At 31.6% G+C, this 288,358-nt stretch overlaps 4 protein-coding genes and 1 long non-coding RNA gene across 5 annotated transcripts in view; 1 reads left to right on the top strand and 4 right to left on the bottom strand.

Moving 5' to 3' along the window:
• 14-3-3epsilon (tyrosine 3-monooxygenase/tryptophan 5-monooxygenase activation protein epsilon) overlaps positions 1-3,581 on the top strand; it is an 8,660-nt gene extending 5,079 nt beyond the window's left edge. Inside the window, exons 3-5 of the mRNA XM_075289283.1 lie at positions 2,234-2,703; positions 2,772-2,952; positions 3,023-3,581. Of these exons, the coding sequence (XP_075145398.1) occupies positions 2,234-2,703; positions 2,772-2,952; positions 3,023-3,078 (707 nt within the window). The 3' untranslated portion in view covers positions 3,079-3,581. The remainder of the gene's footprint in view (positions 1-2,233; positions 2,704-2,771; positions 2,953-3,022) is intronic.
• Positions 3,582-7,627: 4,046 nt separating this feature from the next.
• Positions 7,628-13,545, bottom strand: LOC142220257 (VPS35 endosomal protein sorting factor-like). Its single transcript, XM_075289284.1, has 13 exons — positions 13,447-13,545; positions 13,122-13,389; positions 12,876-13,059; positions 12,489-12,819; positions 12,296-12,436; positions 12,064-12,232; positions 10,531-10,697; positions 10,080-10,362; positions 9,868-10,011; positions 9,628-9,797; positions 8,904-9,562; positions 7,989-8,257; positions 7,628-7,917 (listed from the first exon to the last, which is right to left on the bottom strand). Exons 1-13 carry the CDS (start codon positions 13,458-13,460, stop codon positions 7,807-7,809), a joined length of 2,910 nt encoding a protein of 969 aa, XP_075145399.1. The 5' UTR covers positions 13,461-13,545; the 3' UTR covers positions 7,628-7,806.
• Positions 13,546-19,686: 6,141 nt separating this feature from the next.
• Positions 19,687-203,549, bottom strand: LOC142220258 (uncharacterized). The gene is made up of 3 exons (XM_075289285.1): positions 201,044-203,549; positions 25,396-25,893; positions 19,687-25,318 (listed from the first exon to the last, which is right to left on the bottom strand). The coding sequence occupies exons 1-2, from the start codon at positions 202,654-202,656 to the stop codon at positions 25,554-25,556; spliced, it is 1,953 nt and encodes a 650-aa protein (XP_075145400.1). The 5' UTR covers positions 202,657-203,549; the 3' UTR covers positions 19,687-25,318; positions 25,396-25,553.
• Positions 139,728-139,939, bottom strand: LOC142219898 (uncharacterized). The gene is made up of 2 exons (XR_012717818.1): positions 139,825-139,939; positions 139,728-139,762 (listed from the first exon to the last, which is right to left on the bottom strand). It is a non-coding gene; the product is annotated as an uncharacterized LOC142219898 (long non-coding RNA).
• An 84,434-nt stretch (positions 203,550-287,983) lies between the features above and the next one.
• Positions 287,984-288,358, bottom strand: part of LOC142237541 (uncharacterized) — a 7,847-nt gene continuing 7,472 nt past the window's right edge. The window contains exons 3-4 of the mRNA XM_075308902.1: positions 288,284-288,358; positions 287,984-288,216 (exon numbers count right to left, since the gene is read on the bottom strand). The exon at positions 288,284-288,358 is cut by the window's right edge and continues 620 nt beyond it. Coding sequence (XP_075165017.1) covers positions 288,020-288,216; positions 288,284-288,358 — 272 coding nt within the window. The 3' untranslated portion in view covers positions 287,984-288,019. The remainder of the gene's footprint in view (positions 288,217-288,283) is intronic.

Here is a 288,358-nt window from a genome sequence, read left to right on the forward strand (position 1 = left end):
AAGTAGCTAAAATCTACAAATGAATTGCAAATGGTGTTTTATTTGTTATTATATTATATATAAGTCCATCATTTTCTTATATATTATATAAGTTCATCATTTTCTTTTTCGTGTATTACCTGAAAGTGCTTTAGAGTCCTGGTTTGATTCCCGGCAAATATGACACTTGAAAAAATGTTTTAAAATGTCGGTACAAGGATTTACCTTATTTTAATTTTTGCAAGAAGGAAATCTTTCGATAATCGACTTTTTTGGTTATTTTATACAATACACTTCGCAAACCTGATTTCAATCCAAATGACCTAATTTCGAAGTGAACATAGAAAAATCTAAATCCGAAATCGATCGTTGTCAAACTTCAAATATTTTTGAAAATCGAAAAATGATATTTTTGAAAATCGACTTCTACTTTTGATGTTGCTAAATTTTCAACGAAGAATATTACTGTTTGAATTGGAAATTCATTTTTACTTCATAGCGGAGTAATATAACTCGAGAGTAAGCCATTAAGGGTCACACCAAGGAGCCCAAGTGTTTTATATAAAAACAAAAATTTGCACAAATGTATACAAATATTTGATGTATTTCAAAATTTGTTAAATCTCCCTTTCATTATTCCATTCAATATTTTTCGAGTACCAAATAATGTACTATGTTTATTGAAATTCCCAGTCCTGGTACACACTAATTCTTTTAGATTTTATTCTTTGGCTTTTGTGTGCTTTTTCGGTACTCTTGACTACTATGTGTGAGCGGCCGACAACGAATCTGCTTTGATAAGTTGACTTTCTTTTACAAGAGGACGCTTTATATCGTATGATTACTTCTTTTAGGTTATGGATGTTTGTTCTTTCATTTGGCTCACGTTTTTGCGGTTCATAGAGAAATGCAAGTGTTTTTCTTTAAGCGCATCAATCTCCACTGAAATGTGTCACTCTCTTCCAATAAAGATTTATTTTCTTGTAGGATTTTTGGCTATTTCTTTATTAAAATGTTACTGACCGACTTCAACAATTGAAGGTCGGACAACGTCATCGTTTAATGTACTCGCACTACATTTCTTTTTCTGTAAGACTATTTTTATGGTTTTCAAGTTTATCAACATGTTTCTTTGTGGATTGGTAGAGTGACTCACAATTGCATTCACCTTATTGGATTGTTGTTGTCTAAATCATAAATAAATCTAATGTTGCTAAATTGCGAATGGCCTAAATGGAATATTCTAGAATAAATATGGATATTTAACCGTTACTGTGGTTTTATTTAAGGGTTGTTTTTCTATCATAGTTTATGATTTCTTATGACATACTTGAAAGAGGAATATGACAAAAGTTTAAGTTCAATCATCTGCGATCGTAGCCATGACACAAAAAGCTCTGTGATTTGTTTGTTGTTATTTTTGAAATTATTTCAAATTTGTTTTCCTGTGCCGTCAAATTTTTACAATTTAATAAAATCAAAAATATGAAAAAAAAAACTTAATAGTGCATCCCAGAAGAAATTAGAAATAACCAACGAAAGGTCGGATAAAATATGAAATAAAGTTTTTTATTTTGCCTTTATTGAGATCTTAAAACCCCATTTTAGAATTATCTAATAGAATTCAAAACGCATTAGCGATAGTAAAAGGATCTTTAAGCATTGAATGCAATTATACGAAAGTAAACGAATAGAAAATTGTTACATTGTTATTTTGAAAATTGCACTATGAAATGAAGTTTTTGTTTTAATTAATTTCTATACTTCTTAACTTTACACTTCTTCGAGACATAATATAATTTCTTTTGGAAAAATAATTATATTCATTATTGGATCTTTAATTTAGATATATATTTAGACTCGTCTATGAGTGCTGCTTCATTTTATATGTTATTATATTATAGCCAAGTCCGAATGGCGCATCAAACTTCGAAATAAACCACAATTAAAAAACTTTTTTGAGCATCACTATACAGGTGGTTTAACCTTTACAGTCGTTTTTAGTATGCAGATCACTGGCAAGACTTTCAATTGGCCATCGTATTTCATCCATTTTTTTTACGAAAAGTATACTTACACCATATCATGAAATAATGTAAAAAAAAAGATTTGACTATAATTACAATCTCTATAATTGTCATAGCTTATAAATGTCGCCCCATCATCCATAGTATTATGTCCCAATTTTACACTTTCTTCGTAATTTAGTTTTCTGTAATGCAGTTTTTCATCTAATTTTCTTTTTGTATTGTAGAAATGGTTGAGGCTATGAAGAAAGTTGCCTCCATGGATGTTGAATTGACCGTGGAAGAACGTAATCTTCTATCGGTTGCATACAAAAATGTGATTGGCGCTCGTCGTGCCTCATGGCGTATAATTACCTCAATCGAACAAAAGGAGGAGAATAAGGGTGCCGAAGAGAAATTGGAAATGATCAAAACCTATCGTGGTCAAGTTGAAAAGGAGTTGCGCGATATATGCTCTGACATTTTAAATGTTCTCGAGAAACATCTCATTCCATGTGCCACCACAGGCGAAAGCAAAGTATTCTACTACAAAATGAAAGGTGATTACCATCGTTATTTGGCTGAATTCGCCACCGGCTCGGATCGTAAAGATGCGGCTGAAAATTCATTGATTGCCTATAAGGCAGCTAGTGATATTGCTATGAATGATTTGCCACCAACACATCCCATTCGTTTGGGTTTGGCGCTTAATTTCTCGGTAAATATTCTTTTTGAAAAAAAGTGCCACAAATAATTATTGTATCTTCTCCTATATTGTTCATTTAGGTATTCTATTATGAAATTTTGAACTCACCCGATCGCGCCTGCCGTTTGGCGAAAGCAGCATTCGATGATGCCATTGCAGAACTGGATACATTAAGTGAAGAAAGTTACAAAGATTCCACACTTATTATGCAACTGCTTAGGGATAATCTCACATTATGGACATCGGATATGCAAGCCGATGGTGAGTCAAAGATATTTAATTTGTTGTAGATAAAAGATTTTAATAAAATTCTCTCTCTGTATTGTTGTAGGTGATGGTGAACAAAAAGAACAAATCCAAGATGTTGAAGATCAGGATGTGTCGTAATTTAAGTAAACCCCGCCCCAAAATCCTTTAAAACAAAAAAACATACCCCCTAAAATACTATTTGCATTTCTTATTTTTAAACTACAACAACAACAAACAAAAGCAACTGTTCTCCAGTTCTTACACCAACACCACCACTTCAAAAATAAAACAAAAAATGCTACCAAAATTCCCCTCCTGAAACAACAATCAATTCATGATTCAAGGCTCTCCTACATAAAGAAAGAAATTCTTCGATTCGGATATACACCGCCGCCATCATCCTCTTCCCTGCCCTCCTGCTGCCCTCCCCCACATTTATTCACTCTTCTTTAGATGAAATCAACCAACCAATCCAAGAAGCAAGCAGAAGAAGCATGTTTTTTCTACTATATTTTTTTTCTAATGTAGTCATTACAATTATATGTAATATTCTATATTTTTCCACTTTTTATAGAGGTCACTTTTATAAACAGTAAAGAAAAAGAAAGAAATTAATTTTCTCTCTCCACCTTACCTCTTAATTATATCCAGCTCGTTGTCCTTTATTTCTCTCGCCAACCTGTGTCCAAGAACATCATCGCCATTCTCCAGAATTATCTTCAATAACTCTTAAAACATAAAACCACCCCACTCTCCACCCCTTCCTTCTCCCCATTTAAATGTGTGAAAATGAAAGATTTTGCATTAATACATAATAAAATATTATAAAAAAGTATATATTAAAGCAAACAAGAAGAAACCAACCAACAACAAAAATACATCAAAAATAAACAACAAAAATAAAAAAACAACAAATACGAGATCATTTTTTAAATACGAGAAAGAGAATTAAGAATTAATAAAAATGAAGATACTCGCCGTGTGACAAAAATAAAATGGAAGAAGAATAAGAGCTCGATCGAACCTGATTTTTCCAGGATTCGCATGAAGTCGATGCAATTAACCAATACAAAACAAAATACTGTGGCGTATTGTGTATATTTCACAATCTTGTTCTTTAGAGTAGCTGTAGAGAGTTTAGATATTTGGTTTTATATTTCACTTTAGGGCTGTGTTATTTTAGCCCTGGAGGATTATGGGGGAACTTTGCTTCTACGAAAAACGTATGTTAGCCAAAAAAAACCAATGTATCGATCGAGCTCTATACACGCACACAACGTACATCCTCCTATCCTCACACACACACACACCATACATCAATGAAAATTTTGAACCAATCACACTTTCAAACACAAACCAAGAAGAACAGTCATAAAATTAAATACAATTTGATAATTAAATAAATGCTATGAAACACACAATAAAACAAATATGAAATATAATAAAATTTATTATTAAATATAAACTCTTAATTTTAAGACTACAACTAAACCAACCGATAAACTCTTATTGTTGTGATGAAAAGAGAATGCTACAGTAGTCGAGTCAGTACACGCTTGGACTTTGCAAATTTCTTGAACTTTTGGGTCATATATGGTTCGCCGTCGTCATCATCATCAGATCATGGTTTAATTGATAAGGCGATATGTGGATTTATATGGTGGGGGTATGGTGAAGAAACTAAAATCATCTTACGGGAATTTAATCAGCAGGGTTTGGCTTGTGTTGTTTTTTGTTTGTTTGTAGGAAGCATTAAATCTTACACACTGTTGTAAATGTAATAAGCATTTCAAATATACGTTTGTTGTTTACAAAATGTAGCGGTGGCGGCGGCGGCGGTGTTCACTTCTTGCTATATATAAAGGATTTTATTTCGAATCTACTGTGAGATCATTTGTGGGATTTAAGCAAATAAATCCTCATTTTGTTGTTTGAGGGGTGGTGAGGAGATTTTCGTTTTCATCATCAAGAACTCTTATATACCTATTGCCACCCTAAGGCATATTGAAGAAGACAATTGGGATACACTTCCCTCCACCCATCAATTGTCTTGGGCTTTAGCCCAAATTCAAGGTAACAGGGAAACCAAAAAAACGGTAATTTCTTTATTCCTTCTCTACATGGCTATTTCCTCTTTCATACAATCAAACTAAACGTACATAAACTTTTCAACCATTCTTGAGAACGAAAACTAATGCCAAGGGTGATGTATTGTGTATGTCATCAGCAGAATGCCATCATGTATTATTAATAATCTCTTATTCAACATTGAGAGTAAATGGAGAAAACTTCTGATTTTTTCTCATATATCGAACGCAAGGAAGAAAGCCTAACTGTTGTTTTTGTATATTTTTTCTCTGGTACACATTAAAAAAAAAGCAAACTTAATTATTTTTGTTTCCTTTGCCATAATTTATTAACTTAAGCTTTTGTGTAGTGAGTTTATGATAACAAAAATAAAATAAAAAATACCTATAGTTACAAAAATGGTAGTGTATATTATTACATAATAAAAAACTGAAAACAGGACACAAATTATAAGATACCTACTTATGTATTTAATTTTACACTTCATAACTCTCGCAACAAAAACACCCCGAACACACACACACACACACTAATTATACAGACAGACATGGACACAAGTATCCAAATTCCATCATATTCTCATAAAAATCTTGAAAATACGAGCGAGCATATAATAACAGCAGCAGCGTATCACTTTGATCATAAGAATATATATTTAAATACAAACAGAACAATTCTTTTCCAATAAAAAACTTAGAAAAAAACGGAATTGATCTGAGCTTGTTTTTTTAGATTCCTTGAATGCAAAAAGGGGGCATGGGTTCAATCTTAGAATCTGAGAAATTGCTTGATGGTGTAAAATGCCCAAAAGATGGTGTAAAATTGTGTGACACACTGTGCGGACTTTTCTATGCCATTGCGATGTAGATCCTTTAGGAATGAGGTGTGAATAGAATTGGGTTCAACTCTATCATAGATAAATATGTATTTGGGAAGAAAATATCTCTGGTACACGACTTTTCCATAGAATAGATCTTTCGAACATGCCAAAAAAGGTTGGGGTTCGCTATTACCCAAGGTTAAGAGGCGGTATATTTTTTTGGGGATATGCAATATACGCCTCCATGCCGGCATCATCCTTCTAATTCGACTAATTTTGAGACAATAGTTGTATGGGACCAAATCAGCAGAATAATTTTCCACTAAAAAATCAGTGAAAAGTTTTCCCTGCTGTGAGGGGAAAAGTAGCTTACAGATCAACCCTGACGGTAATAATTCCCCACCAGTGTGAAACCAAGAAAATACTCTTAATATAAATGCGACAGCTGCTCCATTCGTACCTGGAATTTAGGGATAGGAAGTCAAGAGACCATGTAAAGTGAAACAGGGAGTTTCCCAGGGTGGGGTGATATCTACCCACCTTATCACCAGATCACTCTGAACCACGGTTGCCACTCGAGTAAAAATAATTTACCAAATTTTGAAGAAATTTTTACTAAAAACGTCCAAACCAAAAAATCTTGTTTTGCAAAATTTTATTTCTATAGAAAAATTTGTCAAAATTTTATTTATATAGAAAATTTTGTCAAAATTTTATATCTATAGAAAATTTTGTCAAAATTTTATTACTATAGAAAATTTTGTTAAAAATTTATTTCTATAGAAAATTTTGTCAAAATTTTATTTCTATAGAAAATTTTGTTAAAATTTTATTTCTATAGAAAATTTTGTTAAAATTTTATTTCTATAGAAAATTTTGTCAAAATTTTATTTTTTAGAAAATTTTGTCAAAATTTTATTTTTTAGAAAATTTTGTCAAAATTTTATTTCTGTAGAAATTTTTGTCAAAATTTTATTTCTATAGAAATTTTTGTCAAAATTTTATTTCAATAGGAAAATAAAGAATAAAAATTTTGTGAAGTACCTTTTAGTTGGAGAGTGATATTTTGCAAAATTTACCAAATCATCAGGAATTCTACCAATCTACCACAATGGACTGAATAGTCTAAGTGAGCCTGATACATCGGGCTGCCACCTAACCTAACCAAACCTAACCAATCTACCAAACAGTAAAAAATCTACCATTTTTGGTAGAATTCTACCAACTGTGGCAACCGTGCTCTGAACACATCCCACCTTAGTCGCAGAGTTCCTTGTTCCTTGTCCTGTGTTCATATGGATCCATGTTTTGTCGATAATGTTCTCATTGTTACTTACCCATTGCAGCCTTCACATGCCCAAAAATTCCACACGATCATTTGGAATACCTACGGGCTCAGCCGCTCCATTCAACGGTTTCATATTGGTCGAATAACCAAAATATTGGTTAATTTTTTATAGGCTAAGTACTTATAGAACCACCTTCTCATATTTGATATAGAGAATATCCGATTTTTTTTTAATTTTTTCATCTTTCTGAAAATTTTATAATGATAAATACGTAGCGCATGGGCAACTACCTTAGGGTTTTTATATAGTGTATACTCTCATCGCCTTGTATGACGAAGGAAGTCTAACTGTTGTAAAATTTGTATCACAAGATACGAAATTTTTCTCTGACAGGGAAAGTGCATCATTCCTGTATAAAATATACCTTGTGCACTTTCATCCTTTCTAAAGTAATTCTAAAATTATTTCTCAATAAAAACATTTAGTGTAATTATATTAATTTGTTTATAGCATATATGTATGTAATATATTTTATTTTAAAACAAACAAAAAAATGTAGAAACAATACTTGAAACTTAAATAAAATTTGTGGAATTTAATCTCTTCATGAGAGTCTTCTATGCAATGGCAATGAAATCGAATTCACCACTTAAAAATATTCATTTACATTTAGAATTTATAGTTAAAGCGTAAAAGCAATTGCTTAATCTGTGAAGCTTGTGGAGATTTAGTATCCTGTAGCATTTTATATGAATCATCCAATGATTTTAGAATACGTGGCTAAAATGTTTAAAAGTCGAAGTATTATTTAATTATACATACTATAAATTAAATGGTATAAAAGCACTTACAATATGTTTAGGATCCAAATACGATTCATGTTTCATAGCCAATAGTCCAAGATTTGCAGCCAAGAGAAATATTTGTTCTTTAGACAGATCGGCATAACGGACAATACGAAGTAAAAGTTCCAAAGAAAGAGTAGCCTGTAGCTTATATTGCTGGGCATTGCCTAATTGGCTCAGGCGTCTTAAAATTTCTTCAACAACAAAACTGCATAAATTGTTCACTTCACCGAGAAATTTTGGATCGTGCCCATACAACTCGTCGTTTGAGACAACTGCAAATTTATAAAACAAAAAATTAAAAATAAATATAAATTAGATTAATATGGGTTGTATCTTCTCAATCTCCAGCCTTCCGAAGGTAGACAATTCTTTTCTTTTTTTAACAGATATTTATAAAAGCTATCCTAAACTACTTTGAAATGTTGTTTTAAAATTCTTTTTGTTCTCCTATGTGATGTGGCAATAGAAGCCAAGAGACAAAATTCCTACACACAAAATTTTTTTTTCTGATTCAATCACGAAATTAATTGATCCAATCCAATTGATTTTTGTTTCAATTAAAAAATTTGTTGATTCAATTAAATTTTTAATTCAATATTTTTTAAAACTCAATTAAAATTTTAATTGGAAAAATTTTCATGAAATTTATTTTGTGTGCAGATACAATTTGAAAAACGAAGATGGTAAGGAACATTTTAAGATTTATTTTAGTGACCGTACACTATTGTTGGCCTCATTTGCCTTATTGTAGTGTCTTAATAAATTGAAAATTGAATTATAGCACAAGTATTAAATTTTTTAAGAATATTGCGTGATTACATCAGATCGATGAGCAGAAGATTCTAAATCATCCCGAAGGTAAATGTACTGAATGTAGCCAAAGAATGGATGTTAAAATATTATCATTATAGCTCTTACCTCCTGGAATATGATATGGAAATACATCCAAACTTTGAACATATAACATATCTAAAACATTTAAATAGACCGTTGCTGGTAAACTATCAATACCAAATTGATATTTTTGCATTACATCCAAGAGTAAACGTAAAAGATAGAGAACACCTTGATCGGGACTATCGGGGACCAATACCAATGTGGCCAACATATTATTCAGATATGATACTAAATAGTTATCCATTGTTCTTGATTTTCCTTCAATTTCAACACTTCTGTTTAGTTCTGGTACTAAATTTAAAGCTTCTTCAAAACATGAGTCGGCTTGTCCCAAACAATTATTGACCAAAGCCACCTGGCCACTTAGCAAATACAAATCCATTTGTTGTTGTACTGAAGAAATGCTGGGAATGGTTATAAAGCAAAAGGCTATACATGCTTTGACAAACCCCATAGTTTTGCGTGTATGTTTATATTTAACAATCTGGCATATTTCCATGGCTAATTTGTTAACAGAATGAACCAGTGTATTATAGACAGCATCAAGATTCGAAAATGTTCCTCTAGCTTCAACATAAAAGCTCAATTGTTTCTCAAAGTCTGTGCCAAAGTCAACCTTACGTATGACATTGCAAATGAGTTGGGATATTTGTCTTTTCTCATCCTCAACAGTTAAGGCGCTGTAATACAAAAAAATAAAATTATTTTATATCTCCATAAGTGGCTTACCTGAATAAAAACTTACTTGACATAATCATTTAATATTTTCCCAATGTACATTAAAGCATTTATAACAACTGGATCGTTTATATGGTCTTTTCCATTGCGTTTGTAAATATCTAAAATATATTTACAGGCTTCAACTTTATGTGATTCCTTTTGGAATAGATCCAAAATATACACCAGAAAATATTCCTAAAATTTTGTGAACAAGAGTTGTAAAATTTGTTCCAGCATGGGAAAGCTATCTCAGAAATTGAATTACTTGAATTAATAGTTGGTCGATATCCTTTTGATATTGCACAATTTTATCGAGTATATTTCTTAATTGTTGATGGTGTTTTTCACAAACGGCCTTTGAATTGACCCGTGTATGTATTTCACTTAAAAACCTATTGACTTCAGCAATCTAGCAAAATAACCGAATTAATATCAGTATCTATACATGTTTTGGGACATTTTAAGTTAAATACTAACCGACATGTTTGTGGCTATAAATTGGGCCCATGATTCTACACTTGTTATATATTCCCTTGGATCTGTGAATGTATTGATCGTTTTGAAAACTTCTTGTAAGAATGCCTGTTTTGAGTCGCACAGCGAGGTACAGGTACTCATACTTGAACCCAAAGCTTTGAATAATTGTGACTTTGAAATGCCTTCGGTGTTTGACAAAGACAATACATTTACAAATTCAAACGAACGTGATGCTATGAATTCCGGTTGAAAGGCATGTAAAATTGCCATTAGGATGGGTCCGCTGTAAAGAAGAAGAACCATAAGTCAAACTATTTGGATTATTTATTTTTTTTCTCAAAACAGGATTGGAATAAGTAAAATTAAAAGGCCCTGTGCCTTTTTACAATTTTAAAAACTTACCAAAATGGTTTAGTATTTTATGGTAATAAGGAAATTATATTGAACTTACTTGTTTTTCAAATTTTGCACATCCTTTAGAATTTCCTCGTTATAGAGATTATTTTTGTGCACCAAAGCTTCCAAAATAAAATTCAACGCTGGTCCATAAAGAGATAAGTATAGAGTCATATCTACTCTTTGGCGATTTAATTCAGACCGTATAGAGCCACTAAATGTCTGCGTATAGGAAAAGAAATTTAGAATGGATATTGGAATTATAAACATTAAATATTTCTGCTTGCACCGGACATCTCGAAAAAGTGCCACATTTTATTTTTGTCATATCTCATAAAAAAGTGGTTTTAAGTCAGTCATCGGTATGCGAAAATAATATTTGAATAATATTAATGGTGAAATGAAATAAATACACGACTATAGTACTCAACTTATGTTTCGCATGCACCTCTAGGAAAATTGTCCTTATAGACACGGTGTTATCGATCACAAATTTTTCTCAATATATGATTTTTTTGGAAATGTCAGTACTATCCTCGCTTTTTGCGTTGAAAATTTTGCGGTTACTTAATTAAAACAGATCAATATAAAGCACATAAATTAACTCAATTGATGTGCAGTTTCTTGTCTCTCTAGATTTCGGAAAGACTTTAGACTTTACAGGAATATGTTTGTTTTTATTTAAAATTTTGATTATTTCAGGAAAAGTAATCGCGAAAATAGTGATTTTCAACATTGAATATTGGTTTTGCGTATTGAAAATTTTGCTGTTACTTTATTAAAACAATTCAATATAAAGCAGATAAATTAACTCAATTGATGCGCAGTTTCTTGTTCCTCTAGATTTCGGCACGACTTTACAGGAATATATTTGTTTTTATTTATAATTTTGATTATTTCAGGAAAAGTAATCGCAAAAATAAAGTAATTTTCAAATCGAAACCCGAACATAGTACCCACCTTAAGGCATGTATGTATATCGAAGTAATGAAATATATGGTAAAATAGTTTTATCAGCCTATACTGGGGGCATAACTTAACTTATTAAATGCTTCCTTCTAAGGCAGCTATGTTTTGTATTTTAAAATGTAAACTATCGCAAACAAAACTAACAGTCTATTTCTAATGAGTAGAAACATTTTTGGCAGAATTGCATTCGGGGTTTTAAGCGTTTTAAGAGGTTCATTACTCAATTTATGGCAAATCCGTTTAGAAACCAACTTGCAGCACAATATGATATGCTTGGTTGTGCTAGAATACTATGGGGTTGTTTGTTAGTAACGAGATAAGACAGTGATGCATCTTAAATGATGTATACTCGTCTAACAAAATTTCGTTTGGATACTGATAAGGCAGTGTTATCATGGGGATATGATTTTCACGTCACCTAAATTTTGAAGTTCGGACATAAGAGGTTGAAAAACAGGTATATATTAATATTATTATTACGAATGAAACCACTATATATAAAATTTTAATCATGAGGTTCAACTAAACTCTTATCGTAACTTTCTATGTAATTATTTGCTCCCTGAATTCCATTAATCTATTACTTTGTTTTATGGATTTTGTAATTTTTTGAACTTACTGTTTGGTAAATATTTAGAAAGTCTTTGAAATTTTGATATATGTACAATTTGTTAGGTGATTGAATTTGTATTCCAGCCCTTACTAAATAACAACGTGCATACACAGCTATAAGAGGATCTCCAATACCTCGAATAGCCTTTGTTAAACGTATCAAGGCATCGTCGTAACTACAAAATAATTTAATGGAATTTGTTAATGTAAAACTTATGGATCATAGCATAGCAGCTTACCTTTCATTTAAGAATTCATAACATTTCAATATGGCCATTTCGACGTACAATCGTGGCAGTAATTCTCTTATAGAAGCGATTTTAAAAAACCAATTTTGACATGTATCACGGGCACTATCTGCATTAGCTTGGCGCATAGATCTATTAAAAAAAAGAATAATGCTATCGTCCTATACAATATAATCGTACTTACTCAGAACCCGACGTGGCCTTTTGTTTTAATCTCTCGTAAACCAATTTACCAAAGATATCTAAAATATCGGTTATGAGAACAAACTGACTTGGATAGAATGATAAAACTGAAGTATCAGCTAACATTTTTGAGCATTGTATAGCTATCTTTAGTGCCTTAACTCTTTGATCATTATTCCAGGACTGAACAAGCTCATGATTTAATTGCTCAATGCGCGCTATATATTCCTGTTGTGTTAGATCCATCATATGACGCACTGAACCATCTTCAAAGTCATCCAATTGCTCTAAGCGAAATTTGACTTTGTCAGAGACCACTGTTTGCACTTTAACTGAAAACGAAATATGTTTTCAATAGGACTTTCATTATGTTTATTCCCTGCCTTACTTGTGTCTGCTCCCAAATGTGATTGGGTTGGTGTAGTCAAGAAACTAGTCGATATGGATAGTTTTTCGGATGTAGTAAATTTGTTCAATATTGTCAATCGCCTAGAGTTCCAATTCAGAGTTTCATCAACATGGTCCACTGTGTCTTTACTCCGTATTTTCGACTTGACCTTTTTAAAAGTTTCCTAACATCAAATAGAAATGTAAGATCTAGTTTTTATAGTTTGGATCTCATTCAATATATTACATATTCTGAGGCCATAGAAGTTAGTGGGTCAATGCAATCTTGCTCTTGTTTAGCAAACTGTGACAGCGGATCTGTTCCATCGTATGATTGATTTAATGGTTCGGTAAGTATGGACATGCTAGATGACCGGCTGCTCGCATTACTACCCAAACTTGGAGCTCTCGTTCCTTTACTATCTATCACATTCGATATCTTTAATGGGTGGTCAAATGTTTGAAAACTTGGGATGTAATTCTTTGTCACATCGTAGAGACGAGGTATACACACCCTGTAGATGGAAGTGGAACATAAAGTACCATTGTATTACAAATATATTAATGCTTACCAATCACCAGCCATAGGAAAAAAACAGTGGAGAAATCAACAAAACACAAATCAGTCAGAACTAATGTTTATAGTTTAAGCATTGCCAGGCCAAAATTTCAATAAATTGTTTGCATTATATTAGCATGATACAATAAAAAGGTAGTTCATGCTGTGTGGGACAGCTGTTTATAAACTTTTGCACACCTTTCGAAAGAGCTGACTAGGGACTTGTCAAGCAATGTTTGCACTACGACATTTTCTGCGTTATGCAAAGTGCATGTGTTTTTGCTAGAACAATTTGAGAGCCTACTGTTTTAAAATTCTAACAATCACTATCGCTTTCGGGGGGTCGTAGGGTGCACGGAAAAAAAAAGTTTTGTTGTTCTGAAATTGTCTTCGAATATGCTACAAAACTAGGGGGTGGCCGCGTCAACTTTTTTTCGTGACCATATCTAATGTACACCCTGTACATTAACTTTGTAATTCCGTTTGTAACACATCGAAATATTGGTCTAAGACCCCACAAAGTATATATATTATGGGTCTTGAAATAAATTCTGAGTCGATCTAGCGATGACCGTCCGTTCGTTCGTATTGACGTAGGTCAGTACGGTATTGCAAATGGGTCATATCGGACCACGGACCACACATTGAACTATTGGTCTAAGACCCTATTAAATACATATATTCTGGTTCGTGGAGAAATTCTGAGTCGATCTAGCGATGTCCCTCTGTCCGTTCGTATTGATGTTGGTCACTACGGTATTGAAAATGGGCCATATCGGACCACGTTTATGTATAGTCCCCATATAAACCGACACCCAGCGGAGCGTGGTGTTATACTACGTTCGCACTAGGCACGAAATATCGCTATTTAGAACTCAAATCTCTTACAAATCTCAAGTGTTCGGACTGGCAAAATAACGAGATTTTGTTGATTTGAGGATTTAACAGCTGTTTGTTGCAAGGCATATTAAAGAGGTAAAGTCATGCAATCAGGTGACTAATATCGACATTCATCTTGTCAAAGGCTTTGTTTACGTTTAGTAGGTTTGTTTACATTCTTTGTGTACATAAATATTACAATACAACAACACTACACATACAAAAAATGTCAACTTAAGTGACCTGCCATTTTAGTTTGACTTTCTAAATATCATGGGGTGTACACACGTTTGCTCGTGACTTTACCTTTAATTAATATGCCTTGTGTTTGTTGTTTACAAGTAGAAAAAAATATACATTGAGACACTTTTCAGTTCACGGTGAATAATGCAATTTTAACATAAAATTAGCGGTTGAGCTATTGATTCCTTTGGACTTGAGACAAGTTTGGAGCAAACAATTGAGTTCCGTTCGTTTTTGGCCAACATAAAAATTTCTCAAATATATCAACACAAACCCGTATGTGCACACGCACACACACATTCATCTACAATAAAAATTGGGCCAGGTTGCAAAAAGCGCATTTTTAGTACTAAAACCACAGTTGGACAAGGCAGTATATTGGATTTTGAAAGAGATACGAGACAGTTGATAATTGCCTATTGCAAATCTAGGAGGATTTCGTGCCTAGTGCGAACCTCTAACACCCCATGAAAAATTGGTCCATATCGGCCCATAATTATATATAGCCCCCATGTATACCGATCCCCATATTTAACCTCTGGAGTCCCTTTCGGAGGATAAATTTCATCCTATTCAGTTGAGATTGTCACCGATATGTAAGTATATGGCCTCTAACAACCATGTAAAAATTGGTTCATTATTATATGTAGCCCCCATATAAAGCGATCCCCAGATTTGGTTTTCGGAGCTTCTTGGAGAAGCAAGTTTCATCCGATTGGGTGGAAATTTGGTATGTTGTGTTAGTATATGGTAGTATATGTGTAAGTATATGGCCTCTAAACACCATGTAAAAATTGGTTCATTATTATATATAGCCCCCATATAAATCGATCCCCAGTTTTGGTTTTCGGAGCCTCTTGGAGGAGCAAATTTCATCCGATCAGGTTGAAATTTGCTACGTTGTGTTAATTATGAAACCTAACAACCATGCAGAAATTGGTCCTTATATAGGCCCCAAATAAACCTATCCCCAGATTTAACCTTCGGAACCTCTTGGAAGAGTAAAATTCAAATTGGAAGAGTAAAAATTGGTCAATATCGGTTCAAATTATATATAGCCCCCATATAAACCGACTCCCATATTTCACTACTGGCTCTGTAATTACCGCTCAAAAATTGATTCGTATAGGTTAAAAATTACTTATAGACTCCTCTATATACAACGATCAAGTACTAAAGAGGCTTACATAGGTAAGCCTTATTTACAATTTAGAAGACCATGTGAAGAGGTTTTAGGATACCTTGCCATCGGCAAGTGTTACCATAACTCAAGTAATTCGATTGTGGATTACAACCTTCTGTAGACGTTTCTACGCAATCCATGGTGGAGGGTACATAAGATTCGACCAGGCGGAACTTACGGCCGTATATACTAGTTTGTGTTACGTAGTTTAACTTTTCTGTTTGTTTCCGCCAAACTAAACTATATTTTAGTGTAATCAAGCTTAAAAATAGCAGACTATATTTTATATTTCAGCAAACAGTGACTGCTTTCCCATTTTTGAGCAGACGTTTTGCTGTTTTGGCAGACTTTTCTGCTGCGTCTACAAATTGCCTTTTTTGCTTGTTTCAACCAAACTAAGCCAGGTTTTAGAGTAATCGTAATCCAGCGTTTTGCAGTTTTAGCAGTTGTTCCTTGTTATTGTAGCATTCAATGACTTACTATTACTTTCCTGCAGACTTTCACATACTTCAAGATCAATTTTTATATCCACCACCATAGAATGGTGACGGGGGTATAATAAGTTTGTCATTCCGTTTGTAACACATCGAAATATCCATCAGAAATCCTAAGACTAGACAATTTGAGAGCCTACTGTTTTAAAATTTTAACAATCACTATCGCTTTCGGGGGTCGTAGGGTGAACGGAAAAAAAAGTTTTGGTGTTCTGAAATTGTCTTCGAATATGCTACAAAACTGGGGGGTGGCCGCATCAACTTTTTTTCGTGACCATATCTAATGTACACCCTGTACATTAACTTTGTAATTCCGTTTGTAACACATCGAAATATTGGTCTAAGACCCCACAAAGTATATATATTATGGGTCTTGAAATAAATTCTGAGTCGATCTAGCGATGACCGTCCGTTCGTTCGTATTGACGTAGGTCAGTACGGTATTGCAAATGGGTCATATCGGACCACGGACCACACATTGAACTATTGGTCTAAGACCCTATTAAATACATATATTCTGGTTCGTGGAGAAATTCTGAGTCGATCTAGCGATGTCCGTCCGTCCGTTCGTATTGATGTTGGTCACTACGGTATTGAAAATGGGCCATATCGGACCACGTTTATGTATAGTCCCCATATAAACCGACACCCAGCGGAGCGTGGTGTTATACTACGTTCGCACTAGGCACGAAATATCGCTATTTAGAACTCAAATCTCTTACAAATCTCAAGTGTTCGGACTGGCAAAATAACGAGATTTTGTTGATTTGAGGATTTAACAGCTGTTTGTTGTTTACAAGTAGAAAAAAATATACATTGAGACACTTTTCAGTTCACGATGAATAATGCAATTTTAACATAAAATTAGCGGTTGAGCTATTGATTCCTTTGGACTTGAGACAAGTTTGGAGCAAACAATTGAGTTCCGTTCGTTTTTGGCCAACATAAAAATTTCTCAAATATATCAACACAAACCCGTATGTGCACACGCACACACACATTCATCTACAATAAAAATTGGGCCAGGTTGCAAAAAGCGCATTTTTAGTACTAAAACCACAGTTGGACAAGGCAGTATATTGGATTTTGAAAGAGATACGAGACAGTTGATAATTGCCTATTGCAAATCTAGGAGGATTTCGTGCCTAGTGCGAACCTCTAACACCCCATGAAAAATTGGTCCATATCGGCCCATAATTATATATAGCCCCCATGTATACCGATCCCCATATTTAACCTCTGGAGTCCCTTTCGGAGGATAAATTTCATCCTATTCAGTTGAGATTGTCACCGATATGTAAGTATATGGCCTCTAACAACCATGTAAAAATTGGTTCATTATTATATGTAGCCCCCATATAAAGCGATCCCCAGATTTGGTTTTCGGAGCTTCTTGGAGAAGCAAGTTTCATCCGATTGGGTGGAAATTTGGTATGTTGTGTTAGTATATGGTAGTATATGTGTAAGTATATGGCCTCTAAACACCATGTAAAAATTGGTTCATTATTATATATAGCCCCCATATAAATCGATCCCCAGTTTTGGTTTTCGGAGCCTCTTGGAGGAGCAAATTTCATCCGATCAGGTTGAAATTTGCTACGTTGTGTTAATTATGAAACCTAACAACCATGCAGAAATTGGTCCTTATATGGGCCCCAAATAAACCTATCCCCAGATTTAACCTTCGGAACCTCTTGGAAGAGTAAAATTCAAATTGGAAGAGTAAAAATTGGTCAATATCAGTTCAAATTATATATAGCCCCCATATAAACCGACTCCCATATTTCACTACTGGCTCTGTAATTACCGCTCAAAAATTGATTCGTATAGGTTAAAAATTACTTATAGACTCCTCTATATACAACGATCAAGTACTAAAGAGGCTTACATAGGTAAGCCTTATTTACAATTTAGAAGACCATGTGAAGAGGTTTTAGGATACCTTGCCATCGGCAAGTGTTACCATAACTCAAGTAATTCGATTGTGGATTACAACCTTCTGTAGACGTTTCTACGCAATCCATGGTGGAGGGTACATAAGATTCGACCAGGCGGAACTTACGGCCGTATATACTAGTTTGTGTTACGTAGTTTAACTTTTCTGTTTGTTTCCGCCAAACTAAACTATATTTTAGTGTAATCAAGCTTAAAAATAGCAGACTATATTTTATATTTCAGCAAACAGTGACTGCTTTCCCATTTTTGAGCAGACGTTTTGCTGTTTTGGCAGACTTTTCTGCTGCGTCTACAAATTGCCTTTTTTGCTTGTTTCAACCAAACTAAGCCAGGTTTTAGAGTAATCGTAATCCAGCGTTTTGCAGTTTTAGCAGCTGTTCCTTGTTATTGTAGCATTCAATGACTTACTATTACTTTCCTGCAGACTTTCACATACTTCAAGATCAATTTTTATATCCACCACCATAGAATGGTGACGGGGGTATAATAAGTTTGTCATTCCGTTTGTAACACATCGAAATATCCATCAGAAATCCTAAGACGATTTAACCATGTCCGTCTGTCTGTCTGTTGTAATCACGCTACAGTCTTCAATAATGAAGCAATCGTGCTAAAATTTTGCACAAACTCATCTTTTGTCTGCAGGCAGGTCAAGTTCGAAGATGGACTATATTGGTCAAGGTTTTGATATAGTTCCCATATAAACCCACCTCCCGATTTGGGGTCTTGGGCTTATAGAAACCGTAGTTTTTATCCAATTTGCCTGAAATTGGAAATCTAGAGGTATTTTAAGACCATAAAGAGGTGTGCCAAAAATGGTGAGTATCGGTCAATGTTTTGGTATAGCACCCATATAGACCGATCTCCCGATTTTACTTCTTAGGCTTCTAGAAACTCTATTTACTATCCGATTTAGCTGAAATTAGAAATCTAGAGGTATTTTAAGACCATAAAGAGGTGTGCCAAAAATGGTGAGTATCGGCCCATGTTTTGGTATAGCCCCCATATGGACCGAGCTCCCGATTTTACTTGTTGGGCTTCTAGAAATTTGGGGACCATGAAGAGGTGTGCCAAAAATAGTGAGTATCGGTCCATATTTTGGTATAGCCCCCATATAGACCGATCTCCCGATTTTACTTCTTGGTCTTATAAAAATCGTACTTTTTATCCAATTTGCGAGAAATTGGAAAGCTAGAGGTATCTTAGGACTACAAAGTGGTGTGACATAAATTTAAAGATTTCATAGGTGAAATCTTTAAATCTATCTTCGGGATGTGTACTGGTTGAACTGTTCTGCTTGGGAGAATATCTCTAATCAAACCCCCCTGAAATTTCAAAGGAAACTATAATATTTGATTCATGGTGGTGGGCATTTAAGATTCGGCCCGGCCGAACTTACTGCTTTATATACTTGTTTTGCTACAATTAAATATCTTTGAGTGGGGTCGTATTTTAAAATAAAATGATAGTCCAAAATCCCAAATTAATAAAAGACGTATTTTAATATTTTACATTTTCGATTTTACATACAAATATTTATTTAGATATTATCCATTTTCAGTAATTTACATTTCAATAAATTAATGCATGAATGAATTCTAACATATTACAAGTCTATATTTTTTTTATTTTATATCATATATAAATACTGAGCTATTAAACCAATATAGAGACAAATAAATTTTGATTATTTAGGGTGACTGTTTGCTTAGAGACTAAAGATTTGATTGCCATGATTTTTAGTACAATTCTAAAGGACTTTTAAACATTATGTTTCATAGTTTATTTTTGGAATTTTTGAAGTGGTATAGTCCACGGCCTGAATTTTGTATCTTTCCCTACTTTCATATTAAATACTAAAAAAGTAATAGAAATATACGATTTGATAATGCAGGAAAATGATATTCACCTTATAAGCTGGTATTGAAAACACTATTATAGCCCATTCACATTAGGCTCGAAATCTACTGAAAGTGGATTTGAAATCCATTTTTTTTATAAGGCAGATGATATTTGAAATCTAGTTAAAGTGGATTTTGGAACTGTAATGGGAATCAGGCATTACTTGTCTGTAAATAATTAATTTCCAAGCTCGTATTTCTATAACATTGATGTCTAATATTTCGACAATAATAAAATTTTTGTTTTCGTTTATATTTTAAAATAAACAAAATTTCTCTAATCATAGTACCGGCCTTAAGATATCAAAAAATTAGGTATTACTTTTCATAAATTGTTCTGAATTAAAAAAAGGGAAATTTGAATGACTTGAAAGGGATATTTTCCCCATTTGTTTTATTTATTTATATTTTAAAATAAACAAAATTTCTCTAATCATAGTACCGGCCTTAAGATATCAAAAAATTAGGTATTACTTTTCATAAATTGTTCTGAATTAAAAAAAGGGAAATTTGAATGACTTGAAAGGGATATTTTCCCCATTTTTTTGTAAATCCGCAAATGATCGAAATTTCGATACTTTGTCAGTATGAACATTTTGGATTTGTAAAGATTCGATATCGAGATTTTGTGCTTAGTGAGAACGTATTATTAGATTAGATCCTCCATGGAACTGATAGCAATTCCTGTTTATCTATTTTGTGGTTTTATACGGGACTATATATAAGAAAATACTATATCAAAAATAATGCAATTTTGTTACCATATTTTTAATTTTTTTATATTTGAATTAAAAATTAGAATGTTTTCAGAAATTCATTGTATTTTTTAAACAACCTTTTATGGTATTAGAATTTTTCGAGTGGGGTTTGCTTTAAAAATTATAGTAGTTCCCAGTATAATTGGAATAGACTTACCCATAATACATTATAAGAAAATATTGAAAATTTGATCCAAAACAGTTCCTAAGTAAGAGTAAGTTCATTGAAGATTTACTTAATATAGATTTTTATTGTTTTAATAAAATACAAATTGACATAGAATTGATATGTATTTAATAGTAAATAAGCAAAAAGTACATTTGAAATGTGTATCGGAGATAATAAAAATTTTTGGATGCATTTAATATTTTCTGGAAATCCTATGCTCACATTGAAAAGTTATTCTACATATATTTTGGTGGATTTTTGATGGGCTCTTTAAATACATGAATAGTTATGATAGGAAAAGTCACTTCAATAAATGAAACATCTAACCATCTATAAGAATGGCCCCATAGAGAACCAAAAAAAAACCTCTATATGGCTTCTCTAAGTGGTTTCACTGCAATGTGGAACGCCGTTCGGACTCGGCTAAAAGGAGGTTCCTTGTCATTGAGCTTAACATGGAATCGGGCAGCACTCAGTGATAAGAGAGAAGTATCACAATGGACTGAGTAGTCTAAGTGAGCCTGATACATCGGGCTGCCACCTAACCTAACCTAACGGCCCAAAAAAAAAAAATGAAATAAAGTGACATTACCAGCCGAACTTTAAACAAATACACATGGTTGTAACATATTAAAGGCCGGTTTCTCATCCTACGATTAGATCTTTTTCGATTTGTAATTGTATCGATCAGCTGTTTCATTGGCACTATATTTTATAAAAAGATATTAATAAACTGGTCATAATTATAGAATGAAGCCATCAATGTTGTTGTAAACTGAGCAGTTTGTAATACAGTGAATCCCCTCACGGTCTCCTAAATTGTATCCCCATTTGGAAGGTGTCCACTTATGAGAGCTTTATTTGAATGTGATAATATAGCAAACGTCTCATATAAATTGTCCACTTTTGAGAGGTATCTGTTTTTCAGAATGTCCAAGTTTGAGAGGTTTCACTGTAGTTGCAATATTTTTAAGCGGCAAAAAATCTCCTCTACTTGAAACAAATTTGTTTTTTGAAATATATAGTAAAAATCTATCCCGAACAACTCGATGGTTCACTTCGAGCCATCATTTCAGTCGAAAGTTGTTCGAAATCGTGATATTCGCGCGATTAAAAACTGTTATTGAGATTTTCAATTAATATATCGTTATATCATTGGACAAAATGATGTGAATGCATGTTTCAAAAATTTAAATATAAGTTTTTACTAAAAAACGTACAAGTGAATTAAAAATTTTAAGAGGGAAAACAATAAAATATTATTAAAATTTTTACGACCCCTAAAACAGAATTGATTATAAATTATTGGTTAATATTAATTATTCTTAAGAAATATATATTCAAATGTGAAGGGTTTTACAATAGATTCCGAGAATCGTAAAATGACTAAGGATTTTCATTTTATTTGCATCTTCAAAGCCACTTATATCATGGCACAATTTTTATTAGGTCCAGTTTTGTCCTTTCGTATTTAGTTTACCACAAAAAATCAGAGTACAATTGAATTTTTTAAATAAATAAAGAACTAATAAATATATAAATTTAAATAAGCAATATTTTTATGAAATCTTATATTTTTACATTTGAAAGGTCCTTGTTGTGTATACTTACACAGAAAAAAAATTCACGAAAATTTTTCCAACTAAAGTCTTAATGGAGTTTTAAAAAATATTCAATTAAAAATTTAATTGAAATTTATTAATCAATCACAAAAGTTAATAATATCAATTAATTTTTTAATTGGATCAATTAATTTTTTAATCATCATATCATTTCTGTGATTGAATATATTTAAATTCAAAATTAATTGGATCAATTAATTTCGTGATTGAATCAGGAAAAAAATTGTATGTGTAGTGACGGAACTTAACCGATGAGATTTAGATATCGTATATAACTGTTTTCGACGTGGTGGTGGGATTCTAAAAAGTGTCGTCATAAAATGTTGGCTGGCTTTAATGGCCAATTTCTCATCCTTCACAAAAGTTAATAATATCAATTAATTTTTTAATTGGATCAATTAATTTTTTAATTGATATAGAATCATTTCTGTGATTGAATATATTTCAATAAAAAAATTAAATGGATCAATTAATTTCGTGATTGAATCAGAAAAAAAATTGTATGTGTAGTGACGGAACTTATCCGATGAGATTTAGATATCGTATATGACTGTTTTCGACGTGGTGGTGGGATTGTAAAAAGTGTCGTCATAAAATGTTGGCTAGCTTTAATGGCCAATTTCTCATCCTTCACAAAAGATAATAATATCAATTAATTTTTTAATTGGATCAATTAATTTTTTAATTGGATCAATTAATTTTTTAATTGATATAGTATCATTTCTGTGATTGAATATATTTCAATTCAAAATTAATTGGATCAATTAATTTCGTGATTGAATCAGGAAAAAATTTGTATGTGTAGTGACGGAACTTATCCGATGAGATTTAGATATCGTATATGACTGTTTTCGACGTGGTGGTGGGATTCTAAAAAGTGTCGTCATAAAATGTTGGCTAGCTTTAATGGCCAATTTCTCATCCTTCAATTCATATCTAACCGGTAAAATTTTTCTATTCGATCACCTGTTTTATCAACAATTCATTGTGAACCCGGTCTTAAAAACTTTAAAATTTACGAATTGTTGTTCGCTAGACCATAAGGTGCAAAAATATAACAGCAGACATCGACAGCAGGTTCCAACAGACATTTCTATGAGTACAGAGTTCAGCTGATACATCACTTCTAAATGTTTCACTTTATTTCTCTTCCAATTATAAGAGAGACAATTCCCTATTTTGTTTTTGAAAATAACAAAGATGGCACTACTAGTGTCACGTCATACAGTTTTCGTCCATTAGGGTTTTCGTACATTTCTGTATTAAACCCCAGAAAAGTGCAAACCAAATTAACCCTTAAATGCACAAGGTTACCGATTCCTCCGAAACAAAATATATAATATGCTAAGTGGTAAATAAAGAACATCTGCATACCACATTTTTTACAAAGAAATTTTTTTGAAAAAACAGTGGATGTATCTTAAAAACTACGATGCGTATTAAACTAAGTTTTTGGTTACAAATAAAACAATTTGATTTTAGTAGAGAATAGGGATATGTTTACACTACACAGCTTTTTTTACCAACATTACTTTCATCTCTGATAAATATTATATAACTTACAATTTATAGTTTTTTTTTGGTTTTTGGTCAAAATTTGATTTTTATTCTTGATTGCAGATTACTCAGAAGTACAACAAATTTTCCGGAAAATCATATTTTTAGAAATAGAATTCGTTTAAAACTTTAAGACGTAGGAATTTTTTTCTGATTGTATCTTAAAGGATACAGGGCGCATTTAAGGGTTAATATGAACAGTGGGGTTTTTGTATACTCCAATATGTATTGTGGATTATTTATGCCTTGTTTTTGTTTGATAAAGCTTGCTCTAAATGGTCTTTGGAAATACTAGTTGGCAGAGCGAATAACGATGGCGAATAGATCGGTACACAGAAAGAAAAAATCACGAACATTTTTCCAATTAAAATTTTAATTGAGTTTTAAAAAATATTCAATTAAAAATTTAATTGATTCAACAAATTTTTTAATTGAAACAAAAATCAATCACAAAAATTAATAGTATCAATTACTGGATCAATTAATTTTTTAATTGACTTTCAATAATTTTTTTAATTGATACTATAATTTCTGTGATTGAAGACATTTCAATTAAAACATTAATGGGATCAATTAATTTCGTGATTGAATCAGAAAAACATTTTTTGTATGTATATAAAGTGCTTAGGATTCAGATTGGATTAAGAAATTATTTTTCTAGTGGTATTTATTAGAAAATAAAATTGATTCTCGAATTGATGGTAAGGACTTTAAAATATAAACATCTCTTAAACCTGTAATAACTGGACCTCTCCTCTAAAATGTTGTTTTATTGTTTTCCTTTTCGTGTAAAATAAATTTAAATCACATCAACGCCTCTTTTTCCCATATATTAATATCTAAAGAGCATCAACAATTTTACATATTTCATTATAATTATTTATGTATACGATAGTTTTTAGATAAATTTTAACAATTGATTTAATCTACAAAAAATATACATAATATATTCGTAAATATATAATACATGATAATATACGTACATAGCTTTTTATATATAAAATATTTATATATATATAGAATTATAATAAACTACAAACATAGCAACAAAAAAAGCTGGAGCTGGAACAGCATGTTTAATATACAATATTTTCAACATTTTTTGGCCCAACGTGCACAGTACCTGAAATGAAATGTTAATTAGTTTTGCTAATACTCATGATAATTGTTTATATTAAATTTATTTTTAATTTCTATTACCTAGACAAAACAATCTCTCAAAAATCCCAACTCTTTTTAAACGTTGCCGAAAAAGTGCTAATTTATTGCTCTTCTCGTGCTTTATATGCTTCGAATCTATATCGTCTTATGAATCTATATAAGTATGCCTTATGGTTGTTTTTGTGACACCCCTTTTATCACACCACTTGCACCGTTGCAAAGGCACTGAATGTTACTTTTTTAGGAAATTCTGGACCCGGTGAACCACGTGTCTTGATGACCGGCTTCAATGTTGTTCGAGGTTTCAATGACATTAGACCCGCCGATGCAGCCAATTCACGCAGACGTTGAGAGAAGCCATTTGTTTGCGAAGGTCCACCTTCGGATCCATCCGTAACATCGGCCGTTTGATGGGCATTTGGCACTGTATTTACATTTGTGACTGGATGCAAGCGATATATTTGTCCTCCGCCATTTGGATATATTAGACTAGTATTGCTGACATTATTTTGAGGCGCATTTGCTGGTGTTATATACCTGTAAATAGATAGATAAGATGAGATTTAAATTTCCTCTAATTATAGAAAAAATAAATATTTTTATATATCTAAGTGGAAAAATTATACACAAGATTAGGGAAAAATATTTACTTAAATTGTGTGTATAGATCACACACGCCATTAAATGTGTGAAAATGCTTTGGAATGTGTTAATTTTTTACTCGATGCATGATATTTATTTTATGTGAATTTAAACTCTACAAAAAATATTGACATTTCCTTCTATTATGTTTTTCTAGCATGGAATGAGATATAATTATTGTGAATAACGCACAGTCACAAGGTTATAATAAGAGCCTGGAATGAATAATGACCCATACATTTAAAAGTTTTAAAATTGATTTTTAGAGATATTTTACTTTTAAGACAATCCATCAATTTGGCTGATAAGTCCCCGGTCTGACACATAGATGGCGTCGCTAGTATTATATGCATATTATTTTTATATAGTACCAACCTTCAAATGATTCGTGTCAAAATTTGACATCTGTAAGTCAATTAGTTTGTGAGATAGAGCGTCTTTTGTGAAGCAACTTTTCTTATTGTGAAAAAATGGAAAAAAAGGAATTTCGTGTTTTGATAAAATACTGTTTTCTGAAGGGGAAAAAATACGGTGGAAGCAAAAACTTGGCTTGATAATGAGTTTCCGGACTCTGCCCCAGGGAAATCAACAATAATTGATTGGTATGCAAAATTCAAGCGTGGTGAAATGAGCACGGAGGACGGTGAATGCAGTGGACGCCCGAAAGAGGTGGTTACCGACGAAAACATCAAAAAAATCCACAAAATGATTTTGAATGACCGTAAAATGAAGTTGACCGAGATAGCAGAGGTCTTAAAGATATCAAAGGAACGTGTTGGTCATATCATTCATCAATATTTGGATATGCGGAAGCTCTGTGCAAAATGGGTGCCGCGCGAGCTCACATTTGACCAAAAACAACAACGTGTTGATGATTCTGAGCGGTGTTTGCAGCTGTTAACTCGTAATACACCCGAGTTTTTCCGTCGATATGTGACAATGGATGAAACATGGCTCCATCACTATACTCCTGAGTCCAATCGACAGTCGGTCGCTGAGTGGACAGCGACCGGTGAACCGTCTCCGAAGCGTGGAAAGACTCAAAAGTCCGCTGGCAAAGTAATGGCCTCTGTTTTTTGGGATGCGCATGGAATAATTTTTATCGATTATCTAGAGAAGGGAAAAACCATCAACAGTGACTATTATATGGCGTTAATGGAGCGTTTGAAGGTCGAAATCACGGCAAAACGGCCCCATATGAAGAAGAAAAAAGTGTTGTTCCACCAAGACAACGCACCGTGCCACAAGTCATTGAGAACGATGGCAAAAATTCATGAATTGGGCTTCGAATTGCTTCCCCACCCACCGTATTCTCCAGATCTGGCCCCAGCGACTTTTTCTTGTTCTCAGACCTCATAAGGATGCTCGCAGGGAAAAAATTTTGCTGCAATGAAGAGGTGATCGCCGAAACTGAGGCCTATTTTGAGGCAAAACCGAAGGAGTGCTACCAAAATGGTATCAAAAATGATACCACAGTGGTGAACTTATCTCTTATCACTGAGTGATGCCTGATTCTATGTTAAGCTCAATGACAAGGGACCTCCTTTTTATAGCCGAGTCCAAATGGAGTTCCACATGGCAGTGAAACCACGTAGTGAAGCTTTGAAACACTCAGAAATGTCACCAGCATTACTGAGGTGGGATAAACACCGCTGAAAAACTTTTTGGTGTTCGGTCGAAGCAGGAATCCAACCCACGACCTTGTGTATGCAAGGCGGGCATGCTAACCATTGCACCAAGGCGGTTCTACCTAAGTCTTTACTTTTCATGTACATCCTAAAATGCTCTTCTAGAGATGGACTTAATTTTCACTTCACAAGAAGTTTCTTTGAAGTAATTTATCAAAATCTTTTGTTTTCGCAATAAATTTAATTTGTTTTAATTTTATCGTATATTAAACCCCGTAAGGACAAACAAAAGGAAATTTCTAAAAAAATATTTGAAAATTGTATCGTTTCCTTTACTAAACAAGTAAGGAAAGTCTAAAGTCGGGCGGGGCCGACTATATTATACCCTGCACCACTTTGTAGATCTAAATTTTCGGTACCATATCACATCCGTCAAATGTGTTGGGGGCTATCAGAAAAACATATATATGGGAGTAAATCTAAATCTGAACCGATTTCAACCAAATTTGGCACGCATAGCTGCAACTAAATCAGAGCAAAAAATTGGCCTCTGTGGTCATATGAGTGTAAATCGGGCGAAAGCTTTATATGGGAGATATATCTAAATCTGAACCGATGTCAACCAGGAGCACGCATAGCTCCAATGCTAATTCTACTCCCTGTGCAAAATTTCAATGAAATCGGAGTAAAAGGTTGGCCACTGTGGTCATATCAGTGTAAATCGGGCGAACGATATATATGGGAGCTATATCTAAATCTGAACCGATTTCAATAAAATTTACCACACTTGACTACACTACTAATTGTACTTCTCGTGCAAAATTTCAACCAAATCGGAGTAAAACTCTGGCTTCTGGGACCGTATTAGTCAATATCGGGCGAAAGATATATATGGGAGCTACATCTAAATCTGAACCGATTTCAATAAAATTTGGCACACTTGACTACAGTACTAATTGTTTTTCTTGTGCAAAATTTTAAGCAAATCAGGGTAAAACTCTGGCTACTGGGGCCATATAAGTCCATGTCGGACGAAATATATATATGGGAGCTATATATAAATCTGAACCGATTTCAATCAAATTTTTCACGCATAACTACAATACTACATCTACTCCCTGTGCAAAATTTCAACCAAATTGGGCCAAAACTCTGGCTATTAGAACCATATTAGTCCATATCGGGCGAAAGATATATATGGGAGCTATATCTAAATCTGAACCGATTTCAATCAAATTTTGCATTTTTGCTTAACTATACTACTAATTGTACTCCTAGTGCAAAATTTCAACCAAATTCGGCCAAAAATCTGGCTTCTGGGGCCATATAAGTCCATATCGGGCGAAAGATATGTATGGGAGCTATATCTAAATCTGAACGATTTCAATCAAATTTTGCACACTTGACTATACGGCTAAGTGTTATGTTTGTACAAAATTTCAAGCAAATCGGTATAAAACTCTGGCTGCTGGGTCCATATTAGTGCATATCGGGCGAAAGATATATATGGGAGCTATATCTAAATCTGAACCGATTTCTTCCAAAATCAATAGGGTTCTATTCTGACCCAAATTAGGAACATGTGCCAAATTTGAAGGCGATTGGACTTAAATTGCGACCTAGACTTTGATCACAAAAATGTGTTCACAGACAGACGGACGGACGGACAGACGGACAGACGGACATGGTTATTTCGACTCAGGGACCCACTCTGAGCATTATTGCCAAAGACACCATGTGTCTATCTCGTCTCCTTCTGGGTGTTACAAACATATGCACTAACTTATAATACCCTGTTCCACAGTGTGGCGCAGGGTATAAAAAGACAAAACAAAAAATACTATATTCTCATTTTAAGAATTTTGTAAAATTTGTAAATTTGAGCAAAAAATCGTCCATCACGAACTTGGTATGGTACATAGAAAAAAATTTTAGGAAAAATTTTCCAATTGAAGGTGAGTACTAAGTTCGAGTTTAGCCGCTAAAATCAAAAATAAATCAGTAAAAAGAGTATAAAATTATACCTATTTGATGCAAATTTTGTTATAACTAAATATAAAATAGCCCAAGGCAAAAAATTTATAGTGTTTAATATGGTGTATTTAATAAAAGTAGTCATGAAATAATGGCAATTTTACTCGAACTTAATACCCACCCTAAAGTCTAAATTGAGTTTTAAAAAAATATTCAATTAAAAATTTAATTGATTCAATAAAATTTTTAATTGATACAAAAATCAATCACAAAAAATAATAATATCAATTTTTTAATTGGATCAATTAATTTTTTAATTAGTATTATCATTTCTGTGATGGAAGACATTTCAATTAAAAATTAATTGGATCATTAATTTTGTGATTGAAGACAAAAAATATTATATATTTTTTGTGTGTACTGAAGACAATTTTAAATACATTTTTTTAAAATTCATTCATACATTTTAAAAAATTCGTTGCAATAATTTATTTACAACAAAAACACAAACAATGTTAATCTAAAATGTTGTTTCTAATTATAAGTTTTCTATGTATACAAAAAAAAATTTGTTATAAAACTGATGCTAAAATGAACTAATATTTATTGCAAACATTTTATTTTGTTTTAGTTTATTTTTAAAATTTTGTAAGAAATTTTCCCCAGCCCAAGGATTTTTTCTTTATTCCAAATATGTGCCAGTAAAATTTCAATGACATACAAATTAGTTCAATTCTAACTAAAACAGAAGAAGTTTTTCGTTCACTTCCCAAAAATAGTAAAAATGAAGTATAGCGTGGTTAAAATGGGAATGATCGGGAGCCTAAGATTTTTTCTTTATGTTTAGATCATTGTGTCTTTTCGAGAAAGATGAATTTCGTAAATGGTAAATATAAATCCAAAAATGTCGGAAAATTTTCGTTAATTTAATAAATCTCAAACTTTGGAATACAATTTAGTTCAATTTTCGCATGAGATAGTTCATTTTTCCCATAATGTAGTTTACTTTTTTTTCTGTGTATGGAGTTTACTCTATTTCTAATTTTTATTTTTGTTAAACATTTTTTTTATGAAGTTCACTCATCCACCCTAATGTATATGAGACAAACGTGTATGGATTGCATGTAACGAAGTTTAAGGTCAACCAGTTAACAACATAAAATCCGTTGGGTCATTGCCTTTTATTTCAAGAGATTGAATGCATTTCAATATTCAATTCATTGCAAATAAGAACACAATTTTGAAGGCTTTGGAAAAAGAAAAACTGTAAAATAACCGGCTTATTATACAATTAATTAATACGAATGCACAAACAACATGAGATGAATAATATTCATGTGTATATAATAAAAACTTTAGCTAAGGAATATATCAACTTTAAAGAGGTCTATCACACTGGTTCTTCAATTGATTAAAACAAAAAATGTTTGTACTCAATTTTTCATTTCATTTGGAAAGTTTACCTGTTGTCTGTTTTATTTGATGTTACGGTAGGTCATGAGCTCGTTTTAAAATGAAGAGTGAAATTCCTCACACTATATGGTACTTGTACTTTGACTATTGTTGTCTTTTCTGCATAAAATTATAAAAAAAAATATAAATTGTTTCTCAATACTGGTTTTGAGCTCATAAAGAAACCTTCATGTTTATTGTATTAAAAAATATAGTCTGGTAAGAAAAAATTAAAATTCTTTTCTCGTATTTGCAAACTTAGAAAATCAATCTATCTTGCTAGAAAGTGAAACACCAGAAACTTAAAGTAGTTTTCTTAAATGTATATGCAATAACTTCCCCGTAACATAGATACGTGAATCTGATGCCAATGAATCTTAGAAGATGGTAAATAATATTGCTCTTTGGTATGCGGATAGTTTTTTTTTTGGGGAGAAATTATGGGTGATTCCCATAGAAAGCACAAGATAATTTTAGCTCACTTAGATACGGGTTTAGAAATCCTATAGAATGGCGCCAATACCGAGTAATGAAAATTTTGTTTTCAAAACAAAAAAAAAAAAATGTACTTTCATTTTCGTTCAATTTCAGTATACTATTGCGATTAGTTTGATGCTTGAAATAAATACGTATAAGTAAATAAGAGAGACAGTGTCATTTTTACAAAATCAATCAATTTAATTTCGGTTTGTGTTCACAATTTCCGAAAGTATTCAATATTTTGTATATTTAAGTTGAAATTTATCATACAATTTGCAAAATTTATGGTAGTGCTAATGCAATATTGTTTGCCGTAATCTCAAAATAATTAATATGTCGTTTGGAGAATATTTTATAAATATGTATACATGGCCAAAAGTTCGGCCGGGCCGTATCTTAAATATCCACAATCCATACAAAAATTTTCTTTGAAAACATCTCCTCGATGAAGGCCGGTACTATGTTCATTCTTGCGAAACAATTTTATAGAAACCATTATTTCGCACATGAAAGCGGTGTTTATTTAGGTAATAGGGAGAGCTATTTAACAGGGAGCGCTATTTAACTGGGAGCGATTTTGAATTAAGTTTGTGCTTGCTGCTTGCTATGACAAAATGAACATTTTATTTTTCCTTGGGCAATTAATCTTCTACTACTTTGATCCTTTGTATATTTTCGGAACAAAAATATGATCCGTGTTTGCGTTATAAACCCATACAACTAGTTTTAGTAAATAAATTATTTCTTAATTCACATTACAAATGGTGCCATGCTATAAACGTTAGTTTTTCAACTCGAAAAATATAAAACAAAGTACTAGAAATGGAAAAATTTCGCTAGTTTTTTCGCACTTTTGGGTTTTGTATGGGATTTCGCAGCGGAAATCGAACATAGTACCGGCCTTTAGGTAAAATATTTTTTTTTAATTTCTGGAGGGAATCTTAAATTTCCCTCCAAGAATTCAAAACATTTTATGGAAATATTACACTGATTCATTATTGTATAAATTATTGATCTAAATGGATCATTTTAATTTTCTTGAACCAATTAAATTTTTATTAGTTTTTTTTATTTTTAATTGTGTATAAATTACGATTTCTATAAACTTAAGCCGAAGTCGAATTGTAAGATTTATTGAACTTCAAGTATTTTCAAATTTCAAGCAAATTGGGAAAAAAATTCGTGTTCTTATGAAGTCAAATCGGGAGATCAGACTATATGAGGCTATATCAAAACATGGACCGATATAGAAAAAATTGGCTATAGCCTTTTATAAACTTAAAATATCTCTAGATTTTAAATTTCAAGCAAAAAGGGTAAAAGCATCAATTCCATAGCTTCATAGAAGTCTTATCGGGAGATTGGTCTATATTAAAACATCGATCGATGTAAATCGAAAGCATATTTCCCAAAATGCCTTTAGATTTTCAGTTTCAGGAAAACTGGAACAAATAGCTGTGTCTACATGTTAAATCGGGGGAACGGTTTATCTAGGGCCAAGGGAAACATGGAGCGATTAACCTAATAGAAAAATTATGTTCCAAAATCGTGAACGGACGGTAACAAAATGAAACAGAAACGTTCACGAAAAATCAAAACGGAATGTTCACGGTCTCGCCCACGGGCGTTCACGATTTCATGAACGACTTTCATGAATGACATCAAAAGTCTTGTTAGACGTTTCTATGGCAACTCCGTCGGTGTGTAATGCGCTAAGGTGACTGTTAGCGCGTATGGTGCAGGCAATCCAGATTCGAGTCAAGGTAGTGGATTTTTTTTTATAAATTCATAGCCATTACGTTTTCAGATCATGAACGCTGGTTGTTGTTTTGACAACGCAACACAACACAATTGACACCTTCTGTTCTCCGTTTGACAAGACGTGTGTGTTGATTCACTTTCATGAAAAGATCGTTTTGAAATGATTTTTTTTCTATGGGTGTATAACCCATATTCTAAGCTCGAACATGATCTGCCTGCAGACAAAAAAACGAGTCTATGCAAAAATTCAGAACAATAGCCTTAGGTTACAACAGGCAGGCGGATATTGTTAAATCGTCTTAGAATTTCACTGTGATGAAAAATAAATATTTATATTTTATATGGTTGCACCCTCAAAAAAAATCGCTTCTCTAACATGTGTTCCAAACATATTTTGCAGGAAGCACATATATTATTGGATACTGCCGAAACATTAATATGTTTGTTTCATGTGAACATATTATATGTTTGGAAGCGTTTTGAGCCCAAAAATATTATATGCTAGGAAGAATTTTCTCCCCAAGAATATTGTGGTCATTCTCTCACATAATTTTCACTTCCACGAAATTTTTTAGTTCTTGGCACCTTTTTCTGTGATACAAATAATGTTGAAGAAATTATTCAACTTTTCGCCTTGACGGAGAATCGAACCGGGAACCATGGAATTTGTAAGCCAACACACTACCACTGGGCTACGTGGCTGTTACAGTCACCAGTAGACAATTATCGTTATGAGTTACATTTATATAGCATAGTTTGCAGCGCCCACGAGACCACGCAAACATAACATTATTTACAAGAAACATACATTTGTTGGCCACGTGGAACAGTGGTTCGCATGTCTGACTTGCATGCAAAGGGTCATGGGTTCAATCTCTGCTCCGACCGAACCAATTTTTTTTTTAATTTACACATTTATATTTATACTATATTAAATTTTTATAATGAAACTTCGAAATGTGGGTTATTAAAGATTTACAGTCAGAAACAGTGCTTGATATAAACGAAATGGACTGAGCTTTTGGATAAAATATTATTTTTTATTGCATAAATAACAATTTTGTAACAAAAAACTGTTTTATATAAAAGTTTGAAATTTTGAAAGGAATTCAAAAACTCTAACGAAAGAAGAACGTGGAGTCGAGCACAAACATAAATATATAAATAATTTTATAATAAACATACCCATAAATTTATTTAGGAGTGAACAATTTTTTACTAGCATTTAACACTATTTTAAATGCATTTACAATTTTCTCTTTACTGCGAATAGTCATTCTAATATTCAAATTAAATAATATTTAGACTTAAGCATATCAAATTTTTGGCCTTTTGATTATCTCGATGTGTTATGTTGATTTCTTTCGTCAACCCTCCCGGTTTCCATCTCTATTTCTTTCTCTATACTCTCTCTGTTGCTCTCTAAATAAAATATTACAACATATATATGTTTACTCGAAATTTGTAAATGTATATATGTTTACATTCACACATATTATTTTTATGAAACATTCATGAGCCAAACATAATATGTTCTAACATATTAACATATGTGTCCCAAACATTTAGTGTTAGTTTAGGAACATTATATGTTTGCACTTAAATATATTGTGTTTAAAAATTGTGCCCGAAACACATTTTGTTTATATCGGAACATATGAAAAACATATTTTTCTAACAGTGTGGAAATCGAATTTCGAAGTTTTGCAAAGGCACTGAAAAAAATTATTACAAAATATTAAAGATTAGGCAACCTAAATTTTAGGATGCGCAATTTATTTCTTTAAAATAATGAGATTTTAATTAAAATAAAGTTTATAATCTTTGTTTAAATTTTTTTTTATTAAATTTAGGACACAAATTTTGGAAATGTGCATCCCTCCGTTAAAGTCATATATCTTTGATATAAGGCAAATTTTTCTTAATGTAAAGAAACAGGTTTTTTATTTAAAGAAATCGTCCTTAAATTAACTGAAATATTGAATCTTAAAATTCAAGATAAAGGCGCTTCAAGTATAGTCTAGGACTTATTTTGGGGATTTAGCATCCTTGCTTTAAAGTTTTTTTTTTTTGAATTAAGAAAATATTTTGTGCGTTGATGTATCCGCTATAATTTGGAGCTTTATTAATATACTGCGAAAAGATATTGAAAATTCGATAAATGGGATCTCTATCTTAATGTTAATTTTATTGATCCTAGATTTAAAGCAACATAGGTCGCTAAAAAATGTCTTTATTTGAAAGAAGCCGCATCTTTGGCTCGGAATCAATACTGTAACAATGTGGTAATGTTGTAACATGTTTCAGAGATGTCACATTGCTATTATTTTTCAAGCATTTGTTTGCGTTTATATCTACACTCAAAAAAAGTTTACTTGGATCCAAAGATTTTGACTTTCCTTTAAGGATTTTGGTATTGATTCCGAGCCAAAGATGCGGGTTCTTTATAATAAGGAAATTTTTTTGCGACCTAACTGGCTTTAAATCTAGGATCTATAAAATTAAAATTAGGATACAGATCGCATTTATCGAATTTTCATTCTATTTTTCCGGTATATTAATAAAGCTATTCACGTACAAACAAACGCCAGTTTAAAAATCCAAATTATGATGGATACTTCGAAGTAAAAAATATTTTCTTAATTTCAAAAAAAAAAACTTTAAACCAAAGATATTAAATCCTCAAAATAAGTCTTAGCCTATATTTGAAGAGTTTTATCTTAAATCTAAAGATTCAATATTTCAGTTAATTTAAGGACGATTTCTTTAAATCAAAAATGTACTTCTTTACTTTAAGGAAAATTAGCCTTAGTTCAAAGACATGCGACTTTAACGGAGGGACGCAAATTTACAAAATTTGTGTCCTAAATTTAATGTAAAAAAATTTTGAAGCAAAGATTATAAACTTCATTTTAATTAAAATTCCATTATTTGAAAGAAAATTTTCCATAATATTTTGTAAATTGCACATCCCAAAATTAAGGTTGCGTTATCTTTATTATCACGTAAAATTTTTTTTAGTGTATGGTAGATCAATTTGTTTGGTATATGGATTGAAACAGCCATTTGCCGTTCATAGTAACTGCCATATATTTTTTTGTAATTGTAACACAATCGGTACCTCTTGCTATTATAGCTTTTTCACACTAAATAGAAAAATCTATCACATCAAACACCATTGTTCACATGCGAATTGCCAGTTATACATGACTTTACATTATAATTAACATGCTATTTTAAAAAATATAATGAATCAAAACAAAATAATAATAATTATGCCGGTTTAAATTTTGTTTTAAAAAAAATTCAATTGTAACCAGTGATTTTTAAAGCAAGTCTTATATAGCGCAGGAAATATTGAATATATAGGAAGCCTACACATTAAAACGAATTAATACGCATAAAAATGATTTACACCCCCCTTTGCCTGACCATAAGACATTGACATCTTTTGCTCATGATCTTCAATGTAATTTCAGAATTCGTCGGTTTTTGTTGTTTTTTCCAAAATCACCTTGCCTGTGACACCATTGAAAACAATTGCAAAAAAATGTCTCCCCACAAAATGACATTGAATATATCTTTTAATGGAGTGGAAAGAAAAAACAATAACAAAATAAAAGTTCAATAGAGATTCAATTAAGATAAAGTTTATTTGAACCACAAATGGTTAACCAGGTGGAAAATTACATGCTTCATTCGTGTCTAATCTTCAAATAAAGCATGCCATTTTCCAATGTTACACTTCAGTTCCATGAAGAACATTACAAAAGGTAATTCACATTAAATGATGATGAGGAGGATCACACAAAAAAAAACCGTCGTCAATTTCAATTCTGAGGATTCAGGTATTTTTGCAGTGCTATCGCAACAAATGTGCAAAGCTAGCATGACAAAAGTGTTTTTTTTTACGACGTTGGCTCATTAAAAACTAAAATACTGTATGTTATTCGGGAAAATAATTTCCTTTTAATTAAGTGCAAAAGAAATTGTGATTAAATGGGGATATGAGCTAAAATCTAGATAGTTAATTTTCTAGAAAGATAGTGCTTTTTTTAGTTTTACGAGATTATAAAAAGGGTATTATAGGTGATTCTAAACAAAATGTTATATGTAATAATTGCTGGATTTTAAATACTGTATAATGGGAATTCGGGTTTCTCCCAATGAATATAAATACTTAAAACCTATAAGAACTTTTATGTTCGACTAATTTTTGAAAAAAAGAAATTGGTAAGAAAATTTGTAAAGATAAGTAATAAATATGGAATTTAGTGTGTAAAAAACACGCTTGGGTTAGTTTTATAAAAATAAGATATTTATGTTTGAAGAGGCTTTCCCTAAAATAAAATAAGTAATTAAAGTCTAAAGTCAGGCGGGGCAGACTACCCTTCACCACTATGTAGACAAACATTTGTGTTGCCATCTCAACTACTTCAAATTTGCTGGGAGCTATATAAAGGTTTGCGTTTCCAGATACAGATTCTTTTAATGGAGACAATTGTTTGTACTTCTACAAAATCTCTAGAATTAAAATTTAAATCGGATAACGCCCTGGGATGAAACACAATGCTAGTAAAAAAATATGGGACATATGAAGGGAGAGAAATTTTAATGCAATCGTACAAAAGAGCATTTATGATTTATCAGGCGTAAGTATTCGAGATATAGGACAATTTTAGTAATATTTACAATTTTTGCTACTCATCAGTGGCGATTTTACAAGGATATTGGTTAGATCTCGCCAAGACATGTGGTCAAGTGTGGGTTGTGATATATTATTTGGTCAAGTCGGGCGACTTGGAGCCTTATTTAAAACTCAACCGTTCTGTGGAAATTCTGGCATTACAGTGTGTAGGATACGACTAAGGTATGGGGAAATCAGCACAGAATTTTGTGTAAAATCTGGGAATTTTGGCCATATTTGTATAAACCGGAAAAACGAATATATGGAGGCTTTATCTAAATCTGAACCAAATTAGATCAAACTTGACACACTTAAATATCATATCAAATATATTCTATGTAGAAACTATCCAGTCAATTGGAGGAAAATCCCATTGAAAATGGGTCTAAAATATGATCTACCATATTTCCCCAACTCTGGTGTACGCATATATGGGATTTTGACTGAACCGATTTTGACTAAATTTGACATGCATAGTTAGAATAATAATTCTGCAATCTGTGCAAAATTTCACGTAAATGGGAGTATAACTTTGGCCCCCATGGTCATATGAGTGTAAATCGGGTGAAAGATATATATGGGAGCTATATCTAAATCTTAACCGATTTCAACCAAATTTGGCACACTTACCGATACTATTAAACGTACTCTTTGTGCAAAATTTGAAGCAAGTCAGGGCAAAACTCTGGCTTTTGGGGTCATATAAGTGCAAATCGGACGAAATGTATATATGGGAGCTATATCTAAATCTGAACCGATTTTAACCAAATTTGGCACACATAACTACACCGTTAAACGTACCTCTCGTGCAAAATTTGAAGCAAGTCAGGGCAAAACTCTGGCTTTTGAGGTCATATAAGTGCAAATCGGACGAAATATATATATGGGAGCTCTAAATCTGAACCGATTTCAAATTTGGGGACGATCGGACTTAAACTGCGACCTGTACTTTGCGCACAAAATACATGAACAGACAGATAGACAGATAGACGGACATCGCTAAATCGACTCAGAATTTAATTCTAAGACGATCGGTATACTAAACGATGGGTCTCAGACTTTTCCTTCTTGGCGTTACATACAAATGCACAAACTTTTTATACCCTGAACCACAGTAGTGTTGAATGATATGAAAATGAAATGGAACATTGTTGCTTCGTTGTAGTAAAAATTTGAAGGATAGAAAAACTTGATTATCTCCACAGAAAAACGTCTGTCGTAAAACTGCTACTAAAATAAACAAATATTTATTGCAAACATTTTATTTTGTTTTAGTTTATTTTTAAAAATTTGTAAAAAATTTTCCCCAGCCCAGCGATTTTTTCTTTATTCCAAGTATGTCTCAAAAATTGTATGGACAAAATGACAGTAAAATTTCAATGAAATACAAATTAGTTCAATTCTAACTAAAACAGAAGAAGCTTTTCGTACACTTTCAAAAATAGTATAGTATAGAATATAGTATAGAATGAACTACAGCATGGTTAAAATGGGAATGATCTGGCGCCTAAGATTTTTTCTTTATTTTTAGTTCATTTTTACTTTTCGAGAAAGATGAATTTCGTAAATAATAATAAAAAAATCGAAAAATGTCGGAAAATTTTGGTTACTTTAATGAATCTCAAAATTTGGAATAAATTTTAGTTCAATTTTTGCACGATATAGTTCATTTTTCCCATAATGTAGTTTACTTTTTTTCTGTGTTCTTAATGTAATGTGTCAAAGATGCTCCACATCGGTCTATGATTTGATATAATAACTCGAAAGTGAAATATTTTAATCAAACAAAACCAATTAAAAAAAAGATGCAAATAAAAAACAAAATAAATTTTTTGTTACTTTTATATATTCATCATAGTCCTCCTCCCATTTGGGTAGTATTCTCTTTGATGTAAGTTTTTGGTGTGTATAAATAAATTACACCTATAAACATAATCTATGATGACGCTTCGTCTTATTATCTTCTATTGAAAATTGTTAATTGTTTTATGCCATTCTTAATGATAGCCTTATAAAATTTACATTTTATTTAGACGCACGCATACCTATCTGCGTGTCTTATATGAATATCTGAAAGTGTTGTGCTTAATCACACATTTGGTTACAAGCTTTAATGCCAACATTTTTGATACTATTAAAATGCCTTAAGCAGTTTGATTTTTTTGTAAATGCGAGAAACAGGCCATGAAGAATTAAATGATGAAATAATTTACAGACACGTTTTTTTATTTTAAAAATTCAATTTGATTGAATGTGAGAGTGGTAGGCAAAAAAAATATAAATAGTTTGTTGTTGTTTCTAAACTTCTAAGTTTTTTGAAAATCATTCTTTAAATTAGGCATATCAATTTTTTTGAAGAAGAATTATTGCTTGAAGATATATTAGAGTTAATAAATGATATTCCTTTCTTTATCTTGGGGCAAATTAGCACTTAGAAATTTTATTAATTGTTTTTGTTTTTTTTTTTTATATGAAGTTAGTGTATATTTTTAAAAGACATTATAATCGATTCAAATGTTAATGTAAATCAGTCACATGATTATTACTTATTTTGTAATTATATATTAAACACTCTACACTTTGATATGATTTTAGAAAAAGTTTCGACTAGATTCCTACTGTTCCTATCTATTATATGGGACATTCTATGCGTTATAATATTTTTGTATTTTTTATAGATTTTGTGAATAATGTGAACAAATTTCAACAGCATCCAAGTATTGCAAACTATGAGCAACCATTGTAAGTTACTAAGTATAGTGGCAGCCCGATATTTCAGTCTCACTTAGACTATTCAGTCCTTTGTTATACCACAGTGGTGAACTTCTCTCGTATCACTTACCGATTCTATGTTTAGTTCAATGACAATGGACCACCTTTTTATGCCCGAGTTCGAACTACGTTCCACATTACGGTGAAACTACTTAAAATATGGACAACATTTTGTTTGATTCATATAAATGTTGCACCTATTGGGAAATGTTTTCATTGCAGTTTATTAAAATATCCACATGTATTTGCCAACATTTGACAGTAAATTGGGAATTTTATATTGAGAACAGGGTTGCCATTTTGGTCCGATCGGACCAAAACTGGTCCAAAAAAATATTAATTTTTAAATTTGGTCCTATGGGCGGATCATAAGGAATATGGTTGATTTTGGTCCATTTCGGTAATTTTTTCAAAGTTTTATGTAGAAAAAAAATGTTGGCAAAATTTTCTGTAGAAATAAAATTTGGACAAAAATTTCTATAGAAATAAAATTTTAACAACATATAGAAATTAAATTTCGCCATTATTTTGTACAGAAACAAATATTAAAAAAAAATTATTTAGAAATAAAATTTTGCGATAACTTTCTATAGAATAAAAGTTTCACAAATTTTCTAGAGATATGAAATTTTGACAAAATTTTCTATAGAAATAAAATTTGGACAACATTTTCTAATGAACTAAAATTTTAACAAAATTTTCTAATGAACTAAAAATCTAACAATGTTTTCTACAGAATTAAAATTTTGCCAGAAGTCAAATTATAATCGATTCAAATGTTAATGTAAATCAGTCACATGATTATTACTTATTTTGTAATTATATATTAAACACTCTACACTTTGATATGATTTTAGAAAAAGTTTCGACTAGATTCCTACTGTTCCTATCTATTATATGGGACATTCTATGCGTTATAATATTTTTGTATTTTTTATAGATTTTGTGAATAATGTGAACAAATTTCAACAGCATCCAAGTATTGCAAACTATGAGCAACCATTGTAAGTTACTAAGTATAGTGGCAGCCCGATATTTCAGTCTCACTTAGACTATTCAGTCCTTTGTTATACCACAGTGGTGAACTTCTCTCGTATCACTTACCGATTCTATGTTTAGTTCAATGACAATGGACCACCTTTCTATGCCCGAGTTCGAACTACGTTCCACATTACGGTGAAACTACTTAAAATATGGACAACATTTTGTTTGATTCATATAAATGTTGCACCTATTGGGAAATGTTTTCATTGCAGTTTATTAAAATATCCACATGTATTTGCCAACATTTGACAGTAAATTGGGAATTTTATATTGAGAACAGGGTTGCCATTTTGGTCCGATCGGACCAAAACTGGTCCAAAAAAATATTAATTTTTAAATTTGGTCCTATGGGCGGATCATAAGGAATATGGTTGATTTTGGTCCATTTCGGTAATTTTTTCAAAGTTTTATGTAGAAAAAAAATGTTGGCAAAATTTTCTGTAGAAATAAAATTTGGACAAAAATTTCTATAGAAATAAAATTTTAACAACATATAGAAATTAAATTTCGCCATTATTTTGTACAGAAACAAATATTAAAAAAAAATTATTTAGAAATAAAATTTTGCGATAACTTTCTATAGAATAAAAGTTTCACAAATTTTCTAGAGATATGAAATTTTGACAAAATTTTCTATAGAAATAAAATTTGGACAACATTTTCTAATGAACTAAAATTTTAACAAAATTTTCTAATGAACTAAAAATCTAACAATGTTTTCTACAGAATTAAAATTTTGCCAGAAGTCAAATTGTGACAAAATTTTGTATAGAAATAAAATTTTCACAACATTTTCTATAGAAATAAAGTTTTGAAAAAAATTTCTATAGAAATAAAATATTGATAAAATTTTCTATAGAAATAAAATTTTGAAAAATTTTTCTATAGAAATAAACATTTTGAATAGAAATAAAAATTTGACAAAGTTTTCTATGGAAGTAAAATTTTGGAAAAATTGTAACTTTTAAATAATATTCATTTAATTTGGAAAAATGATCGGCTAGTACGAATTTTTGGGCAATTTTGGAAAAATTCATTGTGGCAACGCTGATTGAAAATACAATAAGGAGAATTTTTATGAAAACCGAAATCGTTCATTTAAATATGCCAATGTGGAAGACTCTTGTGACCAATGACACTCAGTTTTAAAACTATAGTATATAAGAAAAGAATGCCTCTGTGTAAGATTTTTTATGGAATGTTTAGTAGATAGTAGATGAGGACAGTAGGAATTTTTCATACTTCCATACATTAAATGAGAATGATTTCTAAAGCAATATAAGTACAGTAAAACCTGTCAAGCTTGGAGATTCGAAAAAAGGGACACCTTTCAAAATGGACAATTGTAGTGAGACGTTTGATATATTATCACAAATTTTTAGACGAATCGGGTCGAAACAATTGTATGTAAATTTAGGATTCATTTCAGTCTTCTATAATATCAAATAATAATAAAAGTTAAAATTTAACGCTTTCCTTTCTCAAAAAAGGGAACACTTTCTCAAAATTTGGAGAGAAAAAAAAAACAAAAACTAATAAAATATACAATTATATATACAGGTCGTTTAGTTGCCTGTCATTAAATGTTCTTTATGATCAGTCTTTAAAAATTTGGCCATAAAGTTTAGTTTAAGGAAAACATCATAAATTTAACAACTAATCATGTTGGCCACAAATTCATCGGTTTTTCACTTTAGTTTCTTAAAACGGGATGTGGGCTTTGGTGGTTTATTTTCATTCCCATTCTAAGAAAAACAAAAACAAAATCTCAGTCGAAGCCAATTCAAAGAGTTTTCGCATATAGTTCAAATAAATATTTTTCTAGTTAAATAATGATAATGACTCTGTTGATAGTTAACCACGCCAATTGCACATCATAACTATAATCTTGGCATGAAAAAAAAAAACTGGCATAAGGAAAGACTAAAGTAACAGCAGCAATATTAAGGAGGGAAATGACGACGTTCATTCTAACTAACATCCTGTTAACTTTTGGCCAAAACTAAATACCTTGAACGGCAGGCAGTCAGCAACAGCTTCACCATTATGTAGCTAAAGCTTTGAAAACCGTGGCGGCCATCATCATGTAATATAGAGTTAATAAAATGAACCGGAGCATTTTAACAGACAACCATTCTCTTTCTATTATGATATGCCCTATAGATGGTAATTAGAAGTGTTATTTTTTCGGTAAAACTATAGTAAATTTGTATATCAATAATAAGTTCATAAAATAGTCTTGGGAAATTTGGAAAAATTAACAGAAATAATTACGTAAAACGACTAAATATAAAGCAGCATTAATTTATTTAAGCTAATTGGTGGCTGGTAAAATACTAAAGCAATAGCGTATCGTAACCACGGTTACAACTCATGCCAAAAATAATTTACCAAATTTAAAAAATATGTATAAATTGTAAAGTGTAGAATTTTAAATAGTTTAACGATTTTAACTTGCGCTAACAATTGGGAAAGAAAATTTTGTGAAAATTTTATTTCTATAGAAAATGTTGTCAAAATTTTTTTACTATAAAAAATTTTGTCAAAATTTTATTTCTATAGAAAATGGTGTCAACATTTTATTTCTATAGAAAATGCTGTCAACATTTTATTTCTATAGAAAATTTTGTCAAAATTTTATTTCTGTAGAAAATTTTGTCAAAATTTTATTTCTATGGGATATTTTGTAAAAATTTTATTTCTATAAAAAATTTTGTCAAAATTTTATTTCTAAAGAAAATTTTGCCAAAAAATATATTTCTTTAGAATTTTTATCATAATTTTATTTCTATAGAAAATTTTGTCAAAATTTTATTGCTATTGAAAATTGTGTCAAAATTTTGCTACTATAGAAAATTGTGTCAAAATTTTATTTCTATAGAAATAAATTTTTTTTCTATAGAAAAGAAAATTATGTCAAAATTTTATTTCTAAAGAAAATTTTGTCAAAATTTTATTTCTATAGAAAATTTTGTCCAAATTTTATTATTATAGAAAATTTTGTCAAAATTTTATTTCTATAGAAAATTTTGTCAAAATTATATTTCTATAGAAAATTTTGTCAAAATTATATTTCTATAGAAAATTTTGTCAAAATTTTATTTCTATAGAAAATTTTTTCAATAGTTTATTACTATAGCAAATTTTGTCAAAATTTTATTACTATAGAAAATTTTGTTTTTAATTAATATTTTGTAAAATTAGATATAATGCATTTGGACGTTAATTGCCTGTTTCGGTATCAGGCTAACATGAAATATAAAATTTTATTTCTTTAGAAAATTTTGGCAAAATTTTATTACTATAGAAAGTTTTGTCAAAATTTTATTTCTATAGAAAATTTTGTCAAAATTTTGTTTCTATAAAAGATTTTGTCAAAATTTTGTTTCTATAGAAAATAGTGTCAAATTTTTTTTTCTATAGAAAAGAAAATTATGTCAAAATTTTATTTCTAAAGAAAATTTTGTCCAAATTTTATTTCTATAGAAAATTGTGTCAAAATTTTGTTACTATAGAAAATTGTGTCAAAATTTTGTTACTATAGAAAATTTTGTCAAAATTTTATTTCTATTGAAAATTTTGTCAAAATTTTATTATTATAGAAAATTTTGTCAAAATGTTATTACTATAGAAAATTTTGTCAAAATTTTATTTCTATAGAAAATTTTGTCAAAATTATATTTCTATAGAAAATTTTGTCAAAATTTTATTACTATAGAAAATTTTGTCAAAATTTTATTTCTATAGAAAATTTTGTCAAAATTTTATTACTATAGAAAATTTTGTCAAAATTATATTTCTATAGAAAATTTTGTCCAAATTTTATTTCTAAAGAAAATTTTGTCAAAATTTTATTACTATAGCAAATTTTGTCAAAATTTTATTACTATAGAAAATTTTGTCAAAATTTTATTTCTACAGAAAATTTTGTCAAAATTTTGTTTCTATAGAAAATTTTGTCAAAATTTTAAGTCCGTAGAACATTTTGTCAAAATGTTATTTCCATTGAAAATTTTGTCAAAATGTTATTTCCATTGAAAATGTTGTCAAAATGTTATTTCTGTAGAAAATTTAGTCAAAATTTTATTTCTATAGAAGATTTTGTATGTAGAAAATGTAAGTACCTCTTATATTATATTGCAAAATCTTCGAAACCATTAAGAATTCTATCAATCGACCAAACAGTAAAAAATCTACCATTTTCGGTAGAATTCTACCAACTGTGGTAGGTTAGGTTAGGTTAGGTGGCAGCCCGATGTATCAGGCTCACTTAGATTATTCAGTCCATTGTGATACCACATTGGTGAACTTTTCTCTCATCACTGAGTGCTGTCCGATTCCATGTTAAGCTCAATGACAAGGGACCTCCTTTTTATACCCGAATCCGAACGGCGTTCCACATTGCAGTGAAACAACTTAGAGAAGCTTTGAAACCCTCAGAGATGTCACCAGCATTACTGAGGTGGAATAATCCACCGCTGAAAATTGAAGCAGGAATCGAACCCACGACCTTGTGTATGCAAGGCGGGCATGCTAACCATTGCACCACGGTGGTAACCGTGATCGTAGCTCAATGTCTTGCAGCTGTATTACAACCAAGCTGTGTTAAATAGGCATACTAACTGCGTGAACACAACCATAGCGTTAGTTGGTATGCGAACATTTGTTTACATATATTTCTTATCAAGTAAAGCAGTCTGTTGACAAATTAAAATTTATTCTAATTCGTTGGTGTCAAATGTCATAGTGTAGGCAATTAGTTTTACTTCTTAAACTCTTTTGCTATTTTGCCACCTAAAAGTGTCGCGTTAGCAATAATTAATTGGAGCTCCTGCAGCGTATCATATAGTCGCCTTGACCCGACTCCTGCTCCTTCTTAGTTCATTTTTCTTTTCGGTTAGGTCTATATCGCGGTTGTAATGATAAATGTTTATATTGATAGAAAATGTTACCACCACCAACGAATCGTTAGATAAAGGTTAGGAAAGTTCACCAGACATTTCATTCATTTCTTCGGATGGTGTGTTTTTTTTTTTCTTTCCTTCATGGTGTTTATTCGTCCGTCTAGATCTCTAGCTTGTCTATTACTTCTTTTTTTTTTGCTAAGTCTTATGCTCGTTAACATTCTAAGACTTGGCTGCTGTTACCATCCATGGTCTAATGCAGTACTTGATGTTCTATGGCAAGTTCTTTTGTTGTTGGCTGCCAGAGATTCCAATAAATTTGTTAAAATTGTATCACAGACCGTGTGGAAATGCGCTCACTCGCCACTCAGTTCACTTTTAAACGATTTTAACGGTCACTATGCAGTAATTCCAAAAAAAAAACGACAACAACAATAACAAAACCTATCGAAATCAAGGTACATTGTGGAATGGCAGTCTAGTCCCGTGACTTGTTAAAGAGTAACAACAACAACAACAAAGCCTAATCAAATAATAGCCAATAAGTGAAGTCAATTCTTCTGTGGCATCACAAAACATTCAACACAGCTCCATTCAATAGACTCTGTACCATTCATTCTAAGATTCCTCAAAAATTCCTGGACATAGTGTATTTGGGTCTTAAGAATGAAATGATTTTCAAATATTTATGGGGGTTGGTTTTGTTTGGCTATGTGTTAGTTTTTCCTGTTCTGGAAAAAAATGCTGAATATAAGAAACTTTGTTTTGTTTTTTGTTGTTGTGTAGTGATATTGGATTTGCCAGTTCCAGCTCCTTTCCTAGGCTATAGAAATCACGAATTTTATTGCCTTAATGGCCTCTGATTTGTTGCTGTCTACTTTCTGTTGGCATTTTGGCTTTTGAAAATATCTTGATTTAGCTTTAAATATAAAATAAATAAAAATAAATGATTTTGACAGGATGTCCGGTCTAATTTTGATACCATTCGATTTGAAATGTGGGTTATATTGATTGGGTGTTAAGTTTGACTTTTTTTTGCTTCAAAAGTAACACCCAACAAAAGAAAATAATAGTGAAGGTTCAGTGGTTAAAACTAGAAGTGCCCATATGTAATAGGTACTTTTAGTTAAATGTGGTATCACAATGGACTGCACAGTCTAAGTGAGTCTGAAACTTAATCGGGCTGCCACTTTAACCTAACCTAACCTAACACCTAATAAATGAGAGAAATATCATAAGTTCAAATGGGAAAATGGTAAATGCGATATCGATTTGTCTAAATGAGACTTTTGTATTTATGGGAGGAAACCACATCTCAAAAATTTTATGGAATTCACTACACATAGGGATTGAATACATGACCATCCATGGGCAAGGCAAAATTAAAAATTTATTCAAATTTGCTTGGTATGTCAATTTTTTGTATACCATAAAACGACCTGAAATAAGTGTGATTGGTTTACCTTTCTACACCGATTTTCGGATTTGTAAAAATTCTCATTTTTGGTGTTGTAGAAAATCTATTTCACATGGATGAAACCCATATCTTCAAAGCCTCATAATTCGACCCGGTTATATTAATAATCTGCAATTAAAACACTTTAAATAAATAAAATAAAATTAAAAACATTTTTTTGAATAAATTGTTGAATTCTTTTACGTTGAATGTTTGTGACAATAAAATTAGATTTTCCTTAGGTTTGGAAATAACCGGTCGAATCGGCCATTTCTGCTATTGATTAAAAAAAAAATACCGTCCACGGAGCTTAGAAAATAGACCGGGGTTTTAAAACCTAGGAAACCCGAATTTTTGATGACCCTAGTCGCAAACTGCACGAATTTTACACACCGGTATTTTGGCTCATTGCCGTGCAATGGCGTTCAGTGCATCCATAATAGAAAACCTTGCCTTGCTTTCTAAAATTACACAAATAGAAAAGTCCATCAGATTGATATCTGGCGAATTATGTAGCCACTGTGGGGATAAAATTTGATGTAAAACAAGTTTCAATATTTATCTCTTTTCGTTCCATCTTGTAGGTATAATACCTACACTGAAAAAAATATTGTCGTGAGGTCAAAGATTTCATGTCTTATAAATATGAATGCAAATTTTGCTTGGTGTAGAAGACGCATTTCTCCGATATAAAGTTTTTTTAATTGTCCAAAAGTCAATAAACTTTTCAATGATTAAGTGATTTCACTTACAAATGGTTATCATAATATGAAAGAAAAAATGTTTGGGCTAAGGTCAATTTGACTTTAATCATTCAGAAAAATTCTTTAAATTTAATGAAATTGTCTTTAAGTTTGTTGTCTTTTTTGCATCTTGACTACAAAGCAAAAAATCGTTCAAATATAGGACATGTTTTTCAACACTTTATTTTAAAGGCGTTTTTTACTTGAAACACAGCATAATTTCTACTGGAAGCCGAGTCTTAATTTCGAAAATAAAGTTGTCGTTAACTTGCGTTTAAAGGACTCTGATAGCATATGAAGCAAAAAAAAAGCTGAAAAAGCGAAAAATTAAAATTTGCTTCCAGATGCAAGTTCACAAAACCCAAATTTAAAAGAGAATTGTCTTACTTGTATCCGCTTTCTTGGCTCGGAATCAATACAACATTTTTTAAAGTAAAGACTAAATCTTTGGAACCGGGCATGCTTTTTTCAAGTTTACCGTTGTGAAATTTTTATGAAAAAATGTCATGTTACGAAAGTAAAGTCAAATTTGCAGCCGAAAACCTGTGACCACATATCGAAAAGGTTTTAAATGTTTAAAAATAGTCGAATCTCAAAAACTAGACGTTTTCCAGTTTTGAAAAACTGAAAGGCCCCATTCTACTCTGTTTTTATTATTAGCTCGAGTTTGGGATTAAACCCAAAAATGCCTTTCATCAAAGTGATACAACTCTAAGGAGATGTAAACATGAAAATATTAAAGAATGCAACTGAGATTGGGATACAAAAGTCGAAAATCGACTCTTCTATATTTTGTGAAAAAAGTCGGAAAGTTGAAGAAAATCTAGTAAAATCGACTAAATGACTTTCGATAGTAGCCAAAATCGACTAATCGAAGAGAAAATACAATGTGGATCTGTTTAAGCTGACAACTCATCAAACAGTCGAAAGTCATGACGTCAAAAGGCAACTTGTCATTGGACGAGAAAGCCGAAAAGTCGACTATCGACATTTGGAAAAGTCGAATGTTATTTTTTTTCAAAATCGAATAGTCGAAATGTCGACTTTTCCAAAATTTATAAAAGTCAATAAGTCGACATTTTGAGTACCAATCGCTAAATTGTAAGAAATTTTAGACGAATACCATTTTTCCTGCCTTCGTTCGTTAACACTTCCTTTCCATCAACCAATTTCATGACTAAGATAACAGATTTTCGTGTCATCATTTAAAAAAATTTACATAAACGTGCCATCAACTATTGCCAAAAAATCCCTCCCCTTTCGAAGTCACTAAAAATATGATATTAATTAAAACTATTGCCAATCATACATGAAATTTAAAATATTCGTCAATGAGGTTTTTTCTTGAACTCTTGTACTGTTGTATTTCTTTTGAAATTAAATTTCATGCGAAAATTTCATTTATTTCGTATATTTTTTTGTATTACCCAAAAAATAGTATAAACACTAATTATGACAATTGCAACAATTTTTAACAACTATGTACGAGTAGATATACAAACATAATAGCCGTCGTATATTCGTGCATATGTCCAAATAGAGATTTTGCCATTTGTTTATATTTTCGACAATATAATAAGGTGTATTACTGTTAAAATGAAATACCGTAATCAACAACAAAATTTGTTGTAAAATGTATTCAAATGTGAAAACCTTGTCAATTTGAATAAAACACTGTAAAACTTTGAATTATTGTCTAACAATTGTTTTGGGGTTAATATTAAAATGGTTCAAGTAAATATTTATGAAAGTCACACATACACACATAATAAACTATGTGCCAAAATGAATTGTTTACTAACAAAACATTTCTTAAAAAGGTCAATTATATAGTTGATTTACAATGAAAAGCATTTGGAGACAATTGTTTTGTTTTTGGTTTTTGGCGTATGTGTAACAACGGTGGCATGTTTGTTTCTTAAGTCTTTTGTTTTCTCACCAACCATTTGACAGCAATTATGAAAAACAAAACCCTCGATTAAAGTTAATACGTATACGTTTATTTCCTTTTGTTTAAAAGTTTTTACACATTTCACAATAATTGTTTTAACAAGCATTTACAAAATAGTAGTTGTTGCAAAAAAAAATGTTTTTGTTTGTTTGATATTATAACCTTTTATGGGAAAGTAACGAAAGACAAAAAAGTAAACACTTATGATATGTATTCAATAATATAGTATAAATAGTGGTCTAATTTTTTCGACATTTTTCAATGAAAGCTTGTAAGTATTTTTTTTTTATAATAAAAAAAAAATCATTTCCTTGATAGGGCCCCAGCAAAAATGTAGCACTATTTCAGCAGGATTGTAAGGGAGAGAGGCAGTACCAACTGCTTACAAAACAACCGAATCAGCGGTGATTTTTATGGGCGATGTCCCGATTTAGAGCAGCTTCTATATAGCGCTGATATAATTGCTCATTTTAATAGAAATATTGCTCAGAAGTGATATATAATTATGACTATAGCATTGTTGGCGTGAAGGAAAACAGCACTACCTTTCATGCATTTATATTGCATGAATTGGTTGCAATAACGTAAACCAATGATCAATGATCATATTATTGCCACCGATTCATGCAGTGTGGATGTACTGCCTACTTTTTTGTATACCAAAAAGCGCAACTAAACTCTTACTGCTGAAGAATTTTTTGCTGGGGGAATTGTAGGGAACTACAGTGGTGCAATGGTTAGCATGTCCACCTTGCGTACAAAGAGCCCCGGGTTCCTAGTTTCGACCGAACACCAAAATTTTTTTAGCGGTGGATTATCTCTCTCAGTATTTATCCCTCTCATGCTGCTGACATTTGTTATTGTTTCATACTCATTTTTTTTGGCTAAAATAATCTTATTAATACGGGTATATTTTCCCCTATATGGACATTTTTTCCTTGCAGTAATTTATCATATATTGGTGAAATTTTATGTATAATAAGCTTATTGCACTTCTATTGGTAATATAATGAGGTATAAAATGCTAAAATTCCCAATGTGGATTTTTAAATATCCCCATTTATTTTACTAGGTATTATATAAATTATCATTACAAAATATTGAAAATCCATTAGCAAAAAATATTTTCCTATAATTTATCAAATTTTTAAATTGCTTTTCGCAAAAAGCTTGGTCCACGATTTTCCGCAATATTTTGTTAATATTTTGCATTATTAATGGTAAGTGGCATTTATTAATGTTTTATGCCAGTGTATGTCTCTCTTTACAACCAACATGAACACCGAGTAAGTAAATAAAAATTAAATATTTATTTTATGTTTGCGGAAGTATAGTTTGCTATGATTTGATGAAAAGCACCATAATAATTGAAAACAAATATTGTTAGCTAAACCATTAGTAAACATTTAGATGTGAAATGTCAATAAATAACAAGTTGCCTAACGATTTGTTTTTCGAATTTATGAATAATTCAAATAAAATGTATAAGGAAAATATATCTACCGTATATTTGAAATTTTTACTTAATGCTATCATTACACATATAAAACAATATATAATTGATAGATGAAGCAGAATTTCAGTGTTGCATTTACTACTGACTAAGAGAATGAGATATCTATTAAATCGAATCCATTCAGAGGAAAAATTAGTATGGACATGAAAAGCATTTCATATTTATGATGGTCTTTATATCAAGTCATATTTTTAAGGCTTCAACTTTTGTAAGATAAATTGTAGTCCATATTTGAAACTTTTTTCTTTAAACTACAGATAGAAAATCTCAATGAATCTTAGGATTATATCTTTAAACAAAAATATTTGTATTTACATTAAACAATATTTTTCTTATTTAATTCAAGAAATGGTAATCTATGATAAATGAATTTAACTTTCATTTAAAAATCGAAATAACTAAACTAAAAATTAATACTTTTGCTTTATAACTATTATCCATAGACATTTCCTGTCTTTGCGTTATGAATTCATAGCATGAATATTTAAAGATGATTTCTTTCTTTCTTCTTTAGTAATAATTTTTTTGCAAAAACAGATTACAAAGACCAAGAGATTACTTGGGTGTAGTTTACTATAAGGTTTTATTGTATTTCTTAGCTTGCAAAATCATAAAATTCATTGAATCCATTTTTCATAGTGACTTAATAAGAAACTACTACAAAGGCTGGGATTTGCCTAGGATTACTGTGACCGATGATGATGATGATGATAGTCTTTAAACGGTTTCCTTCTAACCCAATGGCCTAGATAGAAGAAGATAATTGATATAAATATTCAAATAAAAAAAAAAAAACACCGACAAAAATCAACCAATCGATCTTACTCAAAAATAGACAAAAACAAGTAAGAACGGCATTGAATTCAGTGAGTTCGCGAAACTCACATACCTTCAACCAAGAATTTTTTATAGGACCAAGTGAGTCCTATTAAAAATATTAAGGATTCTATAAACAATTATGAAGCTATATGAACAAATTATCGCACGGTAATTAGAGGGTCAAATTTCAATCGGATCAGATGCAATTTGTTTCTCCATTTGCCAAAAGCCAAAATTCGGTATGGGGCTATAATTATGAACCGATGTGAGCCAATTTGTGCACGACTAATACACAGAAAAAAAATTCCGTAGTTAAACTAACGCTAAATTTAATTTATTTTTATTGGAAAAAAATTATTTGCTTGTAGTTAAATTTTATTATTTTTATCGAAATTTTCCACACACGCAGAGAAAGAATATGATCACCTCAAACATGTTTCAAGAACAAAATGTTATTTTTGTATGGTCTCCATGTAACATGTTTGTCACTAAAATGTTATTTTCTCGTCAAATATAACCTGCTTGCCGAAATCAGATACATGATTTCCGAGAAAATAACATGGTTGCGAAAACCATATTACATGGTCTCCACCCTAAAATAACATTTTGCTCTTAAAACATGTTTGAGGTGATCATATTCCTTCTGTGGGTGCAGCTTAATGAAATCTTTTTTTAAGTATGTCTCAAAAATTTTATGAACTAAACGTGAGTATAAAGTTCAATGACCTTACACATAAGTTCAATATGAACTAAAACAAATGAAAATTTTCGTACGATGGTTAAAATGGTCCTGATTTGGTTCTTTACTGATTTTCTTCTTTACTTTTAGTTAATTTTTTCTTCTATGAGATGATGTTATTTCGTGAACTGCAGTTAAAAAGTACAACAGGGCATTAAAATTTCCTGGTTTTAACAACGCTTTGTGGAAATCTCAAATGTGGAGTAAAATTTAGTTCAATTTTCGTGCGTGGTAGTTCATTCTTCCTATAAAACAGTTCACCTTTTTTCGGTGTAGAAAGCATATACTGGCATCGCGTACCAAATTTCCACCGGATCGATAGAAATTTGCACAGGAAATCAAATCTGGAGAGAGGTTAATATGGAAGCTACACTCAAAAAAAGTTTACTTGGATCCAAAGATTTTGACCTTCCCTTAAGGATTTTGGTATTGATTCCGAGCCAAAGATGCGGCTTCTTTAAAATAAAGACATTTTTACGGACCTCCCTGGCTTTAAATCTAGGATCCAATAAATTAAAATTTGACACATATCTCATTCATCGAGTTTTTATTTTATTTTTGCGATATATTAATAAAGGTATTTATGTACAAACAAATTCCAATTTCAAAATCCAAATTATGCCAGGTACTTCAAAGTAAAAACAGTTTTCTTAATGCTAAAAAAACTTTAAACCAAAGATACAAATCTTTAAAATAAGTCTTAGGCTATATTTGAAGCGTTGAGTTAAAGCGTTGAGGCGTTGAGAAGTTGAGTTAAAGACGATTACTTTAAATTAAAAATGTTTTTTTTTTTATTTAAAGGAAAATTTGCCTTACTTCAAAGATCTACAACTTCAGCAGGAAGACGCAAAATTTCAAGAATTGTGTCCTAAATTTAATGAAAAAATTTTTGAAGCAAGGATTATAAATTTTCTTTTAATTAAAATGTCATTGTTTTAAAAAATTTGGTCCTTAGCATTGCGTAAATTTTGAGTCCTACAATTTAAGTTGCATAATCTTCCATATTAGGTCAATATTTTTTTCAGTGTATATATAATTATGGACCGATATGGACCAATTTTTGCATGGTTGGTAGATGTCACACACTAACACCACGTACCAAATTTAATGAGATTTGCTCCTCCATGAGAAGTGTTGCCGTTAATGCACGCTCACAAAAAATCGCTTCTGTAACATATACTCCCAAACATATTTTGCTTCAAGCATATATATTTTTGGGTATTGCCCAAACATTTATATGTTTGATCTCTTCCAATATATAATATGTTTGAAAGCATATTGGTCTAAACAATATATGTTTGGGTAGTCTAAGTTCCAAACATTTTGTATTTTTGCATCCAAATTCAATAATGTTGTCTTCCAAAAAACAATATGTTATTATGTGAACATAGTTTGGAAGCATTTTGCACCCAAAAATATTATATGCTTAAAAAAAATTCTCCCAAACAATATTGTGCTCAAAATTTTATTTATTTATTTATATATTTACAATCATAATGAATTATGAAAATAAACAGGTAATATTGCTGCTAACAAAATAGGTTTTCGACCTGAATGCTCAAAATTTTGTTTCTGCCCAATTGTATATTCCCCCACATCTTTCTCACTTCCACGAGATTTTTTAGTTCTTAGCACCTTTTTCTGTAATACAAACATTGTGGAAGAAATTATTCAATTGTATGATTTTTTTTATTTTAATTTTACCTTTTGCCGGACGGGGATTCGAACAGCGGACCATACAGTTTGTAAGGATCAAAGAAGTAGCTGATCAATTGCCCAAGGAAAAATAAAATGTTAATTTTGTAATAACAAGCAACAACCACCAACTTAATTCAATATCGCTCCCTGTTAAATAGCGCTCCACGCTACTAAACACATATATGTTTATAGGCTATTTCTAAATTAATATATGTTTGCATCCAAGCATATTATATTTACAAACATTTTATGTCCCAAACATAATATGTTCTAACATATTAACATATATGTCCCAAACATGTTATGCTAGTTTATGAACATTATATGCTTGCACTCAAAAATATTGTGTTTAAAAAATTGTGTTCCAAACATATAATGTTTATAGCCAAACATATGAAAAACAGCCTTTTTCATCCGTGTGGCTTTAAAGAGCCAAATTGGCTCTTTTTTGAAATGGTGGCCCTTTTCTGGCTTTTTTTTTATATTGGCTCCAAATTTGAATTTTTAATTTGTATGGCCCTTTTTGGCTCCTTTTTAGTTTTTTTTCAATTAAAGTGACTAAGTTGAAGGCGCAATCAAAAAAGTGACAAGGAAATTGTAAAGCAAGATTGTAAGCTTGCTTCGAAATTTCGTAGCAGCCATGTTAAAGAATAAATTACTAAATCTGTTCCATTTGGATGAGTTAGAATTAACAGTTAACAAGGCTACATTAAAATGCATACACAGAAAAAATATCACAAAAATGTTTTCAATTAAAGTCTTAATTGGGTTTCAAAAAATATTCAATTAACAATTTAATTGATTCAACAATTTTTTAATTGAAACAAATATCAATCATAAAAATTTATAGTATCAATTAATTTTTTAATTGATACTATCATTTCTGTGATTGATTGATAAATTAAAAAATTAATTGGATCAATTAATTTCGTGATTGAATCAGAAATTTTTTTGTGTGTACCCGATGACATAGGGTATGCAAGACACATTTGCAATGGGACCATTCACATCAGTGCTTGTACAGAGTTTGCTTTTTCTAAGTTAAACCTTATGAAAAATTAACAAAATCATGTACTAAGTTCAGATTTGTGATTAATGAATATCAATACTTAATTTGGTTGACACCGACCTAGAAGGATGAATTCTGATTTCAGATTTAATTGATACATTCTGAAAACCTTTTTCTGCAACATTAAAATTTCGAAAATTCAAGCATAAATTCTTTTTTTTTGAGAATTGAATTAAATGCGTAACTTACTTTAATGTGTTTTTGCAACATCTAGTCTTAGGTTAGGTTAGGTGGCAGCCCGATGTATCAGGCTCACATGGACTATTCAGTCCATTGTGATACCACATTGGTGAACTTCTCTCTTATCACTGAGTGCTGCCCGATTCCATGTTAAGCTCAATGACAAGGGACTTCCTTTTTATAGCCGAGTCCGAACGGCATTCCACATTGCAGTGAAACCACTTAGAGAAGCTTTGAAACCCTCAGAAATGTCACCAGCATTGCTGAGGTGGGATAATCCACCGCTGAAAAACTTTTTGGTGTTCGGTCGAAGCAGGAATCGAACCCACGACCTTGTGTATGCAAGGCGGGCATGCTAACCATTGCACCACGGTGGCTCCCATCTAGTCTTGCACTCCTATGGATTTTTAATACGTTTTCTTCGAACAAAATTAATTTTTAAAAATTGGCTCTTTTTTATGAATTTGTCTCTTTCTGAGACCAATATTTCAATGTGTTACAAACGGTGGAGGGTATAAAAAGTGGCACAATATGAAAAAAAAGATGGCAGAATAATGTAAAATTATGGAATTTAGTGTGAATTTTCCCTCAAAAAGGTTCAGCGATAACACTTTCCCCATACATACACAGAAAAAAATTCACGAAAATTTTTCCAATTAAATTTTTAATTGAGTTTTAAAAAATATTCAATTAAAAATGTAATTGATTAAACAAATTTTTTAATTGAAACAAAAATCAATCACAAAATGTAATAGAATCAATTAATTTGTTAATTGGATCAATTATTTTTTAATTGATACTATCACTTCTGTGATTGAAGACATTTTAATTAAAAATTAATCAGATCAATTAATTTCGTGATTGAAGACAAAAAATATTTTTTTTTTGCGTAGGCGGGTGAGACAAAAAATTAAAAGAAAATTTCCTCCAGATTTTTCTTGGTGACATCATTGGCAATCTAAGGTAGGGAAACAAATTTACATCCACATATTATATTCGTTTAAGTTGTAAATCTTTGACAATTGAATGTTGCAATATTTAGTATTTGTCATACATGACCAAGTTAATATTAACACATCATCATTATTACATCTTTTAGAGCCTGCCTCAAAAAAGCCATCATCAATTCAAGCAATAGACCACCAATAGACATAAAGCCGGACATGCAAATTGTCATCAATTCATTTAGCGCCAAAGACCATCAAACAGACATACATGTAAGGAACTAAAGAAAAACTAGGTAAAATATGCAACATCAATTCCAAATTAGCATTCATGCATTTCATTATTTGCATACTCTGGATATACAGAGTGTTCGTGGCTGTGTCAGTTTATTTTATGTCTCCACATTTGTGCGCCTGCACCTATTGTACCTGTCACTGTACAATACTGGCCAAGTGTTTGGTGTTTGCTTTGGTATTAAGTAAATTGTGTTAACAATTGTCACTCAATTTTAACCATTTGTCTTTTGGGTGATGAACATACTTGGACGCATGGATGGATGGGTGATTGAATGGAATGGATTGATAGATTAACTAGACACTAGATAGATAGTCGTCAACCCAAAAAATTTTAGTTTGTAAGCGTGGATTATGTGCAATCTCTTGGCATTGGCCACATTGGTGTTTAGTTTGCTTATAGGTGACAAAAAGTTCACGTTTAGTTGGGAAATTAGAAAAAATATATGGTAAAATATATAGTTTTTAAATCGCAGTTACAATATAATATTTCAGGCGAGACATTGTGTTTGTCTTTCTGATGCAATCACAAAACCCACTTTAAATGGGCAATTTGGCAGTGTTTTTTTTTTTGTGTCAGTTGTAGGGATAGTAGTATGAGATTTTGAATAAATCAATGTTAAACTAAATTTATAAATTTATCGACTTTTTAAAAATTTGGAAAAATACTACTATTGCAAAGGTAAATTTTTCAATCTTTTCAAAATTTTTGAAAGCCTAACTTTCCGACTTTTTAAAAGTTTGAAAAGAAAGAAACTGCAGGGGTAATAAACAGAATTTTAAATACTACCTTACTTGAAAAATCGATATCGGACTTTTCAACTTTGTTCACATATAGACTTTTCCAAAATTTGCAAAAAAAAAAGTCTTTTGCATAGGTCAGTTTCTTACGAATACTGGAAATACAAATTTCTCCACTTTCTAAACTTTTTGGGAAAATTAGATTTTGAGAATTTTATCAAACAGTTCGAAAATCGTAATAGAATTTACGAAGTCTTCAAATTCGATTAATCGATTCGTATTTGTTTTCATATCGAACTAAATCGACCTAACCAATATCAATACACTGGAAAAAAATATTGTCGTAAGGTCAAAGTTTTCATGTCTTTAAAATACAAATGCAAATTTTGCCTAGCATAGAAGACGCATTTCTCTTATATAAAGTTTTCCTTGTCCAAAAGTCGATAAACTTTTCAATGAAGTCGTATTGTTCTTATAATTAAGTGATTTGACTTAAAAATGGGTATCATAACATGTCCAAAAGTCGATAAACTTTTCAATGAAGTCGCATTGTTCTTATAATTAAGTGATTTGACTTAAAAATGGGTATCATAACATGAAAGACAAAATGTTTGGGCTAAGGTCAACTTGACTTTAATAATTCAGAAAAAATTTTTAAATTTAATGAAATTGTCTTTAAATTTTTTGTCTTTTTGCATCTTGACTACAAAGCAAAAAATCGTTCAAATATAGGATATGTTTTTCAAAACTTTATTTTAAAGACGTTTTTTACTTGAAACATAGCATAATTTCGAGTCTTAATTTGGAAAATAAATAAACTCGTTTTTAAAGTACTTTGACAGCATATGAAGGAAAAAAGCTGAAAAAAGCCTAAAATTAAAATTTGCTTCCTAGAAGCAGAAGTACACAAAACCAACATTTAAAAGAGAATTGTGTCTATCCTTACTTGTATTCTCCGCTTCTTTGGCTCGGAATCAATATCAAAATTTTTAATTTTACCTTACTACTCTATATCCGGGTTTTCAACTTTGTTCATATATAGACTTTTCCAAAATTTACAAAACAAACGACTTTTGCATAGGTCGGTTTCTAACGAATACTGGAAATACGAATTTCTAAACTTTCTAAATTTTGGGAAAATTAGATTTTTAAGAATTTTATCAAACAGGCCGAAGTCTTCAAATTCGATTTGTTATCATAGCATAGAGTTAAATCGACTTCACCAATATCAATAGTATTTTGATAGTAACCTGAATCGAATAATCAAATTTTGATGTTGTCCACAATTGACGAATCGACTTTTGCTAGTGACCAAAATTGACTTGTAACAGAAAAAAAATTTTGGAACAAGTATGGAGATCGACTAAATTTTAAAATAGTCGACTTTTTGATTCTTATTATAATTCCTACACCCAGAGAAGGAATATGATCACCTCAAACATGTTTCAGTCACCATCCAAAAATAACATTTTGCTCTTGAAACATGTTTGAGGTGCTCATATTCCTTCTCTGGGTGTAGTTGAGAAGATGATCCAAGTTGTCACCTAACCTAACGTTTTTCGTATCGATTAATGAATTTGTCTCCAATCTAAGATGGACCATGTTCCTTATCCAAAGAATCCAAAGTCTCGTTATCGTCATCACACGCTCTATAACAAAAAGATGGGCATCATTTTGTATTACAAATGAAACCTTCCGATTTTTAAGATAAAAAATTATATAAAATATATGAGTCGAATTTCATCGTTAAAAATTAAATTTAACTATAAAATCGGAAAGTCAATTTTGAAATGTAAGTATAATGGGATTTGGAACGCTTTAGGTTAATAACTTATAAAAAAGCATCAAAAGACCATTTTTCCAATATTTCGAAAGGTCGACTTGTTCAAATTAGGAGACAAGTAAAAACAAGGAAAAATCGACTTTTTGATTCTAAACACTAATGTCATTATATTTTTGATAACAGATCTGAATAATCGATTTTACAATTATTTGGCAACCATCGGGATGCAATGGTTAGCATGCCAGCCTTGCATGCAAAAGGTCATGGGTTCAATTCCAGTTTCAACCAATCAACAAAAATATTTTTCAGCGGTTGATTATCTCCCTCCCTCTCAGTAATGCTGATGCCATTTCAGAGTGTTTAAAAGCTTCTGTGGTTTCATCGCAATATGGAACAGCGTTCGTAAGCGGGCAACACTCAGTGATAAGAGAGAAGTTCGGCACTGTCTTATCACAATGCTCTGAATAGTCTAAGTAAGCCTGAAATATCTGGCTATCACTATACCTAAGCTACTGCCTAGGACGAAGTATTAATTCATGATATGAAATTCATTTACCAAAATACTTCCATTAATGCTTTAATTCCCAATTTTCTCCAAATCTGTACAAAGTTGGCTTCTTAAATTTTATTTGAAGTTTGATAGGAGAACCTAATTAATCTCAATTGCTGTGGTATCTAGAACATTTAATATAATGATCTGTGCATTTTTTCTTAACGTTGTTTTTTTGTGGTCAACCTAATTATCCAAGCTTCCGTTTATGAGTTTTTGAAGCTTTGAACTTTTTTAGTTGGTTAATTTTTTGTTCATATTAGATAGCTGATATGAAGAGTAATTGTGCTACTTCTTTTCGGAGGTATAAGTATTGCTCAGTTTTTATGGATTGAAATATTTATTAATTGCCATTAAGGTCTAGTTTCATGGTGTTCTGTTTTTTTTTGTTCAATCATTTATTAAGATGACCAAAAGAACATTTAGATAAACTCATATATCTTGAGTTTTGTAGGTGCTTTTGTGTTTCTTCCCTATGAGATTTAAGACCACCAGTAGCAAAAAAAATGTATAAAAATGAATTGACCTAAATTATTGTATGGTTTAGTCTATTCTCCTTTGATCTACTATAAAGTGATGAAGGCATACCATGGATGAGCTGACTAGATCTTCATTGTGTTAATGCAATATACTCACATAGAAGCAATTAACCATAGGAATTTTGAGAAAACCTACATACCTGAAGCACAAGAAGAGGTCTCGTAGATATTTAAAAAACCCTGTTAAAATTAATACTCGTCATTTCCTTTCAGAAAATATTCTCAAATTATAGACCAAAAAGTAAAGAACTTTGTTTACACTCAAAATTCTCACATTAACGGCAAAACAAAAAAATTGTCATAATGGTTCTGTGGCTCCCATCGTAAGCTAGACTAAAAGTGAATGCATTTATGAAAACTGATGATAGTCAACTAAGTATAAAACTTTAGGTCAAGAGTGGTATTACTTTTCTCGGTTATCCATTTGTACACTGAATGATTAGTTGATCTAAACTGATGATGATGCAAATGTTAAATTAAGTAAGAAGTAAATAAAATCAGTCATATATTGTTGAGTGATCCTACATCAGTCCCATATCTAATTCTGCAAAATATTAGCCTGTGTTAAAAAGTCATATCGATTGTCTATGAAATGACATCTTTGTCAAAATCGATACATAACGGTTGGCTGATAAGTTCCCTGGGGCAGAGTCCGGAAACTCATTATCAAGCCAAGTTTTTGCTTCCACCGTATTTTTCCCTTCAGAAAACAGTATTTTATCAAAACACGAAATTCCTTTTTTCCATTTTTTCACAATAACAAAAGTTGCTTCACAAAAGACGCTCTATCTCACAAACTAATTGACTTACAGACATCAAATTTTGACACGAATCATTTGAAGGTTGGTACTATATAAAAAGCCAAAACCTGTTATATAGTGACGCTATATTTTAATACGATTTTTTCCAAATTCAATAGCATTCATCCTTTTGGGAATATGTAGGAAACTGCATCTAAAAGGGAAAAGCCTTGCAAAAAAGATAGACGGACAACAAACAGATGGACAAACGTTCGGACTATCAGATTTCGTTTGGAATCAGCAAAAGTCGATCAGAATACACATTTGGCATGTGTTAGTTTGGTTAGGTAAAGTGGCAGCCCATTCTTCTAGGCTCACTTAGAAGCAATAGAATGACCTCAAACATATTTGTTTTTGGGTGGCGAACATGTTATTTTCTTGGAAATTATAAATCTGATTTTGCTAAGCAAGTTTTTATTTGAAGAGAAACAAGTATATACGGCCGTAAGTTCGGCCAGGCCGAATCTTATGTACCCTCCACCATGGATTGCGTAGGAACTTCTACTAAAGGCTGTCATCCACAATCGAATTACTTGGGTTGCGATAACACTTGCCGATGGCAAGGTATCGTAAAACTTTTTAACACTGTCTTCTAAATTGTAAGTTAGCCCATACGGGGTATATATTAAACAAAAAAAGGCCGATTAAATACGTATATAATCTAGTTTGACAAAATTTTTCTATAGATATAAAATTTTGACAAAATTTTCTATAGAAATGAAACCTTGACAAAATTTTCTATAGAAATAAAATTTTGACAAAATTTTCTATAGAAATAAAAATTTGACAAAGTTTTCTATAGTTTCAAATTTCACCTGGATCGGATGAATTTTGCTCTTCCAAGAGGCTCCGGAGGTCAAATCAGGGGATCGGTTTATATGGGGGCTATATATAATTATGGACCGATATGGACCAATTTTTGCATGGTTAATAGAGGCCGTAAACTAACATCAGGTACCAAATTTCAACCGGATCGGATGAATTTTGCCCCTCCAAGAGGCTCCGGAGGTCAAATCTGGGGATCGGTTTATATGGGGGCTATATATAATTATGGACCGATATGGACCAATTTTTGCATGGTTGTTAAAAACCGTATACTAAGACCACGTAGTAAATTTCAACCGGATCGGATGAATTTTGCTCCTCCAAGAGGCTCCGGTGGTCAAATCTGGGGATCGGTTTATATGGGAGCTATATATAATTATGGACCGATATGGACCAATTTTTGCATGGTTGTTAGAGGCCGTATACTAACATCAGGTACCAAATTTCAACCGGATCGGATGAATTTTGCCCCTCCAAAAGTCTCCGGAGGTCAAATCTGGGGATCGGTTTATATGGGGGCTATATATAATTATGGACCGATATGGACCAATTTTTGCATGGTTGTTAGATACCATATACTAACATCAGGTACCAAATTTCAATCGGATCGGATGAATTTTGCCCCTCCAAGAGGCTCCGGAGGTCAAATCTGGGGATCGGTTTATATGGGGGCTATATATAATTATGGACCGATATGGACCAATTTTTGCGTGGTTGTTAGAGATCGTATACTAAGACCACATACCAAATTTCAACCGGATCGGATGAATTTTGCTGCTCCGGGAGGCTCCCCAAGCCAAATTTGGGGATCGGTTTATATGGGGGCTATACGTAAACGTGGTCCGATATGGCCCATTTTCAATACCATCCGACCTACATCAATAACAACTACTTGTGCCAAGTTTCAAGTCGATAGCTTGTTTTGTTCGGAAGTTAGCGTGATTTCCACAGACGGACGGACAGCCGGACAGACGGACGGACGGACAGACGGACGGACGGACGGACGGACATGCTTAGATCGACTCAGAATTTCACCACGACCCAGAATATATATACTTTATGGGGTCTTAGAGCAATATTTCGATGTGTTACAAACGGAATGACAAAGTTAATATACCCCCATCCTATGGTGGAGGGTATAAAAAGATATTTGCGACCAAAATGTTCCCCGTCTGAAAATAATATTATGTTCTTGTAACATGTTTGACGTGATCATATACTTCTTTGCCTGCAGTTCATACCACACGCAGTGAACTTCTCTGTTATCAATGAGTGCTGATTCAAAATTTTAGTTCAACGACCTCCTTTTTATAGCCGAGTCTGAACGATGTTTCACATTGAGCACTGAACATAAATATTCAAGATTGCCCAACCTTAAGTTTAGGATGCGCAATTTACAAAATATTAAGTACCAATTTCTTTAGAATAATGGAATTTTAATTAAAATAAAGTTTATAATCTTAGCTTCAAACAATTTTTTTTTATTAAATTTAGGATACAAAATTGGAAATTTGTGTGCCTCCTTTAAAGTGTCTTTGAATTAAAGCAAATTTTCCTTGAAGTAAAGAAAAACATTTTTGATTTAAAGAAATTGTCCTTAAATTAACGGAACTATTGAATCTTTAGATTTGAGATTAAAACGCTTCAAATATAGGCTAAGTTTTATTTTGAGGATTTTTCATATTTAGTTTAAAGGTTTTTGTTGGAATTAAGAAAACATGTTTGATTTTAAAGTATCCGTTATAATTTGGATTTTTAAACGGGCATTTGTTTGTATGTGAATTGCTTTATTAATATACCGCGAAAAGAGAATGACAATTTTATAAATTTCCCTAATTTTAATTTTATTGATCCTAGATTTAAAGCCAGATAGGTCGTTAAACAATGTCTGTACCAATACCAAAATCCTTGAGGAAGGTCAAAATTTTTGGATCGAAGTAACCTTTTTGTTTTGTGAACGGTGCCCTTTTGCTAATAGAAAAAAATTACATTCCAAAATCGTGAACGGACGGTATCAAAATGAAATGGAAACGTTCACGAAAAATCAAAACAAAATGTTCAAAGTTTCGTCCACTGGTGTTCACAATTCCATCAAAGGCTGTCGTTTTTTCTTTGGCCATGAAAAGTCTTAAAATATTTGTTAGACTTTCTTAAGGCAACTCCGTCGGTGGTGCAATGTGCTAAGGCGACTGTTAACGCGTATGAATCAGACAATCCAGGCTCTGATCACGGTAGTGGAAATTTGTTTATTTTTCTTCTTATAAATTCGTAACCATTACTTTTTCAAATCATGAACGTTGGTTGTTGTTTTGTTAACAAATGGTGTCATTTTGTTTTTGTCAAAGTGAGAACAGAGGTCTGAGACCACATGCGTGTTGATTCACTTTCATGAACCGAACGTTTTCAAACGTGCACGCCGTTCATAAGTTTTGCTATGAGTGTATAGACGCTTTGAAACATTCAGAAATGTCCCCAGCATTAATGAGGGGGGATAATACACCCCTAAAATCTTTTTAGTGTTTGGTCGAAACTGGGATTGATCCTATGACCCCTGGTCATGGAATATCCGGAAAATGGAACAAAAATTAGGTTCCCGAAGCCTCAAGAACAAATTCAAATTGGTTTGTCTAGCAAACTATAATGATATACGTATTAATTTATACATTACCAATATTGTGGGTCTCGATTGAACTCACCTGTAAAGACAGAAATAAAAAAAATAATAAATTAAAAATTTATAATCGTAACTATAAAATAAATGCACAAAAAATGCCATATAAAAAAAACAAAATTATGACGGATACTTCGAATTAAAAAATATTTTCTTAATTCCAAAAAAACTTTAAACCGAAGATGTTAGATCCTCAAAATAAGTCTTAGCCTATAATTGAAGCATTTTTACTTAAATATAAAGATTCAATATTTCAGTTAATTTAAGGACGATTTCTTTAAATCAAAATTGTGTTTCTTTACTTTAAGGAAATTTTGTCTTAGTTTAAAGACATGCAACTTTAACGAAGGTACGCAAATTTTCAAAATGTGTGTCATAAATTTAATGAAAAAATTTTATGAAGCAGGGATTATAAACTTTCTTATAATTAAAATTCCATTATTTTAAAGAAATTTGTCCTTAATACTATTTAAGAGTAATTTAAATAAATTGTCTACAATGCGTTAAAAATTGTGCACTTTTTTATTCTCAATTCTCCTTTCATATCAATTTTATTTTAATATAAAAAAAAATATTTTTTTACAACCCCCGCATAGATTTGGCACACTTATTAATGAGATCTGAAAAGAAAGATACGATTTTTTTTTTTTGATTTTAACTAAAGTAGGAAGCAATTTGTAATTAACCTTTTTTCATGGCATACGAAATGATAAAAGTGAAATTTCCTAACAGTGACATGTTTTCTATAGGAGTTTATGCTATTTCTGTCATCTATATCATTTCCTTTAAACCATATTGGAGGCCATATGTTTAACATTTACAAAAAAAAAAATACTGAAGGCATTCAAATTTCAACAGAAGGCAAACAACAAAATCTTTAAATAAGATAATCCATATAAAAACAAGATATCATTCTAGTATAAAGAAATTGTTGGCAACATTTCCTTTAAGCTTTCTTTCTTTTATTTTTTTGGTATTGACCAATAAAACGACAAAGAGATCGAAAAGAAAAAAACTCAGACAAAAATCACTTTTTTTTGCAGAGTTTGTAGTGCATAAGCCTGGTGATGTTTGACTCTTTAACTACTTGGCTTTAATATGGGGAGGTATTATCCTCGGTCAAATCCAAAAAAGGGAACCTGCTGTGAGTTAAGATTAAACTATGTGCTTTTGTTGTCTTCCTGGTGGTTGAGGGGTTTCGTTTTGTTTTCCTTATTTCTTGCACTATAATAGTTATAACTGCAAATATTCACATCGTTTGGATTAGAAATGTAATGTAGATGGCGAAAAAAAGTCTTAGGTCCATTGATTGTGGTCGCCAGGCGGCGGTCATTGGACAATAACATGTTAAAATCTTACTACTGTCTTTGTTGCAAATCGTACGAATGTACCTACATACGAGAATCCAATACATCCGTCCGTTTCTATTCACGCGGGCATAGTGGGATAAATTGGTGATTTTTGAAAAAAAAAAACACAAAACAAATACATACAATTTAATAAATAATTTTTCGTAAAAAAAACTAAATGAAAATTAATATAAGTAAATGTCACTTAGAAATACACTCAATTTCTAATTGGGTTCAGCACAATTTGAGGAGACTTCTAAAGGAATGATTAAGAACCCCTGCAATGTCAACTGAATTAAGAAAAACTAAAATATAAATTAAAGTAAATAAATTATTTTCATTTATAAACTAAATTAAAATCAAAATACATGTGATTACATGCAAAAAAAATATTTTCTGGGAAACGAAATTTTTGACCAATACAATTTTTTGTTGTTAAAGTTGTTTCCTGCAGTCTAAAAAAAGGTTTAAAAGATTATGCAACCTAAATTTTAGGATGCGAAATTTACAAAATATTAAGGACAAATTTCTTTAAAATAATGAAATTTTAATTAAAATATCTAAAGTTTATAATCTTTGCTTCAAAAGTTTTTTTCATTAAATTTAAGACACAAATTTTGTAAATTTGCGACCCTCCGTTAAAGTCGCATGTCTTTGAATTAAGGCTAATTTTCCTTAAACACATTTTTGATTTAAAGAAATTGTCCTTAAATATTGAAACTTTAGATTTAAAATAAAAACGCTTTAAATATATGCTAAGACTTATTTTGAGGATTAAGCATCTTTGGTTTAAAGTTTTTGTGGAATTAAGAAAACATTTTTTTCTTTGAAGTATCCGTTATAATTTGGATTTTTAAACTGGCATTTGTTTGTACGTGAGTACCTTTAATAATAAACCTCGGAAAGAGAATGAAAATTTGATAAATAAGATCTGTATCCTAATTTTAATTGTATTGGTCCTAGATTTAAAGCCAGGTAGGTCGCTAAAAAAATTTCTTTATTTTAAAGAAGCCGCTGCTTTGGCTCGTAATCAATACCAAAATCCTAAAATCTTTGAATTAAGGCTAATTTTCCTTAAAGTAAAGAAACATATTTTTGATTCAAAGAAATTATCCTTAAATTAACTGAAATATTGAAACTTTAGATTTAAAATAAAAACGCTTCAAATATAGGCTAAGACTTATTTTGAGGATTTAGGTTAAGTTAAAGGTTAGGTTAAAGGTTCAGTCCATTGTGATAATTTGACTTATTTTGAGGATTTAGCATCTTTGGTTTAAAGTTTTTGTGGAATTAAGAAAACATTTTTTTCTTTGAAGTATCCGGCATTTTTGAAACTGGCATTTGTTTGTACGTGAGTACCTTTAATAATAAACCTCGGAAAGAGAATGAAAATTTGGTAAATAAGATCTGTATCCTAATTTTAATTTTATTGGTCCTAGATTTAAAGCCAGATAGGTCGCTAAAAAAATTTCTTTATTTTAAAGAAGCCGCTGCTTTGGCTCGGAATCAATATCAAAATCCTTAAATCTTTGAATTAAGGCTAATTTTCCTTAATGTAAAGAAACATATTTTTGATTTAAAGAAATTGTCCTTAAATTAACTGAAATATTGAAACTTTAGATTTAAAATAAAAACGCTTCAAATATAGGCTAAGACTTATTTTGAGGATTTAGGTTAAGTTAAAGGTTAGGTTAAAGTGGCAGCCCGATTAAATTTTAGGCTCACTTAGACTATTCAGTCCATTGTGATAATTTGACTTATTTTGAGGATTTAGCATCTTTGGTTTAAAGTTTTTGTGGAATTAAGAAAACATTTTTTTCTTTGAAGTATCCGGCATTTTTTAAACTGGCATTTGTTTGTACGTGAGTACCTTGAATAATAAATCTCAGAAAGAGAATGAAAATTTGATAAATAAGATCTGTATCCTAATTTTAATTTTATTGGTCCTAGATTTAAAGCCAGATAGGTCGCAAAAAATTTCTTTATTTTAAAGAAGTAGCTGCTTTGGCTCGGAATCAATACCAAAATCCTTAAATCTTTGATTTAAGGCTAATTTTCCTTAAAGTAAAGAAACATATTTTTGATTTAAAGAAATTGTCCTTAAATTAACTGAAATATTGAAACTTTATATTTAAGATAAAAACGCTTCAAATATAGGCTAAGACTTATTTTGAGGATTTAGCGTCTTTGGTTAAATTTTTTTTTGGAATAAAGAAAACATTTTTTTCTCTGAAGTATCCGTTATAATTTGGATTTTTAAACTGGCATTTGTTTGTACTTGAGTACCTTCAATAAAAAACCGCGAAAAGAGAATGAAAATTTGGTAAATAAGATCTGTATCTTTCTTTATTTTAAAGAAGCCGCATCTTTGGCTCGGAATCAATACCAAAATCCTTAAGGGAAGATCAAAAGCTTTGGATCCAAGTAAACTTTTTTTTGACTTTAGGTACAAACGTGGCCACGACTACAACAAAATAAGGAATTATTTGCCTTAAAAAAACGCAATAAACGAAAACTTGGTTAATCTAACATTACGTTTCAGAGGAAAGAATCACTTTTTCCTTTCCTTAATTAAAAGAGAATATTTATTTTTTTTATTAATTCAATTCCACTGTCCATCTGTAACGTCGATTGGATTATTTGTCTGTCCGTCCGTCCGTCTATCCTTCTTTTTTTTATATAGCAAAAGGCATACGAGTACAATAGAAATTGGTGCATGTTGGTTTCAGTGTTTAGTATCTTTCATTTAGCAACAACAATAAGAATAACATCAACCAAAAACAAAATTGAAAACAGTTAAGAAAGCCTTTTGGTAAAAGCATGACCATGGTCTAAAAGTTAAGATCTGCTAAAAACGATGATGCTGGCTGGTGATTGTGATGATTTTACTTTATTGGGTGTGTTCAATTATATGCTTTAATAATAACGGTAATCACGGCAAAAGTAAAAAAGCAAAACTCTCAAGGAAAAAGGTACCATTACCAACATTTGCCAACTCCTCGATTAAGAAAAGCGTTTACTAATACTTATGAAATAAGCGTACGTAAACTTAAGTCAGTTACCTATACTTGTATATGGTATTGTCTGTCCTTTCATATACTATGTTATACGGCGGTTTGACCATCCATCCAGTACTATGTCCACATGTCGTTTACTGAAAGTTCAAAGAAGAAATTTCTTCCGTTGTTGTTTTTTTTATTATTTTGTCGTTGCTATCCTTTATGAAGGCTTTTTAGTTATATTAATTTTATTGCCTTTTGTTTTAAGAAATTTAGTTTCTTATTAAAAAAGCAATTTAATAAGTTTTCGCCTTTTGTAATGTTTCAAATAAAAATACTTTCATTCATTTAATTTTTTTTTAAGAAATAATGAACAATGTTAAAGAACAAAAAAAATGAAGAAATAAAAATATCGGCTATGTTGTGCAACAACCGAATTATTGGCAACGAGTTTATAGCACTGCATCGCCTTATATGTTGGGAACAGCTTGGATTTTTTTCTGTCTTTGTTGGTTATTATATGTGTTTTAAAACTTTGTCTTATGAAATTTCAAATATATATTTTTTTTTTTGGCAAATTACGTTGAAGTAATCTCAATTTAAGGCTTGCAATGAAACGTCTAAATTTTGTGATTGTATACTATATTATGGTAAGCCAATCCCTAGATGGATATTATTATTATTAAATTACAAAATATAATTTAAGCAACAATTTGTGGAGGCTAGCTACTAAATGAGATCAAAAAAGGCCAAATGGGGTCTACCACAATAGTATATTAATTTTTAGTTGGTATGGTCCAGCAAATATATAATGTGAGAAACAAAAATTTCATCGTAATTCATATGTGATAACAAATGAGTTAAGAAACAAACTGAAATTTATAATGGGTCCAAAGCTATAAACTAGTCTTGCAAAATCAAAAACAAAAATGTACTTGGTTCCAAAGATTTTGACCTTCTCTTAAGGATTTTGGTATTGATTGCGAGCCAAAGATGTAGCTTCTTTAAAATAAAGACTTTTTTTAGCGACGTATCTGGCTTTAAATTTAGGATCAATAAATTTTAAATTAGCATACGGATCTCATTTATCGAATTTTCATTCTCTTTTCGCGGTATATTAATAAAGCTATTCACGTATAAATAAATGTCACTTTAAAAATTAAAATTATAACGGATATTTCAAAGTAAAAAATATTTTTTTATTTAAAAAAAAAAAAAAAAAAATTAAACCAAAGATGTTAAATCCTCAAAATAAGTCTTAGCCTATATGCATTAGTGTAGCTAGACAAATTTCCTATGAGGGCCTTTAGCCCCCTAGCAAAAAATTTATATACTGAAGTTATAGGTTCAATTAATGTTTTATTTTATAAAAATGAATAAAAAATCAGACTTCAACATAATTAGACAATTAATTCATAAAAAAGCAACTAAAACTAGTTCCACACTTCTTCCCAGCAAAAAAATTTGGGTGTTTCTCTAAAGACGCAGGTTTAGAAGCACTTCCAAAAATAACTTCACAAAAAAATTAATTATTTTAACTACGCAGAAAATTGTTTTAAATTATTTTTTATAACTCGTTTTTTCGCATTTTTATTGGGTAATTTTTTTAATAGGTTAAAAATTTTAATATTTTAATAATTTTTGAAAATATTCGAGGTCAAATATTTCAGACAAGATTAATAAGCAAGTAACCATCATAAAAACCTATTCGGGAAAATATCACTTACAATTTAGAAGACAATGTTAAGAAATAAAACTATATATTGCCATCGGCAATTGCTACCACAATGCAAAGTCGTAAATAGATTCTGGGGGGGCTAAAATTTTTCTGAAGGGGTCTAAGCCCCCTCCCCAGAGGCCTTCCTACGCTTCTGCCTATATGTGAAGCGTTTTTATCTTAAATCCAAAGATTCATTACTTTACTTTAAGGAAAATTTGCTTTAGTTCAAAAATATGCGACTTTAATTTACAAAATTTGTGTCCTAAATTTAATAAAAAATTTTTTTGAAGCCAAGATTATAAAATTTATTTTAATTAAAATTTCATTATTCTAACGAAATTTGTCCTTAATATTTTGTAAATTGCACATTCTAAACTTTAGGTTGCGTAATCTTTAATAACACGTAAATATTTTTTTCAGTACATAATGTAGTAGAAATCTGTTTACTAGATACCATTGATTTTTAAGATCAAAATTGTGAAATTCGTATAAGTAGATGGGATTACAACGAATTCAATGCTATGGGAAAAATTTGGGAAAAATGGGAAAAATTTTCTATAAGGAGAAATTTTAAGTAATTCATTAAAGTTATATTTACATAATATATAATGCTGGACACCCCTCCTAACATATCCTAACATATCAAATTTAGATATTTGATTTTCAGCACTTGCACTTTCTCCATATTTTTTAACTGAAAGCTTTCAGGTAGTCCAGTTAAAATTAAGGTAAATGGTATATTGTCCTAATGGTAGTGGTATCAAACTAATGTGACAATATATATACTCCACACCACAACTTATGTACTGACCGGCTCGCCCCTATCTATAGTACTGGTATTTCAAATAACTGAGCTCAGTTTTGGAATTTCGTAGTTCGATATGTTAAAAACTCCTGATGATATGGAACATGTGCTTTGGGTAAGCAGTTTTTATCAAAGAAAGTTTTTACTGGTAACCTGATTTCAATGCAGGATTTCCATTTATCTTTAAATAATCAATTAAATATACAAGAAAACATAATGTGGGGTTTTGTGTATAAAGATTATAAAATTTTTCTGGTTTTTTGGTTACCTATTAGTTCTAATACATAACGTCACTGTGTTTCGTTCTTAAGTCTTTTGTTTTTCGATCGTTTGTTTATATGAGAGTTGACGAAAATTATCAAGGGTTTTAAATAATTAATTGAAAAAACACACAAACATAATGTGGTGTTTGCATATAAGGTTTATGAAGACTATCTAGTTTTTGTTCTAAAACATTATATCACTGTGTTTCTTTCTTAAGTCTTTTGTTTTTCGACCATTTGTTTATATGAGGGTTTATGAAAATTATCAATGGTTTGACAATTTTCGCACAATCTCATTCCCATTATATGAGTTGCTATTGTGAGACAATAAATCTTAAATTTGTGAATGAAAGTTCTACCCTATAAATATTCGGGCCTATATAACTTCGGCCAAAAGCAATGAATAAATAAAATAGATATAAATATAACATAAATAAAAATATTTTCAGGTAATAAAATACGTTCGTTTTTTTTTTCATAAAATATGAAAACTAAATTGCTCCAAAAATAATCATAAATATAACAAGAAACCAAAGTAATAAATCCAACACAATTTAACAAGAACAAATAATTTTTTGAAGTATATTTCTGTTAAATTTTTTGTTTATTACCTTTGCATAAGTCAAGCAAGCTTTCCCATCGATATCATTGGTAAAGAAAATAGTATCTGAAAATCTGGTTAAGCCTAAACCCAGAACGCCACTCGTGTCTAAAGAATATGAACTTCATTCATATATAGATAAACTCAACGCATTAGATAGCTGGCGAATGGTGGTGATGATGATGACGATGCTCTTGCAGGTATTCTTACCTCTTACGAGTAGAGAACAGTTCCAATGCTTGTTTGTATGTCTGTCTGGCCGTTGCTGGTTTGACTATGGTGTTGCTTGGTTTGTTTGTTTGTTCTTCAAATGACTTTAAACAATAAGTAATTCCAATTTCATTTCTAAGTTGTGCAGCAATTGAACACTAGTCTAACTAAGACCTGGTAATTCTTGGTTTTTGTCTATGTGGAAAGAATTCCATAACAGCCCACACACAGAAAAATGTTTTTGTTGTCCAAACACGCGTTACATGGGACAGGGAAAGGGCAACCGTATAGTAATAAAGGGCCTTTATTTAAAGAAATCAGGGATACAAAAGTAGAAAATCGAATTTTTGACGAAAAATATATATAGAGGCCGACAGTTTGTAATCTTGGAAATCCAGTCGACTAATTAACTTTTAATAGTGACCAATCGAAAAGTGACAAATCAAAAAATCTAATTTAAATTAAACAGAGAGTGAGATGAATATATTTTTGTCAACTTTTCAATAATCGCAAAAGCGTAAAATCGAAAAGCCGATTTTTCTTTATTTGAAATTTGAAAGTACACTCAAAAACAGTTTACTTGGATCCAAAGATTTTGATCTTCCATTAAGGATTTTTGTATTGATTCCGAGCCAAAAATGCGGGTTCTTTAAAATAAGGAAATTTTTTTGCGACATATCTGGCTTTAAATCTAGAATACAGATCTCATTTATCGAATTTTCATTCTATTTTTCCTGTATATTAATAAAGTTATTCATGTACAAGCAAATGCCAGTTTAAAAATCAAAATTATGACGGATACTTCGAATTAAAAAATATGTTCCTAATTCCAAAAAAACTTTAAACCAAAGATGCTAAATCCTCAAAATAAATCTTAGCCTATATTTGAAACGTTTTTATCTTAAATCTAAAGATTCAATATTTCAGTTAATTTAAGGACGATTTCTTTAAATCAAAAATGCGTTTCTTTATTTTAAGGAAAATTTGCCTTAGTTTAAAGATATGCCACTTTAACGAAGGGACGCAAATTTTCAAAATGTGTGTCCTAAATTTAATGAAAACAAATTTTTGAAGCAAAGATTATTAACTTTCTTTTAATTAAAATTTCATTATTTTAACCCTTATATTATGTTAGGGTCATTTGATGACCCACATCGTATTTTTCATCAGCGCATTTCTTACTTTTGGAATATAAATAAATGCATGAATTGTTGATATGTACTGAGATCTTGCTGAGTAGTCAGAACTTTTAATTATATTTCAACAGTAAGAAATGCGTGGATGAAAAATACGATGTGGGTCATCAAATGACCCTAACATAATATAGGGGTTAAAGAAATTTCTCCTTAATAGTGTGTAAATTGCGCATCCTAAAATTGAGGTTGCGTAATCTTTAATATCACGTAAATATTTTTTTCATTGTAGATCTTTTTTTATTTTAATTACAATTACATGCATTTTTACTTCATGAAATATATTGAAGTAAAATAACATGAAGTGGCTCATTCTTCAATATGAGACTTGCTCTTGTTCTTCACATAAAAAATCTGATTCAATCGCGAAATTAATTGAACCAATTAATTTTTCAATTGAAATGTCCTCAATCACAGAAAAGATAGTATGGCATCAATTAAAAAAAATTGTATTGAAATTCAATTAAAAAAAATAATTGATACTATTAAGTTTTGTTATTGATTTTTATTTCAATTAAAAAATTTGTTGCATTAATTAATCTTTTAATTGAATATTTTTTAAAACTCAATTAAGACTTTAATTGGAAAAATTATCGTGATAATTTTTCTGTGTTTCTCGCTTGCTTATAAGGACCTTAGCAAAAAGGCCTTTATACAGCACATATGTATATGGGTTCTAGTATCATCAGTGAGAATAACTAGAAGCTAAAATTTAAGAAAAAAATAACATCATCATGACAAAAAGGAAACCTCAAGTGCACCAAGAGCCCAAAAAATTGTAGGAACGTCACTGAATGTGTAACTCTTATGGTTAAGTATGTAGAACCAATTCTTAGAGGGTAAAGAGAAAAAAATTATAAGAAAAAAGTTTTCAAAATATTTCGAGTGCATATGAACGAACGCTAACAGTTTGTTCGTCCAACCGTTCATTTTCGAGACTATAGTAACTCCTTCAGCAGTTGTATGGAGGTAAAACTACACCAATGCCATGAATCAAGTTCAAACAGTAAATAGAAGGTCTTGGCTCATAGTTGCAAATGTCTTAAATAAGGGGGAAAGATGCATATGCTTATGTTTAAATTTTTTCTTTGGTGGTAGTTTTTTTCGGCAAGTGCAAAATGTGGCAAACTATTTTGTGTTCTTTTTTTTCAAAACTATATTTTTTCATTTGAGCTTGGTAATGGTGGCATTAATACAACAAAATACACGCCTATCTATGTTCCTAGGTTTCGGTAAATACTGTTTTTTTGTTCGATTGCTTTGTTTTTGGTCCAAAAGATTTGTCTATGATTTTTCATTTAGTTTTACATGCATATTATTCCATTTATCTTTATTTGCATTTCATGAAGCCCCCAAAGTAAGCTGGGTAAATCTTATGATTGGCCATCCCCTTTAATCATGGCTGTTAGATAGTAGTTTTCTGTTTTCCTTCGTTTTAGATATCATGAATAGCATTGATTTTTTACTTGGCCCACAGGATTAATGGAGGCAAACTCTCGAGAAATTATGGCCTATGATTGAGTGAATTCACTCACTTTTTCCGATAAGGGTATTCATTTAGGTAGCTTTAATATCTATTTAAAAGAGCTGTATTTTAATTTTTAAATCTTAATTTCCTATTTTTTCTATTATATTTATCATTTTTTCTCGAGTGTTTTATTGTCGATTCAAACATCTATCCATGATTGTATCATTTAACTGTTTTTACTCTTTAGTGCCTGTTTGAATGGTCAAAGGGGCGTATGAGTAATTCCTGTGATATCTTTGATTTCCGGCAAAAGATCCACATACACATCAAAGCCAAATAAGTTTAATTCAAATAATATGCACATTTTATGCAGAAAATAATGGTCTATATGAAAGCCAGGCACATTCCATTTTAGACATGAAATTGGGTATAGGGGTGTGTTCTGAGGTGCAACCTAACAACATAAAATTGCATATGAACTGATGGAAAATATGAATTAGTTTATAGTAGATGGCTTCAAATATGTTAGATTTGGCAGGGATAAATATGAATTATAAAAATTGTATGAATATCGTATTGTACCGATTTGTTTAATAACACGCACAGAAAAAACATGTTTGGACATGGTTGCCGCATCCATTTAATGCTTATTTAGAGTATGTAATTGTCGCGAAAACCATGTATTTTGTCTTTGTAAAAATAATTTTCGAGCGGAGAAAAATATATGTTGGCAATAAGCATTTAAATGGTTCTCAAATGCCGCAAACATGTTCTATTATTTAAATGATAGAATTTGAGACCATTATATGGTCAGGAAAATCATGTATCTGACCATTCAATTTTTTTACTTTTTTGCAGAGAAAAAAATATTTTTATAGTTTACGTATAGACATGTCTACAACCATTACATGGCCATAAAGACCATGTACATTGTTTTCGTGACCATTTAATTTTTTAATTTTTTTGCAGCGACAAGAATTTTATAAAAACATTGAGCAGGTACACACGATTTTCATTTTGCGCGTCAGTCGTGTGTTGATTGTTTCTTGGAATGGACGGAGAATGCGGAATTATTGTGTTTTGTGTTAATTTATTTATTCAGAAATGGCACGTGGTTTTATGTGAATACAAAAAAGGAAAGTGTAATTGAAAAAAATATACCTGGTTTTTGTTCTGCATTTTGATATATGGTATAATTTATTTTTATTGGCAGTTACATGATGTCTGCGTTTGTACATTTGATGGGCACGAAGTAAATATGGAATGATTACTTATTGTTGAAATTGAACCAAACTAGAGTATGTAAAAATATGTGAAGTTTGCTTGCACGACATTATAAATACAAATAAACAATGAATTAGTTTATAAATAAATAAAAACAAATAAATAAAGTTGATTTTGTATATTCTTTTCTCAAGTGGCGTCCTTTTTTCGACGACGAAAAAAGTTTTTTCATAAAAATCAAAACATTTTAGGTTGTGACCATGTTCTTTTTACTAGAAGAAAAACATTTTTGACGAATAACATAACATTTTAGATCGTGACCATTGTCTTTTAATGGAAACAAAATTCTTTTTATCAATATAATAACATTTTAGATGAGGACAATTGTATTTTTCTTAGAACCATGTTCACTGAGCCAACATGGTTGCACGTTAAAATGTTACATGGTCGCCGCAATAATAGCTGCTATCATATTATTTTGCTCTTCGAATATGATTGTGGCAATCATGTTTCTTCTCTGCGTGAAAGCGGGCCACCTCGAAGTAATGTGAAAGCGGTTTCGAGGGGGTTGTTATACCCGGAAGGATGAGGGTTGGATTTTTAGCCGGTATGATGGATTACGGGACATGAAGTGCATAAATCATTTTTTCATGAAGCGGTGTTTTAACCACCAAAAATTGTTTGCCATGGATAGGAATTGATGACAGGTAGGGTATTTTTGACTTTATCTCGTGTAACAGCCATACATCGAACATATTTCCATATACCTACAGCCTTATTCAACTCGTATCAAAAATAATCTACCAAAATTTTAAGAACATTTTACCAGAAATCTACCAAATTAAAATAATCTTATTGCGAAGTTGTTGATTAGATTTTTGTGTTTTGTATAAAAATAAAATGTTTTTTATTCGAAAGAAATGTTTTATATTGAATTTATGGGGAATAATTTTATTTCAATACAAAATTTTGTTATAATTTTATTTGTATAGAAAAATTCTGAAAAAAAAAATTTTATAGAAAATTTTTGCAAAATTTTATTTCTATTGAAAATTTTATTTCTATAGAATATTTTTGCAAAATTTTATTTCTATAGAAAAATTTTGCAATTTTTTTTCTATAGAAAAATTTTGCAAATTTTTTTTTTCTATAGAAAATTTTTGCAAAATTGTATTTCTATAGAAAATTTTTACAAAACTTTATTTCTATAGAAAATTTTTACAAATTTTTATTTAAATTTTCTATTGCAAAATTTTATTTGTATAGGAAATTTTTGCAAAAATTACTTGTATCAAAAATGGTCGCAAAATTTTATTTCCATAGAAAATTTTGTCAAAATTTTATTTCTATAGAAAATTTTTACAAAATTTTAATTCTAAAGGAAATTTTTACAAAATTTTAATTCTAAAGGAAATTTTTTCAAAAATTTATTTTTGTAAAAAATTTTTACAAAATTATAATTCTAAAGGAAATTTTTGCAAACTGTTTCTATAGACAATTTTTGCAAAATTTTTATATCTATAGAAAATTTTTGCAACATTTTATTTCTATAGAAAATTTTATCACAATTTTATTTCTATAGAAAAATTTTGCAAAAGTTTATTTCTATAGGAAATTTTTCCAAAATTTTATTTCTATAGAAAAATTTTGCAAAATTTTATTTCTAAGGTTTTTGTAGTATTTTATTTCGATAGAAAATTTTTGCAAAATTTTATTTCTATAGAAAATGTTTTGCAAAAATCTTAATACCAAAGGAAATTTTTGCAAAGTTTCTACAAAATTTTACATCTATAGAAAACTTTTGCAAAATTTTATTTCTATAGAAAAATTTTGCAAATTTTTTTTCTATAGTAAATTTTTGAAAAATTTTATTTCTATTGAAAATGTTTGTCAAAATTTTATTTCTATAGAACATTTTTACAAACTTTTATTTCTTTAGAAATTTTACTTCTATCAAAAATATTGGCAAAATGTTATTTCCATAGAAAATATTTGCAAAACGTTATTTCCATAGAAAATTTTTACAAAATTTTAATACCAAAGGAAATTTTTGCAAATTGTATTTCTATAGAAAATTTTTACAATATTTTAATTCTAAAGGAAAATTTGTATTTCTATAGAACATTTTGCAAAATCTTATTTCTATAGAAATTTTTTGCAAAAAATTTATTTCTATAGAAAATTTTTGCAAAATTTTATTTCTATAGAAAATTTTTGCAAAATTTTATTTCTATAGAAAATGTTTACAGATTTTTATTTAATTATTATTATCTATTGAAATTCTATTGCAAAATGTTATAAATATAGGAAATTATTGCAAAAAAAAAAATTCTATAAAAATTTTTGCTTTATTTTATTTAAATAGGAAATTTTTGCAAAAATTACATCTACCAAAATCGTCAACATTTGCCTAAATTTTATTTCTACAGAAAATTTTTACAAAATTTTAATTCTTAAGTAAATTTTTGCAAAAATTTATTTCTGTAGAAAAATTTTACAAAATTATAATTTTAAAGGAAATTTTTGCAAAACTTTATTTCTATAGACAATTTTTGCAAAATTTTATTTCCATAAAAAATGTTGTCAAAATTTTAATTCTAAAGGAAATTTTTGCAAAAAATTATTTCTATAGAAAATTTTTGCAAAATTTTATTTCTATAGAAAATGTTCACAAAATGTTAATTCCAAAGGAAATTTTTGCAAAAATTTATTTCTAAAGAAAATTTTCGCAAAATTTTATTTCTATAGAAAATGTTTACAAAAATTTGGGAAAAATCAGCGACACGTATATGTCGGAGTTATATATAAATTTGAAGTAATTTTTCTGATATTTAGCCTACTTTGCAAGGTTAATAAACTATTGCCCATACAAGATTTAAAGAAGTTTAGTTAATAACAACGCCAGATGTGGGTAAATTGAAGATAATGACAAACCAACTATTCAAACCAACTATTCAAACCAACTATTGTTCCAAACACAATCCCACAAAATATCCGGACAGACAGAAAGTTGTGGTCTTCGGTTGAAAATAAAATTTAACTCATGAACCCTTGTATGCGTGTCGTTCATGCTAACCATTGCATCACGAATATAGTTAAATTCAGATTATAAAACGACTAAACGATGGATCTCAAACTGATTTTACATATAAATCTTAAAATTTGTTCAGCTCATTTAATGAAATGATCAGAATCAGGGCGCGAGAATGCACTTTGCGAAAATATTTTAAGAAAATATACAATTATAAAAAATTATCTATTAAAATTTAATTTTGATGATTGGCATAATTTTAGCTTATTGCCTACTCAGTCTATTTTAGGCGTTCAACTATATTTTACACTTCATACTTTGTTTTTTGAATAATTTTTCTTCTCAAAGGCTGGACAGCATTTTGCCTCTCCTCTTCCATCGTTTATAATTGTAGATATATATGTGTAGTATTAATATTAGAAAGGTCTTTTCCTTAACATGTTCTTTTGTTAATATTAAAGTTATTGTTGTTGTTGGTTATTTTCGCGTAATTGTAAACTATTGTATCACGTTTGAACTTAATAGTTTTACTTTGATTTCTTCCTGTTGTTGCTTTAGTTTATTAACAATTTAACACTTCGTAGTTACCGTAAACTTGTGTTCCCAACGATCAATATACAATGGCTTTGTGGCGTGTGATGTTATTGGACCTTTAATGATGATACTCTCTCTCTATGGAAAAGAAATATAAATGGTATTCTGCCACTCAAAGATGTGGTAGCATTAGATCTTCTAAGGAAACGTACCATCTATGTTTGAAGCCGGGCAACACGAATATGATGTGTAATTTTTCTATTTTTGGGGCTTTTAATATTTATTGATGTATTTCAGTTGTTTTCTTTTTTTTGTAGAGTTTTATGATCATAGTGGGTTTTTGTTTGTGATTTGATCATGCAGTTTTATAGATTGAATATTTATTGTTTATGGGATGATTTGAGCATAAGTTATTTCGGCAAAGATCTATGTATATTCCATTGGAGAAACTAACATGGTTGGCTTATGTTGATAAATTTCCAGAATTTGAAATTGATGGTAGTTTCCTTTATTTATTTAATAAAGTTGTAAAATTTATGTTATGATGAGATGTTTGAGTTGTGTGCATGTGTCTTAAGTCTTTCGTTTACTAAATTGGTTTTGGAGAAAATATTGTAACTTCCGTCTACCATAGGAAATAATTGTTTTATATGTAACATAAAAAAATATTTGAACATTTAATTGGGGTCGAAATTTATTATAGTCGTGAGAATGTGCAGGTAGAATCTAGCTGAAAAAAAATAGTAAAATGAAATTTAAAAAACAAAAATCGTTTTTGTCTATGAAAAGTGTTGTTTATAATATATAAATTTCTACGAAAAAAATATATACATACACGAAATCTTTTATAAATATGAATACTGGAAAATATTTCTATGAAAAAAAAAAATATCGGAAAACAATGAAGCTTTTAATAAAATTGGCAATACATTATGGTAAAATCAAATTTGGAAAAAAATCCTATATCTCAACATTTTTGTCTATAAAGTGTTGTTCAAAATAAAAATTTCTAAGAAAACTTTATATACATACACAAAATCTTCTATAAATATGAATATTGGAAAATATTTCTTTGAAATACAAAATATAGGAAAATAATGTGGATATTAATTAGCAATACGTACAATATTGGGATTAAAACATTTTTCTATGAAATTGGATTCTGTGTAGATATGTTAGAAATTCTAATTGTCTATCCAAAAATTTTACATTCTCTCTTTTAAGCCAATGCATTGTAATTTTCGTTACTCTTTTCAGAGATATTTATTTAAATTTATATTACATTTATTGTGGGCTGAATGCCCATGATCCATGACCATGGTCTTAAGTCTTTTGTTTTGTAACTTTTTGAAGATTTTTGACGACAGTCAAAATATTTTAATCTTGCATTACATAAACAAATTGGCAATATACAGTATAATGTGAGGATTAACAAGAGATAAGAAGATATAAATTTAAATTTTAAGTTTTTTTTATCCAGATTTTTTAAGGTTTTAGAAATTCTTTTTATTGTATTTCCAAGGAAATTAATACATATATCCAAAAATTTTACATTCTCTGTTTTAAGACATGCTTCAATACATTGTAGGAACATTTTTCGTTACTCTTTTCAGAGATATGTATTTAAATTTATATTCTATTTATTGTGGGCTGTATATCCATGATCCATGTCGATGTCGATGTCGATGTCCATGTGTCTTAAGTCTTTTGTTTTGTAACTTTTTGAAGATTTTTGACGACAGCCAAATTATTTGAAACATGAAATACATAAACAAATTACCAAATATAAAGTATAATGTGAGGATTTACAAAATTTTCTATGTCTTTTGTGGAGATATAAAAATTTTTTATTTTAAGTTTTTTTATCCAGATTTTTGAAATTCTTTTGTATTGTATTTCCAAGGAAATAAATACATTTATCCAAAAATTTTACATTCTCTGTTTTAAGCCATGCTTCAATACATTATACATTTATTGTGGTATGTATGCCTATCAGCGTTGCCAATTTAGCTTTTTTTCCGCTAGATTTGGCTTTTTTTGAAGACGTTTAGCGGGAAAAAAATGCATTTAGCTTTTAGCTTTTTTTCTGGCTTTTTTTCATGACGTTTTTAGCTATTTTTGGCTTTTTTATTTTCGACATGTTCCTATTGAAATATGAAATAATTCGAAGCTCAATTGAAGCATTAATAATTATTCCAGCCATTATCCGGGCATTTTTGGAGCAAATACACCTTGTTGTAAAGTTTTTTCCTCGTATTCGTAAAAGTTATCGTAAACTTTAAATCTACTATTACCATACAAATTCCTTATATAAACTGTCAGTAAATTATTAGGAATATTAGCATTTGACTCGTTTATCCTTTTTATGTTATTATAATATTCTAAATTTATTATGATATTACTAAACTAAAATAGTAGATGTGAATTGCTTTGTACACTAAAAAAACATTGTCGTGAGGCCAAAGATTTCATGTCCTTAAAATACGTCCGCGAATTTTGGTTATAATAGCATTTGTGAATTTCATGTCCTTAAAATACGAACGCGAATTTTGGTTATAATAGCATTTGTGAATTTCTCTTATATAAACTTTTTTCCTTGTCCAAAAGCCGATAAAGTCGTTTTGTCCTTATAGTTAATTGATTTAACATAAAAGTGGGTATCTTTACATGAAAGAAGGCTAGGGTCAATTCTACAAAATTCTTAAAATTAATGAAATAGTCTTTAAATTTGTGGAGTTTTTGTATCTTGACCACAAACCAAAATAGGGCTCAAAAATAGAAGAGGGGTTTCAACATTTTATTTTAAAAACGTATACATAGAATAATTCCTACTTAGAGTCTGAATTTGGAAATTTAAGTTTTCGTTAGCACGTTTTTAAGCACTGTGGTAGTTCATGAATAAAAAGCTGAAAAAACGAATAAGTTCAAATTTGACTCGGAATCAATACCAAAATCATTAGTGTTCAAAATCTTTGGAACCGAACATAGAAATAATATAATAATAATAAATAAAATAATAATAATAAAGTTTTGAATGTGGTATTATTTTTTTAACATAAAAATATGCAATAAAAAAAATCGTAGTGATAGGATCAAAAAATCTGCTATTTATTAAAGGAATGGATTTACATTTACGAAAATTGGACAACAATAGGTTTGTAGGGAAATTTTTGAATAAAAGTTATTCAGTATAAACTTGCAAGATAGTTAGAATGTGTTTTATTCTCTTGGGAAATATTAGGAGAAGTGTACTCGTTCACGAATTTATCATTAATTCAGTTAAAATGAAATATGTTGATATTTTCGAATGCAGTTCTATGTGACATTGTGCAAAATATCGCACATTTGACTTGTTGATGATTAACCAGCTGATAATTGCAAGTTTACTGGGAAAAATGTTTTTACTAGGAAATATAAACGAAGGACTTCCAGTAAAAATTTGTGATAGTAATCCAAATGTATGGAGTACGCAAACAGAGCTAATATGACTTAGATTTTCTTACGGTCTCACAGAAATGGAAATAAAATGAATACAATTAAAATAATATGCATTTTAAGTGAAATAAAGCCTTTAAATTTGTTAAATTTCAACCAAAAACGTGACTTTTGATACAAAAAAATTTAGCTTTTTTTCTAGCTATTTTTTAAAACTTTTTAGTTTTTTTTGGCTAGTTTTTTGGACAAATCTAGCGGTTTTTGGTGAAACAATTCTGGCAACGCTGATGCCTGTGATCTATGTTCGTGCCTTAAGTCTTTTGTTTTATATATTTTACATAAACAAATTAGCAATATACAGTATAATGTGAGGATTAAATAAAATTTTCTATGTCTTTTTGTGAAGATATAAATTTAAATTTTAAGTTTTTTTATCCAGATTTTTTAAGATTTTTTAAATTCTTTTGTATTGTATTTCCAAGGAAATTAATACATATGTCCAAAAATTTTACATTTTACATGCTTCAATACATTGTAGGAACATTTTTCGTTACTCTTTTCAGAGATATTTATTTAAATTTATATTCTATTTATTGTGGGCTGTATATCCATGATCCATGTCGATGTCGATGTCCATGTGTCTTAAGTCTTTTGTTTTGTAACTTTTTGAAGATTTTTGACGACAGCCAAAATATTTTAATCTTACATTACATAACAAAATTAGCAATATAAAGTATAACAAAAATTTCTATGTCTTTTTGTGAAGATGTAAATTTTATTTTGTGTACTCAGATTTGTAATGAATTTTCTGGCCTTTTATAGCAATTTTGAAATTCTTCAAAAAATTACATTCTCTGTTGAAAGCCATGAATCGAAGTGTTATTGTAAGAACATTTTCCGTTACTCTTTGCAGAGATATTTTTTAAATTTATATTACACCTATAGTGGTCTGTATTTCTATGATCTATGTTCGTGCCTTAAGTCTTTTGTTTTGTACATTTTTGAAGATTTTCGATGACATCCAAAATATTTAAATCTTAGCATACATAAAGAATTTTCCTCCCCACAATTTAATGTTTCCACCTACAATCATGTCTAGCAAGAGACACGACGCATGTTCTAGCGACCTGTATTTGTTATTTCCTACATATGGCATCGCCTCTAGCAATAGGAGAAAAGGCATCAACATCTTCACAAATTCATGTAGTTAACATAAATTGCTTCTTTAAGATAAACTAAAGCCTACCACAGAGAGTGTGGCTCATTTTCTTTTCAAACATAAACTTACACTTCTAATGTCTTTAACAAACTTGTAAATTTTCGCTAAATTTATAACAATTGTTAAGAGAGCATCCACACAAACGCACAAACACACACACTAGAAAGTGTAATGCGCCAAAGGAAATCTCCAATGTTCTAGAAACTAAATCTAAGCCATACTTATATCTCCAAAGATCCATTTGACCAAAACACTGTGTGAATATGGTGCAACCGTATAAAGAACATATGTTCGTTGTGCCTCATGGGGTGTTCCTAGGTAAGCAATGAGCAATGAAAAAGGTTTTTTTCTTAGAAAGATTTAAGTTTTTGCTGCAAAAAGAAAAAAAACAGTTAAACTTTGACTGGAAAATTCACATGCTGTAAGCTAATGTGAACTAAGCATTTCACTTCAATGATCTTCAAAGAACTTAGGAAAGTATACTGCGGCAATATCAGCAGTCATGGAAACCTCCGCACCTTATGCTCAATTGTCTATGGTATAGCATTGCACCTGAAATACCTTATGGAACGAATACTTTTGCCTGGCTTGAGAAGTCAATGGTGATGGGAGCACGTAGTTTTATGGTGCAAAAAAAAAATATATATGCGAGAAATCATTGTCATCATCAGCCTTAGGATGTGTTAGATATAATATTGTTGCAGGTCGTTGTTGTTGTTGTCAACATTTTAAATTTGGACGACAAACTAACAATAACAAGTGAAGAGCTGATGTAAATGGGCGGACAGAAAAAAATTAAACCAAAGTATAGACACATTAGTGGGATATACAATGATCCATGTGAAAATTAGAAGAAATTGTGCAATTTTATCACTTTGGAAAATTATTTTTTCTTTCTTGTATACATATTCGCATTTTCAACCAATTAAAACATTATGTCAATATGTAGACAAAATATAGATAGTTGTTATATAATTGATTTACAACATTGTACAAAAATGTTCCTTTTGTTTTTGATAAAAAATTAATTTTTAAGAAATTTTTGTACAAAAAATAGGTTCTAAAGGGTGATTCTTTTGAGGTTAGGATTTTCATGCATTAGTATTTGACAGATCACGTGGGATTTCAGACATGGTGTCAAAGAGAAAGATGCTCAGTATGCTTTGACATTTCATCATGAATAGACTTACTAACGAGCCACAACGTCGAATTTTCAGTGAATGGGCCCTAGAAAAGTTGGCAGAAAATCCGATTTTTTATCGACAAATTTTGTTCAGCGATGAGGCTCATTTCTGGTTGAATGGCTACGTAAATAAGCAAAATTGCCGCATTTGGAGTGAAGAGCAACCAGAAGCCGTTCAAGAACTGCCCATGCATCCCGAAAAATGCACTGTTTGGTGTGGTTTGTACGCTGGTGGAATCATTGGACCGTATTTTTTCAAAGATGCTGTTGGACGCAACGTTACGGTGAATGGCGATCGCTATCGTTCGATGCTAACAAACTTTTTGTTGCCAAAAATGGAAGAACTGAACTTGGTTGACATGTGGTTTCAACAAGATGGCGCTACATGCCACACAGCTCGCGATTCTATGGCCATTTTGAGGGAAAACTTCGGAGAACAATTCATCTCAAGAAATGGACCGGTAAGTTGGCCACCAAGATCATGCGATTTGACGCCTTTAGACTATTTTTTGTGGGGCTACGTCAAGTCTAAAGTCTACAGAAATAAGCCAGCAACTATTCCAGCTTTGGAAGACAACATTTCCGAAGAAATTCGGGCTATTCCGGCCGAAATGCTCGAAAAAGTTGCCCAAAATTGGACTTTCCGAATGGACCACCTAAGACGCAGCCGCGGTCAACATTTAAATGAAATTATCTTCAAAAAGTAAATGTCATGGACCAATCTAACGTTTCAAATAAAGAACCGATGAGATTTTGCAAATTTTATGCGTTTTTTTTAAAAAAAAAGTTATCAAGCTCTTAACAAATCACCCTTTATTTTGAACCTAAGTGCTTTTTTGTCGACAATTAAATTTTAATTGAAATTGCTTCGATCACATAAATGATAACATCAATCACCGGCGTCAATTAGAAATAATTGATTGATGTTCAATTGGATCAATATTTTATCCAACTAAAAATTCTATGGGTCAATTAATTTGTGAGATTGATTTCAGATTTGATTCAAAAATGAATTAAATAAACGAATAGTAGAATTGAATATTTTTATACCCACCACCATAGAATGGTGACGGGGGTATAATAAGTTTGTCATTCCGTTTGTAACACATCGAAATTTCGATTTCCGTCTATATAAAGTATATATATTCTTGATCAGGGAGAAATTCTAAGACGATATAAGCATGTCCGTCTGTCTGTTGTAATCACACTACAGCCTTCAATAATGCCGCTATCGTCCTGAAATTTGGCACAGATTCGTTTTTTGTTTGCAAGTAGGTCAAGTTCAAAGATGGGCTATATCGGTCCATATAAACCGACCTCCCGATTTAGGGTCTTGGGCTTATAGAAACCGTAGTTTTTATCCAATTTGCCTGAAATTGGAAATCTAGAGGTATTTTAGGACCATCAAAAGGTGTACCGCAAATGATGCCTATCGGTCCATGTTTTGGTATAGCCCCCATATGGACCGATTTTGCTTCTTGGGCGTCTAGAAAGTGTATTTTTTATCCGATTTGCCTGAAATTGGAAATCTAGACCATAAAAAGATGTGCTGAAAATGGTGATTATCGGTCCATGTTTTGATATAGCCCCCATATAGACCGATCTCCCGATTTTACTTCTTGGGCTTCTAGAAACCGTAGATTTTTTCCCAATTTGTCTGAAATTGGAAATATAGAGGTATTCTAGGAAAATAAAAGGTGTGCTGAAAATGGTGATTATCGAACCATATTTCGATATAGCCCCCATATAGACCAATCTCCAGATTTACTTCTTGGGCTCCAAGAATCCGTAGTTTTTATCCAATTTGCCTGAAATTGGAAATATAGAGGTATTCTAGCACCATAAAGGGATGTGCCGAATATATTGAGTATCGGTACAGTTTTGATATAGCCCACTTATAAACCGGTCATCGTTTTCTTGCACACTTGCAAGAGATGTTTATGATTCCTCTAAAACTCAAACAAAAAATGGTTCTTATGAATTCAGAATCTGATCTAGTCTTCATAGGTAAAATCTTTCCATTTATCTGTGGGAAGCGTACTGGTTGAACTGATCTGCTTGTGAAAATATCTTTCATCAAACCCCCCCGACATTTTCAAAGGAAACTATTATATATGATTCATGGTGGTGGGTATTTAAGATTCGGCCCGGCCGAAATTACTATTGTATATATTTGTTTCATTATTAATTAAATTGCAAAAAAAAAATATTGGCAATTGTTACTACATCAATTTGGTTTACATTTTTTTCATAAAAGGCAACCACAAAAAATTGGTCCATATCGGTCCATAATTAAATATAGCGTTGATATAAACCTTGTCTCCAGATTTAAATCGTCGAAAGTCCTGGGAAAATTTTTCACCATATAAAAACTACCGTTGCAATTTTATTTTTAAATTTTTTAAATTTTTATTCTTACCCTACCATTTCTCAAGGAATGTGCCATATATACATCGAAAGAAAATTCCGTAGTTATATGCATTTAAAATTTTACTTATTTTTATTGCAAACGTAATATTTGTTTGTAGTTAAATTTTATTATTTTTTTTCGAAATTTTCCGCAACCCAATGAAAGTTTCCTTATACCAAACATATATCAACAATTTAATTAACTAAATGTTTGTATAAAGTTTATTGACCATACACATAAATTCAATGTAAAATTAAAGCAGAGACAACATTAGTACGATTCCTGAACGAACTACTGTATGGTTAATATGGTCATGATGTGGCACCAATGATTTTGTTCTTTACTTTTAGTTATTTTTTTCTTCTATGAAAGGGTGTAATTTCTGCAAATGGTAGTTAAAAATTCTTTAATCTCAATAAATTCTCGTTTTTTGTTTTTAACAACGCATTATGGAATTATCAAAAAAATAAAATAAAAATTATTTAAATTTTCGCATGGGTAAATCATTTTTCCATTAAAACATTTTTTTTGCGGTGTAGAGTTTGATATTTTTACATACATTAGACACTTCATAAGATATGCCAAAGAGATGATGCTCAAGATGCAACTATCTTAGAACAACAGTAAGTAACAACAACGAATTTAAAGTAAATTTTAGAAAAAAAGCGGAGGTTGCGGAAGCAGCCATGAGTGTCAGTCACTATCACACTCTTTTTCTCACTTTGCTTTTGTACTTGTCGTTGTTGTGATGTTATTGTTGTTGTCTTTTAGTTGTTAGAAGAAATTGTAATTACAGTCTTTGAATTGAGATTAACATGCAACTAAAACACACTCCATACAATGACTATGGTTGGTCTATGACGATTCTTTAGAGATTTCTTTGTTTGTTTGTTTGCCTCTCTAGTGCAGTTCAATTCCATTGGTTGGTTGACTGAAGGCAACCACAAACTAAAAGGCTTGAGAGTACATAAACTTTGTGTAGCAGATTTTTTTTTTTTGATTTTAAATGAACGTAGGCATCATCATCCTCATCCACAAAAATAGCATCATTGAAATCATCATTCGCTTTACTTTGTTTTTGTGAACAAAAAAAAAAATAATACAAGAAGAAGACCAAGTTTTTCAGAATGAATATTTTCCTTGAAGCTCACGGAAGCAAATCGTCGTAAGAGAAGGCAAAGCAAAAAAATACATCCAAAAGATTCCTTTGGTTTATTTTATCGCGTACGAAAAACATTTCCTTTTGCCATAGTCGTTTGTTGTATTCTGTGTTTTTTAGTTTTTTTTTGTCTTAAAATATTTTTGTAATGTAATTTGGAAAATGGAAGGCTTAAAGCTCTAGAAAGGAAGCAAGTGTTTTTCGTTGCTTTGTAAAAAAGAAGTGATTTAAAGTGAAATTTATTTTCTAAACAGATCAAATATTTGGTTATCAGTTGAGAAGATGAACATGAAAGAAATTGAAGGAAAATATTTTATGGTTTGGAAAATCCCACGCTGGGAAAGAAGGGATGTAATTTTACAATAAAGTGAAAGATATTAGCCACAATTTGTTATTTGGTAATCTTGGAAAATAGATTTTGTTTTGCAAATTTTTTTGTAGGACTTCAATGATTTTTGTAGATATTTGTGGGAATTTTAAAATAATTTTTATATGTTCTGCAAAGCCATTATACCCTCATAGAATTCATGACAATGTTACTAACAAATCGCACTTTGTATAGATTGATCGAGTCGTTTTATTTACCACTGAAGTCCGTCTGTCTTTTTATCTAAAAATTTAAACAAGTAATGTGAAAACTATTACTATCAAATGATCAAGAAGGACGATTGTGAGATCGATCGGTCCCAACCCTTATGTAAACTTAAGGCAAATTGCATAAAAATGTGGGGAGAACTAATTTTGTGATCTAAACAGAATACCAATTTCTACATTCATGCTGACTATTCAAGCTGGGGAAATCGGTTTGTACGAGGTATTTACAAGCAGTTTTCTCAACATTCGTTTTGCGTGTAAAGGGAGGGTATACCATTCGTTTGAAAATTGTTGAACTTCGACCGACTTTTGGATAGAATCCATAAATATTTGATGCATAACCATTTGGCTGCTCGATGGTAGCTTATATGAAGAGCAAACGTGACAAAATTTTAGACAATAACTCCAATATTGAGGGCGTTCATATAATTTTAATTGACGATATGATAGATGTGGAACATTTTTAAATTGTCATTTATCAGACCAAGAATATACATTGTAGCTGGCACGAAGTGTTAACAATTTTTTTTGAGGTATTTAGAGTTTTGATTGCTAAACCCAAGATCGGCCATAGAGGGTCAAGAATTTTGAACATTTGTTGATATATCTAAAAGTTATGCCAATATATTACAATATATTACATTACAAAAAATAGGTACGTATTTGTATCTTCAATCACGAAATTAATTTAACCAATTAATTTTTAATTGAAATGTCTTCAATCGCAGAAATCAAAGCATCAATCGCCCAATTCAATTAAAAAATTAATTGTTCAAATTTAACCAAAATTATTGATCCAATTAACTTTTGTGATGGATTTTTGTTTCAATTAAAAAATTTGTTGAACCAATTAAATTTTTAATTAAATATGTTTTTAAAATTCAGTTAAAAAACTTCCGAACGAAACAAGCTAACGACTTGAAATTTGGTACATGGTGTTAGTAAAGGGTGATTTGTTAAGAGCTTGATAACTTTTTTTTTAAAAAAACGCATAAAATTTGCAAAATCTCATCGGTTCTTTATTTGAAACGTTAGATTGGTCCATGACATTTACTTTTTGAAGATAATTTCATTTAAATGTTGACTGCGGCTGCGTCTTAGGTGGTCCATTCGGAAAGTCCAATTTTGGGCAACTTTTTCGAGCATTTCGGCCGGAATAGCCCGAATTTCTTCGGAAATGTTGTCTTCCAAAGCTGGAATAGTTGCTGGCTTATTTCTGTAGACTTTAGACTTGACGTAGCCCCACAAAAAATAGTCTAAAGGCGTCAAATCGCATGATCTTGGTGGCCAACTTACCGGTCCATTTCTTGAGATGAATTGTTCTCCGAAGTTTTCCCTCAAAATGGCCATAGAATCGCGAGCTGTGTGGCATGTAGCGCCATCTTGTTGAAACCACATGTCAACCAAGTTCAGTTCTTCCATTTTTGGCAACAAAAAGTTTGTTAGCATCGAACGATAGCGATCGCCATTCACCGTAACGTTGCGTCCAACAGCATCTTTGAAAAAATACGGTCCAATGATTCCACCAGCGTACAAACCACACCAAACAGTGCATTTTTCGGGATGCATGGGCAGTTCTTGAACGGCTTCTGGTTGCTCTTCACTCCAAATGCGGCAATTTTGCTTATTTACGTAGCCATTCAACCAGAAATGAGCCTCATCGCTGAACAAAATTTGTCGATAAAAAAGCGGATTTTCTGCCAACTTTTCTAGGGCCCATTCACTGAAAATTCGACGTTGTGGCAGATCGTTCGTCTATTCATGATGAAATGTCAAAGCATACTGAGCATCTTTCTCTTTGACACCATGTCTGAAATCCCACGTGATCTGTCAAATACTAATGCATGAAAATCCTAACCTCAAAAGAATCACCCTTTAGATGGTCTCTAACAACTATGCCAATTTTTTGGTCCACATCGGTCAATAATTATATATAGCTCCCATATAAACCGATCCCCCGATTTGGCTTGCGGAGCCTCTAAGAGAATCAAATTTCATCCGATCCGGTGTAAATTTGGTACGTGGTGTTAGTATATTGTGTCTAACAACCATGCAAAAATTGGTCCACATCGGTGCATAATTATATATAGCCCCCATATAAACCGATCCCCAGATTTGACCTCCGGAGCCTCTTGGAAGACCAAAATTCATCTGATTCAGTTGATATTTGGTACATGGTGTTAATATATGGCCTCAAACACCCATGCAAAAATTGGTCGAAATCGGTCCATAATTATATATAGCCCCCATATAAACCGATTCCCAGATTTAACCTCCGGAGCACCTTGGAAGAGCAAAATTCGTCCGATTCGGTTGAAATTTGGTACGTGATGTTAGTATAGGTATCCAACAACCATGCACGAATTGGTTCGTATCAGTCCATAATTATATATAACCCCCATATAAACCGATCCCCAGATTTGACCTCCGGTGCATTTGGGAGAAGCAAAATTCATCCGATCTGGTTGAAATTTGGTACGTGGTGGTAGTATATGATATTTAACAACCATGCCAAAAGTGGTCCGAGATTTGGTTTTGGAGCCTCTTGGAGGAGCAAATTTCATCCGAGTCAGTTGAAATTTCGTACATTGTGCTAGTATATGGCCGTTAACAACCATGCCTAACTAGGTCCATATCGGTCTATAGTTATATATAGCCCTCAGATAAATCGATGCCCAATCACACAAAAGTTGGTCCATATCAAGTTTATAATTGTATATAGCCCCCATACACTGAAAAAAAGTGAACCCACCAGGAAGAAAACTTTCGGTTAATTTTAGAAAATTTTGGATAATTGTAGAAAATTTTAACTAAACAGTATTACAAACGTTGGCATCAAGCCGATGTCATAAAAATAAGTAAATATTTTCCGACAAATTCAAGAAAATTTATTAGACATAACTAAGTTTTTTCACTTGTTAAAGAAAAGTTTGTAGTTTGAAGGGAAAACATGGATTTCAAAATGACAAGAATGTCTTTAGTGAAATTTACAAATTTAAAGAAATCCTGAACTATTTTGTGGAAGACACGAATTTAGTTAATCTTTATGCTTCAGTTGAGTATATTTTTTTCCTCGAGTTTAGTTAATTTAACTAACGTACACAAAAAATTATTAGAGTAAAGAAAACTTCCAACTCCAAACATAATAATTCCGTGAACTAAAATAAAGTTAAATTGGCTTTAGTGAAATAGAGAGTTCACTTTTTTTTTGAGTTTATAAGCGACCCCCATATTTCAATTCTGGCTCCCTACGTACCGTGCAAAAGTCCATATCGATTCGTAATTATACACATACCTTTTTTGTCTAATATATACCACGTATGGACTAACTCATAATTTAGAAAACGATTTAAGATACCACAACCCAAGTAATTCGATTGTGGATGACAGTCTTTCGTAGAAGTTTCTACGCTATCCATGGTGGAGGGTACATAAGATTCGACCTGGCCGAACTTACGGCCATATATACTTGTTTTTTTTTTAATTGTGAAAAAGTTTTATTGGTTCAATAAAAAAAAAGTTGAAGAAGTTGGTGAAATTAGCGTGAAACGCGATAAATATGAAAATACTAAAAATATAAAAAAATATTCATCGAAAACGACAAACATTTTTATAATTTTTTCTATAATAATTTTCTTTGGCATTGTTAAAGTGTTTCCATATTTACTATACTTGCCCTAATATTCACCACATGTTTCGTCATATTTCTCCGAATATTCACCCTATTCTCCATATAGAAGTAATAGCACTTTTCTTATTCAAAATAAACTAAAAAATTTTCAATGTAAGTTATTTTTCACTTTTTACTTTTGCACATTTTATTTAAAAAAAATTCAATATTTGGTTAAATTTTATATATTGGCATAACTTTTCGAATTAAATTAAAATATAGCTCCTATGATTCATTGGCTTAAAATTTTCTATTCTGTATCAATTTTCGTAAAGATGGTCGAAAATTTGCGTCGGCAAACAGTTGAACAGACGGACGAACACCAAGGATTAAATATTTTATTGGGTCTAAACCAATACTTCTGTGGTTTGGATAATGTGGTTTCGGATAAAATTATTTTTAATTTGTCAATAATTTCCAGCAAATTGAAATAGAGAGTTGTAAATGTTTTTAACTAAATTATAGTTAAAAATGCTTTGTAAATAACAAATATAATTTTTAGTGTCGATGCATTCAGTAAGAAATTTATGTATAATTTGGAATAAAATATCCCTCTGTACACGTCGCAACACCACAATTCCATTTGGATTTGCGAAAGATATCATTTAACGAGGGGGTCTCAAAACCAAATTGAAAATGAAATTATTTAAATTTTCCCCCATTTAATTACAACTAAAACGATGGACGTTTTGTCTATACTGAATTTATAACTAATATCTAATGCTAAACTAAATGTCTACTATTATATATTAAAATAAATATAATTATGACCATTTGATATGATTAATAGTATCAACTTCAACGTTGTCTAATATTTTTCCCTGAATCGGCCATTAACTTGTTATGCATTTCCGTTGTCTAATATTTTATTTTAAATCGCCATCTAGTTATTCATTCAATGGTGTCACCTAAAAAACTTAGTATAATTTTTCAAATAAATTGTTTGTTTTGTTTTTTTTGTGCAAAATTAAAATGCCAAAGCAAACATACAAAACAAAAAAACATCATTATCTTAATATTTGTGCACATTTCTATAAAAAATCCGAATAAATGAATGACCATAGTATACCAATATAGCTTAAGACTCTTTGAGATTTATATAAAAAAAACTGAAATGGTTCCCACCATATGACAACATTATATCCGACAGCTAAATCCATATGAAAAGAAAATCCAATATTATAACATTTCAGGCATTTCCTGGATACATTCACCACATTTTCAAACTCTAGCTATGGGGAAGATATGCAGATACTAGCCATTGATACATTCAATCATTCCACAATTAACAGTTAACACTGCGAAACAATGTTGTTAACCACAATTTATTATGTAGTCGTATTTGGATGGAAAAAAGAAGAAAAAAAAGAAAACACTTAGATTTTTCCAGCTGTTGATATATTCCGTAAATCCTATAGAGTCAAAATAAAAATTCTATTTGTGTTTTTTTTCTGTTTTTTAGTTTCCCATACTAAGGTAGATTTGTTGGTTAATTGGCGGTCCATAGAAGAATTCTATCGATCTCTTCAGTTGCGGTTGTATAAAAATCAAATAAACCAAAAATACCACACACACGTAAAATGTTGATTGTTAAAGAGGCCTATTAGTGCATGGGTTGATGTTTGAGGATTGGCGGATGGATGGCTAGATAATTACCTGGGAAAAGAGGATTTGTACAACTTGATTTGTTCTCGTAGTTTTTGTTTGGCGTAAGGATTTGTGAGTGTATACAACTTAACGGTATTGAGTTTTTTTTTGCTTTGTGTACAAGAATAATTAACAGAATTTGGCTATTTTTATAGATGTAAATTGAATAAAGTTGATTTAGTGGTTTCGGAGCCAGGGCAGGGCAATGGCTTTATCGGCAATGGAGATGGCTATTCTAGGCCTTAAAGATAAAGGCCTGGAATATTAAAGATTTTTAGAAAATTTCTGAAAAATGACCAACAAATTATGTACTGATTGCCTTTAGGATGTTAAGGATGTTAGATTGCCGGAATAATCAAAAAACTTGTTTTGTTTTTTGGTAAAATTGTAAAACCTAAAAATTTTGCAAATTGTTGTTCGCTAGACCTTGAAATAGAAAAATAAAATTACTGCTATTTTTATCAGGCTTTTTTAAAGAGTGGAAAATATGGTTAAAACAGTATTAAATTTTGATGTATCATAAATGAGTTTTCATAGTCCAAAAATATTTGAAATTTTATTTTCATTAAAAGTTTTGTAAAAATTGTTTATATACCCAGCAAAAATAAATTGGAAGTTATTCCACAAACATTTCTTTTAAAGCGCATCCCGGAATCCCCCATCAAGTTTTTTCCACTTCCGATGCAGTCCTTTTGGACAAGTTCACAAACATTCCTTTTAAAGCGCATCCCGGGATCTCCTATCGATTTTTTTTAAGTTCCGATTCAGTCCTTTTGGACAAGTCTTAGAAAATAGGGAATTAGGCCGTTTTATGTGAAAATTTAAGTTTTGGTCAATTAAATTTCTCAAAAAAATAGAAAGTCACCAAAAAAAAAAAAGTAAAAAAGTAATAAAAATTCCTGCTGGGATTTGAACCTGTGCCGTTTGAATTTTTCATTTCCATGGAAGTTCTTTTGAGTAGCTTTTGCAAATTACAATAACTTTTAATTTTGTATTGATTTTTAATAGAAAAAATATATTTATACAAAAATATATGCCGAAAAATAAAATAAAAACGACGTATAATATAAATATCAAATATATAAAATATAAAAAAATATATATAAATATATAAAATATATATAAATATTATTTTATGTAAAATATATATAAAAAAATATTTTTTTTTAGAAAAATATTTAATAAAAAAAATTGCCCCTGGTGAGATTTGCACCAGCGTCCTTTTTTTCATTCATAATAAGATTCATATCACGAACATTTAAATAGACGTTTTGATGCATCGTGTTCAATGGCGATTGTGGCCGAGTGTGTTAAGGCGTTCCCTTATGGTGTCAACAGACCCAGGATCAAGCCCGATGGAAGCGAAGAAGTTTTGCAATTTGTAACAAGTATATAAGGCCGTAAGTCCGGCCAGGCCGAATCCTATGTACCCTCCACCAAGGATTGCGTAGAAACTTCTATGAAAGACTGTCATCTACAATCGAATTACATGGGTTGTGGTATCTTAAAACTTCTTAACATCGTTTTCTAAATTGTGAGTTAGTCCATACGTGGTATATATCAAAGTTATGTATAGGTAAGTCTACAAATAATTACGAATAGGAATGGACTTTTGCACGATACGTAGACACACAGAATTGAAATATGGGGGTCGCTTATATGGGGGCTATATAGAATTATGATCTTGATATGGACCAATTTTTGTGTGATTGGGGATCGATTTATCTGAGGGCTTTTTATAAATATAGAGCGATATGGACCTAGTTAGGCATGGTTGTTAACGGCCATATACTAGCACAATGTACCAAATTTCAACAGACTCGGATGAAATTTGCTCCTCCAACAGGCTCCAAAACCAAATCTCGGGATCGGCTTATATGGGGGCTATATATTTTTTTAGTTTGTTAAATACTTTTATCCAAGGCACAACTTCTAAAGCAATGCAAAGGATCCAAAAATGGAGTACTTCCGTCCTATTAGAGCTGATCCAAGTTTGCACTACTTCCGTATCAAAAATTGGGGATCAAAACTACTTTTTTGGAAGCTATTTTTTTGCTGGGATTTAAAAATTTCTTAAGAATGTGATGTAAAATATTTTTTTGGAAATTTGATTTTTACGACAATTTTGTCCACATTTTATTTACATCATCCTCAGCACTCCTTTTTTTTCATCTGCATAACGAAGAATGAATATTTTGTATTTAAATCCTACATGCGTATGTCCATTACGATTGTTGAAAAAAAAAAATACTACAACGCAAAATAATGTAGATTCTGGTTTAGATGTAGATGAGCTTACTTTTCATACTCTTTTTTCCTTGCAATATTTACGGTTATATGCTAAATACATATTCAGAAGTAATTTGTAGATAAGGAAAAGAACATAATTGTATGTAGGCACATTAGAGATATTTGAGCAACTTAAATGGAAGTGCATATGATAAATGCCAAATACACATTTTGGAATTCCATTGTAGGTATTAAATATCCGCATTTTTTTGGACTTATTCAATACACGTTATTCAGTATAACAACGGCATTGGTGCTCTTCGAGGAAGCAGGTTTTGGTATTTGGTAAATTGGTTTTTTTTCTTCTTAAGAACTTTTTTAAGGTTTGGATAAAATAGCCAGATGAAAATAGCGATAGCAATTGCAGATCTTTGCAATTAAGATTTTAAATCACTTGATTGTTGTCTTTTTTAGCATTTTACCTTTGCTATTTAAGAACAAGTTTCAGTTTAAGATATCTTGTGAACTTAAATATGGAACCTATATTATGAATATGCAAATATTTCCCTCTGATGAGGGTGTTGTAAAGTGTTATTTACCATAATCATTGTCGTCATTATCATCATTCACATTATTTGTAAATAAATCCAACAATGGGAGTCTTGTAAAGCCACTCACCATATATGAGAATTTAAAAATCATTAAAAAATGTACTGTGGACGACTAACAGAGGTTTTTATTCATTATAATTTCTTGTGTTTGACTTGTATATTTTTAGTATGACACAGTGAAAATAAAACAGAAATAAAACAACACATAATATAGAGATGAAACAGCAGACAGACAGGCATACATGTCTATGGATATGACCTTGAATTCCGAATGGAAGTAAAACAAAAAAACACAAGAAAATAATGTGTTTTCTTTATAATTAATAATAAATAAAACATGACAGGCCAACAGAAAACAAAAATCAAAATGAGCTTGTTATTAAAAAGCAAAAATACACAGCAGGAATATTCAGCAAAAATAAACAAACCTGATAATATATTCCATTTTTTGGGGGGATTTGCCATTACTGGCAAATTTATGGGAAATACTGGATTTGATAAAGATACTCATACTCATCTAAGGAATCATCACTTAGATTTTGTTTATAATTGATAATCTTTCGCCTATAATACAGGGATTGATTTAAATGTTTTAAAGCTATACCGGTTTTCGGAAACTTGTATTGGTTATTTAAAAATACGGTATTTAAATATGAGTAAAAAATAGGTTTAAAATTTATCACTTTTAAAAATGTTTGCTATAACTATTAAGAAATATGTATACACATATATATTTAGGTGGAGTTCCGGTAAGTTACATTTCTTTAATTTTTTTACCATATATGTAATTTAAATACACAAAAAAGTTTACCATTACAAGCTTTATTTTCCTTCTTACCCTTGATATTAAAACTAGCAAGTCTTACCTGTAAAGAGAGAGAGAGAGAGAGAGAGAGGAAAGAAAATTTTAATTAAGGATTTAAATATAAGTAATATAAATTTAATATATTTTTTCATTAATATGTTACGTTACTGGTATACATATTTGGGTGAAAAGTTTTTAATTTAATTTTAAATATATTGTTTGAAAAAGTCTGCAAAAACATGGGTTTCAGAAATTTGTCTTAAAAACACTCCCTCCCGTTCGGTGGTCGGGAGGATTTTTTACTTGCTGAGAGATGGGAATTTATGCTTTTATCAAAATGTGTTACAAATTTTTTTGTTTTTTAAGGTGATTTTAAAATTAAAGTGGATTAATTTAAATAATAGCTTTATTTACCTTAATTTAATTAAATTAAATTAAATTAAACTTAAATACAGTGAAGTGTATACCAAATATTTAATATAGTTCAATTAAATTAAATTTTATATTATATAAAATTGATTTTATTTTGAATTTTGTTATTTTACTTAAATTTAATACCACTTTGGAATAACGAGTTTTTCTTTAATTAAATTTGTATACCCTCCACCATAGGATGGGGGTATATTAACTTTGTCATTCTGTTTGTAACACATCAAAATATTGCTCTAAGACCCCATAAAGTATATATATTCTGGGTCGTGGTGAAATTCTGAGTCGATCTAAGCATGTCCGTCCGTCCGTCTGTTGAAATCACGCTTACTTCCGAACGAAACAAGCTATCGACTTGAAACTTGGCACAAGTAGTTGTTATTGATGTAGGTCGGATAGTATTGCAAATGGGCCATATCGGTCCACTTTTACGTATAGCCCCCATGTAAACGGACCCTCAGATTTGGCTTGCGGAGCCTATAAGAGAAGCCTATTTCATCCGATTTGGCTGAAATTTGGGAGGTGGTGTTAGTATATGGCCTCTAACAACCATGCAAAAATTGATCCATATCGGTTTATAATTATATATAGCCCCCATATAAACCGATTTCCAGATTTGGCCTGCGGTCCTCTAAGAACAGCAACTTTGATCGGATCCGGCTGAAATTTGGTATATGGTGTTAGTATATGGTCTCTGACAACCATACAGGAATTGGTTCATATGAGTTCATAATTATAAATAGCCTCCATATAAACCGATCCCCAGATTTGACCTCCGGAGCCTCTTGGAAGAGCAAAATTCATCCGATTCAGTTGAAATTTGGTCCGTGGTGTTAGTATATGGTCTCTAATGACCATGCAAGAATTGGTCTATATCGGTTCATAATTATATATAGCCCCCATATAAACCGATTCCCAGATTAGAGCTCCGTAGCCTCTTGGAAGAGCAAAATTCACCCGATTCGGTTGAAATTTGGTACATGGTGTTAGTATCTAACAACCGTGCAAAAATGGGTCTACATCGGTCCATAATTATATATAGCCCCCATATAAACCGATCCCCAGATTTGACCTACGGAGCCTCTTGGAAGAGCAAAATTCATCCGATTCGGTTGAAATTTGGTACGTGGTGTTAGTATATGATCTCTAACAACCATGCAGGAATTGGTCCATATCGGTCCATAATTATATATAGCCCCCATATAAACCGATCCCCAGATTTGACCTCCGGTGCCTTTTGGAGATGCAAAATTCATCCGAGTCAGTTGAAATTTGGCACATTGTGTTACTTTATGGCCGCTAACAACCATGCGAAAATAGGTCCATTTCGGCTCTCAGGAGGTCCAAGAATTCAAATCTGGGGATCAGTTTATCTGCAGTACATATATAAATATGGTTCGAGTTTACATTTTGCTTCATGAGCTTATGGACTAGCTAGTGATATTTGAGTTGAAATAAATCAATCACTATTCGTTGCCAAACTGATTTTATGTCAATTCTGAAGAATATTGGAAATTATTAATATGATTTCCATACCTTGATTCACTGAATTCAGCCTTAAAACATAGCAATTCTCCATCGTTTTCATTATATTGCTCTACCTTTCAATAATATTGAAACTAAGGGCGGCAGAAGTTAAAAAGGAATCAATATGTTTTTACTTCATTATTCTATAAATGGATTTCGGCAGGAAGTAGAAATTTGGTATAGTCTTTGGGAAAAAAATTGCCGCACAGGACATGTCAAACTTGTTGCTTTGCGATGCATACAAAGAACCTGAAGTGTTTTCCTTCTATACAAGAAGCTTTAAGTATTTCCTTGGAAAAACCATGTACTACCGCAACAATTGAATACTCTTTCCAGGGCTACGTCTTACGAGCATGTTTCTTATAAGAGAAGCTAATTAAAAAAAAAAAAAACAAAAACATTATAATTTCACAAAATTTTTTTTCTGTGTTTAATATAAACTTGGCTCATCTCTGGCCGATTCTTGGCTACTCCCATGTCTTATTTTGTTGTGCAGTTAATCTGATTTCAACAGACAGACGGACATGGTTAGATTGATAATGATCTTCACCCCTGCCAAAAATATATATTCTTTAGCCTATGTTTCAAGGCATTACAAGTGGCATGACAAACTTACTTAACCCTCTTTTCTATGGGGCATGGTAAAAAAATGAAAAAAAAATACCGTGTTTGTTTTTCGAGTAAAACTGGTTTGCCATTTTTTAGTCCAGGGATTTGATGAGACACAAAAAAAAAAAAAAACCGGGCCAAAAAAAAGCAAACAAATACCAAATTAAACACGCCAATTATATTCAAATGGTATTAACAAGATAACAAAAAATTTTTGCTACAAGATTTTACAATTCATAAATAGTCTATACTAACACCAAAAACACAAACCTCAACAACGATGAAGGTTAAACATGTTTACCCTGCTGTTTCTTTAATCATGCCAGACAATATAATTATTACAATACTAAACCTTTTTTTTTTATTCACTTGAGGGGGTCTTGGGCATGACTTAGATATTTCAAATAAATAACAAGCTTGTTCACGCATACTATATGTGTTATTTGCATATTAGGGTTTAATAATTAATCCCATTTCAAAAAAAGGAAGTGTTGCAATTGTTTCCTTTTTATAGATAATTATAGAAACATACCACACACTAGTTTGATTTGCAAAATTTTTAGTTTTATGTTTTACGTTTTAATTTTGGTAAATCTTAAGCTTAACATGTAGCCTTTAATGAATATATCAATCAAATGCATTGGAGATTATTGTCCACGATAGTAGGTCGTTGGTTAAAATGGTAAAACGAGTTTGTTTCTTAAGTCTTTTGTTTTTAACAATATTTCGTTGCCAAATACTGGAATGTTATTAAAGCCGAATTAAGTTAAATTCTTGAAAATTTAATTTGATTTACGGATTTTAAATAAAAATGGATGAAGCAAATGACTGTGTTTGGTTAAATAATCTTCTATTCAGCCTGGATAAGTAGAAGATCGATTCGTCTGAACTGAATGTAAATTTCAAATCACTCAGCTTGTACGGATCCTGTTAAGTACTACTATTTAATTGTTCAGATATGTGTTTTGTATAAATTTTAAAATACCATTTATTCAATCGTTATCTGACATTGATTAAAGCTGTAGTTATATATTCACCACAGATTTTGCCGCTTAAGCCTTTCGTTCTGAAGCTTGCTCTATATCCGAAGGAAGTACTTCAAATTCAATTCAATTAATATGTAAAGCAATCAATTAATAAGTAATAATGAACGCTCTTATTTATCACTTTTAATACAAGTACATGTCTTTTGCTCTCTTGTTTTAGTCCATATACCCTTGGGTATTTGCAATTCTCACAAAAAAAGTTATTCATCTTCTAAACCATGGCCATGGTCACATTCAGTGTTTTGTTAGCTTCTTTCAGGTGGTTCATTTTTTTTTTTAATTTTTGCCTTATTTTTCCCCTCCATAGATAAGTAGCTGTCTGTTTTAGACGAAGTATGGTCTTGGTTTGGCTGATGGCTGTTAAAATAAATTGCACACAATTTGCATAGAACTGCTGTTGCCGATTTCCCTCGTTTTGGCATTGCCATATACTATAGCTAGCTGTGATGCTTCTTGGACCGACGTTGTTATTACAAACATCTTCTCCTTTGTGCATGGCGGCCTTCTGCTGGAGATGGTGATGGCTGCTGCTGGTGGATGGTGCTTCTGTTGTTATTGTTGCAGTTGTTGTTGACTTAGCTTTTGGTGGGTGAATTATAATTTGTAACAATCTTGTTGCCACAGTCACTTACCCACAAAAGACGTTTTGTTCTCCAAAGGCATTACCAACCAGCATAACATCCCAACAGCAGCATGGAGTGTGGATACTTAGTTGTTAACAGAGTTAAATTTTCTGTTGCTCTTTTTTTTTTTTGGTTTGGTTTGATCTGGGTTTTCTCTAGCCCAAACCATTTGTTTGTCCGTCTTCCTTCCGCCCGCCTTTCCGCTTCGACTTTGTTTATTTTGCCACCATATGATAAAAGTGTTTCTTTCTCTGTGCCATAGTACGTGCCTGCCCTAGTGACCAAATGAACCACATTTGTATGCCAAAATCATTTGTCTGCCTACGAGTGTAAACACTATGGGCACAGCATTGAAACTTGCTATAGTGCTGGCGATACTAAAATTATCGTAATGGTTTACAGTATTTGGACTAGGCGATTATAAAACGAAAGGGCTTTAAATTCCATGAATCGAAATAGAGATTATTAGGGTTCAATAGCATTGAACGTTTATAGAAAAGGTAATGGAAAATGAAGAGGGTGGCAAGTTTAGGGTATCACCACCACGGTTGGTAGAATTCTACCAAAAATGCTAGATTTTTTACTGTTTGTTAGATTGGTAGAATTCATGATGTTTTGATAGATTTTACAAAATATTCCTCTCCACCTAAGAGGTACATCACAAATTTTCTATATAAATGAAATTTTGACAAAATTTTCCATAGAAATTAAATTTAGACAAAATTTTCTACAGAAATAAAATTTAGACAACATTTTCTAAAGAAATACAATTTTCACAATTTTTTTTATAGAAATAAAATTTTGACAAAATTTTCCATAGAAATAAAATTTTGACAAAATTTTCCATAGAAATAAAATGTTGACAAAATTTTCTTAAGAAAAAAATTTTTGACAAAGTTTTTTATAAAAATTAAATTTAGATAAAATTTTCTTAGAAATAAAATGTTGACAAAATTTTCTAAAAAAAATACAATTTTCACAAAATTTTTTATAGAAATAAAATTTTTACAATCTTTTTCTATAGAAATAAAATTTTGACAAAATTTTCCATAGAAATAAAATGTTCTATAGAAATAAAATTTTGAAAAAATTTTCTGTAGAAATAAAATTTGGACACAATTTTCTATAGAAATAAAAGTTTGACTAAATTTTCTATAGAAATAAAATTTTGACAAAATTTTCGATAGAAATAAAATTTTGATAAAATTTTCTATAGAAAAAAATTTTGACAAAAATTTCTATAGAAATAAAATGTGGACAAAATTGTCTATAGAAAAAAAAATTGACAACATTTTCTATAGAAGTAGAATTGTATATAAGAATAAAAAATTGTGTATAGAATTTTGACAAAGCAAGCTTTTTTGTTTGGTAAAATTCTTTCCAAATTTTGGTTGATTATTTTTGGATCGAGTGGCAACCATGACCACCAATCAAGGAAATCATTTCTTTCCCCAGAATCGAAATTTAAGGCCAACGTGATAACAGTTGACAAAAATAAAAATGAACAACACTCTTATTTTTATCTATAAGAGGTTTGCCTTTTATATATCGGGATTCGAGTAAAAACAAATATTAATCATTCTACCAAAAATGCTAGATTTTTTTCTGTTTGCTAGATTGGTAGAATTCCTCATGTTTTGCTAGATTTTTCAAAATATTCCTCTCCACCTAAGAGGTACATCACAAATTTTCTATAGAAATAAAATTTTGAAAAAATCTTCTATAGAAATAAAATTTTGACAAAATTTTCTAAAGAAATACAATTTTCACAAAATTTTCTAAAGAAATACAATTTTCACAAAATTTTCTATAGAAATAAAATTTTTAAAAATTTTTTCTATAGAAATAAAATTTTGAAAAAATCTTCTATATAAATAAAATTTTGACAAATTTTTCTAAAGAAATAAAGTTTTCACAAAATTTTCTATAGAAATAAAATTTTTACAATTTTTTTCTATAGAAATAAAATTTTGACAAAATTTTTTATAGAAATAAAATGTTCTATAGAAATAACATTTTTACAAAATTTTTCTATAGAAATAAAATGTTCACAAAGTTTTCTATAGAAATAAAATTTTGAAAAAATTTTCTATAGAAATAAAATTTTTACAAAATTTTTCTATATAAATATAATTTTGATAAAATTTTCTATAGAAATAAAATTTTGACAAAATTTTCTATAGAAATAAAATTTGGACACAATTTTCTATAGAAATAAAATTTGGACAAAATCTCCAAAAAGAAAAAAAAATTAGACAAAATTTTCTATAGAAATAAAATGTTAACAAAATTTTCCATAAAAATAAAATTTTGACAAAATTTTCTATAGAAATAAAATTTTGACAAAATTTTCCATAGAAAAAAAATTTAGACAACATTTTCTATAGAAGTAATATTGTATATAGAAATAAAAAATTGTGTAAAGAATTTTGACAAAACAAGATTTTTTTTTGTTTGGTAGTTGTTTGGCAAAATTCTCTCCAAATTGTGGTAGATTATTTTTGGATCGAGTGGCAACCATGATAACCACTCAAAGAAATCATTTCTTTCCCCATAATCGAAATTTAAGGCCAACAGTTGACAAAAATATGTTAAAGATGAACAACACTCTATACACTTTTATGTTTATCTATAATAGGTTTGCCTTTTATATTGCGGGATTCGAGAAAAAAAAAACAATTATTAATAATTGAAAATAGTTTTATTGTTTTTCCAAATATTCCCCATTGATATTCCCAATTGTCGAAGCACATTTGCCACACTAATTGAGGTATCTACAAAACATGCTTTCTGAACGCATTCACTGTCTTTTCAGGTGTCGAACAGTCGACTGCTGTTTACTTTTCGGCTCATAGGCATAAATCCACGATTCATCCCCTTGAATGAATAAAAAATATTTTTAACACTTCATATTAAATACCCTTTACCCATACAAAATTACATCAGATGTTCATGTACATTTTCAGTGTTCCGGCAGTGGTTATAACTTCTCAGCCATATACTGTTCACATTTCTGATGCTTTATAGCTTCAGGTTGGATTTGGACGTTGGTTTTATTTGAGTTTTTCTATTTTCATGCACTCTATTCTATATACATGCGATGATGACGATGTGTTTATGTTAATAAACAAAAGCGTCAACAGTATATGGCACAATAACACCACAACAAGTGTTAACAGTTTTGCTCTACAATTTGATTTTAACCATTCTGAGCATGATAAGATAAGTGATCGTTAGGTTGGTTGTTCGCATTGGAAAAAAACTGGTGAGTAAGCTTCTTTCTTCTTTTCAATTTTCCTATCCTCGAATCTAACAATTTAAATTTTCTGCAACATTCGCATCAACCGACCATCAACTAGTCACATGTGTAATGTTTCGAGACTTTTTGGGGTTTGTGTTCCAACGTTTTGGTTTCTTTATTTTATGTCCAATAGTTGGTTGATATGCAAAGCACCCTTTCATGTTGGTTGATGTTGTTGATGGCGGTAGTGATGGTTAGCTGAAGCAATAAATTATTGCCAGTGCCTAAAGAAGTTGAAAATTAAGGCATACCACAGAAACAAAAACAACACATATGTATGCTGTTTCCATATTTCACCATGATGGTGATAGGATTAAAAATTTGTTTCTTTCTTTAGAAATTTCAATTTCAAATTTTTTGTACATTTTGAAGTTCTCTCACATATTCGATTCGAATGAAATGCAAAAAATTTTGCGTGCTTGGCCATTGGGCCAGAAAAGAAGAAAGTGTTTTTGTTTTTTTGTTTTTAGGAAGAAAGTTAATTTATTTACTTAATATTTCTTAGTCAGTGATATCAGATGTTTGCAGATTGGGGCCAAGTTACAGAGGTAGGAATTATCTAGAAGATGCCCTGATGATAAATATTTCTAATTATATGCATCATATGTATCTAGTATAGCCATTTGTTTCAAGATGTCACATGGTTTTGGATATTTGCATAGTTTCTCAAATCATGAAATATTCATATGAGACTGAAAGAATAGATGGGGATTTAAGAAATACTTTTGGGAACAATAAGGAATTTTTTGGAACAATAAGAAATTAATTTAGTGAATTAATAAATAATGAGGTGTGCCCTTTATTGAAAAAAATTGTATATTTTTATATTATGAGAACATTTTCCGTAAATTAAATTCTTTGTGGTGAATCTTTTTATATCCGAGATAAATTTTTGAAAGTGTTTTTGGCGTGTTAAATTTTGCGGTGAAATTCTAATAAGGTTAATTTTGAAATTTAATTTCCAAAGATTTGGGTTTTACAAATTAGTCCAAAAACTATCGCATAGAAATGAGGATCTATTGGTCATCCACTGCTTTCACCAGTGTACTGAAGTTAGCATATCAGTCCTTGATTGATATTCCTGGGATATTATTCTGCAAAAATCAATATTTGATCATATCGCAAAATTCTTTTTTATACCCTCCACCATAGGATGGGGGGTAAATTAACTTTGTCATTCCGTTTGTAACACATCGAAATATTGATCTAAGAGCCCATAAAGTATATATATTCTGGGTCGTGGTGAAATTCTGAGTCGATCTGAGCATGTCCGTCCGTCCGTCTGTTGAAATCACGCTAACTTCCGAACGAAATAAGCTATCGACTTGAAACTTGGCACAAGTAGTTGTTATTGATGTAGGTCGGATGATATTGCAAATGGACCATATCGGTCCACTTTTACGTATAGCGCCCATATAAACGGACCTCCAAATTTGCTTTGCAAGGCCTCTAAGAGAAGCAAATTTCATCCGATCCGGCTGAAATTTGGTATATGGTGTTAGTATATGGTCTCTAACAACCATGCAAAAATTGGTTCACATCGGTCCATAATTATATATAGCCCCCATATAAACCGATCCCCCGATTTGGCTTGCGGAGCCTCTAAGAGAAGCGAATTTCATCCGATCGGGCAGAAATTTGGTACATGATATTGGTATATGGTCCCTAACAACTATGCAAAAATTGGTCCACATCGGTCCATAATTATATATAGCCCCCATATAAACCGATCCCCCGATTTGGCTTGCAGAGCCTCTAAGAGAAGCAAATTTCATCCGATCGGGCTGAAATTTGGTACATGGTGTTAGTATATGGTCCCTAACAACCATGCAAAAATTGGTCCACATCGGTCCATAATTATATATAGCCCCCATATAAACCGATCCTCCGATTTGGCTTGCAGAGCCTCTAAGAGAAACAAATTCCATCCGATCCGGCTGAAATTTTGTACGTGATGTTAGTATATGGCCTCAAACTCCCATGCAAAAATTGGTCGATATCGGTCCATAATTATATATAGGCCCCATATAAACCGATCCCCAGATTTGACCTCCGGAGCACCTTGGAAGAGCAAAATTCTTCCCATTCGGTTGAAATTTGGTACATGATGTTAGTATATGGTATGCAACAACCATGCAGGAATTGGTTCCTATCAGTCCATAATTATATACAGCTCCCATATAAACCGATCGCCAGATTTGACCTCCGGTGCCTTTTGGAGAAGCAAAATTTATCCGATCTGGTTGAAATTTGGTACGTGGTGGTAGTATATGATATTTAACAACCATGCCAAAAGTGGTCCATATCAGTCTATAATCATTTATATACACAATCCATGGTGGAGGGTACATAAGATTCGGCCTGGTCGAACTTACGGCCGTATATACTTGTTATTATTATTTTTTTGATAATAATAAAATGAGCTTTATCACGATGATCCATAAATTAGTGATTAAGTAGCCACCCATCCCAACAAAAAATACTTCAGCAGTAAGAGTTTAGTTGCGCTTTTTGGTATACAATAAAGTAGGCAATGCATCCACACTGCATGAATCGGTGGCAATACATCGCCCACAAAAATCAGCGCTGATTCGGTGGTTTTGTAAGCAGTTGGTACTGCTTCACTCCCTTACAATCCTGCTGAAATAGTGCTCCATTTTTTGCTGGGATGTTTAACACACAAATTATAGTTCTACACTAAAAAAAAAAAAAACAAAAAAAAAACAGTGAACCCACCAGGAAAGAACATTTTTGTTAGTTTTAGAAAATGTTAACTAAACTGTATTAGAAACGCAGATGTCACGCCGATTTCACAAAAATAAGTAAATAATTTTCGACAAATTCAAGAAAATAAATTACGATATTACTATTATTTTTCACTTATTTATTAAAAAAAATTCGTAGTTTGAAAGAAAAAATTGGAGTTCAAAATTGCAAAAATATTTTTAGTGCCATACGACGTTCAAGAAATGGGCATTATTGGGAAAATTTAAGAAATGTTGAACTATTTTGTGGGAGACACGAATTTATCTAATCTTAATGCTTCATTTGTGTATATTTTCCTCCGTTTTAGTTCATTTTAACTAACGTACGCCAAAACTTATTAAAGTCGTGGAAACTTTCTTGAAACGTAATAATTCTATGAACTAAAATATAATTAAGTCGGCTTTAGTGAAATATAGGATTCACTTTTTTTTTAGTGTAGTACCGCTATAAGACATTCAATTGTTCTGTTAGACTATAAATCAGTGACACACACGTCACTGATTGGAAAACTGCTAAAGGAACTTAAAAAAAAATCTTGCCCAAAAAATGAAATTAAATCGTGAAAATTTTCGAGCGATTATTTTTGCAATTTTCGACGTGTATTAACTCAACAACAGTGCATCGATTAACTTAATTCAATTTTTGGCGATAAAGCTCCGTCAAGGACCAGTGTTTATCGATTGTATCGTGAATTCAAAAGAGATCGTAGTTTACTCCAAGACGAATTTTTGGAAGATCGTCCAAAATAAGTTGTTGTTCAGGAAACTATTGATGCTGTTCCCCAACTGCTATTGTAAGATCGTCATATGACCTATAGTGAAATTGAGACAACTTTAGGCATTAGTGGGCCCAGCATCCATTCAATATTGCATGAAAATTTGACCGAAAAAATTTTGTTGTCGTTGAATCCTACACTTTTCAGTCGCTCAAGAAAAGGCTCATGTCAATTGGTCGAAAGAAATGCTCCAAAAATACTATCGCTGTGTTTCGAAACATGTCTATGACATCATGATAGGTGGTGAATCGTTTATTTACGTGTTATGAGCCCGAAAGTAAACATCAGTCGACTGTTCGACACCTGAAGAAGCAGGTAATGCGTTCAGAATGCATGTTTTGGAGATATCTCAATCAGAGTGGCAAAAGTGATTTTACAATTGGTTCAAACGCATGCAAAATGGTGTAGATCTCAATGTGGCCATAAAGTTATTTTCGATGATTAATATTCGTTTCTGTTCTCTAATCCCGAAATACAAAAGGCAAACCTTGTATCAAATTGAATGAAAAATTCTAAAGAAGATTTTCCTTTTAATTGGTCTGTGAAAACAATATGTATAAAATTTTTACACATGACGAAAAGTTTTATTTCTGTGAGAATGTATTTTTTTGTTGAGTAACTACTTAATGAACCATCTACGTATATACTTCCAAATGTTAAAAATAAATTATAGCAATATGTTTTGAAATAATTTCTATTTTGTACATAACATTTTTTGAAGTTGGTAAAGTCAAAATGTATGTCTTAGTCAATTACTTCTAAAGTAAAACAATAAATTCTCTTATACTTTTTTAAAATTTCAAAACTAAGTAGGTGGTGTTTTGGAAAATTGAAAATCATTCAGTAATTATAAAAATTACTCTCGCCCATAATTGTGTAGTTTTATACTTTTTCACCCATTTATGTATCTATTTTTGCTTTAATTGAAGATTTCAAACTTAAATTGGTACACACGATGTACTTCAACTATTGATTGAGCTACACGTGTAAAGTTTGTTTCCTAAATCTTTCGTTTTTTTAGGCCATAATCATTTTTTAAAAACAATAATTTCACACACACACACAAAATAACTTAAATAAACCCTTTTTAAAAAATTATAGTTTATGAATTGTACTTGACTTTACTTTTACTATAATAATTAGGTTTGACTAAACAACCTTTCGTAAAAACCTTTTTTTCTTGACCATTTAGTATGTGATTAGTGAACTGATTTATGAGAAAAATAAAAGAAAAAACAAAACCTCAAAACAATTGCCATGTATTTAAAACTTTTACTTTCTTTTCCATTTCATTTGAAATATGTACAATTTTATTTCGCATAAAACATAAATAAATACCACGTATAAATAAAAAAGAAAAATGCGAAATAATTATAACCGCAAAAGATACCAAAAAAAAAAGATGCTGCAAAAAGTAATTAAACTCTGTTTAGAAAACCAAATAAAACATTGCCGCCATAAAAATGGGCTCAAAACTGATTGTCAGTGATGGTTTGTCTATGAAGACCAATGCAATGGTGAGAAGACATAGAGATTGTTATTAGGAGGCCAACAACAAAGCAACCAAAAACGGATTAACCACAAAACACCAAATGAAGTTTTAAATAAAAGCAAAAGTCATTAAAATTCAAAAGAGTTTATAAACGTCAGCGTGCCAATAGGGGTTAACAAACCCCAACCGTAAAAGTATAACTAACTATAACTTGTTGTTATAGTTCCCCCTCTTAAAACATAAATTAGACAAAATCCAACCAACCTTGATGGCTATCAGAAAAATGAAAAATGCTTATACGAATATGGTTTATTTACAATGATGACGGCGGGCCCATGATGTTAATGTGGTCTTTTTATGATGAAAAATATATTTCAACGTCTTGTTATCACTTTGGAATACATTTGAATGTAGTTAAACGTTTTATAGATTTTCATGGTATACACAGAGAATAATAATTTATATTTTCATGAAATTAGGAAAAATTTTAGAAAAAAATATGATCGTTTGATTTAGTAACAATTCGTGTCAAGTATTTTTGTTGTTATTAGTCTATAAAATTCTATTCTTATTCTTTCAGAAAAATGAAAAATGCTTATACGAATATGGTTTATTTACAATGATGACGGCGGGCCCATGATGTTAATGTGGTCTTTTTATGATGAAAAATATATTTCAACGTCTTGTTATCACTTCGGAATACATTTGAATGTAGTTAAACGTTTTATAGATTTTCATGGTATACACAGAGAATAATAATTTAAATATTTTCATGAAATTAGAAAATTTTAGAAAAAAATATGATCGTTTGATTTAGTAACAATTCGTGTCAAGTATTTTTGTTGTTATTAGTCTATAAAATTCTATTCTTATACCACTTATTGATCTTTTCTCTAATTAGTTATTTCTGCTATCAAAACTAAACGACTGAAAAAATTACTTTTTATTTCTGTTCTGTTTTACATACCATTTGATTCGTACTTAAGGTACGAATTCTCAAAGAAAAAAAAATTCGCGAAAAATTTTCGAATTAAAGTTGATTCAACAAATTTTTTAATTGAAACAAAAGTCAATCACAAATATTTTTTTTTAATTGATACTATCATTTCTGTGACTGAAGATCCATTACAGTTATTAGGACCATTACTATTACGATCATATTTCTCAGTTTTATAGAAAAATAATAAATGTGATTTTTTTTAAATTCTTTCAGTGTAATCAACATGGCTCATACATCGAGTAATTAAAGACAATTTAAATTATATAAATATTGATGAGTGCTATGCTGTCGGTGGATCGGTTCCTTCACGTTCGATATGTCGTGCTGCCATGTACACATTTTTTTGTTTTGAGGTTTATTTATTATGACAGCTAATGTTGAACTTGGACTTGGACATTGTTGCTGTCTGTTTCTGTGGCCGTTTGGACATTTGTTTAAATTTCTTGTAAATGACAGTCTTTCGGTTGCATATATGAAATGCATAACAATTAGACGTTAACATATCATAGCAGTGCAAGAGAAAAACAATGCTTTTGAATATGAGTGTTAAACATTCAATTAAATTGTTATTTGGCATCGTACATTTACATATAGACCAAAGAGGCCAAACTATGTCGGACATAATTATAAAAATGATTAATTTTTATTTCACGTGTTTTATTTTCATTGATAACAAGAGGTGTTATGAAAGATTTGAAGCATGATGAATAATTTAATGATCATTTTCGGTAGATAAATTTTGGTATCACACATCAAGGGGGGACGGAAAATAAAAATGGGATATGGCTTTAATTTGCCAGAAAATCTCTTCAAATATAATATTTGTGTTGGATTTAATGAAATATATACCTCCTGCAAGGCACAGAAATGAATAGAAAAACTAGTTTTTTCTTCAGTCTCGAAATTAATGGAACAAATTAAATTTTTTATTGAAATATCTTCAATCGCAGAAATGATAGTGTCAATCACCAGCTGCAATTAAAAAAGTATTTGATCCAATTAAAAAATTGAATAAAATATGTATTGATTAAAAAATTAATTGAACCAATTAAATGTTTAATATGAATATTTTTAAAAATTCAATTTAAATTATAAATATAAAAAATGTGCTGATTTTTTTTAAGTGAGGAACATATAGCCAGTTTTGATAGGACACACATTTTGAAAATTTGCGTCCCTTCGTTAAAGTCGTATGTCTTCGATCTAACGCAAATGTTTCTTAAAGTTAAGAAACACATTTTTGATTTAAAGAAATCGTCCTTAAATTAACTGAAATATGGAATCTTTAGATTTAAGATAAAAACGCTTCAATTATAGGCTAAGATTTATTTTGAGGATTTAGTATCATTGGTTAAAGTTTTTTTTTTTTTATTAAGAAAACATTTTTTACTTTGAAGTATCCGCTACAATTTGGATTTGTTTGTACGTGAATAGCTTTATTTTTTTAGCGAAAAGAAAATGAAAAATTGATAAATGAAATCTGTATCCCAATTTATCCTAGATGCCGCATCTTTGGCTCGGAATCAATACTAAAATCCTTAAGAGAAGTTCTAAATCTTTGGATCCAAGCAGTGTTGCCAGAAGTAGGGGAAATTCCCTACATCTAGTTTTTTTCTAATATTTAGCGTCATGTAGGGACGTATGGCCACAAAAAAAAATTCCCCAAATCTACCAAACAAATTTTACTATAGAAAATTTTGTCAAGATTTTATTCCTGTAGAAAATTTTGCCAAAACTTTACTCCTAAAGAAAATTTTGTCAAAACTTTATTCATAAAGAAAATTTTGTCACAATTTTATTTCTTTAGATTTTTTTTCAACATTTTATTTTTACAGAAAATTTTGTCAAAATTTTATTTTGTCAATTTTTTTTTTAAATTTAACAAAAAATGTTGTGGGGAACTTTTTTTGTCCTTGTAGGGTAAATTGGTCCATAAGGTAAAAATCCCAAAATTTGAAGAAAATCTTACTTCAAATCTACCAAACAAATATTACTATAGAAAATTTTGTCAAAACTTTTTTCCTAAAGAAAATTTTGTCAAAATTTTATTTCTATAGAATTTTTTTCTCAAAATTTTATTTGTACAGAAAATTTTGTCAAAATTTTATTTTGTAAATTTTGTTTAAATTTAACGAAAAATATTGTAGGGAAAATTTTTTAGGAAGCTAAGGTATGGGTGGGAGCCAACGTAGTGCATGCCCGCCTTGCATACACAAAGCGGTGGGTTCGATTCCTGCTTCGACCGAACACCAAAAAGTTTTTCAGCGGTGGATTATCCCACCCCGGTAATGCTGGTGACATTTCTGAGGGTTTCAAAGCTACTCTAAGTGGATTCACTGCAATGTGGAACGCCGTTCGGACTCGGCTATAAAAAGGAGGTCCCTTGTTATTGAGCTTAACATGGAATCGGCCAGCACTCAGTGATAAGAGAGAAGTTCGCCAATGTGGTATCACAATGGACTGAATAGCCTAAATGAGCATAAAACAAGGTTGGGAGCTACCGTGGTGCAATGGTTCGATTTCTGCTTCGACCGAACATCAAAAAGTTTTTCAGCGGTGGATTATCCCACCCCGGTAATGCTGGTGAGATTTCTGAGGGTTTCAAAGCTTCTCTAAGAGGTTTCACTGCAATGTGGAACGCCGTTCGGACTCGGCTATAAAAAGGAGGTCCCTTGTCATTGAGCTTAACATGGAATCGGGCAGCACTCAGTGATAAGAGAGAAGTTCACCAATGTGGTATCACAATGGACTGAATAGTCTAAGTGAGCCTGATACATCGGGCTCCCACCTAATCTAAGGTATGGGAACAATTTGTCTACTAGACACATTTTCGTCCTAGTTCGAAATATCGTGTCTACACGTAATGATATTTATATCCAATTCATGATATTAAATGTAGGGTATAGGGCCAATTTTCAATTGGGAAATCGAATCAAATAAATTGAGTAAAATTTTTTGCAGTATGAAAAATCTTTATTTCTCTAAATTAACTCCATCTCCTTCAAAGTATTATAAAAAATCGAAAAACGCACTCCTGGTCGTTCATTAAACGACAGGTCTAACATGTGTAAAAATATTATTTATAATTAAATTGGCTGGGAATTTAGTCCAGATGTCATTGACGGTTGTGCTAACTCAAGAAAAAATAAATACCTTGAAATATAAAGTCGGCGAAGTTTAAAAAAAAATAATAATACAAATTTAAACTTCACCTTACTTTTTGTCCACCGTAGTATAATGTGGAGTCTAGATCAGGTTATGTTAGGTATAGTGGCACCCCGATATTTCAGCCTCACTTAGACTATTATGTCCAGTGTTGATCTAGTGTCAATATATTTTTTGGGAACTTATTTACGCAAATCAAGGTAATAACCTGAATTAAGGCAATCTTGCCACATTCAATTGCAATGACATTATTTCTAATGCTGATAAATAAAAGGGACTCATACATTGGCTATTGTAATTAAATGCGAATCAAAAATTAGTTATCAATCTAAGGTATTATAAGATATCTCGATAATTTTATAGCAAGTGGCCAATTGTCTCAATATCTTTCTGCTTCATAATAGTTAAATATGTCAATATTTATTTTCACACTTTTGTCACAACACATCCCCATAATGGTCACATGTCAAAAAGTAAATTTCATTTCATTGAGTTTTATTATTTCAATGTTTGATTACTTAACACGAGATAAATATTTTAACTTCATTTCATGGTAAGCTTTATAGCCATAACAAAGGCCGTTTATATCCGTACCTTTAATGGTTTATTTTTGTAGCTGTTTCATTATTTTTGTTAAAACTTTTTTTCACTTTGTGTTAACTTATAAAGTATCTTCAGTATTATGCAATTGTGTTTCGTTTTCCATGTGCCAAATTTTTTTTAAACAATTAAACAATAGTATATATTTTTTTGGGCTTACCACTAATAAACTCCCCATGGATTGCCATTTCCTACTTTGGTGGATTGACATGCATAAGCGAATATTACCACAAAACGTGACAATATAGTAGATGGGGATGAGAAGTACCATTCGCAGTGTGACCACAACATATTTTGCCAAACTCATCATTACTCATTAGTCCATGAGGTAATGCGATGAACATTTCATTATGAAATAGAAATTAAAGAAGGATGATATTCATAAATCTTTACTATGATCAAAATAAAAGTGAATTCGAATAGGTGACCAATTCATTGTTAACGAATTAAATGGATACAAGTGAAATGGAATATAATGACAACAAACTTGATTGTGTAAACATTCATTGTTAAGTATGATTTATGACATAAATTCAGATAGGAAGTATTTGGAATTTATACAATTATTTTGATATATAAATAACTTTTTGGGGATATAAATGGGAAAAACATATCAATTAATGTCAAGAGAGGGGAATGACGGCCGAATTAAACGAAATTTTGCATACATACGTAGTAATTGCGCGAAAATGCCGTTCCTGTATTTTCATAAACCACGACCTGTATTTTTATAAACCATTTTCAAGCAGTAATATCAATTTTTCCCTTTCATACAAAATTATTGTTGTTGCTGTCATATTTTTCGGTAGAAGAAGTTCAAGTTTTTTTCTTGAGTCTTTTGTTTTCAAAAAATATATATAAAATAAAATAATACGAACAACCCGCTGGAGTCTGAGTATATTTGGATAAGAATTGGGATTTGGACAGAGAGGCATTTTGGAGGTCGTGAACAAATATTTCTGGCTGGGATATTTTCAGAGTAAATACCCTTACCTGACCTGACTGAATAGTGGCAAGATGTATTCTATATCATAATCTCAGATAGTTCCATACCTACACTGAAAAAAAGTATGTCCTGTTCCAAAGATTTTGTCTTTACATTAATGATTTTGGTATTGATTGAAGCAAGGATAAATTTAAGAGACAATTCTCTTTTAAATTTAAGTTTTGCGTACTTGATTTTAAGAAACAAATTTTAATTTATTCGTTTTTTAGCTTTTTTCTTCATATGCTGTCACAGTCCCAAAAAAACGGGTTAACGACAACTTTAATTTTCAAATTCAGACTCGACGGCAAGTAGAAATCATGCTGTGTTTCAAGTAAAAATATCTTTAAAATAATATTTTGAAAAACATGTCCTAATTTTTGATCGAATTTTTGCGTTGTAGTCAATATGCAAAAAGAATTAAAAGTCAAGTTGACCTTAGGCAAACAAAATTTTCTTTCATATTAAGATACACACTTTTGACTCACTTAACTATAAAGATAAAACGACTTCATTGAAAAGTTGATCGACTTTTGGACAAGGAAAAAAGCTTTATATAAGATAAATGTGTCTTCTACGCTAAGCAAAATTAGCATTCGTATTTTAAGGACATGAAATCGTTGGCCTCACGACAATATTTTTCAGTATAGTTCGACTCAATTATATAGTTATGTTTATTAGTGCAATAAAACAATTTACTTCAAATGACAATCGAAATTAACAGGTTGGCTGATAAGTCCTCGGTCTGACACATAGATGGTGTCGCTAGTATTAAATGCATATTATTTTTATATAGTACCAACCTTCAAATGATTCGGGCCAAACTTTGACGACTGTAAGTCAATTAGTTTGTGACATAGAGCGTCTTTTGTGAAGCAACTTTTGTTATTGTGAAAAAATGGAAAAAAAGGAATTTCGTGTTTTGATAAAATATTGTTTTCTGAAGGAAAACAAGTATATACGGCCGTAAGTTCGGCCAGGCCGAATCTTATGTACCCTCCACCATGGATTGCGTAGGAACTTCTACTAAAGGCTGTCATCCACAATCGAATTACTTGGGTTGCGATAACACTTGCCGATGGCAAGGTATCGTAAAACTTTTTAACACTGTCTTCTAAATTGTAAGTTAGCCCATACGGGGTATATATTAATCAAATAAAGGCCGATTAAATACGTATATAATATAGTTTGACAAAATTTTCTATAGAAATGAAAACTTGACAAAATTGTCTATAGAAATAAAATTTTGACAAAATTTTCTATAGAAATAAAAACTTGACAAAATTTTCTATAGAAATAAAATGTTGACAAAATTTTGTATGGAAGTAAAATGTTGACAAAATTTTGTATAGAAATAAAATGTTGACAAAATTTTCTACAGAAATAAATTTTTTACAAAATTTTCTATAAAAATAAAATTTTGACAAAACTTTCTATGGAAATAAAATTTTGACAAACATTTCTATAGATATAAACGTTTGACAAAACTTTCTATAGAAATGAAATGTTTACACAACTTTCTATAGTAATAAAATTTGACAAAATTTTCTATGGAAATAAAGTTTTGGTAGATTATTTTTGGCGATATGGACCAATTTTTGTGTAATAAGTCATCGGCTATATATAACTAAAGACCGATATTGACCAATTTTTACATGGCTGTTAGAGGCCATATATTGACAAAATGTACCAAATTTCAACCGCATCGGATGACTTTTGCTATATATAATTATGGACCGATGTGGACCAATTTTTGCATGGTTGTTAGATACCATATACTAACACCATGTACCAAATTTCAACTGGATCGGATGAATTTCGCTCCTCCAAGAGGGTCCTGAGGTCAAATCTGGGGATCGGTTTATATGGGAGCTATATATAATTATCAACCGATATGCACCAATTTTTGCATGGTTGTTAGAGACTATATACTAACACCACGTACTAAATTTCAATTGGATCGGATGAATTTTGCTCCTCCAAGAGGCTCCGGAGTTCAAATCTGGGGATCGGTTTATATGTATATATATACGTATACTAACCTCAGGTACCAAATTTCAACAGGATCGGATGAATTTTGCCCCTCCAAGAGGCTCCGGAGGTCAAATCTGGGGGTCGGTTTATATGGGGGCTATATATAATTATGGACCGATATGGACCAATTTTTGCATGGTTGTTAGAGACCGTATACTAACATCAGGTACCACATTTCAACCGGATCGGATGAATTTTTCCCCTCCAAGAGGCTCCGGAGGTCAAATCTGGGGATCGGTTTATATGGGGGCTATATATAATTATGGACCGACATGGACCAATTTTTGCATGGGTGTTAGAGACCGTATACTAAGACCACGTACTAAATTTCAACCGGATCGGATGAATTTTGCTCCTCCAAGAGGCTCCGGAGGTCAAATCTGGGGATGGGTTTATATCGGAGCTATATATAATTATGGACCGATATGGACCAATTTTTGCATGATTGTTAGAGGCCGTATACTAACATCAGGTACCAAAATTCAACCGGATCGGATGAATTTTGCTGCTCCGTGAGGCTCCCCAAGCCAAATTTGGGGATCGGTTTATATGGGGACTATACGTAAACGTGGTCCGATATGGCCGATTTTCAATACCATCCGACCTACATCAATAACAACTACTTGTGCCAAGTTTCAAGTCGATAGCTTGTTTCGTTCGGAAGTTAGCGTGATTTCCACAGACGGACGGACGGACAGCCGGACAGACGGACAGACGGACAGACGGACGGACGGACGGACATGCTTAGATCGACTCAGAATTTCACCACGACCCAGAATATATATACTTTATGGGGTCTTAGAGCAATATTTCGATGTGTTACAAACGGAATGACAAAGTTAATATACCCCCATCCTATGGTGGAGGGTATAAAAATACGGTGGAAGCAAAAATGAGTTTCCGGACTCTCAGGGAAATCAACAATAATTGATTGGTATGAAAAATTCAAGCGTGGTGAAATGTGCACGTAGGACGGTGAACGCAGTGGACGCCCGAAAGAGGTGGTTACCGACGAAAACATCAAAAAAATCCACAAAATGGTTTTAAATGACCGTAAAATGAAGTTGATCGAGATATCAGAGGCCTTAAAGATATCAAAGGAACGTGTTGGTCATATCATTCACCAATATTTGGATATGCGGAAGCTCTGTGCAAAATGTATGCCGCGCGAGCTCACATTTGACCAAAAACAACAACCTGTTGATGATTCTGAGCGGTGTTTGCAGCTGTTAACTCGTAATACACCCGAGTTTTTCCGTCGATATGTGACAATGGATGAAACATGGCTCCATCACTACACTTCTGAGTCCAATCGACAGTCGGCTGAGTGGACAGCGACCGGTGAACCGTCTCCGAAGCGTGGAAAGACTCAAAAGTCCGCTGGCAAAGTAATGACCTCTGTTTTTAAGGATGCGCATGGAATAATTTTTATCGATTATCTTGAGAAGGGAAAAACCATGACTATTATATGGCGTTATTGGAGCGTTTGAAGGTCGAAATCGCGGCAAAACGGCCCCATATGAAGAAGAAAAAAGTGTTGTTCCACCAAGACAACGCACCGTGCCACAAGTCATTGAGAACGATGGCAAAAATTCATGAATTGGGCTTCGAATTGCTTCCCCACCCACCGTGTTCCCCAGATCTGGCCCCCAGCGACTTTTTCTTGTTCTCAGACCTCAAAAGGATGCTCGCAGGAAAAAAAAATTGGCTGCAATGAAGAGGTGATCGCCGAAACTGAGGCCTATATTGAGGCAAAACCGAAGGAGTACTACCAAAATGGTATCAAAAAATTGGAAGGTCGTTATAATCGTTGTATCGCTCTTGAAGGGAACTATGTTGAATAATAGAAACGAATTTTGACAACAAAAAAAATGTGTTTTTCTTTGTTAGACCGGGGACTTATCAGCCAACCAGTTATATGTCTAACATAATTGTTTGAGTATTAAAATGGCATAACAAAGATTATCAATTTATTTTATGATATTCGATCTCTAAAGAAACATAAACATAGTACAGAACTTTGATCTGAAATGTGCCAGTCAGACAACTTTGAAATAGTACTGAGGGTCCGTCCGTATGTCCATGGATTCGTTGTTCGCAAGGTCCATGGTTGGAATGGGATATTTTTTCCACAAGGACAAATTCTATGCCATTTAAAAAATCCATTTAGAATTATTTATAAAATATGTATCTCCTAATTTCCAATGATATTTTTGAGTACTTCCCATAAAGACAGTAGCAAAACTTAGTAGAACCATTAAATGGATAATGCCTTTTACTTAGCTTTTTAATTTTATATGTTTTCATTGTGTCTATATATGGTTGCTGTTTAAAAGATAGAATCTCATTGAGTTGCATCAGAAAGTAATAGGCTCTTAATGAACTTCTTCTGGCTTATTGCATAATTTTAATCTTGTCTTTGTATTTTCATTAATTTTTGTTTTTTTGATATTTTTTTTACAAAACCTCTCATCCACTATAGTCTTCACCCAAATATTTTGAAATTGGAAAATTATTTTGATAATCATGTAAAAAATAAACAAAAACAAATCTACACAAAATCTCTTTCCCACCGTGCAACAACTTTTACTTTCAAGTAATTTCAATGGTCATAGCCATCCAATCAAGCACAACAGAAAAATAATGATGTAAACTCTTATATCACACATCTCCCACAATGAACCAAGCAATTTGTTTTGCTAGCAAACAAGCAAATACAAGTATTTTTCTATGTAAAACCGAAAAAAATAATAGCATATAGTAGAAGGAGGCAAAAATCCACTTTACATCCACAAGAGCTTTTCAATCACTCTTCAGAAAGCACTTTAAAAGTCTAGAAAACAAAAATTAAAAGACCCAATAGGAAACCCCCATTACCTCCCGGCATTTTAGGATGACTGGCGGTGGACAATGGAGAAGATCAAAAACAATATGTATGGCATGGATTTTAGATGGGATAAATGGGATGGTATATTAAAGTATGCTGGGAGTTTGGCACACTGAGTTGGCGTTTAATAGAGTTTGCTTTGTTTCTGAATTTGGTCTTGTTTTTGTGATTATTGTAGTGGAATAATTTCGAATGGATTTTACGATTATAGGCAAAAATATTGGCATAACTATCTTCATTGCCTTCGTCATCTTATTTACCATCGCCATTACTGTCATAGCGTATAAGCATAATGATGTCAATACATTGTTTCTTTCGATTATTGCTTTGTTTGTTTATTTGTTTGCAATGCCAGCAGGCCTCTTAGCAAGCGAAAAGTAATCGATGTGACTCCTCTATCTCTAGGAAATTTCACTTTCATTTTTTACCCTACGGCTATCGTACACATCTCGACAACTACGACTACCTACCTATCAACTACACAGCACCAACATAAACAATTGAACGTGAATTTGTAGTTTTTTTTTTTTTTTTCTTCAATCTTAATTTGATTTCTTCTCAATATCTTTTTTATGCCACACATCCCCCATACCTCACCATTATCCATTTGCCTAGTCATTGCTTTAAGTGAAGATGATGGTAGAGATGATTTTAAAATCAATATTTAAGAAGACATGTCAGCAATAAAATCCATCTTATAATGAGTTTTAAAATTACGTAAAAAAATATGTAGCATGTCCATATTCAGTTGATGCAATCAATCTGGCAGCATAAAAGCAATATAAATTTGCAAGATTTTATGTAAATCAGGAAGTATTTATATATCTACATGATGAAATGGAATGAGTGTTATTGCCTTGTCTATGTAATTGTAGTGGACAATAATTAGTATTTTTCAATATTTTCCCACTATTTGAAATCAAAAGACTTAAGAAAGAAACTTTATTCATACAATGAGAACTAGCAACAAAAGAGGGAGAGCTCAGTAAAATCGCTTTATAGTTACTATAATTAACTATTAATCGAAAATCATAAACTTTTGTACATGGAAATATAGTTCACAATCTAATGCTATCCAATAGCAATAAGAAAAAATTTATAACATTGCTAAGTAATTTATTAGCCATAAAAAATAAAAATAATTTTGTTATTAATACTTTGGGATTATTTTGACGTTCAGTCCACAAATTTTTGTGTTCAAATTTGCCACAAGTTCTTACAGTGGTTTAAAGTCAAAATTAATTGATTTGAAAGCTGCCATATTTATTTCCCATCGATCTATTTACTGCTCGCCCATAATAATCGAAAGTAGAAAACAATGGTACACAAAAAACAAAATTTTTCTGATTCAATCACTAAATTAATTAATCGAATTAATTTTTTAATTGAAATGTCTTCAATCACAGAAATGATAGTATCAATTAAAAAAATTAATTGAAGGTCAATTAAAAATTAATTGATCTAATTAAAAAATTAATTGATACTATTAATTTGTGTGATTGATTTTTGTTTTAATTAAACAATTTGTTGAATCAATTAAATTTTTAATTGAATATTTTTTAAAACTCAATTAAAATTTTAATTGGAAAAATTTTCGTGAAACTTTTTTCTGAACCGATTTCATAAATAATTTATTTCGGCATAAGCCGGCTATCATGCAAAACCTTTTTTCGGAGGGTTCAAGTGTGGTTCATTGTTGGTTTTAATGAACTGCCTGAATTTATTCTGATAATTGGTTGATAGTTTTGCTGCAAGTAGAGGATGCTGATGGGGAATGTGGTAATTCGCCCAAATAAATTTGACAAACATTCTTTTCCTCTGTTGGTTAAGCTACACCTGTAGTTTAGTCAATGTATGGTTTTAAGCTGAAATTAAAAAACAACAACAATGCTTAAAGACCAAAACCAAAACCAACAATAACAAAACAAAATATATGAAAAATATTTACAGCTTATTTCGACTAAAGCTTCTACTTTAAAATAACATCGAGAAATAAATCGAAACCAAGTGGGAAAATAGAATTTGGTGTCTTTTTCGAATGCCCTTCTATGTGGACATCGGTAGTGAAAGGGTTAATACACCGCGAAAAGAGAATAAAAATTTAATTAATGAGATTTGTATCCCAATTTTAATTTTATTGGTTCTAGATTTAAAGCCGGATAGGTCGCTAAAATTTTTTTATATTAAAGAAACCGCATCTTTGGCTCGGAGTCAATACCAAAACCCTTAAGGGAAGGTCAAAATCTTAGGATCCAAGTAAACTTTTTTTGTAGTGTAGTATTTCAAAATGTGGGCCACAAATTTGGAAGCATAGTCAAAGACTGTGAATATTTTTGTGTAGTTGTTATAGATAGCAATTACAAAGGGGTACTATCTTAGGTTTTCGCGCCGAAAATCAATTTGTTTTCACGAGTACTTTCTAAACCCTTAAATGCGCACTGTATCTTTTAAGATACAATCAGACGTCTTACGTCTTAAAATATTGACCGAATTCTATGAAGTCAAGTTTGATGCATTTAAAACATCATAACACTATTTTTAAAAATATGTTTTTTCGGAAGGTTTGTAGTAATTCTGCGTAATCTGCAGTGAAAATTGAAAATCAAATGTTAACAAAAAAAAAAACTACAAATTTGAAGTTAAATAATATTTAGCAGAGATGAAAGTAATGTTGGTAAAAAAAACTGTGTAATGTAAAAATATCACTATTCTATACTTTGTACTAAAATCAAATTGTTTATTTCTAAATAAAAACATAGTATTCCGGATCTATTTAGAAGTACAAGTTTGTGTCTTAAGTCTTTTCTTTGATATGAAGTTAATCAAACAGTCCTATTCGATCTATATTCGAATACACTTGAAGGTTCTCAATAATATTTAAAACCTTGAAAACTCCTATTAAACTCGACTATTAAAGGCAAACTCACCCAAAATATTTCCCATTTAATTTCTATTCCGAGCCACTTAGTAGTACAAGTGTGGGTCTTAAGTCTTTTGTTTGATATCAAATCATCTCAAAAAAGGGCGATTAATTTTTTATATATTCGAATACAATTGAAGGTTCACAATATCATTTCAAATAGGTTAATTATACGAGTACACACCATCTAATATATTTTCTAAATATAATCTTCAAAATACTCACAATTGTTAATTGTTTGCTATTAAAAAAAGTAGTGCAAACTTGCCTTAGCATCATATAATTAAACTCCATTTGAAGATATGAAACAAATGCTATACATACCTGCAAATAAAAAGAGATGAAAAAAGTCATTAAAACTAACTGCTTAGTATTAATATAATGCTAGCATACTTAATTTAAAACAGATATTCGAAAAGAAAAATCTCAAAAAAGATAATCAAAAGAAAAAAACAGATCAAGGCAAAAGCTATAAAACATTTCCAAGAGAATTATGAATAAATAACCCGAGGAAAATGTCTTACGGCTATTTGCACATCAACCAAATAGACTAAAACACAGCAAATCGTTTTGATTTCATTTGATACCGTCTATAAATACGGCCCCTCTATGGAATATTAATACAACACCCTCAGCCTCTTGTCTTTGCCATTGTTAACTGCACTTGTGGGTCAAAAACCTTAGCCAACATATATTGATTCATACTCCACATAAAGAATTACTATTCATATGGTGCATTGACCTACAAAGCAAACGGGAAATGACCTTGTGACAGCTTAGGTGTTGGTAGGAGAATAATAAGAAAACTACCACAAAGTAAAAAAAATGAAACTAGTAGTTTGGGTATTTAGCATTAAATGGCTATTGCTTATAGCACAAATGCTAAAATTCCGCCTTGCTGTTTGCTTGCTTATAAAATTTGGTAAGATTTTTGTTTGCTGTTTTAGTTGAATCGCCTGTGTAGTACACAGTAATGTGACTGTTGGTGTTGGCTGATTTGTTTTCATACAAAAGACCCATACTACGAGTATTGTAGGTGATTCGTGACAATGTTTTGGCGCACACACGAAACATGGCAGCCAACATTGTGAGACAAGTAGCAAAAAGGCCAATTAGTAAACTTCTTATGGTTACCGTTTTGCATGCTAATAACTTAACCTGCCACTATGTTGGCTATAACGCCCGCCCACATATTTTATGTGGCTGATTTGTTATTGGTGACATTAAACAATGGAGGTGTTGATCGCAAATTACAACATAAGGAAAAATAAGCAAATTTTTCTTCTTAAATGAAGGAAAAAAAATTGGAAGAAAATTTAAAATATATCTCAGTATATATGAGCCAATTCACAACAAACTTGGTGATTGAGATAAATAAATAACGGGTGTCTATACACAGAAAGACAAAAATTTTGTCTTTGCACTAATGATTTTGGTATTGTTTCCGAGCCAAAGAAGCTGAGAATTGTACTAAGGATATACGTAAAAAGAACCAATTTTTCAGCGTGGTGTGGTCAATAATTATCTACCAAAATTTGGAGAAAATTTTACCAAAAAACTACCATACAAAACAAATCTTACTCTGCAAAATTTTATTTCTATAGAAAATTTGGTAAACATTTTATTTCTTTCGTTTTGTCGAAATTAAATACCAAAAATACCTAACGAAGTTACAATCAGCTCTCAATCGCAATTTATAACTTTGAAAGTTCAAATTATATCAACGATGGAGAAAGTAAATCATACTTTACCATACACTCCATGCTGTTTTTCCTTAGCAGTGTCCCTTGTTTTTTGTGTCATTTTTCTTATTTACTTATTTCATTTTTAAAGACCACTCTAAAGCAAAATGAGAAATACACTTGCTCACATATACAGCATCATATGTTTTGTTTGTTTTTGTTTTTACGCAAAAAGGTAGATTTAAGTAAGTGGTAAGTTTGAAAAACCATACGGCACGTTGGCTTTGTCCATTCATTCATTCATTCACTCATTCATTCATTCACTTACCGATCAGTAAATAATCACCAAAACGGGAAAAAGTCAATACGAAAAAAGCCTTTCCTTTACAAACCACTACCATCGATGTTTGTAAAAACCATCAGTACAGTATAAGGTTATTAAATTGTAACCATTGTCGTTAGAGCAAACGGATGATTGTAGCGTAAATGTCACCATTTTCTTTTCATACGCAGTTGTGAAAAAAACCTTCCGTAATGAATAGCACATATTTGAGTATTCTATCCAAGAATAATTTCCATGTAAGTGGTTCTTGTTCCATGTAAGTGGTTCTTGTTCGGTTCCAAAGATTTTGTTTTTTCATTAAAAGACTTTGGTATTGAATCCGAGCCGAAGAAGCTGCGAATTGTACTAAGGATATACATAAAAAGCAATTTGCAGCGCGGTGTGGTAATTCGTTCATTTTGAGTGCATTACGTGAAAACAACGGGAACATGGTAGGGTGGCATTACTTTGCACGAAAACTACATACGACTTCTTAAGGATTGTGTGCTAAGTGGTATATGAACCACGGTTGCCACTCAAACCAAAAATTATTATTTGGAGAAAATTAAAAAAAAAAAAAAACAAATCTTACTGTGAAAGATTTTATTTCTATTGAAAATTTGGTCAAAATTTTATTTCTATAGAAAATTTTGTAAAATTTTATTTCTATAGAAAATTTTGTCAAAATTTTATTTCTATAGAGAATTTTGTCAAAATTTTATTTCTATCGAAAATTTTGTAAAATTGTATTTCTATAGAAAATTTTGTAAATTTTTATTTCTATAGAAAATTTTATTTCTATAGAGAATTTTGTCAAAATTTTATTTCTATAGAGAATTTTGTCAAATTTTCATTTCTAAATGGAACATTTTTTCAAAATTTTATTTCAATAGAAAATTTTTTCAAAATTTTTTTTCTATAAAAAATGTCAAAATTCTATTTCTATAGAAAATTTTGTCAAAATGTTATTTCTATAGAAAATATTGTCAAAATTTTATTTCTATAAAAAATGTTGTCAAAATTCTATTTCTATAGAAAATTTTGTCAAAATTTTATTTCTACTTTAAAAAATGGGAACACGGTGGGGTGGCATTACTTTGCAGGACCACTACATAAGACTTCTTAAGGATTGCGTGCTAAGTGGTAAGTTATATGAACCACGGTTGCCACTCAAACCAAAAATTATATACAAACATTTGGAGTAAATTTTACCCAACAAAACAAATCTTACTCTGAAAATTTTTATATCTATTGAAAATTTGGTCAAAATTTTATTTCCATAGAAAATTTTGTCATAATTTTATTTCTATATAGAAAATTTTGTCAAAATTTTATTTCTATAGAAAATGTTGTTAAAATTTTATTTCTATAGAAAATTTTGTCAAAATTTTATTTCTATAGAAAATTTTGTCAAAATTTTTTTCTATAGAAAATTTTGTCAAAATTTTATTTCTATAGAAAATTTTGTCAAATTTTTATTTATATAGAGAATTTTGTCAAAAATTTATTTCTGTAGAGAATTTTGTCAAATTTTTATTTCTAAATAGAACATTTTGTCAAAATTTTATTTCTATAGAACATTTTGTCAAAATTTTATTTCTATAGAAAATTTTGTCAACATTTTATTTCTATAGAAAATTTTGTCAAAATTTTATTTCTATAGAAAATTTTGTCATAATTTTATTTCTATATAGAAAATTTTGTCAAAATTTTATTTCTATAGAAAATTTTGTTAAAATTTTATTTCCATCGAAAATTTTGTCAAAATTTTATTTCTATAGAAAATTTTGTCAAAATTTTATTTCTATAAAAAATTTTGTCAAAACTTTATTTCTATACAAATTTTGTCAAAATTTTATTTCCATATAGAGAATTTTGGCAAAATTTTATTTCTGTATAGAAAATTTTGTCAAAATTTTATTTCTATAGAAAATTTTGTCAAAATTTTTTTCTATAGAAAATTTTGTCAAAATTTTATTTCTATAAAGAACATTTTATCAAAATTTTATTTCCATAGAAAATTTTGTCAAAATTTTATTTCTATATAGAAAATTTTGTCAAAATTTTATTTCCAAAGAAAATTTTGTCAAAATCTTATTTCTATAGAAAATTTTGTCAAAATTTTATTTCTATAGAAAATTTTGTCAATTTTTTTTTCTATAGAAAATTTTGTCAAAATTTTATTTCTATAAAAAAAATTGTCAAAAATTTATTTCTGTAGAAAATTTTGTCAAAATTTTATTTCTATATAGAGAATTTTGACAAAATTTTATTTCCAAAGAAAATTTTGTCAAAATCTTATTGCTATAGAAAATTTTGTCAACATTTTATTTCTATATAAAATTTTGTCAAAATTTTATTTCTATAGAAAAGTTTGCCAAATTTTATTTCTATAGAAAATGTTGTCAAAATTGTATTTCTATATAGAAAATTTTGCAAAATTTTATTTCTATAGAAAATGTTTTCAAAATTTTATTTCTATAGAAAATATTTTTCAAAATTTTATTTCCATACAGAAAAATTTTTCAAAATTTTATTTCTATAGAAAAGTTTTTCAAAATAGAATATTTATGAAGTACCTATTATTTGGAGAGGAATATTTTTCAAAATCTACCAAAACAGCAAGATTTCTACCATTCTACCAAAGAGTAAAAGTCTACCATTTTGGGTAGAATTCTACAAACTGTGGCAACCGTGATATGAACCCATCTGTTACAAAGAATATTTAAAGTTTTTTTTTGAAATAAAAAAAAAAACTTTTTTTTACTTTGGAGTATTTGTTATAATTTGGATTTTAAACAGAAATTTATTTGTACATAAATAACTAATATATCGAAAAAAGAAAATGAAAATTCGATAGATGAGTTCTGTATCTTAATTTTAATTTTAGGAAAGCCTATATTTAAAGACAGATAACTCCCTAAAAACTGTCTTTATATTATATTTATTAAGCTTGAACTTTGGCTCGGAATCAATACCAAAATGTTTAAGGGAATGTCAAAATCTTTGGATTCGAGAAAACGTTTTTTTTAGCCTAATTTTATATTTTTTGAGTATATAAACCCATTCCAAGATGAAACCCAACATTTTTAAATAAAATTCAATACCTTTCTCTAGAAGATAACATTTTCAGCGAATTGTTTGTATTAGCACCAGTTTTCAGCGATAAAACAGTTGATCGCAAACGAAATTTATTCTAACCGTTGATCTACCCTCCGCTTAAGTACTAATTGGAGGATGAGAAATTGGCCATTAGTTTATTAAATTGCAACAATTCAATAACCGCATACTGTTCTTCATTATAAATTTTTATGTCCACATGTTTGTCGCTTTATGTACTTGTCAGTGAATTTTTTGTTTTGCTGGCGTTATAGTATATTTGTTTTTAGATGGTGGTGGTGGTATTGGTCCAGGTACTAGTGCGCATGCGTCTTGTTTGTCGGTAGGTGGCATTTGTTCAATCACGTTATGCCGGTTATTCATTTAGCTGGTTTTCTTTAACGTGATTGCCAAAACCAAAACACATTTCAGTCACTTTTTCGTTGATTCGATTGTTAAACCTAAAAACATATGCTACTCTCTTTGGCTTTGACATATCGCTTGGTATCTTCTTTTCAGGCATAAACCCGAAAAAAAAGAAGAATGAATAATAAATTTGCAAATTTCGATAGTATTTGGTGTTTCTATTGATATATTTATGAATATATGTATGCAAATATCATTAGGAGTGATTAAGAGTTAACATGTCATTGCCTTATCGAATTTCAATTTAAAATCTTTATTACACTGAAAGAAGAAACTGAAAAAAGTCACAGAAAACGCTTACTTTAGATCTCCAATCAGAAACAATGCATTTTACATCGGTTGGTATAGAGTAGATCTCATCCGTTTGATTCTATGTGCCAATCAGATTAGCCGATATGGCATTCTTTTCATTTTATACTGTGTCTATGATATTTATTAATTGATGAACTACATTTACAATAAATTATAAATATAATTGTAAGCTTTAACTGCTAGGGTCTTCAGATTGCCATGTATGTGATATTGTCTGACCAATAGGCCATATAGTTTTCCTGCCATTGTTGTAGCCTCTGGATATTTTTACGTATTTTAAAAATGTGGGAAGAAAGAAAAATATTTAGGTTAACTGACATATCAAACATCCGCATCCGATCTGATCTCTTTAGGCAGCAGTTCCGCGTCGCTGTTGGTTTGTCGTCTTCTCCTCAGGACAATGCAGTACTCGGGAGAAGGGATTGCGTTTTGAAAAAACTGTTCCACCTTCAATGCCACCCTTATTTATTTTTCATTGTTGTCGTCTATTCTATTCACCTGACCGATTAATAGATTGCTTGTGCCTTTCGAAGTACAATCGGTATGGCTTTTACAACACTGCACATTTTTGGTAGGAAAATATTGAAGATGATATTTCGGATGCTGTTTTGAAGTGTATTCCTCTTATACAGGGAGTTTAAATGGATGTCTCATAACTGACAAGAGAACGAACAGTCCAATCTTTTGCATCGTTTCCTTATCTTTCCCTCACCGTCTTAAGGATTTTCTCAATACCAGGAAGTTGCTGAAGATGATATTCCGGATCATATTATTGAAATGGATTCCACTAATACTGGAAATTTAAACGGAGTTCGCATAACTGATAAGAGAACAACCAATCCAAACGTAAATTTTTCCTCAATGCCTTCAGGAATTGCTCCACACTTTTTTTTGGCAAACATAAAGAGAAACATGGATGTGACTACCAAGCTCCTGGCCAACCTCTTTAGATCACAGTCGTTGTTGAATTTTCCAGTTGACAAGGAAGTCCATAAGTGCGGAGAGGTAATAATTAATATGTGTAGCACATTTAACGTATCTTAGTCAGAGATGATCTGTATAATATTTTTTAGGTTTGCGACTTTCGCAAAGTTGTAAACGTCACATATGCGTCGTAAATCTAGAAAAAGTAACAAAAGTCGCAAACTCAAAATATTTTAGTCGCGTCAGCTAGGCAGCGAATTCGATGATACCCAAGACGATAGTATATGTTAGCCTAATATTGAATCAGATGATTAACGTCCAAGTACATTATATTTTAATTTACAATTAATTATTATTCGCACTGAAAAAACAGTGAACCCACCAGAAAGAAAAATTTCGGTTAATTTTGGAAAATTTTGAATATTTTTAGAAAATTTTAACTAATCAGTATAACAAACGCTGGCATCACGCCGATGTCATAAAAATAAGTAAATATTTTTCGACAAATTCAAGAAAATTTATTAGACATAATTAAGTTTTTTCACTTGTTAAAGAAAATTTTGTAGTTTGAAGGAAAAAATTGGAGTTCAAAATTGCAAGAATGTCTTTAGTGACATACGAAGTTCATGATGAACGCATTTGTAGTAAAATTTTCAAATTTAAAGAAATGTTGAACTATTTTGTGGAAGACACGAATTTAGTTAATCTTTATCCTTCATTTGTGTATATTTTTTTCCTCGGTTTCAGTTAATTTAACTAACGTACACAAAACATTATTAGAGTAGAGCAAACTTTCTCGAAACATAATAATTCCATGAACTAAACGAAAGTTAAATTGGCTTTAGTGAAATAGAGAGTTCACTTTTTTTGAGTGCGAGCTTTATGGACAAATTAGATTAAGGAACTAGATCAATGGAGTCATTGAAAAGAAAACGCGAGATACAAATCTATACACGCCTACACCCAGAGAAGGAATATGATTACCTCAAACATGTGTCAAGAGCACCATGTTACTTTTTCACGGCGACCATGTGACATTTTGGTCGCAAAAATATTCTTTTCTCGTCACACATAGCATGATTTCCGAAATCAGATATAGTATTTCCGAGAAAATAACATGGTTTCGACAAACATGTTACATGTTTTCCGTGAAAAAGTTACATTGTGCTCTTGAAACATGGTTGGAGTGATCATATTTCTTCTCTACAAGTAGACTGTACATGTTTCAGTTCGGGCGAATGAACCTTTCCATAGCCTTTGGTATAGATCTGGCTGGGATAGATAACTCAATTGTGGGTCCTTTATACTAACTTCTTATGGAGATAACATCTAGGAATTTTCCTCTTACAAATTGAATCATCTTTACTCCGAATGTGTAACATATCTTCATATAGTTCCAAATCTCTTAATCGTATTTTTATGACTCTATTTATCAACTTCCTTAACCTAATTTATCCATAAAGTTCGAATAATAATTAATTGTAAATTAATATATGCGAAGATTTTAAATTCTTAGGAATGTTCACAATTTTCGGCTTTAGTCCCCACATTTTTCCTATTGCCTTTTGCACGAGTACAGAGGAACCGTGACTTTTCTCGTCCTTTCTTAGCTTAGAGTTCAGCCTCCTGTCCAATATAACCCCAAGGTATTTTGCACACTCGCCAACGGGCTTAACCGTTGGAAAGCTTTCACAAAATTCTGCAGAAACTGACAAAACTAAATTAAAAAATGTTCATAATTTCTTCTATTCAAAATTAGGTTTCTGCAGTAGGTTTACGACAGAGGTGAACTTCTCTTATCACTGAGTGCTGCCCGGTACTGAGTTTAGCTCAATGACAAGGCACTTACTTTTTATAGCCGAGTCCGAAGGGCGATCCACATTGAGGTGAAACCACTTAGAGAAGCTTTGAAATACTCAGAAATATCACCAGCATTACTTAGAGGGGATAATCCAACGCTGAAAAATTTTTGGTGTTGGTCGAAACTAGGGTTGAACCCACGACCCTTTGTATGAAAGTCGGGCATGCTAACCATTGCATCACGGTGGCTCCCTGATGAGATTTATTTCATTTTGATGATTTCATTAGATGAAAGAAATCTTACAGAAGGTGAGAATCTTCCTCCATTACCATACCATCTGTGAATTTTGCTATCTTTATTTTTCAAAAGGTGAGCACAACTTTTATAGTCCACTTTCTAAAGTAGGGAGTACCTAAATTGTTTTGCTGTTCAAAAGTAATTAAAAGACATATTTGTTTTAATAGAGGATCACTTATTAGCTCTTCTATCCCATGATGAACATAGAAAGTTGACAATTTATTCTATATTGACCACGGATACCATACTTTTGAAAACCCATAATTTTTACTCAGCGATTCGATACGAGTATTATGTTCTGATGAGGAAGCTATTTTTCTCCGAAGCATTGAAATTGATAGTCATATATAAACATATAACATGAAATATCTCACTTTGTTTTAACTAATTCCTTAAACCCTTATTTTAAGTGTATAAATAAAAACCTAAACAGTTTACCTGTTTATTTATTTTAGTTTTTTGGCACTTTTTCCTTTTGGCAAATACGATTATGGCACTTTTTATGTTTTATGAATTTTTAATGAAACCATAAAAATGCTAATCAAAGATTTAGAATTAATTATGTATACAAATGCCGCCGATGCCGGTTGTCATAAATGTAAATATTTTGAAGAAACAATATGTTTTTTACACATTTCACCGATTCAACTCAGAGCCATAGGCCAGCCCCATACTTTCTCGTGGACACATTTGATAATTGTTTGTCTCTTTTGACATACCATGAAAATATGCTGACATAAACGGGGCTAAACTTCAATAGATCAATCAATCTCTTTTAGTTATTGAAATTTCTTTTTTAAATCGGTAATCTAGGTTGCTGTTATCGAATCATTTCATTCATTTGAATGGTTTTCATCATTTATGATATCTGTTCCAATTAACACTGTCATATTAATATTCGTGAAATTTTTATTTTCTTTGTTAGTGGTGAAATCATATTAATGGATTTTTTTTATCATATTTTGATATTTTGTTTACCAGAGGGGTTCAATGAATTGGCCCTGTTTTTGTTTGTCCATAACACTTTTTAATACAAATTTGAACCATAAACAGGGGATTCTCTTTGCCTAGTTACACCATTATAAAAAATTCATCAAAATCATGGGTAATAACGAATTGAATATGCATCAATGAATATGATTTTTATAGATTGTATATTTTGTATTGGGATTTGTTTATATGAAAAACAAATATATGTTATACCATAGACCGATTGAATTTGAAAATAAATTTGTTTAATAATTCATGGAGTGATTTTGTTTATTGATACAACAATATTTTATGTTCAAAGCATTTAATATGTAAACTCATTTTCATTATTACTTATGTTAATTTCAATAGTTGCCAATGACAAATGATCTAAGCATTGTTAGTTATTCATTAATGACCATAAATTGACCAAAATTTGTAATACTAATAATGGGGGTTTCTTTATTGATTTGATGGATTTTGCAAATTAAGCTGCTATCGTTGACAACTCGCCTCTAGAACTAAAAATACCTTTTTTGGTATATTGTTTCTTTTCTTTTATTTGTTTTTTGGTTTTGCTGTTTTCTTTCTTTGGTGATGACTTTTTTTCGTAGCCAATCTAAAACAACTCGTGTCTAATCAATTATCGAATGTTTCCTCTGTCACCACTATATCTGATGTTGGGGTCTGGTGCTATTATTCATCATCATCATCATCGGCTATTGAGAATATCAATCGCCACCATCGGCATCATCATCGCCCTCTGTTTTATTTCCCACTTCGTAAAATAACCAAATATGAAACGCTTAACAACATGTGATGCTGTTGAACTTAAAACTATAAAAAAGAAACTGAAGAAACCTTAACACATTTTTCGGCAAACATTTGTTTCTATTGTAAAGATATACATACACTAACTTTGATCATTGCTCTAAAATACTAAATTGTATACTGAGATAGAAGTAACATCGTTCCTCAGCAAAAAGATATAATTATTGTACCGAATTATTTTTTTTTTTTAATTTCAAATGAAATTCAAAATGAATTAACTGATAAACTTGTAAATATCAAATACATTATCAGGCCTGTTCTCATAATCGTAATTGCAAAAAATTTGCGATTTGTCCAATTAGACTTGTTCTGGTCATCGCAAATCGCAAAAATTTTCCGATTTCAAATCGATGATACCTATGCGAATTCAAAATAAATTAATAATTTTTTCAAAGATATTTTAAAGCTTGTATACAACATGCTTAAAAATAAATTGTTATATCTCTTGGCAGTAAATCAAAAATATAAAATATCGAAATAATATACTTGTCAATGACAAGGGACCTCCATTTTATAGCCGAATCCGAACGGCGTTCCACATTGCAGTGAAACCACTTAGGGAAGCTTTGAAACCCTCAGAAATGTCACCAGCATTATTGAGGTGGGATAATACTGAAGGGAAGTTTTGCGATTCGCATATCATGTTCCAAATATTAGGATTTTATTTAGAAACTCCTGAGAATGAAACTCAATGCAACACTGAGTATCGTGGCGCCATAATTATTTTGTAATTTTCGCCAATTTTGCGGCGTCGATGTATTTCGAAATAGGCAATTGCATTCAAACAAAGCCATACCTTGTAACTTACTGATTCATTTATTGTTTTCTTTTTCAAAAAAATTTGCTGGACTAAAAAGTTTTTTCTTTAACAGCTGATTTGAGCAGCTATGTCACATTTTGGAATTGAAATTTTGCGATTTTCAATTCCATACGCTTTCGCACGATTTGCGGAACAAGCAATTATAAATCACACGATTTTATTTTCTATACAAATAGTAAAATTTTGTCTATACAAATAGTAAATTTTTGTAGTATCAGACAATGGAAATTTCATTCCCCATTCCTAGCCTACTCTCTTTTGTAGCATAATAGCAAGATCCGAGTTCGAATGTCTATAACAGAATCAAGATGTTCAAAAATGTAACCGTAAGATTAAAAGGGTGTTAGATTTTGTGTTTGGTTGTTCTCATTCCTAGGTATCTACTATCTAGCGAAATCACAGCTTACACTGAAAAAAAACCATGCCCGGTTCCAAAGATTTTGTCTTTACTTTAAAAAATTTGGTATTGATTCCGAGCCAAAGAAGCGGAGAATACAAGTAAGGATACTTTTAAGACACAATTCACTTTTAAATTTGGGTTTTGTGTACTTGCTTCTAGGAAGCAAATTTTAGTTTTTCGCTTTCTCAGCTAATTTTCTTCATATGCTATCAAAGTCCTTTAAAAACGAGTTAAGGACAACATTATTTTCCAAATTAAGACTCGACATCCAGTAGAAATTATGCTATGTTTCAAGTAAAAAACATCTTTAAAATAAAGTTTTGAAAAACATGTCCTAAATTTGAACGATTTTTTGCTTTATAGTCAAAACGCAAAAAGGCAACAAATTTAAAGACAAATTCATTAAATTTAAAGAATTTTTCTGAATTATTAAAGTCAAGTTGGCCTTAGCCCAAACATTTTTTCTTTCGTGTTATGATACCCGTTTTTAAGTCAAATCACTTAATTATAAGGACATTACGACTTCATTGAAAAGATTATCGACTTTTGGACAAAGAAAAAAACATTATATTAGAGAAATGCGTCTTCTATGCTAAGCAAAATTTGCATTCGTATTTTAAAGACATGACATTTTTGACCTCACGACAATATTTTTTTCAGTGTAGGGAATGGCTTGGAATATCTAGAGGGGAAGAAGACCCTGTTGAGATTGCTATTTGTGCTTCCTGCAAAATATGTTTGTGACATATGTTAGACCATCAATGTTTTTGAGGGTGTACACCCAGAAAAAAGTGACCCCTTCTTTAAGTTAAAATGAACTCATTGTGAAGAAAGTTGAACTTCGTATAGCGCCAAAGACATTTTTATTTGTTTGAACGATGTGATTTTCGTAGAAATTAGGAATAATGCATTCCATATATTAGTTAACATTTTCCTATATTTATATACCACTATACTACAGAATGAAAAAATTTAACTAATTTGAATTCATATATGGAATGATTTTATTGAAATTTTTTCATTCATTTCGACAAATCTTACACATTTGTGGTAAAACTTTTACTTCATAATTAGAACTGCTTACCTTCGTTTTTAAATACAATTTTATTTATTTCTATAAGCAATTTTATCTTCAATAAAAGACATGTTTTATTAATATATTGAATATATTTATTAAGAATCAACAGCATCGAATCTCTTTGAAATATTAGTTTATTATTCCACTATTTCCAATTTCCGTGTGATATTATCAACTGTAAAACGCACTTTTTCTTTTTCTTGTACTTTTCACTTTTAATAAGTTGCTGCTTAACGATTTTGTCCTCCTTTTACAATTTCAATACCTACAAATATAAAAAATCATAAAACATTTTTGTTGCAAAAGGTTAGCGTCACTGAATATTACCTGATAATTGAAGATTCCAAAATGAAGACAAATGAAAGGGTTGTTATTCTGCTGGTGTTTTCTTTCTTTATACACTATCACGAACATTGATAGATTTATTTAAAAAAACGAAAATTTTTCTCACTAATTTAAAATAACAAATATTTTATATATTTTATTTGTTATTTATTATATTATTTTACCATATTATTTTTTAACAATCTCTCCGTATACCAAAACAACGCCAACTAAAAAAAACAACCGGCGCGCAAATATATCGATTACACCCACGCGCAAACACATCGATTACGATGACAGGTATCGATTACAGCTAGACAATATAAATTTAGGAAAATTTCCTATATTCTAACAAGTGTGTTTCCTTAAGTTTTGAAAGGATTGGATACTTCTTAGTACGAATGAACTAAAATATTTTTCTATGCCAAGTGTTGTTCGTATGTATGAAAAACTTTCTATTATAAAGGAAGTCGCAATTATCATTTTATAAGAAATTTTACTAATTTTGAGGAAACTTGGTTTTAGTTCGGTTTTTGTTTATTTTTACGAATGCTTTGTTATCGGTGAATAAAATTTTCTTTTTCAGTAGTAAATTCTTATACTCAGCGAAGAAAATAGTATGAGTAAAATTCCATGCCTTATTCTAGTTAATGAACTATTCCTAACTGCTTACAGTTTAGGATCTTTTTACTGAAACGAGTAAATTTTATTATTTTTCACAAAAATTTACCTTAATGGAAATAAAATGGATAAACTATATTGATGAAATTTTTTTCCTTTAGTTTCGAAGGCACTTTTTTCTGGGTGTATATGTTGGAGAATTACCCTCAATTCTAATCCGGCGTTGATGAACCAGGAACTATATCTATACCTTCATAATCTCATTTCTATCCCATTACTTACTTGTACCTATCCCGTATACACCCATGTCGCACTATCTTGTACGTCCGTCCGTTCGCCTTCTATTATCATCGTAATTTTATGACATCCATTTCTATCTAATACCGATTCATTCTTATTCAATTCCTTTCTCCATCCCAGCAAACAAAGCATCGCCAAAAAAGTAGTGAAAATGTTCTTGTTGGATCTGAAAGTGGGTCAAAATTGGCGCAGAAGCGATGAATTTAACATGAACTCGTCATAGGATGCATGTCAACCTTTTCGACAGTCGTTGCACTGAATTTGCATCATTTCTTAAGATGTGATCCAAATTCAGAGGTTTGGATGTGATTTTAGAGAAAAGTGATATTTTGACAAATAAATAATTCTTATAATTTTTTATGATTTTTAATGCATTCTAACGCTTTTCTGGAACGTTTGACCTATAATATATTATTATATATAATATAATAATATAATATTCAGAAATTTGCAATTTTTCTAGAATATGTGTATAAAGAACATCTTTGGGAGGACATGTTTGGAAGTGCTTTTAAAGATGTGCCGTTAGAAGGTCTTTACTCTATCCCCATGCCATTCATATCACATATTTATCCATTCAACCCATCCCTATCTTTCCATTCCATATTACTATTTCTTCCATAAATCCGATTTATCCAATTCTTATCGCCATTATAATTCCACCTCTAACTATTCTAACTACACTGAAAAAACAGTGAACCCACCAGGAAGAAAAGTTTCGGTTAATTTTAGAAAATTTTGAACATTTGTAGAAAATTTTAACTAAACAGTATTACAAACGTTGGCATCACGCCGATGTCATAAAAATAAGTAAATATTTTTCGACAAATTCAAGGAAATTTATTAGACATAACTAAGTTTTTTTAATTTTTAAAGAAAATTTTGTAGTTTGAAGGAAAAACTTGGAGTTCAAAATTGCAAGAATGTCTTTAGTGATATACGAAGTTCATGATGGACGCATTTTTGGTAAAATTTACAAATTTAAAGAAATTCTGATCTATTTTGTGGAAGGTACGAATTTAGTTAATCAATATGCTTCATTTGAGTTCATTTTTTTCCTCGGTTTTAGTTAATTTAACTAACGTAAACAAAAAATTATTAGAGTAAAGGAAACTTTCTCCAAACATAATAATTCCATGAACTAAAATAAAGTTAAATTGGCTTTAGTGAAATAGAGAGTTCACTTTTTTTTGAGTGTAACTATCTCATTCATATAATTTTCCAAACCCAGTCCAGTCCTATTGAATCCATTCCTATTTTAACCCTATATATTCTTATTGAATCCATACGTTCGTCCATATCCTAATCCAATTCTCATTCCATCGCTATCCAGTCTCACTCCACCCATATAATTCCAACTAGTATACCTATCCTACTCCCATCCCTAGTCCAATACTATCTCATCCCTATCCATTACCATCTTTACTGATTAACTTCCTAAACCAACCCATTACTTACACGGTGGTCACAGTTGGTAGTATTCTACCAAAACTGTTAGATTTTGTACTATTTGGTAAATTTGTAGGTTTCTTGATGTTTTGGTAGATTTTGCAAAATACTCCTCTCCCACCAAAAAGAACTTAAATTTTCTATAGATGTTTTGTTAAAAATTTCCATACACCCTCAAAAAAAATCGCTTCTCTAACATATGTTCCAAACATATTTTGCATGAAACACATATATTATTGGATACTGCAGAAACATTAATATGTTTGTTTTATGTGAGCATATTATATGTTTGGAAGCATTTTGAGTCCAAAAATAGTATATGCTTGGAAGAATTCCCCAAATAAGATTGTGCTCATTCCCTCACATAATTTTCACTTCCACGAAATTTTTGAGTTCTTCGCATCTTTTTCTGTAATACAGATATGCTGTTTTTTTTTCAATTGTCTATTCTCTTGGTTCCGAATGTCTATTCTCTTTATTCCGAATACTCATTCTAATATTCAAATTAAATAGTAATTAGTCTTAAGCATATAAAATTTTTGGCCTTATCATGAAACAGTTTTCCGAAACAACATACAAGCGGTTTCACAGAAATTGCTCTCATTTCATTCTCTCGCTGTGTTATGTTGATATCTTTTTATTCAACCCTCCCGGTTTCCATCTCTATTTATTTCTCTATACTAACTCTCTCTCTCTCTCTCTCTCTCTGTCGCTCTCTGAATAAAGTATCACAACATATATATGTTTACTCGAAATTTGTAAATTTATATATGTTTACATTCACACATATTATTTTTATGAAACGTTCATGCCCCAAACATAATATATTCTAACATATTAACATATGTGTCCCAAACATTTTGTGTTAGTTTAGGAACATTACATGTTTCCACTTAAATATATTGTGTTTAAAAATTGTGCCCGAAACACATTTTGTTTATATCGGAACATATGAAAAACATATTTTTCTAACAGTGTAGAAATAAAAATTTGAGCAGGTTTTCTATAGAAAAAAAAATTGGACAAATTTTTCTTTTTTTTTATACAAAAATTTACTAAATTTTGTATAGAAATAAAACATTGACCAAATTTCCTTTAGAGATAAAATTTTGTCAAAAATTTTCTATAAAATCAATATCTTTAAAATTTTAAATCTTCATGTTAGGTCATACCATCAAAGTCCATTTATTAGTATGTTCTTTCTTTCCCTAGTTGGTGCAAGAAAAAATCATTAAAACATTTAAAATTCGACACGTTTAGAATTCAAGGCATATTTAAACACCCAAGAACTTGTCGCTTATAGGAGAGATCATAATATCTAACATTGCAAATAAACTTCTAAAATAAAATAATAAAATATATCTTTCGAAGAAAGAAACATTTTTTTACTAACAACAAAAATTTTATCAAAAACTTCAAAAATATATTTTTAAAATTAGTAAATGTTTGATAACATGCCAACCGTGAATGCTTATCTTATTCCTATATCGATTATATTCGTACGGTTTGGATCCTGACCTTTAACATCCTTACACCATTGTAATCCTTCTCCCTTCAATTAAAAATTCTTTTCCAAGACAATCGCTAATACCCACTAAAATTCCTTTCCTACTTGAGTTTAGGTGAAAAACTCTATACTGCCGGATTTGGTTAACACAGTTAAGGGTTTGGTCGGTATAACCCAGCAAAAACTCTCATTACCCAATAATTTTCAAGGAAAGTGTAAGGAAGGCACTTCTCTGCAGCATTACAAGGAACTACATTGTAAGCTTGGGCGACGAGATAAGGGCAAACAATGTACTCATGAAAATTTGATCTGAAATGGTAACCGAAAAAGTCCAGTGATGGTAAGACAGTATTCCAAACCATGCGGTATTGCTGGGGTTAGGACACGAGTTCTTTTGGTAAGCAGTTTTCACATCAACTGAGTACCAGAGTGAAGGCCATCCCAATGTAATCCATGATCTATCAGCATACAACCCCTGTTCTAACATCGAACCATTCCCCTTATGGAATTATCCAATTTAAATCATCTGCTTTTCTCACATTAATCTCCTCTTTCAGTAAACCATTCCCTACCATATTTGATATATTTTCCCTTCTTCCCAAAACCTTATTCTCCTATAAGAATATGAATATTAGTAATTGTCTTCACATATAGAAATACCTCTAGTTTCATTTACTCACGAGTTAGGCATTTTTGAATTTTAACACACAAAAAATATCTACAATGTAACTGCTTTAATAAATATTTCTTATTTTTATGTTTGTTTTATTGACTATTATTTTGTTCACTAGCGATTTTTTTTTGACAAAAACCATCAACGTTTTTGACACTGTTGGCTTCTTCAAAAAAAAAAAAACGAGAGGAAAGATGAAGAAAAACATAAGAAGAATACATTGTGGAGAAAACATTAAATCGAACTTTTCATTGAGCATCCACAAAAATGGGAAAGAAGAAACATGAAGTGGTTGAGTGGTGGTTAGCCAAGATGAAATAAAATAAACAACATTTGCGGTACATGGAATACCTTTATGTGTGGGGGTACACACATTGCAGAATGTGTGAAATTTAATGTGTTTGGAAGCAAAAACGGAAACTTGTCTGATTTTTAACTGGAAATTTTAGTCATTAGACTCTATGACTATGAGTACAATCATCGTCATCATTATTTCGATGGCCATTATCATAGAAATTATCCATGCGTCAGCATTGTATATCATTATTATTTTATCTATTTACAAGTATAGCATCATAACAGACACATGTGTGCCGGAGAGCACTAGACAAGTTTTATTGAACTCGAGAGTTGATATTTGGTCAATAATATTAGACCAAAGGTATTGAGGGTGTTTTCGTAAAGTGAATACTGACATCATTGAAATGTAATGTTTTGACAATAGCCCAGTATTTCTCAATTGGGCGGAGCTCTGGCGTGTTGGGAGGGTTCTTGTCCTTGAGAACCACCTGCACGTTGTTGGCGGCGTACCACTCCATGGCCTTTTTACCGTAATGGCAAGATGCCAAATCCGGCCAAAACAGTACGGAACAACCGTGTTTCTTCAGGAAAGGCAGCAGACGTTTATTCAAACACTCTTTCACGTAAATTTCTTGGTTGACAGTCCCGTAAGCTACACCCAGAAAAAAGTGCCTTCGAAACTAAAGGAAAAAATTTTCATCAATATAGTTTATCCATTTTATTTCCATCAAGGTAAATTTTTGTGAAAAATAATAAAATTTACTCGTTTCAGTAGAAAAATCCTAAACTGTAAGCAGTTAGGAATAGTTCATTAACTAGAATAAGGCATGGAATTTTACTCATACTATTTTCTTCGCTGGGTATAAGAATTTACTACTGAAAAAGAAAATTTTATTCACCGATAACTATAAAATAAACAAAAACCGAACTAAAACCAAGTTTCCTCAAAATTAGTAAAATTTCTTATAAAATGATAATTGCGACTTCCTTTATAATAGAAAGTTTTTCATACATACGAACAACACTTGGCATAGAAAAATATTTTAGTTCATTCGTACTAAGAAGTATGCAATCCTTTCAAAACTTAAGGAAACACACTTGTTAGAATATAGGAAATTTTCCTAAATTTCTATTGTCTACCTGTAATCGATACCTGTCATCGTAATCGATGTGTTTGCGCGTGGGTGTAATCGATATGTTTGCGCGTCGGTTGTTTTTTCTAGTTGGAATCGCGTTGTTTTGGTATACGGAGAGATTGTTAAAAAATAATATGGTCAAATAATATAATAAATAACAAATAAAATATATAAAATATTTGTTATTTTAAATTAGTGAGAAAAATTTTCGTTTTTAAAAATAAATCTATCAATGTTCGTGATAGTGTATAAAGGAAGAAAACACCAGCAGAATAACAACCCTTTCATTTGTCTTCATTTTGGAATCTTCAATTATCAGGTAATATTCAGTGACGCTAACCTTTTGGAACAAAAATGTTTTATGATTTTTTATATTTGTAGGTATTGAAATTGTAAAAAGAGGACAAAATCGTTAAGCAGCAACTTATTAAAAGTGAAAAGTACAAGAAGAAGAAAAAGTGCGTTTTACAGTTGATAATATCACACGGAAATTGGAAATAGTGGAATAATAAACTAATATTTCAAAGAGATTCGATGCTGTTGATTCTTAATAAATATATTCAATATATTAATAAAACATGTCTTTTATTGAAGATAAAGTTGCTTATAGAAATAAATAAAATTGTATTTAAAAACGAAGGTAAGCAGTTCTAATTATGAAGTAAAAGTTTTACCACAAATGTGTAAGATTTGTCCAAATGAATGAAAAAATTTCAATAAAATCATTCCATATATGAATTCAAATTAGTTAAATTTTTTCATTCTGTAGTATAGTGGTACATAAATATAGGAAAATGTTAACTAATATATGGAATACATTATTCCTAATTTCTACGAAAATCACATCGTTCAAACAAATAAAAATGTCTTTGGCGCTATACGAAGTTCAACTTTCTTCACAATGAGTTCATTTTAACTTAAAGAAGGGGTCACTTTTTTCTGGGTGTATGAAAATGCTGCTTTTCAAGCCACAGGTACAGATGGCTTGCCAAACCAGATATTTCTTTGCGAACTTTGACAGTTTTATGTGCTTGAAAATATCTGCTACCTTTCCCCTTCCTTTTGCCGTATAAAACTTCTGTCCCGGAAGCTGCTTGTAGTCGGCTTTGACGTAGGTTTCGTCGTCCATTACCACGAGTCAAACTTCGTCAGCATCGTCGTGTACAGCCTCCGGGATCGCGCTTTGGCCGTCGTATTTTGTTTATCATTGCGAATTTGGAGTCACTACCTTCTTGTAAGTCCGGCTCGTTTTTTGGCTCGATGCACGGTTGTAGACGATACACCCAGCTTATTTGCGGCATCTCGGAGAGAGAGGTTAGGGTTTCGCTTGAAACTACCGGCAACTCTCTTTGTCGTCTCAGCGGCTTCCGGTTTTCGATTTCCCCCCGATCCAGACTTCCTGGCTGTCGACAAACGTTCCCCAAACACTCTAATTACATTTGTAACGGTTGATTTGCCAAGTTTTAGCGATTTTGCCAGCTTTGCGTGCGAGTAGCTCGGATTTTCGCGATGCGCGAGCAAAATTTTGATACGCTGCTCTTCTTGCTTGGACGGCATTTTGACAACTGAAGAGTGAATTCCAAAATCAAAATAGGAGCAACATTCTACACACACACACCTTCAAAATGAGGGGTGTTCAGGATTTTTAAATGCAAAATTGAAAGAAATACGTCAAGTTTATATTGACCAAATTTTGACCGTATCACCCTTTATTGGAAGTATTTATCTGGCTATCGTCCTCAAAAATCTCCAATTTAAATTATCGTCGTCTTTCGAATGCTTGAGTAAGGAAAATGGGATTTCGGTCACCATGTATTTATGACCTAAAATTTACTTCTAAATATTCAAGTAATAAAATATGATGTTTAACCATTTTCTATAATTTCTATATTTGTGGAATACATTGCCCAAATCAGTAAGGAACACTGAAGAGGGGGCAACATTTAGGTTCGATGCCTCATAAAATAATTTCATGTCTTATACAAACTGAGTAAAATTATAAATTGGCGCTTGGAACCCCAAATAAAATCCTGTGGCCGTTTCTAGTCTACACCCAGAAAAAAGTGAACCTACCATGAAAGAAAATGTAGGTTTGTATTAGAAAATTTTAACTAAAATATCTTAGTAATTGCAATATGATAGAAATAAATTAAACATTTTTGTCAAATTGAAGAAAATTTATTAAGAATAATATTCTTTTTTCTGTTGTTAAATAAAATTTCATATTTTGGAAGAAACAAATTGGAATTAAAAATTGTTAAAATGTCTTTAATTTCGTTGCCTTTTTTCTGATGGTAAATGCTCCTATTGTAAACAGTGGAATAAAAAAGAGCAAAGTTTTATTTTTAACAATTTTCCGATTCATTGTGCTCTTTTTGTAATAATTTGGATATAATCAGAATTCCATGTACACCTGATCACCAAATTAATGGAAATTCCCCCTCAAAATCCCAACTCAAAGTTTCTTCCCCAGTACTGAGAATTCCCAATACTGTTTACAATGATCCAATATTAAATTTAGGCTAACGTAAATTAATAGCAGAATCAGCAGATTTAAATTAAAGTCAAATGTTTAAACAACAATGTTTAATCGGTGGAAGGATGTAATTGAATCTTATATGGGGATATCAACTGTTTATCAATATAAATCTGGTTGTTTCCTTCGCCCCTTGACCCCTATTAATTTAATTTCAACTTACTTGACCCTGTCTATATCTATATTTAAGATGTTGTATAATTAAATACTAATGTGTTTTTATGAAGAACGTTATTTTATAGAGGGCAGCTAACACTGACCAACAAACCGCAATACTGAAGTGATAAACTTTTATTTAATATTTTCTTAATTTGTGGTTAAGGTTTTATTTGTTTCTTGGGTTGGGTTGGTTTTTGGTGGAAATAAAATAATAAAATCATGATAATTACCCAAGTATATATGCAGTAATTCATTATTAGTTTACTCTATGCATTTCAATTCAATTAACACCAGCCAACAATTTACGTTTTGGATGGTTTAATACACCTGTTGAAATTTATTACGAAAAAAAAACTATTGCTCATGCGTAAATCTGTACGAGGATGTTGGTTTAGCTATGTTGAAATGTTTAAAGATAGTGGGTTGGACTGTAAAAAAAAAAACAAAACTAACAAATTGACATTCAACACGTTCTCCATTTTATTTGTTAAAATCTTGGCCGGTGGTCCATCATGGTCACAGTATGATGACATAAAAAAAATTCCAAAAATTATGTTTACTGTAGTTTTTATTATTTACAAAACTGCATGCTGGATTGGTAGTTATAAAAAGCCAAGATGTTTGTTGAATATATTATGGATATAGTACCCATTCATACAAAAATATTATAATCTATTACAAAACGGAATGTTGGACCCTCAAATATATTGAATCTTTAAAAGGGTTTTTTGTAACTAAATCCGAAGATAAAATTCATTTTGGAGAAAAAAAATTTGGTCCCCCATCATTGTTTACCATTCTTTTTATAAAAAAAAAATTTTCTTCATAAATTAACAGAATCTAGCCATGTCCATCCGTCTGTAGAATTCCGAACGGCAAAAAAAATAGGTAAACATTCTTCTTATCAAATGAAGTATATAATAACATATCGGGTCATATTGATACATATTTGTTGTTTGTATGTTTTTGCTTGAAATTATCAAGTAATGTATGTTAGATCGAAAATTGGGTGCAGATATCTATTAAGGGAAGGGATTTCCATCTCCTCATACAAAAAAAATTAAATTCTATTTAAGTTTTCCAATTTTAATGAAATTTCGAGTCAAAGATGAGCGGAGGCACCTGGATAAAGCTTCCATATTTAACTTTTTTTTGGGGAGAAGTGGGGGGAACTTCTCCCTAACTAACTTTTTTTTCGAAAAGTAAAAATTTTAATTCTGATTAAAATCCCTACAATAATTTACACGAAATTTAGAAGGAATGTAGGAGAAATTTGTACAGTAACAATAGAACTTTTAATTTTTAGATAACTTGTCAGGGTAGGGGACTTTACTGATCAAAATTGCAGTTAACCTAGATGATGGTCCAGAGGCAATAAAATTAGTTTTGTCATATTTGGACAGGCAGCAGGACCACGCCACTTATATTTTTAAAATGTAATTTATATCAGACTTACTTAAATTTATCAATAAGAGAGGGAGGTTATGGATTTCAATTATTTGATTCTTTAATATCTGTGTGGGGAACCTTAACTTGTCTTATTTTAGTGAAAATTTAATACAGATCGTAGGTTCCTACACAAAGACACATCAAATTAACCTTTGTGTCAAAGTATTTTTCAACGAATTTTTCATCGGGAAAAGAGAATTGTTTGTCTAAAATTTCGTTAATAAAAAACGAAAACTTTTCTTTCAGTGTATACATTATTATAATACAAATACAAATGCAATATAAACAATAGGAAAAAATATGATTTACAAAATTATTGCTAAGTTTTTTAAGTAAACTATGAAATAATTTCCTCTACGATAATTACCATGCCGAGTAAAGATTTATTTGAATGTAAATGTGGACGAACGAGGGGATTTCCCTCTGATCCACCAGTTTTGGAAAAACGTGCGATTTTTTTAGAACCGCAAATACCGACTTATCACAACACCCCTTTTCTCACTCGAGAGGAAACCTCATAGGTACTATAGTAGTAAATAAATGTGACATTTTATTTCAGAATGGTCTTCAAAACAGACAGTATAACAGTTTTCTACGAAGAAGCGCTGATGATTTCTAGTTTTTGTTTTATATTCGTGGGAAACTATCTGAATATTTGATTTAACTTTTGAATTAACTTTTGCTTTTTTTACCGATTTTTTACTTCCTTTTCAAAATCAGGCAACAATGAAAGAAGAAACCAATTCCTTGTGTGGCCTATCTGGAATGGAATGTTTCATTGAACTTCCTGCAGCAAGTAAAGTTGCATCATTAAGTTCATTATTTGCCGCTATGGTGGCGGCTACAGTCTTAGCTAGTGATGGGGCTGGTATTACTGATAAAGACAATTACAGGAGTTATGGTGGAATTTCTTGGAAATTAACATAAACTCTTCATTTAGATGTAGACGAAACAGAGGACGGACGGACGGCCAGGCAGATAGATGAACGCACTCATAGCTGTTGATATGATTGTCGGTGTTGAAAAATAACCTCAAGACACCACAGCAATGTACACAAAAATCAAAATCGGTGGGAGGGAGGTGGTGTTGAGTGGTTTGCCAGAGAAATGATTCCTATTTAAAAACAAAAAAAAGCTATATAAAAAGACCGCACTGGTACAAGCACCCAAATAAAAGTGTTTACCTTCACTGAGCCACAACAGCATCTAGCGAAAGTTGTTGTTGAGGTTTTTTGGTTTTGGAGAAAAAACAAAAAACTTCCAAAAGAAATGCGAAATTATGAAATTCAAAACATTACTGGTGATCATAATGGTGTTGGTGGTGGTTGGCAAATGCCATTTGCTGATGATGCTGTTCGACAGCTCTTTTCGGTGGATTTTCCCCTCCAATTCCAAAATCAGAAAAACGGAGAAAAAAACTCAGTGCAATGTTAATGAACTTTTCTCCTTTTGACTTTAATGCTTCGTGGGCTGCCGTTTTTGTTTTTTGTGTATTTGAATGTTATTTGGTTTTGAGCTAATGTTCGGCTCCCATCATATGCAGCAGGAAACAGCGGTAGCAGCAGCTACCAAATGTTTGGCATTGTTTGATCTCTGACAGAGATTAGCATGAAAGCGAAAAAATTTTTTACCATTTGCCAGCCAAAATGATACAGGAAAAGTACGGAAAAACATCGATGAAACCAACCTTGTTAGTTTATTTCTTCCTTTTTGGTTGCGCTTTCGTTTGGCAAATTGTTTCATTTTGCTAATAATGTGCAGCATCAACTTGCAACCGTTAATTTGCAAAAAGTTCATCTAACCCATCTGTGAACGATGAGGTTGAACATAGTTGGATGACTGGCTGGCTGATTGGTTGTGGCAACATCATGGTGATGCTGATGATAATGATGAATATTACATTTCTGTTATGGAAAATGAAAGAAATCTCACAAATGAAATTGCCTTTGGATGGTAGAAATCAATGTGATTATTCGATTGTTTCCATTTCGTTTGAGGTTGAAGGCAAAAATATCGAGAAGAGAAAGATGAAATGAAAACACAATTGAATAATTGTTTCCTTTATGTGAGAGAGTGTCTTTATGTGTTTGTATGTTTTTTTGTGAATTTAGTGGTTAATTGAAGATGGTTGTGTCTTAAGTCTTTTGTTTTCATCTAGAGAGTATCGATAATAGCTAAGTATGGTGATAAATTATATTTTGGAAATAAATGGTAGCACTATTTTTCTTTTTTAAAAAAAGAGAATATCATGAGCATTTTCTGAGAGCATTATAACGTTTAAAGTAGGTTAGGTTAGGTGGCAGCCCGATGTATCAGGCTCACTTAGGCTATTCAGTCCATTGTGATACCACATTGGTGAACTTCTCTCTTATCACTGAGTGCTGCCCGATTCCATGTTAAGCTCAATGACAAGGGACCTCCTTTTTATAGCCGAGTCCGAACGGCGTTCCACATTGCAGTGAAACCACTTAGAGAAGCTTTGAAACCCTCAGAAATCTCACCAGCATTACCGAGGTGGGATAATCCACCGCTGAAAAACTTTTTGATGTTCGGTCGAAGCAGGAATCGAACCATTGCACCACGGTGGCTCCCAACGTTTAAAGTAATGCGACATGTGTACAAAATTACAAAAAAAAAATTAGATTCCCGATTTTCTTTAGAAGAGTTCCAAAGTTGAAATTTACAAAGAGGGGGGCCATTTACAATTATCAGCGGGTGGCTTAACTCCACGGTTGCCACTCGTGCCCAAAAAATAATCTACCAAAATTTGAAGAAAATTTTACCAAATTTTTATAATCTTATTTTGAAGTTTTTGATCAAATTTTTGTGGTTGGTATGAGAAAAACTTTTTCTTCGAAATAAATTTCTTATTTTTTTTACTTTAGAAGTTTATTTCAGTATTTGCAATATTAAATGTTTTTATCTCTCCTATTAGCAGCAATTGTTTGGTTGTTTCTATAGAAACTTTCGTGAAAATTTAACTTCTAACGAATTTTTTTTCAAATTTTTTTTCTATAGAAAATAGAAATAGAAAATTTTACTTCTACAGAAAATTTTCACAAAATGTAATACCTACCGTAAATTTTCGCAACATTTTATTTACATAGACAATTTTCTCAAAGTTTTATTTCTAAAAAAAATGTTCTTTAAATTTTATTTCTATAAGAAAAATTCTTAAAATTTTGTTTCTACACTCAAAAAAAAGTGAACTCTCTATTTCACTAAAGCCATATTAACTTTATATTAGTTCATAGAATCATTATGTTTGGAAAAAGTTTATTTTGGTCAAATAATTTTTTGCGTATGTTAGTTAAATGAACTAAAAAACGGGAAAAAGTTATACACAAATAAAGCATAAAGATTTCCTAATTTCGTATTTCTTACAAAATAGTTCATTATTTCTTTAAATTTGTAAATTTTACCAAAAATGTGTCCATCGTGAACTTCGTATGTCACTAAAGACATTCTTGCAATTTTGAACTCCAAGATTTGTCTTAAAACTACAAAATTTTCTTTAACTACTGAAAAAATTTAGTTATGTCTAATAAATTTTCTTGAATTTGTCGAAAAATATTTACTTATTTTTGCCATATCGGAGTGATGCCAGCGCTTGTAATACCGTTTAGTTAAAATTTTCTAAAAAAGTTCAAAATTTTCTAAAATTAATCGAAAGTTATCTTTCCTGGTGGGTTCACTGTTTTTTCAGTGTATAGAAAATGTTCTCAATTTTTTTTCTATAATGCCTTTTTGGCGCGGGACCTTATATATTATGAATTATTTGCTAAATTCTTCAATAAAATCACATAATAAAAAAAATAAAAAAAAAAAAAATTAAGTACCTCTTAGTTAGAGAGGAATATTTTGCAAATTCTATCAAAACTTCGAGAATTCTACCAATATATCAAGCAGTAAAAAATCGACCAGTTTTGGTAGAATTCTACCAACACCCAGTGGAAAAAAGTGTCACCAAAAAAGCAGTGAAATTTTTCTTTTTGGATCCGGAAGTAGTGCAAAATTGGCGCAGAAGCGATGAACGGGCTTGTCATATGACGGATGTCCACCATTTCAATAGCCGTTGCACTGAATTTGCATCACTTCTTACTCTGTGATTCAAATTCAGTGTTTTGGATGTGAATTAAAAAATGTTGTCATATTTTGACAAATAAATAATTTTTTATGATTTTTTTATGATTTTTAATGCATTTTAACGCTTGTCCAAAACATTTGAATTAAAATATTTTGAAAAAATTCGCAATATTTCTTGAATGGATTTTAAATTTTTTCGACAAAATTTCAATACTTTGAACCATTTTATTAAGGCTTACTCTGTTTTAACCTTTTTGAAACAAAAAAATAATATTTTTAACCTTTTTGAAACAAAAAAATAAAGGGTGATTTGTTAAGAGCTTGATAACTTTTTTAAAAAAAAAAACGCATAAAATTTGCAAAATCTCATCGGTTCTTTATTTGAAACGTTAGATTGGTCCATGACATTTACTTTTTGAAGATAATTTCATTTAAATGTTGACCGCGGCTGCGTCTTAGGTGGTCCATTCGGAAAGTCCAATTTTGGGCAACTTTTTCGAGCATTTCGGCCGGAATAGCCCGAATTTCTTCGGAAATGTTGTCTTCCAAAGCTGGAATAGTTGCTGGCTTATTTCTGTAGACTTTAGACTTGACGTAGCCCCACAAAAAATAGTCTAAAGGCGTCAAATCGCATGATCTTGGTGGCCAACTTACCGGTCCATTTCTTGAGATGAATTGTTCTCCGAAGTTTTCCCTCAAAATGGCCATAGAATCGCGAGCTGTGTGGCATGTAGCGCCATCTTGTTGAAACCACATGTCAACCAAGTTCAGTTCTTCCATTTTTGGCAACAAAAAGTTTGTTAGCATCGAACGATAGCGATCGCCATTCACCGTAACGTTGCGTCCAACAGCATCTTTGAAAAAATACGGTCCAATGATTCCACCAGCGTACAAACCACACCAAACAGTGCATTTTTCGGGATGCATGGGCAGTTCTTGAACGGCTTCTGGTTGCTCTTCACTCCAAATGGGGCAATTTTGCTTATTTACGTAGCCATTCAACCAGAAATGAGCCTCATCGCTGAACAAAATTTGTCCATAAAAAAGCGGATTTTCTGCCAACTTTTCTAGGGCCCATTCACTGAAAATTCGACGTTGTGGCAGATCGTAAGTCTATTCATGATGAAATGTCAAAGCATACTGAGCATCTTTCTCTTTGACACCATGTCTGAAATCCCACGTGATCTGTTAAATACTAATGCATGAAAATCCTAACCTCAAAAGAATCACCCTTTAGTTAAAAATAAGAAAAAAAGCGAATTATAAATAATTGAATTAAAAGAACTTCCTGTATAGTTGAAATAAAGAACATCTTTGGGAGTACATCTTTTGGAAGTGCTTTTAAAGTTGTGCCTTTGGAAGAATTTCCAAATTTTTTTGCTGGCCCGTGCCGAACTCTCCTCGCTACATTAACCTACATAACCAGTGATTCCATATTTTCGAAGTCGTAATTATCATTTGAATACATCCATAAAGAGGTAGGCTTATGTTAACTTGTCATAAATCAGTCCAGTTTTAGATATAACCCCTATGTAGATCGATTTCTTGATCATTCAAGTGAATAATCTAATAAAATAATATACTCATACATACAAATTTTTTTTTCTGATTCAATCAATGATTGATCTAATTAATTTATTAATTGAAATGTCTTCAATCACAGAAATGATAGTATCAATTAATTGAGAGTCAATTAAAAAATTATTTGATCCAATAAAAAATTAATTGATACTATTAATTTTTGTATTTAATTTTTGTTTCAATTAAAAAATTTGTTAAATCAATTAAATTTTTAATTGAGTATTTTTTAAAACTCAATTAAGACTGTTATTGGAAAATTTTTCGTAAAATTTTTTTCTGTGTAATAATACAATTAGGCAATAAAAGTATTTGGGAATTATATTTGATTTGGTTTTACTGTTTCCCAATTGCATTATCTACGCTAAAAGAAACATATTCATTTCTAGTTTCCCAGCCCACCAATGAAGATATTTCCCGGTATCAATCATCTCTACCACATAACTCCATAGCAATTCATTGCAAATATGAAATGTAGAATTACTCTTTCGTTTGACCCATACTTATGTTCTAACCTATAAACTTTTTTCCCCCAATTTTCCCTTTCAAAATTGTTCACATGAAATTATTGCAACATTGTTGACTAAATTGTTATTTAAATAACACGAATCCATAAGTTATACATGTGGCAATTTAACAATCAGTTTTATTTTCTACCTTTTACTCTTTGGCATATACAAAATTAAGGTAAATACTATCAATTCCAAAAAAAAAAAACGCAAAAAAAAACATCAGTGTTGCAAACACCCAATGGAAAATGTAACAAAATGAATTGAATTTCAAAGCATTGAGATGCAGTTAGTGTGGTAAGTCGATGAGCAATCAATGGCTTAGGCTGGTAAACACGCAATTTTTCAATTGTTTGCCACCATCATTATGGAGTAGCTGTGCCAGTATCGACCACCATTACGAAAGTTTGTAGTAGGTATACATGAGGGAAAAATGTCGGTGAAGGAGCTACTCTTATAAAGTATTACAACACACAAGGAGGAGTAGATTTTGATGACTGCAATGGCATGGCAGTTAGGAAGATAAATGTGATGCAACACAGTGGTTTAATTTTGATACTTTTTCAATATCTTTTCGAGCAATAGAAAATGTGTTTAGCGATTCATCAAAGTTTTAAGGGATATTAGAGTCGATAAAATCGACGTATCGAGTTTTAATGTTGGCCGAAATTGGCTAATAGTCTTTTAGTGAAATGCAAATATTTCGATGCAAGGTGACATTTTCATTATCTTAAAAATAATTTAATTTTTCAAATGCGTCCTGAAGATTAAAATCTTTAAAATGACGGAAAGTCGAATATTAGAAGTTGCTATTTTCGAAAACCCGAATTTATAATCGGCTCGTCAAGTTTGTTTCCTAAGTCTTTCGTTTTTTAACCAAGTTTGTTTGTTTTGTCTTTTCGATTGGAGTCAACAACATCATCAAATTCGAATGTTGGAATTTTTTGTTTGTATCTCGGGAGCTACCGCGATGCAATTGCTTGCGTTGATACATGGGGTTATGGATTCAATCCCAGTTTCGACCAAACATCAAAAAAAATTTCAATGGTGGATTATCCCCTCTCAGTAATCCTGGTAACATTTCCGAGTGTTTCAAAGTGTCTTTAAGTGATTTCACCACAATATGGAACTCCATTCGGACTCGACTATAAAAAGCGGTCCTTTGGCATTGAGTTAAACATAGAATCGGGCAGCACTCTGTTGATAAGAGAGAAGTTCACCACTGTGGTGGTGAATAATCTAAGTGAGCCTGAAATAACCTATCTCGAATTAATATCGAACATATCGTAGTTCTGATGCTGAGTGTGGATGCTAAATTTGTTACTTAACTCTTTGAATTGTTCACCAAGTTTGTATTTTTAGTCGTTCGAGTTGAGTATTCCTCCTTTACTATTAATAGTGAAGACAGAAGGAAACACCAACGGAAGCGAATGGCAAGTTCGTATCCTAAGTCTATAAGTTTTGTTGGCCAAGTTTGTCTCTCCAGCACGGTTGTCACTCCAGCATAAAATAATGTGCAGAAAATTTTACCAAAAACAATACCAAACAAAATAATCGTATTTTACAAAATTTGATTTCGAGAGAAAATTTTGTCAAAATTTTATTTTTATAGAATGTTGTTTTTCAAAATTGTATTTTTATAGAAATTTTTGTCAAAATTTTATTTCTATAGAAAATGTTGTCAAAATTTTATTTCTATAGGAAATTTTGTCAAAATTTTATTTCTATAGAAATTTGTGTCAACATTTTATTTCTATAGAAAATTTTGTTAAAATTTTATTTCTATAGAAAATTTTGTCAAAATTTTATTTCTATAGAAAATTTTGTCAAAATTTTATTTCTATAGAAAATTTTGTCAAAATTTTATTTCTATAGAAAATTTTGTCAAAATTTTATTTCTATAGAAAATTTTGTCAAAATTTTATTTCTATAGAAAATTTTGTCAAAATTTTATTTCTATAGGAAATTTTGTCAAAATTTTATTTCTATAGAAAATGTATGAATTACCGCTGCAAAATCTACCAAAACATCAAGAATTCTACCAATCTACCGAATAGTAAATAAACTACCATTTTAGGTAAAATTCTACCAACTGTGGTAACCGTGCACTCCAGCCTTGTTTGTTTTTATTTTGCAGAACAAACAATACTTTTCCATAGATTATAATATGTTTTCCACTCTATATCTGTATCATCTTTAAATTCAACCTTAAGCTATTTATCAGTATAACTTTCAACTATTGTACCACTGTCTTTAGCCCAAACTATATAGAAGGAATGTAATTTTTTTACTTTAAAATGGCATGGCTAACCATTAGTTTGGGAAAAATCATTTACAAACGCAAAATCCCAACCTTTCTAAGAGAGTATTTAAATAAAATTATAGAGTAGTCAAAATAAATGCAATCTTAGGCACTTCATAATTTTTGCTTAAACGCAAAGCATTGCCATCCAATAAATACTTGAGAGAATCGACCGGCGATTTGTGGTTACCCTATATTTTTCAAATTTTAGTATTTTCCTTCTCTTTGCTTTGCTTGTTTCCTTATTTTGTTTTGTTCATTGTTGGTGGCATGCTCCATTAGCTATCTGGAAAACTTTTACTTGATTATTGCAACTCCACTTCTGCTTTCATTTCTATTTTTTCTTATTCTTCGTCACAGTCACATAGTGATGCGAAACAGAGCCGTCGATAGAAGTTTGTTTGGGAAGAGGGTAAATCGGAAACCATCATCTTAAGTCTCATCTGTTATGCATTCAAGCTTTTACCTAACATACCCCCACCGGGCGACATCTCTGATTTGCTAATGTTGGACTTCGAGCTAACCTCTCATTTGAACAACCAACTGCTCTGGACATTTTAGGTTGTCACGCATTACTGCACTATATCATGACAAAACAGAATGTCAATAATTTTCTTAATTAAACACGGAAACACAATTTCGAAAGCACAAAAAAAAAAATAGGAAGAGAGCATAAAAGTGAAGTAAATCTAAACACAAAGTAATGGATACTATGCTGATGAAGACCAATGAGATTAAGCGGCAAGCCAAAGTTAAATTGCTAGATGGAATTGAACATGCTGGGATTTATGGTTAGGCCAATGGTTAGCACCAAGTGAAATGAAAACATGGGTGTATGGGATATTGCAGAACAAAATACCTCAATTTTCTATACCAAGCAAAATTAGAAAGAAAGCTACGAGTAAGATTGGTCGATTTTAGAAACCCTACCTGAATCTTAGTGTATTATAACATATTAAAAGTGTTGTAAAATAATTACTTGTATATTAACATAATAATATATGAAAATATTATGAAAAACATTTTTTATTGAAATTTGCTCAATGGTACACGGAAAAAAATTTCACGAAAATTTTAAATGAGTTTTAAAAAATATTCAATTAAAAATTTAATTGATTCAACAAATTTTTTAATTGAAGCAAAAATAAATCACAGAAATTAATTGGATCAATTACTTTTTTAATTGACTTTCACTATAATTTCTGTGATTGAAGACATTTCAATTAAAAAATTAATTGGATCAATTAATTTCATAATTGAAACATAATTTTGTTTTTGTGTGTATCACAGAAAAAATATCACCAAATTAATTTCAATTAAAAAGTAAATTAAAGCTAAAAACATTTTCAATTAAAAAATTAATTGATAAAATTAAAGTTTTAATAAAACTAGAGACACTATAACACTAATTAAAAATTTTTAAATTTTTAATTAAAAAATTAGTTGACACAATTAATGTTTTACTCAAACTCTGGAAACTAAGCAAGTTAAAAAAAACTGTTTGAAATTGTTGAGTAAAATTTTTTAAGTAAAAAATTAAGTGATACAATCAAATATTAATCAAAAGAAAAACACAAAGTCAGTTAAGAAAATGAATTTTGCAATCGACATCAATTAAATTTAAAATTGAATCAATTATTTTTTTTTGAAATTTTCTAATGAAACCAATAATTTTTTTAATCAAATATTTGTTTATGGACAATTAAAACTGCGAGTAATACTCATCATTTTCGTGATTGAAGACATTTCAATAAAACATTTAATTGGATCAAAAAAAATTGTTTGTGTGTAATCATATTTTTTTTTAATTTTATTAAAAATTAATAATTGGTATAAGTGAGGAAATTTTGTTTTTTTTAAACATTAAAAGATTTGTATCAATTTTGTAATTAAATGTTTTTTTCTTTTTGTTTTTTTTTTTTTTAATTTAAATTAAGATTTTAATTGACAAAATATCGGAAGATAGGCTGATAGTAGTTATATATGATAATGTTGCATAAGTTAGTAAATTCCTTTAAATTTCTTTCGCCACAGGCTAAGTTCTTGTAGAATATCCCAAGAAAGCAACTTTTGATCTTGTAATAAATAGCAATATAAACAAGGTTCTATTATCGTCGTATATATTCTTGGTTTGGTGCATACAATTTATATCGAAATGCCCCATATTTTTCTTTCTCCATTTCTCTTGGTCCCTCCATCTATCTCTTTCTCTCTATACCTCGAAATTATAGTGACTAATGAAATGTTTACACTTTCGTTTTCAATTAACACAATAAACATTCATGTCATGCTGCATTAGATGTGGTAGTCTCCCAAAAAAAAAAACAAAATCAGACACAGCTGGACCACAACCACTGTCAACCACAACAACCCATGAACCCTGAGGTGGTCTAGAAAATAAAAGTTTGAGCCATAGCTCAAGCTACAATTAATGAAACAATGTTGTCTAGGTCACATGGTGATAAAATGAAATGGAAATTGTTTTTCATAGACTATTTCGTATCAAAGTTCATTCAAATCTAAAGCAATCATACTAAGAAAAGTAAAAAAAAAAACAACAAACACATAAAAAATCCAATCACTGAGTAGAGTAAAAACAAAAGACTTAAGACCCAAACCTTATGGCTGGTTTAAAATTTAAGTCAATCATTTTGTTTAATTGAAATTAGTTATTATTGTTGCCATGTATTTGCTATTGTTACTATTTATACTCTAGCATATGGTTAGGAAGCAAAAAAAAAAAAAAGAACAACAACAATAAAAAAAAATCTATAGAGAAAAAATATATATCGCTTGACTGCACTTGTCTTTAATGGTAGACACAACGATAGACGGCCAACGAATATCATGCAAATGTTACTAACAGTCGTTTCTTTTTTTCCCCACTTCAATTGCCTCAAACAAAAAACGGCGGGTCTAGTTGATAGTGGTGGTTGATTTTAGAAGCTTTTTAGCGCCATATGTTGTGGTGGCATTCATAAAGGAAGTTGTCATCGCTAATAATGATAATAGTGGTGGTTGCTTGAAACTGCATTGCCTTAAATATTAGCCGATACTAGTAAGGTTGTTCTTTTTTTTTTTAATTTTAAATATTAACCCATACAACAATAGTCCATAGTAGTTTAGTCTTTTTCTAAACAAAGCCTCTTGTAGCAAGGTTTTCCATGGCAATTCTCTTTATCTTTTGTTGCATATTATAGATATATGAGGAAAATGTTAAGGTTTTAACATTGAATATAAAATAAGGATATTGTTTTATTATTATTAGATTTATTGAATAAAAATAGCATATGAAAAAATCCTGTTTTCTTACAAGGGGAAAATTGTCATTAATTTTTAGAGTTTTTCTATAGAACTACAATCAGCATGTGCTGTTTTTCATTGAACATTGACTTTGCAATATATTGAGATGAAACTGGTTATGTTTTTATGCCGGTTATATTTATATCAATATGATTCAATTAGCATTTATTTCCTATTTTCTAACAACAATTATTGGCTCTACGTTAGCTTTTTATATAGTTATGTAGTAGGCGACTGAGTGTGGCAGTTTGGAGGAGAAAGATCTTCTAAAACACTTCCTAGTTATTGGTTGTGAATTACACTACTGAGAGGTTACTTCAAAAATGTTATGATCGAATTGTATACTTAAAATAGTTTTATTAATAGTAGGTTAGGGCATAGTCCATTAAACTTAGGTTAGGTTAGGTTATGTGGCAGCCCGATGTATCAGGCTCACTTAGACTATTCAGTCCATTGTGATACCACAGTGGTGAACTTCTCTCTTATCACTGAGTGCTGCCCGATTCCATGTTAAACTCAATGACAAGGGACCTCCTTTTTATAGCCGAGTCCGAACGGCGTTCCACATTCTAGTGAAACCACTTAGAGAAGCTTTGAAACCCTCAGAAATGTCACCAGCATTACTGAGGTGGGATAATCCACCGCTGAAAAACTTTTTGGTGTTCGGTCGAAGCAGGAATCGAACCCACGACCTTGTGTATGCAAGGCGGGCATGCTAACCATTGCACCACGGTGGCTCCCTCCATTAAACTTCTCACTTATCAATGAATGCAAGATTGGAAGGGAGCCACCGTGTTGCAATGGTTAGCATGCCCGCCTTGCATACACAAGGTCATGGGTTCGATTCCTGCTTCGACCGAACACCAAAAAGTTTTTCAGCGGTGGATTGTCCCACCTCAGTAATGCTGGTGACATTTCTGAGGGTTTCATAGCTTCTCGAAGAGATTTCACTGCAATGTGGAACGCCGTTCGGACTCGGCTATAAAAGGAGGTCCCTTGTCATTGCACAGAAAAAAAATTTCACGAAAAATTTTCCAATTAAAATTTTAATTGAGTTTTAAAAAAATATTCAATTAAAAATTTAATTGAATCAACAAATTTTTTAATAGTATCAATTAATTTTTTAATTGACGTTCAATTAATTTTTTAATTGATACTATCATTTCTGTGATTGAAGACATTTCAATTACAAATTAATTGGATCAATTAATTTCGTGATTGAATCAGAAATTGTTTTTTTTTTTTTTTGTGTGAGCTTAACATGGAATCGGGCAGAACTCAGTGATAAGAGAGAAGTTCACCAATGTGGTATCACAATGGACTGAATAGTCTAAGTGAGCCTGATACATCGGGCTGCCACCTAACCTAACCTAACCTAAGAGTGCATGTAACCAACATATGAAAATAGGAAATTTACACAATTTCAATTACTTTAAAATAATTTGGATTGTTAAACTTACAGAAAATTAAGCTCACTTCAAAAATATAAACTTAGAAAATAAGCATTCTAAATTTAATAAAAATATTTTAATAATAAAAATATTTTTAAAATTAATTAATTTCTCTTTTTTTTTTATTTTAAAGAAATTTTTCAGTAAGATGTGTACATTGAGTGCCATAAAATTGTGTTTATATAATTTTTCATATTAGGTCAACGTTTTTCCTAAACTGGAAATATTTTTAAAAATCTCTAATATATATTTACCGAGCATTTCTTTCGCATTCCATTACGTAATAGTCACTTACCTAAAAAAAAGAATAAAAAATATATATTATTATTTTTTCGACATAAAGATAACTTCACAAAAGCTATTGGAAGGTAAACAGAATAATTAGGCTTAAAAATTTAAATGTGTTTATAGTCTATTACTGACTTGTATAATTGGACTTGTATAATTGGATCCCTAGAATTCCTACGTGCGCAAAATATCAATAATATTGGCATATGCAACAGAAGTGAATTCAATCTCAATCATTATAGTTTTAAAATTATTTTGATATAAATTTAATATTTTATAGTTTTGCATGGATTCTGTAGATAAAACAAATTTTATAATTTTTCGATTTAGTTGCCCCATAACACCCCATAAATATGGTTCTTTTAACATTAGGATTGAAAAATAATATACAAAATTTATATAAAAATATCAAAATTTCAATTTTTTTAGGATTTGGGTGGATTCTCAATTTTTGGGGGTGGTCACGAATTAAAGCCCTTTTCGCTCCAGGACGCTTAATTTAGGAGATATGGCCAAAAGAAATTGTTCATATAAAATTTTCATTTTTTTTAGGATTTGGGTGGATTTTTAAATTTTTTGGGGGTGGTTTCAAATTAAAGTCCTTTTCGCTCTAGGACGCATATTTAAGGAGATATGGCCAAAAAAGGTTTTTCATATAAAAATTTCACGTTTTTTAGGATTTGAGTGGATTTTAAAATTTTTTGGGGGTGGTTACAAATTAAAGTCCTTTTCGCTCTAGGACGCATATTTAAGGGGATATGGCCAAAAGAAGTTTTTAATATAAAAATTTTATTTTTTTTTAGGATTTGGGTGGATTTTTCAATTTTTTGGGGGTGGTCACGAATTAAAGTCATTTTTGCTGTAGAACGCATATTTCGGGAGATATGACCAAAAGAATTTTTTAATATAAAAATTTTATTTATTTAGGATTTGGGTGGATTTTTCAATTTTTTGGGAGTGGTCATGAATTAAAGTCATTTTCGCTGTAGAACGCATATTTAAGGAGATAGTTTTTCATATAAAATTTTTAATTTTTTTAGGATTTTTAATTTTTTTTTTTTTGGGGTGGTTACAAATTAAAGACCATTTCGCTCTAGGACGCTTAGTTTAAGAGATATGGCCAAAAGAAATTTTTCATATAAAAATTTGAATTTTTTAGGATTTCGGTGGATTTTTAAATTTTTTGGGGGTGGTCACGAATTAAAGTCCTTTTCGCTCTAGGACGCTTAGTTTAGGAGATATGGCTAAGAGAAGTTTTTCATATAAAAATTTTATTTTTTTTAGGATTTTTTTAATTGTTTGGGGGTGGTCACGAATTAAAGTCCTTTCCACTCTAGGACGCTTAGTTTAGGAGATATGACCAACAGAAGTTTTAAATATAAAAATTTAAATTTTTTTAGGATTTGGGGGGATTTTTCATTTTTTTGGGGTGGTCACGAATTAAAGTCCTTTTCGCTCTAGGACGCATTTAAGGAGAATATTCATATAAAAGGATTTGGGTGGATTTTTACATTTTTTGGGTGTGGTCACGAATTAAAGTCCTTTTCACTCTAGAACGCTTAGTTTAGGAGATAAAAGCTTAGTTTAGGTCAAAAAAAAATTTTTCATACAAAATTTTCATTTTAATATTAACGATTTTGCAACCTAAATTTTAGGACATGGAATTTGAACAATATTGAAGACAAATTTCTTTGAAATAAACAAATTTTAATTAAAATGTAGTTCATGAACTCTGATAAGAAAAACAAATTTATTAAATGAAATAATCACTAAATTACCTTATTAATCTTTAGTTTAAAAAAAGCTAAAAATATATTTTTTTTATTTTTTTTGTGGAGTATGTACACTCAAGAAAAAACTGAACAGTCTGTTTCACTAAAGCCATTTTAACTTTATTTTAGTTCATGGAATTAGATTGTTTGGAGAAAGTTTCCTTTAGACTAATCGATTTTTGGGTATGTTAGTTAAATGAACGGAAAAATGGGGAAAAATATACACAAATGACTTTATGCTTCATTTACAAAATTCATACTTCTCACAAAATAGTTCATTACATCTTTAAATTTGTAAATTTTACTACAAATGTGCCCATCTTGAACTTCGTATTGCACTAAAGACATTCTTGCAATTTTGAACTTCATTTTTTTCCTTCAAACTACAACATTTTCTTTAACAAGTGAAAAAAACTTAATTATGTCTAATAAATTTTCTAGAATATGTATACAGCGTTTGTAATACTGTTTAGTTAAAATTTTCTAAAAAAAATCTAATTTTTTTTTAATTAACAAAATTTTTTCTTTCTGGTGGATTCAGTGTTTTTTTTAGTATATCTTTGGTTTAAAGTTTTTTTTTTTGAATTTTAAAATATAGTAATTTTTAATAAAATATAATTACATTTATCTATTTAAATTTCAATTAATGTTTTAAATATATTTTTTTTTAGATATTTAAAATTTTTATTCTATAGAGGGTAAATTTGAAACTAGATAGCTCCCTAGAGATTTTCTTTATTTTAAAGAAGTTGTATTTTTAGATCAGAATCAATAGCAAAATTCTTAAGAGACAATTAACACCTTTAGATCAAAGTAAATTTTTTTGAGTGTACATTTAATCTAGTTAGTTGTAATCGATATACCAATGACAGATGTTAGTGATTATTAATTTCTTATAGCTATGATTTATGGTAAATAAATGGACCACCCACATATCCCACATTATTTTGGAAAACTTAGAGATTGAGTCGAATATATCACCATAGTAATAAACCATTTCATCTTTACATGTATGGGCTTTTTATGAAATTTATTTTCCATTTAATGTGCATATAAGCATTGATGGTGTTGGCGTTTTTTATCCATATTTTATAATTCCTTAATTTTTAAATATTTTGGAAATGGGTTATACATTTTGAACTAGGGAATAAGAAAAGAATAGAAAAAATTTATGAAAATCAAGTGATTTGTTATGCAAAAATTGATTTTTAGCTATTTAGAACTAGAACTTGCCCATATTAGTAATTCCATACCAATTTTATTTTATATTTTAGTTTTTATTTGTTTGTGCATCTACATCTACACTCTAGCTCTACTAGATTGGTGGATAAAATCTACTCAACTCAAATAACCATATATAATAATTTGCGCCTCTTCAAAAGATCTACATATCTATAATTAAAATATTAGCTAAGACCACAGGCAAAAAAAAATTATTAGCACTTAAAAATTGAAAAACAAAAAATTAAGACGTAAAGATGTTGTGAACATAGCTCTAAATTCTTATGGTAGTTGTTGTTAAATTTGTGATTGAGGCTTTTGCTATGATGGACTTTTATGGGTTATGGTTAATCTCTGTGTGCTCTCAACACTACCTCTCACACCACTCTCTTGGCAGAACAGTTACTCCACAGGTTAGTTGCTTAAGTCTTTTGTTTGTCGTTAGTTTTCATTTATGCGTACTTTGATGATGTTCACAACCACATGATCGCTTGTTGACGGACCAAGAAAACAAAAAAGAATCTTCTAATTAATTTTTATTATTCCTTATTTGTTGAAGCTTTGGAATTTAGTGTTAGAATTAGTTTTGTTTTTGGTCTTGCTTGCTACCTTTGGATTTTTTTGGTTAATAAATATTCTTGGCATGATTTATGCTTTAAAGGCGTAACTCTCTTTAAGGCACTTGTTTGTTATTTGGCTGATTTTTTAGACATTTGCTGCTAATTTATGCTTAAATTGAATTCTCCCAAGAAAAATTAGGGGTCTGGTGTTTATGAGTTTTTTTGATTTCTTTGGCTCCCAGGGATGAAAAGTAACAAATTGCGTAATAAACCAAGAAAAAGCAAAAAACTTTTAAATGAAATGGCGGGAGAAAAAACCAAGCCAGAGAAAAAAATGTAAAGCGAAAACAAAATATTAATAAGTAGCAATAAACAATGGACAATGAATAATAATTTGCCTAGGTTTTGTAATGACTCCCATTGGGAAGATGATGTTCACCATTCACTAATTATGCCAAGCAAATTATGAATTAAAAGATTGTGTTTTTTTTTTGTGTAAAGAAAAACAATTTCTTATTCGAAAGGTTAGATCAAGTAAGCAAGAAACTGACCCATTCACAGTTCAAATGAAGAGTTCAAAAACCCCTTATTTCGCCTTCTTTTTCTTTATTTTGTCGAAGTGAGAAAATCTTTTAAGAGTATTAATTAAATAAAAAAAAAATGATTACAAAATCGCCAAATATAATTCGCCAACAACTGAAATCAACACAAAGTAAAGACATGCTTCAACTGGCTTCATGAATATGGTCATTTTTTAAAAATTACATTAACGTTTTAATGCCAGTTTCATTTGAGTCACCTTTTGCATTATGCTGTTGTTTTTTTTTGTCTTCTTCGGATTTACGCTGCTGAAATGTTTTTTCGAAGTAGACTGTAACGCGTTTTCGAGTTTAATTTCAGGTTTGGTGTGACTTGCTGGCTGGTTATTTGTGCGGATTCTCGACAATATGCAATTGCGTTTTCGCATTTGCATTTGTCTCCAGTGCTGCCGCTAGTGAAAAATTGAGTGAAGTAGATTTTGGAAAAAAGTGGAGTAGATTGAATAAAATTGAAGTAGCATACATTTTTGAAAACAAAACAATAGAATTCATTTTATTATATCCTCCACCATAGGATGGGGGTATATTAACTTTGTCATTCCGTTTGTAACACATCGAAATATTGCTCTAAGACCCCATAAAGTATATATATTCTGGGTCGTGGTGAAATTCAGAGTCGGTCTGAGCATGTCCGTCCGTCCGTGCGTCTGTTGAAATCACGCTAACTTCCGAACGAAAGAAGCTATCGACTTGAAACTTGACACAAGTAGTTGTTATTGATGTAGGTCGGATGGTATTGCAAATGGGTCATATCGGTCCACTTTTACGTATAGCCCCCATATGAACTGACCCCCAAATTTGGCTTGCGGGGACTCTAAGAGAAGCAAATTTCATCCGATCCAGCTGAAATTTGGCACATGGTGTAAGTATATGGTCTCTAACACCTATGCAAAAATTGGTCCACATCGGTTAATAATTCAATGATTAAAACCGCTATGTTCATCGTAATTAAAGGAATAGGAAAAACAATTAGGTAATATGGGGAAAAATTTAAAAATTTGAAGCAGAACAAAAAGTGAAGCAGATTTTTGGAAGAAGGAGTGACGAAGTAAATTTTGTGAAAATGAAGCAAAATACTTCGATTGAAGTAGTAGCGGCAGCACTGTTTGTCTCGTCTCACATGACAAACTATAGTATCCACCTTCCCCTATCACATATAAAAACAACAATACACAAATTATGGTGGTGAAGGTGGTGGATGAAGCTTCATCAGCAATGACAACATCAGTCAACCACTCAGTCATTTAGTCCGTAGCCACCTTTGAGCTTCGTTTGACATTCATGAAATATACAAAAAAAAAACTAAGTCTTAAAAATACATTCACATGTAAACAGGAAATGTTATACCCATTTACATATCTATATACGTATGTAAAGCTATTTCTGGTGAGCGATATAAGTGTGAATGTGACTCATTTTGTCTGTAGCGTGTTTTTTACATATATACATATAGGTATGTTATCATATTATGTAAATTAATTTAGTTACAGGGTTAAAATAAAAGTTCATGAAATTTAATGAGAATTCATAGAGAAGGAACGACTGGGGAAGCCATCATATTAATTTAGTGGTTTATGTTGGCTTGCACTTTTTTGGCTAAAATTTCTTGGGAAATTAGAGTTCATTCACTTTATTAAAAAGTGCACTTCTTTGCAAAGCAAGACAAAAAGGGGATGTTACGGTGACACTCACAGCATATGTGAGTAAATTATGAAAGTAATTTCGTAAGCTCTAATTAAAAAAAAAAAAACAAGTTTATACGGCCGTAACTTCGGCCAGGCCGAATCCTTTGTGCCCTCCACCATGGATTGCGTAGAAACTTCTACTACAGACTGTCATCCACAATCGAATTACTTGGGTTGCGGTAACACTTGCCGATGGCAAAGTATCTTAAAACTTCTTACCACCGTCTTTTAAATTGTAAGTTAGTCCATACGGGGTATATATTAAACAAAAAAAGGCCGATTCAATACGTACATAATTCAGTTTGACAAAATTTTCTATAGAAATAAAATTTTGACTAAATTTTCTATAGAAATAAAATTTTTACGAAATTTTCTATAGAAATAAAATTTTGACAAAATTTTCTATAGAAATAAAATTGTGACAATATTTTCTATAGAAATAAAATTTTGACGAAATTTTCTATAGAAATAAAATTTTGGTAGATTATTTTTGGCAATATGGACCAATTTTTGTGTGATTGGCGATCGGCTATATATGCCCAGCAAAAAATTTGGAAGTACTTCTAAAGGCACAACTTTAAAAGCACTTCCAAAAATGTCCTTCCAGAGATGTTCTTTATTTTAACTACTCAGGAAGTTCTTTTAATTCAATTTTTTATAACTCGGTTTTTTCATACTTTTAAAGGGCAATTTTAACATTTTTTGTTTCAAATATGTTAAAAGGATTAATAAAAATGTATATATTATTTAAATTTTGTCAAAAAACTTTCTAAATTCATTCTAGAAAAATTGTGAAATTTTGAAAATATTTGAGGTCAAGGGTTTCAAAAAAGTGTTAGATTGCATTAAAAGTCATAAAAAATTATACAAATTAATTATTTATCAAAATACCACAAAATTTTTTAATTCACATTCAAAACACTGAATTCGGATCACATCTAAAGAAGTGATGCATATTTAGTGCAACGGCTGTTGAAATGGTGGACATCCGTCCTATGCACTGAAAAAAAAGCATACCTGGTTCCAAAGATTTTGTCTTTACTTTAAAAAAATTGATATTGATTCCGAGCCAAAGATGCGGAGAATACAAGTAAGGATACTTTTATGACACAATTCTCTTTTAAATTTGGTTTTGTGTACTTGCTTCTAGGAAGCAAATTTTAAGATTTCGCTTTCTCGGCTTTTTTTCTTCATATGCTATCAAAGTCCTTTAAAACGAGTTAACGACAACTCTATTTTCCAAATTAAGACTCGACTTCCAGTAGAATTTATGCCATGTTTCAAGTAAAAAGCGTCTTTAAAATAAAGAGTTGAAAAACATATCTTATATTTGAATGATTTTTTGCTTTGTAGTCAAGATGCAAAAAGACAACAAATTTAAAGAATTTCATTAAATTTAAAGAATTTTTCTGAATTATTAAAGTCAAGTTGGCCTTAGCCCAAACATTTTTTCTTTCATGTTATGATACCCATTTTTAAGTCAAATCACTTAATTATAAGGACAATTTGACTTCATTGAAAAGTTTATCGACTTTTGGACAAGAAAAAAAACTTTATATTAGAGAAATGCGTCTTCTATGCTAAGCAAAATTTGTATTCGTATTTTAAAGCCATGAAATCAGTGTGTTTTTTCAGTGTGACAAACCCATGTGAAATTCATCGCTTCTGCGCCAATTTTGCACCACTTCCGGATCCAAAAAGAACATGTTCACTACTTTTTTGGCGACGCATTTTTTGCTGGGTAACTATAGACCGATATGTACCAATGTTTGCATGACTGTTAGCGGCCATATACTAGCGCAATGTACCAAATTTTAATCGAATGGGATGAATTTTATTTCTCCAAGAGGTTCCGGAGGTCATATCTGGGGATCGGTTTATATGGACCGATATGGACCAATTTTTGCATGGTTCTTAGAGACCATATACTTACAGCACGTACCAAATTTCAACCGGATCGGATGAATTTTGGTCCTCGAAGAGGCTCCGGAGGTCATATCTGGGGATCGGTTTATATTGGGGCTATATATAATTATGTACCGATATGGATCAATTTTTGCATGGTTGTTAGAGACCACAAACTAACTCCACGCAGCAAATTTCAACCGAATGGGATGAATTTTATTCCTCCAAGAGGTTCCGAAGGTCAAAACTGGAGATCGATTTATATGAGGGCTACATATAATTATGGACCGATATGGACCAATTTTTGAATGGTTCTTAGAGACTATATATAACACCACGTACCAAATTTCAACTGGATCGGATGAATTTTGGTCCTCCAAGAGGTTCCGGAGGTCATATCTGGAGATCGGTTTATATGGGGGCTATATATAATTATGGACCGATATCGACCAATTTTTGCATGGTTTTTAGAAACCATACACTAACACCACGTACCAAATTTCAACCGGAGCGAATGAATTTTGTTCCTCCAAGAGGCTCCGCAAGCCAAATCTAGTGGTCGCTTTATATGGGGGCTATATGTAAATGTGGTCCGATATGGTCCATTTACAATACCATCCGACCTACATCAATAACAACTAATTATTCCAAGTTTCAAGTCGATAGCTTGTTTCGTTTGGAAGTTGGCGTGACTTAAACAGACGGACGGGCGTGCTTAGATCGTCTCAGAATTTCACCACGACCCAGAATATATATACTTCATGGGGTCTTAGAGCAATATTTCGATGTATTACAAACGGAATAACAAAGTAAATATACCCCCCATCCTATGGTGGAGGGTATAAAGAGAAAAATATTCTTATCATTGTCATAAAATCTGGGGCTGGTGACACAGTTTAGAATATCTAAGTGGGAGGAAAATCCATGGCAAATTTCTTTTAAATAAAGAAATTTTAAACTTTGCCGTGATTAAAAGAAATAATCTTTTACTTTTCAGAAATATTGACTCTGTATTAAAGAAAAAAGCATCTAACATAATCTAAGGCTAATATTGAGGGGTTTTCATTTTTTGCCTAAAGAGTTTTTTTTCATTAACAGATCATTTGTTGCCTTCAGTGTTTTAAAAAAGACTTCGTGTTATTTAACCTTTATTATTCAACTTATATTAACTGTACACAAATTGGACCATAGCAGGTGATACGAAATCTTTGATACAAATGTTAAATGGCTGACATCGTCACTATGAGAAGTTGATATCAAATTGTAATGATTCGATATTCGATTATTTCGGCATCTAGTTATCTTCTTTGTTTATGGCCTATATGATAAATATATAACATATGATAAATATATAACATATCATAAAAGCATAATGCTTGCATATAAATGCCAACACATTTTCTGAACTGTTTTTTTTATATTGAGATGTTCTTCTTTTTCTTACAAGTTACAGCCCATAAGTGAAATGATTTAATTTAATGATTAGAACTAGGCCATTGGCTCTAAGATTTATGAAGAGAATATTTTAAATAGATTTTACAATAGAAGACAACTAAATGATTTCCTTTATAATATAAACCCATAGCTAAAAAAAAAAAAAAAACATTTCTTAAAAACCTTTTGATTTAATATTTCTTAAGAACATAAAACCAATCCCTTTTTCTCAAACCAATTTTAAAACAAAAAACTATTATTATTTGGAATAAAATAAAACGATATCTAGACTAAAGTTTTTCATTTCTATATAATCCGTATAAAAAGCCCTATCAATCAGTCAGTTAGTTTTTTCTTAAATGGTTCAGACTCATCCAAACAATTATTCAAATCACATTCACACGCATGCGCGCATCAACACGATGAATAGGCGGAAGATCCATTTTATTATGCGGAAGAATCTGACATAGAGAAACATAATTCCATAGACCGGCAATTTTTGTTTTTTGTTTAGTTCTTGCTAGAGTTTATTTTAATGCTACCAACTGAGTGATGTGTGAGTACGCAAAACAAACATTGCCTAACCTTAAGAATTCTATGAATATTTTAAATATTTTTGCTTTTTGGATTTTGTCGTTAGCTTCTTTAATTTGTTTTGTGTAGCCATTTAAAAACGAATAAAAAACGTTTATCATTGAACATGATGTTGCTTTCAATGATTTTTCTGGTGGTTTTATTTGTTTGTTTTTTACGGTTTTTTTAAAAGCATTAATTTTTGTGTAACAATGCTAACATAAAAGACAAATCAAAAAAAAATTCTCAAAATTGTTTATTAAAACAATTATAATACACAAATATTTTTATTAATTATATGGTTAGACATGAAATCTTATATCAACATACATATATAAATATATCCTATAAGTAGACAAAACGATCTTCGTCAGCGAAAAAATGCTAATAGTTTTTTTTTTATATTAAGATGAAAACAAATGTTGATTTATAGGCTACAAGTGGTGATTGCTTATAAATGATTTCTTAAGGTGGTTCTTGCAAAGATATACATCAGCTCAAATATAAACGAAATTTGAGTTTAAATTAAAAATTTTGACATCATTAAACAAGTTAAAAAGCTAATTTTAAACGGTCTTCAAGCCAAAAAATTTCTTGTGCATAAGGGAGAAGACAATAGGGTTTGAAAAAAATTGAACAGAAGTCAGATATAGCTCCTAAACGATGTTTTTGTGTACAAAAAATTAACAAAAATTTTTGACAAGTGCCGATTTATTTATCAAACTTAGTCTCCTTTTAACTCGATAGAGCTCGGAATTAAAAGGAATATCAGAACATGGTGGCAGGATTAAAGCGCTATATTTGCCTTTGGAACGGTGTAGAAACTCCCACTCCTGTTGTCCTTATTGTCGGTATCGAGCAAACCTGCACACAAATTTTTTTCTGATTCAATCACGTAATTATTTGATACAATTATTTTTTAATAGAAATGTCTTCAGTTTTAATTGGGCATAAAAAATACTTGATAAAAAATTATTTGGTTTCATTAGCAAATGTCAATTAATTTTTTAATTGATTGGTATAAAAAACAAGTATATATAGCAGTAAGTTCGGCCGGGCCGAATCTTAAATACCCATCAGCATGAATCAAATATTAGAGTTTCTTTTGAAATTTCAGGGGGGTTTGAACACAGATCAAGCAGAGCAGTTCAACCAGCCCACTTCTCGAAGATAAATTTAAAGATTTTACCTATGAAAACTATATCAGATTCTGGATTTATAAGAACCATTTGAGTTTTAGAGGAATCATTAACATCTCTCGTAAGTGTGCAAGAAAATTATAATATAATAAATAAATTATAAAAATTATAAAATAATAAAGTCTGGAAATTTTACATTGAGTTTCAAGCAATTTTCATGATCAGTGCGCCTTCTATACCCTCAAGAAGTGAAATCGGTCTATATGGATGCGATAAAACTTAATCCGATACACGTTTTTGTGAGCCTAAAATAACAGAATATTTACAATTTCAGGCAAATAGGATAAAAACTACGGTTTCTGGAAACCCAAGGAGTTAAATCGGGAGATCTCACCGTTTTCGGCACACCTCATTATGGTCGAAAATACCTCTGGATTTCCAATTTCAGGGAAATTGAATAAAAACTGCGGATTCTATAAGCCCAAAAAGTAAAATCGGGAGAGCGGTCTATATGGGGGCTATATCAAAACATGGGCCGATGCTCACCATTTTCAACACACCTCTTTATGGTCCTAAAATACCTCTAGATTTCCAATTTCAGGCAAACAAATACGCTTTCTATAAGCCCAAGACCCCAAATCGGGAGGTCGATTTATATGGGGACCATACCAAAATATGGACCGACGCTCACCATTTTCGGCACACCTCTTTATACCTCTACATTTCCAATTTCAGGCAAATTGGATAAAAACTTCGGATTCTAGAAGCCCAAGAAGTAAAATCGGGAAATCGGTCTATATGGGGGCTATACCAAAACATGGACCGATTCTCACCATTTTCGGCATACCTCTTTATGGCCCGAAAATACCTCCAGATTTCCAAATTCAGGCAATTTGGAGAAAAACTACGATTTCAATAAGCCCAAGACCCCAAATCGGGAGGTCGATTTATATGGGGACTACATCTAAACCTGGACTGATATAGCCCATCTTCGAGCTTGACCTGCCTGCAGACAAAAGGCGAGCTTGTGCAAAATTTCAGTACGATTGCTTCATTATCTGTAGCGTAATTGCAACAGACAGACGGACATGGTTATATCATCTTAGAATTGCTCCCTGATCAAGAATATATATAGTTTATAAAGTCGGAAATCGATATTTCGATGTGTTACAAACGGAATGACAAACTTATTATACCTCCGTCACCATTCTATGGTGGTGGGTATAATACTTGATAAAATATTAACCCACTAACGCCCAAGCCCGCCTTTAGTCGGGCTTCATTTAATAAGAAAGCTTTTAGTAAAACACACCCTAAGACAACAAAAATGGGCAAAATAAAAAACAAACTTATTTGAAACTATTCAAGAGGCTTTGCAGCATATGCTGAATATTAGCGTATAAATTTTTCTTGCTTAGTTCTCTTGCTTTTGTGTCGTTAACATTGAAAATTTAATCAGCTGGCAAAAATTGGGGCATTAGAGGGTTAATTTATTTCATTAGCAAATTTCAATTAATTTTTTAATTGATTCAATTAGAAATTTAATTAATGTTGATTGCAAAACTCATCGAACTTTTTAATTAAAAACTTAACTATTTTCAATTACTTTCTTAACTGACTTAGTGTTTTTAGTTTGATCAAGAAATTAATTGTTTGAATTAAATTTTTAACTAAAAATTAAGACAATTTCCATTACTTTTTTAACTGCCTTAGTCATCCGAGTTTGATTAAAAAGTTAATTTACCAATTGATTTTTTAATTAAAAATTAAAAATGTTCAACCATTGACTTAATGTTTCTATATTAATTGCATCAATTAATTTATTAATTAAAAAACAATTTTCATTTCAATCAACTTTTTAATTGGAAATATTTTGGTTATATTTTTACCGGAGGATATGACCGTGGTGCAATGGTTAGCCTGCCCGCCTTGCATACACAAGGTCGTGGTTTCGATTTCTGCTTCAACCGAACACCAAAAAGTTTTTTAGCAGTGGATTATCCCACCTCAATAATGCTGGTGACATTTCTGAGGGTTTCAAAGCTGCCCTAAGTGGTTTCACTGCAATGTGGAACGCCGTTCGGATTTAGCTATAAAAAAAGAGGTCCCTTGTCATTAAGCTTAACATGAAATCGGGCAGCACTCAGTGATAAGAGAGAAGTTCACCAATGTTGTATCACAATGGACTGAATAGTCTATGTGAGCCCGATACATCGGGCTGCCACATAACCTAACCATATGACTAAAATAATATTTCGGAATACCTACAGCCTCAATGGTTTAGTCCATCATCAATAAATTTTCTTCCATGATCGTGCTTGTTTGTTCTCCTATATCGCTATTTTTCAACTTTTCTAAAATCTGTAGACATTCCAGCTTACACAGGTTGTAATAATAAAACTGTGTGTTAGATCTGGCGAAAATATAAAGGGTGATTTGTTAAGAGCTTGATAACTTTTTAAAAAAAAAAAACGCATAAAATTTGCAAAATCTCATCGGTTCTTTATTTGAAACGTTGGATTGGTCCATGACATTTACTTTTTGAAGATAATTTCATTTAAATGTTGACCGCGGCTGCGTCTTAGGTGGTCCATTCGGAAAGTCCAATTTTGGGCAACTTTTTCGAGCATTTCGGCCGGAATAGCCCGAATTTCTTCGGAAATGTTGTCTTCCAAAGCTGGAATAGTTGCTGGCTTATTTCTGTAGACTTTAGACTTGACGTAGCCCCACAAAAAATAGTCTAAAGGCATAGTCGCATGATCTTGGTGGCCAACTTACCGGTCCATTTCTTGAGATGAATTGTTCTCCGAAGTTTTCCCTCAAAATGGCCATAGAATCGCGAGCTGTGTGGCATGTAGCGCCATCTTGTTGAAACCACATGTCAACCAAGTTCAGTTCTTCCATTTTTGGCAACAAAAAGTTTGTTAGCATCGAACGATAGCGATCGCCATTCACCGTAACGTTGCGTCCAACAGCATCTTTGAAAAAATACGGTCCAATGATTCCACCAGCGTACAAACCACACCAAACAGTGCATTTTTCGGGATGCATGGGCAGTTCTTGAACGGCTTCTGGTTGCTCTTCACTCCAAATGCGGCAATTTTGCTTATTTACGTAGCCATTCAACCAGAAATGAGCCTCATCGCTGAACAAAATTTGTCGATAAAAAAGCGGATTTTCTGCCAACTTTTCTAGGGCCCATTCACTGAAAATTCGACGTTGTGGCAGATCGTAAGTCTATTCATAATGAAATGTCAAAGCATACTGAGCATCTTTCTCTTTGACACCATGTCTGAAATCCCACGTGATCTGTCAAATACTAATGCATGAAAATCCTAACCTCAAAAGAATCACCCTTTACTACTCTTCCTGAGCCACTCTAATACATCTCACACTTTAAATACTTGATATGTCCACTTCAAGTACAAGGTAATACAATGTCAGTGAAGGCATTAAATATCCAAATATTTTGATAAACAAAATTGCTTTTAATTTTGTTTTTGTTTTTTATATCGCCGTTACACACCATTACTCCTACATTTGTCTTACTTCAATAGCCTTAAAGATCAACAGTTTGAGTGAAATCCACCTGAATGAAAACCATAATAGTGATTTGGAGATATTTTAATTACAGAAATTAAGATGTCAAAATATGACTACTTCTCGCATTACATTACAAAATCAACAAAGGTGAAGTAATTGTAAAACAACAAGAAACACTTAAGCCCTTGTTGTATGGAAAATTGAAAGTAAAATCATTTAATTCAAGTTTTCGGTACAATTTTAAAATAAATGAAGACATCATTAAACCTTATCACATGCAAATTGAATTACATACTTATGTTATATCCAATCCAAATAAAACTCATAACATCGCATATGATAAAATGATGATTTTAAATGGAAGGGATTTGAATGATAAGTATGGTATATTATTTTCCATTAAACTCAATTTTTAACTCCCTATACTCAAAATGCTTACAAAAATTTAATTTTTGGTAAAACATTATTTTATAGTTTTTATTTCCTCTTCAATGTTGAGTCAGGGAGGCGATCTATTTTATAGCTAAAATATCTATTACTAAACTACTCCCAGAAAAATATTGGTTTATGTACTATGAATATGAAATAATCATATATGTGTAGCTTAAAGATTGGTGGTTCCGAATGTTGGGTACACTTCACCATGACCAACATAATGAAACTTCAATGAAGGTCTCACAACGATATGGTAAGTAAGGGTCAAAAAGTAATATTAAACAATTAAACGTCTTAAAAATTGCAATTTATATTATGATATTTTGATATTTGGATCTAAATGGAAAATTTTTCCTATGAACGAATGATGTAAAAGTAGGTTTATGCGTTAAGGTGGGTATTAAGTTCGAGTTTAGCCGCTAAAATCGTCATTTTTTCACGATTACTTTTCTTAAATAATCAATTTTATGGAATACAAACTTTGTGAAAATTTGCTTTGGGATATTCCCCATCAAGTTATAATAAAATCTGCAACAAATATGTATAATTTTATAACTTTTTTTTACTGATTTAGTTTTCACTTTAGTGAAAATTAGCGGCTAAACTCGAACTTAACACTCACCTTTAAAGGGCACAATTTAGCTATTTTTGTATTCTTCTATTAAAACCAAATATTTTTGATATAAGGATAAGAGTCGGTTTTGATTTGATATGAAAGTGATATACATTCAAAATTATATCTGAAAATGTACACTTGGATTAATAAGTAACAACGGTGCCATGTTTAATATACACAGAAAAAAGTCATTTTTTGAACTGAAGATAAAAGTAGTTATTTTTATTGTAAAAGGTTTATTTTTATACCCTCTACAATAAGATGGGGGTATATTAACTTTGTCATTCCGTTTGTAACACATCGAAATATTGCTCTAAGACACATAAAGTATATATATTCTGGGTCGCGGTGAAATTCTGAGTCGATCTAAGCATGTGCGTCCGTCGGTCCGACCGTCCGTCCGTCTGTTGAAATCACGCAAACTTCCGAACGAATCAAGCTATCGACTTGAAACTTGGCACAAGTTGTTGTTAATAATGCAGGTCGGATGGTATTGCAAATGGGCCATATCGGACCACTTTTATGTATAGCCCCCATATATATAGCTTGCGGAGCCTCTTGGAGGAGCAAAATTCATCCGATCCGGTTGATATTTGGTACGTCGTGTTAGTATATGTTCTCTAACAACCGTGCAAAAATTGGTCCACATCGGTCCATATTTATATATAGCCCCCATATAAACCGATCCCAAGATTTGGTTTGCGGAGCCTCTAAGAGAAACAAATTTCATTCGTCGGCTCAAATTTGGTACATGGTGTTAGTATATGGTCTCTAACAACCATGCAAAAAATGGCCCACAACGGCCCATAATTATATATAGCCCCCATATAAACCGATCCTCTGATTTGAACTCCGGAACCTCGTGGACGAGCAAAATTGATCCGATTCGGTTGAAATTTGGAACGTGGTGTTAGTATATGGTCTCTAACAACCATGCAGAAATTGGTCCATATCGGTCCATAATTATATGTAGCCCCCATATAAACCGATACCCAGATTTGACCGCCGGAGCCTCGTGGAAGAGCAAAATTCATCCGATTCGGTTGAAATTTGCTGCGTGGTGTTAGTATACGGTCTCTAACAACCATGCAGGAATTGCTCCATATCGGTCTATAATTATATGTAGCCCCCATATAAACCGATCCCCAGATTTGAACTCCGAAGCTCTTTGAACTCCGAAAATTTGAAATTTGGTACGTGGTGAAATTTGGTACATTGCGCTAGTATATGGCCGCTAACAACCATGCTAAAATTGGTCCATAACGGTCTATAGTTACCAAAAATAATGTACCAAAATTTTATTTCTATAGAAAGTTTTGTCAAATTTTATTACTAAAAAAATTTTTGTCAAAATTTTATTTCTATAGAAAATTTTGTCAAAATTTAATTTCTATCGAAAATTTTCTAAAAATTTTATTTCTATAGAAAATTTTGCCAAAATTTTATTTCTATAGAAAATTTTGTCAAAATTTTATTTCTATAGAAAATTTTGTCAAAATTTTATTTCTATAGAGAATTTCGTCCAACTGAATTATATACATATTTAATCAGCTTTTTTTGCTTAATATATACCACGTAGGGACTAACATACAAACGAGAAGACGATGTTATGAAGTTTTAAGATACCTTTCCAGCGGCAAGTATTAAGGCAACCCAAGTATTTCGATTGTGAATGACAGTCTTTAGTACAAGTTTCTATGAAATCCATGGTGGAGGGTACATAAGCTTGTTTTATTTAAAGTTTATTTTTTAAGAAATTTCCTCCAGCCCAATTAAATTTATTATTTATTCCTAGTATGACTCAAATATTGTATCAACTAAACGTGGGTATAAATTTCATTGACTGTACAAACAAGTGCAAAATTGGTGCAGAAGCTATGGATTTAACATGGGCTTGTCATAGAACGGACGTCCACCGTTTCAACAACCGTTGCACTGAATTTGCATCACTTCTTAGGGTGTGATTCGATTTCAGTGTTTTCGATGTGAATTAAAAAATTTTTTAATATTGTGCCTAATAAAATTTTGCAAAAATTTTCTATAAAAATAAAATTTTGCAAAAATTTTCTATAAAAATAAAATTTTGCAAAAATTTTCTATAGAAAAAAAAATTGTAAAATTTTTTTTAGAAATAAAATGTTTAGAAAATGTTCTATATAAATAAAAAATTGACAAAATTTTCTATGGTGACAATTCTGAGTCTTTCAAAATCTTCTCTAAGTGGTTTCACCGCAATGTGGAACCTCGTTCGGACTAGGCTATGAAAAGGAGGTACCTGGTCATTGAGCCAAACACAGAATCGGGCAGCACTCAGTGATAAAAGAGAAGTTCACCACTGTGGTATCACCATGCACTGAATAGTCTAGGTGAGCCTGTAATATCGGGCTGCCACTATACCTAACCTAACATACTATCAGAGCAACTGCGTCTAAAAGGCATCGCAATTAACCTCTGGAACACATTTATGAGGAGACCAAGATCAATCATCACATGAAACTATAGTATGGCTTCAGTGGCTAAAACCTAAAATATCGACTTCAGAGACTGGCTGGCTAGAATGTGTAGAGGGAACACATACTAAAAAAAATACAATTCCTCATACCAAAAAAGAGGATTTAAATACAACTAGCGTCTGTAGTGAATATAGCGGCGAATACAATCAACATCCGTTCCCTTTCATTATTAAGTAGAGAAGTAAACATGGACTTAATACGATTGTTGTACCCGTTTTTGTAGTCTTCACAAAGGACCAATAGACTATTGATTTCATTTTATTTTTAAAATCGAGTTAATTTGAATAACAGAATGTAAACGAAAAAAATCAAAAAGTAACTTTATATTGAAAAGGGGAATGGAATGTGTGTATATCTGAAATTCGCCTCATTATAATCTCTAGTTTTGATATGCACCAAATATAATGACAAATTCAAAATACTCTTCATTCTATGATGGTGGATATTTGAAAAACATTGTTAATAATTCCACTGACAACACTGTTGAATACAATTCATTTTATAACAAAATGTTTTGTATTTCAAGATATCCATTTGTTTGGGTTGATCTTAATTTGCCATTGATTTGCAATCATTTAAGGTTTTAATATTCACTTCTTGTGGGCTATTTGTTTGCTCATTTAACACATTGTGATTTGCACATATTTGAATTAAAGTGATGGTAAATAATTACCATTTTTGGGAGGCTCTAACCTTGAGATTTTAATCTATTAAATGCATGCAATCCATTAAATAAAGAAGGCGCCAATGGTGTGACGTATGGGATTGAAACCCCATGTATGGTTTAACAAAAGTCTGTAAGCTTTTTGATCTTTGAGATCTGTTAACCTGTCATTTGTTTCATGGCAATCTCAAAATTTGATTAGTGAAGGTGTGATTGTGAAGTGACATATTTCCCATTTTTTTGTGAAATATTTAACACTTGAAAAAAACATACATTTGTAAAACTTAGCAAATTTGTTGTATATTATGGGCATCGTACAATTGGTTTAGTAAGTTTTGTTTTAAATTTATGATATGTGACCTTTATAGGTGTTTCAATTTTGTGTTTTCATCTCTAAGAAAAAAATGTTTAATTTAGTTTTTTTTTGCAACATAGCAAAAATCGGTCAAGTTTATCATGATATGTTGGTTTTGAGTTCCATATTGGTAAAAAAAGAGCTACCTGCTAACAAAATTAAAAAAAAGTAATATCAACAATATGTTTTTTTATGATTAAACAAAAGACTTAAGACACGAACATGTTACAATTATCAGGGGAATATATCTCAGTATCACAATAGCGAATTTCTATTTGAAAACTAATTTATTAAAGCAATATTTTGGATGACTCCTAAAATGGAAAGAAAACAAACAGGGAATTTAAAATCTTATATACTTTTTGACAATGAAGACACTGAATGAAGAAAATAAATAATTAATTAAAATTTTGTAAATAATTTTATGATTTTTACATGATACTTTTTTTCTTAATACGCTAGGTTAGAAAATTTCATCAATTAGTTTGGTTACAGAAAATTCTACATAAATAAATTCAAAAATAATGGATTTTTATTAGAATATTAATTTAATAAAATTGGAAAAATAAAATTTTTAACAAGGAAAAAAAATTCCTTAATATTATGAAAAAATGCATATAAATAGTGGAATTTAAAACAAAGCTTATATACTTTTTGACAATGAAGAAACATTTTTTATGTTTTTAAATAAATAATTAAATTAAAATTTGTAAATAAAAAAATTTTCGTCTATTAGTTTGGTTACAGAAATTTTTAAATTTTTAAATAAAAAAATTCGTCAATTAGTTCGGTTACAGAAATTTTTATATAAATAAATTCAAACTAATGGATTTTTTATTAGAATATTAATTTAATAAAATAGGAAAAATAATTTTTTTAAGGGAAAAAAAATCCATAATATTATGAAAAAATCCATATAAATAGTGGAATTTAAAACAAAACTTATATATCTTTTGACAATGAAAAAAATCGTCTCATTTTTTTCAATAAATGATTAAATAAAATTTTTGTAATAATTTTATGATTTTTATATATTTTTTGTCAAATAAATACATATAAATAAATTGAATAAGTCACTTTTTATAAAAAAAAATTAACAAATAAAATATATATTCTTGATGTTATCACTAATTTACAAAAAATAAACAAAATATTAAAATTTTTATTTTCGATCAAAATTGAAAAACTCTAGAGAGAAAGTTGATATACTTTATAACAATTTAAAACCAAATCTTATATACTTTTTGACAATGAAGAACTATTGTTTTAAATAAATAATTAAATAAAATTTTATAAATAATTTATTTGGATATATTTTCTTAATACGCAATGTTAGAAAATTTCGTCAATTAGTTTGGTTACAGAAATTTTTATATAATTAATTATTAAAATTAATTTAATAAAATAGGAAAAATGAAATATTTATCAAGGAAATAATTTCCATAATATTATGAAAAAATCCATATAAATAGTGGAATTTAAAACAAAACTTTATATATTTTTGACAATGAAGAAACATTTTTTGATGTTTTTAAATAAATAATTAAATAAAATTTTGTATATAATTACATGATACTTTTTGTTTTCTTAATACGCTACGTTGGAAAATTAGTTTGGTTACAGAAATTTTTATATAAATATATTCAAAATAATGGATTTTTTATTAGAATATTAATTTAATAAAATAGGAAAAATAATTTTTTTACAAGAAAAAAAATTGTGTCCATAATATTATGAAAAAATCCATATAAATATGATTTTTATATATTTTTTGTTTCAAATAAATCCATATAAATATATTGAAAAAGTCACTTTTTATAAAAAAAAAATTAACAAATAACATATATATTTTTGATGTTATCACTAATTTACAATAAATAAATAAAATGTTAAAATTTTTATTTTCGATCAAAATTGAAAAACTCTATAGAGAGAAAGTTGATATATCCTTTGTGAATTTTTTCCGAACGAGATGCCTCACACTGTTAAGCACCACCTATATATATATGAAATCATCTCGATAATAAGAAGCCTTCTGTTTATACACTGAAAGAAGAGTTTTCTTTCCGGAAGAAATAAATTTTAGACAAACTACATTTTCCTTTGATGCTACACAATTTTCTATTGAATTAAAGATAAACTCATTAGATAAAATCGATGCAATAATTGGCACAATTTCGGGTTTATTTGCTCTTTAAGAAAATACTTAATAAAAAAGGGAATTTCGTTTGCCTAAAAGTTCGTTCCTGAATAACCTTCCAGAAAGTATAAGACAATTTTAAAATAAAGACTTTACAAGACTGAAATAGTTAGATGTGTTGTCAGGATTTCGTTGATACAGAAAACAGGCTGTAAATCTTTTCAAAACAAAAACATTTTCTTTTTCATATTCTATTATTTAGCCAATATAATATATTTGCCTTAAACGATGACGGTCATCATGAAGTTTATTTTTCTAATAAATCGCAAATATTGATACCCACTTGCTAGGCTTAAGAAATATAAATAATGAGACGATAGCCATTGTGAAAAAGCCTTTCACTTTGTGAGAAAAACACTATCCCAGCAGTGTGCTATACCATCACCACCAACACCATAGGCATCAAATCTTCATCGTTTTGAACAAATTATATTTTCATGTTTGCTTCACACATTTCTCATCTACAAATTGCAAATGTTTTTCTTTTTCCCCTCGCGTTCGTTTTTTAATAATTTTTTCCCGTAGTTGGCAATAGTTGTTAGCACCCCATTTGATTGGAAGGAATTGTTATTAACAAGGTCAAAATCCAGACATTGTGAGTATTTGAAATCATGGTATGCTGGGTCTTTGTACGTTTTTTGGGATAGTCTTCGATTGCATGACTGACTTGAAAGAATTTTTAATCTCTTCCAGATTGGCATTAGACTTTGAATGTTGAAAGCTTTTGCAGAGAATATTTCTTGGGCTACAATAAATATTGTTAACACCTTGGAAAAATGGTGTTGGGAATGATGGTAAAACTGAAGCTCTTGTTATTACTGTTTTTCTTTCAATATTAGCTCTGATGATGCATTTTTATTGATAAGAGTCAGGCAATGCCAATGGCTAGGTTCGAATATTTCCTACAAACAACAAATATTGTCTAATTAATAATGATGGCCATCGATAGGCTGTCGTTCGATGACATGAATGACTTCAAGATGTTGGTATTCGTTGTTCATTTTTAGTGGAATTCGTTAAATCAAGAAAAATCCTTAAAGTGGAGCACAAAGATTCCATCATCAATTTCTTGAAATATAATTGGATATTGTTTGGTTTGGTGTTATTAGTTATGTTTCTAAGTTTTTTGTTGTTCATTTTAGTTAATGCAATAAGCCAGCCAAAATTTATAATTTGATATTATACTAAAGCCTCCCATGTAATAATTTGATATTACAAAAATCGAATTTAGCAATCTGGAAATTTTATATTTTACGTGTTTTTTTTGTATTATGAATTTGTGTGTTATAGATGCATTCCAAATTCATTTGTTACAATTACCAAATCCAAAATTCATTTGTTACAAACAAATATAGATTGTTATTGTTACAATGATGTTTGTGTCTTAAGTCTTTTGTTTAGCTGCACTCTATGGCTGACCATTCAAACACTTACACATATACCATATATTTCCATCTAATATAAACACAATGATTATGCATTTCATTGAATGGGCCTATAATGACGTCGTTTAGCATTATGCAAGATTTTCATTGACTTAACCTGTTTACCTGGATTAAAGCAAGATTTTCGTAATTCATCTAAATCATAGAAATGCAACCTAAATAATTTGGGTCAATGGATGATACAGCCATTTTATTCATGGCTGACCTTCTAGACTAAATATTAAACAAATATGTTTTAGCATAGACAATTAATTGTTAAGGGTAATTGACTAATTATGTTTTTTAATTAAACTAATTTTGTTTTTAATTTTATTTTATAACCTTGGGAACCAAAATAAAAACAAAAATTGTTCCTAAACTACCAAAAACAATGTATTTTTATACCCACCACCATAGAATGGTGATGGGGGTATAATAAGTTTGTCATTCCGTGTGTAATACATCGAAATATCGAATTCCGACTATATAAAGTATATATATTCTTGATCAGGGAGAAATTCTAAGACGATATAAGCATGTCCGTCTGTCTGTCTGTTGTAATCACGCTACAGCCTTCAATAATTGCGCTATCGTCCTGAAATTTGGCACAGATTCGTTTTTTGGTTGCAGGCAGGTCAAGTTCGAAGATGGGCTATATGGGTCCAAGTTTTGATATAGTCCCCATATAAACCGATTTCTCGATTTGGGATCTTGGGCTTATAAAAAACGTAGTTTTTGTCCAATTAGTCTGAACTTGAAAAATTGAGGACCATAAAGAGGTGACGAAAATGGTGCCCATCAGACCATGTTTTGGTATAGCCCCCATATAGACCGATCCCCCGGTTTTGCTTCTTGGGCGTCTAGAAACTGTATTTTCTATCCAATTATCCTCAATTTGAAAATCTAGCGGTATTTTAGGACCATAAAGAGGTGTGTCGAAAATGGTTCGTATCGGTCCTTGTTTTGGTATAGTCGCCATATAGACCGATCTCCCGATTTTTATTCTTTGGCTTCTATAAACTGTATTTATTACCCGATTTGCCAGAAATTGGAAATCTAGAGGTATTTTGGAACACCCAAATATGTGTGCCGAAATTGAGGTGTATCGGTCCATATACAATAACTGCGCATTTTGTTATTAGGCTTATACTTCTAGAATGATTTGCCCATTAAAGTTTATAATTTATATTTCATATATTTTGTTCTGGTCAAAATACAATAAAGAATTCCATTTAAATTATCTATATTTACGAATTCTTTTCAATTTGAAATTCTAATCCTAAGATTTTATTTTTGCATTAACTGGTTTATAAATTCATAATGCGTATCATTTTTGAATATATCCAGTCGATTTCATTCAATACAATATGAAATGATATTTTAAAGCGTAGTTGAAGAATAACAACGATGTAGAAATTAAGAAAGCATGCCATAAAAATAGCTAGTTCAACACATATTGGAGGGGTCCAGTGATGATTATAGTTATCTCGACATTTTTGCCAACACGAGAGTAGTATTCATGCGCTACTAAAATAATTTTTGTTTTTTTTAATTATTTTATTATTTTTGTATCGTAGCGGTAGGAGAAAAGGAAGTTATTCTACTGATTTTGCAGACCGATTAAAATTTCTTCATATCCAAATCATTGCCTCCTCCTTTTTGTTTGACGGCCAATACTTCTCGTGTATGCCTAACGGAAGTGCTTGTCCTACACCGAAAAAAAAGACTGTTGACTGATACTAAAATTAACTTATGTTTATTGCAAACAAAAATTCATTTTGATTAAGTTAATTTTTAAAATTTGTTAAAGAAATTTTCCTCAGGCCAACGAAATTTTCTTTGTTCCGAGTAAGTCTCAAAATGTTATGAACTAAACGTATATAAGGGCCACATACATAAATTTTTCATAAACTTCCCAGCAAAAGTAGTGAAAATGTTCTTTTTGGATCCGGAAGTAGTGCAAAATTGGCTCAGAAGCGATGCATTTAACATGGGCTCGTCATAGGACGGATGTCCACCATTTTAACAGTCGTTGCACTGAATTTGCATCACTTCTTAAGGTGTGATCAAATTTCAGTATTTTGGATGTGAATTAAGCAAATTTGTGATATTTATATAATTTTTATATTTTTTTTATACCCTCCACCATAGGGTATACAAAGCAAAAAATCGTTCAAATATAGGACATGTTTTTCAAAACTTTATTTTAAAGATTTTTTTTTTAACGTGAAACATAGCATAATTTCTTAATTTGGAAAATAAAGTTGTCGTTACCACGTTTTTAAAGGACTTTGATAGCATATGAAGAAAAAAAGTTGAAAAAGCGCAAAATTAAAATTTGCTGCCTAGAAGCAAGTACACAAAATCAAAATTGAAAAGAGAATTGTGTCTTCAAAGTATCCTTACTTGTATTCTCCGTTTCTTTGGCTCGGTATCAATACCAAAATTGTTAAAGTAAAGACAAAATCTTTGGAACAGGGAATGCTTTTTATTTCAGTGTACACCAGTTAACAACTTAACTGCTGAACATTTTTCAGTTAAAGTTAACCTGAGAGAAAATATTTCAATTTTTCTTTCTGTTAACTGGCAGTTAAATCCTAACGAATCTACAAGAAAATGGCCGTACAAGAATTTACTGTGTAGATAAAATAAAGAACATTTTTGGGAGGCCATTTTTTGTAAGCGCTTTTAAAGTTGTGCCTTAGGAACAACTTCCAATTTTTTTTTGCTGGGTTCTCAAAAATATTACACAGAAAACAAATGTCAATCACCAAATTAATTGAACCAAATTAATTGTTCAATTGAAATGTCTTCAATCGAAAAATTACAACATCAATTATAGTTTTAATTGGGCATAAAATAGCACTTGATTAAACAATTAATTGTTTCCTTCGCAAATTTCAATTAATTTTTTAATTGAAATTTAATTGATGTTGAGAGCAAAACTCAATCAATTTTCTAATTAAAAATTTAACTATTTTCAATGACTTTTTTTGACTGATTTGTTTGGTATGTTTCAATCGAAATTTCAATTAAAAATTAATTGTCACTTTTTTAACTGACTTAGTTTTTCGATTGATTATATGGTTGTTTAAAAATTTAATCGTATTAATAATTTTTTTTAAGTGAAAAATCAATCACCTTCTTATATGGACATATTTTGGTCCATATAAGAGGACCAAAATATGTCCATAGTAATGATTTGGTGCCAATGACTTATGCTTTTACTTAATTTGTATGCAATATGTAAATTTTACAAAAATGGACTACAATTTAGTTCACTCTTCCCACCCCTTGCCATATTTGTTCATCACTTTGTCCATTCATTTTTTTCTAAAGGGTGATACGGTCAAAATTTGGTCAATATAAACTTGACGTATTTCTTTCAATTTTGCATTTAAAAAACCTGAACACCCCTCATTTTGACGGTGTGTGTGTAGAATGTTGCTCCTATTTTGATTTTGGAATTCACTCTTCAGTTGTCAAAATGCCGTCCAAGCAAGAAGAGCAGCGCATCAAAATTTTGCTCGCGCATCGCGAAAATACGAGCTACTCGCACGCAAAGCTGGCAAAATTGCTAAAAGTTGCCAAATCAACCGTTACAAATGTAATTAAAGTGTTTGGGGAACGTTTGTCGACAGCCAGGAAGTCTGGATTGGGGGGAAATCGAAAACCGGAAGCCGCTGAGACGACAAAGAGAGTTGCCGGTAGTTTCAAGCGAAACCCTGACCTCTCTCTCCGAGATGCCCCAAATAAGCTGGGTGTATCGTCTACAACCGTGCATCGAGCCAAAAAACGAGCCGGACTATCGACTTACAAGAAGGTAGTGACTCCAAATCGCGATGATAAACAAAATGCGACGGCCAAAGCGCGATACCGGAGGCTGTACACGACGATGCTGACGAAGTTTGACTGCGTGGTAATGGACGACGAAACCTACGTCAAAGCCGACTACAAGTAGCTTCCGGGACAGGTTTATACGGCAAAAGGAAGGGGAAAGGTAGCAGATATTTTCAAGCACATAAAACTGTCAAAGTTCGCAAAGAAATATCTGGTTTGGCAAGCCATCTGTACCTGTGGCTTGAAAAGCAGCATTTTCATAGCTTCCGGGACTGTCAACCAAGAAATTTACGTGAAAGAGTGTTTGAATAAACGTCTGCTACCTTTCCTGAAGAAACACGGTTGTTCCGTACTGTTTTGGCCGGATTTGGAATCTTGCCATTACGGTAAAAAGGCCATGGAGTGGTACGCCGCCAACAACGTGCAGGTGGTTCCCGAGGACAAGAACCCTCCCAACACGCCAGAGCTCCGCCCAATTGAGAAATACTGGGCTATTGTCAAGCGGAACCAAAAGAAGACCAAAAAAAAACTGCTACGGACGAACAGCAGTTCAAGGCAAACTGGCTTTCTGCGGCGAAGAAGGTGGACAAGGGAAATAGTTTACATTTCATTCTCTTGCCATAGATGATTAATTACCAGCTTAAAAGATAGCGTGTTAACCATTAGATATTTTAATATTCGTGATATTTTATATCTCTCCTCTTTGGAATCTTTGAATGAATTTTATTTCCGTTTATTTGTTTTTTTTTCTATGGGAGACATAATAGAAATTATTGGTTTTCTCTTTTTCTATGACCAACCCATGGCTATGTTAATATTGGACCAGTATTGCATGAACCCATCTAGTAATGATTGTAGGCATCATCTTGAGTTTTCCCAGCACATTAGTGTCAAAATGAATTTGCAAAAAAAATATGGCTCGATGCAGGGTTCAATAGTTTGTTTATGGCTGGTCTTTGACTTTATAATGAGGAGAAGACGAAAGCTGACAACAAATAAAATATCTCATACCATCCATGATGGCAATAAAATTTCAGTTGAAATCAAAATGTATTAAATGAAAAAAAAAACTACAAACAAAAACTTTTACTTTTTGTGGTTTTGCCATGTAATTATAGAAATATTTTGACAAAATATAATTTATGAAACAAAAAAAAATTTTTTGGAAAATGTTTGCATTTATGGGCGAAGAGTTTTTAGAGATATAAAAAAATTAAACTTGGAAATATCTAACAATAGCAATTGAAAAAGGACTCCGATTGGGGTGTCACACTTTGTGGACTTTAACACACCTGGAAATATCAGCAGTATTATTTAGAGATAATATACCTCCGCTGAAAAAAAATTGGTATTAGTCAGAGACCTGTTTTGTTTTCATAAATAGAACAATTCTTCTGCCAAATCTTGGACGATTCATTAAAGGCCCCTTTAGTCCATCAGCCCGCTTGATATATAAGGCACTGCTAATGGTGTGGGGAGTTCTGAAATCCTGCAATAAACAGCTAATCTTACCATGATCTTAATTGTATCCAATATCACTAGATATTTAATTTGTTTACATAGGTTCCGGATTACAAATATCTACAACCTGCTAATGTTAGCTCTGTCTCAGCAATCACAAAGAAGAAATTGCATATTTTTAATTACTTTGCTTTCCAAAGTTCTCACTACAGTGTGGTAGGCAGTGGGGTTATATTTGCAGCACAAAATTGCCTTACAGAGATTCAAAGGAAATTAAATAAATACTTTTCAGTCACAATGTCATGGAGTGGTAAAGAGAAAGTGCAAATATGGTTCGCATACAATACCCTATAATCTTTGTTCACTCCCTCTTTTATTACTGATCGTTGGAGCTCCCCGTTCAGGCTTTGTAATAGCATAAGGGAGAAAAAGCCGTGCACTTTCAAGCTGACGACAATCAGTTACAGATGTTACCAAGATTACGTTGTTAAATAAGCAGAAAAAAGCAAAACAAAAAAATAATACCAACCACATTGTTTGTCTGGGTTTATAAATAATTAACATTTTTGTTGAGCTTGGAGATATCTTCTCTTTACATATTTAAGGCAAAAACGCCAAAGGGTGACTTCAACCATTACTCATAAATTTTGTACTCTCAAAAGAGACAAGGCAAAAAAAATAACAAACACTTACAAAATAAAAATAAATTAATTTTAATATTAATTCATTATTTAAACAACAATGAGAAATTATTACATTTACTTCTTAATGCTGAAATCATTGACCAAAAAAAAAAAAAGAATATTTTAAATTTGATGGCAAATCTGAAAATATAAAACAACACATCGAAGATATTTAATTAGGAATCTAAATTTGCTATAATTTGTTAAACACGTTTTTGTTCTTTTGTATTGACCATAATTGGTTTGGGTTTTTGTTGTTGTTTTTTTTTTCTCTCAAAATTCTAGCAAAACAAAATGAAATCAAAAACGGCATGTATACGCGAGCACCAGACGTAGGTCAGCAATTATAAATTTAGAAATGATTATATTTGATGTTATCTTAATTTTATTTTCTTTCTTCTCTTTTGTCTGCTTTCTTCTTCTCTGTGCATTTACATTTTAAACGAAAGTTTACCTCTCCTGTTAATTTGGTTGAATGAATTAGATATAAAATATATAATTTTGTTTTTTTTTGTTTTTTTGGTACAAAATGACACATAGACCCATAAATGAGAAAAGAATTTTGAATGCTTAAATATTGAATTTTAGAAAATTAATTAAAATATTTTACGAAATGAAAGTTGAAACCAATTTTCAGAAGCTAAGCGGTCTAAATCTTATAAGAAAAATATTTGGGTCTAAGTTTGGAGATCTAAAATTTAAAGTTCTCTTTACCGAAAGCAAGTTTCAAATGTAGGCTAAGACTTATTTTGACGAATTTCCATCAATGGATTTTTTGTTTACTTTGATGTATCCATTATAATTTCGATTTTCGACATAACGGAGATATCTGTATCCTAATTGTAATTTTATAGAACCTAGGTGTATTGCTAGATAAGGAATATGATCATATCGTCAATGTTCCGTGTTCCCGGAACAAAATTAAAATTTTGCTCTTGATACATATTAGGAGTGATCATATTCCTTCTCTGTGGGTAAGGATTAAAAAATCATGTTCCTTTTTTGCGTTTTTTGACCGACTCAGAGTCAAGAAAGCCATACACATCAAGCAAATGTGAACTGTAGATATCTTCCATACATTTTGGCCATCGGAATAAATAAAATGTGTTTCTTATTAATTATGAATTTTTAACTCCTCGTGTCAGCTACCCTTTATAAAAGAGAGATGAGTGAAAAATTGCCAAAATTTACCAATTTTCAGATAATATGACAGTAGATATACAGACGCACATAGTTAGCTGGTATGAAGGGAAGTTGGAATATGTTAAGGCATCAATCAGTATTATTAGATATGAAAGCAAGTTTCAGCCATTGCTGGACTAAATTGTACTAGTAATAAAAACAAAAATTTGCTACACCAAACAGGGCTAATTATAAAAAGAAATTTGAAAGTCTAGTACATATAGTTGCGCAGCAAACAAGAGCTTCTAAAAAAAGTAGTTTCAATTCCTAACTAATGATGCGAAAATAGTGCACATTTCGATAATCAAGAGAACTTTCAAAATATAGGTAAAGTTAGATATAGTGGCAACCACGGTTGCCACTCGAGCCAAAAATAATCTAACAGAGTGAGGGAAAAAATTTACCAAAAAACTACCAACAAAAAATCTTTTTATCTCTATGGAAAAATTTGTTAAAATTCCTATAGAAAATTTTGTCAAAATTTTATTTCTATAGAAAATGTTGTCAAAATTTAATTTCTATAGAAAATTTTTTCAAAATTTTATTTCTGTAGAAAATGTTGTCAAAATTGTATTTCTTTAGAAAATTTTGTCAAGATTTTAGAACTATATAACATTTTGTCAAGATTTTATTTCTATAAAAAATTTTGTCAAAATTTTATTTTTTTAGAAAATTTTGTCAACATTTTATTTCTATAGAAAATTTTGTCGAAATTTTATTTTTTTAGAAAATTTTGTCAACATTTTATTTCTATAGAAAATTTTTTCAAAATTTTATTTCTATAGAAAATTTTGTCAAAATTTTATTTCTATAGAAAATGTTGTCAAAATTTTATTTCTATAGAAAATTTTGTCAAAATTTTATTTCTATAAAAAATTTTGTCAAAATTTTATTTCTATAGAAAATTTTGTCAAAATTTTTTTTTTCTATAGAAAATTTTGGTAAAATTTTATTTCTATAGAAAATATTGGTAAATTTTATTTCTATAGAAAATTTTGGTAAAATTTTATTTCTATAGAAAATATTGGTAAACTTTATTTCTATAGAAAATTTAGTCAAAATTTTATCTCTATAGAAAATTTTGGTAAAATTTTATTTCTATAGAAAATATTGGTAAATTTTATTTCTATAGAAAATTTTGGGAAAACTTTATTTCTATAGAAAATGTTGTCAAAATTTTATTTCTATAGGAAATTTTGTCAAAATTTTATTTCTATAGAAAATTTTGTCAAAATTTTATTTCTATAAAAAATTTTGTCAAAATTTTATTTCTATAGAAAATTTTGTCACAATTTTATTTCTATAGAAAATTTTGTCAAAATTTTATTTCTATAGAAAATTTGTCAAAATTTTATTTATATAGAAAATTTTGTCAAAATTTTATTTCTATAGAAAATTTTGTCACAATTTTATTTCTATAAAAAATTTTGTCTAAATTTTATTTCTATAGAAAATTTGGTCAAAATTTTATTTCTATAGAAAATGTTGTCAAAATTTTATTTCTATAGAAAATATTGGTAAATTTTATTTCTATAGAAAATTTTGTCAAAATTGTATTTGTATAGAAAATTTTGTCAAAATTTTATTTGTATAGAAAATTTAGTCAAAATTTTATCTCTATAGAAAATTTTGGTAAAATTTTATTTCTATAGAAAATATTGGTAAATTTTATTTCTATCGAAAATTTTGTCAAAATTTTATTTCTATAGAAAATTTTGTCAAATTTTTTTTTCTATAGAAAATTTTGGTAAAATTTTATTTCTATAGAAAATATTGGTAAATTTTATTTCTATAGAAAAGTTTGGTAAAATTTTATTTCTATAGAAAATATTGGTAAACTTTATTTCTATAGAAAATTTAGTCAAAATTTTATCTCTATAGAAAATTTTGGTAAAATTTTATTTCTATAGAAAATTTTGTCAAAATTTTTTTTTCTATCGAAAATTTTGGGAAAACTTTATTTCTATAGAAAATGTTGTCAAAATTTTATTTCTATAGGAAATTTTGTCAAAATTTTATTTCTATAGAAAATTTTGTCAAAATTTTATTTCTATAAAAAATTTTGTCAAAATTTTATTTCTATAGAAAATTTTGTCAAAATTTTATTTCTATAGAAAATGTTGTCAAAATTTTATTTCTATAGAAAATATTGGTAAATTTTATTTCTATAGAAAATTTTATCAAAATTGTATTTGTATAGAAAATTTTGTCAAAATTTTATTTGTATAGAAAATTTAGTCAAAATTTTATCTCTATAGAAAATTTTGGTAATATTTTATTTCTATAGAAAATATTGGTAAATTTTATTTCTATCGAAAATTTTGTCAACATTTTATTTCTATAGAAATTTTTGTTAAAATTTCATTTGTCAAAAGTTTATTCTTCCAAATCTTCCAAAGCACCCATTTTTGGTAGACCGGCAACCGTGGTGGCAACCCGTTATTTTAGGCTCCTTTAGACTACTCAATTTTTATTACACTTTTATACACTTTTATTTTTAAAATTTAAATAAAAAACTAAGAACATAGGCGATTTTTTTCTATAAAATTTAGTCAAAATTTTATTTCTATTGAAGATATTGGTAAAATTTTATTTCTATAGAAAATTCTGTCAAAATTTTATTTCTATAGAAAATTTTGTCACAATTTTATTTCTATAGATAATTTTGTCAAAATTTTATTTCTATAGAAAATTTGTCAAAATTTTATTTATATAGAAAATTTTGTCAAAATTTTATTTCTATAGAAAATTTTGTCAAAATTTTATTTCTATAGAAAATTTTGTCACAATTTTATTTCTATAGAAAATTTTGTCACAATTTTATTTCTATAGAAAATTTGGTCACAATTTTATTTGTTAAAAGTTTATTTTTATAGGAAATTTATGAAGTACCACGTTGCAAAATATACCAAAATATCAAGAATTGTACCAATCTACCAAACGATATAAAATCTACAATTTTTGGTACCATTCCGTTATTTTAGACTTCTTTAGATTACTTAATTGTACCTGATTCTATGTTTAGAAATATTTTCATTAATTTTTTTATTACATTTTTATTTCTTGTTTTATCTTCTAATTTTTAAAATTAAAAAACAAAACTAAGAACACAGCGATTTTTTTATTGAATGTTTTTATGCATTATTTTGTTAAAAAAGAACATCCATGGAAGTGAAAAAGCCAATCGTCACCGGTTTATATTCCCGCGTGGGTAAAATTTTTAATTTTTTTTCAAGTTTTTTGATTGATTTTTCTTATATATTTATAAATGTTCAGATATAGCTACCAAAAACCGTATTTTCCAAGACTTGTCCAAAAGAACTTGTCGAAAGTGGAAAAAATTGAGGGAAGATTCCCGTATATTCTTTTCTGGGAATCTCACTCTTTAACAAATCTTCGTCATATTCGGCAAATGAATCGATTGAATATAATCTAAATTCATTTAAATTTATATTTCTTTCGATTAATATATACAGTCTCATCTTTTGTTATTTGTTCTAATTATCAAATCATCTTTCCTCACTTGGTTTGTGTTTTTATTTTATTTCATCAACTGTGTTTTTTTTATAATTCATAATAGAGGAATTGTGTCATGGTTTAGATATGACATCTTCCGCTAAATCCTTATTTATTAATAAATACAATTGAGTTGAAATACAATGAGCTGATTTAGCATAATATAACCGAATATTCAATGAATATTAGGTTTAGGTTCAATCTCTATAATATGTTTTTATCTATATCTTAATTGGTATAACCAAAACAGTCTTATTTTATGAAATAATAATATACAATTAAAAGCTATTTTCCATTTTACTTGATTATCTTTTGAAATAAACGATGCTTGTCTTCGATAAGGCAGCACGTTTGTTGCTTAAGTCTTTTGTTTTGTATTATAATATCTTCCGCAAAACAATTTTCTTATTAAGTTTATTTTTTTAATATGCTAATAGCAAGCTAAGCATATGGTTTAAAGTGATTTATTTTTCTAATATGTATATTGAGTTTTTTTTTAGCAAAATAATATTAACCCAAAAAATCACAAATTAAGAAGCAAAACAAAATTTACAAATTATTCTCAGACAACAATAAAATGTCAAAACCAAGCCTAGAGCTTTAGTTATATGGGTCATTCACAACTGAATCTTTCCAAAATTAATATATGTTTTGAATATGTTCCCTTTTAAGAAAATCCCCCAAAATCTCTATGTATAGTTGATACCATAACCGCTTGTGGTAATCATTAAGCATTCTTGGCCCCATAGGAAAAATTTCAACAATTTTCTAGACCATCTAATTAACGAATTATGGCAATAGCAAACACAATTCCAAAAACAAACAAAAAAAAATGCCAAACAACTTTTCAAAAATTGTTTTAACCCTTATGGCGTGCGTAACCGGCAAATAATAGATGCCAAACCGAAAACTCAACAACAAAAATAAGGCTATGGGTTCCGTCTTAAAACAGAAAATTTTAATTAAATGTTATTTCCACATAGCCAAGTAACCACACCATCACATGGATACCAAGCCTTAATAGAAAAGTCAACAAGAGAATAAGAAAAATATATATAGCAAATTGAGTTTTGAGGAAAAAATCAGTTTTAAAAAATGCCTATTAATAGTAAATCTACACTCAAAAAAAATAGACCTCTCTATTTCACTAAAGCCAATTTAACTTTATTTTAGTTCATGGAATTATTATGTTTGGGGAATGTTTCCTTTACTCTAATAATTTTTGTGTACGTTCGTTAAATTAACTAAAAGCGAGGAAAAAAATATACTCAAATGGAGCATAAAGATTAACTAAATTCTTGTCTTCCACAAAATAGTTCAGAATTTTCTTAAATTTGCAAATTTTACCAAAAATGCGTCCATCATGAACTTCGTGTGTCACTAAAGACATTCTTGCAATTTTGAAGTCCAAGTTTTTCCTTCAAACTACAAAATGTTCTTTAACAAGTACAAAAACTTAGTTATGTCTAATAAATTTTCTTGAATTTGTCAAAAAATATTTACTTATTTTTATGACATCGGCGTGATGCCAACGTTTGTAATACTGTTTAGTTAAAATTTTCTACAAATATTCAAAATTTTCTAAAATTAACCGAAAGTTTTCTTCCTGGTGGGTTCACTGTTTTTTCAGTGTACTTAAAAAAACGACAATAAAAACTTTTAAGCTCTCCTATGAATTGGCGTCGTAAAGTTTTGAGTTAGTTTTGATTCAGACATAGAGTAATATTAAATTCTAACAGGTTGAGGAAATTTATTTTTTCATTTTCATAAACAAGGAAAATTTTGTAATACTCTGGTGTCACATAAGAGTTTCTAGTAGACAACTTTGGCAAAATTTCCAATTATTGAGAATTTTTGTTTTTCCACGTTTTTTTATACATCATTACGCCCCAAAAAATAGGTTTTATGGATTTTGCGTGAAGTTGGTTTTTTTACTGTTTAATTGATTTCTTGCCCTGAATGTGTTTCGCACCACTAAGCGAAATAAAAGCAGAGCAAAAGAAAAAAATGTCTAGTCTAGAAAAGCACCTTAAATACTGCAAAGAAATAAATTGCTTTTAATTAATTTAAGTTTGGGGCAAAAAACATTACCTTACTTACTTATACGAGGGTAGTTTGGAAAGGGGCAAATTGAAAGCGTAGAATGTTTGTAGCTTAAGATGCGGTTTAAAAGTTGTCTTAAGATATACATCCTCAAACAAGTGGTTAATAGAAGAGGCAATACGAGAAAGTATAAAAAGAATTTTCGCGACTTGCTTAAATTTTGTTTTCGATGAAAAAAGTACAGTGTAAAACCGTGACTTGATGACTTACATCTGCACGCTGCCCAAGGAATATGAAATGAGCAACTATAATTGTTTATCGACGGAAAAAATCCATCAAATCGACGAATGAATTTGTGTGACCTTAAATGAAAGTTTATAGAAATCGTCCAGATTCCCAATTTTAAACAAATCATTTGAAAATTGGGAAATCTAAATGCTCAGGAAGTTAAATTGGGAGTATGGTAGATATAGGGGTTGCACTGAAACACTGCTTATATCGATAAACCAAATTTTTACGCATCTTTTTAAGAACCTAAAATACCTCAAGGTTTCGATTTGAAGTAAATCGAATGAACTTCGACGTATAGATACTCAAGAAGTCAAATTGGGAGATGGGGATATATGTGCACCCAGAGAAGGAATATGATCACCTCAAACATGTTTTAAGAGCAACATGTTATTTTTGGGTGGTGACCATGTAACATGCTTTTCGCAACCATGTTATTTTCTCGGAAATCATGTATCTGATTTCGACAAACAGGTTATATTTGACGAGAAAATAACATTTTAGTGACAAACATGTTACATGGTCACCATACAAAAATAACATTTTGCTCTTGAAACATGTTTGAGGTGATCATATTCCTTCTCTGCGTGTGGCTTTACCAAAACATGGACCGATATAAATCAAATCCTAGCATACTTCTTAGGGACTTAAATACTCTAGATCTTGGATAATAATTTCGGTCTCTAAATGCTCAATCAAATCGGGAGATTGGTCTATACCAAAACATGCAGGTGTAAAAACCAAAATGGAGCAGCTCGTTAAGAACCAAAAATATATTTAGATTTAAAATTTCGGTCAAGTCAGTTGAAAATTTCGACTTCAATGCCATCAAGAAGTCATACTCAAGAAATTAAATCTGTAGTTCGGTCTATATGGTGGCTATATTAAAATATTGACCAATATAAACCAAATTTGACGCATCTCTTTAACGGCCTAAAATTCTTCTAGATTTTCAATTTCAAGAACATTGCGACATTGCTTAAGAAGTGAAATCGATAGGATCGGTTTTTATAGGGCCAATATCAAAACATGGACAAATATGGTCAATTTTCGAACTTAATCTACTTGCATGCAAAAAACGAATCTGTGCAAAATTTTACCACAATAGCTTCAATATTGAAGGCTGCAGTACAAACAACAAACAAACAGATGGACATCGTTGGATGCTTAGAATTTTCCCAGTTAGGTTCCCACGGTATATGATCACCTCCTAGAGCAAAGCGTTATATTTGGATGGGAAACTTTTTGCAGCAAAAATTTTGTTTTCTCGTCAAACATAAAATGGTTGTCGAAAACAGATACACGATGTTCGAAAAAATAACATGGTTACAACAAACAAGTTACATGTTCAGCGTCCAATATTGATATAGTAGATAGGGACAAGAGGAATCTAGTAAATATAGCAAATAGAACAAAAGATATGGAATAAATCCAATGAAGACGTTCTAGCTATATAAAATTATTTGTTCTTAGTTGTTCTTGCTTGAATTATTATTATATGTAATTATCTGAAATATTTTCCAAATCAAAATAATTCCCAAATATATATGGTAGATAAGAACAAGAGGAATTTGGTAAGCGTAGTAGATAGAAACAATAGGAATGCCTTCAAGGAGGCCTACTGAAGAAATTACGCTAATTAATGTTAGTGTAAAAATTTTTAACATTTTAATGTTTTCAATCCTATGCCAGTGGCCCTCGTACTTATGGATGCAGTTTTTCTCCGATTTTTGTTTTTTCTCGTCTTCTCGACTCTATACAAGTATTTTTGAGGCAATACCCTCAATTAGACTAAGAGCACGCACACTGCGATATTAATTTTAGCTACGAACATATATATACAATATATATTTCAACGATTTCTATATATACCTGTATGGGCTAAAAAATTTTTTGGTTCAGAAATTGGTAGTGTCTTACTTACCGTCTTGTTTGCCTTGGTATAGACTGAGTCCAACAAACTGGTGCCTTATGCGTTTGTAGATTACGCGATGACTTATATGTCAAATCACCACATTCGGATTGCCATACTTGTAGATTACCCTCGGCTGGATAAAATGTATACAAACTATTTGTGGCTGAAGCAATAACCGGTGATCCACCAGCTGCTGCCACCAGGGCAGCAGCGGCATCACCGACCACATTGGATGGATTCAAAACGGTTGTGGCTGGCGGTAAGGCCACTGCATTGGCAGCCAATGTTGCACTTGAGATGGGTTGAACAAGTAGAGCTTGGCTGGTGTTACTAACGCCTGGCGGAAGGGTGGGCTGCGTACTATTAGCAGTAGTTCCGGGGAATTTGTAATGTTGCATGCGTGTGGCCGTATTGGTAGCGGTACTACCAGGACCCTCATGTTTTAGTATTAAAGCGTTGGAGGGATCATAGCCCATGCCAAGACCTCCATGACGTTGACGAGAAATGGCATCCACAGAGTGGGAACGTATGGCTGCACCACCACGTTGCATTAGCAAACGAGTGTTACGGGAATTGGGTGTTATGATACCACCACCACCCACAGCTCCACTTGTAGTCTTCAAAGCTGAGGGTGACATGGCTCGAGTTTTGGCTCGACGAAAACCACTATTGCTGGTGGAATTTGTGCCTGCAGAAGTATATCGATGATTATTCACTGCAGCTGAAGCTACCACTGGCTGACGTTGCTTTTGATATTGTAAACGTTGGGTGGTTTGTGGGGAACCACTCATGCTAGAGGAATTATTACTAGTGGCCTGTATTAGACCCACATGGGGACTATGTGAATGCAAAGAGGATGCTTGGGTTTGATTGCTGGAGCTTGAGGCCGGCGTTGCCGTTAAAGCCGCTCTCAGGGCTGTATTCTGAAGAAATATTTTATTATTCTCATTGGATCCCCGACGATCCTTGAATAACTTTTCCAATAGCTGTTGTTGTTGTTGTATGGCCGAACTGGTAATATTTGTGCGTCTAGTTATCTGTGGTACACCCATGGCTCCCATTATACGATTTTTTGATAGATCCATGGATTTTGTGAGCAATACATGACTCCCACCAGTAACCGTTGTGGAGGAAGAGGAGGATGATGATGGTGTCGATGATGATGAGGATGATGATGCTGCACCTGTCGCTGACAAATCACCATTGGCTGACAAACCGCCTGTGGCGGCTGATGACAATTGGGCCAGATTAGAACCAGCATTTTGATGTAATTGATGACTGTGCTGATGCTGTTGCTGTTGTTGTTGTTGGGCATGGCTATATTGTTTACTATTGTTGGCATTAGCATTTCCAGCTATTGTTGGGTTGCCAATATTGTTGCTGCTGGTATTGCTGTTGGCATTGTTACTGCTGGTGTTGGATGGGATGCCATTGGTGTTGGTATTATTTGTTGGCGACGTTGTCGTTCCACTTGTTGGATGCTCTGAATCCGTTGAAACCCGATCCGGATCACTTTCAAAACCTTCGTCAAGCGATCGAGTGGGGCTCAAGATGGGTTTCGAATGTTGCTGTTTCAGTTTCGTATGCATGGACGTCATTATTACATCTTTTTTGTGGGACATATTTGCAAGATAAACAAAAAAAAAAACACAACACTAACAATAACCAAGAAGCAAAATATGAAGCCTCTCCCGCCAAACACCAGACACTGAAATCAGAGCTATGCACTATCACTCCTTAACTTTGCTGACAAATGTTTTTGTTTTGCGTTTTTTTTGTGCAATGCAATTTACGTACTTAACGTAGAAATGTGTATGTAGTGGCGGATTAAGTACAATTTTTTATTTATTTGTATTTATTTTGTTTTTTAATTCTTAAAGATCTTATTTCACAGATTTTTTTTTTGTTTTTGTTTCCTAGAGATTTACACTTGAGTGAATTTTTTAAGTGGTGCACTGGCAACGAGGAATGGTGATGTAAAGCCAAAATGTAAATCTAGCCACCAAAAAGGCATAAAACAACACGAAAACTTGACGACTTAAGGCTCCTCAGATCATTTATAAATTCATCAAGCCGGTAGATGTATGAATTAATAATTTTTAGATGTTTACGTTGTTTTTAAATTTAATTTTTTTTTTAATTTTTTGTAACTTTTTTGTAGTAATTTTTTTTTTTTTAATTTTTTTTCTCTTAGATTATTACTTTTTCTGTATAATAATTTTTGTTGTTATTATTTTAAAATAAATCTCATTGTTGTTGTTATTTTAAACTTCATTCAAACAAACTTCACTTTGTTTATATTTTGGTTTTCTTTCAAATCTTCTTCACATAACGTATCCATCCGTCTTGTCTGCGTGTTTTTGCCGTTTATGTTACTTTGAGTTACGTTTGTTTTATTGATAGGTTTATTTTTAGTTCTCTCTTTCTTTTGTGATTTCCGCTCAATACGTCGTTTGCGCACGAAAGTCGTTTTCATACTAAACATTCGCTATCGGCTGGCACTCGTTGCTTAACGACCATCAATGGTGGTAGCTTGCACTGGTGTTAGCTGCTGCTTTTGCTGCTTCTTCATCATCATCTGTTTTAACGTGTTTTTTTTGCTTTTTGTGGGTTTGCGGTCGGTCCATCTAACCGCTAGCTGGCACTTGTTTCATGCATTTGTGTTGGCATTTCCTAAGCATAACGGGTACTGAAGAACTTTGGTACAAAATTTGGAGCAATCAAAATAAAAATAAGTCATAACCAAAAGGTTTGAAGCATATTGAAAACCAATGATTAGTTGATCCAAAACAGAAGTTCAACAAAAAAAGTAAATTATTAATGGGAAAAATTAACTACATTGAGTGAAAATTGTACTAAATTGTATTCCATTTTGAGATTTCCGTAATGCATTGTTAAAACCAGAAACAAGTATATATGGCCGTAAGTTCGGCCACGCCGAAGATTATGTACCCTCCGCCATGGATTGCGTAGAAACATCTTCTACACACTGCCATCCACAATCGAATTACTTGAGTTGCGGTAACGCTTGCCGATGGCAAGGTATCTTAAAACCTCCTAACAACGTCTTCTAAATTGTAAATAAGTCCATACGTGGTATATACTAAATCAACAAAGATCGAATATAATTCAGTTTGACAAAATTTTCTATAGAAATGAAATTTTAACAAAATTTTCTATAGAAATAAAATTTCGATAAAATTTTCTATAGAAACAAAGTTTTGGTAGATTATTTTCGGCTCGAGTGGCAACCATGATTATGAACCGGTATGGACCAATTTTGGAGTGATTGTGTGATTGGAGATTTTAACAAAATTTTCTATAGAAATGAAATTTTAAAAAAAAATTTCTATAGAAATAAAATTTCGACAAAATTTTTTATAGAAACAAAATTTTGGTAGATTATTTTTGGCTCGAGTGGTAACCATGATTATGAACCGGTATGGACCAATTTTGGAGTGATTGTGTGATTGGAGATCGGCTATATATAACTATAGACCGATATGGACCAATTTTGGTATGGTTGTTAGCTGCCATATACTAACACCACGTTCCAAATTTGAACCGGATCGGATTTTGCTCCTCCAACAGGCACCGGAGGTCAAATCTGGAGAATGGTTTATATGGGGGCTATATATAATTATGGACCGATATGGACCAATCCTGTCACGGTTGTTAGAGATCATATACTAAAACCATGTTCCAAATTTCAACCGGATTGGATGAAATTTGCTTCTTTTAGAGACTCCGCAAGCCAAATCTGGGGATCGGTTTATATGGGGGCTATATATAATTATGAACCGATGTGGACCAGTTTTTGCATGGTTGTTAGAGACCATATACCAACATCATGTACCAATTTTCAGGCGGATCGGATGAAATATGCTTTTGTTAGAGGCTCCGCAAGCCAAATCTGAGGGTCCTCTTATATGGGGGCTATACTTAAAAGTGGACCGATATGACCCATTTGCAATACCATCCGACCTACATCAATAACGACTACTTGTGCCAAGTTTCAAGTCGATAGCTTGTTTCGTTCGGAAGTTAGCGTGATTTCAACAGACGGACGGACGGACATTCTTAGATCGACTCAGAATTTCACCACGACCCAGAATATATATAATTTATGGGGTCTTATTCGATGTGTTACTAACGGAATGACAAAGTTAATATACCCCCCATCCTATGGTGGAGGGTATAAAAATGTATCATGAAAAACAAGTCACCAAAATATGTATATCATGCAAAAAAAAATTCGGAAAGAGTCAGAAAAATGTAGAAATGTGTATTAAGAGATAATTTTCGTGAAAATTTAACGCATGCGACAAAATTTTTCGTGAAAAGTGAGTCCAACCACAGTTGTTTTCTGATGAAAATTTGTCGCATTATTTATAAAAGAAAATTGTCGCGAGAGACATATTGTATCATGTGATTTCTTATGAAAATTTATTTTGTCACAAATAAATGTGTCTTGTCCAATTTGCCATATTTTTTGCATTAGGCATAGTTTTTAATGACAAGTGATATATAAGATATATTTGTCTAAAATATTCGAATGACACAAAAATTCTATCATAAAACAAATTATTACTAAAAACTGTACATCATGCAAGAAAATCTCACAAAAAATAGCATGTAAGATAGTTTTAGATACAAATTTTCATATGAAACCATTTTTGTAAAAATATGTCCAGCTGCAAATAGTTTTGTTTGGTGAAAATCTCTCCTCTGAGACGTGAAAAAATAGTCATGCAACAAAGTATCACGAAAAATGCTTGAATCATTCGATGAAAATTTTTTTCGCAGTTTTTATAAAAATAAATTGTTGCGAAAGAAATTTCTGAGACTTATGGGATTTCTTATGAACATTTTTCTTGCTTCCACAAAAATTTGTCTTGTATGGTTTGCCTTATCATACGAGACATATTGCATGAGACATATTTTTTGATGACAATTGTTACATGCGATATGTTTTATGAGACTCTAAAATCCGTGATATCCAAATAATTTGTGACCCAAAAATGTATATCATGCGAGATTAATTCGTAAAAAAATCGAATGACCGAGAGTTATGTGTAAGGTATTACAATAGATAACTTTCTTTTAACATTGGCGGCTGGAGAAAATTGGTGGTTTGGTTAAAATTTATTGCGTGATACAAAATTTTTCGTTGACTGATGCTAATTTTTTCTAGCGAAAATTTTTAGCATTTGTTAAGAAATATATCGCGAGAAAAATCTGTCTCATGCAATTGTATTGGTGAACATTTGTTGCATGATATAAATATTTTGGTATATGAGACAAATCTACATCAAATCAACATTTCTTGTGGTAAAATTTTCCGCATGAGACAAATTATACCAAAATATTTGATTTGGGAGACATTTTTGCATAGACTTTTTCAAAAGAAAATTGTCGCGTGGCATGTTAATAGACAAATTTTGATTAAAAATATGTCATGCGTCAAATAACTATAATCATGCATGGTACACATTTTCTAGTAAATCTTTTTGGTACACAATAGAGGTGTGCGCGTGACAAGAAATTCTCGTGACACGCGTGAATCACGTGAGTCGTGAACAAAATCTAAAGCAACTCTCGTGAATGTGCGTGAATGGGACTAAAATAAATATGTCGTGCGTGAGAAATAAAATCGGTTCGTGATGTGCGTAAATAACATTTCTGCAAAATCACGCTCACGAAAATAATCAAGATTTGATTCACGCTCGTATGTTAACTGAAATTAATTTAACTCTCGACTGTATTCTATTTTTGAATTTTGTTACCTTGGTTGATTTCCGTTTGGAAAATATCGTGAGTTTCGTGAATTTGTCGTGAATCACGTGAATTGTCGTGAATAGTGCGTGAACGTGAGTCTTTAAAAGTAGTTCGTGCGTGAGTACTGGTTTTCATTTCGTGAATGTGCGTGAGTGGGATTGGCTACCACACGTATCGTGCGTGAATAAATATTTTGCTTCGTGAATGTGCGTGAGTGTGATATAAATTTCAGTCACGCGCACACCTCTAGTACACAACACATTTTCGCACTAATAAATTTAATCATCCCAAACATGCTCACGAAAAAGTTTTTGGACATTTTTTATTAAAAAATATTCTTCTCCAACCAATGCTCGCCAAACATGCATTTTCACCAACATTTTGTCTCACCAAACATTTTAAATTAAATTTACTATTTTCATTTGTAAATTTCTTTACTAGCTTTATATAAAAAATTTTGCCATCTCCAATGTTTTCTATTTGGATTTATCACCATTTACCGAAACTTTTGCCATCATTGATGTTGTCGTCCACATGTTGGACTTCAGAAATATTTTCGCGGTTTCATGCACCTGATCGAAGAGATCTCCAATAGATAACCATGTACGAGGAGAGCAAGAGACTAAACACAAGAGAGCGTTGATTGTTGAAAGTAAGTTCAACAGAAGGTCCAGAAAAATCTCTGGCAAATTAACGCCAATTACTGTTATCTACACTGTAGGAAAAATGTTAATACATTTTTAAATTTTCCACCATAGGATGGGAATAAAATGGATCAATTGACAAGTCCACGCCTTAATACATAGATATTAGAATTCAGTTAAATAAATTTCAAAAAATAAGTTATAAACGCCTATTACGAAGTTTAGGCTAAAATCTATATTTTTAACATAAAATATATTCTACACTCAGAAAAAAAATCTCTTGCAAATAAACGCCAATTACTGTTATCTACACTTTAGGAAAAATGTTGTAATGCTGTAGAAAAATTTGTAAATTTACCACCATAAATTAACATAATTAACATTTCCTCAGTATGAGAAATTTTCCTTAACTTTACAAATTTGTTTGTTGTTCTTTAGCTAACTGAACTAAAAAAGAGAAAAATTAATACAGTTGATTAATTTCGAATTTCCCAATAGTTCATAATTTTTTCCAAAATAGTTAATAATTTTCTTAAATTTGCTAATGTTTTTTAAAAATGCGACAAACTGTACGGCGGTAATTATCATTTTTGCAAACTCCTTCTCCATTGTTTTTCATTAAAATAACAATTTGTTTGCCCAAGAAAAAATATTTATTTTTATCTTCCCGGTGTTTGTAATAAATTTAGTTTGATCAAAATTTTTCAAAATTTATCTACATTCTCTTTCTTTATAGAGTTAATTTCTTTGAGTGTATATAAAATTCTTTCAAAATTGCTTTCATTTGGAAAAAAAATTAATAAAAAAATTACTTTTTGCCATGTAGTTTCAACTTTTAATGCACATCCACATCATACTCACTACTCAGAGCATTTAATATGAAATGTAAATAACATTGCTATGTTAAACAGCTACATTTTTCCTTAATCTCATTAAGTTTTGATCTTACTCTCTGCTACCAAATACCGCTCTCAACATGTATAGCATATAGATTTTACACATTTTACTTGGCTTTTTATCAATGAACTGTGCAAAACATGCAACTACTATTGTGAGCTCAATTGAGCGATGTTGTTGCTATTGCTATTTGGCTCTCAGGCACCTGTTAGAGTTGTTATTGTTTGTGTCCAAGTTTATGTGCTCATCGAAGCCAAGAAACGTTTACTCATGATCATGTTATTGCTTATTGCCGATACTGTCGTAGTGGATAAAATTTATTTTTCTTTTTCGATGCTTTGCAATTTTCTTCATCGTAGTTTTTGGGTGTTCACACTTTATTATTGTTCTCCGCATCAGGGGCTATAGTGGCTGTGGTGGTCCAAGTATGTGTTTGTTGTTGTTTCTTTTTTTGTATTTCTTTTGGGGGATACTTTCATTGATTTCCAAAGCTAGTTTAGGTTACAACATACATGGCGTATTAACGAATACGATTGTGTATTGGCTATGGAGTGGTGGAGAGTAAGAGGCCAGCACCGGGTATGAATATCTGCAACTAAGAAATGTTGTATTTATAACGGTGTTAAGATTTTAGACAAAAAGAATCAACAATACAAGCAGTCAGTTCGCCAGTCACCCTGTAATAATGCATGTGTTGCACAATGGATGAAGATATTGCCACATTACGGTTTAGGGTAAACTGTATAACGAAAATCGACTTTTAGACTTATCAAATTTTGCCAAAAAAAAGTCGAAGTCGACTGTTTGTAATCTTCTATTTCCAACTAACTGATTTTTAAGAAAATCGATAAATAGAACTTTACATTTGCCCAAATGGACTTACCGACTTTTGATATTTACCAAAATCAAAAAGCTGATTTTTCCAAAATTTTAATTTAATCGATTCGTCCATTACGAATCGATATGGACTTTTGCACGGTACGTAGAGAGCCAGAATTGAAATATGGGATTCGCTTATATGTGGGCTATATACAATTATGAACTTGATATGGACCAATTTTTGTGTGATTGGGGATCGATTTATCTGAGGGCTATATATAACTATAGACCGATATGGACCTTGTTAGGCATGGTTGTTAACGGCCATATACTAGCACAATGTACCAAATTTCAACTGACTCGGATGAAATTTGCTCCTCCAAGTGGCTCCAAAATCAAATCTCGGGATCGGTTTATATGGGGGCTATATATGATTATGGACTGATATGGGCCACTTTTGGCATGGTTGTTAAATATCATATAATAACATCACGTACCAAATTTCAACCGAATCGGATGAATTTTACTCTCCCAAGGGGCTCCGGAGGTCAAATCTGGGGATCGGTTTATATGGGGGCTATATATAATTATGGACCGATGTGGAACAATTTTTGCATGGGTGTTTGAGGCCATATATTAACACCACGTACCAAATTTCAGCCGGATCGGATGAAATTTGCTTCTCTTAGAGGCTCCGTGAGCCTAACTGGGGGATCGGTTTATATGGGGGCTATATATAATTATGACCCGATGTGGACCAATTTTTGCATAGTTGTTAGAGACCATATACTTACACCATGTACTAAATTTCAACCTAATCGGATGGAATTTGCTTCTCTTAGAGGCTCCGCAAGCCAAATCGGGGGATCGATTTATATGGGGGTTATTTATAGTTATGGACCGATGTGAACCAATTTTTGCATGGTTATTAGAGATCATATGCTGGCACCATGTACCAAATTTCAGCCGGATCGAATGAAATTTGCTTCTCTTAGGGGCTCCGCAAACCAAATCTGGGGATCGGTTTATATGGGGGCTAAATAATATTATGGATCGATGTGGACCAATTTTTGCACGGCTGTTAGAGACCATATACTAACACCATGTACCAAATTTCAGCCGGATCGGATGAAATTTGCTTCTATAAAAATATAGCGCTTAACATTGTTATATTACATAGCAGTAGATGGTTAAAATCGAAGAGCATTAGGATGATGTGTTGACGAGTTTCGGTGAGTCAAGTCCAGATGCCACAAAGAAAACTTATTTAAAATATTCTTTTAGATTTCTTTAATATCTTAATTTTATTTCAATTCAAAGCTCTACTCTAGACCATAGTGCATCATTGAATGCATTATGTCTTGTGTATGGGAAGAGAGAGTGGTTGTTTCGATTGGTAGTGATGTGAAACGATATGGACTGGGATACGATAGGATGGATAACGCTCTGTTTCTGGACGGACAATTTGAGCCATAGAGCGCTTTGCTCTGTTGTGGTAATGGCGGAGATGTTTGTTTGGATGATTGAGCTCAGCTTTTACCAGCTGACAGTGAGGTTAACATTTTCCATAGTGGTATCTGTTGTGCTCAAGTGCAGCGGCGGAACTGGATGCTTCTGCTACTTTATATGCGCAATGTAAAAGTTTTGCTGCACATTGGAGTATTGTCGCTTTGGTTGATGTTTTGTTGTTGTTATCGTAGTGGTGGCGCTTTATCGGTCCTTACATATGGTGCTTGGCTTGCTGTATGGATAGATGGATGGATGGTTGGGATGTTGATTATGTTTGCTACTTATGGCTATTTGCGGCTTTTTGTTTGCTGTGGTAATAGAAATGAAAAGCTAAACTCTCTCACGTACACACACACACACCGCTACATAGGCACATGTGGCGGGCGCTCAGACAAAGATCAATGTATGGACGGACACACATAGCTGCCATAAGCCCATAGGCCCGTGCTCTGCTAGGATTGGAAAGGCCAACAATTTTCTTATTGTCCGTCCTTTTCTCCGCATCTATGGAAGGAACACCAACGTCTTTGGAGGATGCAACGACATAGGTACCACGAGTATAATAGAAACTACCAGTGTTTTACGTTAGCATTGTCGTATATTGCCCTTACTGTGATTGATTTCCGGGTAAAATGTCTGAGGCGTTTTGGTGTGTTTAACTACTCTTTAGTTATTCACTAGCTGTTGATCACTGATCTCCTTTCCCGGCTATTGTATTTCATTGTTATTGTATTGCGGCTATGTAGCTATAGTGGCGACTATTGTTACCTGCTATATGCTCTTCCAGTCATCTCAGAAACAACAAAAAACAAACAGAGCGCAAAAAGCCAGAAAAGAAAAAGTGTTTGCCGCAAAACTTGTGACTTGAGTACTCCATAGATTGCATCCGAAAATGTAAGACTTAATAAGAGAAATTGCTTTGAATTCCTCCTCGCTTATGGCGCGGGGCCACACTGTATATGATTGAAAATAATGTTGTCCTCAAAGTGATACAGGTTCAACGAGATACCCATCGATCGATGGATGGATGACGATTTTTAAATGGTGTTGTTATAGCTGGTCTGATGTAAGTAAGGTCAATATTAACGGTGTATACAACATAGCACAGTGGTATGGTGGAAGTACTAAGGTGTTATATTGGACAACAAGCTTGATTTTATGCCCAAGATTGATGGAGATAGGGAGACGCTCAAAATCACTAAGATTTTATGTTCACGCAAAATAAAAAGCCGAAATTTTGATCGATTCTAGAAAAACATTTTTGCTTATAGATCCAACGTGGTGCAATGGTTAGTATGCTCGCATTGTGTACAAAGGGTTGTGGAATCAATTCCAGTTTCGAACGAACGCCTTAAAGTTTTTAGGGATTATCCCCTCTCAGTAATGCTGGTGACATTTCTAAGTGTTTCAAAGCTTCATTAAGTAGTTTCGCCGCAAAGTAAAACGCCGTTCGAGCTCAGCTATAAAAATAAGTTCCTTGCCATTGAGCTTAACATAGAATCGGAAAGCACTCACTAATAAAAGAGGAGTGAACCACTGTGATATCACAATGGACTGAGTAATCTAAGTGAGCCTGAAATAACGGGCTGCCACTAGTTTTGTGTATCTTAAGCGTATGTAGCAAAACATTATCATGGGCTTGTAATGTCATATTACATCTATTGCCTTCAAATGTGTTGGCCAAATAACACAATATCATCTTCTAACAGGATCTAGCCCTGTGAGTATATCTGTCCGTCTGTCCAGTTTGTATCTTTCTAAAATCATCTATAAGACTATAGGGAAGCCACAGTGGTGCAATGGTTAGCATGCCCGCTTTACATAAACAAGGTCGTGGATTCTGTTCCTGCTTCGACCGAACACCAAAATGTTTTTCAGCTGTGGATTATCCCACCTCGGTAATGCTGGTGACATTTCTCATAACTACAAAGCTTTTCTAAGTAGTTACGCCGCAAAGTAAAACGCCGTTCGAACTCGGCTATAACAAGGAGTTCCTTGTCATTGAGCTAAACATAGAATCGGGAAGCTCTCAGTGATAAGAGAAAAGTTCACTACTGTGGTATCACAATTGAATAGTCCAAGAGAGTCTGAAATATCGGACTGCCTCCTATATGTAACCTAATCTAACCTAATATCAGTTTTCTGTACCTTAAGCGTATGTAGCAAAACATTAACATGACTTGTAATGCCATATTGCTCTTATTGCCTTTAAATATTTTGGCCAAATAACACAATATCACCAGGGTTGGCCTGTCACAAACTGTGACTTTTGCGACATACATTTGCGACGGTATAATACGTATGTCGCAAAAGTCGTAAACCTGCTGTAGAAATCCAAATTTTGAATAGAAGAAATCCTGAACATTTTTTAATTTAGTGTGACAGCATTCGCTGTGAGTTTCTGCCGAAATTTGTGAAAGTTTTCCCATGATCAAGCCTATTTTCTTAGGTGGTATCGAAATTCCCGTTGGCGAGTGTGCAAAATACCTTGGGGTTATATTGGACAGGAGACTGAACTTAAAGCTAAGAAAGGACGAGAAAATCCACGGTTACCCTGAACTCGTGCAAAAGGCAATAGGAAAAATGTGGGGACTAAAACCGAAAATTGTGAACATTCCTAAGAATTGAAACTTCTTCGCACATACCATCGTCTTGGATATCATCGAATTCGCTGCCTAGCTGACGCGACTAAAGTATTTTCAGTTTGCGACTTTTTTTACTTTTTCTACATTTACGACGCGTATGTGACGTTTACGACGTTTACAACTTTGCGACAGTCGCAAACCTAAAACAGTTTGATTCAGACCATCTCTGAATATCACCTTCTAACAGGATCTAGCCCTGTGAGTATATCTGTCCGTCAATCCAGTTTGTATCTTTCTAGAATCATCTATAGGACTATACAGTGGCCTAAAGATGGGTGCAAAAATTCGAGGGTGTTCCAATAGTTTCACCACCGGATGAAAACGTATCGCGAAAGTAATTTACGATAGTGGAGTGCTTTCAGCCACATCGGACTTGTAGTTTAGTTTTTATCTCCTGAGTAAGCAGTAAGCGGTTGGTGATTCGATTCTGTTTTTGACAAGATTTCACTCAGCGAAATCAAAGAGCGCTTGTATGATGGAAAGGTGACTCTTATGCTTCTATATCTACAGTAAAGTAAAACACTTCTGATTTAAACAACGACTGGAAGCGCAGAAGCGATGAATTTAACACGGGCTTGTCATAAGACGAATGTCCACCATTTCAACAGCCGTTGCACTGAATTTGCATCACTTCTTACTCTGTGATTCAAATTCAGTGTTTTGGATGTGAAATAAAAAATGTTGTCATATTTTGAGAAATATATAATTTTTTATGATTTTTAATGCATTCTAACGCTTGTCCGAAACGTTTGAATTAAAATATTTTGAAAAATTCGCAATATTTCTTGAATAGATTTTGAGTTTTTCTTCGACAAAATTTCCATAATTTGTACCATTTTATTGAAGTTTACTCTATTTTTAACCTTCTTGAAACAAAAAAATTAAATTTACCCATTAAAAATAGGAAAAAAGCGAGTTATAAATAATTGAATTAAAAGAACTTCCTGTGTAGTTGAAATAAAGAACATCTTTGGAAGTACATCTTTTGGAAGTGCTTTTAAAGTTGTGCCTTTGGAAGAACTTCTAATTTTTTTCCTGGGAAGTAGATATATTTCATCAAAACGGAAGCAGAAAAAAAGATTTTTTTTTTTAATTTTTTCCCGTTTTTAGTTCATTTAACTAATATACGCAAAAAATTATTGGAGTAAATGACATTTTTTCTAAACACACTAAATCTATGAACTAATATAAAGTTAAATTGGCTTTAGTGAAATAGAGAGTTCACTTTTTTTGAGTGTGGATAAGAGAATTAGGGAAGTAAAATGAACAGGAAGGTCAAAATTTTTGAATTGAAGTAGACTTTTTTGAGTGTCAAATAATAAAAGCTTCAAAATTGACAACTACTCAAATACTATATGACTCAAAATAACATCTCTTATAAGTTTAATTTATTTTTTTAACAAATCATATTTTCCTTCAATTGAGAACAATTTTCCTTTTTTCAAAAATATTAGGATTTAATGATAAGACATTAATTTCGAAACAGGATATCTAAAAAACTTTTTAAAAGAAAAATCGACTTCGATTGTGCCAACATTGGAAAAAGTGCAAATGTGTACTTCTGGATTTTTATTAAAACCCCTAGCCGACAGGGACCAATTTTCCCGTTAGATATATTTGCATATAGTTCAAAGTTATTACACTTAAACTATAAAGTGGTTTGGGATATATACAAAACCCATTTCATTTTTCCGTATAAATTTCATTTTTCCGCTTGCTTTCCATGGATCCTTAGTTATCCGCTTTTATGATGGACCACTGATGGCTACTGTAACGAGCATTAGCTAAATCGTTTCCATGTGTCTAACTTCAAAAAGACAAAAAAAACTTTCATTATACATTTTATAGGCTCCATAAAATTTGGTAATTATCTTAGTTCCAGGTGGAGCTCTTTCATCCAGCCATAAATTTATAGTACACTAGCCCATTCATATGACCATACAAGTATGCTTAAAGTCCCATTTAATTAAAAAAGAAAGAAAGATAAAAAGGTGCATTTTCTGCTGGCCATCTTAGTGGTTCAATGATTTAGATGAAAAATAATCAGAGTTTAGAAATTTTCTTTTTTTACCTTCTAATACGGATGGATAATATCGACCTTACCTTCTGTGTTCTAGGCGGCAGATATACCTAGTAAGTACTGATTGGTGGGTATTATATACACTACTGTTATGTCAGCCAAAGAAAAACTATTAATTAAATAATACAGTTCCAAACAGCCAGCCATCCAGCCAGTCACTCAGTCAGAAACAAGTTAACAATTATTAGTGGAAAACAGAATTTCCTACCAGCGCACCACAACCACCCGAACCCGTCAATATTACAGCGAAGCATGGCAAAGAATTTTGCCGTTTTCGAAAGCCAAACAATGCAGACACTCGTGCACGCACGCGCTTAGAAATACCTCCCACCAAATGGCACTACTTTCATTATTTAATTCCCCCATGGCCATAAACGCAACATGTAAACGAAGCGGTGAAGAAAAACAAACTCCAGCCAGCCAGTTAAACTAAAGCGTACCGATCGCGCAACTTCAACTCAAGTCGACTGTTACAATTACCTCATATTAATAGACGGAATTTTTATGTTCTTCCTCATCTTGGATTTTTTTATTTTGTCTTTCCATATAGCTACACCATCATCGTCATCACCAACACCATTATCATCTATCCAATTTATGTATGTGAAGTTTAGCAAAGACCACCGTCATTGCAGCTTCTGCCATTTACGTTTTTATTTTTTTTTTTGAGTTTTTTTCCTATTTTCTGGAGTAAAACAGAGTTATGTTGTCTTAGAAGACTGCTTCAGAGTGCGCATTTGCTTGGAGATAAGCTCTTGTAATGACTAGTAAATAGATCTTTAGATGGAAAACTTTGATGAAGATAAAAAAGAAAAACAATTGATATTTTCCTACATTATCAACTTTGTAATCATCGGCCAAAGTGTTCTCATCGCTGTGATAAGTGTAAGGCTTTACAGTGATCACGCGTAGAGTAGAGTATTTCCTTTTGGACAGAGTGAGCCAAAACGATTAGACGCAAAATTCGAATGTTTAAAGCCCTTAATATTGATTTTGAAAGTTAATATTTCATGGTAGAAATTTTAATCGGTATAAAAAATAAAGGGTGATGCGGTCAAAATTTGGTCAAGGGAAAACGCGTGTAAATCGGTGAAATCGTTTATTTAAAAAATCGAATTAAATTTCTTTTTCAAGTTCAATTAGTACAAAATTCAGGAAAAATATTCAGTTAGGCTTTCGCTTTTCCAAATCCGAATTGCCGGGCCTCACGCTTGACACCTGCCATCAGATTTTGTACAGCCACCTTGTCCACCTTCTTCGCCGCAGAAAGCCAGTTTGCCTTGAACTGCTGCTCGTCCTTAGCAGTTTGTTTGGTCTTCTTTAGGTTCCGCTTGACAATAGCCCAGTATTTCTCAATTGGGCGGAGCTCTGGCGTGTTGGGAGGGTTCTTGTCCTTGGGAACTACCTGTACGTTGTTGGCGGCGTACCACTCCATGGCCTTTTTACCGTAATGGCAAGATGTCAAATCCGGCCAAAACAGTACGGAACAACCGTGTTTCTTCAGGAAATGCAGCAGACGTTTATTCAAACACTCTTTCACGTAACTCCTGTCCCGGAAGCTGCTTGTAGTCGGCTTTGACGTAGGTTTCATCGTCCATTACCACGCAGTCAAACTTCGTCAGCATCGTCGTGTACAGCCTCCGGGATCGCGCTTTGGACGTCGTATTTTGTTTATCATCGCGATTTGGAGTCACTACCTTCTTGTAAGTCGATAGTCCGGCTCGTTTTTTGGCTCGATGGACGGTTGTAGACGATACACCCAGCTTATTTGCGGCATCTCGGAGAGAGAGGTTAGGGTTTCGCTTGAAACTACCGGCAACTCTCTTTGTCGTCTCAGCGGCTTCCAGTTTTCGATTTCCCCCGATCCAGACTTCCTGGCTGTCGACAAACGTTCCCCAAACACTTAAATTACATTTGTAACGGTTGATTTGGCAACTTTTAGCGATTTTGCCAGCTTTGCGTGAGAGTATCTCGGATTTTCGCAATGCGCGAGCAAAATTTTGATACGCTGCTCTTCTTGCTTGGACGGCATTTTAACAACTGAAGAGTGAATTCCAAAATCAAAACAGGAGCAACATTCTACACACACACACCTTCAAAATGAGGGGTGTTCAGGTTTTTTAAATGCAAAATTGAAAGAAATACGTCAAGTTTATATTGACCAAATTTTGACCGTATCACCCTTTATTACAAAATTTGGAAGATATGAGAATGTTGTTTTTGTCAAAATTTTTATTTTTATAGAAAATTTTGTCAAAATTTTATTTCTATAGAAAATTTTGTCAAAATTTTATTTCTATAGAAAATTTTGTCAAAATTTTATTTCTATAGAAAATTTTGTCAAAATTTTATTTCTATAGAAAATTTTGTCAAAATTTTATTTCTATGGAAAATTTTGTCAAAATTTTATTTCTATAGAAAATTTTGTCAAAATTTTATTTCTATAGAAATTTTTTTCAAAATTTTATTTCTATTGAAAATTTTGTCAAAATTTTATTTTTATAGATAATTTTATTTCTATAGAAAATTTTAGCAAAATTTTATTTCTATAGAAAAATTTGTAGAAATTTTATTTCTATAGGAAAATTTGGAAAAATTTTATTTCCATAGAAAATTTTGTAAACATTTTATTTCAATAGAAAATTTTGTCAAAATTTTATTTCTATAGAAAATTTTGTCAAAATTTTATTTTTATAGAAAATTTTGTCAAAATTTATTTCTATAGAAAATTTTGTCAAAATTTTATTTCTGTAGAAAATTTTGTCAAAGCTTTATTTCTATAGAAAATTTTGTCAACATTTTGGTTCTAAAATTTTGTTTCTTAAATTTTACTAAAATTTTATATTTCTAAAGAAAATTTTGTCAAAACTTTATTTTTATAGAAAATTTTGTCAAAATTTTATTTCTATATAAACTTTTGTCAAAATTTTATTTTTATATAAAATTTTGTCAAAATTTTATTTCTATATAAAATTTTGTCAAAAATTTTATTTCTATATAAAATTTTGTTAAAATTTTATTTCTATATAAAATTTTGTTAAAATTTTATTTCTATATAAAATTTTGTCAAAACTTTATTTCTATAGAAAATTTTGTCAAAATTTTATTTCTATGGAAAATTTTGTCAAAATTTTCTTTTTATAGATAATTTTATGTCTATAGAAAATTTTATCAAAATTTTATTTCTGTATAAAAATTTTTAAAAATTTTATTTCTATAGGAAAATTTGGAAAATTTTTATATCTATAGAAAACTTTGTAAAAATTTTATTTCTATAGAAAATTTTGTCAAAACTTTATTTCTATAGAAAATTTTGTCAAAATTTTATTTCTATAGAAAATTTTGTCAAAACTTTATTTCTATAGAAAATTTTGTCAAAACTTTATTTCTATAGAAAATTTTGTCAAAACTTTATTTCTATAGACAATTTTGTCAACATTTTATATTTATATAGAAAATTTTGTCAAAATTTTATTTCTATAGAAAATTTTTGCAAAATATTGTTTCTGTAGAAAATGTTGTCAAAATTTTATATTTCTATAGAAAATTTTGTCAAAATGTTATTTCTATAGAAAATTTTGTCAAAATTTTGTTTCTATATAAAATTTTGTCAACATTTTATTTCTATAGAAAATTTTGTCAAAATTTTATTTCTATAGAAAATTTTGTCAAAATATTATTTCTGTAGCTAATTTTGTCAAAATTTTATTTCTATAGAACATTTTTTCAAAATATTGTTTCTGTAGAAAATTTTGCAAAATGTTTTCTATAGAAAATTTTGTCAAAATTTTATTTCTAGTACCTTTTAGTTGGAGAGGAATATTTTGCAAAATCTACCAAATCATCAACAATTTTACCAATCTACAAAACAATAACAAATCTATCATTTTTGCTAGAGTTGTAGCAACTGTGGCAATCGTGATCCGTATATGGAGTGACTTTTTAATATTCAATTTCTGAGATATATTTGAATTTGAGGATTCAGTGAGTAAAGTTTTTCCGTAGTAAATCGATATTAATTCTTCTGTTGATTCACCCTGTATCGCACATCGTCTGCAGTAATCTGTTTTGGAAAAGAATCTATAAGAATTTAATGTTTTTGTATTTTTGTTTTTTTTTTCATTCGATTTTAAATGAGAGACACGTTATTCTGGAATAGCAAAAATATTGCATTGATTCAAACAAGATTATAGTAAGCGCATGAAAAGCATCATCACCACCACCATGGCGATTATTGTGGTGGCAATGATGATAGTAGTGATTCTCATGGCGATGGTGTTGGTGGTAATGTCATAGTCATCTACATTGGTGTCGATGTCGTCCATGACGTTGATGATCATCGTAATGATGATGTTATACAATTGTGATCACTGTGTTAGCCTAGTAGGCCCCTAGGCATTATCGGTTCTTGTCTAGATTCCTTTGTTGTTTACTCCATTGCTGATGAAGTAGCTGCTGCTGCTTGTGCTGCTGTTGTGTTCTACTACTATCATCTTTGTGTTTACTTTTTAAGCTTGTCATAGATGCTATAAACTTGTTCAATTGACTTTGGCCAAGAAGATACCATTTACTGGCAACCGCCAGTGGCAAAAGCGGGCTGCCGCAGCAACCCCAGCAGCTATGGTAGCATTAGAGACAATCCAACTTGAAGATGTTATTACATTGCTTATTGTTGTTATTGTTCTTGATAATATTTTATGACGGCACGCGTCTTTGTCCCCCTCGTTTAAGATATAGGCTTTATGTTTTTTGCCTATTCATTTGTGGGATTCTTAATTGATTGGCTGGCTGGCTGGTTGGTAGCCTGACGTGCTTCTGGTTTCTTTTTTCCATTCCCCCTACATTGTTTTGTTGTTGTTGTTCTTATTGTCCTCTATGGCAATTCCGTTGAGATTTTATAAAGTTTAGTCAGATGTCCACATCTCCATCTATAGATAAGTTCTAAAAATTTGTTAACAAAACTGTAATTAAGTACATTGTGTGATTATGATATTGATAACACATTGATGTTCAGATTATCAAGATTATTTGCTTAGATTAGACAACAGAGTAGTAAACATTGTACTCAGATTTTCTTATCGTAATAACCAATCATTATGTATGGTTAATGGAGGATGGATCTAATTTTTAATGGTTATTAACCGGACTATAATGACTAATATGTTACCGACCATAACGTTTTTATGCCTTCACAATGGATAAGCTGTATCCCAAGGATTTGACGGAAGATCCCCATAATGTATAGGTGGATTTTTTTTCTTTTTGCAACATCTCAATATAAATCGAAAGACACATGTCCATGGAAAAATTTCTCGAAAAGTGGATTGCAGAGAAGCAATCTGAACACCTCAAACCTTTTTTCAAGAGCAAAATGTTATTTTAGAAATAAAGTTTTGACCACAATTTTTATAGAAATAAAATTTTGACACAACTTTGCATAGAAATAAAATCTTGACAAAATTTTCTATAGAAATCAAATTTTGACAAAATTTTCTATAGAAATCAAATTTTGACAAAATTTTCTATACAAATAAAATTTTGACAAATTTTCTGTTGAAATAAGGTTTGACAAAATTTTGTTTTGAAATAAAATTTTGACAAAATTTTCTGTTGAAATAAAATGTTGACAAAAATTTTCTATAGAAATAAAATGTTGACCAAATTTTCTACAGAAATAAAACTTTGACAAAATTTTCTATAGAAACAAAATTTTGACAAAATTTTTTATAGATTTAAATTTTGACAAAATTTTCTTTCTTTCTTTATTGATCCATATCGGTACAAGAAGTATGAACTTATAATTAGTACTGTATGCAAAAGTTATTATAATAAATATGTCACAACAGTGTAAATATTTAAAATAATAGAAATAATAATAATAAAAAAATAATAATAATAAAAAATAAACATATTTTGTTTTTAATTGAATAACAATAATAAACGAATAACATTTATATTTAATCTAATTCCCTCGAAATATACATCTATTTGATAAATTAAATAAATATTATACATACATAAATGCTTAAAATATTAACTTATGTCATCAAAGAAAAATGATTTTGCAGTGTATTCTTAAATTGTTGGTGATTACTTGTGCTTTTCAAATGTGAAGGTAGATTGTTCCACAGCCGAGAAGTACATATGAGAAATTGTCTATCCGATACCATATAACGAGACCTAATTGGAATGATTGATTTTATCCTAGACGATCGTGAAAAATGTAATCTTTGAAGCAGATATTTCGGTTCACCCGAATAAAATATTTTGTGAAGAAATATTAGGCATCTGAAATTCAGCAGGTTCATAAAAGTCATTTGACAGATTTGAGAACTGTATCTAGAAATACTTTCATAACGCCCAACACCATATACAAATCAGGTTATATCGTTAAACAAAATTTGCAGTTTCCTCTTATGGATATAATCACAATTTGCAAAAATTTCACAGCAATATGTGAGTCTCGAAAGTAAGTATGACTTGGCAATCAGTAAACGAATGTGCGTAGGAATAAAATATTGTATGTTCCAGAGATTTCGAAGCATACCATACACAGTTCATATGGTGATGTCTATATGTCGGTTCCAAGATATTCCCGTATCAAATGTCACACCCAAATTCTTCGCGTATGGGGCATATTCAATTTGACAACCGTCAATGGAGATCATTGGTAATGCGCTCTATGGAAATAAAATTTTAAAAAAATTTTATAAATAAATAAAATTTTGAGTAACCTTTCTATAGAAATAAAATTTTGGCAAAATTTTCTATGGAAATAATATATTGACAGTATTTTCTATATGTTAGAAATAAAATTTTGACAACATTTTCTATAAAAATAATATTTTGACAAAATTTTCTGTTGAAATAAGATTTGACAAAATTTTCTATAGAAATAAAATCTTGACAATATTTTCTATAGAAATAAAATTTTGAAAAAAATTTTCTATAGAAATAAAATTTTAACAATATTATCTATAGAAATAACATTTTGACAATATTATCTATAGAAATAAAATTTTGTCAAAATTATCTGTAGAAATAAAATTTTGACAAAATATTTTATGGAAATAATATGTTGACAAAATTTATTATAGAAATAATATGTTGACAAAATTTATTATAGAAATAAAATTTTGACAAAATTTTCTATAGAAATCAAATTTTGACAAAATTTTCTATAGAAATAAAATGTTGACAAAATTTTCTGTTGAAATAAGATTTGACAATATTTTCTATAGAAATAAAATTTTCTAACATATAGAAATAAAATTTTGACAAGATTATCTATACAAATAAAATTTTGAGAAAAGTTTCTACAGAAGCAACAATTTTGACAACATTTTTTACAGAAGTTAAATTTTGACAAAAAAATTTCCAGAGAAGTTAAAATTTAGCAAATTTTCTATATAAATAATATTTTGACAAAAATTTTTTTTAGAAATAAAATTTTTTATAAATTTAATATCTTTAAAAATTATAATTTTAGTGTTATGCAATCAATCAAAGTCCATTGTGAGTAGGTTAGGTTATGTGGCAGCCCGATGTCTCAGGCTCGCTTAGACTATTCAGTCCATTGTGATACCACAGTGGTGAACTTCTCTCTTATCACTGAGTGCTGCCCGATGCCATGTTAACTCAATGTCAAGGGACCTCCTTTTTATAGCCGTGTCCGAACGGCGTTCCACATTCCAGTGAAACCACTTAGAGAAGCTTTGAAACCCTCAGAAATGTCACCAGCATTACTGAGGTGGGATAATCCACCGCTGAAAATCTTTTTGGTGTTCGGTCGTGGCAGGAATCGAACCCACGACCTTGTGTATGCAAGGCGGGCATGGTAACCATTGCACTACGGTGGCTCCCATTGTGAGTAAGTTTTCCCTTTTTGTAGAAGTAATAGATTTCCCTTTTTTGGTGCAAGCTAACATCGTTATAGCATTGAAAAATTTGACACATTTATAATTCAAGGGATATTTATGAACCCAGAAAATTTTCGCTAATGGGAGAGATCATAATATTGCAAGTACTGAAATAAACATTTAAAATAAAATAATAAAACATTTTTTTCGAAGAAAAAAATATTTTGTCATATTAACAACAAAAATTCTATCAAAAACTTAAAATTTGGTAGAGTTTTTTTTTTAATTTTCTTCAAATTTTGGTAGACTACTTTTGGAACGAGTGGCAACCGTGCTCTGGAGCTCAGAAACCCTCTAAAGTTATTGTTGATGAGGATGACACTGTTTCAAAGCTTCTCTTATTAGTTTCACCGTAATATGAAACGCCTTTCGGACTCCGTTATTATTATTGAGGCAACCATAGAATCGGGCACCATTAATTGAAATGTTTTCAGCCTGTCTCTCGAAGATAATGATCGAAATGGGTTAGCAAGATCTTGTGATGTTACATTCTTTTGGACCACGTAAAAGATAAAATCTACACCATCGAAAGCATAGAATTCATGAGGCTATCGAAGACATAGCCACTTTTCGATTCATTACACACAAAAACCATGAAAAGGATATGGTCCTGTAAGCAAGGTCTTTTCATTGCATACCTTCCCCGTTATTATGAAACAAACATCTGGTCATTTATCCCAAAAAATCCATTTTTTGTAAGCCAAAAATAACACCTGTTTTTGTAAACTACAGATATAAAAACGAAAGTCAATTTTCTAGATCAGAAGAAGGTATTAAAAAAGTTGAAAATTTTACTTTTCCAAATTTGGAAAAATTCGGAAAGATAAAAAGTCGACTTTTTGCAAAAGCCGATTAGTCGAAGCTAGACTCTTTTCAAATTTTCGTAAAGTCAACAATCCCTATTGCAAACTCTTTTATGTGGATGATTTTTTTCACAATTTGTCTAATTACAATTTAAAATATAGTATAGCCCTACTGTTTTGGATTTCATTCTCGTAAAATTTCTCTCGTAAATCTTAGCTGGTGACATTTCTCAGATAAACACAAACCAAAAAGAAATGGATCAACATACTCTAAAGCTTAAGGAAAACCCAACTAAAAACAAGCCCAAATGAAAATCTTCGGAAAATGCATCAAATCTTCAAGAAATCCATTGTACACCACGCACTTGCATAAACACATACACACACACTTACGTACTTCCACGCAAACACCTTCACACGCATATATCAAGATAACCGACTGACTTGTTTGTCCAGAAATCCAACGAATGCAATTGAATTTCGACAGCATCGTATTGCTGCTGCACTTGTTATTGTTGCCATTGTTGGATGTGCAGACGAATGAATACTCGCACACAAATCTACAATTCTTGATGGCATGACTTACAATTGGCATCTTAGACGACATTTTATAAACACCAGGGAAGAGCTGCTTGAGGGGGGGAGGAAGAGGTAAGTTAAGAGAAAAAGGGGATATGACGGTGCAACATTTCCCTAATTGCATTTGCAACAGCAGCCGCCAAGCTAGTGAAAAAATGTAGAAAATCCAAACAACGTCACACCGCCACCATTGAAATGAACTTTCTTTTTTCGTCAACTTTGTCACACACAATGCCACCATTACAAGTACAGAAGCACAATGGGACGATGTTATTGTTTGGGACTTAGGGGAATAGCCTTCGTAATACTCTTAATAATTTCACTAAACTTTAACATGAAATTGAAAGTAGAGATAGAGATAGTGACATATAAAGATCCCAAAATTAAAATTGAGTTATTTATATTTTTATTTAAATTTAATTGAAATTTATTCCATTTTGTAACCATTCTACAACCCATGGTGCCCCAACATGCCTTGTTGATTGTTTTGCGATTTTTTTTTCACAGGAAAATATATTTATATTTTTTCCCCCATTTTCAGAGTCGCACAAATGTTAACTTCTTCTTCATCATCGTCCGTATCCATATCCACATTCATGTCCATATCTTGACTCTTTTGATGTTGTTTGGTTTGTGCGCTTGTTTTCCATATTTATCCAGCCACCACCGCCACCAGACAAGGTGTATTTTTATTATTTTTGCAATTTCTAATGCCATGGCAATCAAATGTTGTTAGTTAGGCAGTGTTGTTTGTTTTGTTTTTTACTTGTTTGCCCATAATCCACACAGCATGGTTGCAGGCAATACAATGATACTATGAGAGATGTAAAAAGTGATGACAGTTTGAAAATTTCTAGATTTTGAGAATCCCAGATCGGAGTTATACAAATTTCAAATTTGTCAAAAAAAAAACAAAACAAATAATTGAAAGTTCAGGGGTGTTCGAGTCTATATTTGCCCCAAAAAAAAAAATTAACTGAAACATGAAAACTGACCCCAAAGCAAAATTAAGACCCATTTTCGCTTTTGATTTACAAGACTGTCCATAGGAAATAGTCTAAAAACCTACCCGAAGACTAGGACTCTTTGGACTCTTTCCATAGGAGAAAGTCTTATAATTTTGGAGTTAGCCCACTTAGGATTCAGGCGTAAGGGGAAAATCTTAAATTTATTTCAGTTTGGAATCGCGTTGGCCCTCCTTGAAAGTCTTAAACCCCCTTCCGAAGGCCTGCCACCTATGTCGCTTTTGAATCACGTTAGCCCACTTACGATTCTGTCCAAAGGATAGAATCTTAAACCATTTTCGTAGGTCGACCACGTTAGCCCACTTTGGACCCTACCAAACAAAAAATCTTATTTTGCAAACTTTTATTTCTATAGAAAATCTTATTTTGCAAACTTTTATTTCTATAGAAAATTTTATTTCTACAAAATATTGTTTTAAAATTTTATTTCTATAGAAAATTTTGTCAAAATTTTATTTTTATAGAAATTTTTGTCAAAAGTTTATTTCTAAAGAAAATTTTGTCATTGTTTTTGCAGAAAATTTTGTGAAAATTTTATTTGTATAGAAAATTTTGCCAAAATTTTATTTTTATAGAAATTTTTGTCAACATTTTATTTCTATAAAGAATTTTGTCAAAAGTTTATTTCTATAGAAAATTTTGTCATTTTTTTTGCAGAAAATTTTGTGAAAATTTTATTCGTATAGAAAAATTTGTCAAAATTTTATTTTTATAGAAATTTTTGTCAAACTTTATTTCTATAGAAAATTTTATTTCTATAGAGAATTTTATCAAAAGTTTATTTCTATAGAAAATTTTGTCATTATTTTTTGTAAAAATTTTATTTGTATAGAAATTTTTGTCAAAATTTATTTCAATAGAAAATTTTGTCAAAATTTTATTTCTATAGAAAATTTTTCTGTAGAAAATTTTGTCAAAATTTTATTTCTATAGAAAATTTTGTCAACATTTTAATTCTATAGAAATTTTTGTCAAAATTTTATTTCTACAGAAAATTTTGTCAAAATTTTATTTGTATAGAATTTTTGGTCAAAATTTTATTTGTATAGAAATTTTTGTCAAAATTTTATTTCTATAGAAAAATTTTCTGTAGAAAATTTTGTCAGAATTTTATTTCTATGGAAATTTTTGTCAAAATTTTATTTCTATAGAAAATTTTGTCAAAATTTTATTTCTATAAAAAATTTTGTCACAATTTTATTTCTATAGAGAATTTTGTCAAAATTTTGTTACAATTTTATTTCTATAGAGAATTTTGTCCAAATTTTATTTATATAGAAATTTTTGTCAAAATTTTGTTTCTATAGGCAATTTTGTCAAAATTTTATTTTTATAGAAAATTTTGTCCAAATTTTATTTATATAGAAAATTTTGTCAAAATTTTGTTTCTATAGACAAATTTGTCAAAATTTTATTTTTATAGAAATTTTTGTCAAAATTTTATTTTTATAGAATTTTTTGTCAAAACTTTATTTCTATAGAAAATTTTGTAAAAATTTTATTTCTATAGAGAATTTTGTCAAAAGTTTATTTCTATAGAAAATTTTGTCATTATTTTTTGTAAAAATTTTATTTGAATAGAAATTTTTGTCAAAATTTATTTCAATAGAAAATTTTGTCAAAATTTTATTTCTATAGAAAAAATTTCTGTAGAAAATTTTGTCAAAATTTTATTTCTATAGAAAATTTTGTCAAAATTTTATTTCTATAGAAAATGTTGTCAAAATTTTATTTCTATAGAAAATGTTGTCAAAATTTTATTTGTATAGAAAATGTTGTAAAAATTTTATTTGTTTGAAATTTTTGTCAAATTTTTATTTCTATAGAAATTTTGTCAAAATTTTATTATTTTGACAAAATTTTATTTTGTCAAAATTTTATTTCTATAACAAAATTTTTCTGTAGAAAATTTTGTCAGAATTTTATTTCTATGGAAATTTTTGTCAAAATTTTATTTTTATAGAAAATTTTGTCAAAATTTTATTTCTATAAAAAATGTTGTCACAATTTTATTTCTATAGAGAATTTTGTCAACATTTTGTTTATATAGAAAATTTTGTTACAATTTTATTTCTATAGAGAATTTTGTCAAAATTTTATTTATATAGAATTTTTTGTCAAAATTTTGTTTCTATAGACAATTTTGTCAAAATTTTATTTTTATAGAAAATTTTGTCAAAATTTTATTTCTATAGAAAATTTTGTCAAAATTTTGTTTCTATAGACAAATTTGTCAAAATTTTATTTTTATAGAAATTTTTGTCAAAATTTTATTTTTATAGAAATTTTTGTCAAAACTTTATTTCTATAGAAAATTTTGTAAAAATTTTATTTCTATAGAGAATTTTGTCAAAAGTTTATTTCTATAGAAAATTTTGTCATTATTTTTTGTAAAAATTTTATTTGAATAGAAATTTTTGTCAAAATTTATTTCAATAGAAAATTTTGTCAAAATTTTATTTCTATAGAAAAAATTTCTGTAGAAAATTTTGTCAAAATTTTATTTCTATAGAAAATTTTGTCAAAATTTTATTTCTATAGAAAATGTTGTCAAAATTTTATTTCTATAGAAAATGTTGTCAAAATTTTATTTGTATAGAAAATGTTGTAAAAATTTTATTTGTTTGAAATTTTTGTCAAAATTTTATTTCTATAGAAATTTTGTCAAAATTTTATTATTTTGACAAAATTTTATTTTGTCAAAATTTTATTTCTATAAAAAAATTTTTCTGTAGAAAATTTTGTCAGAATTTTATTTCTATGGAAATTTTTGTCAAAATTTTATTTCTATAGAAAATTTTGTCAAAATTTTATTTCTATAAAAAACGTTGTCACAATTTTATTTCTATAGAGAATTTTGTCAACATTTTGTTTATATAGAAAATTTTGTTACAATTTTATTTCTATAGAGGATTTTGTCAAAATTTTATTTATATAGAAATTTTTGTCAAAATTTTGTTTCTATAGACAATTTTGTCAAAATTTTATTTTTATAGAAAATTTTGTCAAAATTTTATTTATATAGAATTTTTTGTCAAAATTTTGTTTCTATAGACAATTTTGTCAAAATTTTATTTTTATAGAAAATTTTGTCAAAATTTTATTTCTATAGAAAATTTTGTCAAAATTTTGTTTCTATAGACAAATTTGTCAAAATTTTATTTTTATAGAAATTTTTGTCAAAATTTTATTTTTATAGAAATTTTTGTCAAAACTTTATTTCTATAGAAAATTTTGTAAAAATTTTATTATTTTGACAAAATTTTATTTTGTCAAAATTTTATTTCTATAGAAAATTTTTCTGTAGAAAATTTTGTCAGAATTTTATTTCTATGGAAATTTTTGTCAAAATTTTATTTCTATAGAAAATTTTGTCAAAATTTTATTTCTATAAAAAATTTTGTCACAATTTTATTTCTATAGAGAATTTTGTCAAAATTTTGTTACAATTTTATTTCTATAGAGAATTTTGTCCAAATTTTATTTATATAGAAATTTTTGTCAAAATTTTGTTTCTATAGGCAATTTTGTCAAAATTTTATTTCTATAGAAAATGTTGTCAAAATTTTATTTGTATAGAAAATGTTGTCAAAATTTTATTTGTTTGAAGTTTTTGTCAAAATTTTATTTCTATAGAAAATTTTGTCAAAATTTTATTATTTTGACAAAATTTTATTTTGTCAAAATTTTATTTCTATAGAAAATTTTTCTGTAGAAAATTTTGTCAGAATTTTATTTCTATGGAAATTTTTGTCAAAATTTTATTTCTATAGAAAATTTTGTCAAAATTTTATTTCTATAAAAAATTTTGTCACAATTTTATTTCTATAGAGAATTTTGTCAAAATTTTGTTTATATAGAAAATTTTGTTACAAATTTATTTCTATAGAGAATTTTGTCAAAATTTTTTTTATATAGAAATTTTTGTCAAAATTTTGTTTCTATAGACAATTTTGTCAAAATTTTATTTTTATAGAAAATTTTGTCAAAATTTTATTTCTATAGAAAATTTTGTCAAAATTTTGTTTCTATAGACAATTTTGTCGAAATTTTATTTTTATAGAAATTTTTGTCAAAATTTTATTTCTATAGAGATTTTTTTCAAAAGTTTATTTCTATAGAAAATAGGGTTAAAGTAATTTTTATTCCCAAAGCAGGTAGAATAGTATACGGAACAGCCAAAGACTTCAGACCTATCAGCTTGACATCATTCTTATTGAAGACTCTAGAGAGAGTCTTGGATAACCATCTAAGGAATAAATTGGATAAGAGACTGTCAAGCTGCCAACATGCATATTTGAAGGATAAATCGGTGGAATCTGCGCTACATTCTGTAGTGCATTATATTGAGAAATCGATAGCGTACGCATTGGCGGCTTTTCTGGATATTGAAGGTGCCTTCAATAACACAAAAATCGAGAAAGTAGTACATGCTCTGGAGATGAATGGTATAAGCGAGATCGTAACGAACTGGATTGAGGCAATGCTACGCCATAGGAACATCGAAGCGGAATTGGCAGATGCTAAACGACAAGCAACTACAACGAGAGGACTTCCTCAGGGAGGAGTGATATCACCTGTGCTCTGGCTAATTATAGTGGATGAGATTCTTAGCGCCCTGAGTAATAGGGGCATAAAAGTGGTGGCGTACGCGGATGACATTGTCATAATGGTCTCGCATGCGGCATTATACGCGTGTCAGAAGCTTGTTGGGGAGCGGTGGGGAATGGAACCGTCCCTTTTCAACTGGCTGTACACAGCTGTAATAAGGCCAGTAGCTGTGTATGGATGTCATGTCTGATGGCCCATCACTAACCACCACAATCATATACAGAGATTGGGCAGGATAAATAGAACGGCCCTTATCTACCGGGGCGATGAGGACAACGGCCACATCTGCACTGGAGGTATTGATGGGGATATGCCCACTGGACTGCGGAGGTCATACTGATCAGACTGAAGGGCCTGGGCTCTTTGGAGAGCACGAGCTGTAGACACACTGAACTGATATTGTATGCCGGACGACATATAAGAACGGACTATATGGCGTCATGGTACATGTTTGAGAGTGACCTGGAATCAATTATCCCAAGTGTAGAGGACTGGGACGAAAACAGGATACACTTTGGGAATCTCAACATCTATACTGACGGCTCAAAAATGACCGAGGGTGTAGGCAGCGGAATATACTGCAAGGGGTTAGAACTTAAGGAGTCCTTTAAGTTGGACAAACAATGCAGCATTTTCCAGGCCGAGATATTTGCTATTGCAAAAGTTGCTGAACTTATATCGATGAGGCCGTTATTTAGATGCGATATCAGCATTTTCATCGATAGTCAGGCAGCTATAAAGGCCCTGAGCAGTACGAACATAAGGTCAAAGGTGGTCAGCCGCTGTCGTAGAGAGCTTAGGGTTCTCACTGAACAGCATAATGTAACTCTGTGCTGGGTACCTGGACATTATGGTATAGCTGGGAATGAAGAGGCAGATATACTGGCTAAGAAAGGCGCAGGTGGTACCGAAAACGTCATTTCGGACGTTTTTCCTCCGCTCTCTTTGTTTATTTACAGGATCAACAGCAAATATGAAGATTTATGGAAGAGACGATGGGCTTCTTCTATTGGCTGTGAATAAACCAAACTGATATGGGACGAAAATAATATTAGGAACTCTGAAGTCTTGATGTCATTGCAGAGAGAGGATGTAAGGTCTATGATAGGCATCATAACGGGACACAACACCTTGGGAAAACACATGGTAAGGATAGGTCTAGCGAATGATGACATTTGTAGGTGGTGTCTGGACCCCAATGCTACGGAAGATTCTTTTCACTTCCTGTGCCAGTGTCCAGCACTATCTTTCAGAAGAAACAAGATACTGGGCTCTTATTTCTTTCAGACTATGACCGACTTGCGAGTATGCAGTATGAGGAATATCCTCGTCTTCATCAAGTCTTCGGGGTGGAGGAACTAGGCGCGTCCAAAGGATACATTATCATACGATAGACTCATTCCGGCCGGAAGTAGACGGACACGAGGAGGAAGATGGAAAGAAGTTAGATGTATCGCAATGGACCAACTATGGTCTAAGTGAACACAAACCCGCAAGTTCGGATTCGTGTCAGCCTCCATAACCTAACCTAACCATAGAAAATTTTGTCATTATTTAATTTGCAGAACATTTTGTGAAAATTTTATTTGTATAGAAAATTTTGTTAAAGTTTTATTTCTATAAAAAATTTTGTCAAAATTTTATTTCTATAGAAAATCTACTAAAACATCAAGAATTTTACCAATCTACCAAACAGTAAAAAATCTACCATTTTTGGTAGAATTTTACCAACTGTGGCAACCGTGTTTGAGACTCATTGCCATTAGGCCCATGTTCATTAGAGCCATGTAGGACTCTAGGATGGACTTTAAGCTCTATATATATAAAAAGAGCGAGGATAGCCAAAGAATTCAGACAAAAAGCCGTTAGGAAAAAGCCCAAACTTGTGAATGGTTTTTTACCGGAATGGTGCAACCCATAATGCTGTACATACTATGTTAAAACAAGTACATATTCCCGTAATGCCATGTTGCTCAATTCGATACGCGAGTCTGAACGGCGTTTCACATTGCGGTGATGCAATTTAGTGAAGAAATGACACCAGCATTACTGAGTGGAGATAATCCATCGCTGATAAACTTTATCGTGTTCGGTCGGAAATGGGATTAAACCCATTGTATGCAAGGCGGGTATTCTCACCACATTTTGTTGAGTGTGATTTCGGCAACTAGCTTCAGTGTCACTCCCTTATCATATTAAATGAGATTGGTCTTCGTCCGGCCATCGTCTCCTTTTAAGCAAAATTTCACGATTCACGTTTTAAATTCCACAACAAAACTTCAAATCCCCAAATACGGGATTATTGAATCTCTATGCTCTACACTCAGTAGCTACGCACTAATACAATGCCGCAGTAAAAAAGCAAATAGAGGTAGCAACATCGACTAATAAGGTGCGAGGGAAAATTGTCGATTTTCAAAAAACAAAAAGCAAATAAACAAAAGAAATGATAACTAGACTCGGAACTCCCAACCACCAGCATCAACAATCAGCGGCAGCAACAAATGTCTGATGCAGTAGAAAATTAACTAATTTCAAATATTTATTGTCTCCTCTCGGTAGTATTGAAACTTGGGGAGTATTTCATTCATGGTTACAGTAATGGAAGACCCAAAGACAAAGAAAAGTTAATAAACAATTGGAAAACATTATTATTGTGTGTCGAGTGAAAACTTGTAAACACTTTATGGGATAACAAGTACAGATCGGACATTTAATATTTAAGTTTTGTTTATTTCTTAATATTAAATACAAAATATATTGAAGAAAATAAAAAAATAGAAATTCAAACACACAAGTGTATATCCATATATCAGAATTGAACAGAATGTAGTTTAGTTCCGATTAGAAAGCTTGGAATATATATACATAAGCCACTTTAGTTCTTGATGGGGACTAATTTCTGACGTGATAGTGAAAAGGCATAAAGGCACTGACATCGTACACCAAATTTTAACCGAATCGGATGAAATTTGTTCCTCCATGAGGCTCAAGAAGTCAAGTCTGGGGATCGGTTTATATGAGGACTACAGGGTGGCTGATACTTCAGGTTGCTATCATTTCTAAATCTGACTCACCTGACTTTTGACAGCTTTATTCCAGTGACATTTCATTCTATTATTTAAAAGCTTACAAAAGCATTTTTATCTATGGCATTCAAAATAAAGTTATTCGTGATGGAACTAAAGCGTACTAGTGTGATTGCTTTTTAGTTGACTGTATCGACCAATAGCGGGGAGTATTTATCGACCGTGCGATTAAAATAATTACCGAATTTTATGGAGAAAATATTCAAAAGACAGTATTGAAGGGCAGACAAACATTTCGGACGCAGACCATGAACATTCCAACAGGACTCGGCACCATCGCACGTTTCAACACAGAACGGCTTAAGCGGGGAACCTGCTCCCTTTCTATTGCACAATGGCCATCAAAATCTGGGGCATTTTGGAGAGTATGGTTGGCACTAAAAAATATCAAAGTGTCGATCATCTCAAGACTGCGCTTCGCCGAGAAGGGACAAAATACAATAATAGGAAAAATAGAAATAAATATGTTTCAAAATCGTTAACGGATGGTAACAACAAAAAGCAGAAACGTTCATAAAAAATCAAAATGGAATGTTCACGATTTCGCCCGCAGGCGTTCATGATTTCATGAACGGTGCAATGCGTTAACGCAGGCAATACAGGTCCAAGTCACGGAAGCGGATTTTTTTTATTGTTTTTTTTTTTTTATAAATTCGTAACCAATACGTTTTCAGAACATGGACGTTGGTTGTTGTTTTGTTACCACATGGTGTCATGTTATCGTTGTCAGATTGACACCGTATGTTCTTCATTTGACACCGTTTTAAAATGAGCACGGATCGCATTGAAATGATTACGACGTTCATGATTTTTTCTATGGGTGTACATCTAGACTGTTTTAAAAAATCAAAATGGAATGTTCACGATTTCGCCCGCAGGCGTTCATGATTTCATGAACGGTGCAATGCGTTAACGCAGGCAATACAGGTCCAAGTCACGGAAGCGGATTTTTTTTATTGTTTTTTTTTTTTTTATAAATTCGTAACCAATACGTTTTCAGAACATGAACGTTGGTTGTTGTTTTGTTACCACATGGTGTCATGTTATCGTTGTCAGATTGACACCGTATGTTCTTCATTTGACACCGTTTTAAAATGAGCACGGATCGCATTGAAATGATTACGACGTTCATGATTTTTTCTATGGGTGTACATCTAGACTGTTTTTAAAAGTTGATTCCAAATTTTGCTTTTGGACATTATATCAATAATTATAGACCGATATGGACCTATTTTTGCATTCATGCTAGAAGACATATCTTAACATCACTTATCAAATTTGCTTTTTCAAAGGGCTCCGGAAGTCAAATTTGGGGATCGGTGACTCGATATTGTCCATCGGTAGATCGACTCAGAATTTCACCACGACCAAGAATATAGATGCTTTATGGACTCTGCGTTACGGAAGGACAAAATTGGTATACCCCATCCTATAATAGAGGGTATAAAAACCAAGGTCCAATAACCCCACAGGACCAATAACCGCACCAAAAAGTCACACGTTGAGGATGAAAAGGCTTCTCAAAAATAAAACTGTAGAGGGTTTCCGATTCTCAAAGGTGGCAATTTTTCTTATTGAAGAACCCACCGAGGTGAAGATTATATTTAGAACCGTTGAATGCAGATTGAAACAATAGTCTTATTGGAAAATGAATCGTTTCATTTTCATAATTGAAACCTTCAAAAAGAAACCTCTAATATTTACATCCACCGAAATACTGGCTGATTAAAAAAAAAAAAAAAAAAACAAAAACAAGTAAGGAAAGTCTAAAGCCGGCGGGGCCGACTACATTATACCCTACACCACTTTGTAGATCTAAATTTTCGATACCATATCACATCCGTCAAATGTGTTGGGGGCTATATATAAAAGTTTGTCCCAAATACGTACATTTAAATATCACTCGATCTGGACAGAATTTGAATTTAAGTCGGCTAATGCACTAGGGTGGAACACAATGTTAGTAAAAAAATATGGGAAACATTTAAATCTGAAGCAATTTTAAGGCAACTTCGCAAAAGTTTATTTATGATTTATCGCTCGATATATATGTACTAGAAGTTTAGGAAAATTAGAGTCATTTTTACAACTTTTCGACTAAGCAGTGGCGATTTTACAAGGAAAATGTTGGTATTTTGACCATTTTTGTCGAAATCAGAAAAACATATATATGGGAGCTATATCTAAATCTGAACCGATTTCAACCAAATCCGGCATGCATAGCTACAATGCTAATTCTACTCCCTGTGCAAAATTTCAACTAAATCGGAGTTAAAAATTGGCCTCTGTGGTCATATGAGTGTAAATCGGGCGAAAGCTATATATGGGAGATATATCTAAATCTGAACCGATTTCAACCAAATTTGCCACGCATAGCAACAATGCTTATTCTACTCCCTGTGCAAAATTTCAACTAAATCGGAGCAAAAAATTGGCCTCTGTGGTCATACGAGTGTAAATCGGGCGAAAGTTATATATGGGAGATATATCTAAATCTGAACCGATTTCAACCAAATTTGGCACGCATAGCTATAATGCTAATTCTACTCTCTGTGCAAAATTTCAACTAAATTGGAGTTAAAAATTGCCCTCTGTGGTCATATGAGTGTAAATCGGGCGAAAGCTATATATGGGAGCTATATCTAAATCTGAACCGATTTCAATAAAATTTGGCACACTTGACTATAGTATTAATTGTCCTTCTTGTGCAAAATTTTAAGGAAATTAGGGTAAAAATCTGGCTTCTGGGGCCATATAAGTTCATATCGGGCGAAATATATATATGGGAGCTATATCTAAATCTGAACCGATTTCTTCAAAAATCAATAGGGTTCTATTCTGAGCCAAAACACATACTTGTACCTAATTTTAAGTCGATTGTACTAAAACTGCGACCTAGACTTTGATTACAAAAATGTATTCACGGACAGACGGACATGGCTATATCGACTCAGGAGCCGATATTGTCCATCGGTAGATCAACTCATACTTGTGTCAAATTTTAAGTCGATTGAACTAAAACTGCGACCTAGACTTTGATTACAAAAATGTATTCACGGACAGACGGACATGGCCATATCGACTCAGCAGCCCACCCTGAGCATTTTTGCCAAAGACACCATGTGTCTATCTCGTCTCCTTCTGGGTGTTGCAAACATATGCACTAACTTATAATACCCTGTTCCACAGAGTGGCGCAGGATATAAAAAAACCTCTTACTGGAAAGCCCATTATATTCCGGTCAAAGCTCCATGACCGGACCCTATTATGACTCTGTGATTCAGTTAGTACGAGTTCATTTAATTCAAAGAACCCCAATAACCCTCCTTCGGATATTCTAAGCAATGATTACTAATTAGAAAAATCTAAACTTTTCTGTTCAATACTCTCTTTTGGTCTCTCATATACTTAATGGCAAAATAGATCAATATTTAAGTATGTAACCAACGGATTAGCAGACATCCAATGATAGATGATTTATAAACCATTTAATGGACTCACTTATGGCCCACAGATAGCAAATGATGTGACACATGTTATCAGCTCTTAAAAAGTCAACAGTCATTAGCCAATCATCCTTTCGGGGATTATCATTAACACTCGATAAGAGTTGGACATTGTTGGCAATACATCATCACATCACATCATATATTTTACTTTCTTCTTTTTTTGTCGATATCATACAATATATAACTTGGACTCTCCAATATGATGCAATCTATGAAAGAATAATTTTACCAGACAAACTTGTCTGGCCACCAAACATAAATCTCATCACACAAAATAAACTCCGTCAGGTTTATGATTTGTTGAGGTTGCCTCATTTGTGCTTCAGAATCTATAACACACAGCACATTGTTTAGCTGGTTGAGCCACATATTTTAGAGAAACTTCTCTAAAGTTGTACGAGTATGAGTACATGGATCAAAAAAAAATCTAAAGCATCTTTAGAGATAAATACTGAAAACAAATATTTATGATTTTTTTTTTAACAACAGGATTTTTTTTTCTGCTAGATAGTCAAGAGCCTAGTCATGGATTTGATAAGGAGTGAAAAAATAACACATTCGAATAACAAGTTTCCTTTAAAATGCGGAAATTTAATATTGGCTAAATGGACAATGTAGTGGTATTTTTTTTAGATCCAATATGCGAGTGCCATGTTTCCTCTTTTAACACCACATATGGTTTTATGGAATTGACAAATAGGAAGTATTAGCTGCGTTAAGGCCACAAAGTGAAATTAAAAACGGAATCAGGAATCTCTTATTTATGGTCACCATAGGAAATGTGCGTGTGCATATGGCTAATAGTGATAGTGATAAAAAAAATTTCCGCAAATTCATATGGCACATGGGTCAATTTATGTTTGCTACACTGGTAGCAGTAAATAATAAAGGAAAATAATTTGAAATTATTCAATATGGAAATTAATATTGCAAATTTATTAACTTCCTATTTTTTATTGCTATGCAATCAACATAACAAAAATTATGAAGATGGGGTATATTTCCCAGAAATTATGTTCACGGAAACCTGAAGAAATTAGGACCCCAATGAGACATAGTATATCTAAATAACCGTTACATGAACTGTGAACATTATATCTCTTAATTAGTATAGTTCATGGACGATGGTTAGTAAACAAAAAATATTGGAATCATATGCTCCACTCTATGAAATTATCGAAAATGTCAAATTTCTTTAAACTAAGAAAATTTTATTAAAAAGAAACAATTATAATTATTCTTTTAAAATGTCATTTCTTCAAATTTATTAAATTTTAACACCTTCATTAAATTAGTGTGACTTTGCAGTAAATATAATTCTCTCTAAAGCAAAGAAAATATTTTTATTTAAAGAAATAATTTTTTATTTAAGGAAATTTCATTTCGAACTTTGTAAAGACATTTTAATAGTCGAGGATTAATGATTTTATTTTACAAAACCTTTTCCAAATAATTAAAAATTAAAAAAAAAATTGGAAAAATATTGTAAAATAAAATCAATAGTTTTTATTAGCATAAGCCACTATAATTATTTATAGTTTGATAAACAATTTTTTGATAAATAATTTATATGTCGTGATTACAAATATCAATCAATTTTATTTTAGATATACTCCTGATGAAGCAATTCAACGTAATTGCATAAATTGCATAATAATATTGAAGAATAAAAGGACCAAATACATACAAAAACAATCTCAAGCAGAAATAATTATTTTCTATTTAATAAAAAAGTAAGATCGAATAAAATCAAAATTTCTAATAAAAAATTTTGTTGAAATATACACTGAAAAACCAGTGAACCCACCAGGAAGAAATCTTTTGATTAATTTTAGAAAATGATGAATAGTTTTAGAAATTTTTAACTAAACTGTATTACAAGCGCTGACATCACACCGATATCACAAAAATAAGTAAATATTTTTCGACAAATTCATGAAAATTTATTACACATAAATAATGTTTTTCACTTTTTAAAGAAAATTTTGTAGTTTGAAGGAAAAAATTGGAGTTCAAAATTGCAAGAATGTCTTTAGTGACATACGAAGTTCATAATGGACGCTTTTGTAGTAAAATTTACAAATTTGAAGAAATAATGTACTATTTTATGAGAAATACGAATTTAGTAAATCTCTATGCTTAATTTGTGTATAATTTTTCCCGTCTTTTAGTTCACTCATTTAACGTTCGCAAAAAATTATTAGAGTAAATGAAACTTTCTCCAAATATAATAATTTCATGAACTAAAATATAGTTAAATTGGCTTTAGTGAAATAGTGAGTTCACATTTGTTGAGTGTACATTAGATAGGGTCACGGCCTAAAGGAAAAAAAAAGTTGATGCGGTCACCCCCCAGTTTTGTAGCATATTCGAAGACAATTTCAGAACACCAAAACTTTTTTTCCGTGCACCCTACGACCCCCCGAAATACAATTTATTGTGCTGTGCCGTCATTTGAAGTCCGATCGAAAAGAAACGCATATCGTTATTCGTGGTTGATTAGGGGCTATATTTCGTCCATTGGTCATTTTTGACTCCGTCGTCAAATTTGATTTTTAATTTTTTTATTTCGCTTCGTATACCCCTATGATGCACATTTCTGATAACCACTATAAAGATCTTAATAAAATATGAAACTTTTGCTTTTGAAGTATTTACTTATATTCTTAAACAAAAAAGTTACAGAGATTTTAAAAAGTCAATAGGTCACCCTACACACCACCAAATAGTTTTTGCTGTGTTGTCATGATGTCCGATCGAAACCACATGCACATCGTTATTCACATCTACGAAATTAATTTATAAGGCATTTAGAACCCAAAACCTGTTTATCTGTAAATTTCTAACGGTACCTTTGTATACTTACTCGTTGTTTGCACTACGGCATTTTCTGCGTTATGCAAAGTGCATATGTTTTTGCTAGAACAATTTGAGAGCCTACACAGAAAAAAATTTCACAAAATTTTTTCCAATTTAAATCTTAATTGAGTTTTAAAAAATATTCAATTAAAAATTTAATTGATTTAACAAATTTTTTAATTGAAACAAAAATCAATCACACAAATTAATAGTATCAATTAATTTTTTAATTGGATCAATTAATTTTTTAATTGATACCGTCATTTCTGTGATTGAAGACATTTCAATTAAAAAATTAATTGGACCAATTAATTTCGTGATTGAATCAGAAAAAAATTTTTTTTTGTGTGTACTGTTTTAAAATTCTAACAATCACTTTCGCTACATAATTTTGTAAGTCTGTCCATATTTTTGTGAGAGAAGGCTGTTGTTTTCACTTGTTTCAAATACTATCAACAGCCTTCTCTCACAAAAATATGGACAGACTTACAAAATTATGTAGCGAAAGTGATTGTTAGAATTTTAAAACAGTAGGCTCTCAAATTGTTCTAGCAAAAACATATGCACTTTGCATAACGCAGAAAATGCCGTAGTGCAAACAACGAGTAAGTAAGTAAGCCATTGCACGAAATATAGCCCCTGATCAACCACAAACAACGATATGCGTTTCTTTTCGATCGGACTTCAAATGACGGCACAGCACAATAAATTGTATTTCGGGGGGTCGTAGGGTGCACGGAAAAAAAAAGTTTTGGTGTTCTGAAATTGTCTTCGAATATGCTACAAAACTGGGGGGTGACCGCATCAACTTTTTTTCGTGACCCTATCTAGTGTACATAGCCACTTTATTAAAATTGTTTATTCGTTTTTTGGAAGGCTAAGTACAATCTTCTTCATAATCTTCAATGGTTAACATGTCCCCTTTATATACACACAAAAATTTTTTTTCTGATTCAATCACGACATTAATTGTTCCAATTATTTTTTTAATTGAAATGTCTTTAAAAATTAATTAATATGTACGGTTAAAAATTCGTTAGCTAACGTAGCACCAACGAAGCTTCATGAAAATGGGTTTGATTGCTTGAGATACATTTTTAATTCAAAATTAAAAAAATGTCCTTCGATTTCTTTAACTTAGTCTTCCGAATTTGATTAAAATATTAATTGTATCAATTAATTTTTTAATTAAAAATTTAAAAATGTTCAACCTATTGTTGTCACAAAAATTAACAACAATTAAACTGAAAATATTTTTAAAATTTTTTTGGGGAATTACACTAATAGAAAAAATTGCGTTTCACAATCGTGAACGGACGTTGTCGAAATGAAACGGAAACGTTCGCCAAAAATCAAAACGGGCGTTCACAATTTCATGAACAGCATTTGTTTTTCTTTGGTCATGAAAAGTCTTAAAATAATCGTTAGACATTGTTATGGCAACTCCACCGTTGGTGCAATGTGCTAAGACGACTGTTAACGCGTATCGTGCAGGCAACACAGGTTCGAGTCACGATAGCGGAAATATTTTTATACCCTCCACCATAGGATCGGGGGTATATTAACTTTGTCATTCCGTTTGTAACACATCGAAATATTGCTCTAAGACCCCATAAAGTATATATATTATGGATCGTGGTGAAATTCTGAGTCGATTTGAGCATGTCCGTCCGTCCGTCCGTCTGTTGAAATCACGCTAACTTCCGAACGAAACAAGCTATCGACTTGAAACTTGGCACAAGTAGTTGTTATTGATGTAGGTCAGATGGTATTGCAAAAAGGCCATATCGGTCCACTTTTACGTATAGCCCCCATACAAACGGACCCCCAAATTTGGCTTACGGCTCCTCTAAGGGAAGCAAATTTCATCCGATCCGGGTGAAATTTGGTACATGGTGTTACTATATGGTCTCTAACAACCATGCAAAAATTGGTCCAAATCGGTCAATAATTATATATAGCCCCCATATAAACCGATCACCAGATTTGACCTCCGGAGCCTCTTTGAAGACCAAAATTCATCTGATTCAGTTGAAATTTGGTACGTGGTGTTAATATATGGCCTCAAACACCCATGCAAAAATTGGTCTTAATCGGTCCATAATTATATATATAGGCCCCATATAAACCGATCCCCAGATTTGTCCTCCGGAGCCCCTTGGAAGAGCAAAATTCATCCGATTCGTTTGAAATTTGGTACGTGATGTTAGTATATGGTATCCAACAACCATACAGGAATTGGTTCATAGCAGTCCATAGTTATATATAGCTCCCATATAAACCGATCTCCAGATTTGACCTCCGGTGCCTTTTGGAGAAGCAAAATTTATCCGATCTGGTTGAAATTTGGTACGTGGTGGTAGTATATGATATTTAATAACCATGCCAAAAGTGGTCCATATCAGTCCATAATCATATATAGCCCCCATATAAACCGATCCCGAGATTTGGTTTTGGAGCCGCTTGGAGGAGCAAATTTCATCTGAGTCAGTTGAAATTTAGTACATTGTGCCAGTATATGGCCGTTAACAACCATGCCTAACTAGGTCCATATCGGTCTATAGTTATATATAGCCTTCAGATAAATCGATGTCCAATCACACAAACATTGGTCCATATCAAGTTCATAATTGTATATAGGACCCACATAAGCGACCCCCATATTACAATACTGGTAGAAGTTTCTACGCAATCCATGGTGGAGGGTACATAAGATTCGGCCTGGCCGAACTTACGGCCGTATATACTTGTTTTAGTCTAGAACGGAACAACTTGACCGAATGAGCTATTTAATCTCAAATTTCTTTAAGATATATAGAATTTTATTGATATCGCATTTTAGAGTGATATCAGAAAAACTCATACTGAGAGTTTTTGTATAAAGCCTACCAACCAAAAAGTTGATCACAAAAATAGAACATTACAATTTCCTTTATATCTATATACCGGAAATATAAATCTAATGTTTAAGATCTTTTATCATCAAATCTTTCCAAAACGACCTACACCAACACCAAAGATGGCAAAACAATTTCCCATTGTCATCATCACTCTAACCTGATACTCTCGTCATGCAGAAGACAACAAGAAAATAAAAACAAAAACAATTACATTGGCCATTCATAAAGTGTCACCACCATGCCCTTTGAGAAGTATCATGGATTCGCAGAGATATCATATCACATTCAAAAATAATTCATTCTTGATGAACGAGTGGGTATTCGGAACATGTAGCCTCTTTTTTTTGTTTCTTTTCTTGTCGTGGTGCATTGGGCAATCTTGATATGCCAAAGAAACTTCACAAAACTTTCACACAAAAGTTAATGTTGTAACTAATTGCACCCATAGCCATAGACTCTTTATGCTATAAAGCCTAGGAAAATTGATAGAAGGTTGGGGATGATGATGATGATGTTGCAAACTCAAAGATCCAAAGCCGGATGAGTGGATAACATACATAGCAATATTATCTTTAATGTATTGTCAGATGAGAACATTGCAAGTAAACACCAATGGTTTCGACACGAAAAACAAAGACACTAGGGTAAACGGGTAAAGGGGATATCAGGCAAAAAAAAAAGATAGAAATTATTTCTCCATATGAAAGTGCAACAAAATCTGTGGATTATTCCCTTCTATACATTGCAAACATTTAATTGTTTACTTGGTAGCATTGTTCATTCATTTATGCTTTGTTGGTATTACTGTTGCTCGTGGTTCATATTTGTTTGTTTTTTTTTTTTGTTTCTTCTTATGATTTGAGCCATCAAACTCAAGTCACTCCATGAGACAATGGACACCAAAAGTTGTTGTTGCTGATAATGCAGGTGATGACGAAGAATAGGAAGCTTTCTTCAATTATACTTCATTTAAGTACTTTTACATGGCGAAAAATAATCTGTAATGGAACGTAAAAAAAGTATATCCAATGTGGGATGGGGGTACGTATATTAGTCTAGAACAACAGGGGCTGTGTATGGTGTTAAAAATTAAGTCTGCCGTTCAGGGCCTCTGTTGGAATGTTTTGAGCAACTTTAAGAAAGACGGACATATGGAAGTTTTTGAGTGACTTTAATGGAGACCACCTCAGGAAGAAGACATTGAGAAAATTACCCCAATGAATCACAATGGATCTAGGGGTGTCTAAGTGGACAGCAATTCAATTCAAGAAATCTTGTCATCCTTTACAACCTAATCTAAACTAAAAGTCCGTCCATCGGTCAATCCAAATCTCTTCAACTTTAAAAATGCATAAAAATTTTAGGTCCTTGAAGTTAGAAAATTCTTATTGAGTTAATGACGTAGAAAAATAGACCGATACCATCAATTTGTGGCCATAAAGAATTCAAAAATCTTAGCTTGATTCAAATGGGATATACATCACAAATTTTATAAAAATCTGATAAGTATTACAATCTCCCGCAAATAGATGGACAAACATCAAAGCTCAGTAGCTACAAAAGTAAATTCAGAGAGGCTAAATTATTTTTACCAATTTCAGTATGCTATAATTTCTAAATCACTCGTCTGACAGCTGAAAAATTTTTTCCAGTGAAAGTTCGTTTTATTTTTTACAAACTTACAAACACATTTTGATCTATTCCATTCAAAAATAAAGTTATTTCATGATGGATTTGAAGTGTGATAGTAAGGTAACTTTAAATTTGGCCGAAAAACGAAAATTGACTATCGTTAGAGGCACCCAGCATTTAAATATAAAAATATCTTTTGTCTCTCGTACCATTGCTGCTTACCATGACACTGGCAGTGTCGTATCGCATCCAAAAAATGGACTAAAAACGGTAACAATACCGGAAATAATTCGAAAAGTAAAGGCCAGATTTGATCACAGTCCACGATGCAGTGAGAGAAAACTTACTCGAGAGCTGAACCTATCGCAAAATATATTAAAAAATGAGCTTGGATTACAGCCCTTGAAGTTCCAAAAAGAGCAAGAGCTAACCGATGCACAAACAAATTTGAAAAGTTGCTTCGCATGTACGAAAGTGGCCAGTTACCTAATTTGGTTTTCTCCGATGAGAAGCCATTCCATTGTGACCCAACGAAATTATAGGGTTTTGTTGCCAAAGAGGTCAGTTCGTACTCATCGACCGTGTTGTCACAATAAATGCTAAATTTTATCGGGAAAAATACCTAAAGGCAGTACTGAAGCACCGGGCAGACAAACAAATCGGCACAGACCATGGACACTCAAGGAGGACTCAGCACCAACGCACTCAGTAAGCTTTAGTCAATAATGTCTTAAAAAGGAGGTTGCTCGTTTAATTTCTTTCGCACAATCCGAATCTCAATCCGTTGGAAGCAATGACATTAAAAAACCAAAGTGTCGATCAACTCAAAACGGCACTTCGCCATGAATGAGTCAAAATACCGCAGGGACACTTTCGAGCAGAGTGTGATGGCTTTGTCGGTCGTTTGAAAGCTTTTGTGCATGGCTCATTTTGGAGGGTGAAGTTGGTACTAAAAAATACCAAAGTGTGGGCCATCTCAAAAAGGCTCCTCGCCCGGAATGAGTGAAAATATCGCAGGGCCGCTTTAGTGCACCATTCGTGCCAAAGGTAACCATTTCGAAAAATCTAAACTGATTCTTAAATTTGATGTTATTTCCGATAAATGTAAAAAAACATTACAAAATACAGCGCTTTACTTTGATGCATTACATATCAGCCAAAAGAATTTTTTAGTATATCAAATCCATTCCAAATTTCTGACAAATGCATAAACTGGTGGTTTCTATATGATACATGCAGTGCAGAACCTTCGAAATGGAACAGTGATTTTAATCAGAATTTATTTATTTAATATTTATTTATTTATTTATTAAACGTATAGTAAATTTAAGAATAATAGAGAATAATCTAGCATTAGCTACTTAGACTATCAGCTATTTAATCAGAATAAAACAGCTGATTTTGAACCTTTCGGTTTTTTGAAAAATTCGAAAAAGAACCGTTTCAACTTTTAAAAATTTAAAAATGCCGTTTTCACCTAACTATTTTTTTTTTAATTTCCGACAATTCAACAGGGATTTTAATGAGAATAAAACAACCGATTTTGAAACTTTCGGTTTTTTGAAAAAATCGAATAAGAACCTTTTCAACTTTTAAAATTTTTAAAATGCCGTCTCCACCTTTCTATTTTTTTTTAATTTCCGAAAATTAAACAGGAATTTTTATCAGAATAAAAGAGCCGATTTTGAACCTTTCGGTTTTTTGAAAAATTCGAAAAAGAGACTTTTCAACTTTAGAAATGCCGTCTTCACCTTTCTATTTTTTTTTAATTTCCAACAATTAAATTAATTAACTAATATTAATTAATTTAAACTTTATTTTAAATTTTAACTTCAATTTAATTCTTAATTTTAAGAAACGAATTTTTCTCACTGTACCCCAATATGTATGATAAAGAATATGATGATATACTAAAATGTCTATGTATTTTCATCTTTCGATATGGAATCTGCAGCTGTTTTCTATTACAGAATGGATTTCATATTTAGAATTCATAATAATCATCATCACATTTTACTTTGTTCTTCATTTGGATTCATTGTCATGCCATTATCCATTGTTCCTGGCAAATGGAGAATATTTCTCGTGTCTGGACTTTAAACTTTATCCAGGTTTTAGTGCTTTGTTTTCTGTTTTTTGCTCAATATTATAATAATTATTTAATAATCGTTAATTTGTTTTTAAACATAAAAGAATTGCCTGTATATCACAATACGAACAACAACGAACCATGCCACATTTCATATAATAAAGTAATTTTCTAAACTCTTTGAGATTTGCCAGGGTTCTATGCTACACAACACGTGAATAAAACAAAAACGCTTTATCTCATTTGTAACTATGCGCTATGTAATTATAAAACCATTAGAAAAAAAAGCTCATTATAAAGTATGATGAGATATATTTGAAGCAAAAATGCAAAAAAAAGAGTTCAGATGAAGACGTTTTGTATTCTCTTTTTTATTTGCAGTAAGAAAAATATTAGAAGAAAAAAAAGTTAATATGAAAAAATTCTTTATCTATTCGGCGAGATGTGATTATCAAAACAAAAGACTTAAGAAACAAACTGGATCTCATTACAATTACTTTTGCAAATTGTAGGGTTTGAGTTATGTACAAAGAATGCATACCAATTCAATATTAAACTGAAATACTTGGAATGTCCTGACATGTACAACCTCTAACACTTCTCTTTTCATTTGCAATAAGATAAATATTAGAAGAAAACAAGTATATACGGCCGTAAGTTCGGCCAGGCCGAAGCTTATGTACCCTCCATCATGGATTGCGTAGAAACTTCTTCTAAACACTGCCATCGAATTACTTAAGTTGCGGTAACCCTTGCCGATGGCAAGGTATCTTAAAACCTCCTAACACCATCTTCTAAATTGTATGTAAGTCCATACGTGGTATATATTAAATCAAAAAAGATCGATCCAATACGTATATAATTCAGTTTGACAAAGTAGACATAACATTTTGACAAAATTTTCTACAGAAATAAAATTTTAACAAAATTTTCTATTGAAATAAAATTTTCACAAAATTTTATATAGAAATAAAAATTTTGACAAAATTTTCTATAGAAATAAACTTTTGACAAAATATTGTATAGAAATAAAATCTTGGTAGATTATTTTTGGCTCGAGTGGTAACCATGATTATGAACCGAATAAAATTTGAACAAAATTTTCTATAGAAATAAAATTTTGAAAATCTTTCTCAAAATTTTGACAAAATTTTCTATATAAATAAAATTTTGGGAGGTTATTTTTGGCTCTAGTGGCAACCATGATTATGAACCGAAATGGACCAATTTTTGTGTGATTGGACCAATTTTGGTATGGTTGTTAGCGACCATATACTAACACCACGTTCCGAATTTGAACCGGATCGGATGAATTTTGCTCCTCCAAGAGGCTCCGGAGGTCAAATCTGGAGAACGTTTTATATGGGGGCTATATATAATTATGGACCGATATGGACCAATTTTTGCATAGGTTGCTTCTCTTTGAGGCTCCGCAAGCCAAATCTGGGGATCGGTTTATATGGGGGCTATATATAATTATGGACCGATGTGGACCAATTTTCGAATGATTGTTAGAGACCATATACCAACATCATGTACCAAATTTCAGCCGGATCGGATGAAATTTGCTTCTCTTTGAGGCTCCGCAAGCCAAATCTGGGGATCGGTTTATATGGGGGCTATATATAATTATGGACCGATGTGGACCAATTTTTGCATGATTGTTAGAGACCATATACCAACACCATGTACCAAATTTCAGCCGGATCGGATGAAATATGCTTCTCTTAGAGGCTCCACAAGCCAAATCTGGGGATCGGTTTATATGGGGGCTATATATAATTATGGACCGATGTGGACCAATTTTTGCATGATTGTTAGAGACCATATACCAACACCATATACCAAATTTCAGCCGGATCGGATGAAATATGGTTCTGTTAGAGGCTCCACAAGCCAAATCTGAGGGTCCCTTTATATGGGGGCTATACGTAAAAGTGGACCGATATGGCCCATTTTCAATACCATCCGACCTACATCGATAACAACTACTTGTGCCAAGTTTCAAGTCGATAGCTTGTTTCGTTCGGAAGTTAGCGTGATTTCAACAGACGGACGGACGGACGGACGGACATGCTTAGATCGACTCAGAATTTCACCACGACCCAGAATATATATACTTTATGGGGTCTTAGAGCAATATTTTGATGTGTTACAAACGGAATGACAAAGTTAATATACCCCCATCCTATGATGGAGGGTATAAAAATTTAATCTGCTTCAAATTCTTTGTCTATTTTGCGAGATGTGGTTATCAAAACAAAAGACTTAAGGCACAAACTGGATCTCATTACAATTATTTTGGAATTTGTAGGATATAAGTTATGTGCAAAAAATGCAGATCAATTCGGTATTAAGCTAAATTACTTGTAATGTCCTGGTATGTACAACCTTTAACATCTCTCTTTTCATTTGCACCAAGAAAAATATTAGAAGAAAAAAGTTAATCTGAATCAAATTCTTTGGCTATTTTGTGAGATGTGATTATCAGGACAAAAGATTTAAGGCACAAACTGAATCTCATTACAAACATTTTGGAAATTTTAGGATTTAATTATATTATAATTATAAGAATGCCGACCAATTCAATATTAAGCTAAATTACTTGTAATGTACTGGTATGCGCAACCTATCACGCTCAAAGAGATGTTTTCAATTAGTCAATAGTTTTTTTTTTGCTTCCTTGTTTCAAAGTCAATATGACAATCATCTATTTTCCTATTCCTAATCGACCAATTTCAGCTGAGCATCTCTAAAACACATCGGACAACTGTAAATTAGCCATGTGTTGTCTGAAAAACCTTGCAATTATTACATGGAGGCATTTACATTTCAATCTTTTTAATTAAATCATAGATAACAATCGGTCCATTAGAATAGAAATATATTTTCTGCATGGCTGACATGATGTTGCGCAATAACTCCACACCACTTTAACAAGATATTCAATTTATTTTTTGGTAATACAAGAAACAACCTGAATTTGTTCATTACTTGACGAAGATCAGATAACAATGATCGTCCATCACCCAAAACGCCACATGTGGCGTTGAACATGAGAATCAAACAACATATCAGCCACAACAAACCAATTCGCTCCCCCCATCACTAAAATGGATGGATGGATGCTTGCTTGAATGAATATAGATGAATGATTTAAAGAATCACTAAACCTTATTTGTTTTAGCATTGAATGATGAAGGTTATCCAGAAGATTTTATATTGCCAGTCTCGATGCCAATACATTTTGTTATAGGTCTTTCACGCATGTGCGTATCATCATATCAATCATTTGTAGCTCTCAAAATTTAATCGATCTTTCCTTCCAGTTTTTGTTGTGTCTGTCAATCATGGACATCGAACATGGACTTATGAATTTTTCTTTATATTAAATTTGCCTATAACCTTAAGTACTTGATGTACTTATAAACACCAAAAACAGTTTAATTTGTTTTTTGTTTTTTGCAATTACCTCCAATGAAACCCTAATCAAAAAAAGATAAAAATTCAAATACGAAATAAACGATGCAAACAACTTTCTAAAAATAAACGATTTGCCACCTTACAGTAAGTAAAGTATCTAAACGATGATATAATTGAATTTCAGCCACTAATACCGCATTGATGCGATTTCGAACATCTTCGAAATGGCAATTATCTTCATATGGTATTTGCCGCCAATGTACAGTGGTCAAAATTGGAAAGAAACGATATAATCTAATTTCAGAGAGTCTAGATTTTATGCAAAAACAAAGCAAATGTCTTAAAAATTGCTTTAAGGCGAAATTCATATACGATATCTTATATCTGGGATATAATAATTTATACGATGTGAAAAAGGGCCCAATTTCACTACACTAAAGAAAAAAGTCTTTGATCTCTTTATTTTTTTAGTGTGCTCTTAAAGTATACTCAAAAAAATTAATTGAAATGATATATTTTGACCTTCTCTAAGGACTTTGGTATTGATTCCGACCAAAGATGCGGTTCTTTAAACTAAACAAATGTAGTTTGCACAACCTATTGGGAACGCAAATTAAAAATGTAGGGTTTTTTTTAATGTCTGAGAATTTATGAAGACAAAAATTGTAACAGACCGATCAATCGAAACATTGTCTATCACCAGCCACTATTTTCTTTCTGCTGACATACATATACCCTGATGAAAAATCGACTCGTCTTTTAACTCAATCAGCGAATTGATCCAAATCTTGGATCATAAGAACGAAAATGCTGATCAGTTGGTCACCGATCCGAACAGGTGGTAATCAGAAGGAAAAATGTCTGGGCTATGGCGGATGGGGTAAGACTTCCCTTTATGGATTTTCCAAACAATTTTTTACTGGTTTTCCAACATTTGGCCGAGTGTTGTCGTGCTGCAAAATCACCTTGCAGTGCATTTCCAATTATTGTGATAATTTATCACCCAATGCGCAGCCATAAGCGTAGGAAGCCCTCTGGGGAGGTGCTTAGACCCCCCAGAAAAATGTTAGTACACAAAACCCAAATTTAAAATAGAATTGTGTCTTAAAAGTGTCATTAATTTTATTCTCCGCTTCTTTGGCTCGGAATCAATACCAAAATCGTTAAAGTAAAGACAAAATCTTTGGAACTGGGCATGCTTTTTTCAGTGTAAACCGATGTTCCACCTGCTTGAATTTTGAAACAAGATAATGCCTATAAATCAACAAGTACATCAATAATTTAATATGTTTCAGCCATATACATTTTCCCCACTGTTCGCCCCCACCGTTCAAAATTTAACAAAACCACTGCCATCATCACAATCATCCGGTAGTGTGACCAATGTTATCTATGTTGGGGTGTAAACAAGTGTTTTGCTGTTCACTTTTACTTTAGATATACCACAATGGTACTACTACATAAGGCGGTAAATGTTATGCCAAGTGTGTTAATTATGTCAAGGATCAAGTCTCGCATATTTTTTTAATATTAAAACAAGAAAAACTAAAAAAAACACTAAGATTTCAATGAATTCAAGGTGGAATTCAATTAAGCGGTACCACTTTATCGCTTCATCACCTTAATCAAATGCTTCTTTCATATATAACAGCTACCGCATCGTTTAGCTATGCCATGCAATGCGGAAATCTTTTCCTTGGTCACATATCTTTGATGCTTTTACAACCAAATTGGTAATTTGTCAAGTTCCCAACAATTTTTGTTGATTTCTTAAAATGTATTATCATTGAATGATTATTCAACTTGGTGTACGTGTGTGTGTGTGTAAGGGTAAGAGAATGAGGAAAAAGGAGCTAGATGATCATGATGACCAATAAAGTTGACCATGACACTGGTTTTCCATAGATTGCCTTTTTTCTTCATGTAATTCGTGTTTTTAAATCAACTCGATCACAATTTGCAGCCGCATCCAGATGTACTCATATTAAGGGGGGTAAATTTTAATATAAAAAAAGTTAAACATTTTTATCTGGGCGAACATTTAGGGCACCATATTAAGGACACATATCTTTAAATTAAGGAAATACGAGTATTAATTCTTCACAGCTTAATTTTAGCTGAATTACAAGATTAGCTTAACCAACCCTTCAGACTGCAAGATGGTTATATGGACGAGATAGTGGCCGGAAACTTTATGCATGCACTACAGTAAGTTCAGGACAATCTTGGCAACATTAATGGGACAATCCAAGGTTATTCACTACAGTATAATTTATTATTATGAATGGCCAGTGAACAACCATGTTGCCAAGATTGTCCTGAACTTACTATAGTGCACGCATAAAGTTTCCGGCCACTATATCGTCGGCAATCGGGGTGGTTAAAAATATCTAAGAAGTTCAGTATTTACAAAGAAACCCACAATATAAAATTATTAACGAAAGTATGCGTGCGGAAGATATTAGGAAAGTGAAATAGAGAAAGAATGATCTAACACCCCAAGAGAAACACAGAAAATTTCGCGGATTGTCCTGAACTTCTGTAGTGCACGTATAAAGTTTCCAGCAACTATCTCGTCGGCAACCGGGGCGGTTCAAAATATCTACGAAGTTCATTATTTACAACGTAACCCACAATATAAAAAATATTAAAGTATGCGTGCGGAAGATACTAGGAAAGTGAGATATGTTAGAGAAATAAAGATCTAAACCCCAAGAGAAGCACAGAAAATGTCGCGGTGGAACAGATGTATAGGTTTTGACATCTGAATAGATGTATAGGTGTTGACATCAAGTATTACAGATTTTCCGGAAAAACATATTTTTTGAAACTGCGTTATAATGTTTGAGATGCCACAAGCTTTATTTCGTAGAATTCGGTTAAAATTTTAAAGTTTAAGAATTTATTTCTGGATGTGACTTAAAAGATACAATGCACTCACAAAAAGTGAACCCACTAAAGCCGATTTAATTATATTTTAATTCGAGGAATTATTACGCTTTAAAAAAGTTTCCATGACTTTAATAATTTTTTGGGTAAGTTAGTTATATTAAATAAAACTGAGGAAAAATGAAGCATAAAGATTAACTAAATTCGTGTCTCCCACAAAATAGTTCAGAATTTTTATTTTTAAATTTTACCAATAATATGCCCATCTTGAGCTTCGTATGACACTAAAGACATTTTTGCAATTTTTAAATTTTTATTTAATAAGTGAAAAATAATAATTATGACTAATAATTGTTCTTGAATTTATCGCAAATTATTTAATTAAATAAAAAATTTCGACAAAATTTTCTATAGAAATAAAATGTTGACATAATTTTCTAAAGAAATAAAATGTTGACTAAATTTTCTATAGAAATAAAATTTTGACAAAATTTTCTATAGAAATAAAATTTTGACAAAATTTTCTATAGAAATAAAAATTTGACAAAATTTTCTACAGAAATAAAATTTTAACAAAATTATCTATAGAAACAAAATTTTGATACAATTTTCTATAGAAATAAAATTTTGACAAAATTTTCTAAAGAAATAAAATTTTGACAAAATTGTCTACAGAAATAAAATTTTAACAAAATTTTCTACAGAAATAAAATTTTGACAAAACTTTCTGTAGTAATAAAATTTTGACAAAATTTTCTACAGAAATAAAATTTTTACAAAACTTTTTATAGTAATAAAATTTTGACAAAATTTTCTATAGAAATAAAATTTTGATAGATTTGGTACATTGGCGATATGGACCAATTTTTGTGTGATTGGCCATTGGCTATATATAACTATAGACCGATTTGGACCAATTTTTGCATGGCTGTTAGCGGCCATATACTAGCGCAATGTACCAAATCTCAACCGAATCGGATAAATTTTCCTCCTCCAAGAGGTTCCGGAGGTCAAATCTGGGGACCGATTTATATGAGGGCTATATATAATTATGGACCGATATGGACCAATTTTTGCATGGTTGTTAGATACCATATACTAACACCACGGTCCAAATTTCAACCGGATCGGATGAATTTTGTCCTCCAAGAGGCTCCGGAGGACAAATCTGGGGATCGGTTTATATGGGGGCTATATATAATTATGGACCGATATGGACCAATTCTTTCATGGTTGTTAGAGACCATGCACTAACACCAAGTACCAAATTTCAACCGGATCGGATAAATTTTGCTCCTGCAAGAGGCTCAGGAGGTCAAATCAGGGGATCGGTTTATATGGAGGCTATATATAATTATGGACCGATATGGACCAATTTTTGCATGGTTGTTAGAGACAATATACGTTCACCATGTACCAAATTTCAGCCAGATCGGATGAAATATGCTACTCTTATAGGCTCCGCAAGCCAAATCTGGGGGTCCGTTTATATGGGGGCTATACGTAAAAGTGAACCGATATGGCCCATTTGCAATACCATCCGACCTACATTAATAACAACTACTTGTGCCAAGTTTGAAGTCGATAGCTTGTTTCGTTCGGAAGTTAGCGTGATTTCAACAGACGGACGGACGGACATGCTTAGATCGACTCAGAATTTCACCACGACCCAGAATTATATACTTATGGGGTCTTAGAGCAATATTTCGATGTGTTACAAACGGAATGACAAAGTTAATATAACCCCCATCCAATGGTGGAGGGTATAAAATTCCACAAATATATGTTAGACTAAGACTTATTATGAGGATTTTGGATTTTTTATGTTTATGTTTGTTTTTGTTTCTGAAATTCAAAAAATATTTCTTATTTGAAGTATGTTTCAGAATGGGGCTTGTCAATTTACATTTATTTATACTAAAATAGCATGCGATAAATGAAAGCTGTATCCTAACATTAACTGTTACAGCCGAGCTTTAAAGCTAAATATAATTTTAAAAAATTTCTTTATTTAAAAGAAGCCTCATCTTTGCCTCAGAAACGAAATGAAAATCTTTAAGGAAAGTTCAAAAATATTGGGATCCAAGTAAAATTTTGTTTGAGTGTTGCCTAGCCTATATTGAAATACTTAAATGTATGTCGAAAGCCTTGAATCGAAGAAAATATTGTTTTTTTTAAGTATGAGTCACTTTAAGGATTTCCGTCGACCAGTACTTTTACAAATTGTACTCAGAAATAAATGTAAATTGTTTGTTTAGCAAGAATGAATGCGAAAATTGAACTAAATCCACATTTTGAGATTTCCACAAGGAAAAAGAAAAATTTCATTGGCCTGTGAAAATTTTTTCAACAAATAATAAAATTTAACTACAAGCAAATATTTTTTTTGCAATAAAAATAAGCTAAAATTAGCGTTAGTTTAACTACGGACATTTTTTTTCAGTGTATATATCAATCATAATGCGATAGTGAATTCCTTGTGTTTTATTTTAGCTTACATAAAAATTTCGATAAACGTTTAGGTTATTCATTTCTCTATTCAAGGACAAATTCAAAATTTCCATTATATACCCCCATTTACTATCCATTTGGTCACGGCAGCATATATAAGTTTCAATAATGAACCGTTTAATATTATTGGTCAAACAGATAGACAATGATTATAAGAATCCAATATGTACTATACACTACTCAAGCATTTGAGATTTTGATGGATGGTGCAATTGATTGCCATGTCGGTATACGATTAACAGAAATTAGGTATTTCAACACCAGATAGGGGTTTTCTAATTATAAAATATCATTTTTTTTAGAATAAAGTAACAAAGGAAGGCAGATGAACTGTGAAATGCTTTATAGAATTCTTTATATTTACATTATTTGCCAATTTCTATTTCATATAAAAGAAATTAATGTTGAAATTTTCAAAAAAAAATCCAACATTATATCTCTATTATGGAAAAATCTTACCATATTGGTTCTGATGGGGGGAATTTATGAATGCCTTAGCTTCATGCCATGTAAAATAATTCAACCTCATCTTCATTTCTTCGACTTTGCAAAGACCGCATTTTTAACTATAAACTGTTAAACTGACATTAAATTGATTGCCTTTAAGTTAAGGACCGTAACAGCTAGGATGATGCAAACAAGCTGGAGAAGCAACAACAAAAACGCCGATCAATGCATCAATTGCTTCAACTTTGGTCAACACACGTTGAATAAGCCTTTAAATCCTATATATGCGAGTGTGTCGCTTAAGTCTTTTGTCTTGGAAGCTTAATACCTATGTATGTGTGTGTACGATGAAAGCACTTTGACAAATTGTTAAAACAATAAGATATGCTTACCCCAGACAAACACATAGAAATATACCCTCCACTTGAGATAAATCTCGACATATGATATTGTTGGAGCTATACAATTCCGTGGTAACAGTAGCTGCCAGTGAAAATCCCATGCAACCCATATCCCTAGCACTTTTTTTGTTTGTTGTGAGTAGAATACGATTCATAGCAAAATGTGCACACGAGGTCCCATCTTTTTGTGTTGTTGTGATTTTATTTGAATTTCATTTTTGTAGAGGAGATTTTGGTTTTCTATTGACATTGCTTGTGAGATGAGATTTGCATGAAGGTGGCGTTTGACATATGCTTTCCGTCATTTTATTGTTGTAAAAGGACACATCTGTTGGCAGTAGTACGGACGCTGTCACTTATAAAATTTATGTGAGAAATTTTATAATTCACCTCGGCCACTAGAGGATGCATAGAGGTTAAATAAATCACACATTTGTCTTTTTCCCGGAATAAGGAACACAAACCTAATAATTTGCATAAAATGGGATTTTTCTCTTCATCTTTGGTTTGAATTTCCCTCGTCTATCGTATGAACAGTCATGTACATCACAGTTACATTATAAAATGAGGATATCAGTTGCAGATGTTATGCCATGACAAATGCTGTGGTAATCCTTATTGTAAAAAGTTAAAACAGAGGCTTATATATTTTGAATAGGTTTCATCATTATCTATGATCTTTTGGGATATTTCATTTAAAATAAAACCTCCCTGGGATTGCAACCTAAAAAAAGAAAGTTTGTTGCTTAAGTCTTTCGTTTATTGTTATCGCATGGATAACTTTTATTGTGTGACTTTAGTTTTGTAAAACGGTGTTAAGGGCTGTTTTTAAAATTCGTTTACATTATGTGATACTTATATGTATAAGGAAAGGAAAATTTCCTCAAACTAAAGAAAATTATTTTTGATTTAAGGAAATAATCTTTAAATGAACTGAGATATTGACAAATTGAATTAAAAATAAAAATCCTCAAATATACACTAAAAAAATTGTATAAATATATATTCTTGATCAGGGAGAAATTTTAAGTCGATATATTATTCAACCGTCGAACTGAACGGACATGTTTTTTAAGTACTTATTACGAATTTCACGTGTGGTGGAAAATTAAAACACCATGCAGCGAGATTCAAAGTCATCCACTGGGTTGCTAACTTCAGGGCCCAGTGGACGGGTATCGACTGAAGTTATAAATTTGGGCAGTGACCAAGTGTCAGGCCCAATTAGTCGACCTGTAGACGGGTCGACAGGTGGCGACACTTTGGCAAGTCGGACCTTTTCTAAGGTAACGACATCAAAAGGAGATAATCACTCACGAAAGAGATTCAAAGAACGCAGAAATTCATCCTAAAGAAATTAGGATCTGTCGAGCCAAGCAAGTTGTCGGCTAAGCAAAGCGATTCCTTGAAATGGGCTAAAGGAATTTTTAAACCTGGCAAATGGGAACGATCACCTGATGAACTGCCATTCTCTAAACGGGATCAAAGATCGTTTGCCTCAGTTGCAAAAGACAGCCTTGTGATGGCTATCATTAATGAAGGAGCATAGGACGGTATGGTTCCAAAGCAAAAATGGGGGGTGTCTACTCAGAGGTGCGAAAAAAGTTTCCCGGACCAAGTCCTCGAAGGCAAGATGCTGGATGGTATCAAGGACGATATAAGTTAATAGCATTTGCGGACCAGAGGTCTATGGATTGCTTTTAAGCTGCTTCGATGCTAATTGGTGAAGTTTGGGAAGGAGCCGCTTTGGAGTTAGTCGATAAAAAAGACATACCGGCTAAACCTAGAGCACATGCATGGATACCTGCAAACCCTCCTGATCCTGAGTCAATACTAAACAGACTAAAGGAATGTAACCCAGATCTTCCAACTGCCGATTGGAAGGTTGGTCGTTTGGATGAGGTGAATGGACCAAGACGACATGCGGTGTTTATATTGAACATTGAGCCGCTGCCACATCTAGCCCAGACCCAAGGACGTGTAAGTTATAGCTTTCATGATATCCATATGAAAGTATACAAAAGCGATCAGCCAAAGGATTCCGAAAGGGACAAGCCTCAGGTAGAGACAGAAGAAGAAAAATCTTGCGAAGCCGAAGGAGACATAAAAACTGCAGACATTGACGAACATCGTATGCGGGAAGTCCCTACAGGCTCAAACCTCACCAAAGCTGAACCGCGGATTGTTGCGAGAGTCACCGAGATCTGTGAAGAGGAAGCCCTTGCTGACTCAATTGAAACGGCTGATGTGACGGTGGTTGAAAATTTGGATGGTTCTACGGTTCCTCCATATAAATCTTCACCATTGTAAGGAGGCTGCTTTAAATGTTCTCCTGATGAAAGGAGACAGATATAGTTCTTATTCAGGAACCCTATATATATATAAGAACAATATCTGTGAATTAAGCACTCCGGGTTTCAAACTTTTACATAATACCGGTAAAGATATAAATCGATCATGTATAATTGCTAAAAACGAACTAAACATGTTTATACTTCCTTCATTGAGCAATGCAGACACTGTCGTAGCTAGTCTAGAGATATCCAAATTCAAATACTGCACTGTTAGAAAAATATGTTTTTCATATGTTTCGATATAAACAAAATGTGTTTCGGGCACAATTTTAAAACACAATATATTTAAGTGCAAACGTGTAATGTTCCTAAACTAACACAAAATGTTTGCGGCATCTATATTAATATGTTAAAATATATTATGTTCGGGGCATGAATGTTTCATAAAAATCATATGTGTGAATGCAAACATATATAAATTTACAAATTTCGACTAAACATACAAATGTTGTGATATTTTATTCCAAGCGACAGAGAGAGTATAGAGAATGAAAAAGAGATGGTAACTGGGAGAGTTGACGAAGATATCAACATAACACAGCAAAAGAATCAAAAGATAAGGCCAAAAATTTAATATGCTTAAGTCTAAATATTATTTTATTTGAATAAAGGGAATACACATTCGGAACCAAGAGAATAGACATTTGAAAAACAAACAGCATATGTTTTCGCCTTGAGAGCAGCATTTTATGTATGTGTGAACATGTGTTTTGTTTATCATTTTGGCATTATGGGCATAATTTTTTTCTTGGTTCGTTAAAAGAAATCAGGGCACTATACTCATTTTGGAGTTGGGACAGTAAAATGAAATAAGGAGGAAATAGTGAAAAATTACACAGTAAAATGTATAAAAACAAAGTTTAGTTCCTCTTTATTAATAAGTAGTCCACGAGGAGTTGACGGACACCTTCAAATATAAAAGCGGGCATTAAGTTCGAGTTTTGCAGCTAAAACAATTTAAAAAGTTTATTTTCTTTAAAATGAAATATTAAAGAAAAGTAAAAGACATTTTAGAGCGATGGTGTTAAATGCTAGTAAAAAAACCGTTCACGCCTAAATAAATTTATGTTTGTATTATAAAATTATTTATGTACGTTTATCCAAATTTTAAAGTTAAATTAAAAAAAAAATGTGTTCGGTCGGAGCAGGGATTGAACCCACGACCCTTTGCATGCAAGGCAGACATGCTAACCACTGCTCCACGTGGCAAACAAATGTATGTTTCTGGTAAATAATGTTATGTTTGTATGGGCTCGTGGGCGCTGCAAACTATGCTATATAAATGTAACTTATAACCATAATTATCTACTGGTGACTATAACAGCTACGTAGCTCAGTGGATAGTGTGTTGGCTTACAAACTGTGTGGTCCTCGGTTCGATTCTCCGTGCAGGCGACAGGTAAAATTTAAAAAATTTATAAAAGTGAATAATTTCTTCAACATTATTTGTATTACAGAAAAAGATGCAAAGAACTAACAAATTTCGTGGAAGTGAAAATTACGTACGAGTATGTTAGGGAATGAGCACAATCGTCTTTGGGAAAAATTCTTCCAAGCATATAATATTTTTGGGCTCAAAATCTTCCAAACATATAATATGTTCACATAAAACAAACATATTAATGTTTCGGCAGTATCCAATAATATATGTGCTTCCTGCAAAATATGTTTGGAACATATGTTAAAGAAGCGATTTTTTTTGAGGGTGTGGGTATCTTCGGTCTACATGGGACATGATAGGGAGATGCTTCCATGTGCCGTTAAGACCTTAGTTGAGGAGTCACTGAAAACAAAGACAAAACTCATTATGGGATACGATGCAAATGCCCATCATAGTATTTGGGGAAGTAGTGATACTAATCCAAGGGGAGAGTCGCTAATATAGTTTATTATACCCTCCACCATAGGATGGGTGGTATATTAACTTTGTCATTCCGTTTGTAACACATCGAAATATTGCTCAAAGACCTCATAAAATATATATATTCTGGGTCGTGGTGAAATTCTGAGTCGATCTGAGCATGTCCGTCCGTCTGTTGAAATCACGCTAACTTCCGAACGAAACAAGCTATCGACTTGAAACTTGGCACAAGTAGTTGTTATGGATGTAGGTCGGACGCTATTGCAAATGGGCCATATCGGCCCACTTTTACGTATAGCCCCCATATAAACGGACCCCCAAATTTGGTTTGCGGCTCCTCTAAGAGAAGCAAATTTCATCCGATCCGGGTGAAATTTGGTACATGGTGTTAGTATATGATCTCTAACAACCATGCAAAAATTGATCCACATCGGTCAATAATTATATATAGCCCCCATATAAACCGATCCCCCGATTTGGCTTGTGGAGCCTCTAAAAGAAGCAAATTTTATCCGATCCGGCTGAAATTTGGTACATGGTGTTAGTATATGGTCTCTAATGACCATGCAAAAATTGGTCCACATCGGTTCATAATTATATATAGCCCCCATATAAACCGATCACTAGATTTGACCTCCGGGGCCTCTTGGAAGACCAAAATTCATCTGATTCAGTTGAAATTTAGTACGTGGTGTTAATATATGGCCTCATACACCCATGCAAAAATTAGTCTTAATCGGTCCATAATTATATATAGCCCCACATAAACCGATCCCCAGATTTGACCTCCGGAGCCCTTGGAAGAGCAAAATTCATCCGAGTCGGTTGAAATCATGTACGTGATGTTAGTATATGGTATCCAACAACCATGCAGGAATTGGTTCATATCAGTCCATAATTACATATAGCTCCCATATAAACCGATCCCCAGATTTGACCTCCGGTACCTTTTGGAGAAGTAAAATTCATCCGATCTGGTTGAAATTTGGTACGTGGTGGTAGTATATGATATTTAACAACCATGCAAAAAGTGGTCCATATCATTCCATAATCATATATAGCCCCCCCATATAAACCGATCCCGAGATTTGGTTTTGGAGCCTGTTGGAGCACATTTCATCCGAGTCAGTTGAAATTTGGTACATTGTGCTAGTATATGGCCGTTAACAACCATGCCTAACTAGGTCCATATCGGTCTATAGTTATATATAGCCCTCAGATAAATCGATTTCCAATCACACAAAAATTGGTCCATATCAAGTTCATAATTGTATATAACCCCCATAAAAAAACTCCAAAAGTCCATATCGATTCGTAATTATTTGTAGACTTACCTATACATAACTTTTTTGTCTAATATATACCACGTATGGACTAACTCACAATTTAGAAAACGATGTTAAGAAGTTTTAAGATACCACAACCCAAGTAATTCGATTGTGGATGACAGTCTTTCATAGAAGTTTCTACGCAATCCATGGTGGAGGGTACATAAGATTCGGCCTGGCCGAACGTACGGCCTTATATACTTGTTTTTCGTACTAACCTGGTAGTTTGCAATAAGGGAGATGCACCAACCTTCGTCACCAAAAACAGGCAAGAAGTGTTGGACGTCACATTGGCCTCTCCGGAACTGAAGGATAAGATATCTGAGTGGCAAGTTTTGAGGAAGAACTGAGAAAGGCTCAGTATAACCATAAGCGTAGGAAGGCCTCTGGGGAGGGGGCTTAGACCCCCCCAGAAAAATTTTAGCCCCCCCAGAATTTGAAAACCTATTTACGACTATTCTTTCATAAATTAATATCTTAATAATGCTGCAAAAAAGCGTAGCCAAAAAAGAAGTGAAAATGTTCTTTTTGGGTCCGGAAGTGGTGCAAAATTGGCGGAGAAGAGATGAATGTAATATGAAATTGTCATAGAACAAATGTCCACCGCTTCAACAGCCGTTGCAATGAATTTGCATCACTTCTTAAGGTGTGATCCGAATTCCGTGTTTTGAATGTGAATTAAAAAATTGTGTTATATTTTCCCAAATAATTAATTTTAATATTTTTTTTATGATTTTTAATGCATTCTAACGCTTGTTTGAAACGTTTTCCCTCGAATATTTTCAAAAATTCTATAAAAATTTCTATAATGAATTTAGCATTTTTGTGGCAAAATTTGAATAATTTGTACCATTTTATTTATTCTTACTTTTTTTTAAAAGAACACAAAAAATTACGCATTAAAATATGAAAAAAATGAAGTAAAAAAACTTCTTGTGTAGTTAAAATAATTAACTTCTTTGTGAGGACATTTTTGGAAGTGCTTTTAAAGTTGTGCCTTTAGAACAACTCCCAATTTTTTACTGGGAAAAGTGTGGAACTACTTTTAGTTGCTTTATTATAAATTAATTCTCGAGTTATTTTGATGTCTATATTGTTATTCATTTTTATGAAATAAAACATTAATTGAACCTATAAGTTCATTCTATAAATTTTCAGCTAGGGGGGCTATAGCCCTCCCTAGGAAAATTGTCTAGCTACGCTAATGAGCATAACTGCAGCAGTATTGAGAATACGTCCGAGGCTTCCAGACTACGGAAGGGACTAGCATCCACTAACTCCGCTCCAGGTTTCATTAAAACATCGGAGGGCAATTGGACAACCTCCTGTGAGGAGACGCTGGAGGACACACATTTTCCTGGAAATCAGACGGTTGAACCATGTTCTTGTGGTACCATAGTGGCTCAGTGGTCATTTCCTATCGAGGAAATTGTATCGGAATCTAGAATAAAATGGGCATTAAATAGCTTTGGGCCATTCAAATCCCCCGGACTTGATGGAATTACTCCGGCGGAGTTACAAGCAATGACTGAAAGAGTTATCCCCTGGTTGACGGTGATATATGTATAAACTTAGCATATATTCCAGAAAAGTGGAGGGAAACAAAAGTCGTTTTCATACCTAAAGCGGGAAAAGCCTCTCACTCGAGTGCGAAGGATTTCCGATTCGAGTGAGTTAGTTTTTATCGGTCCCTTTGGTAAGGCCTCCATATAGACCGATTTCAGATCTTGAGGGTACAGAAGGTGCACTGATCATGAAAATTGCTTGAAACTGAATGTAAAATTTCCATATATCAAAAACCAAATGCGAATGACTGTAGTGGGACATATGTATACAAAAATATCTAATAGTTTTATTTTCGCCCAACCGAAAATTGACTTCCACTTCCTTCATTTAAAACAATGCACAATGGATTTTTTTTTGTAATGCAATTATATTTTTTTATGTCCCCTATTAGATCGGTTTTCGTTCAACATTAACACATTTCAATTAGCTTATGTAGTGCATGCAATCACATAAATTTCATTACATATTGTTTTATTCGAAATGGATATTACAAAAGTGCTGCATAGACACACATAAGGTAGACTGGCTCATGCCAGTGATTGAATGAGTTTTCAATGAAATTTCAAACTATTTTAACCAACATTTTCCCCTACAGAGAGTATATGCAAATCCAAGCTCGTGTTGCCAACAATATAGTGTGTCAGTGATTTATTTAACACGTTTCAAATAAGCAGCAATATAACGTGCTGAGCATGCGCACATTTCTTCTTTAATTTTCCCAAAAAAAAAAAAAAACTAAATGCGAAAAAAGGAGAAAAAACATATGAAAAATGCATTTGTTAACACTATAATGCAACAATTTTCATTGAGTGTAAAAATTCAAATCCAAATAAAAAAAAAAAAAACAACGAAACATCTTCGTCATTGTAGAGGACTAAGGTGAACAATGTACTTTGGTTCATTTCGTACAATGGCATGGCAAATGCCTTTGCATGCAAAATAGAAAGTGAAATTTTTTGTATTGTAAAATGTAATCATAATTGCAGATGCTCCAACCACCAATCGAGAGAAAAAAATCCCAGACCACGGACATTGTCAATAGAAAAACCTTGCGAGGGAAGAGGCCTACCTTTTGCAGATAAACTGAAGCTGAGGTTGAAAAGTTCATTGCTTGAAAATCTTCTCGAAGGTAAAACCAGACAAACAAGCTATCATCAATTGTTGTTTAATATTCACCACAAAACCCGCAAAACTCCATCCATTCATTAGTTACATTTATGGTCCCATGTCATGGGATATCTATTTATGAGTAATAGCCTTAAGCGGGGGAAAATTTAAAATTTTATATAAACAAAATTTATTTCAAAATAATTGAACAAATGTCCACCTGTTGTTTGTTGTTTATGAAAAAAAGATGAATCGTTTATTTTTGGCAATAAGGAAGATACGTAGAAAAACCCCTTACAATTACAATATAAAAGTGAGATGATGCTCAAGTCGGACGGGGCGGGATAAATAATAACCTACATGTAATTGAAGCTTCTGACCAAATGAATAGTATTGCTTTAAATTAGGCTTTATCCTTCATTTTATCTATGATCTTTTGAAATATTTCATTTCAAATAAAACCTCCCTGGGATTGGAACTTAAAAACAGACAGTTTGTAGCTAAAGTCTTTCGTTTATTGTTATCGCATGGATAAGAACAGATAAATTCGGTGTTTTTTTATCAAATTTTAGCCTTAAAGCCAATTACTTGGCATCAAACCAGCAGTGATGGTAGGAGGTCCGATAATACTTAGCGTCAGCCGGAGAGACGCAATTATCAATTTACTATACTGTAGTACATTGTCGTAAATGACAAAGAGTTTTGTGTTTTTTGCTTGTCGAAACACGTCCCTCCCCCAATATTCTACTTAGAAAAATGTGAAAATAGCAAAATCGGCCTGTAATTATATTATTAGAGCTTTGTAAGATACCTCGCGAAAACCGAGATTTGATTATGGGAATTACTTTGGTTGCGGTAACACTTGCCGATCGCAAGACATCTTAAAACTTCTTAACATCGTCTTCTAAATAGCAAGTTAGCCCATATGGGGCCCATATGCCCATATATGTACTTAAAATTATTCTTTTTAACGATGTTTAGGTGACTCTAAAGGGTGATACGGTCAAAATTTGGTCAAGGGAAAACGCGTGTAAATCGGTGAAATCGTTTATTTAAAAAATCAAATTAAATTTCTTTTTCAAGTTCAATTAGTATAAAATTCATGAAAAATATTCAGTTAAGCTTTCGCTTTTCCAAATCCGAATTGCCGGGCCTCACGCTTGACACCTGCCATCAGATTTTGTACAGCCACCTTGTCCACCTTCTTCGCCGCAGAAAGCCAGTTTGCCTTGAACTGCTGCTCGTCCTTAGCAGTTTTTTGGTCTTCTTTAGGTTCCGCTTGACAATAGCCCAGTATTTCTCAATTGGGAGGAGCTCTGGCGTGTTGGGAGGATTCTTGTCCTTGGGAACCACCTGCACGTTGTTGGCGGCGTACCACTCCATGGCCTTTTTAGCGTAATGGCAAGATGCCAAATCCGGCCAAAACAGTACGGAACAACCGTGTTTCTTCAGGAAAGGCAGCAGACGTTTATTCAAAGACTCTTTCAGGTAAATTTCTTGGTTGACAGTCCCGGAAGCTATGAAAATGCTGCTTTTCAAGCCACAGGTACACATGGCTTGCCAAACCAGATATTTCTTTGCGAACTTTGACAGTTTTATGTGCTTGAAAATATCTGCTACCTTTCCCCTTCCTTTTGCCGTATAAAACTCCTGTCCCGGAAGCTGCTGTAGTCGGCTTTGACGTAGGTTTCGTCGTCCATTACCACGCAGTCAAACTTGGTAAGCATCGTCGTGTACAGCCTCCGGGATCGCGCTTTGGCCGTCGTATTTTGTTTATCATCGCGATTTGGAGTCACTACCTTCTTGTAAGTCCGGCTCGTTTTTTGGCTCGATGCACTGTTGTAGACGATACACCCAGCTTATTTGCGGCATCTCGGAGAGAGAGGTTAGGGTTTCGCTTGGAACTACCGGCAACTCTCTTTGTTGTCTCAGCGGCTTCCAGTTTTCGATTTCCCCCCGATCCAGACTTCCTGGCTGTCGACAAACGTTCCCCAAACACTTTAATTACATTTGTAACGGTTGATTTGGCAACTTTTAGCGATTTTTCCAGCTTTGCGTGCGAGTAGATCGGATTTTCGCGTTGCGCGAGCAAAATTTTGATACGCTGCTCTTCTTGCTTGGACGGCATTTTGACAACTGAAGAGTGAATTCCAAAATAAAAATAGGAGTAACATTCTACACACACACACACCTTCAAAATGAGGGATGTTCAGGTTTTTTAAATGCAAAATTGAAAGAAATACGTCAAGTTTATATTGACCAAATTTTTACCGTATCACCCTTTAGTTTGTGTTTTATTCAAAATCAACATCGGCCCTTGAAATGTTAACCTCCCTTTACTTGTCGAAAAGTGAACTTTTTGATTCTCATTAAAATCCCTATCACAACACCATTGCCTCCAAGGAGCAGTGTTGCCAGGTTAGGGGGTTTCCCCCAAATTTAGGGGGTTTTTTCACGTTTAGGGGGATTTTTAGGGGTAACATTTATTTAGGGGGATTTTTGGGGGTAAAAAAATATCTTAGACCTTATGAAGTGGAGCAATTCTCAAGCATATTCGGAACAATTCTGGCATGAATTATGAGACAACAAGATGAGGGAAGTAAACAAGAAGATCCTAAATACAAGCAAGTATGCAATAGCATTATTTTCGTTATCTTTTTTAAAAGCTTCTGTTGAAAGGGCATTTTTAAAATTAGCCACAATTAAAAACAATAATATGTTAACTTAGCAGCTGAAAGCATTTTTAGAGTAAGCCTGCTTTTTAAATTGATATACATATTGTATTATTACATCCGAAAAAAAAATAATTTCTTCAGGGACGAAATTTTAAACAAACAAAATTGTCTTTTGTTATAAAGTATTTTCTTAAAGAACTAATTTTATTTTTTATTTACTTCAAAAGAATATTTTTTAGCATCAAACGAAAACTTAGTTTGTCTAAGATTTCGTTTCTCAGAAAAGAAAACTCTTTTTTCAGTATATATATTTGTGTTAAATTTAATTTTGAAAGTGTATCACAACAGGACTTTTTCACGAAATTTGGGATCATTTTTGTACTTTTACATTTTAAATTTTTTGGGGGTTTTTGAAAAAAGCCTAGACCAATTTAGGGGTTTTTTTCTTAAGATTTGGGGGGAAGAATCAAAAATCGCCTGGCAACACTGCCAAGGAGGCCTGTAAAATAGGCATCCATAATATTAAAACTGATCTTTATATAGGTAACAAAGAAATGAATTAACCACAGGTGATTTTAAATTTTCGCCAATAAGGATTCATATTTGGCTTTGCAAACAGAACTGCAACTAATATTTAATTAAACTAAACATTAAGTTATAAAGTTTTTTTTTACGATAATTATTCATGTTCGTGGGAAATATGTATTAACTACCATAAACAAGTTACTTCCTATTTAAATGATTTTCTAGAAAAAAAGCAACCATAACTCCCATAGATTAATCATCGTGCAAAGATTAACTGCGATATAGTTTTTATGATCCAATGCAAGCCATCAAATATTATTGTTCTACACAACAGCCCTTACGTTAATTACTACGTTTCTTCAATCATTCCATCAAAGCAACGAGTTTAATCAACACTTTTCTAAATTGCAATTTACTTCTTCTAGCAGAGATTTTATTCCTGAATACACAATAAGTAAGGAGAATCTTGCAAAAGAAAAATATTAGAATTTTAAATAGACTTGGCAAAGCATAAAATAATGGCCATCAATACCATGTCTTCCATGCCTAGTATATGGGATACTATGGTTGCATATCTAGCAAAAATTAATGGATTTTAGTCTAATGGGCATGCAAACCATAAGTCTTCCATAAATGCAAACACACATACACACACACACATAGATTTACTTTATGCATGTGTAATGTGAACCTTAAAAACTCTGTTGGCATTTCCTCTCGAAATTATTAGGGTCCATTGGGAAAGCATTGATGTTTTCTTCGCCTTGGCTTCATTACTTCTGCTGCTGCCACCATTTATTATTATGGCCAGCAATTAAGGCACATTAGTTGTTGGCTTTTCGTCTCTCTAAAAATGTTACCAAAAGATGCCGCCACCGCTGCCAAGTTTTTATACTCCACAATTTGGAATTTTTGCGAGATGAATGTCGGTATATGGATGTGGAGTGTTTTGAATGAGTTCGAATATGACTTGGATGGTTGCATTTGCAAACATTTGAGCCCTTAATTAACAGCATACGATTTTTTTTTACTAGATTTACTTGAATGCAAACATTCTTAAAAAGACAGTGGTTGTTATAAACAAAAACAAAACCAACACACTTATCACAATGGACTGAATAGTCTAAGTGAGCCTGAAATTTAATCGGGCTGCCACTTTAACCTTAACCACACTAATAGAAAAAATTTCATTTCATAATAGTGAACGGACGTTGTCAAAATGAAACGGAAACGTTCACAAAATATCAAAACGGAATGTTCACGATTTCGTCCACGGGCGTTCACGATTTCATGAACGGCATTCGGTGCAATGTGCTAAGGCGACTGTTAACACGTATCGTGCAGGCAACACAGGTTCGAGTCACGTAACCATTACGTTTTCAGATCATGAACGCTGTTTGTTGTTTTGACAACGTATGGTGTCATTTTTACGTTGTCATATTGACCTCAGTTTGACAACACATGTGTGTTGATTCACTTTCATGAACGGATCGTTTCGAAATGACCCCGCCGTTCATGATTTTTTCTATGGGTGCAATGTCTGCAGTATTTTTAAAACGAAAGACTTAAGCAACGAACTTTTGTTCTAATTAATTTTTATTATCCAAGGCCAGAGGAAAATACCAATAGACAGTTTTTTTATTTTGAAATGTTTTAATATTCTTCAACCATGTAAATAGTATTTTATTATTTACACCGATCGCTTCAAAATATATAATGGGTCAACCCAGCCTTCAATACCCATCCGTCAATACGTTTTTTCAAAAATTTTTGTTTCTCAAGAGAGGGTTGGAATTTGTTATTTGGTCTTCATTAAATTTTGAACAGGACATATTTTCGGCATAAGGATGAGGGACATTGTATATTGAAAAAGGACTAAATTAAAACATTCAAGGTAGCTCGCACGAAGTGTTACCAGGTGTTACACTGGTATATGTGTCAAGCGTTGAAATATTAAAACATTGTCAGACCACCAATTTATTATATTTTGCATAGTTAATTCCAAGAAAAAGGACTCAGTTGATATTACAAACCGAGACAAAGTGAATAGGGCAAATATAGAGTATCCTTCCCAGTACATGAAAAAATTTTGTCAAAATGTTGTACACTTGTCAAAATGTCACCTCAGGAACTCGTTTATTATTTCCTCACAATTTTACTTATGGACATTTAAAGAGAACCGGCAAGAGGAGACCTCTCTTATTAAAATATTTATTTATTACTTAATTTATTATAATTATTTATAACTTATTATACGGGCACTAGCAACTAGAGGCTATCAGCCTAGAAAAGTCGATAATTTATTAAAATTTTAAAAATTGACTTTATATTTTTTAAAACCCGAAGTTTATTTCTTTTGTATTTGGAAGCCTCATTTATGATAATAATTTGGGATAGATCCCGTTTAACAGAAGATTTTTGTTTGGATCCCTATTTTTTTATTATCAACTTTGTCTTAAAATTAAAAAAGATTTGTTAGAGCAGACTGTAGTTAAAATCCCTGATAATCGTTATGAAAGCCTAGAGCCTTTTTTAATTATCTTAATAATATTCCATCTTCTAACCTTTTTAACCACTGTCGTTCGCTTTTTTTCTATCAGCAATGAAGCCTTTCTGAGCAATGGTGATGACGATGCATCATCATATAATGGCCAATGAACGAAATAGCATTATGGCCAGCATTCTTAGAAAACAATTTTCAAAAGCTGCCAATTGAGTTGTTCACTTCATATCATCATATTACCCACTTACATTCGTCATAGGCGAAATTTTAGAGGAGCCCATCCAAAGCCGCAAAAGAAGCCGCACTACAACCTCACTTATAATGTTCTGTAGTTCCTGTTTGAAACAAAAAAAACATAAAAATAGTTAAAGATATGTTTGCATTGTGTGGTGTGGCCTTTGGTAACTACCAATCAGTAAGAAGTCAAGAAACAATGCCAAAGTGGCCTTAGTGGTAATAAAAAAAATCCCTTTGGTAAGGTTTTTTTTCTAAAGGTGCGTTAACTTCGAGGTATGGGGTATTAGAACAAGTAAAACAAAATAATATTCCTTTTGAAATTTATGTCTGAGATCCATTTTTAGGTCTTATTAACGAATGGAGGATATTTTTTCTAGATCTAGAAGTAGAATTTGCCCATATGGAGGTTATATCAAAGAATGGATTGGAACTATATGCCACGTTAGATGCGAAATATCAAGCAGAGCAGACCTAATCGGTCTATGGATTTCCATCAATACATAGACCGATATGATATTAAAGATTACACAACCTAAATTTTAGGATGCCAAATTTATAAAATATTAAGGACAAAATTCTTAAAAAAAACGAAATTTTAATTATAATTTTTGCTTCAAAAAAAATTTTTACTAAATTTAGATCACAAATTTTGGAAATTTGCGTCCCTCCATTAAAGTCACATGTCTTGGATCTAAAGCAAATTTTCTTTTAAATAAAGAAACTTTTAAATAAATCTTCTTTAAATTAACTGAAACATTCAATCTTTAAATTAATTATAAAAACACTTCAAATATAGGCTAAGACTTATTTTGAGGATCTTGTATGATTGGTTTAAAGTTTTTGTTTGGAACTAAGAAAATATTTTTTTTTTATTTTAAAGTATCCGTTATAATTTGGATTTTTAAACTGGCATTTATTTGTACGTAAATAGCTTTATTAACATACCGCGAAAAGAGCATGAAAATTCTATAATATCCTAATTGTAATTTTATGGATCCTACACTGAAAAAAACAGTGAACCCACCAGGAAAGAAAATTTTAGTTAATTTAAGAAATATAGATTAATTTTAGAAAATTTTAACTAAACTGTATTAGAAACTCAGATGTCACGCCGATTTCACAAAAAGAAGAACATAATTTTCGACAAATTCAAGAAAATTTATTAGACAAAATTATTATTTCTCACTTAATAAAGAAAATTGCGTAGTTTGAAGGAAAACATTGGATTTCAAAGCACTAAACAAATGTCTTTAGAGCCATACGAAGTTCATGATGGGCGCATTATTGGTAAAATTTACAAATATTTTAAGGAATTCTAAACTATATTGTGGGTGACACGAAATTAGTTCATCTTTATATTTCACTTCTGTATAATTTTTTCCTCTTTTTAGTTAAATTAACGTAGGCAAAAAATTATTAAAGTCATGACAACTTTCTTAAAACGTAATAATTCCATGAACTAAAATAGAATTAAATCGGCTTTAGTGAAATATAGGGTTCATTTTTTTAGTGTACATTTAAAGCCAGATAGGTCGTTAAAATATGTGTTTATTTTAAAGAACCCGCATCAGAATCAATACCAAAATCCTTAAGGGAAGGTCAAAATCTTTGCATCCAAATAATTTTTTTTTTTGGTGTATACTATTAGGATTCTAGAGAAGCATCAGCTTTTAAATGTCAACATTTTAGAAAATCATCTTCTACAGGCTGGGCCTCCAAGCTACAATGGTCTCCACAATTATTTTTGAACCCAGTGGGCGAAATAAAAATAAGTTACCCGGCACCAAACCTCGAGAATACGGGTGAAGAAGTTCATGGTTATGTTAGACCAATTAGGCGGGATGTGACAACCGGTGCATAATAATGAAAAGGACTTATTTCAGGTTTTCTTTAGTCGATATCGAATTGACCCCTTTTTCAAGTAATTGCTGTGGAACACACCTTGAAATTGGCAGAAAACGGTGGTCATCACCTCTCCGGTCGATGGCATAATCTTCGCTATATACCAGTTCCCATGTTTCGTCTACTGTCGCGAACGATGCACGAAGATCATGCCATCGTGGTGCAATGGTTAGCATGCCCGCCTTGCATACACAAGGTCGTGGGTTCGATTCCTGTTTCGACCGAACACCAAAAAGTTTTTCAGTTCATCCCACCTCAGTAATGCTGGTGACATTTCTGAGGGTTTCAAAGCTTCTCTAAGTGGTTTCACTGCAATGTGGAAGGCCGTTCGGACTCGATTATAAAAAGGAGGTCCCTTGTCATTGAGCTTAAGATGCACAGAAAAAAATTTCTGTATTTAAACGAACGTTAAATTTAACTTATTTTTATTGAAAAAAAAATTATTTGCTTGTAGTTAAATTTTATTACTTTTATCGAAATTTTCCACAGCTTAATGAAATCTTACTTTTTTTTTTAAGTATGTCTCAAACATTTTATGAACTAAACGTGAGTATATAGTTCAATGGCCGTACACATAAGTTCAATATGAACTAAAACAAATGAAAATTTTCGTACGATTCCCAAAAATAGTAAGAATGAACTACTGTATGATTAAAATGGCCATGATTTGGCGCCAATGATTTTCTTCTTTACTTTTAGTTAATTTTTTCTTCTATGATGATGTAATTTCGTGAACTGCAGTTAAAAAGTACAACAGGACATTAAAATTTCCAAGTTTTAACAACGCTTTGCGGAAATCTCAAAAGGTGGAGTAAAATTTAGTTCAAATTTCGTGCGTGGTAGTTCAGTTCACTTTTTTTCGGTGTAGAATCGGGCAGCACTCAGTGATAAGAGAGCAGTTCATCAATGTGATATCACAATGGATTGAATAGTCTAAGTGAGCCTGATACATCAGGCTGCCACCTAACCTAACATAACCTAAGATCATGCTTTAACAGAATCAAACACTGCTCTAAAATGGTCGAACGTCAGACCATTTTAAAGGGCTTACCTACCGAAGTCAGTAAACGTGCAAACGATCTCACGATTTTTTTCACTCTTCCTGATCGAATTTGTTTTAGTGTAGCTTCCAAAAAACAATCAATATTACTATGTTCCAATTTTTGTCGAAACCATAAACTCTCCCGCTCGCTCTAGGTGTTTTAATCAGAATCAAGAAGTCGTCTTCATAAAATTTGGAAAATCATCTTTTCTAGTTTTCAACTTTTGCGGAATTTGAAAAAGCCAATATCAGACAGTGAAGTTACCCAAGTACTTATCTAACTACCCCTCATAGGCTCATAAGTAATAAAAATTAAAGTTTAAATTAAACTTTGGCAACCTGATATTTTGCCACAAAAATCTATGCCCTTCACCATATCACAAATAATCAGTAGAGATATGCCACTTAATATGCGCTCCAGACAAACTTTCAATATACCAGAGAACCAATTTGCTTGAATAATGCTGTTAATTTGACATTAGCAATTGCTAATGTATTTTCCTCGTGATTTCTGATGATAAACTCAAAATGGAGTCTCACAATTATATCAATCTTCTGCATAGTTTAGCACTTAATTTCAACGAATTGATGGCATTGAGGAGAAATACTTAAGCTACAAGCAAGGGAACTTTTGTCGTCATAGTGGCTTTCCTCTCGTATTTAAACATCCAACCAAATACTGACTAACATCAACGTCTTGTTTGTTTTTTATACACAGGCCAACGTAGCAGTCTCATGTAACGAGCTACACAAGTTCCTTATGGCGCGTTGTTGGAGAGTGATTGGTGGTCAGCAGCCAAAGAAAACAAAATCGAAAGCTAATCAATGGATCCTAGTGACGGACATCGCCTATTGGAATTACTTTTGGTCTCCCCTCAAGGCAGTTTTGCCACTTGCCACATTTGGCACGTTTCTCGTCGCCATTGTCCTCCTCACCATCATGATGATCATCTGGCAGGTATAGTTATAGCTATGTCTATAACTACATACATCGTAAATGTGTGTGTGTGTATGTATGTTGATGTGTTATGTGCAACATAAAATGAGAGCGAAAGCTGTCTGAATAACAAGTATGCAAATATGCCTATGTACACACCTACAGTCATTGGTATATTGTATTAATTCTAGATACTAGAGCATACAATGAACATCGAAAAGTTGTCATTTAGTCTTTTTCAAAATTCTGAGTCAATGTTTTCGTCTTTTTTACATTTCGAATTTTATCATCGCACCTTTAGATTTTTGATCAATATTCATTATGAAAATTTGTATAGTCAACTTTTCGGGTTTTTTATACCCTCACCCATAGGGTGTATTAACTTTTTCATTCCGTTTGTAACACATCGAAATATTGCTCTAAAACCCCATAAAGTATATATATTCTGGGTCGTGGTGAAATTCTGAGTCGATCTAAGCATGTCCGTCCGTCCGTCTGTTGAGATCACGCTAACTTCCGAACGAAACAAGCTTTCGACTTGAAACTTGGCGCAAGTAGTTGTTATTGATGTAGGTCGGATGGTATTGCAAATGGGCCATATGGGTCCACATTTACGTATAGCCCCCATATAAACGGCTTGCGGAGCCTCTAAGAAAAGCAAATTTCATCCAATTCGGTTGAAATTTGGTACGTGGTGTTAGTATATGGTCTCTAACATCCAAGCAGGAATTGGTCCATATCGGTCCATAATTATATAGCCCCCATATAAACCGATCCCCAGATTTGACCTTCTGTGCCTTTTGGAGATGCAAAATTCATCTGATCTGACCGAAATTTGACACATTGTGGTAGTATATGGCCGCTAACAATCATGCCAAACTAGCACTATATCGGTCTATAGTTAACAGGTTGGCTGATAAGTCCCCGGTCTGACACATAGATGGCGTCGCTAGTATTAAATGCATATTATTTTTATATAGTACCGATTCGTTTCAAAATTTGACGTCTGTAAGTCAATTAGTTTGTAAAATAGAGCGTCTTTTGTGCAGCAACTTTTGTTATTGTGAAAAAAATGGAAAAAAAGAATTTCGTGTTTTGATAAAAAACTGTTTTCTGAAGGGGAAAAATACGGTGGAAGCAAAAACTTGGCTTGATAATGAGTTTCCGGACGCTGCCCCAGGGAAATCAACAATAATTGATTGGTATGCAAAATGCAAGCGTGGTGAAATGAGCACGGAGGACGGTGAACGCAGTGGACGCCCGAAAGAGGTGGTTACCGACGGCGCGAGCTCACATTTGACCAGAAACAACAACGTGTTGATGATTCTGAGTGGTGTTTGCAGCTGTTAACTCATAATACAGACGAGTTTTTCCGTCGATATGTGACAATGGATGAAACATGGCTCCATCACTACACTCCTGAGTTCAATTGACAGTCGGCTGAGTGGACAGCGACCGGTGAACCGTCTCCGAAGCGTGGAAAGACTCAAAAGTCCGCTGGCAAAGTAATGGCTTCTGTTTTTTGGGATGCGCATGGAATAATTTTTATCGATTATCTAGAGAAGGGAAAAACCATCAACAGTGACTATTATATGGCGTTATTGGAGCGTTTGAAGGTCGAAATCGCGGCAAACGGCCCCATATGAGGAAGAAAAAAGTGTTGTTCCACCAAGACAATGCACCGTGCCACAAGTCATTGAGAACGATGGCAAAAATTCATGAATTGGGCTTCGAATTGCTTCCCCACCCACCGTATTCTCCAGATCTGGTCCCCAGCGAGTTTTTCTTGTTCTCAGACCTCAAAAGAATGCTTGCAGAGAAAAATTTGGCTGCAATAAAGAGGTGATCGCCGAAACTGAGGCCTATTTTGAGGCAAACCCGAAGGAGTACTACCAAAATGGTATCAAAAAATTGGAAGGTCGTTATAATCGTTGTATCGCTCTTGATCTATGTTGAATAATAAAAACGAATTTTGACAAAAAAAATGTGTTTTTCTTTGTTAGACCGGGGACTTATCAGCCAACCTGTTATATATAGCCTTCAGATAAACCGATCCTCAAAAATTGGTCCATATCGGTTCATAATTGTACAAAGCACCCATATAAAGCGACCCCCATATTTCGATTCTGGCTCCCTAATTACCGCGCAAAGTCCATATCGGTTCGTAATTATTTGCAGACTTACATATTTTTGTTTTTTTGTCTAATATACAGTGCTGTTCAAAACATTTGCAACTAACCCTACCATGAACTTAATCTAGGTATATCTCCCATATTAATAACTTTTTTTGTTTCTCTTCCACTTAAAAAATAATCGTTATGGAGTGATATTTCCAAATTCTAATTGGGTAAATGAATGGGCTATTATTAAAAATTGATATTTCATGACAGGCAAAGAATCGTATGATTCAACCTGTTCAAAACATTTGCAACTACCTAGCACCCTGCAATATTTTCTTCTTTAAGGGTATTATTTTTTGTATTTTTTACCTGAAATAGTTATAAGGACCTATAAGAAGATGGATTAAATGTACAAAAATGGTATTGTATGAATATCGTTAAGTTCATTGCTCAATTTGGTCATAAACTGATCGCCATAGGCCTTAATGCCCCATTTTTAAATAATACGATAAAATTACCGGCAATATGTTAAGCATAATCAACATAATAAGAAGCAAAATATCGATGATTTTAAAGTTAGGGTATCACAAAAATGAATTTCGGAGAGTACCATATGCAAAAACCAACTGCGTCTCGAGTTTTAAACAGTGGATACCCCAAAACTATATACTGGAGTAGAAGAAAACCTAAGACTAGGCCAAAATAAAATCATATAATCAAAAGAACTATGCAACAATTCAATCAAACATCATCTAAAGAACTCAAAAATTAAATTCTCTACCATCTACCATTAGGGTAACGAGGTAGAGCATTAGAAGTCGTAGTGTCATTATAACTAGGTTAGCGCGCCTTCAATTTTCACAAAAATACCTTAAATGACCACAGGAGCAGTGGATATGTGCTATATTTACCTACGACTCCAAATTTAACTTGCATAATAAACCTAATGAAAAAATATTTTTCCAATTTTATTTTTAATATTCGCCAAAACCTACAAAATTTTCTTTATTCTAAGCACATCTCAAAAATTTTCAGAGTACAATTTTCGAAGATAATACAAAAAAGGTCAAGAACGAAATAAATTTTTGGGAAAATTCTCAAAAAAAAAAATTACCAATGAACTAAAACGTATTTAAAATTGCAATGACACCAAGTCAATGATTTTTTGCTTTACTTTTAGTTCATTTTTGCTTATGTGAAAAGATTTGTAAATTTTCTTTATTTCAGTAGAGTCCCTACGGGAAATTGGTGCAAATTGCTACTGACGGACATATCACAGGACTGGTACTTATTGGATTGGATTTATTGAAATACGATTATCAGAATAATCTATTGTTCAACATAGTTCCAAAGTTTTTCACTTCTGATGCGATTCTTGCTAAAAAGGAAACAGATACCCAATAGTTTGTCCAAGACTGGTTCATGAGTATAGGGTGCTGCTACTAAATTGTCGCAGGACGTGTCCTTTGTAATGAGTCCAAGACGTGTCCTAAAGTGTATATTTACCCCGTCAATGACAAACTCATGTTAAAGTGACCGGTCCCTTCCACACGTTTTGACTAAAACTGGGACTGGTCCAAACACACCAGAGACTAATCCTGTACCGGTCCTGTGGACGGTCCATTTCCCGTAGGGGTGTTTTTAAAAAAAATGACATAAAATTTAGTTAAATTTTCTCCCGAAGTAGTTCAGTTTTCCCAATAACATTTTACTTTTTTCTGTGTACACTCAAAAAAAAAGTGAACAATCTATTTCAAAAGCCAATTTAACTTTATTCAGAATTATAATTTTTGGAGAAAGTTTTTTTTACTCCAATAATTTTTTGCGTACGTTAGTTAATTGAACTATAAAATCATACACAAATGAAGTACACAGAAAAAAAATTCCGTAGTTAAACTAACGCTAAATTTAACTTGTTTTTATGGGAAAACAAATTATTTGCTAGTAGTTAAGTTTTATTATTTTTTTCGAAATATTCCACAGCTTAATGAAGTATGTCTCTTTTTTAAGTATGTCTCAAAAATTTTATGAACTCAACGTGGGTATAAAGTTCAATGACCGAACACATAAGTTCAATATGAACTAAAGCAAAAGAAGATTTTCGTACGATTCCCAAAAATATTAAGAATGAACTAAATTATGGTTAAAATGGTTATGATTTGGCACCAATGATTTTCTTCTTTACTTTTATTCAATTTTTTCTTCTATGAGAGGATGTAATTTCTTGAACTGCAAATAAAAAGTACAACATTGCATTCAATTTTCCTGGTTTTAACAAAGCTTTATGGAAATCTCAAAATGTGGAGTAAAATTTAGTTCAATTTTCGTACGAAATAGTTCTTTTTCCCTATAAAACAGTTCACTTTTTTTTCGGTGTATTTCATTCTTTCTTTAAATTCATAAATTTTACTACAAATTCGTAGCTGATTGCCTAAGTAGCTAATGCTAGATTTTTTCTCTATTATTCTTATATTTACTATAAGTTTAATAAATAAATAAATAAATAATAAATAAATAAATAAATACTACAAATTCGCATGACACTAAACATATTCTTTGATCAGCAATTTTGATCTCCAATTTTTCCTTCAAACTACAACATTTTCTTTAACAACCCAGCAAACAAATTGGAAGTTCTTCCAAAGGAACAACTTTAAAAGCACTTCCAGAAGATGCACTCCCAATGATGTTCTTTATTTTAACTACCCAGGAAGTTCTTTTAATGCAATTTTTTATAACTTGGTTTTTTTCATACTTTTAATAGGTAATTTTAATTTTGTTTATTTCAAATAGTTTAAAAACAGAGTAAGAATTCATAAAATGGTACAAATCATTTAAAGTTTGTCGAAAAAAATGCTAAATCCAATCTAAAAAAATTGTGAATTTTTGAAAATATTTGAGGTCAAACGTTCCGGCAATCGTTAGAATCCATTCAAAAATTATAAAAAATTATAAAAATTATGTATTTGACAAAATATCACAGAATTTGTTATTTTACATCCAAAACATTGAATTCGGATCACACCTAAAGAAGTGATGCAAATTCAGTGCAACGGCTGTTGAAATGGAGGACTTCCATCCTATGACAATCCCATATAAAATTCATCGCTTCTGCGTCAATTATGCACCACTTCCGGATCCAAAAAGAACATTTTCATAACTTTTTTGGCGACACTTTTTTTGCTGGGAAGTGAAAAAAAAATTAATTATGTCTAATAAATTTTCTTGAATTTGTAGAAAAATATTTACTTATTTTTGTGATATTGGCGTGATGCCAGCGTTTGTAATACTGTTTAGTTCATTTTTTTTTTAAATAATCTAAATTTTCTACCATGGTGGGTTCACCTCACTCGCATGTAGTTCAATTAATATAGCACGACCACTTAGTGGTGTATCAGACTTTCAACTTTTGCTCATTTTTCTATAACTGCTTCCAATTCAATGGCCATGATCTGTTTCACCCAAGAGTTGAGTTATGGTCAAACGTTGGAAAAAAAATTGTTTAAATACTTGTTTCTTTTCTTATTGATATTATGATTCTTTAAAGCAAGTTTTCTTATACACATTGACAAATTATTCCTGCCATAACGGCGGCCTCATCAGACGCATATATAGTAATCTTGTAATGGGGGTTTTTTTGCACCTACCATTACTGGTGGATAATGAAAATTGCAAAATATTGAAAGTGCAAGTAAAAGCGACAGCACAAACAGAAAGAGTGGTAGCAACAACCTGATGAAACTATGATGAAATATTTTTACCAATTTTTTGTTTAATTTTTCATACGCACAAAAAAAGTAATTCCATAAAATATGAATAGTAATGTTAAAGTTAATTAAAGATTTATGAAAAATGACGAAAATAATAAAAACATATATGATTATAAAATCAATGACCTACCAACTCTTACTTGATTTCAAACGAAAAACTTAGGGCATAAACTTGAGTCTAGAGATAGTGCAAGTCAATAACAAATGTCTTAATGTTAACAAAATTTCTTTCAAACATAAATAATACAAAAATAAATAATGAATATGTTAATGCGATATATTACGAACAATTAGCTTCTTCAATGTCAACTTCTTATGGCTTGCACAATATACCTCTGAAGCTAGAATAAGCTGCACAATCGACTGATAGGCCTAGTGGGTGGCTTTTATAAAGATGAAAATGAAAAAAGTCACACACATGGAGGACGACTTCGTAACCCTATTCTACCAATTGGACCGTCGAGGCGGGAGGTCAGATTCGGTGGACTCCCAGCAAAAAAATTTGGAAGTTCTTCCAAAGGCACAACTTCAAAAGCACTTCCAGAAGATGCACTCGCAATGATGTTCTTCATTTTAACTTCCCAGGAAGTTCTTTTAATTCAATTTTTATAACTTGGGAATTTTTAATGAGAAATTTTAACTTTTTGTACCCTTCACCATTACTGTGGTACAGGGTATAATAAGTTTGTGCATTTGTATGTAACGCCAAGAAATATTGATCATAGACCCATCTTTTAGTATACCGATGTAATTTTGTATATGTAATTTTGTGCACAAAGTACAGCTCGCAATTTAAGTCCGATCGTCCTCAAATTTGGCATAGGTCCGTTTCTTGGGACAGAGACAATCGCTATTGGTTTTGGAAAAAATCGGTTCAGATTTAGATATAGTTGCCATATATATTTATCCCCGATTTGGTCATAGTTAGCGTGTTTATCAACCGATTTTCTTGAAATACCGTACATCCAAATATTTTATGAATCTCGAAAATCTTGCAAAATATCAGCCAAATCGGTTCAGATTTAGATATAGCTCCCATATATATCTTTCGTCCGATTTAGACTCATATGACCACAGAGGCCAAAGTTTACTACCGATCTTCGTGATATTTTGCACAGAGGGTAGAATTGTCATTCTACCAATGCTTGGTAAATTTGATTGAAATCGGTTCAGATTTAGATATGGCTCCCATATATATCTTCCGTCCGATTTGAATTCATATGACCAGGGGGGCCAAAGTTATACTCCCATTTACGTGAAATTTCGCTTAGATAGTAGAATTATTATTCTAACTATATGTTACATGTTAAATTTAGTCAAAATCGGTTCAGATTATATATAGCTCCCATATATACGTACACCAGAGTTGCGGAAATATGGTATACTGTTATACATTTTAGACCCATTTTCAATGGAAGTTTCCTCCAATTAACTGGATAGCGTTAGCCGATTTAAATTTTAATTCTAGAGATTTTGTAGAAGTAAAAAAATTGTCTCCTTTATATAGCTTCCAGCAAATGTGAAGTAGTTGAGATGGTAACACAAATTTTGGCCTACATAGGGGTGAAGGGTATAATATAGTCGGCCCCGCCCGACTTTAGACTTTACTTACTTGTTTTTGTTTCAAATAGGTTAAAAACAGAGTAAGTATTCATAAAATGGTACAAATCATTTAAATTTTGTCGAAAAAAATGCTAAATCCAATCTGCAAAAAATGTGAATTTTTGAAAATATTTGAGGTCAAACTTTTCCGACAAGTGTTAGAGAATACATTAAAAATTGTAAAAAATTATAAAATGATTTATTTGATAAAATATCACAGAATTTTTTAATTTACATCCAAAACATTGAATTCGGATCACACCTCAAGAAGTGCTGCACATTCAGTGCAACGGCTGTTCAAATGGAGGACTTCCGTCCTATGACAAGCCCATTCATCGCTTCTGCGTCAATTTTGCACCACTTCCGGATCCAAAAAGAACATTTTCATAACTATTTTGGCGACGCTTTGTTTGCTGGGTTGTAGTAAAAAAAGAGGATTTCCTTCTACAACAGAGTTTTTTCAATTCGCCATCGAATCAATCGATGTGGACCACACCTTGTGATTGGCAGAAAACGGTGCTCATCGTCTCTCCGGTCGATGGCATAATCTTCGCTATATACCAAATCCTATGTTTTGTCTACGAAACATTGCAGAAACTCCATCTAATCATGCTTAAACAGCGTAAAACACGCCTTCAAAATGGTCTCACGGTCGTGTTTCCTTTCCGAAGCGAGCAAACGCGTCAAACACTGCTCCAAATACAATTTACGCGGTAAAATCTGCCGTCACTCGGAGATTATGGACTTTTATCACTTCATTCTTCTGGGCGAATTTGTTGTTATTGTAGCCTCCAAAAACAACAATCAAAAACGAAACGATATTAGTACTCTGTTCCCGTTTTTCTGGAATCCGTGAATACTCCAGCTTGCACTAGAAGTCGTCCATCGACCTTCATTTGGAAAATTCAACTTTTGTAATTTTCAACATTTGCGAAATTCGAAAAGTATACATTTTATATTTTTATACCCTCCACCATAGGATGGGGGGTATATTAACTTTGTCATTCCGTTTGTAAGACATCGAAATATTGCTCTAAGACCCCATAAAGTATATATATTCTGGGTCGTGGTGAAATTCTGAGTCGATCTGAGCATGTCCGTCCGTCCGTCCGTCTGTTGAAATCACGCTAATTTCCGAACGAAACAAGCTATCGACTTGAAACTTGGCACAAGTAGTTATTATTGATGTAGGTCGGATGGTATTGGCAATGGGCCATATCGGTCCACTTTTACGTATAGCCCCAATATAAACGGACCTCAAAATCTAATTTGCGAGGCCTCTAAGAGAAGCAAATTTCATCCGATCCGGCTGAAATTTGGTACATGGTGTTAGTATATGGTCACTAACAACCATGCAAAAATTGGTCCACATCGGTCCATAATTATATATAGCCCCTGTATAAACCGACCCCCCGATTTGGCTTGCGAGGCCTCTAAAAGAAGCAAATTTTATCCGATCCGGCTGAAATTTGGTACATGGTGTTAGTATATGGTCTGTAACAACCATGCAAAAATTGGTCCACATCGGTCCATAATTATATATAGCCCCCATATAAACCGATCCCCCGATTTGGCTTGCGAGGCCTCTAAGAGAAGCAAATTTCATCCCACCCGGCTGAAATTTGGTACAGGGTGTTAGTATATGGTCTGTAACAACCATGCAAAAATTGGTCCACATCGGTCCATAATTATATATAGCCCCCATATAAACCGATCACCAGATTTGACCTCCGGAGCCTCTTGGAAGACCAAAATTCATCTGATTCAGTTGAAATTTGGTACGTGGTGTTAATATATGGCCTCAAACTCCCATGCAAAAATTGGTCGAAATCGGTCCATAATTATATATAGGCCCCATATAAACCGATCCCCAGATTTGACCTCCAGAGCCCCTTGGAAAAGCAAAATTCTTCCCATTCGGTTGAAATTTGGTACGTGATGTTAGTATATGGTATCCAACAACCATGCAGGAATTGGTTCCTATCAGCCCATAATTATATATAGCTCCCATATAAACCGATCCCCAGATTTGACCTCCGGTGCCTTTTGAAGAAGCAAAATTCATCCGATCTGCTCGAAATTTGGTACGTGGTGATCGTATATGATATTTAACAAACATGCCAAAAGTGATCCATATCAGTCCATAAACATATATAGCCCCATATAAACCGAATCCGAGATTTGGTTTTGGAGCCTCTTGGAGGAGCAAATTTCATTCGAGTGAGTTGAAATTTGGTACATTGTGCTAGTATATGGTCGTTAACAACCATGCCTAACTAGGTCCATATCGGTCTATAGTTACATATATCCCTCAGATAAATCGATTTCCAATCACACAAAAATTGGTCCATATCGAGGTCATAATTGTATATAGCCCCCATATGAGCGACCCCCATATTTCAATTCTGACTCTCTACGTACCGTGCCAAAAGTCCATATCGATTCGTAATTATTTGTAGACTTAACTATACATAACTGTTTTGTATTATATATACCACGTATGGACTAACTCACAATTTAGAAAACGATGTTAAAAAGTTTTAAGATACCACAACCCAAGTATTTCGATTGTGGATGACAGTCTTTCGTAGAAGTTTCTACGCAAACCATGGTAGAGGGTACATAAGATTCGGCCTGGCCGAACTTACGGTCGTATATACTTGATTTATTTTCAACATTTTTTAATTTCAAAAATTTTTAAATTACCAAAGTTTTTTTTTTTTAATTTCGAATTTTCCATTAAGAGTCATTTGGTCGATTTTGTCCAATACCAAAAGTCCATTAGTCGATTTTCGAAAACTCAAAGGTCGATTTATCGACATTAAGGATTAAGAAAAGTCGACTGTTCGACATTTTGACAAAAAGCTGATAAGTCGAAAGGATGATTTTCTATTTTCAAACGAAAGACTTAGGGCATAAACTTAAGTCTATAAATAATGCAAGACAATAACAAATGTCTATTGATTAAGTAGATCTTTGAAATACTTACAATTATAAATAATGCACATGTTAATGTGTTATATTATGAACAATTAACTAACAATTATGTCTATATCAATTTGTATCACTTGAACATCAGACCATGCCTGGCAAATGAGACTAATAAGCATCTGTGGATTGCGTGCTGCCTGGGTTTAAAATTCAATTGAATAACGAAAGTGTTGAATGAGTAATTGAATGAACACAACGATCTTGCAATGATCCCAGATATTCTATGACTGATTCATATAAATTGTGCCATTGAATATGCCAGACACTCTTATAGGCCTTTTGGCAAAAGAGAAAATACTAAAATAAAATTAAGGTAATAAAGGTGACTCTAATAGCTTTTGGGGGACAAGCAATAATGCAACATTTGGTTGATTAGGCTTCATGGATATTGAGAAATGAGACCATGCTGCATGCTTTATTATTGAACATTTTTTCTTCTTTTACTTATGGTTGAAATGTTTCTCTTCTCGTCACATAGATAGGTTGAATCGCAACAATCACCCAAAAAAAAATAACTGGGTTAAAATTATTTCAAGCGAAAATTTTGTACACATGTCTGTTGCATTTAATACCTTAAACCTTTCAATGTAGCTTAATATAAAGGCCAATTCGTTTATGTGGTGGCCATATGCACCTGATAGTAAGGAAACAACCGCAACAGCAGCAGGCTAGGGCTGATGTTGCCTGGCTAACTAACTAAGTGACTGACAAGTGATGAAAGTTGAACATGAGGTACCACATACAAAAAACCTAAACAAAATGAGAAGGTTGAAAAATAAAATCACCTTAACATGATTTGTTTGGGGTGAATGTTGACACATTAAAAAATTTAAGAAAGTAAAACGACATAAATGCAATTATTTTGAAGAAATTCAAATGATATACAATGAAACATGAAAATCGGGTGAATTGGAGTAAAGGAAAAACTATAGATATGTTTGTTAGTTATTTGACATATTGGGGGCAAAATATATTCTTTATAGCTTAGAGTAATTGATTGTTATAAATTATAGCAATTTCCTAGAGTAATGTTATTACATTGGAAGTTTTATGTTGGAGTCATAAGAGCTTTCAATCATTTAAATAGTAAAGTTCGTGTCTTAAGTCTTTCGTTTTTACATGCTATACCAAAGGATGAGAGATGTATGAAGTGGGTTATTGTATTTATATCACTTATTCGTAGTTGTATCATGCCAAAAGAAACATCATAGATTTTTGAGACCAGATTTACGTTGACTACACGCAAAAATATAATTTTGTAATAATTAAACGAAATTTTAGACAAACAAATATGGTTTGACATTTGCTTTTCGCTGTAAGGAAGTTTGTTTGGAAGAAAACAATTTCATAAAGACTAACTCATCGTTTCTGGCTAACTACATCTTCCCTGACATCTTTCTCACTTCCACGAGGTGTTTTAGTTCTTTGCACCTTTTTTCTGTAATGCAAACAATGTAGAAGAAATTATTCGAATTAATATTTTTTTTAAAGTTTACCTTTCGCCTGGACGGGGAATTGAACTGCGGACCATACAGTTTTTAAGCCAACACACTATCCACTGACAACAGACAATTATCGCTATAGCAATCAGCGCACAAGCAACACAAACATTCGAAGAAAAGAAACTTAATTTAAGAGAAACATACATTTAGTTGGCCATCATGGAGCAATGGTTGGATGCCCGGTTCAATCCATGTTTATACCCTCCACCATAGGATGGAGAGTATATTAACTTTGTCATTCCGTTTGTAACTCATCAAAATATTTCTCTAATACCCCATAAAATATAAATATTCTGGGTCGTGGTGAAATTCTGAGTCGATCTAAGCATGTCCGTCTGTCCGTCCGTAGGTTGAAATCGCGCTAACTTCCGAACGAACAAGCGATCGACTTGAAACTTGACACAAGTAGTTGTTATTGATGTAGGTCGGAAGGTATTGCAAATGGGTCATATTGGTCCACTTTTACGTATAGCCCCATATAAACGGACCACAGATTTGGCTTACGGAACCTCTAAGGGAAGCATATTTAATCCGATATGGCTGAAATTTGGTACGTGGTGTTAGTATATGGTCTCTAAAAACCATGCAAAAATTGGTCCATATCGGTGCATATTTATATCGCCCCCATATAATCCGATCCCCAGATTTAAACTCCGGAGCCTCTTAGAGTAGTAAAATTCTTCCGATCCAGTTGAAATTTGGTACGTGGTGTAAGTATATGGTCTCTAATAACCATGCAAAAACTGGTCCATATCGGTCCATAATTATATATGGCCCCCAATAAACCGATACCCAGATTTGAACTCCGGAGCCTCTTGGAGGAGCACAATTCATTCGATCCGGTTGAAATTTGGTACGTGGTGTTAGTATATGGTCTCTAATAACCATGCAAAAATTGGTCCATATCGGTCCATGATTATATACAGCCCCAATATAAACCGATCCCCAGATTTGAACTCCGGAGCCTCTTGGAGGAGCACAATTCATTCGATCCGGATGAAATTTGGAACGTGGTGTTAGTATATGGTCTCTAATAACCATGCAAAAATTGGTCCATATCAGTCCATAATTATATATGGCCCCCATATAAACCGATACCCAGATTTGAACTCCGGAGCCTCTTAGAGTAGTAAAATTCATCCGATCCGGTTGAAATTTGGTACGTGGTGTTAGTATAGGGTCTCTAATAACCATGCAAATATTGGTCCATATTTATATATAGCCCCCATATAAACCGGTCCCCAGATTTGACCTTCGGAGCATCTTGGAGGAGCAAAATTCATCCGATCCGGTTGAAATTTGGTACATTGCGCTAGTATATGGCCGTTAACAGCCATGCAAAAATTGGTCCATATCGGTCTATAGTTATATATAGCCGATCGCCAATCACACAAAAATTGGTCCATATCGATAAAAATAATCTACCAAAATTTTATTTCTATAGAAAATTTTGTCAAAATTCTATTACTATAGAAAATTTTGTCAAAATTTGATATCTATAGAAAATTTTGTCAACATTTTATTTCTATAGAAAATTTTGTCAAAATTTTATTTCTATAGAAAATTTTGTCAAAATATTATTTCTATACAAAATTTTGTCAAAATTTTATTTCTATAGACAATTTTGTCAAACGTAATTTAATTTAATCGGACTTTTGTTTTTTTTTTTTTTTTTTAAATATACAACGTATGGACTAACTTATAATTAAAATGACGGTGTTAAGAAGTTTTAAGATACCTTGCCATAGGCAAGTGTTACCGCAACCCAAGTAATTCGATTGTGGATGACAGTCTTTTGTAGAAGTTTCTCGGCAATCCATGGTGGAGGGTACATAAGATTCGGCCTGGCTGAACTTACCGCCGTATATACTTGTTTTATTTTATTTTTATTTGTTGATTTAATTCTCAATCAAAATATCCTTCGTTCAAAAATATAGGCATCAATGTTCTTAATTCTTCTATGTAAAACGGAAGTTTATAATTCAAAGCTACTACATCGGGATTTTCAATCATATCGTTAGTATTGATATTTTTTAAATCCTCAGCACTTTTATAGAAGAGAGGAACGACCAAAGGATAAAAGACTGCCAACATACATAGAGCTGTAAAACAAAATAAAAATTAATTTATTCATTAATAGTAATAATTAAGTTCAAAAAAATCACTTACTAAAATGCCTATATTTCAAATTAGATATTTGTAATTCTGAATATTTGGGCAATCGTCCATCATATTCGATTTTCT

Source organism: Haematobia irritans, chromosome 1, assembly GCF_050003625.1.
Source record: "Haematobia irritans isolate KBUSLIRL chromosome 1, ASM5000362v1, whole genome shotgun sequence".
NCBI classification, from domain to species: Eukaryota; Metazoa; Arthropoda; class Insecta; order Diptera; family Muscidae; genus Haematobia; species Haematobia irritans.

Bases quoted from the DNA above. Each gene is read 5' to 3' on its own strand.
- LOC142220257 (XM_075289284.1), bottom strand. The intron at 10,012-10,079 runs GTTAGTATTTAA...TTATTTTGCTAG, and splicing joins TTATAGCCACAAACATGTCG to ATTGCTGAAGTCAATAGGTT. The intron at 9,563-9,627 runs GTAAGTTTTTAT...TTTGTATTACAG, and splicing joins ATATTAAATGATTATGTCAA to CGCCTTAACTGTTGAGGATG.
- LOC142220258 (XM_075289285.1), bottom strand. From the start codon at position 202,656: ATGTCCCACAAAAAAGATGTAATAATGACGTCCATGCATACGAAACTG. The intron at 25,894-201,043 runs GTAAGTAAGACA...ATCTATTTACAG, and splicing joins ATACCAAGGCAAACAAGACG to GTATATAACACCAGCAAATG.